The following is a 288,358-nucleotide window of genomic DNA, read 5'->3' as shown; positions in this document are numbered from 1 at the left end:
AGGAGAGCAGCTGTGGATTGTATCCTGCCGACTTGGTTCCAAACCCTTTCACCAAGCAGCTAGAACCAGTTCACCACCAGAACATGAACATTCCCCGTAGCAATTGCTGCATGAAGATAAACATTTCCTCTCGGGGTGCTCAGTGCTCTGAACCTACAGAAATGACCACTGATCTAGTTGGTTGTAAAAAAGCACCAGAACCCAGCACCAGCCTCTCAGTTGCTGTTCCGATGCCATCTAATCTCCTGCGATTCCATCTTCGGGCTGCCAGTTCCAGCTCATTGATGCCCTTGCCTTCTGCAGATGAGCCCAGCAGTGTGTCTCCAAGCTACAAGTCCCCACCTACAATCTTCCTGACATCTCAGCCATGGCCTCGCTAGAGTCCTGCGAGATCTGGCAGTGTCGAAGGGAGAAAAATATCCTCAGATAGCCTGTTATTAGGAGAGGACCATTACACTGCAGCAAGAAGCAGAAATGAATTTAATGAGATGGGGCTGTTGCTACAGCCTCAAAGACAGCTGTGCGGGATCCTACTTTTTAGGCTGCGTCTCCAGTCTATGGGCACCAGATGACAGCGCTCTGCCACAGCCTCAGCTCCTTGGCTGACACGGACTCTTCTCTCCTTGATGTGCTAAAATCTCAGAAGGGGCATTTGATTCAGGAGGTCTTCAGGTTTCACATTTCAGACTTGGGTGTGCCCCTTTAGATGCTTTGGTGGCAGCTGTATTTGGCCGGGTTTCTCCTTGACCGTTCTTGCTGATGTAAAAAGTCGAAGCATAAGAAGCTCCTGGGGCAACCGATGAAGAGGCAAAACCCAGTTTCCATGGTTGAACACAAGAGGGTGCTGCTGAGACACTCTGGGAAACAAGGAGACGGGTGGGAGGAAAACATCTCTCCATATCATTTATTTTATTTTATTTTTTAGTGAAAGCCTCCGCTTTGTGGTCTTCTTATTGAGATATTACCACGTTTCCTATGGGAAATTGGAAGATGGGCGAAGATTTTCTTTATTTCACACACCAGGGCTGTTTCCCAATAATAAACTTGCAGACTTGGAAGACAATCAACGCTCCCCCCCCCATTCCTTCCACTTTAATAATTCTTGCTATATTCCTTTAATTTTGATGTTTTAAATGTGTAACTGAATCCCTGCTGAGCGCTCTCTGCACAATATTTAAAATATATATCACTAAGCGCCAAGATGGAGGCTCACATTGCATAATGACGAACAGTCACCCATACTATCAGCACACACCATATACATACAGCAGGGCAGGCCCTTGCCAGGGGCACATCCAGCACATGGGAAAGCTCATGGCTTCCTCCAAAGAATACTGGGAAGTGTAGTTTGTTTAGGGTGCTAAAAATTGCACCTCAGTGGGGGCAAACTACAGTTCCCAATATTCTTTGTGGCAGGGGTGTGTGCTTTAAATCTATGGTGTGGATGTGGCCATATGGAACTGCTGCGTGTACGTGACCTATGGGTATGAGGTGCCTTCCCCACCATTGCCCCAGCTTCATTTTACGTCGATTGGTTCTCCTTCCTCTGTTCCTGCGCTCTTCTTTGTGCTGTCTGAAACAGGAATAGACAACAGACAAAAGGCATATATGGGGTGTTATCTCTGTGAGTAAATCTGCAGGAACTTCATGGGGTCCAGTCTTCTGTGTGCCTGTCTGTTTACTTATCCTCACAAGGAAATGCCTCAGCCTGCCCTTTGAAGGGGGCAAACCTGCAAGTACAATGGTTCTGGCTCCCGGTGGAGTACAGGATCAGGTTTAAGGTGCTGGTTTTAACCTTTAAAGCCCTATACGGCCTAGGACCCTCGTACCTACGGGACCGCCTCTCCTGGTATGCCCCACAGAGAAACTTACGGTCTTCAAATAAAAACATCTTGAAGGTCCCAGGCCACAGAGAAGTTAGGCTGGCCTCAACCAGAGCCAGGGCTTTTTCGGCTGTGGCTCCGATCTGGTGGAACGCTCTGTCACAAGAGACTAGGGCCCTGCGGGACTTGACATCTTTCCGCAGGGCCTGCAAGACAGAGCTGTTCCACCAGGCCTTTGGCCAGGGCACAGCCTGACTCCCTCCCTCGGCAATCTTCGCGGAGCTCTGGCCCAATGGTTGCCAGTGGCTTGATTTGAATTAATTTTATAATGAATGATTTTAGAGTGTTGTTTGTGCTGTACTTTTGTACTGTTTTATTGTTGTTAGCCGCCCTGAGCCCGGCTTCGGCTGGGGAGGGTGGGATATAAATAAAATTTATTATTATTATTATTATTCTCCTCATGTCACAGGAAACAGTCTTGTCATGGGGGACTGAGGGCCAAAGTATCCTGTGATACTTTCTCAACAAGGTTTTCAATCAGCCAGTCAAACAAAAACCAAATAACAGAGTCTGCATCCGCACCACACATTTAAAGCCCATTGCTTCACTCAAAGAATCCTGGGAACTGTATTTCGCTCCTCACAGAGCTGCAATTCCCGGCACCCTTCACAAGCTACAGTTGCCAGGATTCTTTGGGGGAAGCCGCATGCTTTAAATATGCTTCAAGTGTGCTTTAAATGTTGGGCGAGGTTGGTTACAGAGTCCCCAGTTCAAATCTGAATCTTATCACGAACTCAGCAGGTGGTCTTCTGCAAAATACTATCTGTCATCCTCATCACTTTCTATAATGCAGGGATAATAATCCCAGCTTACTTCTCAAGGTTGCCCTAAGCCTTACTGAGATAATATATGTGAAGCATTGTCAGCCTTCCAAAATGCTATATAAATGCTAGGTCTTATTGTTAGTAGTAGTCATATATCTTGGGAAGTACCAGATATAGGCAGTACCTTAGGCCTCCTGAAGCCTAGAATGACCCTCCAGACATTAAACAGTACGTGTGCTTGGCTCGTGGTCATTGCTCCATACTTTGTTGACAGAAGTAACAGGCTGGGTTTTTGAAAATGGGCCAAGCACCATATGGTGGTGCTGCTGCTTCAATCTGGGCCAGGACCAATATTTTTCTTCCAGATTGCTGGCTCAGTGGATTTTTTCTAAGCAGGGTGCACCAGCTATTCAGTATACCTTGCATGTCCCCGAATTTGTTGTCAGCTTTGGAGGGCAACCAGGCTGCGATCCTATACCTGCTTACCTGGGACTTACTTCTGAGAAGACACGCTTCGGATCGTGCTGTCATTGTGAAGTGCGGTGCACCTCATCTCCTCTCTCTTATATGCAGTTGTGAAGGCGATTTGGGGCAATGGTCTAGCATAAGGCAAATGAACATTAAAATGAAATTGCTATTTTATCGCTCACAGAGACATGAGACTGAGTTGCACGGAGCTTTGAAGCAATGCATCTGGTAGCTCTTAGATGCTCACCAAAAGGGTTCCATTAAGAAACGTAGCCCACTTTATGGGGTGCGGCACCTGTGCACATCACCCTACAAGAAGGCTGGGCTTGAGGGACATCTCCTTGGGGCAAAGAGAACCCGGAAAAGCAAGATGGTGCTCCTAAGGAGTCGGGTGGAGGGAGGGAGAACAAGGACTTGCAACGTCTGTCCCTTAATGCTGTGCTCTAGCCCCTAGGCCATCCCACCTTTTTCATCAGATAATAGCAGCAGTGACTTATTCCCCGTCTGACAGAAGATTGACCCTTTCAGCTCAGCCTCCCCGTGGGTTTAACTCCTTCCAAATAGCCCACGGCCAGGCTCGCTCCGTAGGCAGCGGGGGATGCCCCCCTCCCCTCTGCTTTGCAGACGGGTGTGCGGGAATTGGCTGCACAGCTGCCTGGCAGGGAAGGAGCCAGCTCGTCTGGCATCGATTAGGTTTCATGTGAAGCTTTCAGACCCTGGGTAACTTCCCGGGGAGCTGGGAGGAAAGATGGGGAGACCATGGTTCTTGGCGGGGGTTAGCTGGGGTTTAGGCTGGAGAGAATCCCAGAATTCGGGTGGGGGGGGAGGAATGGGGCAGGGTAGAGCAGGGTGGGAAATACCCCGTGGAAGTGCCAGCTGACAAAGGAGGGAATTAGACCAGTCAAAACAGTTCAGGGGCCAGATCACAGAAGACCAAGTCCAGGGTGGGGACTTACTAGGAACAGGGGCAACATACCACAATGATACCTGGCTCAGTTTTGGTTTATTCCGGCATCTTTTGTAAGGGGTCGGGGCTTAGGCCTGGGTGGAACACACACACACCCCACACACTCGGGCCCCCACACATTGGAAGCCCCTCTTACCACATGAAAACAGCCCTTCCTTTCAGAATTGAGAGGAAGGCAATCCATACATTCAGTGGCACTTCTTGCTATCTTTTAGGTCTAGCACTGAGAACAAATCCTGAGGCAGATTCCCAGCAAAAATGAAGTGCTCTTTAGTATCCTGGCCTGTCTTTGAGCCTGCTTAATTCATGATTTGGTGCCAGGCAGCTCTGTAGAACTCATGTATCTCCTAAAGCCTCCATTTCCAGCATCCGCCTGGTTTGTTACAACCTTTTTAATGAGACAATTTATACAGTCCCTGTACAGCTGAGGGAAACCTCTCCTAATTTTCAGACCACAGAGCACCTCTTTATGTCAAACCCAGACAAGATGGCTTTGCTGTAGCTCCCTTTTCTCATTTACCCTTTCTCTTTGTATCCTTTTGGGGGTTGGTTAAACTGTGGCAAGACGCTGCCACTTTTCACTGCATAAGGTTGGTTGAAATATTTAGAGTAGGGATTGGGAATTGCCCAGATTATTGATGACTTTGGTTTTCTCCTCTTCCTCTCTCATAGGAACTTTGCATGAGTCTTTTTTTATATATATAAAAAATACTATATCCATGCTACCTCTAGACCAGCTCTAGATCTTATCTTTATAAGCATCATTGTGATGGGGTTTCCATATTTCAAACAGTGAAAATCCAGACAGAAAAGTTTTTGAGGGGTTTTTTGGGCAAAGTTGTTGACATGGGGGGAGGGGCAAAGGTTTTTTGTTTTTTTTTTAGTTTTGCCCAAAGCTGTTGTCATGAGCTGCCATACATCCAGATTTTCCCGGACATTTTGCCTATTTCCACACAGACACTGCTAGAGACAGCAGTATTCCGGATATGTCTGGGAAATTCCGGACATATGGCAACCCTACATTGTGAGAGGGTGGCCATATTCCTCTTCTGTGTTTTACTTTGTTTTGAAAACATGAATGTGCCCCTCTGCTGGAAAGACACATTGCCTTCTAAGACCCCAAATAATTAATTAAATAATTTTTATTTATTTCCAATATTGAACGAATGAACAAGTTTACAACATGGTAGGGGCATCATGGAAAAGGCAAGAGGCACTAGAGATGACACAAACTAGATTCCATAGACGCCCACCATGACATTTGAATAACCACCTTCCATGCAGCAGTTACAATCGAGTGGATGTGTTGGTTGGAAGTGGGGGGGAAGCCATAGTTTCATACTAATCAGACATTGACATTTGCATGCTGTGAATATGCATTTTGTCTGCAACAGAAGCACTACTTTGAGGGAAGACATTTAGATCTCAGGCACCAAATGAGACTAACAACTGTCTATTTATTGAGCAAAATAAAGACTGGCTGGGATGACTCCCAGTGACTATCATTCAGTTTCGATTGTTGTCTCTGCTTTGTTAGGAGATTGCTTGACCTCGGCAACTCTTGGGTTCCAAAGGATGACAGGCCAATTTGCATTCCACCTCTCCTCTGTCTTTGGGTCACACAGGAGAGTTGACTGGCAATATCGGACCCTGTGCCCATGCCAGCTGCCAGCTGGCAGGGAATGGCCAGTGGAGACTGGGCAGATGCTTCAGCCACCCCCTTGTGGTCCCCATTCAATTTGTAGCTCCTTGGCAAGTGTGCAGATGTTTTTCTAAGCAATAATGTCACGGAAACCTTCAAACACCTGGATCCACAAGTGCACAAGGAGCTTCATGATCTGTTAGTCATTAGCAGTTCATCTCTTGGGCTGCCCTTCACATGGTTTAACATTGTGAAATTGTTGGCATTTTCTGAAGGCTCCAATTTCTCAACTTAGAGGTGCTGATATCTTAAAGAAGGCTGCATTACAACATTGAAAATCTATTGACAACTCAAGCAACAGTTCTTGATCATTGACACTATGTGGGTCCTTGTGATAGTTTTTTCTCATGCCAACTGTGCTGTAACAACATTTCTTTACTACCAATCGACACAAACTGCCTCTAGTAGTTCCCTTCAATGAATGGTCCACTCTGTGGAAATGCAATAGTCTCGCCTAGATTATTTGACCTGTGGGTCGTCGTCCCCCGACACCTGAACAGGGCAGCTCAAAACCAACTTTACAACTCAGTGGGGCTTACTTCTGATTAAACCTGTTAATTATTAAACCAGCTAGCAAAGCCCAGTCTGTGCACCCACATTTTATTTGTGTGTTGCCTTTCCATAGTTCAAACCATGCTCAAGAAAGCTTATAATATGAAAAAATACATAACCGCAACATAACAAAAATAGTCCTAAACAATAAACCAAATAGCAAAAAAATACACAACCGTATTAAACGATTTCCATGTAAGCCACAAGGTCTAAAATAACAATGCATAAAACCAACAGCAATAACAGCAACCCCACTACCACCGACCCCCCCAAACAACACCCCAGCCCATGTTGTTCCCTAGGATTCTCATACAAAGCATCTCTAATTTAGCAGTTCATCTGAACTCAGCACCTCCAGTGCAGCACGTAAACCAATCACAATGCAATTAAAAATGTACATTTATTTCTAAATGTCCTGGAGATTCTAAGTGGAAACAAAGGAGACAACAGGAAGCAAAGACGTCATAAAGAGTGTATCTTTTCCAAGTATAATTGTATCTAAGTTTACTCCCATATTGATTTCAGTGGTAACTATTTCACCTTTGATTCATTTACATTTCCAATCCAATGTAATTACGCCTGATTTGCATTGCTTTCATCTTCCCTGCATTTCATGCCGGTAAAAGATGTTGCAGTTTACTAACACTCCATTGACCCTCACTATCTATTTTTACTGCAGTTGTGCAAATCTGTGTGGCTTCTTGTGGCAAGAAGATATCTTCATTAGATGATATTCCCATGGAAAATGAAACCTCCTGGGGAATCACAAAATCTCCATAAGGCCCCAGAGCAGGTTACAGCAATTTAAGAATATTAAAAACAGTTTAGATGGCTCAGATGGCTTTAAAGGGAGGCTATTTTGACATATTCATGGAGGGCATGGCTGCCAATGGCTACTAGTCATCACGACTGCTCTATATTACCTCAAGTATTGGAGGCAGTAGTCCTCTGAGCATCAGTGCTGCAGATCATGTGTGAGAGAACAATATTGCCCTCTTGTCCTGTTTGTGAGCTTCCCATAGGGATCTCCACTTGGCCAGTGCTGGAAGCAGGACAATGGAATAGATGGTCATTTGGCTTGATCCAGCAGCTAGGCTCTTCTTAAATTCTTAAATTAAAAACTTATTGTTGGCAGCACACAGTTTATGACCAATAGAGCTGCTGGATTTCCTATGAACCCACCCAGTTCCTGAAATCTGGTAGAGAAACCCTCTGAATAGCCCCATATCCACCTAGTGTGTGATATGTGTTAACATGAGAGAAGGTATTATCAATCACAGCACCCCATAGATTGCCTGCTTGTCATCTTCAGAGATTTGGCTGGTGCCAACCCTGCTGGGCTTTTAGATGCCAGTTGAAGGCCTATTTATTTATCCAAGCCATTGGTTAAGATTGAACATTGAGAAGCACCCAGTATTCTGCAGTTTTCCTGTGGTTAGTTTTAGATTGTCTGGGATTTTTAATGAAGAGTAGGTTAAAAGTGCTTGAAATAACCACCATTTAGGCTGCAGCTGATAGAAGCGAACTACTTGATAAATGGTCACTCAGGAGTCATTTCCTATACTGTATCTAGGATTGCAGCCTTAGTCCCTACTTGTAGGGTTTGTCCCCTACTGTGTCTAGTCCTACTGTGCAGAGCAGAGTCAGGTGAACTGCCCTATCTATTGCTGCCAGCACAAGGATTAGCACGACAAGTTAAAACTTTAGTTTATGGGCGATACCGAACTCCCAAAGCTTTCGTTTTCTACAGACATCCTTATCAGTGTCTAAAGCAACCCAGCTTATTTCTTCTCGTGGTTACTTCAGCGTTCAGGTTCTCCTAGGCTTCTATCAGCTAAATTGCAGTTGAAAACCAGAATAATTGAAATGAAAGCCTAGAAGGAACTTGCATTTATCGGGACTTCTAGACTTGCTCCTTGGTATGCATCAATTAAACAGCGAGATTGCTGGGAGGAAAATCTAACAGAAGTAGGCCAAAGTAATGCCAGAAGGACATTTGCTGCCCTACGCTACTAAATGAGACCATCTATGCCTTTGGAGGGACAGTATTCAGAAAAGCCATACACCCAGAAACTCTTTGTATTTGTGGTGCTAATTGTACCGAAGATTTACCACTTAGCGCTGCAGCATCATTTCGATCAGAAAAGGCTTCCTTGAGCCAATTCTATGTTAAACCCTGTACTCGGAGAAAAATGAAGTTACAGTTGCATGGAACAGAGTGTACATTCTAATTGTTACAAAGCGGTACCGACTCAACGTTGGGATTTAACAAACATTTTCACACACACCTGAAAAACATCCCCTTCGCCCTTTCTGGCAATTTTTCACACTCCTTTGCAAACGAATGTAAAACCTCTCCCTCGGTCCACGCAGGATGTGCCCTTGGAGGAAATTCTAACATAAACCTCACAGAAGAGCAGTGTTGAATGGTTCAAGGAGGTGGTGTGGTATGCCGTATCACTAGGACAGATGAACACAAGCATATTCTTACCGCAGGTAGTGGGTGCCCCTTGGTGTGTTCAGGCACTGCAAGACTTACTCAAGGGCAAAGAGGGTCCACTGGCAGAGAGGTCAACTGTAGATGGAGCCAGAGCCAATGGCAGGCAGAGTCAACTATTTCTGGTTGGGCCCCCATCCCAGTGGCGAAGCGTGGGGGGTGTAGGGGGGGCCGGCCGCACCGGGCGCAACATCTGGGGGTTAGGGTTAGGGGGTGCAAATCCACGGGTTAGGGGGCGCAAATCCATGGGTTAGGGGGCGCAAATTACTTGCCTTGCCCCGGGTGCTGACAACCCACACTACGCCACTGCCCCATCCTCCCGCTTGCTGAATTCTATAATGGCAAGACTGAGGGTAAGGAGAAGCAAGGTGATAGCCAGTGCTACCTTTTGGGCAGGATCTAAGTAAGAAGGCAGGCAGGCAGGTGGGGATTGGCTAAGGGCAGAATGAGTTGAGTGGGGCAGTGCCCCGTTTGCCCCAACAGACCAACCTTCATTGGTTATGAGGAACTGCTCAATAAGGGAGCTCGAGTGAAGTTGCATGGGCTTTATGAACATAGTTACGTGCTTTGTTCATGGTAGATGTACTGAAGGAAGGGCAGAAATAAGTTGGTGTGGCTGGACTGATAAGGTATTTAGTGCTGGACCAGCTGCTGTGTGCTTTTGCTTCTGTGGCTTGTACCTGTACAACATTCCAGGAAAAGGTAAGAAGCAACATGGCAGGTTCAAGGGACATGGAGGCAAGGAAGAGGAAGTGCAGAATTCCAGGGCGATGTAGAAGGCAAATAAATGAATCCAACAGTTTCTCTAGTGGTGGGAGGTGGGCAAAGCCAAACCCAATTGATGACACTTTATAAACCAGCCCTAAGACGGGGGACTCGGCTATACAGCTGCAAATAAAATGTTTTAAGTGTGTTTTAAGTACAATATACAATGTGACACTAGATGGTGATGGCGAGCCTTATTGAAAATTCAATGTGTTCTTTAAAGCGCTTTTAAAAAAGCATTTTCAGAATGGTTTTTATATGTGTGTAGATTCCACCAGGGTGATATGACAGATAACTCCACACATCACAGAGAAAATGTTTCACTCTGCATCACAGAATTGTAGTCAGAAGAGACCCTAAGAGTGAGCTAGTCCAACCCCTGCAATGCAGGAATAAAAGAGGAGTGTTTTGTATAACATAATCGGATGTCCATCAACAATGTTGTAACTGATGTATTGCTTACGTATTGTATTATTTGTGTAATAAAATGCAAAATGTGTGATAAAGCTGTAGTGCAGATGCAGTTAAAATATAATTTAATTAGATTGCAGCTCTGATCCATTCAAATCAGTGGTGGTTTCATATTTCACTCCAGCAAGATGTGGGTTGCTTTTTTTGACAAACAGTGCCCCCAGTCTTTTCCCGCATTTCCCCCCAAGGATGGGCCAAGTTCTATGATCCAGCGATTAAGTGGTTGATGGGTCTGACTTCCCTCTCCTACTGTCATTCCATCTCATTTCTCTCCCCCCCCCATTTATATATTCCTTTCTTCAAGAAACCTTGACTCTCAGCAGGAAAAAAATAGCAAAGCAAAAGCAGCATCCCCTCAGCAGAAGCGTTTAATGACAGCCTGCATTGTGCGTAATGAACCACCCTGCCTGTCTTCCTACTTTGCCCATTTGTGCACACTCTTATTTGGGAGGGGGGAGCGGGGGAGGGGAGAGAACTATCAGGAATGGCAAGCCACAAATCATGTTTTTAAAAATCCTGAAATTCTGGGGGTAGGGGGAAGCAGAAATAGGTTTTTGGATGGCCCATAAACATATATTTTCTAGTTTTCTACTGCAACTTTACATAGAAAACATCAAAAACCAAGCAGGGGGAGAAAACCCTGAGAAAAAAACTCCTAAATTTTATCTATGTGATGTTGGTGATTTCAGGCATCATAAAATCTCAATAGTTCCATGCACACATTGTATACATTGTTTATTATTATTATTATAACTATTAATATATATACCACATTATTATTATTAGTTTAGATACCACTTCCAATCAGTTTGCAAGTTCATAAACCAGTTGCACAAATGTTAAAATAGAAACACCCATAATTTAAACAAACAATAGAACAATACCATTACAACCATTAAAACCATGTGTAATTTCATCAGCTCCATTCTGGGCAAGTTGATCAGAGGCTATAGGCGCAGCAACTACTTATGGCGCTTGTTAAGACACTGCTGTGCCCTGCTAAAAGCACAAGAAGTGCCCAGGCAACTTTCTCCCAAGGATACCCCTGTGCTAACTGCTTGGCTTAGTCCAGTCTCATGATTATCCCTGCTGCCAGAACAGTAATTAACCTTTACACCCTTGGCAACGGTGTATTACATTGACAAGTGCACGGAATGGACAGTATCCCATACAACCTAATTCCTTAATGCAGCAGTGTAAGGGGAAAATAATACAGGAATGTGCATCATGTAGTATTGAGCAGTTCGTATTAAAGGCCTATATACCTTCACTATTGGGAATGGTGTATGTACGTTCTCAATGCACAGACATACACTCTTGCAGTGGCACATGCAAATGTGCACCTTGTGTTATGCTTTGTGCAAATACTTCATTTGGTGCTTTGTAGTAGATTGTGTCAAGAGACAGCAAACAAAGAAACACTACATGGAAAATTACATATTCAAGAACATTTATTCCGTACATAAAACACTTTCTGACACATAATTACTCTTACTTTGTACACACAAAGTATAGCTCATCACATATGTGCGTGTGTGCACACACACACAACAAAATATGCCATTGCTGATCAATACAAGCACATATACATAAAGAATAACTAGGATACATGTAGTTACAGATAAAATATTCAACTGTACAGGCATGGTATGCCCAGAGTACACAGGAATAAATGCACATGGTAAAATATAAAACACAGCTCTGCCAACAGATGCATATACCCTGGCTGTGTACTACATAGCTACTTCATCTCCCCTTCATCTCTCTCCACTCCAACGCAGTTGTCCCAGAAATGGTGAGGTGTAGATAAATATTTTATCTTTCTTTTTGTTTGACAGCTGAGTAGGAATTTGTCAAAGTTTGAATTTTAATGTGAAAAGAATATTCTGAAATGCATCTAATTTAAAAAGGCAGCTTCAGGTGTAGGTGGCAACAGAACCCAGGAGCTTAGATTCACAGGGGCTAAGCTACAATGTGCGTGTGTGTGTATTACACACATACACACACGCAAACACACACAGGTCTGTAGAACGCTTATCATGGATGTAACAGAACAGCCTACCGTTTTCACTTTAAGAGAAACTGTCCCAAGCATTCAATCTAGGAATTTATCCATTTATGCCCCAGAATAACCACACAGCAACAGGTGAGTCACTAGGAAAAATTCACATCCACTCAGTCAAGGCATGCAGTAGTTGCTACTTCATTGCAATAACATGAGTAAAGAGCAAAGCAGCTTCTCATCAAATGTACATTCAGTGACCACGTGCACAAAGATGAAATTAAATAGAGCAGCCCAAACCTTTTGAAGGGAAGAACAGCTTTGAAGAACACACAATGAAGAAATAACAACAACAAGCAATTATAATTAATTGATTGATTAATAAAAACTGCAAGTGATCAACGAACAGTTGGCGGGAGTGGGTAAAGCCAAGAATTCGCTCTGTTCTCAGGGAGAAACAGGCGGCTGGAATGCCTGCCTTACAATCTGTGTGAATTGTGAGGGACTGGTTGGAGGAACAAGGGGTGCTGAGCCAGGATCCCCAACTCTAGTCATTAAAGGGACATCCTCACTTTTTGCTTTTTCTGGGGCTGCAAGTGACCCATAAAGGGAGTGGTGGCAGAATCTACCAGATAGGAAAACACTGCAGGGCTGTTGCAGAGTAGTGGGGCAACGAAGCGGGCGAGAGTCTCTTTCCTGAGCATTCCCACTTCTATACAATCCCTACCTGACTCTGCACAAAATAAAAAGGGCACTGCACTGCAACCTTCTGCCAAATAAGGAAGGAGGCAGCATGCTAAAACCCAGGGGACTGAACCTGAGATTCACAGCATGTGATTCCATTCCTTGCAACGTACACATGGTCATATTTTGCGGGAACACCTTTTATAATTTCCACTCTCGTGATGTTGGGATGGTGGCCTTGGTACAGAATTTTGCATTGCCTTGTTATGACCTTGTAAATCCACAGCTAAGCTTCTCAGGTCGGAATGATCATCTAGCTAAGAATCAGAGACCACAATTTAGTAGCAGTTTTTTTTTTTTTAAAAAAAGGTTGACATGTGGAAGATACTTGTCTAAGGAAAATATTTGTACTAAGCTAATAACAGTTCCTTTGTTCTTTGAGACAAGAAGTTTGCCAGCTACAGCAAAAGCTAGAAAGCATAAAAACCCAGACTCTTCGCTTGTGTACATGTTAAGTTCCCATAATGGGTCAAACAGGAGCTATAGGTGAAATTTTCACTGTGTGTGTGTGAGAGAGAGAGAGAGAGTGAGAGTGAGTGAGTGACGGGACAGTGTGGGGGTAAGGGGGTCACCTCCCTGCTTCCCCATGCTTCAGTCTCTTGAGTCTGAATTTAAGGGATGGTGAAGCAATTATATGCTAAATTCTTAATGCGGGTAGTCAGACCAGGGAGCTCCAGTGTCACACCTAATTGAGTACTCAGTGTGAAATACATTTCACAATTCTCATCTGAGTACTGTGGTTTACTATTGCATTTTTATTGGTATACAAAGTCTGTGGCTTTTGTGACTTCCATTCTTTAATTGCTGAAAACCAAATTTGCCACCTTAGTTATATCACTGTGTTGGCCTATTGTGACATGGGACCCAACATTGCCATGATATAGTTGCTGCATGATTCTCTGTCACAAATAGAATGAAGTAGCCATTATAAAGCAATGGAAGTTCTTTCCCTGTACCCGCTAATCTTTTACCTGAAATCTGGAGTGCTACAGAGAGCAGTCACTCTGCTTTTTATGCTGAGCAGCTACCAATATTTTAAAATGTCTCTACAACTGGGAACAATGCCACAATTCTCTTGTCATGTGGTCAAGGAACAGTCACTGAGAAGAATTTTAAAGGGCCCCACACAGACCCATTCTCTACACAGAAATAATTGCATTCCAGTAGAGACCCACTATGGTGGGGACATTACTCAGTAACGTAAGCAGCATGATGATTAATTCAGTTCTGGCTTAGTGTGCAACAAATTTCCTTGCCAATTCTCAAGAAATCAATTGATTTTGCTGTATGCTAAAATATATACAAATATAGTTCCCTAAAGAAGAATTGCACTATCTGAGAATAGCAGATTGCTTGTTGGCCAACATCAACTTATTAATAGAGTAGCAGCAACCATCAAAACTAACCACCTAACAACTAGGGATGGTGGTGATAGTCAATTCAGTTTGCATTAAAGGTAAACCTTCCTAATCTGCACTTGGGCCAGGTTTTAACTCAGTTGTTGCATGTATGGAATGAGGTCCATTCACACAACCATATTCCCCAAATCTGTTCTGGAGGGTTTGGGGAAACCCCTGAGCAGGTTTAGGGGGCAGGCATGGGACAGGTGAGCGGCAGGGGAAGGTCTTGCTGCATGAGCAGACCTCGTTCTGTGCATGTATACCCCACTTAGTTCTACACTGAATTCCACTCCAAACACAGCCATTCTTCAAAACTTGAAATGCTCCTTATTTTGCAATGCAGTTTTCCACCCAAGTAATGTGTACAGAAATGTATAGACTAAGTATGCATAAAAATGCACAGTGAAAATAACATATGTACAACAATTTAGGGGAACTGGTTTGCAATTTCCCCCAAAATTATATTAGACAAATTGTATTATATTAGACAAATTATATTATATTAGACAAAATTCCATTAAAAAATGTGTAGGTTAGGAGAAATTTTCAGTAAAACGCTGATGAATTCTCATGAGGACCTTTTTAGAAAAATGCAAACTGATATGGAAAAGTGGGGACCTGAACTTAAGAGTGAAAAAATGATAAACTGAAAGAAGCTGAAGTTGATAGGAGTTGGCTCCTATGGAGCAGGGAAATAGGGGTTCAGATGGTCCCTAAGATTTGCTGGACCTAAGTTGTTCAGGGCTTCGTAAATTAATTCAAGGACCTTGAACATGGCTCAGTAGTGTGCAGATATTCTACACTAGCTGAAGCTTCTGCACTGGACTCAAGGGCAGCCGTACATAGAGCACATTGCAGTAATCTAATCTCTCAGCCTGGTCTAAGGTAAAGTATAGGATAGTTCAGTTAAACTCTTGAAATGCATCAGATTTCTATACATATCTGAGTTTCACAAATTACCTTAACACTTTCCCCTCTGGCAATGAGATCTATTCTTCACTTAATCCAGGAATGACAAACTTGTGGCCCTATAAGGCTTTAAATGTACCAATTTTGAAAATGGTGTTATTAATTGAAAGATTCAGGTTGTCTGATTATTATAAGATTAATAGAATTAATAAAAGCTAATGCTGAAATAGGTAACAGGGCATAAGCTGACAATGGAAGATTCCTGGAATTATTAAGAGCTGATATCTATAGCATCACAGTTGTTCAGAAAGAAGTGAAAAATTGCCCAGTACAAAAATTGGAAAGAATTGCATGTCTGAGGGTTCTGATTTTTGGACAAGACATAGGACATTTTATTTTAAGTGACCCAGTTGAAAAGGGTGGTGGTTCTGAAAAGGCATGCTAAAACATAAAAATAGGTGATGTTAGCTAGTTTTGGACCATCAGTAGACTCCTGGTGGATCATGAAAGAAAGGTTTACACCAGGGGTTGTCAACCTGGTCCCTACCGTCCACTAGTGGGCGTTTCAGGATTCTAGGTGGGCAGTAGGGGGTTCTACGGCACAAGCTGAATCCTCCTTCCATTGAGCACTGGTGGGCGGTAAGGAAATTTTACCATCAAGAAAGATGCATTAGTGGGCAGTAGGCATAAAAATGTTGACTACCCCTGGTTTACACGGTATCATAGATATGAATTGTCCAAGCATGAAACCTAACATAAAAACTTGGCATCATTGAAACTGGACCTAAATTAGTTTTTTGAAACTACCTTTTTGAAACCTTTTTAAAACTACCGTATAAAGGCTATGTATTAAGCTCAAGAAGCACTATTCTCTTCTAATTGAGGAGCCCCACCTCCAGGGGTGTAAAATAGGGCTGCCATATGTCCAGATTTTCCCAGATATTGCTGGGATTTCAAAGGATTTCAACAACTTTTGGGGTGTCCTGGTTTTTACCTTTTGAAATATGGCAACCCTGGAAATATTCTTCTGACTGAGGGAAGTCCCACCTTCAGAGCTGTCTTCCTCAACTTTCAAGCTTTGAGACAGGTTTGGGGTGTTGCTTTCAGGGAGCACCAAGGGGGCACTAAGGGGGAAGAAGGGGGTAAGCCCTTTTGTGCAAGCGGAAGGTCTCACACAGGGCTTGTGCTGATGGGGTTCCTTAAATGAATCCCACCCAATAGCTTTAATCCCTGACAACCCTCCAGATGTTGTTTGGTTCTGGCTCCTATTGTCCCCAGCCAGCATGGCCAGTCCTCAGGGATGAATGGAGCTGTAGTCCAGGAACATCTGCAAGGCCACAGGTCTCTCAATCCCACTTTAATCCTTTCTGGTATATAAACATTTCTTACTCCATTAATAATTTGATTATTTCAAAGTGCTAGAAAGAGCAGTGCTAAGCTGTTCAGTGCCATTTTCAGGGCTCAAAGGTGCCATTTTTTTCACTTCTACTGTCAAGTAATTTACTACGTGGAGGGGAAACAACAACATAACATGAGTCAATGTGAAAACACAACATAAATGTCAAGCTATGCAGTAAGCTCTGGCATTACAGTTTGCAGTCATTAAGCTACAAATCACATATCAACACTGTGTTTTATGCATCTTTGTTTCACTACAATTATATGTCCTGGGAAGCAACTGACAAGATTGAGCATACTGCAAAATAACAGATGTGCAGTCCTCACACATGACAATTTACATACCAATAGCTTGTTTCCCTGTATGGAAGTGCCAGGGTCAGTATCACAATGCTGTTGGAATCAGGATTGGATTGGCAGGTGGTGACACAAGAGGTAAGAAGAAGAAATCGGGGTGGGGGCTAAATGGTGGGAACCCGAGTCAGAGGAATGGGGAATATTCCCTTTTCACCCTAACTCCAGCCACTTCAGAAGGGGGAGTGGGGGTGCTGGCTCTGCTCCCCTCCACACTTTCCTCCCCAGCAGAGAGCCTCAGAGGAAGCCAGGGAGGGCTTGGAACAGCCAAGGGAAGAGGAGGAACTGGAGGCAGCAGCAACTAAACAGGAGCCTGAAAAGGGAGGTTCAGTTTTGTCACCTTGGACCAGTGACTGCCTTCTCAGATGGGAGCAGCCTCCCCTCCCCTCAAAGGCGTGTGCATTTGCAATCCTGACATTTGCACAAAGTCAGCAAGTTTCACATGTAGGCACACCACATCTTTAAAAGCTGTTGGAACATCTTCATTGTTTCCATCCAGTTCTGAACCTCTGGCCCCTGTTCTTCACCTCCTAAACCATGACGCCTGAGCCTTGTGTCTGTTACTGAGCCTGTACCATGATTTGCCTGAATAAATATCTATTTCTTACTTACAAGTAGGAGTCTCTGCTTGTGTGTTTGGTTTGGGAAAGATACCTGTCTTTCGGTTTGCAGATTGTTTCAAGGAGTGTGAATTAGATAGTTTCTCATTAAAATGCAAACAAAATTGAATTTCTCTTCCATCGCTACATCTATGGGGGTGTATGGCAACTTCAGGTGGGTTCCTGGACCTATCCTTTGAACTACGGTATTTATTCTGAAGAGGGACATGATCAAGGGAGCTGACACAGCTTCTTACAATGGGAGAAGGTACCTGCCATGAATAAGCCCCCAGCTCCACTGTGCCAGAGGTCCACTGGGACTGCTTTGAATATTTTACAACTTCCTTGAATTATTAACTATACGTTACTGACTTAATTGAAGGGGGAGTGGCTGCAGTTCCCTCGGGACATGTTGGTGGGGGGTCTTGAAGACAGCTAATGTGTCTGAGGCCCATGAATAAAGGATGGCAGTGCTGTGTGATGAGGTGTTGGTGATGGCCCCACTTCCCCCATGCTAGGAGGGAATTGGGACAGGGAACCAAAAGGGCAAGGAGACACCAGCTGCTGTGACAGAGGAGAATGGAGCTATATCAAGCCATCTGCTTCCCCCCTCTTTCTGTGATGCAATTAGATATTTGGTCCAATGGTGGGGAAGGGAGAGAACTCCTGAATATGTTAGCTGATGGATTTGAAATGGTGGTGAGGTGCATATGTGTGTGTGTTTGTGAAGAGAGGAACCAAAGCGCACCACAGGAGGCCATTGTCCTTTGTTTCAACTTTGGTATCGTGCTTCACCTCTCAGATGTGAGTTCAATGCTCAGTTTGGGGAAATGAAGGAGGCACAGCTTGAGTCTTGGAGAGTTGTGGAGTTTGTCCCTCAGAGACACTTTCCCTTCATGGTTTCATCACAGAGAGGGAATATATGTCCATACCTATCCTCCCCAACGAATCACTTTTGAGGTTCTAAGTGCTGAAGGGGTGGGTCTTGAATGGCAGCCTCCTAAATCTCTTGCATCACAAGCATTCTGGGCCTTTATCCAGTCAGTCAGGCTAGGCTCCATGCCGCAAGGGTGACCTCTAAGTTGCAGCGCTATCTTGCGTGCTCTCTGCTTTCTCCACAGCCTGAAGATTGTCTGCTGACCTCCCAAAGCAATGGAGAGGCACCGTGCCCCATAAATCCCTTCCCTCTGGGCTAGTCCTGAGCAGCTTGTCGCACTGAGTAGCAACGCAGGCCCCCCTCAAAGACGCCTCATCGCACCTCTCCAGACTGGTATTTGACCTCCAGCCTGCCCGTAACTATGTCTTCTGCTCCCCCCAGCCCTTGGTTTCCTGATAACCTTGTCCGGTTTGTGACCTTCAGCCTATTCAGGATTAGGCCTTCCTCCTCTGGCTCACGTGGCCTCTGTCAGAACCTGACCCTGTGGCAGCCTGTCACAAGCTAGGCCTCAAGCCTGACATTTCCCAGTTCCTGGATGCGACAGCTGATGAAGAAGCTCACTTTAACCCAATAACATCTACTGACTTTTCTCCCGGAGAAGATTTAATAAGAGATTTGATCCGGTTTTACAAGGACCAAAGCGGGTGAGTACGAGAGGAGGCTTCTGCTGGAAGATGGCTCTGTGACACAGGTGGGGGAATCCATTGGCTGGGGAGAATTGGCTGTTCGACAGAGGGGAATTAACCAGACCAGCTCTGAAATGTCAGAACAAACTCTCTCTTCAACGTCTGGAAGATTAGTATTGTGCAAATGAATAGGTGGATTTTGCAAACTTTGCCATGAAAGGTGGAAGTTCCTCCATCTTTACCGAAAAGAGATGGGATTGAAATTTCTGCCTTGGATCTTTCTTTCTTTCTTTCTTTCTTTCTTTCTTTCTTTCTTTCTTTCTTTCTTTCTTTCTTTCTTTCTTTCTTATAGGAAGGCAGGATAGAATTGTCAAAAATAACTGCAATGTGTTATATATTGGTGGGTGGGGGTAAGGAAAACAAATGTATGAATACAAAATAAGGAGGGCTGTTTAAGCTGTAGTTCTGTTCTACTAAAAACAACAACACAAAAACCTCTAAGGGGTTACAGCGGATCATAAGAGCATCTCTCCACTACCCTGCAGCCACCCTGGAGCTCCTGAAACTTCACTGCCACCACGCTGCACCATCCCAGTCCCTGCGAGCCCAGCACCACTTCTGCTGGGAAGACATCAATGATTGCCCCCCTCCTAGCTACTGCTGTGTTTCAGACATAGGGAAATAAATTGCAATAGACTTGAAGAGTATGCAAAGGTAATACAGAAATGTTTCGGAATGCATGATATCCAAGGAAATGCTGAGGGAAGATGGCATTTTTGGCTTAGGAACAATACTTCAAATACTTCAGGGTGCTCAATGGATTCCATGTATATTATGCTAGCAATCATTCTCTGCATTCAAACAGAGTTCTCAATTGTCTCCAACAGGGATGCATGAGAACTTCAGTTTGGTCTACGTGCCATCCTTTGAAATTCATACTTCTCCAAATTTTGTGATGCAACTTTCCAACCAAAATATGCATGAATATGCATATATGAAAGTGTGTATGTTAGTGGAAGTAACATACAAAAATGCATTAAATTTGGGGAGAGAAATTGCTTGCAAAGATGTTTACATTAGGAAAAATGTATACAAAATGTATGTGTTGGGAGATATGCTCGATAAAATGCCGATGAACTTTTCTAAGAACTTTAAAAGAAATCATCAATTGATGTGGAAGTGTGGTGGACTGAAGATAGGAAAAATAAGAAATCAAATCTAATGCACCCACCCCTAGTAGTCTGCTTAAGAAAATAAAATTATTATATTTATTATTCAAGGTCAACAGCAGCCAGAGCATGTGTGCCGTGAAGTAATTACGGCACCGCGTGGTACTGACTTTGAGCACCCACAGCAGGGGGCCCAAGTTGGCACCCCTGCCTGGGACACAGTACCCTGTAAAGCTAGAGGCAAGACCAAGGCCACATCCACACCATACCTTTAAAGCACAATTATACCTCTTTAACAAGTGTGGCATCCCCAAAAGAATCCTAGGAACTAGTTAGTTAAGGGTGCTGAGAGATGTTAGGAGATCCCGTTCCCCTCACAAAGCTACAATTCCCAGAGTGGTTTAATGATCAGTCCTTTTCCCTAGGGAACTGGGAATTGTAGCTTTGTGAAAGGAATAGGGGTTTCCTAACACCTCTGATCATCCTTAACAAACTTCTGTTCCCAGGTTCCTTGGGGAAAACTATGACTGTGGTATAATAGTGTTTTAAATATATGGTGCAGATGTAGCCTGACTAATAGGTAGGGTTTAAGTCAAATATCAGTAGGGACGCGGGTGGCGCTGTGGGTTAAACCACAGAGCCTAGGACTTGCCTATCAGAAGGTCGGTGGTTTGAATCCCAGCAACGGGGCAAGCTCCTGTTGCTCGGTCCCTACTCCTGCCAACCTAGCAGTTCAAAAGCATGTCAAAGTGCAAGTAGATAAATAGGTACCGCTCCGGCGGGAAGGTAAACAGCGCTTCCGTGTGCTGCTCTGATTCGCCAGAAGCAGCTTAGTCATGCTGGCCACGTGACCCGGAAGCTGTACGCCGGCTCCCTTGGCCAATAAAGCGAGATGAGCACCACAACCCCACAGTTGGTCACAACTGGACCTAATGGTCAGGGGTCCCTTTACCATTACCTTTAAGTCAAATATCAGATGACTGGATGGCTCCAATATCAGCCTGAGGTCTACTGAGAGCTGAAATACTGCCATCAGGACGTATGTACTGTAGCCTCGACCTCCCTGGAATTGATCAGCCTCTGCTTCTGAGCAAGGCTGGCATCCCTGCTGCTGCCTCAGAATCTGGCATGGTGGTGAACACAGGATGCCCAGAACTAAAGGAATTTCCATAGGGGATTCATCTACATCTGTGGTTGTTGGCAATATAACATTCTCGGAACAGGAGGTAGAGAAGACATGGCTCCTTGGAATTTATCCTCTCCTCCTCTATGTCTGAGAAAGTTTTTGTTACAGGGGTTGCCTCTGTGGCTGCTTCCTGAGATGGCCCAGTGAGAGGATCCCCCTTATTATGATGGTCCCTGATGTCCTAGGATTCCTCTTCTGATGCAGATGCAACACGATGACAAGATCCTGGAAGACAAGATGAAAGCAAGTGCTCCCCAGTTGCATTTTGTGCACAGCCACCAGCCAGGAGAATGCATCATGACATTTGGCTGTTAATATGCAATAAAACAATCTTTGTAAATTTCATTAAAATTGGGTTAAGATAAAAATATGCCAGACAGAACACAGCCAATAGAACCTTAATTGGCTCCTTCCCAGAGGAGAGCTGTGCTCCGTTTTCAGTGTTTTTGCCACCAGGACCTACAGAAACAACCACAGTTCTTACGGCTCCAGAGAAGAACTGTGGCCATGGAGACCCTCCCAAAGGCCACACCCACAAACACCTCCTGTCCTGAAGCCAATGAAACTCATGAACTTGGCTGCTTATGTATCCATTTTGAAAGCCTGTCAATATCTTCCACTGGCCTAGAATGGTTGGTTGTTTATCAGGAAAACTGAAAAATCCATCCTGACAACTGTAATGTTTACACATCTACTCCAGGTCATCTGGTTGTGTGTTTTATTATATTTTTCATTAGAGGAGAATAAGAAGGGAGGGACTTTTCATGGAAACTTCAGACAGTAGAAAAACATTCCACTTTCATCAACTAAAGGGGGGTGTTTGCCCATTCAGAGTGAGGACAGGAAGCATTGTTGTTTGGCTTTCTGAGATCACCATTTAGCCAAATCTGATTGGCTGTAGAGCATTTTAATATCATGTTTGCTATGTGGTCCCTGATTGGTTGGGATTGCCCATATGACTATTCCTAGCAAGAAGGCCTCCCACAAAATGGTGCTGAAATAGCAATAGGCTGTGAAAGCAGCACAGTGCACAATATGCATATTTGCTTCATTTGGGTGTTTCCCCCTAAGAAAATGTTTTATGTCCCTGTAATCACCACTCTGCTCTGAATAATGAAACAGCTTAACATCTGGCAGAGCCCTGTTTTTAATACGCCATAATCTAGAGCCATTCTAGATCATATGCTAGTAATCGCTCAATCTCTCTCTAGCTATAGGCAGGGTCTTGCCATGAAACAATGAAAGATACTGGTTGGCCCCAGCCTACATTTATAATTAGTGCTGGGCCTTTTTTTCATTAAAACCTATGCATTTCCACTGACTACCTCTCTGAATCTTCCTGGGTCTGTGATGTTCACATAACCAACCCAAATCTCTTTTGCCCAGGGGGAAGAAAAATGTCGCTACCTATGCCCTTGTTTGCCAAGTCCCTCCACATGGCCAATTCATTTCTTAAACTGTGGTAAAGGAGGATGGGGAAAAACACAATTGAGGACAGTAGAGAAGAACTATATCCTATGTATTGGATATGATGTGATACCAGGTAAGCCAAAAGAGCCTTTTGTCTTTTTGAGCTTGCACATCACACTGTTATTTCATATTTAGTCTGTGATCCGCTGTCCTCAGTAGCACTGATATTCCCCAAATGAGGTCAACACACTGTTCTGGCAGGCGCTGCAGACAAAAGGTGAGAGACAATCTCTGCCTCAAAGAGCTTTCTGAGCCTGTGTAGAGACAGACGGGAAAAGAGCTAGGGATTGAGCCCAGGTGACCTGCCTGTCAGCTCAATAACTGGTGGGTGAGGAGGAGAGACTGAAGGAAAGCCAGGTGTAAGGGGGAAGGTCCCCTGCAAGGAGAGTCGATGGCCAAGAAGAAGAAGAAGAGAAAACACTCGGCAAACACATAACAGCATTTTAAGGCATGTTCCTGTTTTGGCTTCAGGTATAATATTGTCAGTCCAGAGTGTGGCTTCCTGCTGGCTAAAAAGAGATAAAGAGAGGCTCTCCAACTGCTTGATCCTGCCATGCTAGCCCTGAGAATTTTTATTTTTAAAAAATCACATCATAAGCCACTATTAAAATCATTCAAATGGAATAATACTAAAAATGGGCTACTTTCCTTGGCTTCAGAGAGCTGCATAAATACGGAGCAAAATCCAGACTAAGTTCAGCGTGTTTCAGTCCTGTTGATTTTAATGAGAGAAGAGTGTTTAAGCATATTCTTGACTTTGTCCTATTGAAATCAGTAGACTTTTAAGTGCCTAACTATTGTGTTATAGCTGTGTTCATTCTCATGCATTTGCTCAGACAACTGGACACTTTAAACTCACACCTAGGAAAGGGACTACAGATTGAAGCTATGCGGGTTGCACTGAGGAATTAAAACAGAGAGGTGGTGTGATTTACATTTGGAGCTTGGCAACTTCAGGGCTGCTTCCAGAGATAGAGGGTGTGTTGGCTAGGGTGGGAGGAAAAATTCAGCATGGTGCACATTTGAACGGGAATCTACCTAAGCCACATTTTCTGGAAACAACTCACAAACTAAAGTGCAATTGTTCTTTGAAATCTGCACTACTCTGAATTTTGCAATGCAGTTTTCTAACCGAAACATGTGTACAGAAATATATATATTAGAGAAAAGTGTGCATGGGGGTTGTTTTTAAACGGTGATGATGATGATGATGATGATGATGATAGATTTAATGCAGAAATGTTGTAAACTGAGCAAGACAGAGAAATCAGAAACTGAGAAAAACCAGAATTGATAGATTCATCTATCCTGAGTGTTGGTCATTATTGAAGGCACAGCCCCAAAGAGGGCCGTTTTTGCAACACCTTAAGTCACACTTGCTTCACATAGTTTAAGATTATTCACTTCTATAATCTCCGCATCTCCTGAATCATTCCCTGAATCATTCCCTGATATATGAATTCCAAGGTAGAGTGCCATATTGAAGCACAGTATGAATGGGGCAGAGCAGAGATGGGGAATGTGTGCCTTGTCTCCAGATGCCATTGGATTCCAAGTCCCAATAAGCCCCAAGCAACATGGTCCAGAGGTGGGAGTTGCATTCCAACAATTTATAGAAGGTTACAGTTTCCCCAACCCTTGATTATACATTGGGATTTATAATATTTTGCAAGGCCAAACAACACTATTTGCCACAGAGAAAGAAAGCAGGGAAGGCATGACCAGGAACATAAGAAGACCCTGCTGGATTAGGCCAGTGACCCACCTAGTCCAGCATCTTGTCTTCGCTGTGGCCACCCAGATGCCAATGGGAAATAGACAAGAGGGCTCTCCTCTCCTGTGGTTTCCAGCAACTGGTATTCAGAAGCATTACTGCCTCTGACTGTGGAGGCAGAGCATAGCCATTGTGTCTAGTAGCAGTGGAGGCATGGAAGGAGGGGATAGGAGGCATTGAGACATTTATTCATTTGCTCTGGCAACAATTATTTGCCAGCAGCCTTGTTTTCACCATTAGCCATTGAGATTCCTTCAGATGCCGATGATGAGAAGGCGGTCTTCGGTGACTTGTATGGTGCAACAAAAGTGGGACAAAAAATTAAACCGGAACATATGTCCACCCTGAAACTTTTGCAGCTGCAAACAGGGTTGAAAGGGGATTATGCATAACCACTCCAGTACAACCATGAATGCACGATAAACAGGATGTATCAAGGGACCATTAGTATTTATTATATGATTCTTGTTTTTTAGATGAGCTTCCCATGTGTTATTTAACCAGCTCTTTAAAGTAGGCAACTATTATTATCCCTTGGACTGCTAAGGCTGGGAGCAAGTGGTTCGCCTGAGGCCACCCTCTGAGCAAATGGCAGAGATGAAGCTCAGAGTAGAGACTGCCCAGCACACAGCTCGATTTTGTAACCACAACACCTTCCCACTGCTGTGGACAGTGCTAAATTAGAATAACAAAATGATTTTTGTATGTGTCCACCACAGGCAGGCCCCTTGCGCAGCAGTATGTGGTTGAGTCTCCGCCACTCGGAACAGATCGTGAGTGTGTGGAGGAAAGCTGTGACTCACTTCTTTAGTCTCAAGAAGGATCGGAATGGGTTGAAAGCTTTTAATTGAATTGGCTTTCTGACACAGGAGTGTTTGCATGATGGACATCATGAGTACCTAATGTCCAAGTGCTAAAAGTTCTGCTGTGGTTCTGAGGGTGGAACTGGGCATTACACACAGACACACACCCATGTAATGAAAGCCAAAACTTCTTAGGGAAAAGCAGGGGCAGGGGATCAGGGAGGAGGGGAGGAGGAAGAGGAGATGCTTAATCCATTCCTCACCTGTTACTTCTCACAGCTCTCGATCACTTGCCTCTTCCCTCACAGGGTTGCAAAAGTATGTTTGCGGAGGCAGTTTTGGAGTCCTGCATCTAGTGAAGAGCAACTAGGGGAGAAGGATATGGGCAAGGAAATGATTAAGCATGTACATATAGGCTGCTTCTTTACAATTTTTTGTTTTTTGTTCCATGCATTAGTGGCTGCATGCGCCCTAAGGCTGCAGTCTGAAGCACATTACCTAGGAGAAATAAACTCCAGTAAACATACCAGGACAAAGTATGGTGACTTTGCTGCCAAGTAAACATGCATTTGTTTGCATTGCAATGTTCACATTAAGTCCCAGTTGCTCAGCTTACATAGAAATCAGTGGGCCTGCTGGCTTCATTACCAAAAGGTGCAAACACTGATTTTCACAGCAGCAACAGAATGTACTCTAAGTGTGCCTCTGATGTAGGTGGGTTTCATCCCCGCCCTTTCAAAACTGCTCCTTTCTGGCTGATGTAAGCTGCTATGTAACATTCCCTAAAGTGGGAGTCACCAGCCTTCATTGGTGCCCCCATTCAGGTTCAGTCCCTGTCATTTCCATGTAGGGCTGGGGAATACCATTGTCTGGAAACCCTGAATAGCCACTGCCAGTCATTATAGAGAATAAGAACGTAAGAAGAGCCTGCTGGATCAGACCAGTGGCCCATCTAGACCAGCATCCTGTAGCCACCCAGATGCCTGTGGGAAACCCTCAAGCACAACCCAAGCTCAGGAGCACTGTCCCCTCCTGCAGTTTACAGCAACTGGTATACAGAAGGATACTACACTAGATGGACCAATAATCTGGCTTGGAATGAAGCAGCTTCCAATATTCCTATGAAGCAATTTCTGGCACATCAGAAGGCCAGGAGCAGGATTTCGGTGTCTCCGATCTTTGGTCATCTGAGAACTGCCAGCCCCTCCTTCTGCATTATTTCAGACTAGCAAAGCAGCTAGAATATTCCTTGCACTGACATTTGCCTATGTATTTTTTCATATCATTTTTGGATCTGTTTGTCCCACTCGTTTTCAGTAGCCGGTTGTGCTTTCGGGGAGAGTCTGGTAAAGTTTTGGCATCGCACTGCAGCGACACAATTGACGGCCTATTCTTTCTCATGGGCATTTACCCATTATATTGCATTGTTGACATAGTGTAAATCTGTTACCCGTGGGAGATTGTAGCATTGTGTGAAGGCGAGTGTGTGTGTAAAATACAAATCAGTGTATTCCGGGGGATGTGGAATATGAGAGAGAGAGAGAGAGAGAGAGAGAGAGAGAGAGAGACCAGTTTAATATAGACACTGCAGTTTCAGGGACAATTTTCACCTTCCTCTGCCCAATCTGTCTGAGCTGTGGTTGCTAAGCATCACAAAGTATGGAATCCCCAGGATCCGTTTTTGTCGAAATCTTCTCCCCAGGATGCTAAGACCTGCCTGACAGCTGAGAAGGCAGGCTGGATTTCTGCTCTCTGCTTGCAATGCCTTTTTTTTGGGGGGGGGGTCCTGGCAGGATGAAGCAGGTTGGTGGGAAGGCTAAAGAGAGCAGCAACGTCTTTCAGCAGAGCCACAGATGGCTGCTGTGCTTCCCTTTAGCTGCTCCAGGCCCTCCTAGGAAGCTGAGTCCAGGACATGATTATTTATCATTTATTGAATGCTGTCAGTGCTGCAGAGCCCTAGAGAGAGACAGTCTCTGCCCCAAGGAGGTTGCTGTCTGGATCAGACAGGCAGGGCAAGGAGGAAGGCGGCAAGGGAGGGTGTGGAGGCCAGGCTTGCTGACAGATGCTTGGCTGGACTTGAGGAATCACTTTGGCTGAGAGCATACAGGGCCAGCTGAAGACAGAGAGCACAAGGGAAAGGGATGGGAAGTATTTGGGCTACTGTATCTCTTACATGTGAGAGAAAATAAGGGGAAGGACCATAGCTCAGTGGTATAGCATTTGCCTTGCATGCAGAAGGTATCAGGTTCAATCCCCAACATCTCTAGGTATGACTAGCAAAGGCTGCTGCCTGAAATCCTGAAAGCCACTACCAGTCCACATAAGCAATGCTGAGCTAAATAGACCAATGGTCTTACTGGGTATAAGGAAGCTTCCTAATAAAGGTATGTAAGTAGGAGAGGCAAGGATTGTGTCTGCAAATGGATTGAAACCAGGGGGGCTATCTCACCCTCAGGATTGTGGGTGCCTGCCCCTGCAACGTGGGCATGTGATATCACATGCACATGCCTGCATGTGTGCATGTGATGTTGCATGTCCATGTTGCAATGGTGGCCACTGGTGACTCCTCTTCCTCCTCCTATCCCATGCTAGCAAGGCACCCTTTTCCATGGGGAGCGGCTCTGACTCAGAGGCAGAGAGACTTCTCTGCATCTGAGCTCCACCTCCTGGAAAAGGGTGCCTCGCTGGTTGGCTGTGGAGGGCAGAACTGAACTTCTTTTCTCTTGAAGGAAGCACTGCTGCTGCTTGCCAGCTTTTTTCATTGACTTTGTGGGTGCCCAGCCACACAATTATATTATTGTGGGTGCCCAACCTAGAGTTGGTTCCTATGATGGAAACCAAGAGTAGGGATGGAGAAGGAATTCAATTCAATTCACATTTAAAGGTGAACCTGTCTCATTCACACTTCCTGGAACAATATGCAAAACGAAGCCTTTTGTTGAAATTTGCAGTGTAGTTCACCGGCCAAGTGATGTGTAGAGAAATGCATATGCTAGGGTAAATTGTGCATACAAATGCTTATATTATCAAAAATAACATGCCAATATGTGCAATAGTAGAGGAAAATGCATGCATGTATGTATGGGAAATTTGCACCAAAATGCCGATGAATTTTCATGAACAAATCTGATACAGAAATGCAAAGGACTGAACACTGGAAAAATAAGAAACAAAGAAACCATCCATCTTTGTCCACGGGTGGGCAGAAGGTAGACAAGAGCCCTACAGCTGGGGGGGGGGGAGGCAGCGGGTAGACTGTGTGGGCAGGCCCCGCAGTGACTGCTGCCCAGCATTTTGTCACTCCCCTCAGTGGTGACACACGGGGCGGTCCGCACCCACTGCACCCCCCTTCCTTCACCCCTACCCCATAGTTCCCTGTGAAGGGGGGTTGATTGTTAAACCACTCTGGAAATTGTAGCTCTGGAAGGGGATCAGCACCCTTAACTACAGCTCCCATAATTCTTTGGGGGAAGCCATGACAATTTAAAGTGCTATGATACTGCTTTAAATCTGTGGTGTGAATGTGGCTTAAGGTCTACAGTAGATTGGCAAGGTCTCCCAATTGTTCAGCAACAACAAAATCATTCTCCTCCACCTTAAAAAAACAACCCACCATATTGCCCAAAATGAAGAAGACTTTCCTCAGAACGTATTTTCACACTGAAGGACCATGAGCTCAATTCAAAACAAATTCCTGTGCTCACTCAGCAGCTGCTCAGAGGCAGCATATTCTTCACATTCCTAAGTAATGTAGGCACTAGTCAGTGGGCCCTGGCTCCAGTCAGTGGGTCTGAGGGCTCTAATAAACACAAAGTGGATCCACAAGCCTGAAATCTGCTTTTTGTTACAATCAGCACAGCTGGGAACTGTGATGCCAGTGATGGGCTGGACTTACTAGGTCATCCCTACATTGTTGATGGGGGTGCTGTCATCTTCTCTGCTGCCTACGTAATGCCCCATGCACATATGATCACTTGGAACTAAATAAATGCCTTAATTAGAGGAGGGCATTTTATGATAGTCCCTTAGCTGCTGTTTTAGGCAGTTGGGCGGATACATGTGATTTATCTCTCCTGCCCCACATGTTTCCCAGTCTCTCTGCAGCTCTGTGCCTGGCTAAGGCGGGCAGTAAGAGCTGTGGGCACACACTAGGGTGTTAATGTGCTCATGAATCTGTTTCCATGTGATCTCCAGCTCTGCATTTTCTTACTCAGGCTATTTCATTTTTTATTTAAAATATTTATATACTGCCTTTCTCATTATATATTTCTACACTGCCTTTTTCAGGGTGGTTCACAGTGACATAAACATAACAATACCCAGATCCACTCATGCTATGTCCCATGGGAACCCTCTTTAGCTACCTGCTTGGCTCCTTCTCTCCCTGGTGCACTTGGTTTGGTTAGATACTCCCCGCTGTCAATCAGAGTGTTCTGCCACCTTCCAAGGGGCCCAGCAATCATGAATTCTATGTATTCTGGCTGACAGGACTTTCAAGCCAAGTGGAATAGCCTCACTAAGGGCCTCTCCAGACTGGTGGGTTTTGTGTGTGGATGTTTTCTGCAACGGATTATTGTCGCAATAATAGTGCATTAGTGCTGAATTTATGCTGGATTTTCCACACACCATTCTGCTTTACTAGTTGTTCTGTGATGCTTCCCCAGTATTACCACATTGTTGCTGCCTGGACACTCCTGCACTGTCCTGCCTCAAGAGCAGGGCAAAAAATAAACTACAGCATTTGTAGTATGAAAAGTGACAATATTTCAGGAGGGAGTTACGGAACATGCACTGATCAGAAACAAAGTAGTACGTCTGCCTTAAAACATTTACAGGGGAAAGCAGTATTGAAAGCAGGATCATGTACAACTGCTTGGATGCCGCCATGAGTGCAAATAATCTGAATGCACAATAAAAAGGATGTCTGGAGAGGCATCAACACTGGTTCTCAAACTTTTTTCTCTGGGCCGCAGTTTCCGAATAAAATTTTTGCTTGCGCCACACCAAATTTTTTATTGATTAAGAAATACATTGGAAAAGGAAAAGAAGCAATTAGCAGTGCTTGATTTATAACATAGTACAAAACTGTTTTATAATACGATCATGGGACATCTATAAAGTATAAAACAATGCAGCTAAAATTTCTGCAAAAAAAATAATATTTTGATACTATACTGTACTTCACTGAAATGTTTAGCTGTTTCTTTGATTGCCCTTGAATCTTTCCGCCACACTTGCCATCCTTTCCTGCCATACCAGTGTGGTACGCCACACCCTTTGAGAACCACTGTGTTTATACCTTTAAAACTCATTTGGTACCTGGGCCCTAGATGCAAGGTGAGTTTGAAAGCAATGTCAGGATCCGAAAGAACCCTCGTTCCAAGGTGAGCCCAAGGTGAACAGAGGAATGAACAAGAGAGGGCTGGGGAGAATCCAGCTTGCTCAGCCACCATGACCCACACAGAGGAAGGTTGGATTCTGCAGGCCTCCTCCTGCAGAACACACGTAGGCCTAGCTAGCCTCTTTGCTTTGGGATGATCAAGAACTGGAGCAAAGCAATGAACAAATCCGTGAAAATTTCCTTATGGAATTAAAAGGGATGGCAGAAGGATAGGTTCCTTCCCAAAGTAGGCCGAGGCTCCCATGACTGTTATGCCCCTGCCCACCTGTTCCTCTTCTAATGATCACCATATACCTTACCTCACTTGGAGGCTTCAGTAAGGAAGGACAGTGCAGAGCTCCAGCCTCAGGTTCCTTTTGCAGTGGCCATGCCATTCCTCACTCCCTGCTTGCTCTCAGCATCTCATGGCTCCTTCATTTATCACCCCAAGTCATTAGCAGCCGTCTGTCATGCCTGACATGCCTTTCTCCTGAGGCTGCTCCTGAGTTGGAACGGCTTCCATACCTTGGATCTGCCCCGTTCTTTCAAGAGCCTAGTGTTGTTCAGATTTCTCACAAAGCCTTCTCCTTGCTCCTCCACCATCCCATAACCATAGGTTCATGCTGCTTTCCAGAGCTCCAGCTTGCTCATGTGAGACCCATTGTTATGAGTAGCAGCAAGCCACCCAAGCCAAATGTTTTGCTCTAGACTGGGAGCAGCCAGGCTGGGGCACTCCAGATGTTCTTGGATTCCACCTCCCATCAGCACCAGCCAGCATGACCAGCGGGCAGGAATGATGGGAGTTGTAATCCAGCAACATCTGGAAGGTACTACATTGACTACCTCTGCTCTAGACACTAGGCCTCAGTTGCCCTGCCTACTGAAGAATTACCTGATATGGCTCATTCACTCCGCGTGCAGCTGCTAGAGAGGTAATATGTAGGATTGCCATTTTGGGGGAGGATGAATTTGCATGCAAATGCAGGTGAATGCTCACAGCATGAGAATGTACATGTAGATCTGACTGCTGCTGGCTGTGTCGGCTGTGGCATATCCAGCACTTCAGTCTCAGTACTTGAGCCACTGGGTAAGCCAGCTCATTCACATATTGCCTTTTTGCTAATTTGATGCTGAATAACACACAGGAAGTAGCCCAGGCAGTGAGCGAGAAGATAATGGGATCAACCTTGCATCCCAGTTGGCGATCAGAATCCCCAGCCAGTGTAAACCAGACCTAAAGCCAGTAGATAATTCTAAGCAAAGTTGGGGCTTAGCTCCAGCAGCCCCTCAAGGGCCAGAGAGTGGCAGGTGTCAAGTGAAGGCGGTAGGGGGACAGGGGCTGCCACGTGCTGAGATGGCGCATTGCATGGGGCCTGGAACTGATCCCAGCAGCCTGACTTCTTGTCTAGCAGGCGGCTGTTCCACCTGTTCCATTTGGAGTCTCCCCATACTGTGTGTGTGTCTGCACAGGAAGGAGGGTGGTTGGGGCCGAAGAAGCTGGTGAGGCCAGATTTTCCCAGCAAGAGCCATGTCCCTGTCCTGCTATTACCATATTTATGAGGCTCAGCAGAGCGTAAGCATCCTAACCTGCTGCCGACCTCCCCCTTCGCAGCGTCCTTCCCCTTCACCAGCAAGGGTGCCATGAGATATTCATGAGCAGCCTCGTTCCTGTCGAGCTGGGGCCTAAGGCTGGCTGGCAGCGAGTGCATTTTTTATTAATGGGCTTCTGGAGTAAGGGGTATGCAGATGTGTGTGCATGCGTGCGCGTGCATAGAGCCCAGAAGTGCCAGCACGCTAGAGCGAGTCACAGGGAGAGACAGATGCACGCTGCAATCGTGGATCGCCCTAATATCCATGCTGTACATGTGGGTGCACCCATTCTGTACATATACATGCATCTCTATGTACATGCCTTGTCCTGGTAGGCAGTTGCCACATATATACAAATACACATGCCGCAGAAACACAAAATACAGACGGGACATCCCAAGTGCCTGTCCATTCCTTGTAGCAATTCCCAACATTTACAGCACATTTGCATTATTCTCGCTCTGGATTTAATGTGAGAGGCTCCTGGTTTGGTGGTGTAGTAATCTGGCAGTAAGCAGAACTCAAACACACCACATAGCAATCACAGAAACATATGTGCCTATACCCTGAGTAGCATTGTGGGGTGGGGGTAACACATGCTTGATGCAACATTGTCTAACTTCACTGCAAACAAATCAGAATGAATGCTCAATAAATAGCTGGTGTTGTCTAACCTCCCTGCAAACTTTGTGCTCAATAAACATGTCATCAGGAAGATGAGAGAGAAGCTAGTTCCCCATCATCACTGTCAGCTGGGATTGTGAGAGCAGTGTTGTTTTTTGTTTGTTTGTTTGCTTGCTTTCCTTTTCTACCCTAAGAATAGCCATAGTGGCTGTCTGAGTACTGCTACCAACATTAGGCCCCATGGATACCAATAATTGCAGCATGTGCTTTGTAGAGCATAGGGTGGCTCTGCAGAAACATGTAGGTTGAGTCTCCAGTCCTGCCCCACTAATCTTGTACTGAAAGCTGGAAGCCGTGTGTCTTATTGTCCTACAGAAACAAATGAGTAGGTAACAAGAATAGTGCTTCGCTTATCTCCTTGCACAAAGACCGCTCAGGCCTTCATTGTGTGACATTTGGGGCTGTTTTCCCGCCACTTTTCTTTTGACACAAGTGTGTTACATACAATTCCCTGGAGCAGTGGGGACATTTAGGGCACTGATTGCTTTCAGACAGTGGGGAGGGCGGAAACATAGACTGGTATTCAACTAAGTTCCACTCAGAGTAGACCCACAGAAATTCATGAACTAAAGCTAGTCATGACCATTAATTTCAGTGGGTTTACTCTGAGTAGGACAAACACTGGATACAAGCCATTCATACCAAGGATGCAATCCTATGCACATTACTTGGGAAGAACTGCAACTTAACTCGGTGGAGCTTAAATCGAATGCGTAAGGCTGTAAGGTTATTGCAGAGGGATGCATTACCAATTTTAGTGATGCACATTTGTTACGTGTACATTTTATTGAATTCTTTTATTGCTGAACCTTTCCTGTGTCTATGCTTCTTCTCCAACAGTAGCAGCAACAAATATTTAAGGTTTTGATCTCTTAGCCTCATCCGGAGAAAAATGGCTTTTAAAATGCAGCTGTTTAGCACTACCCTCCTGCCCACCTCTAATGCACCTTAAATCACTCTCACCTTTCACTTTATAGCCATTTGGCAGCAGTCCTGACCCGGATGCTTGCTCTGCTGCCATGTGCTTTGGCCCTTGTTTTTGACCTATACTCCTCTGCATGGCTGCTCTGCTCTGCTTCTCCTGTTCTCCTTCTCCAGCCTAACTCGGTGTTCTTTTCTCCTATCCTGCTGCACCTGTATGCCCATTTTCCTCCTTCTTAGAAATCCCAAGGAGCCCAGCTGCTGCCTCCATGAGCTGATCTCCCTTGCTATGATGTGTGTTCTGCACTATATGACCTTGAGGGATGTTCAGTTCCCTCCTGGATCCCTGCTTGGATGCAGCACCCCTATAATGCAACGTTAACTTCATCTTGGATTCTGTCCAGCAAAGACCACGCATGACTGGTTTGCAGCATTTGATGCCTGGTCTTCTGTATATTTATTCTGAAAAAAGTCCTGATGCTTAGGACACTTCAACACAGCAGTTTATTGTGGACTTGATCCTGCTCATGTGAGCAAGTTTAGTGCAGCATCCTCATGAAAACACTGCCCTGTATTATTTCCCCATTTAATCTGGATTTAGCACTTTTGGTAGAACGGTTTGATGAGAATCAAGGTGGCTTTTTAATAATATTTTTCCTGTATATCGGTATACATAGTAATATTACACACTAATATTTCCATCTTTAGAGAGTTGTTGCCTAAATTTCACTAATGTTTCACTCTTTAAAAGTGATGTCTCCAAAAGTGCTTTTAGACAATCCCAAAGTGCAACTCTTCAAAGACTGAGGTGTGTACACAGACCATTGGCCCATCTATTTCTATATTCCCCACAGTGATTGGCACCAGGTCTGTGGGGTTTCATACTGGGGGCACTCCCGGCTCTACCTGGAGATGCTGAGGATTGACTAGGATTGACTTAGGGAGTTGGACTAGATAATTTCTGTGGTCCAAGGAAATTATGGCTAAACATATTGTTTGCATGTAGAGCAAGAGGGAGGAATGTCTAGAATTAATTCTTCTTTAATAAAGTGAACTTGTGTATAGTTTTAAACAAGCTCCTGTCTCTGGTGTTTCCTAGGGCTAGTCCTTGGGCAGTCCATCCCTCAGTCTGGATTTTCTCATACCGGAGATACTCCGGAAAAGAAAATGTATGAGAAAATCTAGACTGAGGGAGAGGAAAGAGTGGCTGTGATTTGGAAGGGAACATCATATGGACACCAGAGAATTAATGGAGGCACAGAAAGCTTACTGTCCACATTAAACAACAGCATAGATGAATCCAGAGTGAAACCACTGGTCCACCTAGTTCAGTACTGTCTATACTCACTGGCAGTAGCTTTCCAGGGCTTCAGGCACAAGGTTTCCCCAGCCCCACCTCCTGTGCTCTATTGCTGAGCTACAGTCCTTCATCAAAGGTATAGCTCCCCTTCACCTTTCAGCAAGGAAACCACCAGTGGTGAGACTCTTACAACCAGTAGCTAGCTACACAAGGGACAGGATGCTATTAGCCGGTTTCATCTAGGAAGACTGGCTCAGAGTTCTATAGACCTCTGATCATTACGGTATATCACCTTTGGTTGTTTGTCCACATGCAGAGGTGGACATACCCAGGGGAAGTCCCCAAACACAAGCAACTGCTCCCTACTTCTTATGCTGTTTGGGCTAATGGGCATTCTGAAAAGTGGGAGCATGGACCATCCTTTCCTTTTGAGTTGCATGCAGAGAATCCCATTAGTAGTAGCAACAGAACTAAAGATGGAACTGGAGAAACTCCCAGCTAATAAGAAAGAAATGCCAAGTTCCCTACTTGAGGGTTGCAAGGTCATAACCTGGAAACAGCAAGCTGGAATTTCTACTTTTATGCAAAAGTAGTAAGATTTGGATTATTCCAGTGGTGGCAGTAGGTTATGGATGGCGGTTATGGGAACTGGTTTGTATCATGCAGGGCAGGATTCAGAATTATGTTAAGTCAGCTTTAGTGCAAGATATGGTGTCATCTGGAGAATAGACCTTTGTCTGTAAATGTAGTGGGGGAAATTGCTGCAGAAGTACTTCCTGCTTCTTTCCTTTCCAGACACCATTGCTCATTTTCCTTACTCCTCTGTTGAAGCAGGTGGGGCTTCAGTTTTGCCCTGTAGCAGATGGGTGAGGAAGGTAAGCAGTAGGACCCAAGAAGCAATGAGATGAGAGATCAGCAGCAGCAACCTCTCCCAGTATAGGCGCTGCATTCAGTGTAAAGTTGGTCTCTCCAGGCTGAATCCTCGCAACGTTACCTGCTCTGCAGCATCTTTAGCACAACTGTAAATCCTGCCCTGCCTAATCCCAAACCACCTGACATCACACATGAGTAGAAACTTGTTTGCCCATTAACAATCATGCACCCTTAGCTAGAAGAAGGTCACAACAGCACCACCTGGTGATTCCTGTCACAACAACCTCAGTCACTACAGGTGTTAATAATGATTACCAACACATACAATTATGGATTATCATAATTAATTGGCATAGAAGAAAGTGGTAATTATTTTCATTGTGCATATAGTTATCGGCAATCTTACATATTTCCGTAATAGCCAATTACAATTATTAATCAATTCCTGGGGTTTAGTAAAAAATGATGAGTGTTAGCAGCCCTGCCATAAATGGTCACTGATGTTGAAAATATAGGCTATCTGCCATCATTGGTCTGCTCAGTAATTATTGCTATTTGTTATTAATTATTACGATTGTGTTTTAACAGTCTCATTCCCGTTGAAAGCACAATGGTGTGTGAATTTGTCCTTGAGGGACTTTGCCAAGAGTAAAAATCTCATTAAGGGGCTTGAGGTTCTTTTTATTTTATTTAAAAAAATAGATTAGGATTTCTGCGTTGTGTTTTTTCCCTGCCTATTTGATTTGAATTAGTGAGATAATGAGCTCCCAGAGGTGTGAGATGCCGACAATTCCCAATCAAAGCACAGGAGAGGAATTAAAGGGAGAGAGTGAGAGAGAAAAAGTAAAGGCCTTCCTATGCTCCAAAAGATCTAAAACATCATTTTCAGAAATGGAACCAATTGCTCCTTCTGTGCCTTGTGAGCCATATAGTTCACTATGAGAACCCAGGATGGGCTCATCAGTAGTTGCTAAATCGCGCCTTTGCAGCCCTTTGCTCAGGCCTGTTTATGGCAGCATCCAATAAAGACCTCCCTTTCTTCTGCTACTGGAAAGTGGCATATTTGAGTGTGGGAACTGATTGCATGCATAGGATATTTGACTTTTGTTTATTATTAATTTCACCTCATCACCAAGCGCTGCACCAGGAGGGCAACATCTGAGGTGGAGTGAGGTGGAGCTGCTCACACAATTGCTCGCGGGCATGACTTTACTTGGCAAGAATAATAAGGCTGGGTGGATAGTTTAGCAGGGACCGGCTGCCATCAGTGCATCAGAGACTGCCCAGCAGTAGCGTATCTGTTGTCTTTTTGGTGGCTACTGAAAACCTTCCTCTTGCAACAAGTCTTGTACGTAAAGATCTTTCCCTGTCTGGTATTGGAATTGTGTTAGGTTGTTGGTGAACATATCAGACAACACAGTGATTCTTCAAACAGCTCTTGTTTATTCACAGGCCAGGACAGAACTGAACTGAAGGGTTCAGTCAGCCTGCTTATATAGAGCTCCAGTACAATGTAACTGTAACAATTTTCTAAAACTATCCTATCACTGAACATCACTTTCAATCCCTTATTTGCATAACTATCTACAGTATCCCCCTGCTGGTCCAGGGTGAGAACTTCAGTACATAACAAATTGTTTTTCATATGCTTTTCTTTTTTTATTGCCTGTTGTTTGCTACTCCAAGCCCCTACTCCAGGCTTAGGAACAGAGGCGGGGGGAATATACATTTAAATAAAAGTAATCCTTATCCTCATCTCACACCCTGTTACCTTTGCTGTAAAACTGAAATTAACTGTCTGAGTGGGAGGCGGTACCCATAATTATAAACGTTTATGGAACCAACAGGGATACATGCACATCAAGCTAATTTCATAAGAGAATTGATTGAGCAATGCAATGAGACCCTAGTGTGTGGGAGCACTCTGACTCGTTCGAAAGAGAGGAAGAGGAAGAGAGTGGTTTTGTATATACTCTCACCATCTATTCTGATCTCTAGGAAAGCTGGTATTTATTGGTATTATTGTTCCAGATCACATGACCAAAGCAGCAAAGCTGTGCCTGGGATTTTAGCCACTGTCTGCCTAGGCTCTCCAGGGTCAAGGGTCAAGCTTTTCCCCAGTCTTGCTGCCTGGAGATGCTTGGACTGAACCTGGTCCATCTGTGTGCAAGAATATGCTGAGTTCTGACCCTGCCTTCTTTGAAGGGGCTTCAGGAGCCAAATGTGCCACCCTCTCAAAGCATGGATGCATGCACCCAGACTGTCGCTGTTTAGGTTTGCAAAATTAAAATGGATTATAGTACAACAAATGCACTTTTAAAAATACAACATACTTTTTGCAGTTAGAAAAGTGACAGGGAAATGCATTGAAACATCCTGCAAGTAGATCAAGATGAATGCTAATAAAGACCAGACATAAACTAACCTCTGTCTAAGTTTGTCCAAGCAAATCAGGATGAATGCTCAAGAAATAGGTTGTCTGGAAGTAGCCCCAAGACTGTAGGAGGGCAAAGGTGTCAGGAAATGTGCTTTTATGAAAGAGATATTCCAGGATAAGATGAGATCACATATCAGTATGGTTTTTAGAAGCAGCTTCCAGGTTTTTGTTTTGTTTTTAAGTCAGGGCATTTTCATCAAAGTTTAGCGTGAACCAGCAGAGAGGTCAAGGGATTAGCACTTATTAGGTCAGGTCTGGTGGTCATTTGCTACTTCCCGGCAAAGGGGGGGACATAATCTTTGCAAAATGTTATGAATTTGTGCCACCTGGAAAGCTTAACCTGAGCTAAGGATGTAGCAGGCAGGGCAGAAATGTTGCATTCACCTTGGTGCTCAGGCCAAATAAATCAAAGCATACTTCTACTCTGAATGCAGCTTATACCAGACTATGTCTTATATATTAACCAGACCTGTGAGCCCAGGGCTCTTAATCTTCCCACCCAAACCTTCCCTGCTCCTACACTTGTCTGGCACAGCTGGAGATACTGTTATCCACCCACTTGCAACCTTGGGGTCATCTTTGACTCTACTTTGTCATTTTCTCACATCCAAGTGGTCGCAAATCCTGCTACTTCTCCCTTTTCAGCCACTCCATGAGCAGCCTTTCTCTTTCTTTCTAGAGCTAGTGGTTAAACCTTGTCTATGCTCCAGTCACGTCTTATCTATATTACAGTAACCTCCTCCTTGCTGGTCTGGCTGCCAAGTCTCCCCACCTCTCCTGTTCCGCTAAATTCATTGTTCTCTCCTGCTCCTATGCTGTAGGTCTCTGCACTGTCTACATCAGTTCCAAGCATCTAGCCCTTACATTTATAGCTTTTATTCACCCTGATTATATGTTATGGCTTATCTTCCTTTACCATACCAGCTGCTCCCTGCTTCTTCAGACCTGAGCCCCACACTTTCTTTGCTGCTCTGATCACTCCTTCCTTTCTGCAAAGTTCATCTGCTCTCGCTGTCCCTCCTGCTAGAAAGCAGGTGCACACATAGCCCCATATGGAGTTTGCAGGCTTCCTTAAACTCTTTGGAGTGAACAACAGAACCACACAAACAGATACACTTGCTTGACAGATGCCGTAGAACTAACACTGACCTCATGCCTCCATATTGCCCTGTGGAGCTGACAACCCCACTTTAGCAAATTCCTATAGAACAGATCGTCATTGGCCCCACAGAGCTTGATTCAGTGTTCATGCATCATTCACACACACACACATGCAGTTGTCATTTGCTAAGGCTTAGCCTGGTTCCTTCCTCCCCGCCTTCGGCACCTGTGCACCGTGTGCTGGGGGATTAGGGGCTTTGCTGGCTCTGAGCTATGCTGGGCCCTCCCTGCTCTGGTTATTTCCCCAGGGATGGGGGATGTTTGCTCAAGGTAAACACTGTCTGGGGGATGAAGCTGGTACAGCATTCTGCTTTCTCTTCCACTCTTCCATGCTAGCCTTGTGCTACAATTTGTCCTTGTTTACTTCCAACCTCTGCCCCTCCCAAGCCCAAGCAGATCCAATGCTGCAAATGCTGCTCCCCACGATTCCAGACCTGAATCCCTCCCCCTTATTTTCCTTTATCCAGCTGTAGCCTCCCTGCCTCCCTGCCTCCCTGCCTTGCGATCTACGCCCTGGACTTCCTGTAGATCTGCTAATGCCTTTCAGTCTTGACACGCACACATGCTCTGCATTAGTTCAGCTCTGGACTGCCCTGGCTGATTCTACTCAGTGTTAGTCTTGATTTACAGCCTTCCACATTTTTTTGGTCCGAAATGTGACCAAGACACTTTTCAGCAAATCATGGGACCTTGTTGCCCTTGGTTCCAGGTACTGTTTTACTCACACCAGAGCGACTTTTTTCCAGAGGCACCATGAAAGGGTGGTGGCGAGGAGGGAATTACTGTAATGAAACCAAGAATCGGTGTCTGCATGGTGCAGTGAGACTTTTAAAAGCCATTCCCCTTAAATCCCACTCCCCATTCCTTGTAGGGGTGGGGAGTGGTATTTAAGAACTTCAGAAGAGCCCTGCTAGATTAGACCAAAGACCTATCCAGTCCAGTACTCTGTTCTCACAGTGGTCAATCAGATGCCTATGGGAAGCTCACACACAATTTGGGCTCCAACACTGGCCCACCCAGTCAGAGTACGAAGAATGGATAGTTTCTGCCCTTGCCAATCCATCTGAGACTGTAAGACCAAGGTCTGAGAAGCCTTGTGAGTTCCACAGAACAAAAACAACAGATGAAGGTTGCTTCCAAGCAATCTGTTTATTGAGCATTTGTTCTTACTTGTTTTCACATAGTGTGCAGGAAGGTCAGATGGCAATGTTATATATTGAACAGTCATTCTAATTTGTTTACAGCGTGGAGCTCAAGGTTGCTTACATGGGTTTTCATCCACCCCATTTTATCCTCACGACAACCCTGTGAGGTAGGTTAGACTAAGAGACAGTGGCTAGCCCATGGTCACCCAGTGAACGTCTTCATGACCGAGTGGGGATTTGAACCCTGACCTCCCAGGTCCTAGTCCAGTGCTGTAAACATCCTTCACCATACTGGCCGATGTTATATGATGCTGCGTCAAAGCAATTGTTATCCCACATGAGGGATATGGGAGAAAATTGAGTTCACACTTTAAGGTGATTGTATCAGATTTCCACTTTCTGAAACAGTATGAGAACCGAAACACAGCCCTCCTTTCAAATTTACGCAGATCTAAATGTTGCGATGCAGTTCCGCAACCAAATTTTTTACAAAAATGCATATATTAGGGGAAGTGGACATAAAAAATATATTTTTAGTGAAAATAACATGCAAAAATGCATTATATTGGGAAACTTGCTCAAATTAGTCAAATTAGGTAAATTAGTCAAAACCACATACAAAAATGTGTTATTAGGAGAAAGTCACACTCAAATGGTGATTAATTTTCATGAGGGTTTCTTTTTTTAATTACAAATTGCTGCAGAAATGTGGAGAACTGAATTCAATATTGGCAAAAAACCTTCCACCCCTATCCTACTCTCCTGTGTGTTTCCCTGTCAATTTTCTTATTGTAAAAAACATCTGATTTTGGGGAGAGGGGAAACAGATTTGTTGCACAAAAGTGCCAGATAAATTGTGCAACCCAAATTACCCAGTACATGACTGAATCCCACCTGAAAATAGTGACAGTCTGGAAATGCCCCATGTTAGATTGTGCCACTTGGTGGAATAACCTATGTTCCAGAGCAAAATTTCACACAGAACTATTCTACTAGGGTTGCCATATGTCCAAAATTTCCTGGACATAGCCGGAATACTGCATTTAGAAGCAGTCTGGGTGGAAATCGTTGAAATGTCTGGGAACATCAGGAAATATGGCAACTGATGTCGGAAGTCTACATTTTGGCAAATTTCCTTAAAAATAGCTCAAAAGGTCTCTTTTTTTGAAAGAGTTTCACCAAAACTAAAAAAGCTCAACAACTTTGCCCCCCCCCCAGCTTTTTGAAATATGGCAACCCTACTTCAAGGGGTTGGGGGTGAAACCAGCAACCCTAAAGTGACGTTGTTACATAACAAGCAGTGTTAACCTGGTGAGATTTGGTGCTGTATAAATAAATAGGTGGCCCAGAAGGTTTTGAGGAGTATCTATACATTGCATTCAATGTATTTCTTCACTTATGGATAGCCAAGGTGGTGGCCATCCAGATGTTTTTGATCTCCAGCTCTCTAGCCAGCATGGTCAATGATAGCACAAGGTTAGGAGTTGCATCTTTTTATTTATTTATTTATTTAAAATATTCATATGGCTCCGTATCATGAAAATGTATCACAGCAGTTTACAACATAAAACCAGACAATGGAATCATATTAAGTTAAGAACAATTTAAAAAGAAGAAGAAATAAAAAACAAACATCAGTAGACCATTGTAGGGGATGTCCTTTTAATTGCCTGCATAGGTCATGGTCTGGCAGAACAGAGAAGTTTTCAGAAGGCATTTAAAGGTTGGCACAGAAGGCACCCGCTGAATCTCTGTTGTTGTTGTTGTTGTTGTTGTTGTTGTTACGTTTACTCATTGCTTACTACAAAAATGTCTCAAAATGATTTACAATCATAAATGCATGCACATTAAAAAAATGCAAAAGACATCAACAAAATAAAAAGAACATTAATTGACTCATTGTGCTCATTCTGCAATAACATAAAAAGGACAAATCCTATGCTACCTTTGCAGATTATAAAACATCTGCACTGACTGCTCATCTATTACTGAGCAAAGGTGTATTAATTTACAAAGCCCCGAGGAACTTAGGTACAGGGTACTTTACGGACGGCTTACAGTCTCATATCCCAATTTGATAAGTGAGAACATCAGCAGGAGCACTGTTGGTCGCCCCCCGACTTGGCGAGGCTCATCTGACAGCAGCAAGAAACTGAGCCTTTAGTGTCATCACCCCAGTCCTGTGGAATGCTCTGCCAATTGAGATTCAGCAGGCGCCTTCTGTTTTAGTCTGTAAATGCCTGCTGATAAATTTTCTATGCCAGCAAGCTTATGCAGGCAATTAAGAAAATATCTATCTGTAATTGATAGTTGATCTCTGATTTTAAATTTGTACATGACTTTTTTATTGTATATAAGTAGGTTTGCTGCGGATTGCTTTGGTATTTCTTATGACTAGCAATATACAAGTATTTAAATAAAAAAAACATAATTAAAATATTGGTTCTAAGAACACATTTGCAACAGAGAGAATTAGCTGTAAGAGTATTATTTTCAAACTGTGCCTTAAGAAATATTTCACTCCTCATTCTGAAAGAGAAAATGTTTTATACAACAGTTTTCTCACCCCAAGTTTTGAGTTTTTCCATCTCACACCTTGGACAAATATTTTCATCCCATCCCCCCTCCATTTTGTCCTCAGGCCTTCATATCTCTCGCACCATATCACATGATGGGCCTCTCTGAATATCACTTCATAGAGAGGCCATTTTTGGCAACATCCGCAGAGCAAAACTAAAATAAAAGTTGGTCCTTGGTTAAATGGAACACACACAAAATAGCAGGAAATCACTATATTACATGAGAGTGCAACATGTCTCAGATCTCCATCCTCCAAGTATCTGTCCTCAAAGCTCAACTGATGGAGAGCCAGACCTCTACTTTGCGAAATGACCCCCTTAGTTATGGTTTTGAAGTCTGGTGGGGGTGAGGAGATTATTTGGCTAAATCGAGTGAAGTCATGGGCTTGGCTTGTGAATTTCATGAACAGCTCTTCTTTTTCCCTCTCCAGTCCTAGCACTTTCTGGCTTATTCAAAAAACATTGCGCAAATACTGCTTAAAATGCAGCTAGAGGGGAAGTGGGGAATGTCCTTGCTGTGTTTTAAGCTGCTAATGTGGACATACTCTTAGCTCAGCCATTCTCTCCATTTTGAAAAGAGTTTTCCCATTAGTGGTCAGTAAAATCAGTAACTTGGCAATGACTCTGAATGTATTTTCTGCACATGTTTCTAATTTTAAAGGGAGACTTTTCCTTTAAACATTTACCTGAGCAGAGCAGCACTAGGCAACCAATAACATGCTCCTGGCAGGCCAACTACTTCCTGCGTATTCACAGAACAGACATTTTCTCTCAAGCAAAGAGTTTGTTTACAATAGGCAGGAAAGCTTTGGGGGCAGGAAAACAAAGGACTCTTTAATTTAAAACACATCTCTAGCTAACTTAATCTTGCTTGCCCTTAATATTACTAGAACAGGCTACTTTCACACATGCTTCGTTGCGTTGTCATAGGAAAAGCTCTTTGTTCCCAGAACTGGCACAACTGCCTGTGGCCAGGGCAACCTCAGCTACAGTCCTCCCTTAGACGAAGGATGCATCCATCTGAGCCAGCAGGACAGGAAGGACCCAGAAGCAGATCATAGTTCAACCCCACATCTAAGGGACCTGAAAGTGTGTGTGTGTGTGTGTGTGTGTGTGTGTGTGTGTGTGTTTAGCAAGATTATTCCTCTACCCTCATTTCTCTAGAATTCCAACATGACATCCTTTCTAAGAACCAATAGTTCTTGGGCAATCTCTTATGCAAATGTGGTCTCAGTGTGGAACTGAAAATATGTGGGAAACCACAGTTTGCAAAGCTCCCAATGGGAGAGTAGCTGCTTGCACAAGCAATGCACATAACATAACTGTGAATGAGAACCACAAATTGCTCCCATGAAGGAAGTTAACCAGCTTAGCCAACCAACAAAATCTGTGTTTGCACTGGCCTTGCAAGATTGACTGTAGGAAGATAGGTGAAGGGAACAGAAGGGAAGATTTTCCCCCCTTATATAGTCAACATGGCTTTTTTGTATAGTTAACAGAAGCAAGTTATTAATAACATCGTGAACAGAAGTACATCATAATGAGCTACAAGCAAGTTTTGTGGATGGCCAATTTGCATGACATATTTTCACACATATGAAATCATGATTGCAGTCATGCCAGAAGTCAGTCAACCAGTAGCTGCTGGAACTGGTCTAAAAGCAACAGTAGGTGCTTTTGTGTATAATGGCAAGACTATTATGGTTTACTCCCCTGCTCCAGCCACTTCCTAGGATGGTGGTGGGGTGGAAAATGTGCTTTAAATGTATGGTGTGTTTGCAGCCAATGTACTGATAGAAGGGGTGTCTAAGTAAGTGTTTTGGTACTAGTAACTATCTCTGTGTGATTAGCGTACCAGAAGCAAGCAGAGATTGGTTGTCAGTTTCTTAGTGCCAACCCACTGCATCTTGCAGCGACAGCTTCTGTGAACAGGAGGAGCAGGGTGGAAATCGTTCTTGGATGTGGATGCAGACAATGATCCAAAGAACGATCCATTATAGGCCTAAATGATGAACAATCTAAATTAAAATCCAGAGTTGATTTTTTAATCCAAATTTCAAGGCAAATCTTTCATCTCTTTATAGCATCCTCTCTGCACAGCTACCAAACTAATTGCTTTTTAAAAAATAGTTGCGTGTCAAAATAGACACTCGCTATTCCCAGTTAGTGGACCCCCAGTAAGTATGATCTGGACACATAATGTTAATATAATGAAATGGGGGAAAATAATGATTTCAAATATGAAATGAATAGTAATATGTTTAAGCATACATTTTTTGTAACATTCTCACACACAAAAACACATTTAAAGTGAAGTGGACTGGCTTTATTTCAAACACTGTTAGTAGTTGTATACCAACTATTATTATTATTTATTAAAATTATATACTGCCCTTCATATCCAAAGATCACAGGGTGATTTACAGTATAAAAACATAACATAACAACAACTTACTAAGTATATCAGCAGTAACAACTAAACTATACAAAAATGTGTTCATTAATACAATGGGTGGGTAGTGGATTTGGATGAATCCCAAATCTTAAACCAAAGTGCATGGTTTGAAGAGATTGTGCATTTGTCAGAGACAAAGAGGGAATGGTCTGAGGCACCCCCAAACCGAAGCAGGAACTCATGAAGTGCTTTGTGGTTGCATTGTGGGTGGACAGTGGACTTCCTGTTTCAATTTTTTTTTAAAATGGCATGAGAGATACAGAAGTGCTATTATCATAGAATCCAGAACTACTAGGGGATCGTCCAGTGCTGCCCTCTCCAGAAGCCAAGCCCATCTCCACATTCACCAACTCCCCACCGACAAGCAGTGGCTGGATATAGATTGTGATCTAGAAACAGGGTTATATTTCCTTCCAGGTCCAGATTCAAATTTGCATGCAGATCTTTTCTCCTTCTGCTGCTTTTCCATCTTTAACACTGTAATTCACAAGCAGCCTTGAAAGAGGCAAAACCTGCCAAGGCTGCTAAGCAACAAAGCACAAAGGAAAATGGAAGCTGTTGCCACAAGCTTTTGGCGCGCACACCCTTGAGCCTTTGCCCTTCTTTGGCTTTGCAGAGCATGCACCTATCCCCAGCATCAGCAGAGAGAGGAGATGCTTGCATCATCTGCCCAGGTAGAGATCGAGTGGTGAATTTTAACATCTATTGATTGCCTGCAGTCTCTACCTGTGGTACATTTGCAGGGCAGTTTGGCTTTGCCAAAGAGCTTGGATTCCTAGAGGGGCCAACCAGGCCTGTCTCAGCAGTTCCTGACTGCAGCAAGAGGGTGTATGTGGCTAACCCAACCTCTTGGTGAGAGGTGGAACAGTGAGCTGGTGAGAGGATGGAATCCATTCATGAAGCTGGGTGGGTGGTAAATAATGCGAGGGTGGGTTGGACTTGTCACTGGAGTCTCAAGCAGCTCCTGTGGCTTGGAGTGCTTATGCCCAGGTCAGGCTGGTTCCCCATCTACAGCCATCCCTGGACAGGGATATCCTGACTTCAGTTGCCCATGCTCTAGTGACTTCCTGCCCAGTCTACTGTAATGTGCGCTATGTGGAACTGCCCTTGAAGGTGGCCTGCTAAGTGGGGCAGCCCGATGGGACCATGTGACACCAGTCCTGAAAGCACTGCAAAGCCTGCCAGTGAGCTACCAGACCCAATCAAGGTGTTAGTAAATGTAAAGGTACCCCTGACCATTAGGCCAGAGCAGTGCACAGAAACACCGTTTACCTTCCTGCCGGAGCAGTACCTATTGATCTACTTGCACTTTGACGTGCTTTCGAACTGCTAGGTTGGCAGGAGCAGGGACCGAGCAACGGGAGCTCACCCCGTTGCAGGGATTTGAACCACCGACCTTCTGATCGGCAAGTCCTAGGCCCTGTGGTTTAACCCACAGCGCCACCCGCGTCACTCAAGGTGTTAGTACTAGCATATATATTTTTTAATAGCTTGGGACCCAAGTACATAAAAGAGGACCTTTCCTAATATTGGCCATTTTGGTCTCTACGGTCAGCAGGTGAGCTGATGTTGGTGCTGCTGCTACCAGGGACTGTCCAGTTGGTGGCAGAGTCTTTTCAGTGGTGGTCCCCAGTTGTGGGATGCCCTCCTTAGCAAGGTGGATCCATCTCCATCATGATCAGCTTTCAGCAGGAATGTGAAAACTTTCCTGTGTACCATTTGGTGGCTGAAGAATACTGGCCCTGGCAAGCAGTGCTGGATTTATGTATATGCTAAGTAGGCTGAAGCCTGGGGCCTTGCCAGCCTGCCAGCCCGCTCCCCAGTGGGCAGTCTCCCCTCTCCCAAAATTACAAACCCAAGACTTCATGCGAGGGCAGGGCAACTCAGGCCCAGCAACTCTGAAACTCAGGGCTAGTCAGTGGGGCCCAATTTGAAGCAGTGGGACGCAACTTGAATTTTTTTTGTAGGGCCCCAGTTCACAGCCAAAGTCTGCAAAATCTTATAGGTATAAATAAAACCCATCTAGATTGCCCTGGTGCAGAGGCCCCCTTTGGGCGGTCCGCAGGGCCCAATTTGGCCAAATTGCTCCAATTGCCTTAAGGTCAGCCCTGATGAGACTGTGCAGGGGTTGGACTGACAAGCCCTGCACCTTCTAGGTCCCTTATGTCACTATTCAGAGTACAGACTCAAGGACTTGTTATGGAAATAAAGGGAGGGTACTTATTGAAAATCAGTTTTGTAACCTCTTCCCCCCCAAACCCCGAGACAATGAGCCCAGCCACCTTTTATTCATTGTCGCATAATAACTACACTACAGCATGGCCATAAACCTGTACGTTCAAATGCTGAAATATATGCCCAATATATAGCAATGGAGATATATGTTGCTGCTTTATGAATGAACGCTGTGTTTTATGAATGGACTCTGTATTTTGTGAATTACCTAAGAGCCACCAATAGGGAGCTCTAGAATCTGACAGCTAACCAATTGCGTACTACCAAATAGCGACCCCTATTGCTGAAAGCAGGTAACCAGCAGGGAATGCTTCAGCTCAGCCTTTGCACTATTGACCGAACACCCCCTGCTGTGCAGATAATGGAGAAAGCTCGTAAATTGTATCCCTTCTGGCATCCTGACCAGCTCTATTACACTGGTGTAAACCCTGGTGCACCAGAACCCCAGAATAACAGCAGATAAAATCCGCTCATACGTCAGCAACTGATAAGACTTGCCAACCAGTTTTTCCAAAGTATTCCTAAATTATAAAGCTCCAAAATACAGGCCAAAAGAAAACAGGTCTGGGAAGAGCAAGGCATACAATGGGCACCACCAGTGAAAAGGCCCTGCTCCATTTAGCTCCTGCCTTGTCATTTGATAGGGTGCCCACTTGTCCTCCTTCTTGACATGGAATGCTCTCTGTTGAAGTCTCCAGGTCCAATACAAAGACCATAAGAAGGGAGAGCAGGGTCCTTGAAGTCCCCAACAGCTGTTAAGCAAGCAAGCAAGCAAGCAAGCAAGCAAGCACACAGATCACCTTTGTCACAGTCAGGATGCCTATGTCCTGGCCAGGCCTGTGCCCAATCTTGCTTTTGTACAATCTTGTTTGTTCTCAGTAACCAAAATTATATTATCAACATATACAAGCAGAAAAGTTGTTTTCCTTCATTTGCAAGGAATCGTACAAAACAAAGTGGCACTAATAAAGAAAAGTTCCAGGGTGGCAACAGAAAGCAAACTAAAAATCCTTTTGCAGTTCATCAAAACTATCCAGCAATATCAAGTTACAGTGATACCTCGGGTTACAAACGCTTTGGGTTACAAATGCTTCAGGTTACACACTCAGAAGTCTGTACTTTGGGTTAAGAACTTCAAGATGAGAACAGAAATCATGCGCCAGCAGCGTGGCGGCAGTGGGAGGCCCCATTAGCTAAAGTGGTACCTCAGGCTAAGAACAGTTTCAGGTTAAGAAAGGACCTCCGGAACGAATTAAGTTCTTAATCAGAGGTACCACTGTATAGGAAAACTGGTGCTATTAACAGTAATCCTTCTAGTTGGTTAATTGGTTCAGTAACTTCCATGCACATGACGTGTGATGCTAATTATTTCCTCAAAGAGTTAAATGATAACTAATCAGAGGCAGCTACAGTTGCAAATGGCAACAAAATATCTGTGAAAGGAAGAGGAGCAGGTTTGCTCAAGTGTGTTGCAGGTAGAAATACTGTTTGTAATGAAGTGAGAGCAGTAGTTTACTTGCTCGAATTAACAAATAAGAAAGTTTTGAGAATTTAAATTCTAGATTAAAATTGATTACTTAATTGAGAAGGGGATTGTAACAAAAACACAGAGGCCTAATTTGAATAGCAGAGTGCCTGGTATCTGGTGGGCAATCTCATCCTTTATTTCCACACTGTGGCTGCAGATCAAATGATCTGTCAGGAGAGTTATGAGATTCAGGTGAGGGTCAGATCCCAGCAGGCCCTAGCCAGGCCTTCTTTTTTTTAAGAATAACATTACAATTTCATTTTCCTAAAAAATAATGCTTATTTCACAAAAGGTTTGCAAAGTTCAGTTATTGCAAAAGTTTTTCAGTGTTAATTTTATGCATTTTTAAAAATCACCATGGTATTTAACAATAATATCTTATGTCCTTTAGAGGAGAAATTGTGAATTCCAGAATTTTAAATACCTGTCATTACCCTTGGCTTCACTCAATTTTGTTTACAACACTAAGTTATAACACCAGCCCTGGTGGCAAGCCTGAGATCACTGGGTGAAATAATGTTTTTAACTATAAGTGAGAATGCCTTTAAACAAAAACCCATTGTGTATGTGTTTGGCCTCCTGAGCAACTTTGGAAGGAAAGGTGGGATATAAATTTAATAAATACATCACTGTCCACCCAGCCTTGTCCATCCCTACCTCCCTCACCTCTGCAAAGGGCAATATATCAGCAAATATGCTTCTACCTAAATACAAATCCAGGCACCCTGACTTTGGCACCATTTTAGCCTATACACTCCATCCTCACCTCCTCATCCTGACCCACTATTCTGTCTTGCATGTCATAATGGCACCTGGAGACAACAGATTGGCAGGGAATCTGCAAAAGTCACATTTGGAGCACAAATCCAAACTGCTGTCAGTCCCAGTGTTTGCGAAATGGTCGGCCCCAGGAACATTGAGGGTGGGTTGTCAGGCTGTTGGCAGTCAGCAATGAGGACAGTAAGCTACAAAGGACTGAGGCTGCGCGTAGCAGCTAGCTTTTCAAAGAGCTGGAGGCGGTGTTGCAGAGGTGTCATTGCCCACGGCACACATGCTCATTTTTTGTGTGTCCTCCCATGATCTTTGGTCAAATCAGTTTTGTAGGTTTTTTGCGCTGCTTCAAGCTGTCCTTTGGAAAAGCTGGCCTTCAGCTGATATTGTAGCAGGCCTGTATACATTCCACTGTGAGGGTCGTCCACTTGGATAGTGCCCATCACAAGTTCTAAAAATATATATGCCCTGTCCTGAGAGGGTTGGTTTTAACAGTTGCTGCTTTAAAAAAGAATGAGAAGCAAAAAGACAGGTGCTTATCTGCATGTCCTTCTATAAAGGGGTGGTGCACCTGGGTACTCCCAGGGGCATTTGGGCACATTTTAAATTCACAGTGTGGGATAACCACCCTTGTATAACCAGCATGCTTGTCAAATTAATGTATGAAGGGGTTAAGACCATAGAGTAAGCTGTCCTGCTGGACTTACCTCACCTTCCAAGGAACTAGGTAATCAGACCTATTGTTATTCCTCTTTGTTTTTTTAAATAGGTTTTTATTGTTAAAATAGTTCATCATTAATACACATATACAAGCATACAAACATACATTTCATACAATCCTTAAAAGTGTTCAAACATACTTACACTCAATCCCACAAATAATTCCTTTCCCCATCACCATCCACCACCCCTCACCCCACCTTTGTGTTTGACTTCCAATCTACTCAATTACAATTTCTTTCCACTTCTATTACTTTCTTTCACACACCTTTAGCCTAATTTCATACTTCTTTTTCTATTACACATTGTTATCCATCTTATTTGATATTTCAGTATTTGAAACGGAACTTGTTTATTCTAATAGGAGTTCTGATTTTTCGATATGATTTTGCAAGTATCTTTTAAACACCTTCCAGTCCCTATCTATCCTTTCTTTTGAAATCCTTCCAATTTCTTCCATTGTTTTGGATATATTGTAATACTCCAATAATTTGGCAAGCCACTCTGTTTTTGTCGGTATTATACCACTTTTCCAGTTTTTCGCAGTCAATAGCCTTGCTGCTACTGTTGCGTATAAATATAAGGTCTTATCTTCTTCCTTTAGGCTTCCTGGTACTATTCCCAATAGAAAACCTTCTGGTGTTTTCCTAAATGAGTATCTAAACATTTTTTCCATTTCATTATATATTATTTCCCAAAATTGTTTGATGTCTAAACAATTCCACCATATATGTATCATAGTACCTTTTCCCGTGCTGCCCATTATTTGCCCATTCAAAATTTTTATATTTCCAAAATTTGATTTGTTGTTCTACCTCCTGTTCTGTAATTTTATTGTATTCTACTCTCAGTAATTTAATTTCTTGATTTAATCTCTCTTTATTTTTGCTTGCATAGGCCAATTTTTCCTTCCTTTTAATTTCTTCTAAAAGCTCCCTTTTCTTTTTTTCTTTATTCTTATATGCTATTGAGTTTTGTTGTATGAAATATCCCCTAACAACCGCCTTCCCAGCATCCCACACTGTTTTAACATCTGTCCCTTTCCTCCAATTGTTTTCAAAATATTCCTTCATCAACTTTCTGGCTCCTTGTATTACTTTTTCGTTTTTTAATAAGAAAACATTCATTCTCCACCTTTTTTTCCCTTTCTCCTCTTAGTAATCCATATACTGTCTATTCGACTATACGAATTTTTTGTTCTGAGAAATATGTGAACTCCTTTTCGACAGGATGTTTATATCTCCATATATCCACTAAATCAAAAATCTTTAATAATAATAATAATATCTTTATTGTCATTGCCCCCTTCAGGGACAACGAAATTACTTTACCATTTCCATAAAGCTTTTTGGCAACTTCCCTTCATCCCCCCCCCCTCTTCTGCGATCTATCCAATTCTGGTTCCAATACTCCATTTAAATCCCCTAACACAATAATTCTCATATCTATATATTCCATATATTAATAATGATCTTACTTTAACATTATTCCTCTTTGGTCTACCTGAGAAGCTCAGCATGTAAAGAAGTCTGAGCTGGTTGCTCCAAGCTCAGACCGCATGGCTCTAACAAGGCTTTCTTGTGTTCCTATGCCAATAATTTAGGAACTTTTACCACTGTAACTAAGCCAGGTTTCACTGCCTATGTTACCTGGCTGGTGTGTGGAAAAGCACATGAACCTGCCCTTTGAAGCGTTTGTAAGTAAACCAATGTTGAACTTACCAAATGTGTGGCCTTTTCCTGTGCTAGGGGAAGAGCTTTGGAGGGAACTTAGAAGGACATATTTTAAATGCCTGACAGTCTATATTTCCATGCTTTACTTTGCTGCATATTTTGCGATTTTAAATCTCTGCTAGGGTTCTCTAACCAAACAGTGCTTGCCACAAACCTGGATCTTGGTATCCAGGGAATTCTCCTTTTATACGACCTATTTTTTCCTTGCCACCAACATGGCGGGCACCCCTCCCCCTCTGAAGACTTTGGGACACCTGGGTTACCCCCAGAGGCCTTTGGGCAACCTTTTACTTCACAACCCCCTTGCTCTGCACAGCTCCTTTGCTTAGGATTGCCAACATCCGATACCTTGTAACATCCTCAGACCAGGGGGACAGGGCAAGGAGGAGAGACTTGCAGCCCAAGGACCACATTTCCTTCTGGGCAACCTTCTGGGGTCCACATGCCAATGGCAGGTGGGGCCAGAGGCAAAAGTGGGCAGAGCCAGAAATGCAAATTTTACCACTGTGCAGTTGGCTAGACACCCCTCTCTCTCCTCCATCCAGACAAGCAAGAGGCATATTCCAGGACATATTCTAGCCAGGCAAAAACACTTAAGGTGCAAAGCAGAGTCAGTGAGGGGCGCAGCCTGGGGAGTCTTCCAAGGGCTAACAGAGGCCTGGAGAGTCATAATTGGTCCCCAGGCCTGCAGTTCCCCAGGCCTGCCCTAGCAGATACAGTGAGTTGAGCATGGTAGAGTTGTGTAGGGAAGTACGTGCATCAGCAATCCCTATAGCTGCCATTGCCAAGTTGTTGTTTGGTGTGCCACCATCCCCTGATCCTGCTTTGTTCCAGAGAGTCTGTGGGGTCAGTTATGGAGGAGGCACACTCATACGTTCTGCCGTCTGTCATGTGAAGTGGTGTGCTTGGGCTTGAGCTCAGCTGTCTAGCTCCTTAGTGCTCATACTCAGGTCACTCCGTTCAAGCATGCATGTTAAATGCAATCCTGCTGATTTTTATTCAAAATATTCTGGCAGTGAACCCAAACTTCTGGCTTTTGCACAAAAAATTCTGGCAGCTGGCCCAAAGGGGGGGGGGAGAGAAGCAGCTGATAGTTTGATATTCCTGGTTGGCAGCCCTACCTTCACTGGTGGGTGCTTCTGGTTTAAGCTTTGGATCAGAAATGGCTGTTGTTTCTGGTTGACCTCTCTTGGGAAACTGTACCCTTTAGGCAGAAATGGACGACACCAGTGATCCTATGGGTTAGTCAATTTCATCAGTCCATTGGCTTGCAGCCGTAGGAAATAATTAGAGCAAGGCAATCAGATTAGGAAAATGGACCTTACATGCTGCACTATCCTCTTATTATTTTCCAAAGACTAAAGTTAATTGATTGGTCAACTCAAGCACAAAAAAGTTTGACAAACAGGTATATCCCATATGTTTGTTCAGCTACACATACTTCCTCTCTCTTCTCAGCTATCACATCAGGCTCTCTGGAAACGCAAGTGTTTATTTTCTTCCCAAACCGCTGATTATGTTTATATTTATTAATTTGTTTGCTTGCTTGTTCAAAAGCATTTTTAAACTGCATAATATTTTTAAAAATCTCTAAGCAGTGTACAATATGTTGTTAAAATTTGTTAGTGACCTTAGAACCAGACAACCAACCAGACAATAAACCCCACATAGATACATTAAAACCAAGAGGAAATAAATACATTAAAACATCCCGCCCACTTCTAAAAGGCTGCAGATAGTTAAAGGACAAACAATATCATTCAAACAAAAAAGACAGCCTAAAGCAAATAAAGCAGCAGTATAAAAGGCATATAAAAACAAATAAAAGAGGAATTCAGGGCATTAAAATACATCAAACAGGGTCGGATCTTATGGGTCAGGAAAAGTCCAGGTAAAAATATATTTACAAGGCAGTTGAAGAAACTGATGGTTGCTGATTTATATATATGGCAGAGGGAAGAGTATTCCATAATACAGAGGCAATACCAGAAAATGCCCATATTCGGGTCACCACCCAATGATATTCTGTAGGTTATGGTATGTTCCCTAGACAATCTAAGTAATCTTACAGGTCTATACAGGGGCAGATGATCTTTCAGCTCTGAGTTATTCAGGGCTTTATATGTTAACAAGACCTTTAACATGGCCCAGTAACCATGCTATGCTATTTAGATTGCTATGCTGTGCTGGCTCTGTTATTTGGCTGGTGACTACAGACATTTTGAAAGAGAAAATGGAACAAAGTTCTGAGTGAGAAAAGAACTTGGTCTTTCATCACAGATACTTCTTGGAAATCTCAGAAACCTTAGTACTTTCCAAATAATCAGCCAAGTCCATCCAGCAAATTTGTGCCAGCAAATGTCAGATTGTGCAACAAAACGGGCAAAAGTGTTTCCCATTAGTAGTGTTTACATGGACAATAGTGAACTTCTGGTCTTGTTGACAACATTGTATCACCTCTGTAAGGATTATTTAGGAATGAGCACCTGCCTAATTTCTGTAGCTGTCATAGTCACTACGTACATTTCATGTCCTGCTTTCTCTCAAGAAAGGAACAAGTTCTCTATAGCCATGTGGGCCACCAATTGGCAACCACTGCTCTATTGCATTGTACTATAATTCCTTGTCAGCCCTCAGTGTGGAAGAGAGTTTCAACATAGGACTTACCGGCATTTTGGGTACTGAATTGAACTGGGAGTCACTCTCATTCCCAACGCCAGGTGTGTAGAACTTTAATACTGTTATTATTACTAATTCAATTTATACCCTACCCAAAGGAGCCCATGAGAGATGCTGGGGCAGAGTAATGACTGTGGCCATACAGTTTAATGGCCAGTGGCTGTTGCAGTCCTTTCCCCCACCAGTCTGTATTTCCCTTACCTAAAGAAACACCAACAATTATCTCTCCGCTTCATGTGTCCTTTGAGTTTTTGGGTTGTTAACTAGAGCTTTCAAAACTCACTCTCTCTCTCTTTCTCTCTCACTCTCATGCACACACCTGGCAACATTGTGCCTGTTTTAGATTCCCACCAAACATAAAAACTGCTCCTCACAAAACACACCTCAGGTTTTAGCAAATTGCCCCTTCAAAGGGCTTTTGAAGCTCCCCCACAGAATCCAAATCCAGCAGACACCGCACGCACCATTCGCTGGCAGGCAGGTGTCTTGCACTTTTGGCTTTTACAGAGTGTAAAATGAACATTCCAAATCAAGCCGGAAGCTGGGAACTGTGTGCAACTGTTGTCTTCCTAGTTCTGTGACCACACTAGAGTAAGAGGTCCCTCTCTGAGCCCAGTCTGGGTAAAAATATTGTTTGTGTGAAGCAAGTGCAAGAAGCCCACTTCCACAGCAGGCTCATAAATTTTGTATATCTGCAAACACCCTAGCACACATACAAACAAACAAACAAACACACACACACACACACACACACACACACACACACACACACCAGAAAAGGAAGGAAAGCAGACTCTAAGATTTCCTTAAAGTAAAGTGATTTATTTGTTCATGCGAAGCTGGCTGCAGATTCTTGCTGATTCCAGAATTAGTGGAATTCTGGAAGGTGGAGGGTCTTTGTCAGTTCAGAAAAGAGTTCTGATGAAGTAGGTGGAAGGGATACAGGGACAGATACTTTCCCTGCTCACTTGTGACTGAGACTTGCCTGGGACCCAAATAAAAAATATATTAAAGAGATGACCCCATTTAAGGGTGAGCTGTCAGGCAGTCCTGCCCTGTCTTGTCCTGGGACTCTTGGCAGAGACAACAGGATTTCAATCTCACCCTATATTAGTAATAACCACCTGCTTACCCTTTTATTGTATAAAAAACCTGTTTACATATTGTATCCGATCCCTTTGCTTTATACTTTTTGTTCATTTTTGTTACATACATAAATGCTTAGATGAAGAACAGTTTAAGATTAAAACAACAATCAATGATTTACATAATTTGATAGTATCTCGTCTATCTGACTTTTAAAAAGAACCTTTCTCAAACTCTAATTGCCTAACTGCCTATGTAACTTCATTACAGCATCCACAGCCTGTATTTTTACAAGCTGCAAATGTATAAGGGACAACTGAGTTTCTTTCCAGTATTTTGGTATCTCGTGTTTTTGCAGCTGCCAGTAAACAAAAGACAGTTTCTCTCGAGTTTGTCTCTCTTGAAGTAACAGACATAAAAGGGTTACTTGCAGATCCAAAACAGAAGCAAAATGTTTGACAGCTTATTAATATGAGTATTCTTTGCCAAACCCTTCTGAAACAGGTGAGGGTGAGCTCATCTCTACCTACCCCTGGCAGTGGGCTGGAGCAATGACAGGGCCGCATCACGGGTTAGGGATGAGCAGCCCTGGCTGAGTCAGCTCTGCCTCTCCTGCAGGCATGATGGAAGGAGGAAAGGTCTTTGGCAAGTCTCTCCCACAGCAACCATCTGTCCCCTTGAGGCATGACCCTCTCTCCCTCTGGGGATGGAAGAACTGCATTGCTCACAAGGCAAAGGAGGCAGGGTCTGTAAACTCCCTGTCTTCACACACACACACACACACACACACACACACACACACAAGCATACACCCTCTTGCGTGTCAAGCTGCTTGTGGCAGATGCCCCTCCTTCTCTGTTCTCGGCACACATTGCCCAGGAACAGAGTGAGATCATTGCATCACTGTCAGAGTCATTTGTTTGCAGTGTCGCCACGCGGCGTCTTCCGAGTGTTGTGCTTGCTCCCAGATGCAAGGAGCATGGCTCATGGCTGGCCTCTGTCTGACCTCACACACAGCTGACACTCTCAACAGCTGGCTAGTGGGCTACCCTGAGCATAGAAGAGAGGGAGTCGCAAAGGAGGCGTTGGGAGGAGACAGACTGCAGCATCAACTTTCTTAGCATCCCTGGCTTGCGGTGCATGCTCTCTCTCTCTCTCTCTCTCTCTCTCTCTCTCTCTCTTAATTATATTAGGTGGGAAGGGTGGGGGATATGAAGCCAAAGCCCCAAGCTCTGAGAGGGCTATCTCTCGATTAGGAGAGGGTCTAAGACCCAGGAGTCTGCACTTGGTGACAGCGGCTTCGGGTGCCTGGGGTGGTGTGCCCAGGGACTGGGCGAGCCACCCATAGGAGTGGGGCACACCACGGGGCCTCCAGAGTCTGCTTGCCTCCTCCCACCCAGCCGCCCTCAGCTTGGGGGAGAGGCAGCGGGCGGACCGTTTGGGCAGCGCAGAGCCTGTGCGTGCCTAAGCTACCATGTCTCTCCCAGGAGGGACGTGTGGCTCAGGTGTGCTGCAGACCCTGCAGTGAGTGCCACCTGGCATTTTGTCACCCCCCCCTCAGTGGGGCAGTCCCAGGGCAGTCCTCACTCACCACACACCCCTTCCTCCGTCCCTGCTTGGTGATGCTCCCAGCAGATATACATAACTCTTGGGTTTGGGGTGCTCTCCTTGGAACCATTTGACACCCCCAGCTCTCCACCCACCTCTTCCGTTTCTCCTTTTCACCTGTCCTGGAGCCCACTCATAGGTTGCTTCTAGATGACTTGTTTATTGAGCACCCAGCCTGGTTTGTTTGCAAGGAGGTTAGATGACACCAGTTATGTATTGAGCATTTGTTCTGATTTGATTGCAGAGGGGTTAGATGAAGTTCTGTCAAGCCACACTTCCCAGTGCATTTTCCTGTCACTGTTCATATTGCTAAAAGTCCAATCTTCTGGGAAGTAGCTTTCATTGTTTAAGCTGAATTTACTGGGATATGATTGAATACCACCCTGAAATAGCAACGGAGTCTGCACCAGAGTCACCAATTTTCTCCACTCTCTCCCCTTCCTCCGCTGCCTCCGACCCCACAGAATCTGCTGGCAGTTAGCTATTCACAGTCAAGGCTGGTTCCTAGGACAAACGTTTCATAAGAATCTGGGCAGCATTAGCTGGCAGGAGTCTCTCTCCAATCTCCCCATTCACCGCTTCTTTACAGAGCAGCACCCTACCAGCCACATGCCAAGTGCTGATTGTTACAGGTCTGAGGCCCTGGCTGATCTGGAACAGTCATGATTAGTGGGCTGGAAAATTGAGAGGGGTGACTTTCTGAGAAGAGGTCAATTGGCTGTGGCCTGCTATAGGATTGGCTAAGTCCTGTATATAGCGGGGTGGGGAAGGGAGTCAGTGAAGAGAGAAGGAGACAAACAGGAAAAGCAAAATTTATCCAGGATTGGTTTATTTTCCCTTAGAGGAATTTAGAGAGAACAGGACTCAGCTCCCCTCTTTCCCTTCAGAGCTCTCTCCCATAGCCCAGCAGATGTAAGTCTAAAATCCTCAAGACCATTTGGGACTCTCTGCTCTATGCACTGTAGCCCTTCGAAAGCAGAACTGACCCTTCTATTTCTCTAGAACTCCTGCACTATTCCCTGATGGTTTCCTACTTCTCTGTGTCCATGGATAAGATTCTATGCAAGATGCTAGATGATTTTCAGGCTCTCAGTTTATTGACAATGTGAGGTTTTCCCTTCGCTACTGGTCTCTGAGTAGAGATTCATGTGGGTCTCCTTTTTGTTACTAGTACAACACACATGTAGACTGTGGGCTATCAGGCTAACACAAATAAACCCACAATCCAAGAGCACTGACACATTGATTAACCTGCTGACCCATTGTTTTTCGGGGGGTGGATTCACACAACTACTTGTTTGCATCACAAGTGATTTCTTGTAATCGCCTTGTGGTTCTGGTTGAGATCTTTCCATTAGACTGCAAAAAGTCACACGTGGTACAAACAAATGGTTGTGTAAATCTACCCAGAAAAACCAAGCATGAAGTCATCTGTGAAATAGTTTTTGACCCTGCTGAGGGGCAGAAGGAGAGAAGGAGATGGGATTACCTTTCCCATTGCGTGTGCATGCGCAAACACACACAGAGAGTAAATGCAACCCTTGGCAGAAAAAAGGTTTCACCACTCCTAGAAATCTCTTACCTTGCCCATCTCCCAGATCTAAGATTACCTGGAAATAAACATTATGTAGAAGGGGAATCCTTCAAACTTTTTTTTTTTTTCAGAACAGAAGCAAGCTAAATGACATCTTGGAAACAAATTACCAATAGTCAAGTAGGGAGTGGAAGAGAGAGTGGGCTTCAAGTCATAACCCTTGGATTGGCGGTTTAGTGTACAGTGTGTGTGTGTGTGTGTGTGTGTGTGTGAGAGAGAGAGAGAGAGAGAGAGAGAGAGAGAGCATGCACCGCAAGCCAGGGATGGTAATTCCTGGCAGTCACCAGAGGGAGACAGGGCATGCCCTAACAGCAGGAGAGTCCCCTCTAGGCCAGTTCTCTAAGGGATTAATAACATGGCACAGCAGGAGGGCAGCGTTTTTTAGCCCCAGCCCCTGTGCTAATATGTCTAATTGATGCATTAATGAGGGTTCTAATTCCTTGCTAACAGAATGAGATCACCCCCAATGAAGGGTTACAACAGCCCAGTGTCCCACCCACTCCCACCTCCTCTCGCTCCACGGTTGCCTCTGTCTCCACTCTTTTCACCCCTTGCCCATCCATCTGCATTTGCCTCTCTCCACTCCGCCCTCCTGAACAGGCTGGCGCCTGGGGCTTCCTTGGCAGCCCATTAACTCAGCAGGCCCCTGCACACTGACAGCTTCCCTGTCTGTGATTCAATGGGATTAACACAGCCTTTATATCCTAATCATCCATGCTGGCATTGTGCAGCCTCACCACTCAGAGCCATGTGCCATAGGCTTGTTACTAACAGAATGGCTATGTGTTTGCCATATTGGCCCCCTCTTTCCCAGCCTTTGAGAGATGAGTGAACCCAGGAATCCTGGCTGGTATCCTCTTCCAGTTTAATCTATCCCTCCTAATTATCCTTTGTTGGTGACCTATCACCAACATGACACATGGAGGCACCAGTGTACCCACCCGTGCCTCCTAAGGTGTCCATGAAAAAGCTCAACAAATATCCCCTAAAATTCTAGACTGCATGAGTGACTGTTTGCTTTTCCTGCCCATTTCCTGGTTGCATTGGCTCAGCCTCTCCTACACTGAATTTACCCCCTTAAACTTGCCCAGATTTCATTGGATGACAGGACCGGATACCCTTCCTCCCTTCTGATAAGAAGTGAAAACACATTATCTTTGAGAGGGCACAGAGGTAGCTGATATAGGTGTATTGTTTATATTGATGGGAGGGCATGGCCACACCATTCTGTGGCCCTGTCTCTTTTTCTGCTATTTTAAATGTGGCAGCCATTTTATGTTATGTAGCACCCCCACAGCAGCCATTTTCTGATAGGTGCTACTGCACCTTATCAAAATCCCAAATGTATCCACTGATACAAAAATAGTTAGTGACTCCTGAACTTGGGGGAGGGAAGTGAATCCCTGGAATTCTTTCTTAGAATTTATAGATATTGACCTTCAGTTGTGGATTTGGATCCACAAGTGTGGCTTGTGTCAACATCTAAGGTGGGTTGGTGGTACACAGCATTGCTATCAACCCTACCACTAAGGCAACAATAAGTTAAATGGGGGTTTTCCAAATTGCAAAATTGGGTTGAAGGTGTGTTCCATGTCAGACGGACTGGACACCATTGCAATAGATTATGGGTGCAGGGAGCTGAACTTCAGTCAGAGAAGACTTTGCCCATTTTTGAATCTGTCTGTTTATACTTTGACACTGATGGCATAATATTATCTGACATGTTTATTTAAACTTGGCTTCCAGCATCTCCCACCCACCAAGCCTTTTATGACCCTCTCAGAATGACATGCCCTTTACAGCATTTCACCCATCTCATCTCTTGAAACAGTGACATCCAGAAAGCCCAATCTTGTATATTTGGATGCAGGCAAGAGACCTGTGTGATCTGCTCCCAGTTTATCGAGGAAACCCTGCTGTATTCCCTTCATTAGCTGGACAGTTGTACATTCTGATCGCAGCAACACAAGTAGACTTTCCTGCCTACCCCATTGAAAGGGCTGCTGGAGCCCACTCTAGCATCAGCCAGCATCCTGAGGGATGATCTGAACCCATAACCTCAGAACCCAGAGGCTCCTGGGCTGCCAGCTGAGCCACATCACCAGGGCATGAGGCATTCTCAAAAAATTGAGTTATTGGACAGTTAAAGCACATAAATCCCACCCTTGGGCATGATGCATTGTTCAGGCACAACCCCTCCGCCTTCTGCATTTCAGCCAACCTAACCTAAAGTCTCATTTGCTGCTACGAAAGGGCTATGTAAAAATGTCCTTCGTCCAGGGCATTAAAGGAAAATGCCATGCCCTTTCCCTTCCCAGGAGGCACTGTTGCCTTGAGCAGCTCTGGCTGGATGAACATTTGTCCCCTTTTCCTTTTCCTCCTCCTATAATATTTGGTTTCACGCTGATTTTGTTTCCCTAACTAGATATTACTGAGCAATGCTTTACCTAGCATGCAGCAAATTCAAGATGATGGAAGGGTGTGTGCACTGTTGGGGGTCAGAGGGACTGGGAATTAAAAGTTGTTGATGTGAGGTGGAGTCATGCAAATAACTCTGCAGTCAAAAACGTAGGAAGGGTGCAAGCAAGCAATACTAATTTACAAATAAGTGCACATAATTAGTGTTTGTCGCAGGACTGCAAGGATGGCCAATCTTTAAGTATTAGGGCAGTGCTTTTAATAGTTGTGCGGAAGAAGGAACGTAGGAGGAAGCTGCCTCAGTGTTTAGCTCAGTGTTGTCTACACTGACTGGCAGGGCTGCAGGCAGGGAGTCTCTCACAACCCAACTGGAGATGCCAGGGATTATTATGAAGGTTTATTAATTGCCTACCATCCGTGTCTCAAGGTGATGTACAAAATACAATAAGAACAGCTAAAAATAAAACAGGTAATAGCAGCTTCCCCCCTAAATCAAGTAAATAAATAAAAATACTTTACTAACTGACCAATCACAGAGAGCTCTGTTCTGCACCCCCCAACCCAAATCCAGGGAAAAAGCTCACACCTCTCATTAAGTTTGTATACATACTTAAGGTACATACGTAAGAGGTTCGTTTTTAATTATATTTTGGAAATGATTCATGTTCTTTTGTAGCTACATTGTTTTATACTTTGTGGATGTCCCATGATCATATTATAAAATAGTTGCATTCTGTGTTATAAATCAAGCACTGCTAGGAGTTGTTTATTTTTCTTTCCCAACATATTTTGTATCAATAAAAAATTCAGTGTGTTGCAAGTAAATTTTTATTCTGAAAGTGTGGCTCAGAGAAAAAAATTGAGAACCACTGGTTAGATGAACGTTTGCCCTGATCCAGCAGGACTTGTCATATATTCCTCTAGATCCAATCTGCACACTATCCAATTGGAAGAGTAAGACAAGTGGAGGCTGCTGCCCCTTCTCCTTGGTCCTGTCACTGCTCGCTCACTGAGATAGGGCAGGTGATCAGGCAGCAACAGTAAGGAGGAGCAGCAGCAAGGTTGGGAGATTCTGGGGGTGGATCCCCTCGTGGTGCGTGGGTCTCAGCAGGTGGCTGATGACGCTGACCTCTGAGAATCCCCTATATGTGCAAACCACAAAAAGAAAGCTGCATCAACCATTCAGTTTTGTTGTTGTTGGGGTGCAGACTGTATGCTAAAGCAGCCTGCCATGCTCAGTGGTTAAATTCCTGTATCAGTACGATTGCAGGCTATCCTACATGGAAGCTTTAACATGAGTGATATGGTGATAATGCTGTCCTGTGTACGGTGCACTTGTACAGAACGGGCTGGTCATAATCAGGTTGCCAGTGTTTGTGGCAATTTCAGGTAGGTTTCCATCTGCCCAGTGGGGATCTGAACTGGCCTTAAGATTTTGGTTGTGCAGCCAAATTCTAGTCATTTCTAATCTCCAAAAGGGCTGCTGAAAAGCATGGGTCAGAACTGTGGCATGGGGGGGGGGGGAGATGGGTTGCTAAATAAAGTACCACCAACGTGCTGCAGCTTCAGGGATGGGGCATAAGAGTCCCTTCAAAGCTCCATAATATTGCTGCCTGTGCATTTGGGAAGGGAATAAAGAAGGCCCCAGTGCTGCAAGTCAGCCTTCCAGTCCTCTTTACAAAGCCTCTAGCCTCAGGCTGCAAGGACCGCTTCTAACTGAAAGTAGAAAAATCTTTAGCACATCATTTCCCCTGCTAGAAGTCTGAAGAGGGAGGCACGATCAGACCTTGGCGTGCGCAAGCAGCACTGCCTAATGAGACCATATGCAATTACTGCAATATGCCGCCATCACTTTCTGTCACACACAGCCGGGTATCACAGCCTCCTGAAACCCAGTCCGGCAGACAGACCAAACAATAAACAAGTGGTGTAACCACAAACTGCACACCAATTGAGTGGGCAAGGGTGGGGATGGGAGTGCAGGAAGGGGGAGGGCAAGTGCATGCATGGGGAAAGCAGCTCTTTAGCAGGAATGAAAAACAATATGCACACAAATGCGTATTATCCATCGGCAAACACAAGGCCAATTTTAGTACAATGTTTTCAAATTGTAACAGCTCGCACAGAGGAAAAACATTACATCAGAGACACCTAGATTATAATAAAAAATCTATATTACGATGTAATCAAGATAAGACTATTGCCTGTTTGGATTTCTGCCCACTCCTGCTCACAGATTATTTTTTCCTGGGGGGAGCTAGGGAAATCCATGGTGGATTTTGTCTTCCAACACAATGTTGTTCGTACACATTTCTCCACAGATACATGTTCATCATCCTTAGCATCATTTATTGTTTCGAGAGCACTTAACATGTACTAAGCATTTTACAATAAATCAAAAATATTGGCCTGTAATGGATGGGGGAGGGAAGCTACACTTCTCTGGGTTATGGCATGATCAGAATTAAAACCATTAAGGCAAAACCTTTGCCTCCTGTGCCTCTGCATAACCCATATGAGTTTTTAGCATGTCGGTGTAAAGTTCTTCATGTGTATTTGTCAACTGGAAGAAAAGTGCTATGTCAGAATCGCCACACAGAGCATTCACAGCCTGCATGTTCACACTTGGTGAAAACACATTTTTGGTTGAATTGTGCTTGTTGTGACTGCTAATGAAGGAGCCCTATTTCTTGATTTTTAAATTATATTTAAGAGGTATTCATTTGTTAGTATAGCTCTCTCTCTCTCTCTCATCTCCTCGCCCACAAATACCTCTTCGCAAACGCCCAATTGTGAGACTGCTGCATGAGAGGATTAGACCACAAAAGGGGTCGAGAAGGCTCCTTCCCCTTTTTGCAGCGTCTGCCCGGATCCTGGTCGCGAGGTTTGGGGTGCAAACAGTTGCATCGATTTACGTTCCCTAATCCTAATCTATATATTCCGGGCAAGAAAGGTATATAATAATTCCACCCTTTGCATCCAGCCCTTTGCATCCGTTTCGGTGAAATGTTTGTCATCCTCCCCAGCCCCTCCCCGCGACAGAAATACAGCTGTGGGGAGCGCGCGGGGGGGGGGGGGACACACACGAGGCGGCAGCTCCAAAGCCCCTGGGCTTGGCGTGTGCCCACACACCACCCGCCAGCCGTCATGCTCCTGCTGATGATGGATGAGACACAGTGAACGACACCTCCTGGAGGGGGTGGGGGGAGGCGGGAAGAGGAGCTGAAATTCATTTCCAAAGAGAAATAAATAAACTTGCCCACCCTGGGGCTGCCGTCACCGCTGTATTAGCCAGGCTTTAATTTCGTTTTTGATTTGATATGATTTCATTGCAACTCAGGTTTTTTTGTGTGTGGAGGGGGGGGGTTGTGTGTGTGTTTTTGACGGGGGGGGAGGGGAGAGAAGGAAATATCATTGGGAGAAACGCAACTGAATCTGGTTGTGTTGAATGTGAGAAGAGCGGCAAGTCCCGGACACTCTCTCTCTCTCTCTCTCTCTCTCTCTCTCTCTCTCAGTCGGAGGAAAGAGGCTGGAGCGGGAGAGGCGAGGGAGGAGCCAGGAGGAGTCCGGCAGTTCTGGGAGGGAAGCTGAGAGGCAAGAAGCCCGGAAACCTAGAAGCTTCTTTTGGCTGCTGTGCAACGTTAGGCCTTCCTTCACTCTTGACCTCGTGCATCCATCCTCAGTGGGTTAGGAGAGCTGACCTACAAGTAGTGAATCCACTTATTTGCTTTCTCTGGTTAAAACAGAGCAAAGCGGCTTGGATGTCCTATATGTGAGTGATGAAGTGCCTCAGGCCATCATGGATGAATATTAGGGCCAGACTGCTTTCCTGGTGGAATTTTCCAGCTCTGCTTCCCGTCTGTTCCTCTAAGGGCCCTTGAGGTCCCAAGACTTACTCTATGTTTTACACAAAGAGCTTTTTAAAAATCTTCTCTCCTGGTTTTAATAAATCGAGGGATTTAATGTCGGAAGATTCGGGGCTGATAAAAGAAAGCACATCTTCACACAGCACATAGTTAAAAACTTTGGAACAATGGAGGAGGCAATGTTGGCTGCCAGCCTAGATGGCTTTAAAAGAGGATTAGACCAATTCATGGAGGAAAGGGCCTTTAAAGGTTACTGGCCGTGATGGCTATGCTCTCTCCCCACAGTTAGAGGCAGCCATGCTTCCGACTACCAGTGGCTGGAAATCACAGGAGTGCTGTCATGCTCAAATACTGCTTGTGGGTTTCCCACAGGCATCTGGTTGGCAGCTTGTGAGAATAAGATCGGAGGTTGTTTTAAGAGAGCACAACCCGTTTGCCCGCACTGGGCACTGAGCCAAGGGGGCGCCACTTGCAACCTGTGTTGGGGTGTCCCATCTTTTCCCCTGGCAAACATCCTGTGCCATCAACAGCTGGGCAGATGGGGAACAAGCACAGCTTTCCTGGCATGGAGATATAGCTGTTAAAAGCACTGATCCTTGGAAGTGTGTGTGTGTGTGTGTGTGTGTGTGTGTGTGTGGCCAGAGTGGCAACTGAAGCCCACAGAGAGTGGAAGGGTTTGGTGTGGTCCACAGTCATCCATGGAGCTCTCTTCGGTTAAGCAAAAAATAGAACTTGGTGAAAGTGTGCAAGGAAAGAAGGAACTCCGAGTTATGTCAATCCCATTGTTCTCCCAGGTGATAAGCTTTGGTTGCAGAAAGTCAAACCTGACTATGACTGCTTCAGTTCCAACTTCTGACCAGTAGTGGGCATAGTAGGAATCCAGTGGCAGCATATGATATGAGTTGATTTCAAACACTAATCTCTGGCTCATGTCCTTTCTATGGGAGGATTTTCTGAGTTAACACCCCAGAAAGTCCACTTCCCCCTGCTGTCATCAACAAGCCACTATATAAAGAGTTTTCAAAGAGAATAGAGGGCATCATATAATAATCTGTAGGGATGGAATTACCTGAGAACTACAGAATGTCCTTATTTGTGTGTAGCAGAGGGGGGTGGAGAGAGAGACATCAGAGTCCTTCACAGCAGTGATTGATTTCATTTATTTGTAAAAGTATTTGTATACTGCAGTTTCATAAAATATCAAAGTAATGTACAACAATGATAGTACAATAAAAACCACACAAAAATTAAAACAGATCACTAGCTGAATATTTCAGAAAATGTTTTTCTTAATTGTCTGCATAAGCTTGGTGGCAAGGGAAATTTTTCCGCAAATGTTCAAAGGCTCAAACAGAATGTGCCCGCTGAAGAGCATTCCATAGGAGTGGGCCAATTACAGGGGGCTCAGTTTTGTGTCAACATCAGATAAGCTTCACCAACTTGGGCGACAACCAGGGACATTCCCACAGATAATCTCAGTGATCAAGCTGGGATATGAGGGTTCAGGTGGTCCCTAAGGCACTCTGGATATAAGTTGTTAGGGCTTTGTAATTTCATACAAGGACCTTTATTTGCCAGAGGCTATGCTGTGGTCTCAGTGGTGCCATCAAGGCAGAACTTTGTGGCAGAAATCCAAGGTACCATTCAGCAAGTTCTTGTTATTAGAGAGGGCCTGGAGTATTTTGCAGCAGGTCCCAGATATGCCCCTTCCTCTCCTTTAAAAACTTTTTATTTTTACTTTGCTTAAAAGCAACTGGGTGCCGTTCTCATGAGACCCCAGCTTCCCACCTTTTTAATTTCCTAGAGGCATTCACAAAGATTAAAAAGCATATCCAAATTCATTCAAGTTTGTTTCATGGGCCTGTGCCTTGAGTCCCTTAAATACCTAGTAATGTTACTGAGCAAGGGGATCCCTCTAATGCAGCAGGGTTGGCTTTCCATATTTTAAGCACACATTAACATGTAAAGAGCACTCCCACGAGCACCCCCTGCCATACACAGTAAAAGCAGAGCCTAATTATCTAACAGTACTACTGTACTCTGCAGGGAGAAGATTCCCACTGTAAGCTCACCTCAGCATGGTTGTGCGAACATTTCCTAGCACTCTAAAGGCCTGTCTGCAAAGGACTTGCCACTCCTCAGTCCTTGGCTCATTTGTGCACAGAAATCTTTGCAGCCACCCAGAAACCGTGCATTGATTGCTCCAATCTCCTGCCCATCCACAAGACAGATGCAGAGAACTGTGATCTCTGCACAGGTGGCACAGCCCATGTGAGGGAATGAATGATATTGATGTGCCAAATCCTCAAAGACAACATGCCTTCTTTTCTGACACCCTGGGCGCTTCCAGACTGTTGCTATTTTCGGGTGGGATTTAATCACATCCCAGCAAATTCAGGTCGAGCAGTTACAGTTGTTTGGGATGTCTTGCACAGCGAACACACCACCCCACTTCCAAATTGGACTTTTTGCCTTAAGGAAAGTGATGGGGAAATGCACAGGAAAGTGTGAGATATCACTTGCTTTGATGCAACACATGTAACTTCTTCACAAATCAGAAAGAATGCTCATTAAATAGCTAACATCATCTAATCTTCCTGCAACCAAATCAGGATCAATGCTCAATAAGGAGGTCAACTGAAAGGGCCGAATTTCCTACACCTGGATATGCACTTAAGTGCCAAACTGCGAGCACAGGAAGATGTATGTGCAGGTGTACCTACAATTATTCTAGTACACACTGAGAGTGCCTCCAGACAGGCTGGATGAGGATGATGGGGCAGTGCCCCATTCACCCTAAAGGACCTATCTCTGCTGATTTACTCATTGAATGTGTTGAAGGGGGTCCTGAATGATTTTGGGGGAGGATACCAGCATACCAAGCCATAACTCAGTAAGGCCCTAATGTTTCACAGTATGATCCATTGAGAAAGGCAGCCATGCCCTTCACATCATTACACAGAGTGCTACACAGTATGCTGCTCTGCCAAGGAGTCTGGATCTCCCTGGTTCAGAGGGAAACAATGAGGAGCTAGTAAGGGACTAGACACAGGCGGCAGCAGCAACAACAACAGGATGCCTCATCCCGCCTTGCCCCGGTGTCTGTCTGTGTTTCCCTCTTGGTGATGTCTTCATGAAGCTGCCAGCTGCACAGCTGTCAGGGCCAAGGGGCTGCATTCAACTCCCACTATTCAGTGCTTTTAAAAAAAGAGGAGGCCTGCCAGGCTCAGTTGAAGCCCCTTGAGCCCCCGCCCTTGGCACCTGATCGATGGGTTGAGTGACGGGTTTGTGGGGCTGGTGTGAGAAAACCTCCCATAGCTGTTCAAGCATGCAGCTGCTGTACCTGGCCCTCACCCCATCTATCAGCAAGGGTGGCAGGCAGCCAATCCTTTCCCCTCTCACACACACACCCCACACCCGACACACACACATATATGCAGAATCATAAGACAAGACAGACTCGCTCAGTCACTCTGGGGCTCCCCATATAGTATGAAGATGCAGTATGTAGCAGGGGGAAAGAGTGACATAGTTAGATAATTTTAGACCCTGGATTTAATGGGCTTATTTCAAAATGTGGTCATCCAGCCTTGCTACATTTGGGTCACACACACACACACACACACACACACCATTCCCCCTCCTCATTCTGCTGAACTTGGCCCTAGACTCCTGCCCCAAAGTCCTTCCTGCCCTGATGGCACCATTGGGTAAAAAGGTGGGGATCTGGGTCATGCTCATCAATGCACAGCACTCTTCAGATTAATTAAACCAGAATAACTGGCACCTTCTTGCCCTGCTGTCACAGTCACTAATGTGGGTTACAATCACCATTGCACATGTTTGTTCAATGCAACAGCAGGCAGAGGGCACACCCTTTTGTGACTTTTCCTGTTTATGTTGACCAAAAAAGGGCTAACAACTCAACCCGAATGGTTCCTGACAATGTGCTCCAATGTGCTCTCAAGCATCAAGAAGATCCCATCAAACTGTCACAGGTCTCATCACAGCGCCAAAGAAAGCAGCTCTGGAAAATCCCCAGCAATGCAGATATATGTGGCATTATCATGTTACAGAGCCTTCTGCTTCTGGGTATGGAGGATGCTGGTAAGGAACAAGAATAGAAAGCAAGGGAACCCAAACTTACAGGGAGTGGTGATCTGTGAATTGTACCTACTCTCAGAGCAGGGATGAATCTGTCGTCCTCCAAGGATTGTTGCTTTACCACAATGCCTTAGTCTTTAATGTGAGCTACCATATTTGCCATATTTGGGGTGGGTGGGAAGACATATGTTACCACAGTGGCGTAGCGTGGGTTGTCAGCACCCGGGGCAAGGCAAGTAATTTGCGCCCCCTAACCCGTGGATTTTAGCACTCGAGTGCGAGCGCCCCCCCCCGATGTTGCGCCCGGTGCGGCCGGCCCCCCCTGCACCCCCCACACTACGCCACTGTGTTACCCCCCCCATATGCTCCATATATATGCAGTCAGGACAGTTAGATGCCATCATTATTTGTCCTAATCAGCATTTCTTGAAGTCCAAATGGATGCCAGTAAGGTTAAATAACAATGTCACTGAGGCTGTAAAAGGCAACCAGATATCCATTAAAGAAAAGTCTTGTCTGAAGAGGGGGGAAATGAAAGAGCCAAGCTTTGGCACATCATTTATGATAAGATAAGACAAGGCAAGCCAAGAATAAATCAGGGAAGAAAATCACTAAACAAATTAAACTAATAATAAACATGTATTTAAATGCACAATGATCAGGAAACCAGCTAGAGGCAATAGAATCCTTGGAAGATAAAGGTGTAAGAGGAATATGAAAGGAAGATGGGAAAATTGCAGGGAAGCCAACTGAATTATCTGCATCAGTCTTCACTGCAGAATGTGTTAAAGAGATCCCCACACCTAGAACTTTGTTTTGAAGTATTATGTCAAACAGGTGTGTGAGAAGAGGATGGTTTATGTAGGCGTGGGGAACCTGCCACATGCTATTGGACTCCAAATCCCACAGCCCTAGCCAGTGCTTCTCATTCCATCAGTCACTTTGTTGGAGAGCAGGAAGGATTTAAGTACAATACTTAAACGGAAGGAACAACCTACTCTGCCTGTATGTTCGTTTACTTATTTAATTCCTTCCTTTGCAAAATGATTTGTTAAGTTCTGCAGTGGGGGAATGCTGGCAATTTTTTCATTTTCTGGACTGAACCAAGTCACTGCTCTGCCTAAACATTTGCCTCACGACTAGGTGAAATGGCAAGACATGGTCCTGCACCACAAAGCTCACAGTATGAAATCAAGGGTGGCAGGAGGGAAATTGGAAGACTAGAGGGGACAAGATGATGCAGAAGTTGTCTGGCTCGAGACAAATGCCACTCCAGTGTGGTTTAGCTAGCAAGGCGTTAGCGAGCAGAGCAGTGTGTCTGCACAGAGGGAATTTGAGGACACATTGCCACTGCCTATAGAGGCAAGGATTGGATTGTTCAAGGACCGGGACAGATTCACAGGACACCAACAACGTTGTTGACAAATTATTTTCCTTTCTTCCCTGCTCCCCTCCTGGACTGAATGGTGATCAGGAGCCATTTTTGTTGTGAAGATATATTTTTATTTTTGCAATGCATATGTCACCCATCTGAAACCTGACCACTCATATAGAAACAATTCACAAATAATTCTATAGACAAGACCGCTAAGATCAAGGAGAGCCAAGGAATTTTACTTTGGAGATCTCTCCATCCAGCTCACAATGTCAGTTTCAAACCTTCCTATTTGCCCTCTCTTTACCCCACCCAGGTGAGTAAGCAGTAAAGATCTTTGCAGAAGGCTAAAAATTAAAGGGGGTTGTGCTTTGCAACTTCAGGTGTGATATTGTCAGCCCAGCATGTATCCATTAGTCTGGTGGCTTTAACTTTTCAAAATGTGTTTTGGGGACCTGTGAGTTTCTGGGCAGCTTATTGGGGGTTCCTCAATAAGAAAGTCCAGTAATGACAGACAAAATTCCTTGAAAGGCAGCATTTGGTTCACACGCAGACCAAGAAAGAAGCTCAGTAAGAATGGCCAGTGACAGGTATATTGGGGGAGTGTGTCTACAAATTCATGTATTAATGAAAATGACACATACAGATGCATTATATTAGGGGAAATTGCATGCTAAAAGGTGTACATTAGGAGCAATGCACTCTAAAAAATGCTGAGGAATTTAGGGATGACATTTTTAAAAAAGTTGTAGACATGTGGTGAACTATGACTGGAATAATTAGAAAAAGAGAGACCTAAATGGGTAGATTTGTTCACTCCCAACTGAGGGTACATCTTAGATTAGAACACACCCTAGAATCCTCTGTGATATCCAAAGATTCTGGGGTAGGCAGCAGAGTGGAAAGTTCCCCCAAAAGATAGAAGGCTTGAAATATTGAAAAGGCTGAAGACCAGAAAACAGAGGAAGCCTTCTGGGACAGATGGGTTGGGGAAGTCCACTATCTGCACACTCTGCCCCAGAGAGTAGTCAATTTCCCATTCAGAGTAGTGAGTTAGGAATAAGATACTGTAAATCTGGTTTTGATTCCAAACACTGCCTACTCTAACCCAGGGGGAATCTACCGGTAGATTTCAGGGTGGCTTGCAGTAGATCAGCAAGAGTTTCTGACTCTCACTTATTGAACAATAGTAACGCCACACTGAGAGTGCACCCCACCAACCAAAACAAACAAATCAAAAACAAAAGCAAGCTGCTGAAGCCAAAAGGCTTGCAGGGGTAAGGGAAGCACAAAGGCTTTCTGAGGGTGTGTTTATTGCTTTAGAGCACCATGAAGTTGTTTTCCCTCCCCCATGTGTTTCACGTCTCCCCCTCCCATAGCTGTTCACATCGCCATGGCTTCAATTCTTTTCTGTTTATGTACACACCAGGGGACATGAAGGGGTAGAGATGTCTTTACCCTATGCAAAGGTGTTCACACCTTGGCTAGGGATGAATTAGGAATGCCTTAAGGACTCCAATCAGTGTAAAGCTGGTTTGAGAAACAAGACACCAAACAGTAGTATCCTATAACAAAGTACAGGATATATGTGCATTTTGGAAAATGCATATGATTAACATTAAGAACTCAGCACTGGAAACACCATGAGTGCACAGGAAATGGGAATGCAAACACAAGCGTATGTGAAAGAATTGTGTGAGGCTCAGTTCCAGCACAGGAAACAAATTCCTGGACTTACGTGCTCAAACATACTCTGTTCCTTTGTTCGATCCCACCAGCTTGGATTGTGCACACCTTGTAGGTCACTTTTTGCATCCCTTCCAGCAAGAAAATAGATGGGAGAGATGGTTAGAGCAGTCCTTTCTCTTGGAACTAGGGAAACTTCTTTGACACAAAAAAGTAGCTATCACACTATCCAGGCAGATTTCAGTTCTGCTGCCACCTCTCATTTCATAGTTTGACAGGTTCTAAAGTGCCCACTTTTATATTCTGGTGCAAAACAGGAAGGAGCAGAAGAGCCAGTGTCTGAAAAAAAGAAGAAGATACCTTGTTATGCAGAGAGAGTGTGTCTCCTTTCCCCATTACAGGTCTGCATGATTCTGAAACTGTGCAATGCAGATGACTGGGAAATCAGGGTGTGTGTGTGTGTGTGTGTGCTGCCTATGCAAAGATTGGATGCTATGAATCAGTCACAGAAGCACACCCCCACCCTAACCCTGCACTCCTGACATCAAAGAAACGTGGGATATACACTTTCAGAAAAACCTGCTTGTTCTAGAACTGCCTAAGCAACATGAGCTTGTCAAGAATACATTCTTCCGATTTCCCTCCATGCGTCATTACCAGGAACTGCATTTGCTGCACCATGTGCCATAGATAGCTACATCATCCAAGTCCAATTAATTGTGTGCAGTTATAGCAAGTGGGCTTCTTGCTAGCTCAAGCATTTTCTCCACTTCAGTTTGCCAGTTATCCCTCTATCAGTGTGAATCCTTGGAAGCCTTTCTGTCATCAGGGATCTAATCTCTCATGCATAGCTGCCAATGGCCATTGGTCACTGTCATTCACCTCTACTCTCCTAGCCCAGGGCCGCTAATGTCCCTTGGTTGATTTTACCTCCAAATCCTAATCCCCAGTCCTCTGATGTTCCATCCTCAGATAGTCAATGATTTACCTACCGGTAGGTGCTTTCACACATTACATAACAAGCACCTTTGAGACTTTCTCACACTATTCTGCATGTGTGTATGTTGTTAATGGGAAGCAGAAAGCAGAGCAGAACCTCTCTTTCAAGCAAATGGACACCTACCCAAATGAGGTTTTACATTCTCATTACTGGAAATGCAAAGCTCCATTCAATCATAATATATGGTTGTGAACGTAGATCCCACCCCACCCCACCCCTTCTTTTTTTTTTGCTGAAGTCCTGGATGTTGCTGGGGGCTGGCAAGTCAGAACATGTGACACAGTTTTGCACCAGTGTGTTTCCAGACCCAATCCAATACTGACCCTGAATAATCCTACTTTAAGATCAGCTTCTGAGGTCCTGCTGGTATGCCTGTCTGTAAGATCAATTTGGCTGGCAGAGACGAGGGACAGGGCCATCTTGATGGGGGCCCAATGGCTTTTGAACTCCCTTATGAATTCTTGGCCTCTATGGTATAGTCTTACAAATGGGCCACTTCTTGTTTTCCATGCTCCCTTCCCCAGATAGTTTTCCTGTGCATCTGGCTCTATGATTCTGAGTTGTTTATATTTGTTTATTGGCATCCTTATGTTATTATCTAGATCTAAAATAAGGTATTCCACTCTGATGTCTAATGCATCTGTTATTCTGTGGCAGCTGCTTTGTGAGGCAACTTGCAAATACATTCAGAAAATAAAGAATAGCACCAAGACCTGTTTGACTCCTTGAACTTCCCTAAAAAGCTCACAGGGACACACGGACAGGATTACACTCTTTACTCCAGATTAATTAATCTGCCTAGAGACTTTCCCTGCTTGTTCTTGACACCCCACATACTACAGCAAGTGCCATAAGAAGTACTAGCTAAGGAACAAGTTGGCTTTAGGCAGAAACAGATCCCCACCCCCAGCCCCTTGATGGCAGGCACCAGATAGCAGGAGATTATTCGCTGTGAAATTAGTTGTAGGACAAAGAGGAAACAGATCCTCTTCAGTGCCCCTTAATTTCAACACTTTCCCCATCCTCCACACCTAGTTTTACCAGCACATCTTTGGTTCTGTACTGTTACAGTCCCGCACAGCTCTTGCAAATTCTCCTTCTTGCAATCATAGCCCTTGGACTGTATCCTTCACACACACACACACACACACACACACACACACACACACACACAGAGTTCATAGCTTTTATAAATGCCATCTGCTAGGGAAACTAATGCTGGGCTGCTGTAATCCCTCCCTATCCACTGAGCAAATGCCAGTGTCAGGCAGCTGCCATGTGTGGCATTCATTGAAGCAGGTTTTGTGCTGGCAGCCCAGTCTGGTCAGCTGTGCCTGCTACACCCACATTAGGGGCAAGAGGCGCTGAGGAGAGAAAGGAAGCAGGCACTGTCCCTTTACAGTAACTCACACCTCAGGAAGTGGTGGATGGGAACTGGAGAAATAATAAACAGGGAGCATGACTCCTTCCTATCCATGAAGCACCTTCCTTTGCTTCTTCCTTCCTGGAAGACCAGGTACTCCCTACTTGCCCATTCAGACTTTCCCTAGGCCACACCTCTTCTCTCCTAGCCACACCTCTCCCAGGCCCTACTGCAGGCCCTCAAGTGCTTTTGCCTGGCTGGAACGAATCTTTGAACTGTGAGAATGCCTCTTGCTTGGCTGGTGGAAAGGGTAGGCGCACATGCAGTTGCTGGGTTTTGTCTGACTGGAATATATAGCCTATAAGGTAAGAGTCACAGCCCATGTTCAGGCCATGTTTCCCTCCTCCCACTCCCATGTGCTAGCATGTGGCCATTGGAAGGTTTCTCACAAGGAAATGCAACCCTGAAGCTGACAAGGGTTCCTCAGTCCTGAGGAGGAGGAATCGAGGAACAGTTTGCCTGCCTTCTAGACAGGTGGATGGACCATGCTATTGGGGAGGCAGCAGGATTCAGGGAACACCAACGGGAGTAAGTGGCTTGAGGGTCTGATGACGATGTTGAGTAGGCATTAGAGTTGCCAAGTGATAAGAGGTTAACAAAAAGCATCCTGGACTGCTATGTGCATTAAGAGCAACTTGATGCAGATAAATAAGCAAGCAAAAGTTTGTTTCATGGCATGAGGGTAAACATTATCACTCGTTACTGTTTGTGAGTTACGCTGCTGTTAAAGTCATAGTTGCAGAAATCAGCTGAAAAGCTGGCAACCCTAGTAGCAATGGAATATTAGGTGTTGGCAAACAAGCTCTGTCATTCCTTGCCTCTCTTTTGTTCCAGCCTCAGACTTTTATTCTCTGATGCTCTTCTAGAGAGCAAAAGGTGGAAGTGTGTGTGTGTGTGTGTGTGTAGGTCGGTCCGAACCAGTCCAGAAGTAAGCCTCTTTAGCTTCACACTTGCACAATCTTGGTTACCACAGTAGCAAGGCCTTAGCTGCCTCTGGCCCTTTAAGTCTAGGCAGAGGGTTATATATATATTTCCCACCTTTTTGTCTTTTTTTCCTTTTTATAAAGGAATCAAGGTATCGAGCGGCGCCTTGGGGGGGCTCACAGCTGCTGTTGCTGTGGCAACCAGCCTTACTAACCTGTAATTGGTACAGAAAAGCAACCTGGTTTAAAGTTATTACAATGAAGGCAGACCAGATTTCTAGCCGATTAGAAACCTCCCCAGGTGCTGGTATAAATAGAAATGGAGAGAGGGGCATGGGGATGACTCCATGCAGGGCACAGAAGCTCAATAGGGGGCACTCTCCTCTTTCAGTCATTGTTGGTCTTGTCTGGCACAGGAGGAGAGCAGGGGAAGGCTTGGCTACCCCCTAGGAAACTGTTGTGCCACACCTCTAGGGCAGGGGGCACTGTATTGCAGAGAACGCCATAGGTGGCCTCTTAGTCAAATTAAGATGCGTCAGGATTCAAATCTAGATTTAGATTGAGGGAGGCTGCAGCAAAATGTTCTTGTTTATTATTGTTTTAGTGCCAGCTCCTGTCCTTGGGTAGTCTTAGGGTTTTATTCATATCATTAATTTTATAATTGATGCCCCACTTGGAGAATCTTTTTGATTGAAAACTGGGCTATAGTATAATAATAATAATAATAATAATAATAATAATAATAATAATAATAATAATAATGTTTCAGTGTGGAATGGTTTTGTTCAGGTTCTAGTCTTTTGGCTTCCCCTCCCCTTATTTCTCTCTCCCCACAACTCAGTACTCCATGCCCAGTGAACAAGCACATTGGGACGTTTGGGTCTTCTCTCTCCATTTGGCGCTTCTTATCCTTTTCGTTTCTTTTTTTCTTTGGAGGGGGAGAGATGGAGCAGAAGGTCTGGTCCCTGTTACATTAAATTATTTGATTTCTCCATTGATGCCTTTGGGTAGCTTTCTCTTCCATCCCAGGGGACACTGAAAAATAGCTTGTCAGTGTGAATCAGGAACTGACCTATCCAGACAACAATATAGTTCTTTCTGTCACACATCCACACACTCACACACACCTGTGTTTCTATTGCAGACATTCCCTTCTATTCCTCCTCTTACCCAGTTCTCAGGGCTTTTTCTCTCTCTTCCAGTCTCCTAAAATTGCATGTCAGCGAGTCATTATGAGGCTGTTTAGGGGTTCACCTTCCTAGGATTTTCCCTTCAGTTTTTTTTTTAACTTGTGCATACCTTGATGTTACCCCAAATCTGCTGTTCTCTCTTGGGCATCCTTATTATGTTTTGGCTACGTAAGCATAAAATACTTGAATTGGTATTATTAGTATATAGATATTTGGCACAGCAAGGTATACATGTGCCACTACAGTGTGTGCTAGGGAAAATCCTACATGTTTTTACCATGTGTTGTTGTTTAAAACAGAAGTAGCTGAGGGAGGCACCTCTGAAATGTCAGAAGGGCCTGTTAGAAGTGTGAAATCCATTTTGTAGGTCTCTCTGGAAACTTCTCTGGACTTCATGGTCTCTCATTCACTAGTCCCCTGAGTTATTTTCTAGCCACTTTCCTGTATACATATGAAAAATGCAAGGAGGGGCAGGCATCAGATACAAACCTCGTAGGCCACTGTCACAAGGATCAAATGCACATCTGGTTTGAATTTGAACACACACACCCAAATTATGCCGGTGTTCAGCTTGTGCTGGTCTCCTGGTTGGTCAGCATTACAGAGAAAGGGAAATTGTTGAAACCTGTAAGGGTGGAGGAAGAGAAAAACAAGAAGTTGGAGGAGGAGGAGGCAATACTGATACCGTCTGTTATGTGCTTCAAAATGTCAGCTTGCATTCTTGCATTTTCCTCAATTGCGCTTGGAGCACAATATATCTCTCACCCTCTTTCCTGCCATGCGGCCTCTACCCTCATTCCTTTTTGGTGCTTTCTTATTTCAAAGCCCAATTTGTGGCGTGCCTTTGATGATGTTGCAGAACAGAAGGGGGCACTAGGGGGCACTGTGCTGCAGGGAGTAAGATAGGTGTCTCCGTTTGAGTATTGTGCCAGGGATATAGGTGCTTCAGGTGGCAGGGAACCTGTATCTGTTAGTGGTTGGTGAGAAACTCCCACCTTCCAAAAGAAAAAAGCAGTAGGAAGCAAGCTCTGAGACTCTGGAGGACCACTGCCAGTCAGAGCAGACAATTCTGGGATAGTTGGATATACAGTCTCACTTGCTATAAGGCAGCTTCCTATGTTCCTAACCACATACATACATACCCAGCTGCTCTGTTTCTGAAGAAAAGCATATTCCATCTTTTTACAGAAAAAGCTCATTTGAATGAGTGAAACACTGGAGGTGGCTGGTATTTTGCATACAGTTTTTCTGGTTCCTGTTTTCATCCCATCATTTTCTTTTACGAAAGACAAGTCAGGTTCAGGTTTGACTTTTACATTTCAGGCTACATTTTAGTTGGACTTGCACCTCTGATCTACTAGCAGGTGTGATCGTGGTTCCTCTGAGTCTGTTTAGAGAGGTCATGCCCATCAGTCCTAGCTTGAATGAAGGTCTTGCTCTATCGGGGGGGGGGGTTATGGGCTGTTTCTTTCCTACTTTGCAGAAGGGAGATGTGGCAAAAAAAGCCAGAGCGCAGGAAAGAACCATGGCTTTCAGGGAAATGATTGAGCACGACCAGCTCATTGGATCAAGCAGTCTCGAATCCTGTCCCTAAGGTTCCCCAGCACTAAATGCATTGCTCCATGTGGGTAAAAGCCACCCCTGCCCTGGCTCTCACTAGTGGACACAGTACTTGGACTCTCAATGCAGTTTTTGCCAAAGGTTTTCATGCACAGAACACTGTGATACAGAGGTTACACAGCACATCGGTCAGGTTAAGAGACATGACAAACTACAAGCTAAGACATTGTCCCAACACTTGACATGCCCCAAGGCTCTCCTTTTGAAGAGCAGGGTGGGCACAGTCATTCGCCTGGTTGGCAAGCAAGTGGGCACTGCTTTGAATAGGCTGGGTTTGCTGAGTCTCTTTGCATCAGCACAATCATCTTCACATTATTGGCACTGGAGTTGGAGTTGATGAGGCTGGCTTACTGTCTGATCTATCTGCAGGCATTGAAATGTGGTGTTTTTTTAAAAAAATGTTACTATATTTTTGTTTAGCTATGTTATTATGAAATTGTTTTTGTAGTGTTTGCTTGAAATGCAGCCTTGTTTCTTTGTTCTAAGCTGCTTTGAACATGATTTTTTTGTGTGGAAAAGTGGCATACAAATAAAATGCATGAAGGAATGGCAGTCCATTTGGTCTCTCTCTGGGGTCTGAATCATCATCCCGCACCCCGCTGGGGTCCAATTCCTGCAGGTCCCCATTCCCCCCCTTCTCCTTCCTGTCAGACCACTCCCACCAATATATCTCCACAAGGCTTGTGACAATCCACTTAAGCCAGGCCAAAGAGATCCAAGTGTGGGCAAGTTCTTCCTTATGCTGCCTTATATAGCCAATGATGTGCAAGAAACAGTAAACCTGAGCCATGATGATGCATGCATGCCCCTTCTAGGGTGGTTGGCCAATCTGTATCTGGTTGAGATTCTACAGAGATGTCTTCCACTCTGCTCTTACAAGGTCCTGATGGGGGTGGAAGGGACACCACACCCAGGACTTCTAGGAAGTTATCTTCTCAGCCCTCATTCTATTCTAGTTACAAGGCTGATTGGAAAGCCAAAAGAATGTGAGGGCCATTGACTCTGCTGGGGATTGGGTATGTTCTTTTCTTGACAAAATGGAAGCCTAGCGGTGGCGAAACATCCCATCTGAATTGTTCATCTTGAGCATCTTAAAACCAGTGGCAGATAAATAAACTGGGAAAGACTGCAAATGTGTGGGTGGACTTGCGCAGATGATCTTGATGAAGCGGAGAACTGAGCTGAAAATGGCAAAATAAAAGCTGAACAAAGACTAATGTGCAGTGTGTTAACCAGATGCAAGGAAACACAAATGCACAAATATACAAGGGGGAGAACAGCTGCTAAGAACAGCGAAATAGGATAGGGGGCTGCAGTGGTTCTCAGACCATGTGGTCCATAGAATGTAAGAGTCTTGGGAGGTGAGGAATATCTAAGAGGGGCAAGGAAACCTTTTTTGAACCCAAGAGCTGCATTCCCTTCTGGGCAACCTTGCAGGGGCTACATCCAGTCGTGGGGGGAGGCAGAGGCAAAAGTGAGCAGAGCAATGAATGTGCTTTTCAGCTTCCTATGGTAGGCTACTTTTCAGCCATAGAAAGGTCATAGGTGTCTGCACACACCCACACTGTCCATTTAAAGCACATGGCTTCCCCCAAATAGGAGAATGGTAGTTTACTCCCTTACAGAGCTACAGAACTGTCAGCTCATTTGACAAACTTCTGTCCCCAGGATTTTTTTTATTTTTGGGTGGAGGAGTGTATGGGACAGGACACCATGTGCTTTACCTGGATGGTGGGCCTGTGATCACAGTCTCTCTATTTTCCATCCAGGCAATCAGCACACAGATCAAGGGCACATTTGAGCCAGGCAAAAGCAGTCCAGGTCTGGTGCAGGATGTAGTCTTTGCAGCATTTGCATTCAAAGAATGTATTCTATCTCTGTGCCCATCATGCTTGCTGAACTCAGTTCATTCTTGGCCTTGTATTTTATTTTATGTTGCCTTTCTCCTCTAGAAGGGACCTTATAAGTTCTGACCTCCAGCAGTCCAGTATCATACTGGTTCCTGGAACTTGGCCCTAACCCTAAAAGCATAAACCACCTGTAAGCAACAGTGGATGCTTTTATGAGTCTAGGTTTATATAACATGGTCTGTTTTCCTATATTATGCCTTGGCAGGGGTCCTCCCCCAAAGTGGCCTATAAATAAATTAATCGATAAAACTCAGTCCACAACAGGACCCTCTTTCTGTTTGCCAGCCCTTCGTACGGTAAGCACTCAGATACATGACATAATGTTTACACGTGCTATATGGGAGATCCCTACACTGCATCTAGGTGCAATGATCCTACAGGACTCTCTGCACACTTTATTTAGCTTTCTGTGGGGTTCATGATTACTGTTATGGCAGTGCTTAGCACACAGTCTGTCTTGACATATGCAACACTACAAAAACAAAGGGAAAAACCTCCGGCTTCACTCTAATAATGAATCAGCACCTGGAGCCCTACCACAACAGACTGGTCCTTTAAGTCCATGGAAACACAGTAGTGTGCCTTGTCTAATAAATTAATCTTTGCAACCCTCAAATCACAAGCAAGTGTTTGTACCTTAGCCATGGCTGAGCAGCATGCTCAGGTGTACAGGGATCCAAATACTCTGGCTGACACCTAAGGGTGCACCTGCCTTTGCTGGCTCCTGTTTGGTCGTGGAAATGCACATATTCTTCCTTTTCTGGGGCCAAGGTGGGGGCAGACCCTTGCCTTGGCTCAGACAAAGCAGGAAGGTCAGAGACAGGAAAGGAATGGGCAGGGAACAATGGCTCAGAATTGAGAAGCTGAGGCCGTCTCAGTGAATGGTCCATTGTGCCACTGACACCAGCTGTTTGCCTTTCACCAGCAGGCGGCAGGGGACAGAACTTCCTCTTTCTACCAGGGAAATTTTTTAAAATAGCTAAAGTGGAAGAATTGACTGTCTCCCTGGCTTCCTCCAGAGCTTTTCAGAGACAGGTGTGAATGAGTTTCAAAGCACCCACTGAAGTAGAAGCCAGACAAACAAGAGTACAGAAGGGAAGGGGCGCTCTTCTATGAGGAAATGGAGGCAAAGAGAAAAAAAGACCCCCAGGCAGGCAGCAACAGAGCACAGAGTGGAAATAAGGCATTCCCCTAAGCCTTCTAGGTACAACAAGGGTGACCTGAAATAAATTGTTGAAGTGTCTCCTCACCTCCCAGCAGGATGGCTCCTGCTCAAGTTTCCAGACAACCATACCTTCCTCCATAATACTATAAAATGTGAGGAGCTTCAGCAGGACATTTCTCTGCCTTCCCCCCGCCCACTATAAGCCCAAATTTTCTCTTTTTGTTTTCCAGCTGGTGCTGAATATCCCATGCTGTTTTTTGCCCCCTTGGTCATGTTTTCGAAGGCATGGGTTCCCCTTCCCAGGGTTTACTTGCTTTACTTGTATGGTGTGGATGTGACCCGGGGCAGCCAGCTGACTTTCCTGAGAAGGCTTTCAGCCTCTTGCTGGGCCTTCCTTAGAAGCAATACTGCCGCAGGCTTGGGTGCTTACTAATGTGTAAGCCTTTTGGTAGATGGGAGCTTTGTCACTTGTGCTGATTGGCACCTTCAGCATGTGGCTTATGGGTGGCTAGTGCTGTGATTCAGAGTGCCAGTCACTCACAAAATACATTACATCTGTAAGTGTCCTAAAGGGGCAGTTGAAGGAATTTAGGAGGACAGCAGGAAGCTGCCTTAGAGCAAATGACTGCATCAGGCCAACATGGCTACCTACCTGAATCTAGTGCCTTAGAGCAGGTTCCAGCTCAGCATTGTCTGCACTGACTGTCTGCTGTTTTCCAGGGTTTCAGGCAAGAATCTCTCCCAGCCCTACCTGAAGATGCCTGGGATGTTTTGCATATAAAGCAGCCCTTCCCCAAAGAATTGCCTGGGGTGGCTGAGCTTTAGAGTATACATGCTTGCAGGTGATGGAGGAGTGATGCATCCCCTTCCCCTTCTCAATGCAGATTCCATACCACAGTCTATGAGTCGGGTGCTCCATGTGGATGCCTCTGTCTTTTTGGAGGAGAGACAGCAAACTATGGAGCTATGAGTGTGTTTTCTTTACTGTGCATTTTGAATCCGAGTGGTGCCAAACCTGTCTGAAATGTGTGCAAACTTCCCCTCCCGTCTTCTTCTTGGAACCAAGTGCTGCTGCTGAAAAAATTAGCGTCTTGATCCAACGACAACTGTATGCTGGAAACCAAAGTTGTGTAAATCAAATGTTCATAAGCTGTTTAATTTGCATAAAGTATTTTGCTTATAGCAAGCCTGCAGACTTCAGCTTTCCTGAGTGCACAAATCTTTGATTTTGACCTGCAGTCAACACAGATCACACTGGGTATTTATGTAGTTATGAATCCTGTGCTCTTAAAAGCACTTGACTGGGAGATAGAAGGATTTAATGACTCATGTGGTTCGAATTAAACCCAGACCCTACAGGAGCTTTTCCTGGTTTGTGATGAATGCCCTTCAGACTGTGGCGGACCCAGTCTTGGAAAATAGGGAGCTGCCTTATTATACCAGGCAAGTTCAGTGGTCCAACTAGCTCAGTATTGCCTATGCAAATCAGCAGTGGCTCTAAATGGTTTCAGACAGGGGTTTTTCCTAGCTCTACCTGGAGATGCCAGGATTGAACCTAGAACATTCTGCATGCAAGGTCTGTGTTCTACCACTGAGCTATGACTAGTCTGTCTTTCAAAAGATGGTAAGAGAGCACCAGAGGAGTATGTCTGGGTCTACTATGGGTTATCCACACAAACCCGACTCTCCTTCCATGGTTAGATTCCAGGACCCTTGGCATTCAAATCCCCTAGTGTTAACCATTAGATATCTCTCTCTCTCTCTCTCTCTCTCTCTCTCTCTCTCCTTAGAGATGGGAAATCTAGACTTCCCAGCCGTCTCCTCTAAGTCTACAAAACCCAACACTTCTCCAGAAGAGTGAGCTGTTAATGTTTTGTTTTGAACCCAGGCAGTCTCAGAAGCCCCACATTTATAGCACTGGAAGGAATCACTGCAGACCCATGTCCTAGCTGTAACTATGACTGTCCCCCTTTGTCTTCTCTCCTTCCCGATCCAGAAGGAGGTTCTCTCAAGACGGCAGATTAATGTTGCAAAATTAAATTTTCTCTGCTTCCTAGCAACGGTCGTCACGGTGCCAGGGTGGGGGTGGGAGGGACACATCAGGGTATCACATCCCTTTTTTCCCCTGCCTCCCTGTGTCTCGTGTTATTCATACTGTGTTGACATCATTAGAATCCAATTCCTATTTCCTAGGGGAGCCTCTGCCATCGACAGCCATGCATTCTTGTGTGATGGTTGAGGGCGTGACACACATACCATTCCTGCACATGGAAACAAACTCTGCTCCCTTGTACATATATACACAGAGGAGGCTGCCGGGCAAAGAAGCTCGCCATGTGCACAAGGTTGCATATGCAAGCTTATGAATATGCAAATACAAACCCCATCACAAAGGCAGGCGTGCACACAGTCTTTGAAACAGGCAAATCCATAGATGCACATGCTTCTGCACACAGATGCTCAAGAGCAGCACACAGTTATACAAAAAATGAGGGCGCACACATGCATTGTCGCATCCACATGCACAAACAGTTGCACACCCATGCCTACTCACGCCCATCAGTTTACATGCCAGAGCAGGTGAACACACAGATGCTATCTTGCTAAGAACATCAGTGCAGCTCAAGAACAGCCAGAGCTTGAGAAGATTGGGCTTCTCTGTGCAAAAGGGAGTGACGTGTTTGAATGACATGTTAGATGCATGTGCAAGACTCCTTATTTCTCTTGATACCTGTATGGTATCGGGTGATTAAAATATATATACCTATATATATTCAAAGCTCGCCCATAAATGCTAAAGGCGGCTTACAAAAACATAAAATAGCTGATGATATAAATAGTACACAGCATAACAAAAGCAACAGCAACCATAAAACATTAGCAGCACAAATTCCTCTCCTTCTCACAGATAGCACTATTAGATCATTTTCACCTGTTCAATTCCCCCAAGCTTGCTTGAATAAATAAGATTTAGAGAGCTCTCTGTATAGCTTAACAGGGAGGCATACTGACTCACCTCCACTTGCAATTCTTCCCAGAGCCTTGGAGCTATTTGGAGAAAGGTCCAGAGTCTTCCTGCCACCATCAAAATCTCTGAGAGTAGAACCCTGAGAGGTGTGAGGATGCCAGGTCTTGAAGGGCCTTTAAAGGTCAAAAAGGACACCTTTGGTTTTGAAGCTCAGGATTCTTTGAAACCTATGGATTTCATGCCCTCCCGTTGTCATAGCAGGGAGTGGTGGGGATTTAGGGTTCCTGGACTTGTAAGGGGCCTGCTGGGCTCCTGCTGTCTTTGCAAAAGGATGACACTGAGCTATGGTCAGCTCATTCCCTCCGTTGCTTCTAGCAACGGGGCAGAAGACTGGAGTTAATGTGGATTCTAATTCAAGATGGTCTGATCCTGCAAAACAGATGGTTTGCATTTATTTCCAGTTGTGCATTATGCAAACATCACAGGTGCATGTTAAGTTCACCTCAACAGGAGAGCATTTCAAACAGCCAAAGAGCTTAGAGTTAGACTGAGGAATGAGTTGGTAGGCCAAGCAACCCATATGAATCCATTTTATTCTGAGGCAGACTCTTGGTCTATCTAGCAACTACTTGTTGGAACACCTTGCTCCTCAGGGTCTGCACAGCGCTGTTTTTGTTGGTCTTCACTGTTTTTTTCTGCCAAGGGCTACGTTCACTCAGGGGTAATTGCTTTGGGAGACAAATGCAGATGTAAAGTGGACCTTTCCGGCTGTATGAATTTGGGGTGCGCTATAGTCTGAAAGGGGACGCAGATGGCGCTGTGGGTTAAACCACAGAGCCTAGGACTTGCCGATCAGAAGGTTGGCGGTTCGAATCCCCACGACAGGGTGCGCTCCCGTTGATCGGTCCCAGCTCCTGCCAACCTAGCAGTTTGAAAGCACATCAAAGTGCAAGTAGATAAATAGGTACCACTCTGGCGGGAAGGTAAACGGTGTTTCTGTGTGCTGCTCTGGTTCACCATAAGCGGCTTAGTCACATGACCCGGAAGCTGTACGCTGGCTCCCTCGGCCGATAAAGCGAGATGAGCGCCGCAACCCCAGAGTCGGTCACGACTGGACCTAACGGTCAGGGGTCCCTTTACCTTTACCTATAGTCTGAAAGACATTTTGTTGCAGTGAGCCATTGGTCCCCCTTCAGTGAGGTGTTTTTTTTAGTTGCTTTCTTTGATGTACTACTTTATTGATTGCCACTGTTTTGTTGCTTTTGTGATTGCTTTATTGTTTATGTGTTGTTGTTGTCTTTAAAAAGATGTTTGCTGCCTTAAAAAAAATCCACAATAAAAACAACATCTGACTGGCTCTGGATTTCAGAGGTCTCAGGCAGAAAGGGGCCTCTTCCCCAGTCCTGGTCCCTGTGGTCCTCCTCCCCACCACAGCTGAAGGTGCTGAGGCTGAAACTGGGGCCTTGTGTGTGCAAAACGATTGCTCTGTCACAGAGCCATGGGTCCTTGTCCATCAACAGCAGCACATTAAGTTGAAGTACTCGCACGCAATTCTCTTTTTTTGTGTCAGAGAACGCAGAGTTTCTCTTTGAAATAAAAGCATCCTGTTTCCTGATCCCATTTTCTACATTTTTCACAACCCAATTAGATTTTGCTGGGGTGGTTGCATCCTGAAAATAGCTGGCAGTTTTAGAATCATTACAAAACCTCCACACTCCTTTATCCTGCCTTTCTAGCACAGCCAGATACCACTAGTAGCTACCATTTTTGCACTTTGCTTGTGTTTAAAATGTATCATTCCCTACATTCTTGTCTGTGCTAGAGATAGTTGCACCTCTGGAAACAATTATTCATTATCTTGTAAACCACATTGAGGTTTTTGTTTTAACAATCGGTGTAATAAATTTTATTAAATAAGTAAGTAAGTAAGTAAGTAAGTAAGTAAGTAAGTAAGTAAGAAACTGGACCTCTAAGCAACTTACCTTTCTCTCCCTGAGCAATCCTCCATTTCACCTGCAGTTCTATATTTTTAGGCCCTTGGGCACCTTGGGGTTTGTAAGCAAGTACTGTGGTCATCTTCTCCAGAACAGCCCCCACCCCAAAGACGCAGAAAGAAAGTGTGCACCCACTTTACTTTCCTAAGGAATCTGTATAAAACTAAGATCCAGCAGAATTTATCTCAGCCTTGAAAAGGCCTTGGAAGTGAAAAACGAAGTAGGAAAGAGCATCACTCTTCCCACTTCTTCCTTCAGCTCTTATGTACTTCTTGAAGAAAAAAGGTAATCACCCTCACGACGAAGATCACAATGAGTGAGGGGGCTCAAGAGGCTTTGTTGACATCAGGGGAAGAGCTCAAGGGTGCCACTGCTCCTGCAGGTGCCATATTGGCAACGGTTCCTTTATACAATAATATTATAGTTCCATATCTATATGTGATGATGTCATACTGTCGTAAGTTCTCTAACCTCTTCATGCTAAAACTCAATGCAAGTAGAGTTCTGTATGAGCAGTGGGCCTTCCGCATGGCTGCCTCTGTTCATCATATCAGCAAGTTGCAGCCATTGCAAACAATGTATTCCATGGCAGAGCTGCTTGTGTAAACTTGGCCTTTAAACTTGGTATTTCTGCCTCTTAATAGATGTTGTTGGAGGGCTCAGTTGCTTATTCTGCTGCCTTGAGTGGTGTCCGGTCTTCTTTTCATCAGCAGAGCCACCTGTTTGCGAAATTATCTCAAAATGAAATTGATGAGCTTGAGCTTCCCAAACTATTTTTGTCACCATGCATAATGGTGTGCCTCTAGATACAACAGCTGTGAGTTCCTGAGTTTTCTTTCAGCCTTTATGAAATGATTATTATTATTTTTAAGACTGAAAAAAACCCAAACCTCACCAGCTGTCATAGCCTCATCAGATCTCCATGAAAAGTGTTAGTTCACAAGAGGGATGGGGGGGGGAGAGAGAGACATGTGGCCCTCCAGATGTGGTTGAACTTCAGCTCCATCAGCCCCAGTCAACATGGCCAACTATTAGGGACGATGGAAGTTGTAGCCTAACAACATCTGGAGGGCCCCATCCCTGGATTATAATGGCTCATCATTTCCATTCATTCCCAGCCTTATTGTCAAAATTCATGTTACACATGAGCCTTCCAGGTGTCCTGTGTCCCTTCCTGAATTATATTCTCCAATGAGGTTAGTTATCTATCCAATTTTTGCATCCTTTCCCCCTAATCAAACTGGCTTCTTTGTAGCTGTGTCACTAGGAAGATGGCAGCTACAGTAGAACCTCGTGTTACGTACCGTCTCCCTTGTGAACGCTGCGGGTTACAAGCTCCGCTAACCCGGAAGTAGACGCTCCTGGTTGCAACCTTTGCCCCAGAATGCAAGTGGAATTCGCATGCCAGCAGCGCAGCAGCAGCGGGAGGCGCCATTAGCGAAAGCGCGCCTCATGTTACAAGCGGTTTCGGGTTGAGAACAGACCTCCAGAACGAATTAAGTTTGTAACCGGAGGTACCACTGTAGACCAGGAACTAAGAGCACCAGCTATGGGTATCCTGGGATACAGCAGCTTGGATGAGTCATGTTGAGGGGAAACAATGATGTACAGCAGGAGGTCAGAATGTCTCCAGGGAATCAGAATGCCTGAAACTGCCCTAGACGAAGACTCAGTTGAGTACAGTGGTACCTCGGGTTAAGAACTTAATTTGTTCTGGAGGTCCGTTCTTAACCTGAAGCACCACTTTAGCTAATGAGGCCTGCTGCTGCCACCACGCCGCCAGAGCATGATTTCTGTTCTCATCCAGAAGCAAAGTTCTTAACCCGAGGTAATATTTATGGGTTAGCAGAGTCTGTAACCTGAAGTGTCCGTAACCTGAAGCCTCTGTAACCCGAGGTACCGCTGTAGTCCACTTTGAGGAGAGGTGCCATTTAAGAATAAAGCAGCTCATGCTCTTCTCTTCTGTTCAGTAAGACATTCAGCCTGCCACTGGTTTCTTACAATGCCTTTGTGAACACAGCAGCACAGGGAATGCTGTTTGTGGAATCAAGGTGTCCAAAAGAGACCCTTAAGCTCAGAGAATTCTTAGCTGCTCCTGGCCAGCACTGCTTCTTGTTTCTTGTGCCACTCATTGTTTGTTATTAATTTTATTTCATCTCTTAAAATACCATTTAATCACCAAAGTTTCTAAGCATAAAAATTACAAAAAGCATATGGTGGATAAAATCAATTAAAATTAATCATAAAAGCAGAAAAACAGTCTGGAAAACAGAAAGACTGACTGCTCTAATAGTCATTCCATCTCCCCCAGGGAAGTCAGGCAACTGTATTCTGTGATGGGGCTAGAGATCTAAACAAACAATAATTAAAAAATAAAAATAAAAAGTGCTCCACTACACTCCCTTACCAGACTACCATTCCCAGGATTCTTTGGGGGGGGTAAGCCTTGATAATTCAACTGATACAAAGCCAATATATATTTGTAGTTTAGTAATGCTCATAGCCTGAAGACTCTTCTCTTAGATTAATTACAATATCTCCTTCTTCACATCTCTTCCAGAATACCCAGCAGCTTCTCCATAACTGACCAGCCGCACAGTTCTGGGGGAACTGGAATAGATTTTTATTTTTATTATTAAATTTAAATACCACCTTTAATCGAAAGATCACAGGGCAGTTTACAACATAAAAATACAAAATGAGAACACAAAATACATAATAAAACAGAAACCAATAGCCCCCTCCCACAAACACATTTAAAAGGACAGAAAATGTTAATCAGTCAAAGGCCTGGTTATAGAAAAACATTTTCACCTGGCACCTAAATATATGTAATGCAGTTGCGGGCAGGTGATCCTCAAGGGGGAGAGCATTCCACAAATGGGGAGCCACCACAGAAAAGGCCCATTCTTGTGTTGCCACCCTCCAGACCTCTCATGGAGGAGGCACATTAACAAGAGCCTCAGATGATGATCACTGGGTCCAGGTCGGTTTATCTGGGCAGAGGCAGTCCTTGAGGTATGGTGGTCCTGAGCCATTTAAGCAGGATCAGTGTAATGTGCTCAAACTGTCTTGTCCCAATCAGCAAGAGGGCCACTGAATTCTGCACCAGCTGAAGTTTCTGAACCATCTTCAGAGGGAGCCCTACATATAACGCATTGCAGTAATCTAATCTAGAGGTTACCAGATTAACTCTAGGGAATAAATAAATATGCAATTTGAATGGTATATTCCACTCATATGAAAATATCTGAATTCTAAACAACAAAAGAAACACAATTCCCAAAATTGTACTTTTAAAACATTTATGCTGGGTAGCAGTGCTCCAATTGATTTTCAGTTTATTCACATTTGAGTTATTTGCTTTCTATTCAAAATGTTTCCTTTCTTTCATTATTGTCATTTCCCCCCCTGTTGGGTTTCTTTTAGCTGTAACAATGGTCCGTTCATTTTCATAACTGGTGATGAAACCATTGTTGCTGATGATGGAGGACCATAATAGGCTTCTAGTTCTTTTCCTGCCTCCCTTTGGCTTTAGCTACTAGCCTGGTCTTTTGGGCTGCCAAGATCGAGTGGGGAAGACCTAGCTATGAAAGGCAATGTCCTAGAAACAGAAGAGTCCAGTTGTGTTGGGTTGACGGCCATTCCTTCCTTGGCTTGATCTTTCCCTGGTTACCACCACCCCTATCAGCATATGCCACTGGAAGCCTTAATCAAGCAGAGGCAGCTGCTGTGCAACGCAGGGAACCCAGGCGGCTTTGTTACAAGGGCATGGGGTACATAGCATTGGCAGGAATCTATTTAGCAATAACCCAGAGGCAATGACAGCTGCTTGGCTCCAATCCTGGCTTCACAGGTGGCTGCCACAGCTTCAGGATGAAGCTGGCAGCAGCATGGACCTCCTTGACTGTAGATCTGTGTGAATTGCTGCTTACCTGGAGACATATCCAAAGGAGATGTGTCCCATTCCTGCTTTCAGGACTTCAATAATGTTGAGTACCAAGCAATGTTTCACCAAGGAAGGATGGGAAGGTCATATCTGTAAATATCGTGGGGCCAATAACTGGCAACAAATGCCATTCAAATGTATTATATATTTATATATCAATGGAAGAGGTGCCTGAATATTTTCTCCCTCAAGAACTCAAATTTCCACAGTCCTTTAGCAATCTAGGTACAGGACTTATTAACAAACTGAGCTAATTTTAACCTGCTGAATCCAAATCTCAAAATTAAGTTTACTCTGAGAAAAAGTGCTTGTGTGTGTGTGTGTGCTGTTAAATTCAGTGGGGAGGAAGGTCAGACCTGATGGGGAATTCCTTCTTTCCCCTCCCCTTGAGGATGGGAGTTTTGTTTCAATACTTTGTAACCTTTCACCTTCACATTTGCCTTGAGAGAAATGGATTTCCATGAAAAATGATGGTATGAAGAGTAATTAAGAAGGGTGTTGGAGATATGAGGAAAGATGGCGCCTGGTGCTAAGTAATGTGAGATGTGAAAGCTAAGTGCCCTGGTGCCTTCCAAAGATGTCCTTGGAATGAAAGAATGTAGGTCAGAGTCTCAGAAGGGTTTGCGGTTCCCTCGAAATCAGGGAGGGTCTCCGTGCATTGCTGGAAGTGCCCTGCAGTGGGAAGAAGAGAGGGCTGTCTCTGGCCCATGGGAGTCTATGAAACTGGAGCTGAAGGAAAGACCTTCGAAGAAATGGATGGACTACATCTTATGAGTCTGTGGAGCTCAGGGTGCCTCTTCTAAGACTCTCCCTCCCCCTGCAATTGAACATTTATATGAGGCTAGATGGATTTGTGGCGCAAGTAATCTGAACCACTATGGAACTGGGGTTTGTCTGTACTGGGGAAGGAGACACATCCCATATTTCTCTGCCCGCTTTCCACCAGTAAGGCATCAGCCCAAAAATGCTGTTTTCTGAAGGGTTTGGTGCAGCCATGCAGTTGAAGCAGCTGTTTTCTCCATGCATTTCTTCCTTATGTCCTCTCCTTTCAGCTTCCTTCAAATCACTATTTAGCCAGCATAAATAGTTTGCCATTACTGTGGCCATTGAGTCCTGGCCTCAATAGGTTATTATGGGATTGTCTGATGAGTTTTGCACAAACACAGTGATTTCTCAGCTCAGTTACTTACCATAGAAGTTACGGTACTTAAAAGAGGAGACTGCTTCACTTATTTACAGTTGTTCTAGGGTTAGACTCTGGGGGCAGTGAGAATTATCTGCCAGCTAGCTGAGGTAACAATGACAACTGAATCACTGGGTTAATGATTGGGATCTACAGTTAAGTAGAGACTGCGGGAGGGGAGAGACTCTGCGGGAGGGGAGAGTCTCTTTTTATATCACAAGAATCTCTCACTCTCTTAATGCTGCAAGGGATCTTTTTGTGATGTGAAAAGAGAGAGTTACAACTAAATTCTCAGCATGTTAGAAGTAAGTCCCCCCCCCCACTCCTGCTCAGTTCAGTGGGATGTATCAGGGTGGAGGAAGTTGTTCAGCCCCCAGGCTGTTTCCTCATTGACAACCTTTCAGGAGCTGCGTATCAGTGGGGTGTGGGGGTGTGGCAGGAGCAAAAGTGGATGGAGCAGCAGGTGTGATTGGTCAGATCCACAGCATACATTTGAAGCACGTCCAACACACAATGAAAGCACAGTACTTCCCACAAAGCATCCTGGGAGCTGTAGTTCCCCCCCTCACAGAGACAGAACTCCCAGCATCCTTAACAAACTACAGTTTCCAGGATTCTTTGCGGAAAGTAACACGCTTTAAATATGCACTGGATTTGCTTTCAGTGCACAGTATGGATCTGCTCTTAGTTCAATTGCCTACATTCCAAGCATACAATCCTAGAAACTACTAATAAACAAACAGACCCCCGCTTCTCCAGGCAGGCAAGCAAGAGCTCAAGGAAACATTTCAGCCAGGCACAAGCACTCAAGGAGGGTGAGGAGCAGGACCTGGAGAAGGGTGTCCTTCCTTGCATTTCTTGCTTGCATCCTCTCCTTTCCACTTACTACAACCCCCGCCACCCCACAGCCCAGGCCAGTTCTTTCCCACCCTTGGGATATACAGCCAGGCAAACATGCTTACAGTTGTGGCAATGGCATTAGTTGGAGATGGTGAGGGAAGACATGGTGCAGGGAAATAGTGTTAGTTGGTTACAGGAGGAAATGGGTTTGGTAGCTTAGAACAGGGGTGGGCACAGTGAAGAGCACAAGAAGAACCTGCCAGATCAGACCAAGGGCCCATCTCGTTAAGCATCCTGTTCTCATGGGGGCCAACTAGATGCCTGTGGGAAACAGCAAGCAGAACCTGAGCTCAAGCAGACCCTCCCCTCCTGCAGTTTCCAGCAACTGGTGTCAGATCTCTGGGTAGTTTCCAGTAGACTGTTGTTGTTTAGTCATGTCCGACTCTTCGTGACCCCATGGACCAGAGCATGCCAGGCACTCCTGTCTTCCACTCCCTCCCGCAGTTTGGTCAAACTCATGTTTGTAGCTTTGAGAACACTGTCCAACCATCTCGTCCTCTGTTGTCCCCTTCTCCTTGTGTCCTCAACCTTTCCCAACATCAGAGTCTTTTCCAGGGAGTCTTCTCTTCTCATGAGGTGGCCAAAGTATTGGAGCCTCCAGTAGATTAGCAACAACATAAATACGTGTGTGTGTGTGTGTGTGTGTGTGTGTGTGTCCTAAATTAGGCTGCCGAAGCAAATAAAGCTTGGGGAGGGGAACCAGGAGTGGATATTTATGTGAAAAGACTGTGAGCTCAATTCTAGTACTAAAAACAGCTTCCTGGTCTAGGCTCAGAGGCACCCTATTATTTAATTCTACAGCTCAATTTGTTAGAGCATGGTGCTGATAACACCAAGGTCGCAGGTTTGAACACCATATGGGACAGCTGCATATTCCTGCACTGCAGGGGGTTGGACTAGATGAACCTCGGGGTCCCTTCCAACTTTACAATTCCATGATTCTATGATTCTATCTGCTCCTTGCCTGCTATACTACTGTAGCATTGTTTGGACATAGTACAAAATCAACGGCTGAAGTCTGCTCATCGCTGGCATAGGAGAAGGGAGCTTCTGGGGTGGGCAGGCGGCTGGTGCCTCCTTGTTTCTGCCCCCACCTCAGGAAAGAAAACTGAGCCGAGCTAGTCTAATCAAAGTGGGACCTGGGACTCCTATTCAGGGCTGGTGCCATTGTGTGTCAGCTGTGAGCCTCTTTGAGAACTGTGCAGAGAAATGGGGTCAGGAGCCAGGAAGACAGTTCAAACACAGAAACCAATGCAAGAGGGGGAGCCAAAGTCAGAGTCAAGCAGAGCCAAGGTCACAGCCAAGGAGTCTGTCAAGCGGAGCAGAAAGCAGGGAGTAGCAATGAAGCTAGAGACAGGCAGGTCAGAGGAACAGAGAGACCGGGAAGTGGAGATCAGGAATTCAAGCACACACTGACGGATAAAGCCAATGCAAAGCCACTCGGGACTTCAGGCGGCGTTTATGTTTACCAGGGAGTGCAGGCCTTGCCCTTTCAGAATGATTGTGGCCACCGCCTCTCCGAAACGAGTTTCCCCCGGTGGCAATGGCCCCCTAAGAAACAACTGCCTCCTCCTATGGTTCTTAAGGCGGTTGCTGCAAACAAAAGCTGCCCCTGTTCCAGTAGCCAATGCCACCTGCACCTGCCAGTGGGATTAATACACCAAAGGAGGTCTTTGGGAAAGGAGGCCACCATTTCTGTTTGTCTCCTCCTTCATGCTGCTTCTGGGAGCCAGTATGGTGTAGTGGTTAAGAGCGGCAGTCTCGTAATCTGGGGAACCGGGTTCGCGTCTCCACTCCTCCACATGCAGCTGCTGGGTGACCATGGGCTAGTCCAGGGGTCTGCAACCTGCGGCTCCGGAGCCGCATGTGGCTCTTTTACATCTTTGCTGCGGCTCCGGGGCGGATACTAGCGAGGGGAGGAGGCGCATTGTGCGCCCCGACACTCCTCACTGTGGCGGGCGCTGTACTGGCTGTGACGTCGCATGGAGGCGGTGTGTGCGTTAGTCACGCACCATCCCGATGTCACCTTCCCGCCCGCTGTCAGATCGTGGCTCCAGAGATATATTTGTTTTAAATGTTGCAATGGTTTTGCGGCTCCCAGTTGTTGTTTTTTCTTCGGAAACGGGTCCAAGTGGCTCTTTTTGTCTTAAAGGTTGCAGACCCCTGGGCTAGTCACACTCCTCTGAAGTCTCTCAGCCCCACTCACCTCACAGAGTGTTTGTTGTGGGGGAGGAAGGGAAAGGAGAAGGTTAGCCACTTTGAGACTCCGTAGGGTAGTGATAAAGCGGGATATCAAATCCAAACTCCTCTTCTTCTTCTCTTCTTCCTAACTGCTGGTCTGTGATGTGCATGGGGCATCCGCTACTAATGGATCACCGAGGATGAAAGCAGACTGTTCTTATACTGCACTTCTGGAGAACAGAGGGCGGTATCAAAACACTGATTGAGAAGTGATTGAGAAGGATGGGAGGCAGGTATGGGCAATGCATGCCACAACCTGGCCAGGGCAGCCAGGAGCTCTCGATGCTTCAGACCTGTAATCAGAGAAATATATTGCAGGGCATTTTCCTACAGCCAGAGGACTTGGAACACACACACAGGCTGAGGATGATGTGCTTGGAGGAGGGGTCTCTGGCACCTGCAAGCCCATTTGCCCCTCTCCTCTTGCCAGAGACAGGGGCAGCGAAATATTCCACAAGTGCAGAAGATCTAGGAAATGTATTTCTTCTCCTCCCACCTCCCCCCCCCCCCGCCACGCTCCCCAGGAAGATTAAAGCCCCATTGTTCTCTTGCCAATTTTAGCCCATTAAGTGAGCTAATCACAAGGAAAGGCCATTATTAGCTGAACAACACGGTGTAAATTATTAATGCAAAAAGCAGGATTGCATCCCTGGAGAGGCATCCTGGGCTTCAGCCATCAGGGATAGCCCTGGTTCAGGGAGCCCTTCGAAGAGAGAGAGAGAGAGAGAGAGAGAGAGAGAGAGAGAGAGAGAGAGAGAGAAGGCAGTTTTCTGCAGAAGGTAGCACTCATCACCTGCGCCAGAGGGAAAAGGGAAGGCGTGCAAGACGTCCATATCCAGGAGCAGCAGCGATGCAGCTGTAGCCCTGCATGTGAAGGAGACAGTAGTGGCTGTCTTAAAAGATGCAGGAGTCTCCAGAGGGAGTCTTGGATCCAGTCCAGACCTCTGTAATCCTGGGGATCAGGTGTGCTGGTTCATTGCTCCCAGTCAGGCTTTCCACTGGGCTGAGAGGGACCTAAGCGTGCTTGCGGTCTCCGCCATGCACCCAACAAACCCTATTCAGGATGGGTTTCGGCTTTCAAAGATGCCTGATCTCTAGTCGGCTTAGTATTCAAACACAGACAGGAAACAGGCTAAGGTGAGCCAGGCCATTGCTTCTCCCTGCCTGCTTACTGGCAGCTGCCTCAGGCAGGGCTTTTTTCCTGCTCTGCTCCCTTTAACTCAGGGGTGAGGGACCTTTCTCAGCCTGAGGGCAGCTGCATTCCCTTCTGAGCAGCCTTCCAGAGGCCACATGCCAGGGGTAGGCAGGGCCAGGGGCAAAAGTGTGTGGAGGAATGACCGTCATACAGCAAGCTAGTTTCTACACACCTCTATCCTTCATCTAGGCAAGCAAGAGACATGATCGGAATTCAAGGACACATTCCAGCCAGGCAAAAATACCCAAGGAGTGTGCGAAGCAGGGCGGTGAGGGGGTGCCGCCTGGGGAGAGGGGGAGTGTCCTGGGAAAGGGGGAGAGTCCTGGGTCAGTTAGAGAGGCCTGGGGAACCACATTCAGCCCCCCAAGTCTTAGATCTCCCCACCTTAACTGGAGATGTTGTGGATAAAACCTGGAACCCTCTATGTTTAAAGCCAGTTGTCTGCCACTGAGTTATGCCTCCCCACTCTCTGTGCTTTATAGAGCATTACATTTTTATTTCACTTTTCCTCCAAGGAGTCTAGGGTGGATGCACACGGTCCTCCCACTCTCCCACCCAATTCTGTATTCACAACAAACCTGTGAGGAAGGCTAATCGGAGAGGCTTGTGAGCTTCATGGCTGAGTGGGTGAGATTTGAACCTGTGTCTACTGGCTGTGCCCTACCTTTGTGCTTCCTCTGGTGGCAAACAATTGATGGATGCGTTGTGCGGCAGCGGGGCAGCTCCAGAGGCAGGCGAGAAACAAGAGAATATGAAGGGCTCTCAGCCGAGAAAGGCACACTAGCTCCTCCTCATGCCCACAGGTGGCAGAACCTTGTCTCAAGGATGGACAGTTTCCCGCCCTGCAGTGGGCTGTGTTTGTGCAGACGTGCAGCGCATTCCCAGGGGCCTCGGTTCTCTGAGCTGGAGGGAGCATCATCCTACATGAGAGCACCAGGGAGGGAGCCCTGCCGCGAATCTCAGCTCTGCAATGTCTCCTTTATGCTTGCCGAGAGAGGAGGAGTCTCTGTTTGTCACCCTCTGCATCTTTTGCCTCCACTGATGCTTTAAGATAAATGTGTCTCCATGGGAGTGAATGAGCAATTAAGAACGGAGCTGAAGAAATGGGGGCAGCTTGTGAAATCTGTGTCTCTGTCACGGCCTAGCAGCTCAACGGTGCAAGGCACCACCTATATGTTAAGAGTGCCTTTTAGGAGAGAAACAAGCACTCGGGGCAGAAGGGAGCTTGCCTGCCACCTTGTTGTCGTGTTTTTTGTTTGTTTGCTTGCTTGCTTGCATGCATGCAGGATTCCCCTTCTGCTTCTGTCTCAGACAGATGGGCGGGATGGAAGGAATGCTGGACCTGATGCCATTGCTCAGTTTTCTCTGCTCCTGCAGAGCTTGTGGCTGCTGCTGCTGCTGCTGTGTTTGGCCAAGCAGTCCCCCTCCCTCCACACTCGACCTTCTTTCTGGGAAGCTGCACCCTCTGGGCTCCCCCCTGGCCTGGCACCGGCGCCATTCTCTCAGCCAGTGTGGTACCCGACTCTCCTGCCAGACTGGAATTGGCGTTGCCTTCTCGTAAATCATGCTCTGAGCAGCGTGGGCTGGGAAATACAGTTGTAGGAGGGGAGAGTGGCAAAACCCAGAGGTGGGGCGGCAGGGAGAGTTATAACAGGGAAGGGCCTGCAAGGCCATTAGTAAGGCAGGGAGGGAAACACTAATGGAAGAGCCTTGGGAGTAGGGAAAAGGGAAAAGGGGGGGGTTGATTGAAGAGTTTAATTAAAAAGAAATAGAGGCTGCTTCTCGTGGATTTGCCTCCCCTCCCCGAATCTGCAGGGTCTGCAAGGCTGCATTTCTGGCTCTCTGCAAACAGTACATCTGTGTGCGATATTAATTCATTAAAGTCATAAGCAAAAGGCAATACCTGAACTATATACTCTTCTGCAAAGCCTTGCAATTTTTCCCATATCGTTTTATTCAAACATTTGTATCTCATCCTCCTGGTGTAAAACAAAAACCAAAAAACATAACTCAGGGCACTTTGCCGCATACATGACATTACAGTTGTGTTAAACAATATAAAACAATTACCAAAAAGGAGACAGATCAGCAGTTTTTAAACAAAATAAAAATAAAGAACACTGTCTGCCTCATGAAATAAAAGTCTGTTGGAAGGGGGAAATGTTCATAGATATACCTGGTGAAGAATAGCAAGGGATAGGGTCATTCTTCTGAAACTGGGTAATGTTATCTAACATACAATACATTGCACCTCCGTGGAATGTCACCTACCCACCACCCTGCATCTTTGAGCAATGCAACATTTACAGGTACTGTACTACATGCATCTGCACACCTGTGCACAAGGAAACATGTGCCTCCCAGTCATAGTGCAGGTTTCCTAGGGTGCTTCTGGGTAGGTGTTTATTGTGGGATCAGTACTCCTCATGCCTGATAGTTTTTGCAGTGTACACATGATGTCATTGACATCAAGACACCAGCCTGTATTCCACCCCCGCCACCCCCACTTTAATCTGGATTTACCCTCTCCAGAGGAAATTCAGTCAGTGAAAAAAGTCTGCTGCCAACAAAGCATTTGCAATATCTCAATGTCTCATTTGCAACTTAAGCCCTCCCCCCACCCCCACCCCCGTCCTGAAGCATCCCATGTCTTGCTGCATACCTCCACATCATCACCTTGTAGGTGCAACACAAACGCAAAGCCGTAAAGTGAGTTCTCATATCCTTATTGTGAGTTGCGATTTCAGTTAAGGAGGTGGAAGCAAATCTTTACTAATTAATCTTTACTGATCTGTTTCAATCTATGCAGGGGAGGTGGGCGTGAGGGAGAAACCAGTGAAACTTAACATTAAGCAACCATGACATATCACCCCCTCCTTTTCCTCCTGAGAGCGGAACTTTTACTCCACAAATATTCTAAACTGTATATTGCAGCGGGTGGGGTGGGGGTGGGGAAATAGACCAGGGATGTGATTGTATTATTACAATCTCCTCGCTTAGGAAAGGTCAAAGCTGTTATTTATTTATTTCATTTTTGAGTCACTTCCCATGACGCATTCTCAAGCGATTTACAATATAATCGGTGTATATATATAAAACAGTTACATATATAAAAACAGTTAAAACAACCTTTAAAATAAAAAAGCAAGTAGGCCTTTCCATATAAATAGCTGGAAAATAACAACAGCACACATATAAAATCAATTCAAATCCACTGCAGATACTAGCTGAATCATAAATGGTATGCTTTGAATGCTGAAGGTCTCAGGTTTGATCCTCGCCATCTCTAGGTAGGGCTAGGGAAGACTCCTGCTTGAAACCTTGGTCGGATTCAGCATAAGGCGGAAAGAGGGGCAGCACGACAGAATTCCATGAGAGAGTAAAGGCAATTTCTGCTGTCTTTGTAATATTTGTTTTATCTACAAATAATATTAGCAGCACCTACTGGAAGCAAGCAAATACCTAAAAATAGGCAGCAGGTCCAGAGAAACAGTGGGAAGCTGCACCACTGCCTGTGGAGAGGTGCAGAGAAAGCTCATCTCATACCCCACCTGTGAAATGGAATGGCTTATTCAGGAGACCATCCACAATCATTAAAGAACATTAACATTCCTTTATCAAGGACTTGACCACTCATTCACAGTGATCAAGCCAGCTGAGCACACAACAGTATATTTGAGAGTACTGGAGAGAAAAATACATGATAAGCTACTAAGGGCGAATGTGTTTCCCTAATATGTCTCTTAAAGTGAATCATAGTCCATTATTCGCCATGTGGTTTCTCACATTACGGATCTATAAAGGTGCACAACCACTCCCATCACGGCATGTGGGACAGATGAGAAGGGAAGTGTTCTCTTTCTCCCCTACCCTTTTTGCTTGGTCTCGAGCCTCGTGTAGCCATTGCAGAACTGGGGAGGTTCATTTTAAAAAGGAACTAGTTCTAGTTCAAGGTTGACATGTCCCAAAAGGAACTAATTCCAGTTCACTTTTGTTCCTTTATGAAATAAACTGGTTCAGTTCACATTCAGTTCGCAGTTCGATTCAAATTGTTTCAAATGATTTGTTGCATCCCTCCCTGCACCCAGACTTCAGAATGTTACAAGCTACTATGCTGAAGTATAAACTATATTTAAAGTCTATATTTAAGACTAAGGAAGCATCAAGGCACGCACACACACACACACACACACACACACACACAGAGCAGAACGTGAAGTGTTTGGTTTATTTCCCCTACCAATTCCTCTCTTTAAGCTTAAAGGCCCCCCAAAGTCAAAAACAGATGCAAGAGAATAAACTTTATGATGAACTAGAAATAATTCAATGAACTTAAGTCATGCTGTGTGCACTGGACAATTATGGGGACTATTTTCAGGTGTAGTTCAGAGATTTTGAGCTAATTCAGTGAATTTTGCTAAACCAAACCAGTTCATTCCAAGCACATCTTTTTCTTAAAAATTGATATATTATTGCTGGATCCATCCTGCCCTCAGAGGACTCGGTTTTAATTGTTTAATTCATGCTGTGGAAATGCTCACTTATAACAAAAACACTTTAGTGAGCACTTTAATGTTACGGCAGTGGGGAAAACCAGACGTGGAAGTCAGTTGTCATGAAACCACAAAGGAAGGAAATTAATCTCCGGGCGATGCCTTACAGCCACAAAACAAACGCTGTGTACCTTACACACAACACCCCACCCTGCCCAAAAAAGTCCTAAGAATCCAGCAGCTCAGAGCCTTATTTGTCTGCCTTGGTTATCTTTAGCTAAATACAAATGATAATTTGAAAGACTTGTGCTTGAGACTCTGGAGAACTGCTGCCAGTCGGAGGGAATACTGGACTAGATGGGCAAATAGTCTGAGGTGGTGTAAGGCAGCTTCCTATGTGGGTTCTGACAACATGGAGGGAGACAAGGCCCTTGGGGCAGGCAGGAGAGCTTGCTGAGGGGGGAGCCTGTTTGCCTCCATCCTAAAATAAAAGTAGGTCATAAAGTGCACATCCAAGAAAAAGAAAGAAAGAAAGAAAGAAAGAAAGAAAGAAAGAAAGAAAGAAAGAAAGAATAAGGGAAAAGGTTTCTTCAGAGTGGAGCACAGGGCCTGGGGTGGTTGATGTTTGCTACTTTTATACTTGCACAGTGGCGTAGCGTGGGTTGTCAGCACCCGGGGCAAGGCAAGTAATTTGCGCCCCCTAACCCGTGGATTTGCGCCCCCTAACCCTAACCCCCAGATGTTGCGCCCGGTGCGGCCAGCCCCCCCTACACCCCCCACGCTACGCCACTGTACTTGCATACAGGATATCACCCTTTCCAAAATTAAATAGGAGCCCTCCTTTCAAATCTTGAAAATAACATGATTATTGTAGAGTGGGGAGGGATTCTAAGTTGACATCCGCGATGCCTGTGTCAGCCATCCCTTTTCGAAAGGGGAGCTCTGCCATCAGTGGAAGCGAAGGCTGTCTTTCTCACAAGGTGGGGCTGCCACCTTTCTGAGGAGTTTCAAAGAAGCCTATAGAAAACCAATTATTTCCTTAAAACCAACAGAGACGTCAGTAGCCATGTGGCCAAGCTCAAATGCTGATGTGTAGGGCATGGCCGTGTATGCCATGCCAAAAAAGAGGGCAAAGGAGGACAAAGGTTTGCATCAAATTTACATTTGGTCATTTATAGGAATTGATTCAAATTTATAAATAATTCTTACAGTTTAAGTAGAAAAACAATAAATCTCACCATCGTGGGGGAAGGCCATGGCCTGTGTGTGGCTGTTCAGTCTGCTGTTCAGATGTTTGCTGTGGTTGGGCAGCATCAAGTCCCTCCCTGATACTCTCCCTCTAGCTCTAAACCAGATTTGGACAGGACCGCTCAGAGGGCCTTCGCCTGACAGCCCTTCAGAATTGAGGACCGTTCTCTGTAGAGTAGCTCTAGAAACTGGTAGGATGAGAAACAGTTTTAGTTACATGAGATGTGTTAGTTTTAGTTCAGAGGTTTTTGCCTAAACTGAACATCTTCTTTAAATAAGGAAACATCTTATGAAAAGGACAGATTTTATAGGTGAGTTTAAAACAGAGAATCAACCACAAACACCTTGATAACTCAATAACTGGTGCATTTTTCATAAGAATTAAGCATCTTAACTGTATGCAATGAACAAAAGGCAACAGAAGATTTAAAATAAGCACAAACTTACACTGTACCTAAGAAGTGAAAAAATAGCTGCAATATGTTCTTTAAAAAAACAAAAAACGGTTTCATCTTGCACTGCACACCGATACAAAAGAAGGGTCAAGAAACAGAGTGAGGATGCAATCCAACCAAAGTCAAGCACTTTCACATCTTCAAAGGGAGACTGATGCTGAGCACGTGCTTCATTTTCCTGTTGAAATCAATGAGCCTTCTTTTGCAATTTGCCAAGCAGATTTTTTTTATTTTTTGCTCTGGTAAAGCAAGGACAAGCTTCCTGCTGCTGTGAGCACATTCTGGAAGATCATGAGAGACAACGTTCGGGCAAGTAGATCACTCTGGGAGTACTCACAATCCCCCATGAAGCCAGGGGATGTGGGGCTCTACTTGCAGTGGGGTGCCTGCCAGTCAGCCTTCCCTCTCCCTCTTCTGGGCAGGACTCCTCCTTTCCTTCCCTTTATCAAGAGGGTGGCAAAGGAGCAGCACAAAGTTTCCAGCCCTGAAAAGGAGGGGGAGGAGCTGCTGACTCCTGCCTGCTGTATCTGCCTACAACAGGTGCATACAATCCAGATCACTCCGAGGGAGACATTGACATTTCCTGATTAACGCAAGGGGCCCACATCACCACAGTAATTGCCAGGAATTATTTTTGCTACATTTTTAATGTTTTCTTTTTAACCTATTCTCTGTCTCCCCACCACCACTGCCAAGCCCATTTCTTTCTGTACCTCATAGCATATTACAGTGGTACCTTGGGTTAAGTACTTAACCTGAAACTGTTCTTAACCTGAAGCACCACTTTAGCTAATGGGGCCTCCTGCTGCTGCCGCGCCGCCAGAGCAAAATTTCTGTTCTCATCCTGAAGCAAAGTTTTTAACCTGAAGCACTATTTCTGGGTTAACGGAGTCTGTAACCTGAAGCGTATGTAACCTGAAGCGTATGTAACCCGAGGTGCCACTGTATTTATTTTTGCCCTGTTCTTTTTGGCACCAGGTCTCTGTTGCCCTCTTTTTTCTCCTCTGCACACACCAAAGTATTATTTTCTCTCTTTGTGCTGTTAGAGGTCTCTCTATTCCTTCGGTTATCCCAGGCATAGGTTCTTCTGAACCCTTCTTTTCATCTGCACCCCATAGCACTCTCCTCTCCCTGCATCACCATCATAACGTTGCACCCCCATATCTCTTACCTTTCCCTTTTCTCTCTTTTGGTCTGTCCTCCCATTTTGCACTTTCTCTGTCACCTCCACTTCTCTGTTTCTCCACCCTACTGGTGTCTGTCTACCCCAAATTTCAAGTTATCACTATTTTTCTTCCCTTTGTTCCCTGTCTCTGTTTGTTCTTACTGAGCTCAGCAGCAGCAACAGCACACAAGGCTTTAACTCCCCCAGCAATTCACAGCAGTAAAGGAGAAACTGGTAGGCCATGCGGTGAGCCTGCTTGGATGTAACAGAGTGGAAAAATACAGAGTATTGTACTGTCCTTAAACATGGAAGTTGCATTTCTATGGTAGGCGTGTTTTCCGTGAACAATATGAACATAGGGCTAGCTTGTTTAGAAAATGGGGGGGGGGGAGAACATATCGAAGCACTTTAAACAAATCAGAACACACACCAAAAAAAAAAAGACGATTAAATTGAATATGTGATTCAAATTAAAGTAATGGGGGAAATAACAGATGCCACACTCTTCCGCAGAAAGAGAATGTGCTGACAGGTATGAGCTAACTGTCCATTCTCTGTCTGCACAACGTATGACCTGGATTATTCCACTGGCTCAGTTATCTTGCCAGGTGCCACTATCAATTTGTCCTTAGTAGCATTATGCAGGAGTTTATTGGAGACCAGACTCAATTTTCCTGGCCTTTTTATCATAGCCAGATTTATGTGCTTTATTCCCCCAACCTTCAGGTTACCCAGTTCTGTTCCACATTGTCATGAGCTACAGTGGTAGCTATTAGAAGATTCTAATACATGTATCGCATATATGAGCCTTGTGTTCACTAACAACTCTGCATCATTCTAGTAGTATAATAGTAGTAGTAGTGGTAGTAGTAGGAGTCGTCGTCTACACAGGGATGCTAGGGGCAGAGCTCCCAGGCTCAGGCACCTCCTATATGTGGTTTGTGTGCCCCCTCACATAGAATCATAGAATCTTAGAGATGGAAATGACCCCAAAGGTCATCTAGTTCAACCCCCTGCAATGCAGGAATCTCAGCTAAAGCATCCATGACAGATGGCCACCCGACCTCTGCTTAAAAACCTCCAAGGAAGGAGAGTCCACCACCTCTTACTGTCAGAAAGTTTTTCCAAATGTTTAGTCAGAATCTCATTTCTTGTAGCTTGAAGCCATAGGTTCAAGTCCTACCTTCCAGAGCAGGAGAAAACAAGCATGCTCCCTCATCCATCCTTAAGATATTTGGAGGTGGCTATCATATCTCCTCTCGGTCTCCTCTTTTCCAGGCTAAACATACCCAGCTCCTTCCAGCGCTCCTCATAAGACTTCATTTCCAGACCCTTGATAATCTTGGTTGCCCTCCTCTGCACATGTTCCAGCTTGTTAACATCCTTCTTAAATTGTGGTGCCCAGAATTAGACACAGTATTCCAAGTGTGGTCTGACTAAGGCAGACCCCTGACAGTTAAGTCCAGTCACGAATGACTCTGGGGATGCGGTGCTCATCTCACTTTACAGGTCGAGGGAGACGACGTTTGTCCGCAGACAGGTTTTCCAGGTCATGTGGCCAGCATGACTAAGCCGCTTCTGGCGAACCAGAGAAGCGCACAGAAACGCCATTTACCTTCCTGCTGGAGCGGTACCTATTTATCCACTTGCACTTTGATGTGCTTTCAAACTGATAGGTTGGCAGGAGCTGGGACCGAACAACGGGAGCTCACCCCATCGTGGGGATTTTAACCGCTGACCTCCTGATCGGCAAGCCGTAGGCTCAGTACTTCCCTTGATCTGGACGCTATAATTCTTTTGATGCAGTCTAGAATAGCATTAGTGTTTTTTTTGCTGCTGCATCACACTGTTGACTCACGCTAAGCTTGTGGTCCACTAAGAGATTCTTTAAACACCTGAACAGGCTCATTTCTGTCCAGCCCCCTGAATGGCATGAACTTCATGGAGCCTCACCAGCTAACCCTCAACTGCAGCACTTCAAATCACCTGGCTTGATTAGGCATTTGCAGATCTTTGCCTGTGAAATTAATACAGTAGCTAATTTGCTTCAGGATGGGGGGGGGGCTGAAACAAAGGTCAATCCTGATTGGCCACTCCGGAAGAAGACAGGAATGAGGACAAGGCAGGAAGGAATACTGAGGTTTGGGTGGAACAAAAGATCAAAACCAACCTCAGAACTCCCTAGAATTCCTAACTTTTAACCCCTGGCTTCTCAGCACTTAAGGGACAGGGGACATCTCTCCTTCCCGCACCCTGCCTAGCCAGCTTCAACTCAAGGGATCCTCAGACATTAACAGAGGTAAGGGGGAAAGGAGGCATGTCCTTCTGTTCCAAGTCACACACCCCACATTTCTCTGGAAACTACAAAGGGCCTTATTCAATCCATGCTTTGGACTTGAGCTTCCACTTTGGCCAGTTCTGTCCAATGTGTTGCTCTCACTTTGTCACTTCTCTGTTCCAAGGAAGGAGAGGGTGAGTGAGAGAGAGAGAGAGAGAGAGAATTTATACACGCAGAGTTGTAAACTATACATTCTGTGTTCTCATTCTAAAAATAACCCCTCTCCCAAAACACAGAAGGAAGCATGTGCACACACACATATAGTAAAGTGTGTCTGGTAACTCACAAACCTGTCAGCTGCTATGTGGCAAAATGGCAGCCTCCTTCTAGATACTGGGGACTGCTGATTGGTGTGCCATTTAGTGTGTTCCAGATAGGACTGCTCGTCTGCTCACGCACTTTTTCTTTTAGAGATGGTGAAGTGGGGCCAGGGACGAGGTCACTGCCAGGAGGAGCATCTGGCATAAAGCAGTGACTCGTGCACGTGCCCTGGCTGCAGCAGAGTAGCCCTGCTTATTGATGATCATCCCTGTGGAATCAAAAAGTGTGCTGTATCCTGAATTGGAGGGTGAAGAGGTATCTGGGTCACTCTGTCATTGTAAGCCTATTAATGGATTATTATTTTTTAAGAAATAAGCATTTTTATGCATGTGTTGGGGAGGGAGCGGGAACAAGCGAATTGCTCAGTTTGCATTCTAATAAGGAATGTTGCAAAGCCCACATTTTTGCTGAGGCAGGTGGAGGGTCAGTGTGCCCATTTTATCATCGATTTTTAGAGGGTTCGTTATCATTGATGAAGTGCTTGGGTGAGATTCAGGGAGAGGCTTGTGCATTCCAGTGCAGGTTTGCAACAGAAGATGACCACTGGAGGAGGAGGAGGAGGAGGAGGAGGAGGAGGAGGAAGCCTGGGTTAAGGTACCAGAGTCTGCTCTTTGTGCGTCACATGCAAACTGATAGGACTTCTCCATGGTGCCTTTTCACACTAGATAACCATTTTGTCCATTCTTAACCATTAAAAACCAGATGGAAAAGGCATCCTGGGGTTCCAACAACAGTCAAGAGTAAATGTGATGAAGAGTTATGCAGACTCTCATGTTCAGCTCTTGTGGAATCCCAACTATACTGTTAACCCCCCCACTGATGCTCAGAACCAACATAGTTCCCCGCAGCTTTTGTGGGTATCGATGTTTCTGTAGGATAGGAAAAACACCCTGTTGAACAAAATTAAGCTTTATTTAGAAAGAAGGGGGGAGGGAGGTAAAGTGGCTTATGTGCCATAAATTAATGGCGCACAGAGGGCTACCTAGTTCTTGACTAGCCATCTTGATCCTATCCATGCTTACTTTGAAGCAAACATTGTTAATTTCAGTGCAAATTACTTCAAAGTAAGTGCACATAGGATTACAGCATCTCGGTACAAGCTGTTAAATACCACATACTAAGACAAAACTGGAATTAGAGTTACAGTACCTGATTATTCTTCTAGAAAGAAATATCTGTTCCCTGGACCCATATGGACATAAAGGTCCTGATCAGTTGGTTATGCCAAACTTATTTCCTTGTTAAAGGACCTAGTTAATGTATAGTGGTGTGATAAGTCCATCAGTCACTGGCAATACGTAAATATGTGATCAGCCTGACTGAAATCCACTCTTGGAACAGTGCGTTAGAGAATGTAGTTTTGGGCTGAATGCTTTTACTTTAGCTTTTATGCACCTGACCTCTTTCAAGCAAATCTATCCTCTAAATAAGCTGCTGCAGACAGACTTATAAACTAGCAGAACAGCAGTACAAGTCAAACAGCAAGAGACAGAATGCAGGGCATTGGCATAATATTCTCATAAATGCAGTTCTGCAGCCATATTCATAGTGCCGATTCAAAATAGATACGACACCCTCAACGCTTAAGAGGGGTGTGTGCAAAGTCCCTCCATAGAGCTGAGTTACTGCTCCCATGACCACTGTCAATTGGTTCAAACTCAACAAAGAGTATTTTGTGGCACCTTCAGCATACCCTCCAACATTTTTTCTATGAAAATGGTGACGTCCCATTCCATAATGATAATTTTACTATTTATACCTCACACAACTTACTGAGTTGCCCCAGCCACTCTGGGCAGCTTCCAAAATATATCAAAACATAATAAAACATTAAACTTTTTTTAAAAAAAACCATTCTCTTTACAGGATTCCCATCAGATGGCTCGGGGTTCAGATAACTCCATACCCTCCAATATTTCTCCAATGAAAATAGGGGCGTCACAAGGAAAAGTGGGACATTCTGGGATCAAATCAGAAATTCTGATTGCTTCTCTAAATCAGGTAAGGTAAAGGTAAAGGGACCCCTGACTTTTAAGTCCAGTCGCAAATGACTCTGGGGTTGTGGCGCTCATCTCGCTTTACCGGCGTTTGTCTGCATACAGCTTCCGGGTCATGTGGGCAGCATGACTAAGCCGCTAATGGTGAACCAGAGCAGCACACGGAAATGCCATTTACCTTCCCACCGGAGCGGTACCTATTTATCTACATGCTTTCGAACTGCTAGGTTGGCAGGAGCTGGGACCGAGCAACGGGAGCTCACCCCATTGTGGGGATTCGAAGCGCTGACCTTCCAATCAGCAAGCCCTAGGCTCTGTGGTTTAGACCACAGCGCCACCCACATCCTTCTAAATCAGGTACCTCCTTGGAAAATAGGGACACTTGGAGGGTTTGCTTCAGGTGGGATTCTACTAACAATTCCCACTAGCACAAGCTTGCGCAAGGACTTCCACTCACACAACAAGGCTTGCTCTTCTCTGTCCCGCCCTGCCCGTGCCCCCCAAATTGGCTCTGGGGTGGGGTTGGGAGAACACCCAGAACCACACACAGTGGGGAGGAGGATTGAATCTTCTGGCAAGCTAAAATGTTTGCACTGACAGAACGATTGCCATAGCGCCATGCTGAAATCTGCCCTGAACAAATAAGAGTTTTATGATGACATGCAATTTAGTGGACTAGAGTCCACTACATCAGATACAGCTGATGAAGTGGACTCTCATCCATTAAAGCTTGTGCCATAATAAAATTGTTAGTCTTTTAGGTGTCACCAGAATGTTTTTTTATTTTATTTTTTTGCAACAGACCAATATGCCTGCCTCTCCAGAAATTGGTTCAAGTTGCTGTTGTTGCCACCACCACCGATTAACTGGTTAACTGAATACTCAATTAAAAACTCAATACTCCATCATGTCAGCACACCCCCTGGGACTCCATCCAAAGAGGAATTGCTTTTCCAGTCCTGGAGGGATTCTACGTGCTCATAGGGAGGCAGTCACCCACCCAACATAAACAGCTCCATCTATACCCGAGAGTTCCTGCTACGTAACTTATATCCTGTACAGCTTTCTGTACCACAATGCAGGAGAAACCCCAACTGGGAATACAATCACTTTTGCCTGTAGTTTTGGCCCTCTCCTCTGCCTCCATCAACTTCATGAGCACTCAAGACTGGTAAGAGTGTTTTCCCCAGTATGAATCATCTTGAACCCTGTGATCAGCGGGTGAGGCCTTGTTGGTGGCACTGCCATTGGAGGCTGCCCTGGTTGGCTATGACTCACTTTTCAGTGGCAGTTCCCCATTTGTAGAATGCTCTCCCTAGTGGGGTGTGTATGTATCCCTCATTATTAACTTTCAGGAGGAATTTAAAAACATTTCTGTTTATTCAGGCATTAGATGGCTGAAAGACACTGTTCCTGGCAACCTTGAGGTCACTGGTTGAGATCAAGTTTTTAGCTCTTCTTAGAATGTTTTAAAACTTTTTAGATTATTATTTGGGGCTCCCCCCCCACCCCCATTAATGGGCATGGCAATTCAAATAGTGCATGCATGCTATATCTTCTGATTGACTACGCGGGTGGGGCTTACCTGAGTCCCCCCAATATTTTATTCAAGTTGGCACCCCTGGTAGCCAACAAACAAGCTTTTCAAGTCACAATTATACTGGCCAGGTCTCAGCAACGGCAATGGCAAAGAGCAAGGCTGTGATACACTGTAATATATTTCTTCAGATGATTAATCTAAGTTAATTACAGTAGTAGATCTTTGCTTTCTGTCCTAGTTGATTCTGTTACTGAAGTCACACATGGCGGGTCCCCCCGGCCATATTTCAGGGGCCATGTGCTTTGCCCAACCCCTTTGGCCTCAGATGAGAAAGTAGAGAGCTCCAATTCACCATCTTCCTCCTCCTCCTGTCCACAAGTTCCCTTTTTTCAGGTGGGGATTATGTAATTATGACACTTTTCTATTTGGTTCAACAACTATGAAAATCTGATGTTGTAGCCAGCTAAATCATTGCATCATTGCAGGCCTGGAACAACTTCCATGAGTAAAACAGAAATTACCATTCCTCTTTCCTCTGCTTGGATTTCCACCCACCTTCCAGAGCAGATTGGTGGGGCGGGGGGCATGGGTGGGAGGAGGAGTTCCATTGCACTTGTGGAACTCATTCTGCTTGCACAGGGACTTAATTGAATCCAGCCCCTGGTGTTAACACCAAGGAAATAAAAATGGAGGCAATGTTCACACATAACGAACATTCAGATTAAGAATGTAAAAATAGTGCTCATCAGGTCTTCCATAGGTTCATAAGATAATCTTGGCTATTAGATTCACACCCTTTTTCTGAGACCCCCTTTCTGTTTGGCCCTTCACCCTTACGCAAGAATTGCTCTAGTCTCATAAGACCATATCTCACGTGGTGCATTTGCTCACTTCCTACCTGAATGTTCTCTCCCCAAATTTCCAGAATGTTGCTCTGTAGTAGCCACCTCTGGATCTCTTACCAGCACCCTTTCAGTCTCCACATTTCTAAGGCAGGCCACTGTGCCACATCAATACTTTCCAGTGTTTTAAGACTTATAATTAGGGCTGTCAGCCTGTTAGAGAACTGTTAGTTCATTACAATAATCAGTCCTTTAGCCCATCAGTTAATTAATTGATCGAATTTAAATAAATGTGCATATTACCAAAAAACCTCAATACAGATGTTTTTGAGATATTGACGGAAGCATGAGAGAGGTAACAATTGAATAAACAAAGATTGTGAGAAGGAAAGGTCATCGTTTATGTTCCCCACCCTTTACATTTCCAGAGGGGTAGCCATGTGAGTTCGCTGCAGCAAAAAACAACCAGGAGGCTAACATGCAGATCATGGAACAAGCTTACATTTATTTATGTATTTTTATTTGCAAAAAAATAAAATCATTCTATGCACCCTCAAGATTAAGAAAATAAATTGTCATGGCAGTGAACAGTATCAGATCAACAATAAAATTACAGTCATAGAACAAAGACAAAATAAATCACCAGTCAGTAGATCAGACTGATAGATTCACATAGCTGGATCACCTCCCTCCAGGGTAAACTGACCATACCCTGCTGGCTACATTCAATTAGTCAGGAGGGACAGTTATCAGGAGAGCAAATAATAGAGCACATTTACTGCAAGCATCTTCTGATGATATCAGGTCACATAAACCAATCCTACATAACAAGGAAAGATGTGATATTGCATGCCTTGCTAGGAGCTGCCAAAGCCATGGTGTCAAGCTTGCTCCAAAGGTGAGCCATTGTACCTTCAAATTCTTACACAAATATGTGTCATAGTGCGCCTTCAAGGGTCCAGTGGCGTGTCTTCCAGGGACAACCACCTCCAGAGCACCCTCAAGGATGCAACAAAGTATGTCTTCTTTGCTATCCTCACTGTCACATGATGGTGCAATTACGAGCTCTAACCAGTGTTCGGTCAGTCTCAGAACAAGATTTCCACCACCTATGCTCTGGTTGCAATCCAGGCTGTTTTATTACCATAATAAATCATACCTTAATAAATTTGTTAGCCAAGAGACTCTTATTTTTTCTTTATAAGTTGAGCTAAGACACCAGAATCAAAATAGCATAACGTCTGTGCTCCCCTTCCCAACCCCCCCGTGCTCTCAACTCACATTCTGCAAATTAAAACTTGCCCCACCAGTTAACCATTTTAAACTTTACTCTGATCCATGTTTGATAATTCAAATTGCACTGAGGAACCTGCACTAAGTGTTTGATACTTGATTGGAAAGGTTAAGGAAAGGCTAAGCAAAGGTGTGGCTTATGGAAAACTAGTATTGTATTCCAGGATTAATGAAAGGTATAAAGGTAAAGGGCCCCTGTATGGTTAAGTCCAGTCAAAGGGACTATGGGGTGTGGCGCTCATCTTGCTTCAGGCCGAGGGAGTCAGCATTTGTCCACAGACAGCTTTCTGGGTCGTGTGGCCAGCATGACTAAACCACTTCTGGCGCAATGGAACACCATGACAGAAGCCAGAGCGCAAGGAAACGTCATTTACCTTCCCTCCGAGGTGGGACCTATTTATCTGCTTGCACTGGTGTGCTTTTGAACGCTAGGTTGGCAGAAGCTGGAACAAAGCAATGGGATCTCACCCCGTCATGTGAAATTGAACTGCCAACCTTCCAATCAGCAGGTCCAAGAGGCTCAGTGGTTTAGACCCCAGTGCCACTTGCATCCCCTCAAGGATGAATAAAGTGTTAATGAACATGTATGAACCCCAAGAGCCCTCTTAAAAGTCCATGAGAAAACAGTGGGATAATGATCTGCAAAACCAACCCAGCTTAAGCAACACTTGAGCAACACTATGGAATGCTGTTCCTGGCATTGAAGGTATTTGGTGAAGGAAAAAATTAATGTGCATATTTGCTTGTTTTCAGCTTTTAGTTTGATTTTGTGATGAATTTCTGCTGCTTTATTCTCCACATGGTTTATGTACACTGCTTAGAAATGCTAATGATTAAGTGTTATATAAATGCCTTAAATAAATAATCAAAATGTTCATTTAATCCATCTGCTTTACATTGCTGGAAGACTTGTTTAGAGGGTTGTTCAACAACATGGACTTGGCAGAAGAGCAGCTTGGCCCTTTGGTAGAAGCTCAAGTTCAGCAGGCAAGGGCAGAAACCAATCAACAGAAGGATACTTAGTTTGAGAAATGAATGTAGAAGTGTTGAGAAATCCAAATATTTGTTTAAAAACCAAGGAGGACACAAACTCACCCAACCCTTTGGCATTATTCTTAAAAAAATTGGGCAAGATTCTCCTAATGAGCCCCATCAGCGGATGCCTTGCACAAGGACTTCCGCTTGGGAAACAGGGCTTTCCCTTCCCCCTCTTTTCTTTCCCAGGCATCCCCCACAACATTGGCTCTGGGGGAGAACACATGGGGAGAGCAGAGAGATAGGATCATTCTATCTGGCAAGCAGAGATGTTTGTGCAGATGGAAAGACTGGAAGAACACAACATTGAACTCCATCCAACATGTTCTTTTGTAACAACATTCTTTGAGTAACTTGAGTGGTAACAGCTGTGACAGAAAGGTGGAGGTCATGCACGATGCATCTGTAGAGGCAGCCCACCCCTAGGAAGGGTGGGGAACCTCAGACTTAGGGGCCAAATAGTCCTCCAGGCCTCTCTAGCTCGTCCTCCTCTAATTCCCCCTTGAGTGCTTTTGGTCTAACTGGGATGTGCTTTTGAACCATTTGCCTCTTGCTTGCCCAGCTGTAGAGACCTCTGACTCGCAGGCCCAGAATTTAGCCTACCCTACAAAGGCAAGAGCTCCATCTATTGTTCTGCCCACTTTTGCCTCTGGGAGGAATTCAACATAGTACTCAGGAGACTGTCTAGTCAGCACAAGCATTTCAGCTTGCCAGACAAAATGATCTCCCCTCTTCCCCCCCCCCACATGCTCTTCTGGGGTTTCCCCCCTGACACACACACACCAGCCAACTGGAGAAGGGCATGAGAGGAAGGGACAAAAATCCCCATTGCACCAGCAGAAGACCTTGAAGACCTCTGGTTCCACCTACCATAAACATGCAATAAGGGAATGTGACCTGTGGTCTCAGAATGTTTCTCCACTCCTGCCCTAGATTGAGGGATGTGTGTGAAGAGACTGTCCCAAAAGCCAAAGAGAATTCTAGAAGCTGGAGAGAGGCATGTAGGGGGGGGGTGGGAAAGAGACAGAGAGGAGGGAGGAATTATTCCGAGAATGGGTGTGTGACAAGGGTTAGAGAGGCCTCATGTTTTGCAATCCAGGGTTGACAAAACACTCCTGCTCCTCTCTGAGTGGACCACTGTCATCTCTAAGGAGTGATCTGCTTGGCTGAGCCACTGCAATAGCCTGCAAAGTGATACCACACAGCCAACATGTACTGCCAATAACTTATTCCCTTCAAAGGCTGTGGCATATTTACTCACATTGGCCTTAATCATCAATGCACTCTGCCTGTCGATCTGCAAAATAGGAAAGCCTTTGAGGATCAGGGTAGATTGTCAATAAAGCTCCTGTCCCTTCTTCCCACTACAGAAGACGCTGCAACAGTGTTCCCTCAGCAGAAACCTTACAAGGCTACAAAAGTAACATCTGGATTCCACTGCCACCAACTACATCTTGGAAAGGGGTAAGTTGAAACCGGTGGCACATGTTACAATAGCTCCCTCCTTGGCCAAAGCAGTAGCTGGATTTGCTGGGGCTTCCAGGTAATGGCACATACAGCTGTTGTGCATTCTCCTTTCCTTCTCCAGATTATACTACAGATGTGTTGCATCTTCTTTTAGCAAACCTGGTATTTATTCTGGGAAATACTAGCATAGAAGAATTGATTCCCAAGACTACATAACCATGACTTAGCCCAGATCTTTGGAGGACAAAGTGTATTATGTGAGCATCTCGGATTCATTTTTTAAACAAAATGAATTTCTAACCCTTGTGGCAGCAGAGAAAAGCTTGAAAAGGTGAATCCAAATGACACAAAAAGGGATTGGTTTAGTGGAAAACCTGGACCGGATTTGTAAGCACTGGACCATAGAGAGAAAAGGACTTTGCCTCCAGCAAGCAGGAGGGAAAAAATGGTCTGGTTTTCTCTTGGTGGGAATGAACAACGATGATAAAAAAACCTGGAATCATTTAGGTTGGCAAGGGAATTACAGGCAGCCCCAGTCCTGTGCATGTTTACTCAGAAGCAAATCATAGTGAGTTCAATTAGACATACTCCCAAGTAAATGTGCATGGGACTGTAGTCTTAAAGTGGAGATAATAAATGTTTTCAGACATTTTAGTTTTGGAAAGCATGTAAGAGAGATGGGCTGTCTGATCTTTCATTTATTCGTGCTATTGGATGGAACATTTAAAGAAGGATTTTGTGCCTCTGTGTGTGTGTGTGTGTGTGTGTGTGTGACAAGTGCATGTGGGCAGGGTTAAATGGGTTTTACAAACACAAAGAGCTGCCTCAGAAAACCAGATTCAGCTTCCATATGCCACTTCTTTGTAGAGGTTTGCTGAGACTTCTAAAGCAGATAAGCCCTGATTAGAAACACAAGTAAAATGCCTCAAAACAATATTGGTGGAGGGGGGAAAAGAGAGATAATGAGTCGCACTATCCAAGACAGGGAGATGGATAGTGGTGTTGATTTTAAAATTCTCCCTATTTTGTCATCTTCTAGTTACAAATAACAATATTTCTTACAACTCATTTATGTGAGATGGCGCTTAGCCCTTGGAAACTACCTTGCCCTTTTCACTTCCTTGCTTCTAATTCCGCAGCCCTGCGGAGATACACCTGGGAACATACACAGTGAGACTTCTTTCCACATATATAGGCATAGTGTGGTGGCTTTGTTTTCTAATACAGGGTTGGGGAGCCTGTGGCCCTCTAGATGGCGTTGGACTCTCAACTCCTATCAACCCCAGACAGCATGGGCAGTGGTCAGGGATGATGGGAGTTCTAGTCCAACAACATCTGGTGAGTCACACCTCTTCTGATGTTGCTGCTCCCACCACCATGGCATTTGCTCCAGCCAAAATGACTCGAGGCATTTTCCTGGAGTAAATGGCAAGTAAGACATGCCCAGTCTTACTGAGCATGTGCCTCAGATGCAGACTCACTCCTCAGCATTGCCAGTTTAAGTAGCCCTGGAAGCAGAACTGGGATAGCTATGCAATTGCTACTGGGGGTACCTTTACCTTTTTATGGCAGATACAATAGCTCCTGCCTATCAATTGGACTGCAGCATATTTCCCCACAAAAATTACTAGTTACGTGTTTCTCAAATCTGTGCTTTATCTTGAGAGAGGCAATTTATAAAAGGGCAGGTAAGACACTCACTTCACACTCAGAGGTTAATAACTTCACCTTTCTCAGAGAGCTCCTGGGAGCATCTTGTTTGTCACTTGGCATCAACAATGTATACAAAATGGCACTGAATATGCCAGGGATTGAACTCTGGGACTCTCTGCATGCTGTGAGATACATAGCACCTTCCCATTTCTGTCCAGAGGACTTAAGGTTTGAGGAGCCAGTGCCCCCACAAGCATTGTTTAATGCGAGTTTCAGTAAACCCCAGTAAGCATGGACAACAGTCCGGAATGACAGGAAATGAAATCCAACAAGATCTAGAGAGACTATCAGGGATGGACCTCCGAAACATGCAAGCAACCACCAAAACTATTATGTCTTAAAAAATGGTAAGCTAAGCCACAGGTTTCTGCAGTGGTGATACCTGTGTGCAGAAATTAAGAAGCTGTGAGTCTAGCTTTAGGCCAAACACCTTTCGGTTCATGGAGAGAAGTGTGGAACATGGAATTCTTCCTTTGGTCTGTCAGTGCTCCTGTTCTGCTGACAAGCAGGCACAATAATCACCAACCCTCCACTAGCTGCCATGCAATACTGCAGCACAAAGCAATTCGGAGAGGGTTTTCCTTTGTCCCTGCCTCTCACTCAGAGTCCCACAGCTTGTGAATCGGGAACAGGCCTTTCATTCTCTTGTTACCCACTTGGGTGTTTCAGCCAGGTAAAGGAACAAGCCCAGACCATATTTTGAACCTGCCACCTTCCCCTCCAAGCACATTTGCCTGAGTGTCCTCTAAGTCTAGCCAGGGTAAATCCAGTTCTTATGATTTGCTAGAAGTTAGCATTCACCTGGCTGGCTCCAGTCCTAAAGATAAAGTCCGTCTCTCTCTTTTCCCCGCCCCCCCTTTAAATCCTGAAAGTCCAGTGTCATGGTGCCAGCCCACTCTGGCTCTCCCGCTTCACACCTGACCTGAGCCACGGTCCCTTCGCCGGCGGCGCGAGGTGGAAGTCCACTTCCCTCTCCCCTCCTTCCCCCGTTCACTTCCCGCTTCCATACCTCTCTAGTGCCACGTTTTTGGCCTGGCTGGGCTTATCCCTCCTCATCCCTGCAGCGGACCTTCCCTCCGCTCCCCCATCTCTTTGCCCTGTTCTCCGGGCTTCCTCCCCTCCCCGCCGCGCCGCGCCATTCCCGGCCGGATCTCCTCAAGATCTCTCCTTCTCCTCTGAATCCCCCCTCCTCGGTTCCGCTCCAGATTTTCCTCCCTGTGCGGATGCGTGCGTGTGCACCTCCCCTCGGCCTCCCAGGTGTATCCGTCCCTTCTGGAACCCGCTCCGCTTTTCCGTTCCTGCCTTCCCCAGCTCGGAGTGAAACTGGCTGGCCCGCCGCCGCCGCCGCCGCCGCCGCGTGCGCAAAGTAGCAAGCTTCTCCCGCCACCCCCGGAGCATTCTCGCTGGAGGCTCCTGGCTCTGAGGCCCAGCATCTAGCCGAGGGCGCCGGACTAAGGAAGGGGGCTCGCCGCCGCCGCCGCGGAGCGCCTCTGCGCGCCTTCACCTTCCTTTGGCGAGCGAGTCTGCCGGGAGGGGGCGCCCCAGCCAGAGGAAAGCGAACGGTTCCTTTGGCGAAGGGGAATCCGGCGGCAGGCGAGGCAGCCGAAGCCCTCACGCCGCCGAGAGGCACCGGGGGCCGCTGGGACGCTCGAGGGCGCAAGGCGAGGCCCGGCGGCCCGACCTCCTGAGGAGCACCGAGTCCCCCCCCCCTCACCGCCCGGGGTTGGCGGGGAGCGCGCGTGTGCCTGTTTGTGTGCACCGAGGCGGGGGAAGCGCAGGAGAGGAGAGGAGCGACGAGCAGGCAGACGGAGCCCCCACCCCGCCGCCAGCGCGCGCGCGCGCCTGTGTGTGTGTGTGTGTGTGTGAGAGAGAGAGAGAGAGAGAGAGAGAGATCGGGGGTGGGGGTGGCTCTCGCTTCGCTTGCCTCCACCGTCTCCAAAATGCCCGGACTGCTTTCCACGGATGGATATATTTTAAGACTTCCTTTCGCATTGCTAGGCGAGGCGGTTCGCCGGCTGGAGGCGTCCGCCAGTGACATCTCATCGGGTGAAGGAGGGCTTTGATTTGGCCCCTTCTCTGCCTGCCTCCCTCCTCCTCCTCCTCCCCCCTCCCTTCTGCTATTTTGGGAGGGGGCGGCTGCAAACAAAAAAAAAATTAAACCCCACCAAAAAAAAAGCCAACAAAAAGGGACGGCGCTTGATTTATAACAGAACGCCCCATCTCTCTCCCTTGTCCCTGCTCTTTAACTCGCCGTCCCTCCAGGGGCAAAACAATCCGAGATCAGGACGCGTCGTGGTTTTTGTGTGTGTGTATGTGTGAGTGTGGGGTGTGTGTGCGCGCGCCCCCCTTTCCACGTTTCTCTGAAATCGACGCCCCAAGGGGGAGCAATCGGAAGAAGATCGAGATCGCGCATCACGCATCCGATCGCCTCGTGTTTCCGAATACCTGAGGGGGCTCAAGCCCTGCCGTCCTGGCGGCGGGATGGATTAGGGATCCCTGAATGGAGGAACCCGACGGGGCTGGATCGCAGAAGGTAAAGACGAGGCTTGTCTTCTCAGGGGATTGCGCGTGGGGTTGGCGTGCTGGTGGCTGGGGGGGGGGGGACTGGGCTGGCGAGCCTTGCCTATCTCCACCCCCACCCCCCGGTTTCTCATCGATGACCCTTGCTGGCTTCGGACACCTGGCTAAATCGGACTGATGGCGAGGCTTTATTTGAGAGGCGGGAGGTGCTGGTGGCTTTGGCACAGGTTTCATTTTAAATTGGGGTGGTGGTGGTGTGTGAGAGGAAGTAGGAGGTGCAATCTTTTTTTATTATTTGTTTGGAAACCTGAGCTGTCCTCGCCTTGAGATCTGCCCGCTCCCCGGTGGTTTGGGTCTATGTTGGTGGACCTGATGTTTGGTTAGCGTTTCTCACAGACAGGCTTTCTTTGCGCTACAGAGACTTGGACGGGGGAGGGGGGGTATGATGCTGACTGGACTACGAGGCTGGGAGGAAGGGACCATTTCCTCCTCTTCTCCTCTCTCTCTCTCCCCCTCCGCATTTTCTCCGGAGATTTTGTGATCGGACAGGCTCTGCAAATGCGGAGGTCCTTTTTCCGCCCACGGATGAGGCGGCCGCTTGTCCTCCGCTGGGTCTGCGTATTGCTCAAGACAAAGCCATCTGCAAAAATAAAATTTTAAAAAACAACAACATCCCTTCCCTTCCCCTCGTCGCGGTTACTGCGGTATTCCTCCCCCCGCCACACACACACAACAGCACGCCTTTTGTATATGTGTGGCGGGGGTGGAGTTGGGGGGGGGGTTGAGAAAAAGAGCCATTACCCTCCAAATACCGTAATGCACAAAGAGGAGGGAAGGGCTTTTTCTCCAGATCTTGTCTCTGTTCTTATCCTTGCCTCCCCACCCCTCCACTCCGGTCAATTTTGCTGCAGGAGGGGGGGGGGAGCCGGAACCAGGACAGGTTCGTGGTAGTAGCTGCCCCTTTGCCGTCCCCTGTAATGTTTTTCCCCTCCTCCAAATTTCCCTGATACGTGTCTTTATGTAACAGACACGCTTTATAGGAGGCGGAGGAGGAGGTGGCGGACACACATACACACACGTGCGCGCGCGCGCATATCCTTTTTCCCACGTACAGTTTCAAGATGGGAGGAGGATGCAGGCGGAATGGTTAATCAGGCAGGGGGGGGGCGCATTGGCTTGCTGCGATGGCTCTTGGGCTTTGCCATCCACCCCCCTCGATGCCCACCCCGCCCCCGCAGCCGACGAGCATCTCGCTCTGGGGGCGGGCTGATGTGCCCCTTACTTCACCTCAGGCCAGGCCCTTCTGGAAGCAGCCCACCTTCGGGGCGGCTGGTGGGTCCCCAGATGGGAATTTGTCTGGGTGTCCGATTCTGTGGCACCGGGGGCCCTGATCTCATTCTGCTCCCTCTAGTCAGGATGTTCTCTGAATCAATGGGCACCTTGTATAATGTCTCCCCGATTCCCACTGACCCATGTGAAGGAAAGAGCCAGCAAAGAATTCAGGGAGGGAGATAATCGAGAAGAAATGTACCTGATATTCTTAAATTACTGCATCCACAATCATATAACCATCCCACCCCCCACCCCCCACCCCTCAACCATTCTCCACGAGTGTTGGCTATTCACATCTTTCCCTGCCAATAGCTTTCTGGTCTAAGGCTGCCTCCTATTTCAGAAGGACAGGAGATTCTTTTAAACTAGCATTATTTCCCAAAACCAGTATGGTGGAAAAAGCAGAATGGTTAGATTGATGATTGCTGCAAACCCAGTTAGATTTCAAATTCTTCCGAAGGGGTGGAAGGTGGAGGGAGGTGAACAGGTCCAGCCTTATTATGATAGGATGCTGGGAGCTCTTCCCTCAGTTGGGAAATAAACAGGCTGGGGAAAGATTTATTTATTTATTTATTTATTTACCATTGGGAAATAAGATGGATCGAGAAGGGGCTCTGTGTGTGTGTGTGTGTAGACACAGAACGATTAGCAAAAGGCGAGTGAGAAGAGATTGACAGATACAGACGTGGAAAGGGGGGGATGGGGGGAAGAGATGAAGGATGAACAGATGGATGGATGAAGGGGGAATGGATGATCAGATAAAGAACCTGTTAGTAATCGCTCCATCCTCCTCTCTTTTCTGCCTCTCCCCAAATTTATTGTCCATAAGGCCCTCCCTCCCGGACCAATTTCCTGTGGTTGCTTTCTGCTTTCAGCAGTGATTGAATGGTATATTCCCCCCCCCCCCCCCCGTGAATGTCTCTTCACAGTGCTGTCTCTCTTGGCAAAGGTGAGTCAAACGAGGAGCTGTAAAACATCTTTGGGGATAGCAGAATATGAGGGAATTTCCAGCAGCAGACAGAAGTTGGCTTGGCTTGATGAAACCCTCTCATTTTGGCACTTGGAGAGGAAGAAAGGCAAGGCTGTTCAGCACACTGCTAAAGGTTTTAATTCTGCTCTGATTTTCCACCCCCCCTTTTTTTTTTTGCCTGGGGAAGAGCCATAGTTCAGTGGTAGAGCATCTGCCTTGCATCCAGAAGGCCTCTGGTTCAGTCTGTGGCATTTCCAGGTAGGAGAAACCCCAGAGAACTCCTGCCAGCCAGTGTAGACAGTACTGAGCAGGATGAACCCCCGCTACCCAATGGTCTGACTCGGTCCTCTGTTTCCAGTCTTGCTCCTCATCTTAAATCATCTCTTCACAAAACAAGGAAATCATTGCTTGGACCGATAGAGGCTACTTGCAAGTCTCCACCTGCAAGTCTCCCGTTTGAGAGTGTCTCACAACATATTGTATATCAAATATCCATGCAGTTGAACCCCTGAGAATATTGGTAAAGAGAGGCACCAGTTCACTGCTGTTTGAGCATTCCTAGGGTAGTTAGAGGCAATGCAGTTCAGGAGATGCTTTAGAAGCTTTCAGAACATTTGTGTAGCAAAACAACAAACAAACAAACAAACAAACAAAAAACCAGGGGAAAACTAAGAAAGACAAACACCCCTTCTAAAACCCTTCTGGAACAAGAATGATCGCGGGCTAGGCTTCACTGGTTGGATGACATCTGTCTGTCTCGAAAGACATATTGAGAAAAATTGTGGAATTTTTGTTTGGGTTTGGGAGATTTGGAATCCAGAACACCTGGGCTCCTTTTGAATTTCTTAACAGGCAGGCTGTTGCTATTGCCAATCTTTAATTGCAAACATCAGATGCGCTGGGGTTTAAGTGTACCTGGGAGTTGTGACTCCTAACCTGGAAGTTCCTGGAGTCCCTGTGGGGTGAGGGAAAGTTACTACATTTATCATAAGATCCAGAGGTTCACCCTGTATAATTGAAAACTGGTTAAACCCTTAGCTCTATGATAGTGGGGGGTGGGGCATGTTTTTGGAACAAAGGCTTGGGAAGTATTTTGCAAGTGTTGCTCAGAAAGTCCCAAACACTGAGTGAGCATCAAGAGGAAAACTATATTAATGGGTACCACTCATTGGAGGTTCAGAGGCAGCATGCTCTGAAAACTAGGAGCTGGAGTGTCCTCCTTGCGGTTATTATGGGACATAGGAAGCTGGAATAGATGGGCCTTTGGTCTGATGCAGCAGGGCTCTCTTCTTATGTTCTTGTGGGAATGAGACCTTCATTCTAGGTGCCCCCCAAATAGTAACAGGGTTTGCTTTTTTACCTCCCCCTTTGGATGTTAGGCTGCTGAGCTGCTTTTCTTTACCCATGTCTTGCTTGCATTGGCCTTATTTAAGAAAGTGATGGGACAGAGAGGTAGGATCATATTATTTTTGTTATTTATTTAATTTCTAACTGCGCTTCGCCACAGGGCAAATTACAATATGAAAACACAAAAATACGCACCATAGTAATACAAACATGCATACCATAATAACAAAGAAAACAACCCCCCCCAATTTAAAAGGGCATAATTGTTTAATTAGCCAAAGGCCTAGGAGAAGAGGAATATTTTTGCCTGACATCTCAATATTTGTAATGAAAGGGCCAGGCAAGCCTCCCTAGGAAGAACATTCCACACTGCAGAAAAAGCTCATTCTCATGTTACCACCTTCTGGGCCTCTCATGGAGGGGTACACAAAGAAGGGCCTCAGATGATGATCACAGGGTCCAGGTTGGCTCATATGGGGAGGGGTGGTCCTTGAGGTATTGCGGTCCTAAGCTGATGACTTGTCCTATATACCTGGAGACCTTCTGGGGCAGGAATGCCAATCTGAATTGGGATTGGTAGTTCCAGCCATGAATTCCATGCCATGGGCCTGTAAGGCTCTACAGTGCCGGCCGTTATTCATGTTCAGTGACTCCGATAAGCTAGAGGGGCAAATTTTTAGGTTGGGCCTCATTATGTCAGAAAATATCTGTAATTGATATAAAATTGGTCATATTTTCTTTCCTTCTTTCCCCCTCTACTCAGGATGTATATTCCTTGAGATCAAAGATGGTCTCTTGCTGTGATAATATGGCACCAATTGGAAAGATAATCTAGGTGCAACTGAAATTCAAGTAATAATCCTAGCCCTTTTCATATCTGCAAACTCATTGAAAGCAGCCGATAAACATCCTAGTATGATGAGAGGAAGGGAGATTGTTTATACCTTTACAGTGTTTTTGGGAGCACATCCCAGGGTTTTGGAAGCCCCATGTATTTATCAGATGCCTACAAAGCACATAGTACTTTTTACCCACCAGAAATCTAATGGAGGAAGATGAGTGAATCTCTTTTGTCCTGTAATATGCACAAGCATATGCCCACCCTCCTTACAAACCACATTTGCCGTGGCTTAATTGTACCCCAAGTACTGCAGCTACTTTTGAAGGTGCTTTGCTGGGCATAGGCCCCATTCTGTTAAATGAGTCCAGGGAGCTGTGTGTAAAGGGCCCTAAATGTTGTTTGCATGGAGGATGGGGATATATGGGCCCATATTATAAATTTTTAAATTCAGCTAGGATGTATCCTGCATCTAGTGTATAATATGTGCTATGTACTTTGGAGACAAACAATAAATACATGAAAAATGATATTTTTAGATAGACTCTTTCCGGTGATAAGCATCCAACTTAGCATCCAGAGGCCAGGAAGATTTCATTTCCCCCCTTGAATATTGTAACACTGGAGGGTGTTTCCATGGATGCTATTTATTTCCCTTGGAGGTGTACAGTTTCTTTTTGGAATTGAAAATAGTGTTTGGATTGTGGAAAACAAGTCCTTTCCAAAGCCCCTATTTTGCTAACTCCCATCTGGAAAGCAGCAGATTCTTTCACTTTTAGTAATATGGTCCAAAAATGGATTCCCCCAAGATTTCCTTTGTTCTAGTAGGGAGGAGTTCCATAACCCAAGTATATGAATGTATTGGGGTGGGGGTGAGAAAAATGCAGGCCTGAAGTAAGTGTCCCCTTCCATCTGATGCATGGATCCATTTTGCCCTCTGAAAACCATGCCTCCGTTTTTGTTGCAGCTGTGGAGCGTGCTGTATGTGGTAGGTACAAGCATAGTTCGTTTTTGTAGCTCGGTGCAAATGGACCCTGGCCCCAGTTTGGTGTGAGTTGGCTTCCCTTTTCAGGAGCCAATACAGCTGGGTCCCCCCAGCCGATATAAATCAGCATTGCCTCTCTTAAATGAAAAGAAACCGTGCTGATGAACGCCAGCTGGAGGTGTGTAGCCTTTTGCCAAGCACCTTTGTGCTGCAGCCCCTGTGACGGGGCCTTCGCTTACGTGAGCCTGTGGCATTTGCCTGGAGCCAGTATCCTGTTATTTTTAAAGAAGGCCATCTTCTGAAACTGACATCGCAGCACAAAAATGCCTCTGAGCAGGGAGCTCTTCAACCAAATCTAAATCAGCATCTCCCTGCATAGGCACAACCTTCCCTGAGAAACCTCACCAGCTCCTATAAGCCCAGGGGGTTGTGTGTGTGTGTGTGTGTGTGTGTGTCCCCGTCCAGAGCGACTGATGTGACAAGAAGAATTCCCTTCCATGCCTGATCATGTGGGATGCAGATTCCTACAGAGATGTCAGCCATTTGCAAGCCACCAAGTGTTTCCTTTGAGTTAAGGAGTTTGACTTTCCAAGAGAACAGAGACAGCAGTCTGGCATCTGATGGCTTGTTGTGCAGACAGACCATGGGTGCAGGCAGGGGAGGGGTAGGGAGCAATTATTTAAATAATAATAAAGTATTTTCTCTTCCTCCGTTCCTACAATGTGTGGGTGGCTTTTTCTTAGATTGTATATAGAAGAGGTTTTTATTTTAATGATTATTATTTAGCTGGGGAGCGTGTGGGCGTCTGCAGCCAATTTCTGAAGCTGCGCTACCTGTCTCGTGTTCAGCATGGGGGGGATATTTCCCCCGAGGGCCTTCTGCAGTGGCACTGAATATATTAGTGACTGCTCACACGCATGCCTACATGATTGTGTGTGAGAGCACGCACACACAAAAATGTGCAACTCCACCCATGTTCTCTTCAGCATACATGTGCTTGTGTACATGCCCTCCATCACTCACGTGTATACACTGTCTCTTTTGTCATGCATTTCCTGTGATCAGCACAGCAGAGGAGTCTTTCCTTTTCCCCCGTGTCAGCAAGTGCTTGGGGATTAGAAGAATATGCTGGGGATGATTAAGGGATGGCAATCTGCTTGGAGGTGATGCAGACAAATGGGAGGGAGGGGATAGCCTCATCCTCTTCTCCCCTGTCCTGTCTCTTATCACCAGACAGTATCTAAGACCAACCTATCCATAGCCAGATCATCTGTTCTCATTGTCTTCATTTTTAGTCTTCTCGTAGTTTTCAACCATTGTGGTAGTGGGCTCCAAACTCCCATTCCTTGGTTCCACACCCCAGATCTTTCAGCAGGGCTGGTGTTGTCTTCTGGCACCCTCGGGCAGCTGCTGGAGAAGTCCCATGCCCTGGCAGGGTCCACCATGGACCTTTGTACTCCACAAAAACAATAACAACTCCAAACCTTTTTATTTTTGTTTTTTGCAGGCTTGAGTCAACTATTTTAATTTCCTGCAATGTATCAGTATAACGCCATGTCAGGGGCATTGTGGGAAATTTAAATGGAAGCAGCTGCCGGCAATGCCTGGAGTGCTGTTCAGAGTATTGTGGGGGTAGCTCTTGACCACGGCTGCCTGCCCTGGTGGAGCAGAACTGCAGCAAAAGTCTTCTGGAAGGAGAAGTGGTGGGGAGGTAATGGTGCCACCCGTGAGCTGTTTCTCACCCATGGCCCCCTCAGACCAGGAGAGGGCCTTCTCAAAGACACTCATAAATGCCTACCTGAACCTTAAGATGCTCTTTCGATCTCTAGTCTGGGTGCCCCCACCAAGTTAAATGGAGGGGGGCTGTCAGGGAGCAATAGCCCTCTAGCTATGGAATATTCTCCTCAGAGAGGCTCACCTGGTACCTTCTTTATGGTGAAAAATACATTTTTATTCACCCAAGGATTTTCATTGCATTTTGAATCTGAACTGTTTCGTGCTGGCCCTATTGCAATGAAAGTTTTTTTAACCCGTCTTTTGTTTTGTAATGTTTATTTTAATTCTTATATATTGTATTTTTAACATTGATTTGTAAGTCACCCAGTGAATATTTATTGATGGGCTGCTATATAAATGCAACAAATAAATGAAAAGCAGAGAGAGGGGGATAGAGGGTCTATTACCTTCCTACAACGATGCATTTCACTGCGTCAGGTACCACTAAAGATATTTATGGCTGGCCATGGAAAGGATAGTGGTTAAGTTAGATCTTCCACTTCACTGCTTGACACATTAGTTAGGATCTACATTCAAATGAGTAAGGCTTCTGTAGTACTTTCTATCCCATATTTACACTTTTTATCATATCAGTGATATTCACACGTAAGTACAAGGAGCATGAGAGAGTTTCAATATGTGCTTTTGGTGTCAGTTTCCCTTTTGGCAAACGCGATCTGCCAATACCTATGTATCTTTGCATCTCTTCAGGCAAGCAAGAGGTTAACTTCCTGCAAAAGGGTGATTAGTTAAGGTTGTTATTGCTCTAAGAAGAAGAAGAAAAGAATTATACTATTGCTTATTTGCATGTGTTGATTATCATGCATGCAAATGTGAAATTGCTTCTCGCCTAGCAGTGATATTGAGTTTAAAAATGCACCTGGTTCAGCTGAGTCAAAACTGGCCTGGCGGAGGCCCCTAATGATGACTGAGCTGTAGGATACGGGTGAAACCTATTTAGTGTGGAATTCTAAATTCAGTCCTTCCTGCTTGCTTTGGGATCTCCATCAAAAAGAAGGGGAAGGAGAAGAAGAGGCAGAATAGAGGGATATGGTACCTATGGTCATTGCTGATCCAAGATGATCCTAGGGAGTGTTGTGCTACAAGTAGCCTTGGAGGATGCTTAGAGATGGTCTCAAAAGTTGCTATCTGTCACAAGCTGTTTCTAGTCTGTAGGGCAGTATGGTGAAGCTACCTTCCTTTTTGTAGGAAGTACTTCAGTTGGCCCACTGACATACCAAAGAAATGGAGCATAATAGAAGAGATACTTAAATATAAGGCCAATGAAAAATTACGGTAAGCCTACCAAACTTGTGACTTTCATGGTATGGTCTGAAGGCAGATGAGGCTCCCATCTTGCTGAAGCTAAGCAAGCCTGAGTCTAGCCTGTACTTAGGTCACCAAGGAGCTACATGTATACCACCTTGGAGGAAGAAACGAGGGATATAAAGTGTTAGGAAATCAATACAATGTGAATGTGATAATGTGATCAGACCAAAGGCCTCCTGGTCTAGCTTTCCCTCCTGTGGGAAATTAGGAATATCTTTTTGTCTCATCTATTTAGCAGATTTACGTACCACTTTGGGTGGAAATCTCTTGCCACAGTATTGACCCAACAACACATTTACACTAAGTCACATGGAACCACATTTGCCATGTTATTGCCCATTCACTCGTTTTGGAGAGAAACATTTGGAGCTAATCACATCCTAAATGATCTGGTTTCATCAGTAAACTTGGCCACCTCGCTGCTCACTCCTAACTTCAGAACGTTTAGGAACAAGATGAAATGCACCAGCTCCAATACAGATCCTTGGGGGGCTCTTATTTCTTACACTATTCCACAGTGGGAAATAACAATCTATTCCTACCTTCTGCTTCCTGTTCTTTACTCAGTTGCCAATTCCTAAGAGGACTTCTCTTATTCCACAACTACAGTGGTACCTCAGTTTACGAACTTAATCTATTCCGGAAGTCCGTTCTTAAACCAAAGCCGTTCTTAAACTGAGGCGCGCTTTCCCTAATGAGGAATCCCGGTGCCCTTCCACCATTCAGTTTCCATTCATAGACCAAGGTAAAGTTCGCCAACTGGAACACTATGTCCGGTTTTGCAGAGTTCGTATTTCGAATAGTTCGTAAACAGCACTGTTCTTAAACCAAGGTACCACTGTACTAAGTTTGGGCACTGGATCAGTCCTGTCCTATGAGCCTCCTACATCACCTCACCATGTGGCACAAAATTGCAATAAGTTGACGTGAAGGAGAATTAGTTGTCCATCAAATTTACTGGGTAACCCCAAGCATGAGACAGTCATGAGGAATAAATAAAAAAATTCCTTCCAGTAGCACCTTAAAGACCAACTAAGTTAGTTCTTGGTATGAGCTTTCGTGTGCACACGAAAGCACACGAAAGCTCATACCAAGAACTAACTTAGTTGGTCTTTAAGGTGCTACTGGAAGGAATTTTTTTATTTTGACTGGCAGACCAACACGGCTACCTATCTGTATGACGAATAAACATAGTGTATATAACACAAAGTTGACTTGGTAGGATTGCAGTGTTATATAAGTGAACAATATAAATAATTGTCTTAAAAGAGCTTTCCTTTAAGAACTGAATGTTTTAAATTTCAAATTGTCTGTCCTACCGGGCTTGCAGATTAATCCTGTGCATGTTTACTCTCTTAAATCACTGGGTAATGGTTGAGGGCAGGGAGGAAAAGAGAGTTAGGCCATGCTGCTTGCCTTTTCTAACAGACAGGAAAACAGAGTGAAGAGCTGGCATCAACTTAGGTTTTTTCTGAGTGATAGGAAGCCACTCCAGTTTGTTCACAGTTGCTCAGCCGCCAGTTTCTCCTTGCCACTCACTCCCTTGGCTTGAGTGAGACTTAAGACTTTTTGCCCTGGACCTGAAGGGAGGGGGGGCCAGGCCAGCTGAGCCTAGCTGAGTCCAGCTCTCTTGCAGCTTTTAGCCACACAATGAAAGGGGGACGTGACAGTCCAGCTCATGGGTAGGCAAACTAAGGCCCGGGGGCCAGATCCGGCCCAATTGCCTTCTAAATCTGGCCCACAGACAGTCCAGGAATCAGTGTGTTTTTACACACGTAGAATGTGTCCTTTTATTTAAAATGCATCTCTGGGTTATTTGTGAGGCATAGGAATTCATTCATTCCCCCCCCAAAAAAATATAGTCCAGCCCCCCACAAGGTCTGAGGGACAGTGGACCGGCCCCCTGCTGAAAAAGTTTGCTGACCCCTGGTCCAGCTCATTTACACCTGGAGCTGCATGCTCAGCAGCACTGAGACTGACAGCAGCTCAGTCACTCGTGGGTGGGTATGGGGGAGAGAGAGAATGCAAAAACTCTCTGTCTGAGACTGGTGGCTCACCTCGCCTAATGGTAGGGCTGGATCTGAACTCAAAGAGCCCAACAAAGATAGTGGCGAAAGGATTAGCTTTTTCAGAAGCCATGCTGATTTTTCTCCAGCATGACTATATGCTTAATAATTTTTCCTTTATTAATGATTTCCACCAGGAGAAGGCATTGAGCTAAGTGGCCTATAATTTCAGAGACTCACACTTTTTCTTTACTTCTCACTAGCCCCACCACCTACCCAAGTCCCCCTGTTACATTGATTTTTACAGGCATATTCAGAAAGTGCAAGGTCAGCCTTGTCATTAAGCAGAGTGAATGGCTGCCTCAGGTGATGGACACAGGTGGAGTTGGGGGGTGGCACAACAGATTTGTGAGTGTGGTGTGGCCTTCCCTGCACCTTATAAGTTGGTCTGCTGTCCTGAGGTACAGTGGAGGATGGTATCTCACTATCAGTAAGATTTCACTGCCAGTCGAGTTGACTTCTGTATGTAGAATAGGGGAGGCCATCTTGCCCTTTGCCTCAGGCAGCTAAGTGTCTTGGTATAGGCCTGAGACAGTGAGATCACATTCCCAACTCTTTGCCGTTGTTCCACAATCTGCCTTGGGATGACACAATCTTTGGAGCTCAAATGGGCTCATATCATGGTTAAGGGATTGTCTTTCAACTTATTGCTCTTTCCCCCCCAGTGTCTTATAGTGAGTAATGAAAAAGAAACTTACTATACCCTGAGATGTCCCTTAGCTGAGGAAAGAGGGCTCCCTGCAGAATGAGGGGTCCTGTTTCCCTGGTACCCTAGCAGCAGGCAGGAATATTTTTCGGTATTTTCATTTTTCTTTCAGCTCTCTTGCTTTCCCCAGGCTTCAGATAGCTCAGCTGAGCAGACATGCATGGCATTTTAGCAAAGGACCTGTTCTGCTGCCAAAGAAATGTTTGGGGACAGTAGCCACATACTTCTAGCCAGTGTACAGTGGCCGTGCTAGTACTGAGAGGTCACTGTGGCAGCTATGGACCTGACTCAGGCTGGCTTCAGCTGGACAAACTGCACAACATGGCCAGTAGTTCCACTCTTCAGGACAGAGGTGGGAACCCCATGGTCCACCAGACCTTGTTGAACTCCAGCTCCCATCAGCCCTAGCTGTTCAAGCATGGCCAGTAGTCTGGGATGTTGGTTGTTGAAGTACTGCTTTAGATGTGCCTTGCTTGAACATCTAAAGTGTGGGCATATGAAGGCAGCTTTCCATCTTTAAATGAAAATTCTTATAGCAATAAGATACTGTACATTCCAGAATTCTTCCTCTGTATCCCTGGCCCTTTCTTAGATGAAGGGAAGATATATTTCTGAATCTGTATTTTTAAAAATGAGTGAGCTTTTAAGAACTCTTCATGAATAGGGACTGGGGGAAAAAGGAATACATAAGGTGTTAGGAAAAAGGAACCAATATCTTGATCCTCCCACTGCGCCCCAAATTAGCATCTTATAAAAATGTTTAGTATCTTATTTGCAGGTAAAGTGGTAAGTAGATGTGTAACCTTCTACCTTGTGAAGGTTGTGTGCTGGTAATCTTATTAACCAACCATGTTTTTAAACAGTCGTTTGGTAGCCATAGGAATTGCAGGCAAGCAGAAGAGCAAGACTGGTTGGCGGAGGAGGAATGGAGCACTCTGTCCCTCCTCTGCATCCAGGATAGAAACCATGCAGGCAGTGAGAGGATGGAAGCCCCCTCCTGCATGCACAGCCCAGTCATACAGTGGGCCGTTGCAGGAGAGATGGAGCTCTATCCCTCCTTTGCCAGCCTACAGCAGGCTAAAAGCGGTTCTTTGCAGGCCAGTAACTTCTGGACTTATTCACAAGTTAACAGCCTCTATTTATGCCATGGAGGTAGTGGGAAGGCACATTCCTCCATAGCAGTGGGAAGGGAGATAAAAAGTGCGCAGAGCAATAAATGCATCTTTTGCTTTTGCACTGTAGGGTAAATTCCAGCCATGCAAAAGTTAGAGGTTTCCACACATACCCTCCATCTCACACAGTATTTTTATCCAGGCAAGCACCAGGCATTATCTCAGTTAAAGGAAACCTGCCAGCCAGGCTAAAGCAGTCAAGGAGGGCACAGAGCAAGACCAGTGAAGGATGTGGCCTGGGGATGGTGTGTGTGTCTGTATGTATGGAGAGGCTTTCAGGGCTGCAAATGTCCTCCAGACCTCAAGTTTCCCTCTCCTGAATTAGGCCAACCCATTCCTTTGTTTTAGGGAAGACTCTACTGCTTTTATTCCCTCCCCTTCTTTCAAGCAGCACATATGGTCATTGCCACACTGTGTTATCATTGTAACTCTGCGAGTTAAGTTAGGCTGAGGAGAGGGGGCAGGCCAGGTAAGTTTGACATCTGAGTGAGGATTTGAACCTGGGTCTTCTTGTTCCTAGTCCAGCACTCTAACCACTACACACCACACCACATCCCTAGTTCACTGCATCAACCTCAGCTCAGAGAAGTGACTTAATTCATTTTTATAAAAAAAATTGTTTTGAGTCAAAGCTCTGCCCCCAAAAGTGCTCTGCCTAGCTCAGAATCTTATATCTAGCACTCTGGTCATTAGTTAGCTCAAGAAACATGTTCTTCTGGTTTAGGCTATCTCTGTATTTTAATATACAAATTAGTCTGACTAGAGAACAAAAGTTGCCAGTATAAATTCCTCCAAGGCAGATAGACGCCCATCAGGGTTGTGTGGGTTCTTTTGTATAAATACCTGCCCCAATCACACAGCATGACAGTGGCATCTTAGCAGCGATGCTGACAACTGTAAAGCCAATCTGATAGCTAATTATTGAAAAACACAAACAATTGCTTCTCATTTACCTTTTGTTGTTGTTGTTCTCTTCACCCTCTCCACCTAACTTTTCCACCTTCCTTCCAATCCATCCCTTTCTCTTCCTCAGCAATCTTCCCGTCCATAGCTCCCACCCACTTCTCTGCAAAGGCTGCGGCTAATTGATAGGATAACTGGGCGCAGACGTGATTATGGTGATAATTGGTTGGAGCCAAGCTGGGGAGAAGAGCTCCAGTTTAATTTGGTCAGGGGCTCAGAGCGTTTGGTGGGGGGGGAGTGTCCTAATTGAGTTTCTGACAAAGCAGCACATTCCCTTCCTGCTGCTGGGGGCGGGAAGACAAGGATGAGCACACTTGTTGTGTGATGTACACTAACTTTCTTTTGTCCTAGAAGGGTGTAAGTTGGAGCAAGAACAACAGAGCTGGAAACTCAGCTCTTTACCACTTTGATACCTTGTGATGCAACTGTAGGTTTGTTTGTTTGTTTTTTTTTTGCAGGGTTTGCCAATATTTTGCTCCTCAGATTGTGCTGGACTCCGGCTCCCATCAGCGAATAGGAGGATGGGAGCCGTAGCACAAAACACGTCTGGAAGGCCTAACCTATGGCTCAACAGTTTACAGCTGGCAGCATTAGTTGCCAGTCTATAAACGAGAGCCGCTATTTTTCTGCAGGCCTGCTTTTGAGAAACAGGGGTGGGGGATCGCCCTGCCATCCTGAAAGTGGCCTGTCCATGAAGCCACTTGCTGTATGGGAGAGCTTGCCCCCCACAGTACCCTCATGCCGTATGGCATCATGGATCATAAGACCCAGGAGCTTTGGCTTCCTTGGCCATTGCCCCTCAGTGCTGGCCCGTCAGTGAACAGAGCCTTGCCTCCCGATCACCAGGACTGCAGGTGACACATACACATTTCACTCCACTCACACATGTGAGGCTGAGAGGGTCATTGACTGAAAACTGTAAAGCCAAGCTGTAAACATTGACTAAGTGCTCCCAGGACCGGTCCCTGCAGGAGCCATGTGGATTAATGAGCATTAATTAGCTCCTGCTTGCTTGTCACCAGGGGATCCCAACTCACCTTGCAGACAGGGCTGAATGTGCTCAGAGAGGCAGAGCGGAAAAGAGAACCTTTCAGCCGAGGCTCTGAGTTCTTTGCTTTCCTAGCCCCTCTCCACCCCCCACTGCTAACCTCCTGAAGAGTGGCCTTGGCTTTCAGGACTTCTTAACTCCCTTGCCCCAGCTGCTATCTGTGCTTAGGAATTTGCTCCAGAGCAATAGGATCTGTTTCAAGCATACTATTTGATCTACTCTTAATTACAGTAGCTACCCAGCTTCAACTTGGACTTTTCACTAATTTTGTTGTACAGCAAGCTTCTGATCATGGCAAGATTGCTGGGAACATACTAAGTGCTAAACGTATTTCTGCAGTTGGTTTCTCCTAACTCTACTATGTTGGGCTGTGACCGAAGAATAATCACTAATGCAAACTACCTCAAATGTGTGAGCACTGCAAGAAATCACAGGCTGCTTTGGCAAGTAATGCTCTCTTTTTTCATTAGTATGATATTTAGAAGAGGAGGAGAAGGAGATAGGACCTTAAGTCAGCATGTGCTCCTTTGCATGCAGGTCCCAGGTTCAATCATTGGCATCTCGTTAGAAGCATCAAGAAGCTCCTGATATGCAAGCCCTGGGGAGCTGCTGCTACTACTCAAGAGTGGAGAAGGTTGGTCTAGGGCAAGTGTTGGGAACCTTGGACCCTCCAAAGGCTGCTGAGCAACAACTCCCATCAGTCCCACCAGCAACCATAGCCCACGGCTGTGGATGATGGAAACTGTAGTTCAGCAACACATAGAGGGCCAAAGTTTCCCCACACCTGGGATGGTGAATAAAGCATCCATCTTGCTATGTCCAGCTCCCTGTTTTGAATGAGAGTTTTCAGTCTCTCATTCTGTCTTAAACTACAGAAGGATGCCATACCTTTTCTGATAGAGAAAGTTTTTTGTCTTTGTCATCCTTGCCTTTTGTCTTCAAACAAGACTTGCAAACGTACCTCTGGTTGCATATGTATGTTTGTGTGGGAGTGGCATCTTGTGACTAGCGTAAAGTCCTTACCAAAAAGACACAGTGAACTAAGGTCTTCCATATCTGAACTTTGCAAACATATAAATGGGGAGGTGAGGAAGCAATGGTGCTAGCAGTGTAAGAGTTTCAACCTTCCACATGTGTGCCTCTGACTCCTCCCAGCAACAAGGGAAAGGGATGGAAAGCCATGTACTTGCAGGACCGCATGCTCCCATAGAGTCAAGCCAGTCTAAGACATTGCTCTCACACCACTTCTTCCCATCTCAGTCCTGTGCCAAGATGTGCTACCTCTTTCCGTTTCTTCTCCTAAGTGGTTTGCCAGTTGAGCTGACCCTGAGAAAGGGTGCCTTTGGGCACACAACAGAAGCTGCCCCCCCATTGAGACTGGGGTTTGAGCAAGCCAATGTTGTCGTTTCCCTGGTGTAAGGTGCAGATCTTGCAGTGAATATCAGTTTTCTCATCCTTGGGTTAACCTTTCCAGAGATGGACACTTTCCAAGGCTTGGGTTTTGCAAACTGATTTAGCCTGTTGGGCCACAGTGCCAGACTCTTTGGCTGTATCTGTCACAAAAGGCTGGAACTCTGCAGATGTGCAGCTATTTTCCAGCTTGCTTGGACTTTGGCTGGATGTCAGAGAGGGCAATTCTGGGAAGAGTCTGTTGCAATGCGTTCCTGACTTTCAATGGGATCCTTTCACTCTTAATAAGTTCACCCCCTTATTGTCAATAATATCATTCACTGCCGAGGCACAAGCAGAAGCAGAGATGTCATCTCTTCCAGCCCACTCCCCAGGGAAGTAATATTTCAGGGAAGTGATATTCCACAGCGATAGGAAAGTCTGATGGCTAATTTGGACGAAGAACATGTTTAATTGGGGCATAGATGACAGTTACAGCTAAATTCTTCTTAATGAAAAGGCAAGGGGGGGGGAGTTTTCACTTTTCTCTTGCTTAGCAAAGAGTTGTGATCTGCTACCACACATCCCCATAATCTCTCAGAAAAGAAGCCTCCTCTTTAAGCTGGCTGTGTATAGATCAGAAACCCCTCGATTTGCTGGCTTAAAACCCCTTTGGTGCTTTGGAAAGCACCATAGCTCACAGGTGGAGTATCAGCTTTCCATGCAAAAGATCTCTGTTCAGTCCTCAGCACCTCCAGGTAGGGCTTGGGAGGAAAACCTTCCTGGAATGCCATTACCATACAACATTGGCAGTACAGAGCTAGATGCACCAATGGTATGACTCTGCATAAGGCAGTTTCCTATGTTCCTTTGTAAGTTGAGAGAAAAGAATGGGTATCGGCAGAGGCATAGCATGTGCGGGGGCATTGGCCTGGATGCAAAAAAAATTAGGGGCGCACCACTGCAACTGCCATCCCAGCTGGAGGTGCTCCCCTTCCCACATGCCTCACCTGAGCAGCATGCCAAGCAGCAGCTGGGAGAGGGCGAGCTCTTACATCCCTCAGCCGTGCAACATCCCCAACCAGTGGGAGACGCAGGTAGACAGCAAGCCTTGTGGTGGAGCCCCAGCCCAAGGAGGTGCACACGCAGGTCCTGCTGCTCTTCCGCAGCTCCGTCCGGCAGTATGGAGTTAGGGGCTGCAATACTTGCCTTAGGGGGCAGAATACTTTCCTTGCCCTGGGTGCTGGCATCCCATGCTACGCCACTGGGTCTCAGGAACAGGGGTGTACAGGGGAGAAACAGCTGTGGGTTGTAGCTTGGAGGCAGCCCCCAGGCTGCTCAGTGAAAGCAGCTGGGTTAGTTAAATCTTCCCAGTCTGATGATGGTTGGAGTGCGTTATGCTTTGCTGTGATTTACTTTCTCACATATACCAACAATCCACAAACAACTACTTTTAAAGTAAATTATACCCTGCTGTCGCCCCACCGCAAAGGAGTTGCTCAAAGCAGCTTACAAATGCAAACATAATATTTAGGCCAGACTCATGATACTTTAGCCATGCATTGTTTGGGCAGCTTGTGCAAGACGCTGGGTAGGTAATGGCAGAGCTTTCACATACACTTGTGATGCCCTGTGGATGATGTAAGGCTCATGGCTTCCTCCTTCCTAGCTGGACTGCCAACCCACCCTCCCCAAGTATGCAGGGCAGCTTTAAATGAAAGTGGTTCCTTCTGTCCACTGCAGAGCTTTCAAACAGTACTGACCTTCTGTTTCACTTTATTGACACTTCACTCCTGCTCTTTGGGGGCCAGGCGCTAGGCAGGTTAAAGAAGCAACTGCCTCTGGCCCCAAGTCAGCTGGATTATAAAAGAAGGAAGGGGAATGATTTTTGTGCATGGCTACGGCCAGAGCGTGGAACGGAATCACAGATCATTAAAGTATGCTCTATGAAGTTTACAAGCAATGCTCTACAACGTGTGCCAATGGGCTCTGGGGTCATTTATAGCTACCACTTGCCCGCCTCAATCCCCAACTGGTTTTCGATGAATCAGAGCACCCAACAACCATCGCCTTTTCATTCTGACACAAAGCAGTGAGCAGGAAGTGCATCTCTGGCAAAAGTCATGGTTGGAAAGCCAGTGGCAACAAAGGAAATTCTCATACGTTCTGTGTCATGAAATTCCTGATAAAAGGGCCTTCGTTAGATTGTGAGCTGCTTCAGCAGAGACCTGCTATTTTTATTTTTGTTTTATAAAGGGTTGGTAGAGTAGGAGGTTTGGTGCTACATAAATCATAAATGACCCTAACTCTCCCCCTAGTGAAAACGCTCCGATAGTTACAACAAGCCAGCGCTTGCAGCTTTCCACTACGGAGAGATGTAAACAAGGTTTGTAGTTAGGCTTGTCAATCAGTCTGTAGTTGTCTTTACTTGAGCATAAAAAAGGACATTTGTCACAAAGCTAGGAATGGTGTGTGTGTGTGTGTGTGTGTGTGTGTGTGTGAGAGAGAGAGAGAGAGAGAATGAGAGAATGAATAACACTCTCTCTGCCCCTTTTCATCATGTACCCCATAGGCCAGAGTTACAAATCATGTGACTGTGCATTAATGTAGAGCGACACAGAACTGGAAAACAACCTACTGCTGTTGGCAATTGGTACAGCAGCTCCTGAAGCTAGCTAGCGGGCAAAGAGTTTGAATCTTACCATTGACCTAAATATGCCAGGGCAGTTGTGGTTACAGTGCCTTCAGATATGATGGCACCATTCACTAATTAGAGTCTCCTCAACAAGCAACAAAGGAACACGAACCCAAAGCTCTGGATGTTTCCCCATTGCAACCCCCCACCCCCCCAATAATGAATTCGTTATTTAAAAGCAAGAAAGCAACCCTCATTATCATATCTAGAAAATTACCCCCGCTCCCCTGAACCGGCAATTTGCCTGCCATGCGGCTCCGCTCCGACTTGCCCATTAATTACAGGGATGAAAAATCATTTAGAAGCCAGGAAAGGAAACTAATTGGATCTTCCCCCCAGTAAGAATTAATGAGAGGCAGAGAAGATATAACAAGGTGGGATCCAGAATCCATAGTCATTGGAGAGGTTCAAGGTCTGGTTTACCCTGGATTCTTGCCTCCCTCCCATCCTTTTTCTGTGTGCTTCCTCTCTTACCAGACTTTGGGCTATAATTTCCCTGCCCTTACACTTCTAACAATGATTCCCCCTCCTTCTGTCCTGTGATCTTTACTAGCTGGCTCTCTCTCCCTCCCCCTGTGCATTCTCCATGTATCTACACCTGACACAAGTGTGGTTCTAGTTGTGTTCTCTCTGGAAAACAGTGGAGTGTTTAGGAACCTCAGAAACATCTCTGGAAGCCGTTTTATGTAGGAGTCTGGGCTCCTGGTTTGACCCCTCCCCATGCTAGGAGGAGGGAGTCTGCTCCAGTGGGGTGGAGTGCCACGCTGTCAAGAGTCTCGTGTCTTAATTGTATGCACGTGCGGCTAATCCTGCTCCTCACCCTGCTGAGATGACGCCTTGCATGTAAGGGGCTGCTTGCTCTGGGTATCTGGGTCTGTCATTTGTCTGCACTCTCACTACCAGAAGGAAATGGCTCCAGAGAGCCAGGTTATTCCCATTGTCTTCTCAGGGGCTTTGTTAGCCTCGTCCCCACACAAAAAGCCAGTGTAGCATGATGGGTAAAATGGCTGAATGGTGAACTGGCAGGCCCCCCAGTTCAAATCTCACCCCTGCTATTAACTCGGCAGGGTGCTCTTAGGCAAGCCATTCTCTCTCTCCTGCTCCTGTCAGCCCCGTCTGCAGTAAGTGGATAACTATACTGACCTGCCTTATAGGGCTGGTGCAAGATAATGCTCTCCAAAGTCCTTTGAACATTTGAAAGTGCTATATAAAGCATGTGAAGCACTGTTATTACTATAGGCTAGGCTGGAGATGCATCATCAGACCTCAGAGCAAAGCAAGCTTCATGGGAATGTGGCCGGGTGGCATCGGATAACTTTGGCTGCTTTGGAGCCCTGAGACCAAGGCATCACTATGAAAAGGCTGTGGTTCTGGGCCATGCTGCCCATGGATCTGTGAGAAGGCTTTTCTTTAGATCAGCCTTCCCCAACATGGCGCCCTCCACTTGTTTTCAAACTACTGCTTCAATCAGCCCCAGATGGCAGGACTGTGGGCCACGATGGCTAGGAGTTGTGGGAGTTCTCAAAATTTATACTGGAGAAAGTTGGGGAAGTGTGTTTTGGATCTAAGCAACTCCGAAGCAGCTCAGTTACAATTGGAGGTGCAGTGCCATGGCTCAGGGTATTGTTGTTAAGGCATGATACCTCTTCGTTTGTCTTAGAGGGAGCGATTTAAGTTGGCATTGCAGAAGGGTTGCCTCTTCCAGATCTGCAGCCCTGAGCCAAACTGGGGGCCCTCATAGCTGCTTCTAAGCTTCAAACCAAAGGCACAGTAGGTCTCCCTGCTCATGGATATCTCATGTGATGCCCAATTTGGCCCACCAAATTGGCATGGGAGATTTGGGCAGGGAACCATTACCTGCAAGGAGAGCTGCCACCTCTCCCTCTGTTCTGATTGCTCCCCTGTGCCCAGATCAGGTCAATGCATTAGAGGTGGCATAGCTCCCAGCTGTGTCCTGACCTTCATTGACAGGAAAGTGCTGATGAGTGGGAATCTGACACTGGGATCTCGGAGGGACAAGATTCATTTCACAGTCCATGCAGCCAGGCTATCTAATTTCCTTTGCCCTGTGCATCTCTTAAGTCGCTCCTTGGGGACCACTGGCTCCATGAGCCTGCAAGTCTGGGGCTTTCTGCTACCAGGCACTGTGGCTGGGCCTATGGACAGGTAAGCCATGGCAGAGAATAATCCAGCTCCTACGAAAAACAGCAGTGACTCAATCACGGAAGAGGCAGTGTGTGTGTGAGAGCACATGTAACGCTATGAATAGTGTTCTGATTCAGCTAGACGGACACAGGCCTCCCACATACAAAGGCAGGCAGGCAGGCAGGCAGGCAGGCAGGCATGTGACCATGCTCACAAATTAAAATACACACAGACTTTGTGAGCACTTCAGTTAATTTCAAAATGGATGCATTCGCCTGTATTGTTTGTGCCTGATCTGGAGATATTTCTGTGTGAGCATGCTTGCTATTTGGTTTTCTCTGCTTGGGTGCACGTGTGATGATATCGGTGATGTGGTAATTTGCGCACTTCCCAGCTTACGAGGTGTGTGCGTGTGTATGGGGCGGGGGCGGGGAATGCAAACTTCATTATATGTCTGTTGCAGATCAGAACATAGGCAGCAGCCTTGTACCAAGTCAGACTCTTGATCCACCTAGCTCACTATTGACTGACTGGCAGTGGCTCTGCAGGGTTTCAGATATGGAACATTCCCATCCCATCCCTACCTGGAGATGCCAGGGGTTGAACCTAGAACCTTCTGCACTCCAAGCAGATGCTCTACCACTGAACTGTGGCTCTTTCCCTAAAGGACGAATGTGAGAAGTAGAAACTGTCAGCCCAAAGGTGTATAAATGTGTGTCTGTGTAAGATTATGATAGGATCCTAAGTGTGACAAGCTGCATGAAGATGGATACAGGGAAAGAGGCACTTACCAGGTGTGTGGCTGAAGTATATTAGTATCATTGGGGGCTGTATGTATAAAAAACAAAGAAGGAGCGTAAGAGAAACTTACTTTGTGTGTCTAGTTGCATACCTGAAGGTGTGTGTGAGACACTGAAGGTGTGCCCAGTGGTCAGGGCATGCATTAATGGAGTCTGAGCAAGGCAAATTTATACTAAGCACACACATATGTGTGCTTTATGAAGCAGCTCATCGACCTGTGGGTTGCTCTTCCAGCGTGAAACCCTTCCATCATTACAACCTCTGTAAATCTCTTATGATGGCAGCTGACACCTACCCTGTCACATAAGGGTGATCAGAAGTGTACTACAAGGCCCAAACCAGAAGACCTGGGTGGGGAGAAAAAGATAATGTGGCAAAGGCCTTGCCTTGGTCTCTGAGGTTGTGTTCATAGCCCCTGCTTTAGCTCTAGCAGCTATATCTGCCCTGGTTTGGAGAACTAGGACCACCTCTATGGCACAAATTACCACATAGTGTCATTCCAGCAGATGACCACTAAACTAGGCAGATTTCTTTCCTTCTTTCTTTTTTAATATAATTTTTATTAAGTACAAATTAGAAAACATACATATTTACAACAAAAGAAAATACAAAAGAAAAAGGAAATACATATAACCAAGGAAAAATACTTTGTCTCTTTTCATATTTACAGTTACTTATACCTCTATAAAATGCTATTCACAATAAAGGAGGGAAATGAAAGATAAGATATCAGAAAAAAGAAAAAAAAGAACAAAGAAAAAATAAAGAAGTAAAAGAAAAAGATCATAGGTGAAATTTTTTTTAAAGTAGATAAGTATTCACTATACATAGGCAGATTTCTTTCTGCTTGGAATCCAGATCAATCCATTCCAGACCTTTGTAGAATTGGGAACATAGGAAGCTGCCTTGTACCAGACCAGGCCTCTGATCCATCTAGGTGAGTCCTGTCCGCATTGACCAGCAGCAACTCTGCAGGGGTTGAGGCACAGTATGTTCCCCATCCTACCTGGAACCTTCTGCATGCAGATACTCTACCACTGAGCTACAGTTCTTCCCCTTGCTCCTTGTCACAATAATGGTCTAAAGCTCAAAGCAAGGTAAATGTAAGTCCTAGCCAAAACCCTCTCCCCTTGGGGCTCTTGCCTGGGAGAGCTGCTGGCTGGATGCATCTGTTTTGCCCGCCTGTGGGGTTTGAGGTGGCAAGGAGTGAAGACAATAAACAAAATGCCTCTTCCCTTCTTCTCCAAATACTAGGACTGTTGCCCACTTCAGGAAACATTAGTTGATTAATCACTGATTGACCAGTTAAATTTGCATGTGAGTTAAGGAATTGCCCCAAAGCAAGCAAACAAACAAAATGCAAATCCTCGGTGCTTGTTAGACTTCATATCAGGTGTCATTTTTTAAAGAGAGGCATTCCTTCATGCACTCATGGCTGGTGGGGCAATGCAGGTGTGGGGCTGTGTTGTTCTCCTGGCTTCTCAACACTGTAAGTCACTGCTGCTTACCAGGAAGGAGAGGGGCAAGGCAGTGGGTAGCTTGGCCAACCCAATAGTCCTGCTGCTGCACTGTCACCATGCTGTGCTCCCCATTGCTTTGTCCCTCCCATTGTCTTGTCAGCTGCTGCTTCCTTCCTGTATGGGGAACGGGGATGGTATATATAAATATATAAATGTGTGTGTGTATGTAGTGTGTGTGATGCTACTCACCTGCATGTCTTATAATTACATTCAATTAAAAAGAAACGTGTTGGTTGCGTGTGTTTTTTAAATTTAACCCCCCCCCACTTGCCTGATTAATCAGGGCATCTTTTTAGTCAATCAAAATAGTTTTAAATCAATTAAACGCTGCAGCCCTACTGCTAGCATGTCATCACCAGCACCTGCCACAGGTAGAATCATGGAGAGAGAAAGAGGAAGGGCAACTCCCAGGAATGACTGGATAACACACAGGAAGGAAGGGCCTGTGCCCAACCAGTTTCCTTTGAGCAGGTGCCGATTCCCATTTCCTTTCCACAGAAAAACCAAAGAACAGCTTGACATGCCACACAGACAAAAGGAGATCAACATGCAACCTCCTGACTCACCACAAGTGTGTCACTCACATGAAGTTGCCTTATAGGGACTTTGGCCATCTGCCCATCTACTTAGTACTCCACAACAGCAATGGCCAGTGTGGAGCTGCCCTCCTGACACAGGTGTCTACAGCTTACCTGGCAGGGGATGGTGCACGATGGCGACCACACAATCCATTGCTCCCATAATGCATGCATGCTACCCCAGTCCCGCCCAAATGAGGTGCAGTGACACTGGTCTCGGGAGGGTAGTTCCGCTTCTCTGCTGCACCACACCAGCCCCTACTGCTCCAGGGACGATGTCCTCCAGATATTGTTGGACTGCATCTCCTGTGAGCCCCAGCCAACATGGCTAGTGGTCAGGGATGATGGGAGCTGTAGCCCAACCACCTTTGGAGGCCGCCTTGTTGGCATTCATCTGTCTCGGGAGACAATGGAGGAGTGTGCCTTTGATGGTTGAAGTCAAACGGAGAATTACACCTGCTGTGGCTGTAGAAACAGATACGGGAGAGACATGTTTTGTTGCAACTGGGGCAGGAGAAGATGTCAGGTTGTGCTGCTGCAGATGTAGCATGGTGTTTTTTCCGCTCTCTGCTCCTCCCAGGAGGATGGAGGCTGTTTCTGCTCTACTCAGACTGCCAGTAACTCCACAACGCCTTAGACAGAGATCTTCCCCAGCGCTGCTACTTGAGATCGTTCTGGGGGTGAACCAAGGACCTAAGGCACACGAAAAGCCTGTGCTGCGCCACTGAGCTATGGTCTCCAAGCAGTCACACTTAAAAAAATAATCATCATGCAACTGTTCAGATTATTTCTGTTCCCTTGTTTCTGAGCCTGCAGAATGACAGTATTCCAGCTTTTCTCCACAGCTAGTGGGGCTTGAACACTAAAGTACCAGATGACAAAATTATGAGAATTAACACCCCAGTGGGAGTAAGCTTAGTCCTGCTGATAAAATGCCTTTGAATTTGAGAGTGAAGCACTGAAATCTGTTGCCTTTATTGAGAAGTGAAATTTTATACAAGTGTTTTCAAAGAATGATAGGTTCTATGGGTAAGGTTATATTTGTGCCAGCTATTTTTCAATGCTTACTTGTTTTCGCCGACTCCCACGCATCCATGGCGAGAGCCTTAGAGGGTTTTGCACATACTGCGCCGGTGAGGTAGTCTGATTCTACAGTATTAAATGATGGCACTGATTTGTTTCTTCTTCTTCTTCCAGCACTTCATTGCTTTCATATGGAACAATTATCTATTGCTCTTTGCTTCCTCTTTCCTACTGTAGGTCTGCAAATCAGTGGTGTACTTCAAAAGCCTCACTGGGTCTGTGTAAAGGGCAGAATTGTGTGCGCAGCATAATCAGGCAGGTCATTAAAGCAGCTTGACCGGCACAGACAATAGCTATTTTTTTCTGTCTAGGAAATTGAGCCAACAACTGTTTTTCAGAAGTCTTCTTTCACCTTTTCCCCAAAACGAGGACATTCCTCTTCTAGTTTCAGTGGCAGCCCCCATGTATCCAGAGGCTAACTCGATAATACAACTCGGAAATAACAAAGCAGTTTATTGTGTGTGTGTGTGTGTGTTTTAAAAAGGTTCTTAAGTAGCAGCAAAGCTAAGAAAAGATGTAAATTCCTAATAACAGCTAAGGCAAAACAGCTATCAATCACTTTGCTGAAAGAAACCATTCATAGGGCATACTCCCACAGCTGGCAGAGCACTAAGATAGCTATCATCGGATGATACTTTCTGAAGCCTCATTTTGGTGATTCTTTGAAAAGCGAAGCAGGGGGAGGAATTTGCAAACACATCTAGCTAGATTTTATAACCAGAGTGGCAAAATGAATATGCAAATACGCAAGAGTAGTCAATAATTTGCTTCTGTAATACATTTGTAGGTCTTGTGGGCATATCCAAGCATTAACAGCATCCCCAGTGCTATGTTACCAGGTAAAAGTCAGCTTGGACCAATAAGTTATTGTGGGTTTCTAAGCCTTCGCACCAGCTGTCCTTATTCTGTATTCCAGCTCATCTCCCTGGTAAAACTCTGACCTTCTTAAAAAAAAAATCTTTATTTTCCCTTTCAAGAGCGATGTTGGTGATGTCTTTAAAAAAGCCAGTGTGTGCATGCAGGTACCATAATCCTGTTAGGTCTCTCAGCTCCCTTCTCTGTGTCTCTAGACATTAAATATCTGAGTGGGGATCAATGTATCTTGATTCTTCTCTTCACTGAAGTCAATGCACAAAATTCCTCTGCACTGCTTCCCTTCTGTTCTTCGGTGTAATCTCATACCAAGAGAGTAAATGCTGCTCAATGCGTTTGAGTTTTGGGTATTCCATGATAAACACAGGCAAAAGAACCATTGTGAGATTCTTCTTGTTGTTGTTTTAAAAAAAGAAGTACTTATTTCTGGTCACTTTACTAACACACCTGCTTCAGAAACCAGGGCAAGGCAGGTTACAGCAGAGTCCATGAACACACTATATAGGAAGCGGAAGCAAACCTTCAGCAATGTGTAATGAGAGGGAAGAGTAGGACTAAGGCAATTATTGGCCATTAGTGGGAGAACAGGGATGTTTCATGGACACAAAAATATACTCGTTTGCATTTGTGAAATACTACAGGGTATGTGTAGGTAAACTCTGAGGGAGCTGGGGAAGGTGGGTGGGAGTGGTGGCTGCAGATGGGGGAGTGGGATTGTGGATAGCAGGAGGCCTTTCCTCTAATCTCCAACTGAAGGTTGTGTATTGGACACAGAAGTAGAATCTTGGTGGGGACGGACTACCAGTAGCACATAACTCCAGTGCTTAAAAACTTGCACAGGTTGCCTATAAGATACTGGCCCAAGTTCAAGGTTCTTGTGTTAATTTACACGGCCCTTATATTATACAAGGGATTCATTGGGCTGGTTTGCTTCCCTTCCTTCCCTCTCACAGGCTACAGCCCCTGTTGTCGCAACCTGAAGTCCTGGTGAAGGGATGGGATACCTGTGGCCCCCCAGATATTGACAGCTGCCATCATCCCTGTTCATTGGCCTTGCTGATTGGGTTGGATCGGAGTTGGAGGCACATGTTACCATCCTCTGTTGTAATGGCCACCTGGGCCATGTCTTTGAGATAGTGGGAATAATATAGTTTAATGTGATGGGAATAGAAGGTACCAGGTCCAGTCTCTGACATACCTGGTTAAAAGTATCTCAGGTAGCAAAAGAGTCTAGAAAACTGCAGTCGGTCAGAGTAATAGTAAATGCTAAGTTAGGTGAGCTTGGCAGTACAGGGCATGAGTGTCATCTATCCACAGCCTCCTTGCCAATTAAAACTGAAAGGCAGGTTATGCATATTTTAAAGTAAATTAATAGAGCTCTGTTTGTTTATCTTCTTATTATTATTTTGAAATTTTAAAATTGTGGTGCAGGTAGACAGATGGATATAGAGTTAGACAGGTAGATATAGAGATATTTATTTTTGTGTTGCTTCAGTGTGCACCTTATGTGTTAAAGTCCCTTCATGACCAAAATCTCCTGGAAAGGAGAAGTCTGATGGATGTCTATTGAACAGAGACTAGGTTTGGACCTGGGGTTGTTTGGGACATTTTTAATGCTTTAAGCATGAACTCAGCTGGGAAACACCGGACAATCTACTCTTAGCCACATAGAATCATAGAACTATAGAGTTGGAAGGGACATAGAGAGTCTCCTAGTCCAACCCCCTGCAATGCAGTCAGCTCTGTTCCAGTAAACTGGGAATAAAAGCACATAGCCCTCATATGGTTGTATGCCACCTGTTGTATGCTACTCTGGAATCAATTTGGAAGAAGGGCAATTCAGAAATATTTTAAGTACGTAAATAAATGAAATGGTTTTTGTGAGAATGAGCTTTTTATAATAATAATAATAATAATAATAATAATAATAATAATAATAATAATAATAATAATAATAATGTGCTCTACATGCTTACAGTCAAATAGAAGTGATTACTAATAAATTGGTGGTTCTTCCTCCAGGGTTTTGGATTGAGTAATTTTGGCTCCTTCCCAGCCTGTTAGCAAAGGTGTTACAAATAGGAGATTTTCCTTAGCCTCAACTGGTTTCTCATTATGGCACTATTTTTAGCTCCATAATGAGGCATACATGGCATTAAAAATACAATTGCAAAGTTGCCAAGCCAGGATCCCCCACCAAAGACTGACAGTCCTATGATGGCTCCCTCATACTGGGGGAATAATCCACACAAATGTCTCCTTATGCTATCATACGTACTAACACATGATTTATTCTGACATAATTATGTTTCTACGTCTTCAAATATAGTTCTCAGGAGATGGGAGCGGATTTTTTGTTTGTTTGTTTGTTTGTTTGTTTGTTTGTTTGTTTAGTGAAAGAGCAGCTGGGAGAGGGTAGTGTTGACTCCACTCCTGTTTCCCCCTGCAACCCTCCCCTGTTGCTTTTCTCTAAGCAGAGCACATTTCCAGTCACAAGGGCTATATCCAGTGCTCCATGCATGTAGTTCTGCTGGCACAATGGGAGTTCCGTATGCTCTGTTCCAGAGGGCCCCCCAACCTCCCAGAGCCATTTTCCAGCTCAAAACAATCATCTCCTGCACCTCTTACTTTACATGTGTTTGGCAGCAATCTGTATTTTAAGAAATGGATCTACTGCCATTAGGTCAAGGGTGGTTTGTAGGGTGGAGTTGACCTCCCAACTGTGGCCACACTGCTGCTTACTGGGATGGTGTGGAGGTACATCAGGATGGCAGTGAGGTAGGAGCAGCATGGGCACACCATTAGGATTGCCATCTTGGGTGCACCTGTGTCACTCTGACCTCACCATCACCATGCTATCCCGGTAAGGAGCAGCGATCCCGCAGCACTGCTGTACCCCACCAACAGCTGCTGCATCAAGTGCCATCTTGCCCTAATTCCCAGCAGTAAGTGGTAATGGATTCTTTGGAAGGGTCAGCCAGAGACGGATGGGAGACATGTAGCTTGTTTTTCAAGGCTGGCAATCATGCATTCAGGAAGCCTGACTGGCTGCCCTTGTGTAGGCTTTCCTAAGAGGCAAGATGGACAGAACCACTTCAGACAGCAAATGGAGGGGTGGAATAGGGGTACTCAACAAAGCACCCATCAATGAGTAAAAAACAAGAACAAAGCAAAATGAAAAACCCATCCTTTCATCATGTTAGGCTCTAGCCTTCCTTTAGACACATTAATTTAGCATGTTCAGCAAGGTTTTATTTACATCAGGGAGGGGGATTCTCCTCAATCCCTCACTCGCCACCTGAAATGGTACAATCCAGAAACAGTGATGTGGCAGAGCTGCCAATGGTTTGTTTTGCCTCTCATGTCTGGTTCAACAAGAAGTTGGGAGCCAGTTTGCGCAAAAGCTTTGCTTGCAGGGAGTGGTCTGCTCATTGGAGCTGGTGTGCCATGCCAGTGAAGTATGCAAGATCTTGTGCCCCTCCTTCTGTTATCCAATAAATTTCAAGTTGCCATTCTCCATTTCACAGAAGGTGAATCAACGATCTCATCTCGGTTCATGCATGGCACTGCTCATGCAAACCGATCGCTCATGGGCAGAGCTTTTGTGCAAGTTGGCCTCCAGCACCTCACTGGAATTAACTTTAGAGCTGCTGTCCTAAACATGCTTGCCATGGGGAGTAAGCCCCATTAAACTCAGAGGGACTTAATGTTTCAATCAACATTCATAGGATTATGCTGTAAGTCTTTTCTGGACCCTGTTTTAAGAGCTGTTTAGCACATGAAGCACCAGCTTTGCCAGAATGTACACTCAGAAGTAAGGAGCTGCAGCCAGTCCTGGCTTGCTGGTGAGCTTGCCTGGGTGATATACGAGATCACTATCTTCATAAGTTTCTGTTTGAAATACTGTATAATCACATTTTTTAAAATAGTGCATAAGGTGGCTCTTTCCTCTTCAAAGGGGTTGTTGTGTTCACCTGCCACTCCATCAGCACATGCCCTCTTCCTGAGCTTGGAAGCCGTGCTCAGGTTCGTGTCTGATCGCCCCTCCATGATGCAGAGGCTGACTGGGTGTCCTGACACTGTCCGGTGGCAACTGGGCAGAGCAGAATTGAAGGTACCGTGGAGACTTCCGGGGTGGCGCCATCGGTAATGGCGGATTCCCTCTGATTCGGAGGGACTGGCTCTACGGAAAACGGGTCTGTTCCGCTACGGCGAAGCGGGGACCCTTTAAAAAATCACAGGCGGATGAAGCCTGTGACCATGGGACTTGGCGGGCACCTTTCGCGCCCCCTCAATTCGTAAAGGAACCCAATTACGGGCTCCGGAGCGAAGCGGGGCTAGTGGCGCGGTGCTGAGAGTCAACTGCTTCTTCCGTGGAGCGAAGCCGCACAGCCGTTGCCGGAGAGCGCTACCTTTTTCCTGGGACAATTTGGCTACAAAAACAACTACCAGTGAGCAGATCAAATTTGGACAATTGGACTTTAAACAACGATCTGTGAGTAGAATGGAAAATTGGATCAAGAAATTCTTCTTAATTTGGCACTGAAGCGGGAAGGTCTAAACAGGAAGTCAGCCTTCCGTTTCTTGTAGATAGATTAAAGCAAAGAAATGGCAAACTAGAGTTTAGAAAATCGTTTGTAAAGGATCAACTTTCATCATCTAAAATTACTGAACCCCCTTCGGAAGCAGGAGAAGAGGGGGGATTTTTTCCAGATTGTTTAAACCTGCAGAAGAGAGTGTAAAGAAAAGTAATTTTCCACCGTCTTGAACCTGGGAGCGGGGTGTCAGGACAGACGTTTTTGGGAAGTTCATTGACTATAGACAAATGTTTTTGACAGACAGTTAAAAGAAGAGAAACATAGTGATTCCATTGTTCTCTTTCGCATTTTAAAGGAACAAATATTGACAAAATATCTGAAAAAGGAAACTTTGTTGTAAGATCTGCTGTTTAAAAAAAAAGAAGAAGAAAAGAGATGGATACAAATAGAAGTTCTTCCCCTAGAGGGAGCTTGTGAAACTGTTATTAAATTTGAACTGGGGAGCTTCGAAGCTGCAATAGATTAAGATCGTGGGAACAGACTTCTGACCTTGCATAACAATGTACTCAGAGGCTCTGGTGTGTGCTTTCTGTAAGACAAGTGCTTTATTGGAACAGTTACATGAGAAGACGGATTTGATGACTATTGCGATTAGAAATTTTGGACAGGTAGTGGGTATCTATATAGAACCCACCCAGGAATCAACTCAGGAGTGTGCTCTGACAGATCAGATGAGGGAGGAGGTTGTTGCTGGACCTCGGGTGGCAGAGATGGAGGGAGCTGTGGCCCAGCAGGAACATGAGTTGTTGGATCTGACAAATGAACTTGGAAAAAGCCAGATTTGGAGAGAGAGAGTTTTGTTTGGCTTGGAGATGGGGGGCTGGATAGACCCCCCTATGCAGGGATGTCTTGACTTTTCAAGCCTGGCAATGGGCCGTGAGGAGTTTGGGGTTGTGGGGGTCCTCAACTCTGGAGGGACCTTGAAACATGCTTTTGAATACCACATGGAGTTCAGTGTGGACTATGGAAAAGGGGCTGATCTGTCGAGAAGGGACAAAAATACTGTCAAGTTGGAGTTTCCACGAGTGAAAGGACCAGGAGACAAAGTAAAGTATAGGTATAAATATGAAGAAGATCTGCGGAAGGGACATGGAAGAGACTTAAGGGCCTCGGACATAAGATTACCAGGTTAATGAACTAGATGGATGGGATAGAAAGGACTGACAAAACCCGGGACCAGGAGGAAAAGATGTTGGATGAAGATTGGAAGAAAGTTTTAAAATTTTTTATTTAGGATTGTTTTGTAAAGTTAATGAGTATTAGAAAAATGTTGGAATGAAATTATTTGGCTTTAGCAGAAATGTTAAAAAGAACTATGCAAGAATATGCTATGGTTATGAGAAATTGGTATAAATAAGATTTAAGTTTTAAGTTTTAGGGTTTTTTATAGTAAGATAAGGTTAAAATAGATTAAGGTAATTTAATGACAGAATATTATGAAAAATGGGAAGGATTTGCTGTGATAATTAATAACTAGAATACAAAAAAGGGAGGTGTGAGGAGGTCGATGAAATAAGGTAATGACAGTTAAGGATTTGGGAATATTGGATCTGTTTTTAAATTTTTGTGGTTTATTTTTGTTTTTTGATTTTGATGTGTTATGTGTTTTGTTTTTGTTGTTTGATTTTGATTTTTATCGATTTGTATTGTTTGATTGTTGTTTGTTTTTCTCTTGTTTTTTTTTTCTTTTTCTCTTTGTTTTTTCTGTAATTTTAAAATTCTTAATAAATATCATTTTTTTAAAAAATGAAGGTACCGTGGAAACTGCATGGTTAGGAATGACAGATATCTTGAGGAATGTTAGAGCAGGAAAGATACTGTTTGGTTACTGCCAAGGGAAAAGCAGGGGCTCTTCAGGGGTGGCAGCTGCATTGTAATGGATGCTAATTTTAAGGTTTGAGAGCAAGCCCTACAGTTTGAAATATTTGCATGCAGTGGCAGGGGACGTAAAAACAAAATGCATCTTGATTAATCTGCGTTGGAAAACCAAGCCACAAATGCGTTGCAGCTGCAAAGAGGGCGCTAGCATCAGTTGGCTATATTTGGGCATGGTCTGCCCAATAGGAATAGCTTAAGGGAGTCTTCTGGCCTTCGACAAGGCACTGGGTGAAGCCCGCATATTGTTTCTTGATCACCTGTGTACAAGAAGGGATGAATTCACAGTAGAAAAAGTGCAAAGGTAAGCAATTGCTGTGATTACAGGAATGGATCGTTTATCTTATGTGGGGAGATTAAAGAGCTTGCCCTGTTTGACTTAGAAAAAAGAAAGAACGGCTCAGTGAATATATAATAGTAACTTTTCTGTAATTATTTGCAAGGCTGCGCTGTGAAATTTTGTTGCCATCTAGTTGCTGCTTCAGGTGCGGCTCATGCCTTCTCCCAAGGCCTCCCTTCTTTCCCTGAACATTGCAATTGTAGAACTAGAGCCATGTTTTCAGGAAACTCCCCAAAGTTTCCAGGGAACTAACTGACCGTGTCAGATTTGTGGTTAGGAAGAAGCTTTCTCCTAGGCAAGACGGGCTTGTGGGTTGGCCCCAGAGAAGCTGCTTCTCCTTGCAGCACATGGCCTGGTTCAGTCACTTGGATCCCACAGACCTGTTTGCATTTTCACCATCCGCCCTGCACGGTTCTTGGTTTCTGCTAGTGGTGCACAACAATCCAGAGTGTGTAGGCTTATTTGTGAGGGTCTCGTGGTTGGGTGGCTATGGCGAGGGAACGTGATCTAGGCTTTTGTTTCTTTCAATCTAGGAACATAGGGAGCTACCTTATATCATGCCAGACTGTTTATTCATCTAGCACAGTATTGTTTTATTCTATTGGCAGCGGATCTCCAGGGGCTCAGGCATAGGTTTTGCTCCCTGCTCACATGGCAAGGATTGAACCTTCTGCATAGAAAGCCACTGAGTTTGTGGCCCCTCTCCTGTCATTCTGTGGTCTGCTGCAGGGATGGGGGTCAGGAATGATTGGAGGAGTTGTCCAACCACACCTGGAGGGCCCCAGGCTAGCCACCCCTGTTTCAGTCATTAATATTTGTACATTTTTGCTCTTTTTCTGTCTCGGAACATTTTGCCCTTGCCATCCATCACACCTTTCCTGCTGCAGGAGTCTCTCTCACACATGTACTCCGCGCTCCAGTAAACTGGGCATCAGAGGCGAGGACTCTGTGAGTTCTTTCTCATAGCAGCCAGACACAGGAAGTATTTTTCATTCTTTAGTTTCTCTCGAGAGCTGGTGGACTTGGCCTTCCCTATGTTCCCAGGCATGACAGGAATACAATGCACTGCTGAGAATCTAGAGCCCTTTGACTTCAGCCTCCTCTCAAAGAAATAATACAGTGTGCCGTCAACCCAGACTCAGACTCACACTCAAAGAACAGCAGACCTTGAAATAACCTAACAATGTAGAAAGGTCTGTGTTGAGGCTTAAGGAGGACTGTACACAAGGTTGGGAGAACATCAGTTGAGCTGAGGAAAACCTCCTCCTAGTTTTCGTCGTCATCGTCCTCCTCCTTCTTCCCTGCCCATCTGACTGAGTTGCTCCAGCAACAACATATCAGAACACTACACATTAAAAAGTGTACAGGGCTGCCTTCAGTTGTCTATGAAAGGTTGTATAATTATCTCTTTGACATCTGACTGGAGGATGTTCCATAAGGCAGGCATGACTACCAAGAAGGCCCTTTGCCTGGATCCCCGTAACTTCACTTCCCACAGTAAGGGAACTGCCAGAAGGCCTTCGGAGCTGCACCTCAGCGTCCAGGCTGAATGATGGGGGCAGAGACACTCCTTCAGGCATACTGAGCCAAAGCTGTTCAGGGCTTTAAAGGTCAGCACCAACACTTTGAATTGTGCTTGGAAACATACTGGGAGCCAATGTAGGTCTTTCAGGAACAAAAGAAGCTGCCTGGTCCACCTAGCTCGGCCTTTCTTAACCTTGGGTCCCCAGATGTTGTTGGACCACAATTCCCATCATCCCTGACGACTGGCCCTGCTAGCTAGCGATGAAGGGAGTTGTAGTCCAACGACATCTGGGGTTGAGAAAGGCTGATCTAGCTCAATATTGTCTCTACCGACTGACAGCAGCTCTCCAGGGTTTCAGACATTCTGCATGCATTGAGCTATGGCCCTTCCCCTTGGAGTGCTCTGTAACGAGGATATTATAGGAACTGGAAAAATGATGGTAAGCACGATTGTATCTGGAGTGACTCGAGCACTTTAAGAGATGCATTATGCTGCTGCTTCCTACCTGGCCCTCACTCTGTATGCAGAGTATGTTTCAAGCAAAGAGAATACCATCCCCCCACCCTGCCTTCCCCCAGCCACCCCTTTCCCAGACAGTGCCAGATCACTCAGTTCCAGCTTTCAGAGAGCTGTAGGTCTTCTGTGGATTTATGATTCTAGTGCCTCCATGCAAATGAGCTATGAGCAAATGCCTTTTCTTGGCACAAGAACTAATCTGCGGTAGCACCATATCACCCACAACAATGGTACCACCGAGCTGACAAGGAAATTTAGCATCTGTTGTGTCCCAGCTCCATTTCGGCCTGTTAGTGAGAAACACTCCTTCAGGCAGTGGTTCCAGCAAACATAAAATCAGCCTTCATGAGTGCCACAGAAAATGGAGAGGCTGCAGAACTGAAACGTGCACGGAAATAGACCTGGCCCTGCCTTATTTTAAGCCTGAGCCCCTAGCTTCTGGCGCCCTCCTGCTATTGCCAGTGAACAACATTTTTTTTTAAGTGTCTTCGGTGAGCTGAGGATGTAAGCAGACATAATCTTTGCGTTTATAACCTACGTGAGGCAGGATGGTGGGATGCGAGAGAAAAGTAAGGGATATGATAAATAAGCTTCTTTTAGGTGTTCCGTCCCCCCCCATGTGATTCACACTGTATGAGGGAGGGAGCATGGATGTGCTGGCTGCCCCCCCCCCATCATGTCCCTACGCCTGGCCAAGCTGCCCTCCACACATTGGAAGACAAATGCCTGCAGTGAAGAGCCTTGCTGCATTTGGGGACGCTCCCAGTGTAATTTAGGCTTCCAGTGCATGGAGGTCAGCAGGGCTAGGCAGCAGGATAACCATGGAAGGGAAGGGGCCACCCCTACTCTGTCCCTACTCTCCCTCATGCAATTCTAATTTTTGAGGGGACTAACTGCCCCAATAGGCCTGTTGTGGAAATGGGGTTAAGCAGAGGAGAGGCACTGGAGTGTGCAAGCGGGAGGAGTCTTAAGGCAGTTCAGCAAAAGGCATTGCTGGGTTTTGAGGAGCTACTTGATAGAGGATCAGGAAGTGGACTGATGAAGAGGAAAAGGGAAGGTGGAGGAGGCCTGTTTCTGGCAGAGGAAGCAATGTGGGCAGGAAGACGCCCAGCACCCCCACATAAAGTGTTGCCACAGTGTGTGCAGTTCTGGTCACTCCATCTTGAAAAGGATATCAGAGAGCTGGGAAAGTGGCAATTCAATAAATCAGTCAAGGCTTTGGAATACCCTTTCTCCGAGGAAAGGCTAAAGAGTCTGGGGCTTTTTAGTTTTTGCTTTAGTTAAAAAAGAAAAAGAAAAAGATGACTGAGCATGGACTTGACATTATATAATTATGAATGGTTTGGAGAGAGTAGCCCCCATCTTCCTCTCTCATAATATTAGGACAGACAAAATGAAGTACTTCACCCAGTGCATAATTAACTTATGAAATCCACTACACAAGATGTGATGGTGGTCATTATCTTAAATTGTTTTTTTTTTAAATATAGACAAATCCACCAGTGATGGTTCTTTTAACAGCTATTACCTATGTTATTTAAACCAAACCTCTTGTGCATTATTATTATTATTATTATTAATTATTATTAATTATTATTACTTTTTCTAGTGTTCTTTGGGAATATAGCTTTGGGCACTGGGTGCTGGGGACGAACAACATTACATTAAGTTAAGGGGCTATCCATCCCCTTCATGACTGATCCCACGGTCGTAGGCATGCATACTCAGAAGTAAGCCCTAAGTCATTCAGTTTGGTTTCCTCCCATGTAAAGGGTGCTTAGGATTGCACCCTTACAGAGCAATCCTAACTAGGGCCAGAGAAGATGGGAGTGCTGAAGTCGCTGCCACATCCCAAGACCTGCTAGCTCTTGCTAGTCAGGACAGAAGGAGATGGGGCAGGGTTGTTGTTTTAGTTTCCATTTTACACTCTGCCAGCTCCAGGGCTAGTGCAGCAGAAGGCCTCAGGAGATCTACAGGGCATTGGATCTACAGAGAGTGTAAATTGGGAGTGAGTAGGGACAGGAGTGGAGGATTGGACAGCTTTCAGCATAAGGACTAGAAATGTGGGGTTCATGCAGAGTTACAGAGACTCTAAAGAAGGCATATAGAAAGACGTGGTAGAGGCGAACAGCAATAAGCTTCACCCTCACTTTGAAACTTTGCAAGCATCCTGTCCTGTCCCCGCCCAGTCCCACCCAACCACCTACTGCCTCTGCCCCCCAATTTCTACCTGCAGCGCCACTGCCGCCTTAGCTCCCATACTGGCACTCCTAAATCCTGACCTGCTGGAGCCATTTTTAAGCCTGGGGTTAATTGATTTGAGACCATCCCTCTCTTTTGTCCTTTATTTACTACCTAAAATCTCATTAAAAATAAACACAATGGAAGCGGAAAGGAAAAGCTCAAGGGGCAAAGTAGCAACACCAGGCATTATGAAGCAGTGGATTAAAAAGAACACAGCAAAACAATTTCCTGATTCTTATGTAGCAGAGCAGAGCTGCAAAGCTTCCACCTAGGAGGGGAGCCATCCCAGTGTGAGACGCTGTTGCAATGACACCACAGCCTGCGCTTGCAAAGAGACCGAGACAATGGCGACTTCAAACCTTGCCCACAGACTGCAATTAAATCTCCAGATTCCCTTTCTGGATCTCAGTGTGTGTGAATTTCCCAACGCAAATGTCTGCCAGGAAGGGCCCTTCATGTATCTCAGAGGGACCGTGAGTCACTCAGCTCCCATGCATGTGGGCAAGATTACTTTTATCTCCTGGGCTGCCTTTAAACAAAATCCCATTCTGCTTGCTGCAGGGAGGCAGCCATTTGTTATATTTTATTTATTTTAAACCACTTCTGCACCGCCTTTCTCCTTTAACAAAAGCACTCACGGGAGCTAACAAAATTAAAAGTCAGATATAAACATAAAATCAACAATTGAACCACTAACATTAAAGCAACAACTACGATAGCAGCAAGAGCTTAAATACCGAAAATCAGCAAGGAGGCACGGGAGGAGGAGGAGGAGGAGGAAAAAAACTAACAGCATCAGAATCCGGCTAAGAGCCCCACCCCAAATGCAAGAAGAGGAGAGGAGAAGCAATGAGGTGACATTACCTTCCTGAGGAAGAACCTCCAGAGCAGGGATGGGGAATGTATATCCACACACCCTGATGTTGCTGGACAATAACTCCCACCGTACCTGACTGCTGGCCCTGCTGGCTGGGGACTCATGGGAGTTGGAGTCCCACAGCATCTGCAGGGCCACAAGTCACCCGTCTCTACTCCAGAGGCTGGGTACCATGATTGAAAAGTCTGTGGTTCACTTCACGTCAGATGGCGGGTGAATACCAAGCAGGGCCTCAACAGAAGGCCAGAGGGAACAGGTGGGTTTGTATGGGAGGAGATGGTCCTTAAGAAAACTTGAACTCAGGTCACTGAAGCAGGGGTGCCAACTTGAATAAAATATTGGGGGGCCCTTGCATAATCGATCACATGATGTGGTTGGTGTACATGCTCCATTTGAATGGCAATGACCATCAACTTTTGGGGGGGCTGGTCCCTTCAAATATTTTATTGGGAGGGGGTGAAGCCCCCTCAGCCCTAGGAGTTGGCTCCTATGAACTAAAGGTAAAAGCCAGCACCTTGAATTGGCTGTGGAAACAACTAGGAAGCTGAATTGAAATAATAATAATAATAATAATAATAATAATAATATGACAAACCTTGAGTGGAAGGGACACCTCTTACAGATCGAACTGCTATATATGGACTTGCATTAGCTCTGCTTGCTTGAGGAGCCTGCTTTTCTCACAGTTGTGCCTTTGCCTCTGGATAGGCTCTGGCTTAGAGAAAGGGCTGCTCTCTGTGTCTGCAAAGGTTCTGGTTGCTGTGGCCCAGGGGTGGAGAATCCTTTCTCTGCCCAAGGGTCACATTCCCTCCTGGGCAACCTTCAAGGGGCCAGTGCTGGGCAAGGCCAGAGGCAAAAGTGGGCAGAGCAATGGGCATAAATTTAACCTTTACACAAAGTTAAATTTATGCCCATTGCTCTGCCCACTTTCGCCTCTAGAATAGGCTAGTTTCTGCGTGCAGCACGCCATTCAGGACTGCAAAATGCATTATTGGGGTTTGGGGACACGTAGGCCAGTCAAAAACATGCAAGGAGGGTAGTCAGGGTCCTGAGAGCCAGGATTTCCATCCCTCTAACCCACCAAAGCACTAATCCAGAAAGGATCAAACATTGCCTGTGTATGATTCCTATGTCCCCTGCCCACGAACCACTTGGAAAATGGCATTACCAGAGTCAAGACAGATCCATGCCAGTGGTCTGATCTCCTTTGTGCAATGTTAAAAAGCACCCTTTGGGACACTCAAGCCCACCTTGTGGGTGAAAGAAGCACCTCTCATCATCAGGGAAATGCCCTGTTAGTTTCTTGGGGGTAGGATAAAAATCCACATTCTAAGAAGGGCAGGTGTAGCAGTTAGAGTTTTGACTAGGACCTGGGAAACCAGGGTTCAAATCCCCAGTTAGCTATGAAGCTCCCTGGGTGACCTTGAGCCAGTCACTGGCTCTCAGCCTACCTCACAGGTTTGTTGTGGGGACTAAATGAGGAAGTGGGGGCGACGCATCTTGAGCTCCTTGGAGAAAAAGGTGGGATATATAAAGAAATAAGTCACACACTCCATGCAAGGGCTAAGAATCCAGCCTCCCTTCTCCACTAGCCCTCAAATATTTTTCCCAACCCACCTGCCAACCTACAGAAAATTCAGGGGAAATCCTGACTCTCAGTCTCATCATGCTCAGCCAGATTGTGCCTCTCCCACTCTAATCTAGCCCTTGAGATGGTTTTTAACATGCCAATAGGCTAATCAGTATTTATGCTGTCATCACTGGAGTCGCAGCTACTGTTTATGCCACCAGCTCTGTCAGTGGACCTGCTACCCAATTGCCCCATGCTTAATTTTAATTTCAGGTAGGAATAGCTGGTTGATGCAAACGTGGCACCTGCGAGCGGGATGAAGGCTACATAGCTGACTTCTAATTTTACACGTTGTGGCTCTCCAATGTCCATCTTCCTAATGGCTTATTATTTAAGTAAAACAGAACCAAGTAGTTTGGGTTTTCTGAGTAACGAACGGCAAACATTTTTTATATTTAAAAATGGAAATTTTTTTAGAGAAAAGGGAACAGAACACTGAGTCAAGCATATATGAAGAATACAAAATAGCAAGATTGCTTAGCTGAAGCTCTGATTTAGCTGCAGATGGAAAGTGCTCTTGAATCAAAGCAAGGTACTTGCATGACGATGTTTTTATTTGTTTGCTTTTTGGGGCAATCCATTCTTATGGAGCAGTAGTTCTTCTCCAAGAACAAGTTACAGTTTCTTTGAGGGGGGATACTGCATCATCCTCCCAAGCTACTGCCATCAGCAAGAAAAACGACAACCCATAACCTGGATAGTGGAGTTTGTATATGTATATATAGCCTCTTTGTGCACTTGATTGTAGTTCCGTTGTTGATGTGGCTGTTCATACTTCGCATCTTGCACTTTCATTATTTTGCCATGAAATGAAATGAGTATCTCATTTACTGCTCTTCCTTTATCACACAATCAAAAGAAAACATGAAGAGTAACAATTGGAGCAGCCCATATTTTACGCTGTGTTTTCCTCTCCCCGTTCTTCTAGCCACTCGTGGCTTGCAAAAATTGCATATTGCTGCTCTGTGATTCTCACCCTGTCGGTTGTTCTCAATGGATGATACTACCAGCATTAAAATGCTGCACTTTACACTTATTTCTGACCAGATTAATACATCCACTTATGAGTTGGCAAACCTTCTCCGGAGCTTGGCTACACATCCTGCTTTCTGGGATTACATCTTTCCCACTCATCTATCTTTTTATTTTTGTGCTCCTCGTACACATAGACTGTTCCTGGGCTGTTGTAATGAAGATGTTATTTGTTCTAGAATTAGAATTAGCACATTTTGATAGCTGTATTTGCACAGCGCATGCCAAACCTGTGCTTAAGGTTTGGCATATATTGTGCCAGGGAGCCGTCAAAATGAGATGTGAACAACACCAAACAGCGCACTTGCGTTCCAATCCTTGGCCATTGCCAGTCAGGCGTGTTTCTCTTGATGCCTAGAGCTGTTTGTTCAAATGAACTGTCAGCACTGCTTCAACTACTTTTAAGTCCCTAGCAGGGGAGTAATACCCTCATTGCTGTCCTTTTTCCTCGTGTGAACATTCATATGGAAGGAGGGTCCATTCTCCCCGCTCACAGAAGTACCTCTGTTCTTTGTACAGAGGGTATGCCTACTTCCTCTGAGGGAATCTCTGGGATATTGCCATGCGACTTCACTGAAAGCTGTCCTACTTAGGAAAAATATACCATACTCCCTAATACTGTGTACGGCTATTCTTAAAACATGTATGAGCAGCACCATAGTAATATATTCATGTCTGTTTGATAGCCTCGAGGGCAGAGATGGCCAATGTGGTGCCCTCAGTCTCATCAGTCCCACCCAGCATGGTCAATGGTCAAGGATGATGGAAAATGCAGTCCAGCAAGATCTGAAGGGCACCATAAGGAGAATTACTTGAGACCATTTCAGCTATATTATTGTGACTGCATTCACAGGAGGCAATGGCTATTGTTTTCTCAGGTGTTTGGTTTAAGGTGCATTGGGCATGTTCGCACTCCTGTCTCAGTGACGCCTATGCTGACTTGGTCATGTCGGCAGGATGGAAGATTGCAGGATCCCCAAGGACATGCTCTGCGGGGAGCTGGTTTCTGGCACCAGGCCCATTGGAGGACCAACTCTGTGTTACAAAGATGTCTGAAAATGTCATGTGAAGGCTGGCAACATCAGCCATGCCTTGCAGACAATTGCAGTGCCTAGAGGCAGACAGTCAGGTCATGCATCCATAACAGTGACCAGAAGAGGAATGACCACTGGAAGGAGTGCAGAGATGTAGGAGTGCAGACACACCATGATACATCTGCAGCAGCAGAACCGGACACCTTCAGCTGCCCCAGCTGCAATGAAACATGTCTCTCCCATATTGGTCTGCAGCCACAACAGGCATTCCAACACTTTGACTTCACCCGCAAAGGCACATTCCTTCATTGTCCCCTGAGACAGACGGATGCCAACCTAGCTGTCCAACCCAGCTGTGCAACAAGAAGTTTCAGGAGTATATCATGGCTGCTCAAACCATGCCTGTATTCCCACAACAACCTCGTTTTGAAGGCTTGGCTTTGCTTGACCTTGTTCCAGCATGTCTTTCCTCAGCACCAAGAATCAAACAAGTGCCTCTCATGCTATGCTGAATGAAGACGTCTACATACGAACTACAAATGTAGTTTCCACATCAGTAAAAATAAAAACAATCCACAGATAGTTTTGGCAGGAAATAAATTTGGTGAGAAAATAGGAGGGAAAACTCCAGGTGTTTGGGAAAAAAGGGTTTATTACAGGCCCCAAGCATTTCAGAATGATCCTTCCTCGAGGGTAGGTTTTAAGTAGCAATTCTCACCAAGTTCATAAACCATTATAGCAACTAATTTACCAAATGAGTTACTGTAGTGGTTTATGTACTTGGTGAGAATTCCTACTTAAAACCTACCCCCGAGGAAGGATCATTATGAAAGACATAGAACCTGTAATATCCCCTTTTTTCAAGCACCTGGGGTTTTTGTTCTCTTTTCCTCCCTGTTAGTGGTGTCTTCCTGGTGTACAGGTGGTTTTTCTATAATTTTTTGGGACCTGGACACATTTCTGTATTAAAGTTGAGTATGCAACAAGCCATCGTTAAAGTTGATGTCAGAGCAGATAGCGTTTCTAGAGGATAAACGACGATCTCTCTCCCCAACATGCCAAGACAGGATCAGCTCGACTGCTGTCGTACAAATGCCTAAATCCTACACTCAGTTAGGCATGTTTAAGCCCACTGAATATAATGAGCTTAAGCGTGCCTAAGATGGTGTTGGATCAAGGCCAATGACTCCAGGACAATGTCCGTATCCAAACTTGCTGAGTTTGTTGCACTTCTGCCATCTCGTCTTGCAGTTCTTCTGTCATCACAAGCAAGACCCTGAAGGGCTGGCAGAAATCTTGAGTCAGAAACAAAAGCCAGGCATTTTCCACCTAGTACCTCTTAGAAATTCCTTCTGTGTTGCTGGCATAAGCCATAGCCTGTTGGCTCTCTTGCTGCAAAATCTGTGAGCTAATAAAACACCTCAACAAGATTTTTCCACCTGTTCTAAACAAAAGATGGAAGAGCAGCCGTGCTGAGCACAACAGGTATCCATCCTTGATGTGGCTGCCCTATCAGTTTGTGCTTGTATAAACACAAACACACGCGCTTCTTGGTGTCAGCATGTGTAAACATTGGAATTATGGCAGGACCTGCCTGCTTATCAAAAAAGCCCTTGAGGAGCTATATGGATAGATTGGATATGCCTCCTGCACTGCATGCAATAGCTAACTATCATGACATATAACGCTACTGGTGTAATTAAGTAAATCCTCGGATGGTAAAGGGGTTGTTGCAACTGCAAGGAACTGGAGGAGTGATTTGGTTCTACCTCCAGTGCAGTCCATAGGTGAAGAAGGAGGAGGTCTAGTAGCCCCAAGGAGGAGCACTCTGAGCCTGAGAGGAAACTGGTCACTCATCACAGCATCTCGCATTGGGTGGCCTACCTTACTGAGAACACTCCTCTATTTGAAGAACTGACAGTCCTCTCTTTGAATGCATCCTCTGTCTGGAGTGCAGTCCAGCCCCAGTCCATTTTAAAGAACTCTTAAGAAGAGAGAGCAACAGGACCCCAAAGAGTCATATCAGCAGTTAGGACACGATCAGCAGACTGAGGTCATCTGGTCACAAACGCCTGCACTATGGTGAGATGTGGGTTTCTGTTTAGATTATGGTAATTAGTTCTGCGTTTGCATCAATAGAAACCAGCCTGTGGACATTGGATGTAAGTCATGCTTTGGTGAAGCATTTTCTCTTTTCTGGCAATGCATAAATAAGTGGCCATCCTAAATCTCACAGTCAAGAGATCATCTGCTCTACAGCGACTGTGTGTGAATTCCTCCATGTTCATGGGAGTCACCAAAGACCATAAAAGAACCACACAGCACACACCTTGGCAAACGATCTGATCAAGTGACCATATAAAGCGACCTTCACTCCTTTTAATTTCCCTAAGGAGCCTGCTTTCACAGGGAATGTGTCTTGATTCCAAGAGGAATCAGCAGTGTGCATGTGAGCAAATGAATTATCCAGGGACAGAATAATTCATGCTGATGAACCCTGAGCACAGTGATAAATCATCATGCTTGAGGGCACAGATGGTAATTGACGGTCAAAGGCCCTCTATCCCATACAAAAACTCATGCTCAAACCAATTAGGGTCACTTCACAAATAACTTTAAAAAACACACACAGAGAGACCTCATTGTCTGGAAACAAGTTTATACCTGTGTAAACTACTATGTGAGTTGCACAACTGTATGTCTTCTCTGATTATATATTTTTGGAAGCCACATTGCTTTCCACATGTGCATAAATGTGCATAATTGTGCTTAGCATAATTGTATTTAGTTATTTAGACAATTGCTATAGTTCTCCAGGGCAGTGTATATGGAGGTTCTGGGCTGTCCAGATGACAGAATCACCCCTCTTGGCCACAGGAATTGCCGGAAGGAGGCATACAAAGCATCATTCTTCTCCCAGATGGGCTACCTTTCCAGGTTGATGAGCCCCATCGGCCCCTCATTTCCCTCTACAGCACATGCAGTGACCGCCTTATTGACTGTTGGTCCCACTATTGGTCTCATCTGTACCACCCTCCATTATACAAGTGATCACAAGGTGGTTTCCAACATGATATGAAAACCGTATAAACAACAATTAAAACACAATCAGCAATAGAACGAGTCATCATGAAACACAGCAGCATCAAATAATACAGGGTCTTTGACAATCTCAATTAGTTTCCTCCAAAAGCACAGGAGAATAGTGTTTTATTTGGCAATGGAATGCCAACAAAAATGTCATCTTCCACAGGTGGGGCACCACAACAGTAGGCCTTGCCCCAGAAAGCTATGCTTACAGGAGGGACAATGAGCAGGCCCCCAGGATCTGGGCAAACAGATGTGGGAGGAGGTGCTCTGACAAATAGCTGGGCCCCAGACCTTTTAAGTCTTTAAAAATTAACATTGACTTCTTAAATTGAGTCCACTGCAGGCAACAAGTGCAGGTCCCATAAAATGACTTCCTGCTGAAGCACTTGTCATTACTCAAGCAACAGCAATCTTCACTGGATGCAGTTTCTGAGCTGTCTTCAAGGGAAAGCCCATGCAGGGCACATTACAGTTATCTAGTCCCTAGGTGCAAAGACTGTCCTGTACCAGGAATAACCAAAGCTAGTTCACCAGCTAGAGATGGTCACAGAGACTCTTTGACAGCAAAACCACCTCTGCAGGAGTATTCTCAAACTATGAATTCACTCCTTCAAGCCATACACCCAGTTTCTAAATATGAGAGCCACTCATTAACATGCCTCTATTTTGTTAGCAGACCTTGTAGCCTGGGTGAATTAGATTGGAATAATGATTTACAGTTTCTGGAGTTCAAAGGCTTTATTCATGCAGAAACTACTTACAGGGTATTGAGAGTTTAGCCCAACAACATTTGGAGGGGGCCACACTAGTCTGAATTCAGGATTCGGAATGTAATGTAATCTAAGTGTTAAACTAGGAGTTATATTTTCCTTGTGTGTGTTTTGTAGACCTTTTGCTTTCCTTTTGCTCCAGCATATTCCACGTCTTCTTTTGTAAACAGCATCCTTATTTTGTAGTAAATTGGTTTCTTAAAATGCTTCATTTGAAGCGAGCAAGCTATTCCTAAGGGCCCTGCGTACTCAGAGTGAATGAATCCTAAATACTTTGGATGGTTCTCAAGGAGTTCAGTGTTTAAGGTTCATTCCTCATTTCATCTGTCAAGCAACTCTACTAGTGGCGAAAGAGAAGCCTGATGGGCAGATTGACTGGATTAGAGTTCTGGCAGCCAGGTTTAATTGCATGGGCTTCAGTGATCAAGGAAGCCACACTTTGAGTTCTGATTTCTCAAGAAAACATCGCGGCTAATAGTGTCATTTGTCTGTCAGAACAAGACCTGGGGCAGTTTATATATAAATTGCCACATAAGGGACCTTCAGTCTTGCCCCTAAAGATTTTGGGTCCAGTGTACATGTAGGTGCATGTGTGCGCCAGTCTGCCACCATTTCACATTATCTCTTCCAGGGTGGATTACAAAGTGAGAACAATTAAAAGAATGAAATCAATAATGCAACTAACCACAATAAAATTGCAGAGCTGTAAAAACATAAACCTGCAGCACGTAGCAGATAAAAGCCAAATGCAGCAGAGATGTTAAAAGGCATGGCTTATCTTTGACTTGTGCCAAAAATACATAAGAGTTGATGCCAGGGAAACAGTTGTGCCCACTGAGACTGGTAGGGCAGAAGGCAGGGCAGGCAACAGTAGGTGGAGCCAATGACAGGTGGAGCCAGCAAATTCTCATTTTGTCCCACTCCCTGCTAAGTTCTACAAGGGCAAACCTAAGACTGGAGGAAGAGGTTGGCAGTGCCCTGTTGGCTCTAATGAACCAGCCTCCACTACCAGGCAAGCACCACAACCGAGAAGGTCCGCTCCCTGCTAGTTCTCCAGCAGACCCCACCTAATAATCACTGAAGGTGAGTCAGCCAGAAAAGAGTCACCAAATGTGATCTTAGCATGTGGGCAGATTGATGTGGTCCCCATATCTTAAGCCATATAATAAATCTAGGTAAGAACCAGGATTTTGAATTTAGCTTGGAAATGCACCATCAGTCAGTGGAGTGGTTTTACAACTCCTGTTGGTAACCTGACTATTGCATTCTGCACTAAGTGCCATTTCTAAGCAATCTTCAAAGGCATCCCAACATACAACACATTGCAGAAATCTAATGTGGAGGTTACCAGAGCAAGAAGAAACCGACACCAGACTAGCTGCGTCCACCAAGTACGTTAGCATAGCCATCAATGTTCACAGTCCTTGCTCCACCACGTCTAAATTTCAACCAAGGGAGTGAGAACCGTGGGAGGAGATAGTGACAGAGCCAAGCGTAACTGGAGGAAATGTGCAAAGGCGGTTGCACTTGCTTAGGGTTAGTTTTATTGGGAGACGAAAGCTAAAGGGATGAACTAACACTGGCTTCCCCCATACTGATGCCCTCCAGCCCCAGCCACTGACAGGAAATCTGAGGTTTGGGAAAGGCTGAGCTAATGACTTCTATGGAAGAGGAATGTTTTAAAGAGGAATTTGAATCCATGGTGTGTGGAGGGAGAGAGGCATTAAATAATTGGGTGCTGGGATAGGTGAACCAAAGCACTCCCAGATGCTATAGAGTGTATGTAGGAAACCATGTGGGGCAGTTAGGGACTTTCTTGATGTCAGAGTCCCCCCCATAATGATAACCACAAACCTAGAAGTGAACCTGTGAAGACCTATTTTTTTAAAAAAAAATACCCCTGATCATGAGTTTTTGGGCTGCTGTAGGTTGTTATTCTTACATTTTATAATCCTCTGTGATGCCTAGAAAAGTTATTTTCTAGGGCGCCTCATAAATATATTGGACAAATGAATAAATTGCTCTTCCATTAGGCTTTGTTTTCTCCACAATTGATACGATAGAGCCTTATGGGAAAGGGTTAAGCAACTCTCTCTCTCTTTCTCTCTCCCCACTCCTTTGTCTCCTGATCACAGCCTCAGAGGCTCCTCTTCCTTTTTTTAAAAAAATAAATAAATCCAATCCATTAGGGGAAAGAGAAGTGCAACTTCATTTCATGTCTAGTTTGGTCCTTACAAGACTTGAGTCCCAGTGTGTAAAGTTAGGAACAACAAGAACAAATTATCTCCCACCCTATTGGGCTTCTTAATGAGCTATCGGTATTCAATGAATAGATCTTGGAATAATTTCCATAACGTGGTAGCATTGCACAATGTGTTTTTGTCACCAAAATGGGAAATAGAGTGTTAGGGCTTGTGTTAATAAAAAATGGGCTAGAAAACAATACAGAAAATATCCTTATTGCTCTGATCCAGCTCTGGCCATTAGCCTCACTCAAAACCTAGTGATCCTGGATATGGATGTCTATTCCTGTCCACATCCAGTGGGGCCCAACTGAGCACTGCAGTAGATTTTAAAATATGCATCCAAATGTGGATCTGTGCCTGCATCAGCTGTATAGATGTGTCCCTGCTGTGCTATGTGGTTATATCTTGCTGAATTGGAGTATTTTGAGATGGTGCACAACTCAGCCGCTCTGCTTTAAAAAATGAAAGAAAAAGGGTGTAACAGAATTGGGAAAAGGTCAGGCAAGAGCAATAAATATATATGCTCACACCAAGAAGTAAAAGCTAAAGGACACCCCTTTTGTTTAGAATAGAGACAACTAAGCTTGTAGGAGATTTTGGTGACATACATACAACATTATTCATGGAACTGAGTGGTTTCCTTTTTCATTTAATATCTATCCACCAGATATGGTGACAGGCAATTGTATAATTGGTTAAAAAGGGGCCAAGACAGAGTTGTGGAAGATGGTATCAGCAGCTGTTAACTACGATGGTTAGGCCACTCATTTTGTTGCAGATGCTGACCCTAAACATTAGGCTGTCAGAAGCTGCCATGATTGATAAGAACTAAACAATTCGGTTAGTATCCTTTGCTGTCAGGGGTGCCTGCTGGGTTCTCTGGAACCAGTACACTGAATGTGGATTGGGCCCTCTGACCCACTCACAAACGAGGACACAAAAGATTTGCATAACATTTGCATGTGCTGTGTCATATGCAAATTTGTATTCTGTTTTGCAGGTGAGTGGAGGGTCCAAAAATAAATCAGTGGCCATGCACATAATAAAATGTCTTGACAAGCAGAATGAGGATAGGGGAGCCTTTCCCCCATAATTATATTCCCATAGTAGAAAAGTCTTAAGCTGTTGAATTTCTGCCTGCCACACAGCTGTTAAGGTCACAAGAACCCTGCTTTCCCCCAATGCCAACCCAAAGCCTAGGCTGCAGTTCTGTAACCACTTACCTGGAAGCAAGCCCCACCTAACATACTTGAAGCTTCTGTGTAGACATGTATGTTTACTGCACAGTGAATTCTTAATGGATGTCTGTAAGTCCTGCACAGCAGGAAATATGCCTAAGCCTCTGTGCAGTTTTCACATTTTGCATTTGCTATTGGAAAGGGCTATTATTTTAACACCCACACCCACCTATTGTGCAGTAGTATTTGCAGATAGTAACTTACAGGGAGTGCTTGATCTCAGACGAACCCATCACAGGAAAGATGCATCCTGGTTGCTAGGGGGAGAAGAAGGGCAAACTATGGAGATATCGTGGACTACTTGAATATAAGAATGAAACAGGAAAAATGCACTAAATGGGAGGGGAAAACAGTAGCTTTTGAGCATCCCAAGAATTCCTATGGCCTGCTGTCCAAACAACTCACTTGTCAATCACAGTTCTGACTTCACTCATTGGCTAAAACCATTGACTGGCAGGAGCAGCCAAGCTGGCTTATATCACAAGAATTGTTTAGAAGGTTACCTGCACATTTTGCTTCATAACTTTCTTTCTAGGAGGGCTAGAGAATTGCCTTAAAAAAAAGAAAGCTCAGAATCTTATCTTTCTGTTGGCTGAGAGTCCAGTATATCAGTATCCCTTGTACCAGATTATTGGCAACCCTATTTTCTGCTATACACCTGTTTAAGTATGAGGCATGTTAGAGATAAAAATGAGGCTAGAGAGACCATTAGCCTGACACAATAAGTGTGTGTGTGTATTCCAGCAATAATTATTCATGAATGGTCCAAGAGACGACTCAGCCTGAACACTTCACTTTTGCCCAGGTATTTCAGTCTGTCAGTTGACTGGCAAAATGCAAGAATTTAGGGAATCTTGTTATTTACGTTCTGATTTCTAAGCTCCCTCCCTTCATATTGGCATCAAATCTTCTAGCTTTCATCTAGAACAATGATGATTTAAACCAAGCTGCATGTTGATTCTGCTCTCTGATCAAGGTTAGGCAGCAGAGCACACATTGTGTACATACTTGCGCATTCTGTGGAATCCTAGTAAAAATAAAAACATACAGCTCTCATTGACACACATTACAGTGGGTGGGTGGGGGAGACCTTTCTCCATATGACCCTGATGTCAGTGTCCCTATTCTGTTGACAGGTAACAACTAAGAGCTAAGCTCTGGCCTGCTTGTTTTCCTCTTGCTCCCTTGTATTGCCCAGTAAAATCCAGCAAGGATGGAAAGCACAGCTTGAGGAAACCCAGTACTCTGTGGGTGACAACTGTTGGTGGTTGATTCTGTGATCTGCCTTTACTTTGAAGCCTTATCTCCTTGCTAAAGGCTTGATGACCTGCATCCAATTTAAGACCTACATGCCAGGTAGATAAAGGGTTACACCTTAGCCGTGGCTCTAAGCTGTGTGAGGATAATTTATCAGCTGGCAAGTGCATTGGCTTATATTGATCCATGCACAGCCCCGTGCAAATAGAGTCAGAAGGAGCGAGAATTAGTCCCAGCATGATGGTGACATTACTGTTTCTATTACAGAGCAACCCTGTTTGTGCTCAGGGCCCTGCTGTGCTAGGCAGTGAGCAAATGCAGAACCAAAGGTAGTCTCTGCCCCAAAGTTCTCCCAATCCAGGTAGCCGAGGGCAAAAACACCTTCTTAGGGTCACCGTGTTTCCACTGTGGCAGAGAATGGAGAGAGGCTAGAGTTTTTCAGCAACATGGACATCTCTCTGAACTGGGTGTTTGTGTGGTTCTCTCTTGGAGAGACAGTCCAATTAATTCCTGGTGCAGACTATCCCAAATGCCATTCTGAATCTGTATTTTCCCCCTCAGCTAAGCTTCTGTGAATATTCCCCACAATAGATTTTATATAAAATTATATTCAAATATTTTCAAATGTGGATTTTAGGTTCCTCTCTGCCCCCCTCCTCGGTTGTCACATTTATTTCTATTCCCTTCTGTGCTTTGTGCTTCTCAATTACAATTTGTAAATACTGAATCTGGTAGGAGCTTGCCTTAATTGCTTATTTCAGGGATGAGGAACCTGACGCCCTCCAGATGTTAGAGGGCCTCCATTAGTTCGGTATGGCCAATGGTCAGGGATGGGGGGACTTGTGGTCCAGCAACTAGAGAACCACAAATTCCTTGCTCCTGTCTTACTGTTCTGAAGCCACAATACTCTTCAATATTCAGGAAGCACCCATATTGTTCCTAGATCTGTCCCCAAACACATTTTGTTAAAATTGGCTCTAGGGCACGACCTGCTTTCAGGGAATGAATGAAGGGCTGGGGGCGGGATGAGATACTTTTCTAGTAATCACTCTACTTTGAGATAAAAAGGTAGCTTTATATCACTCCGTCAGGTGAGAGGCACATGTCCCATCTGTGAGACTCTGGGGACAATCCAGGGTCCCAACGTGGGGGAGACAAAACTGTAATCAAGTGAGAGGAAATATAGAGAAGTTGCCAAAAATGATTAAAGGGTTTTAGAGGATTTAAATAAGTGTGATTAAAAGAGCTCAGTTTGTCTAGAGCAGGAAGACTGGATATGCAGAGAGGCAGCCTGGGATCGTTGTAGTATGCAAACTTAACAGGTGAGCAGATGAATGGGGTTTTTAAATTTCTTTTTTCTTTTGCATAGAAAGGGTGGAGAATGTATCATGTGATGTGGGGAAAACAACACTAAGAACCTTTCCTGCCCTGAAGGGACTCTATAGGAGTACAAAATGTCACTACTCTTGTGGGAGGGGAAGAAGGAGAGAGCATCTGCAGCCACTGCTCATTTGCATAGGCTCATCTATTTAAATATAGACAGCGGCTGTATTTTCTCCACAGCCATCCGCAAAAGCACTCACCAACAATGCCATGGTGACTTCCCCTCCTTGTTCTGCCAAGTGCCCCTTCCTAATGGATAACACAAGGCTGAGACAAGCTTTAGAGTTTGTTTGCCATTTTGTCCGAATCATCAAACTATCACTCATCCTTTCCTTGCTGCAAACCAGGATCAACCCCTGATTTCCAATCTTGGTTTGCAGGGCAAGTTCAATTTGCTGGCTTGGACAAAATGGCAGACTATAAGAACATAAAAAGTATGTGTGTGTACTTCAACCACAGAACCTTACATTTACAGAACCTTACATTTGTCCCTATTGAAATCCATTTTGTTAGTTTGGGCCCAGTTCTCCAATCTGTTTAGGTCATCTTGAATCCTGATTCTGTCTTCTGCTGCGGCATAAGCTGCTGCTCCCAGTTCGATGTCATTTGCAAATTTGATGTGCAAATCCTGCCCATCTAAGAAGTTGGGGCTGAGTACATGCCTGCCCCACTGTTTTATCCTCATAGCTAAGTGGAGATGCGAGCTTAGGCTTCCTTGGTCCTCATCCCAGCGTTCTACCCACTGCAGTCATTATGTGAGCTTAGTGCAGAATGAGGTTTCCTGAAAATCATGGACACCTGCTGGGTTCAGGTTGTGACATGTGTCCTGACTCTCTGCCTCACAGCTGAAATTATTTCATATATTCTTTAGGCTGAACATTCTCCAGCTACTCCCATGGCCTGGGAGCCTTTCTGTTACTCCTGAAAAGCAAAGAACAAATTTGTGCTGACCATCAATGTTATCCTTTATTGCAATGTTCTGCTATTTGGAAATACAGCTTTGTCTTAATCCTAATTTTGTTGTCAATCACCCTATTCTTGTGCTGAAGCGTGTATCTCCCTTCGCTGTGGGGGGGGGGGAGATTCTGCCTCCCGACCCCACAATTATCTTGCCACCTACACTATGGATAAAGCACTGCTGTTGCCGAAACAATAGCACTTGGGTTGGTGCTGGCCAACCCAGTGATGTGCTGGGCAGGAGGCAAGAGTCAGGTAGAGGCTTCCACTGGGAGAGGAGCCAGTGCTCTTTCTGGCAGGAGATGATGCAAGATGGCCGTGGAGTCAGGGCGAGGCCAAAGTCAAAGTGTGCAGGACTGCGGACTGGCTAAGAGCATCCAGGCTGGTCATGGGCACTGACAGCAGCTGGTGCAGAGCACTGCTACCCAGTCGGCAGCTATTTACATTTTTAAAATAGTTTTAAATAATGAATGAATGAATGAGTAAGTAAAGCATGTGGAGTGCTGCCCCACCCCTGCAGCCTTGCATCTCGCACGTGATGGTGGGTCCTTGCAAGTCGCAGTGGCCTCTTACCTCCCAGCACACCGCTGCACCAGCTGCTGTTGGCAGCAGTAAGTATAAAATGTGGGGGTTTCAATCATCTTGAAAGGCCCCTGGTGTCATTTCGGAAAGTGGCCTCAGATGCTGAACGGCGAGGTGAATTGAATGAGTTCCAAGCTGAGGAAATAGCCATGTATTGCAGCAAGAATACACCCTCCGTATTGTACCAGTTTCTCCTGTTTCTCTTCCGCAGCTGGAAAGGGAATGCAGAAACCCTGAGTTCTGTGCCAGCTGTCTGTCCGTGAGGGCTCTGTATTTCCTCCTAATAAAAACTGTGATTCTCCTTATGCAAAGCACAGGACACACCGAGGGGGAAGCAGCTTAATGCCAGGAGTTGCCAGGGCACCTTTGTATTTGGAAGAGGAATCCAGACTTCTGAATGCCAATAAATCCACTGGAGCTGGCCTCAGCGTTCCAGAGGACTGTCTTTCCCCCCTCTTTTTTTATTTTTGCAGCTCTTTGCTCGGGGCATTGTGAGTTGCTGCTGTTCTAAAGTAGACTATAAGGGGGAGGTGGGACTTGACAGAATGGGGAAAATATTGTCCCCCTGTCAAATGACTTTAAGGGTACTTAATAATTAGTTTGTTGTATCTTTCCCCATTTCCCCCAAATTAGAAACGTAATGCAGCCATTTGAAGAATCAAATATGACAGCTGAGTTAACTTGCTGCTTCTAAGCATAGTCCTAAAACAATGCTAGCCATAGAACCACAATGTATCAGTGCTTTTATGGTAGCAGGTTGATATTTAAAACATGAATATCCCCTACTGCCAGGTTTTGCTTTCAAAATGGAGCCATTCTGTGCACAAAATAGTTTCCAGCTTGAATAAATAGGTTGAAAGTAGGACTTTGATCAGTTTATTCCACAACCAATGTGCAGTGGTAGTTCATTTGATACACAGAACACAACTATCTTCCTACTGGGAAGCACCTTTCTTTCAAGGATAATACATTTTATTGGAGCTCCATTTGCAGGGAAACCAAAATGCTTGTTTACAAAACTATTGTACTACCAACCTTACTATGCGCTTGTGAAACATGGACCACTTATAAATGCCATCTCCAACTCCTCAAAAGATTCCATCAATGGTGTATCTGAATTTTTTTTATATATCGCTTGGGAAGACAGGCAGACAAATGTCAGTGTACTGGAAGAAGCAAAGATCACTAGTGTTGAAGCAATGATTCTTCAGCATCAACTTCGTTGGACTGGTCATGTTTTTCGGATGCCTGATTATCGTCTTCCAAAGCAACTACTCTATTCCAAACTTAATGCTGGTGGTCAACAAAAGAGGTTTAAAGACTCCCTCAAGGCAAATCTTTAAAATTGTAGTATAAACACCAACAATTGGGAAACTGACCTGTGAGCGCTCCAATTGGAGAACAGCCTTTACCAAAGCTGACATGGACTTTGAAGAAGCACAAACTCAGGATGAAATGGAGAAACAAGCTAAGAAGAAGGCAAACCCTTCCCATGATCAACTCCCGCTTGGAAACCTATGCCCCTACCATGGAAGGACGTATGGATCCATAATTGGCCCCCACAGTCACTTACGGACTCACAATTATGACCATGTTCATGGAAGACAATCTTATTAGTCTATGAGTGATCACCAAAAAAGAAAGAAGATTTTCTTGCAGCTCCAAAGTTGCAGGGGAAATGCAGTTCTTTACTTGGGTTGTGGGTCACTGCTGCAGTTTGGAGCAATGAAATGTGATTGTACCTATGGCTAGCGCATGTGATATTTATCTCCTGCTTTTCTTCCATGATGGAATACATCAAGGCAGTGTGCACAGGCACCAAAGTACTGAACAGTTTCAAGAGCTGCTTAGCTTCAGCAAGGTAACTGTATCATGAGCCTTGGGATCTACTCCCGATAAGCAGCACAACTCAGCTCCCCCACATTGACTGCACCACATTGTGACTCTAGCATGGCCTGCATAGGAGATTTTTCATTAAAATGGAAATTGATTGGCCTCAAGGCAAAGTGTGGAGAAGCCACCCAGCATTATCACCACCTTTTATTTAGACACGTGGGCAATTGACCTAACAGGTGATCAGCGGTAGGCTCATGACTAGATTGCAGAGGCACCAAGTCACATAGAATTATAGTGCTGGAAGAAGCTGGGGAGGACATCTACTCCAACCCATTGCTCAGCACAGGACCTGCAGTGCAGGGAGCTGTTACAGTATCCATGACAGGTGGCTGTCCAGCCTCTGCTTAAATACCCCCACTGAAGTTAGATTGGATAAGGGATGTAAAAAGAGAGGATGCTAATCCTGTGTGGAAATAGGTATTGGGCCAGACAGGTGCTCCAAACATGGTAGCTGAGGCTAAGCTGCCAACCAAGCTGGAGAGAGAGGCCAACTGAATTCCTGTTCTGGGGCCCTTTGCTGCCTACAGAGCTGCCTAAGAACTTGAGACTTGAAAGCAAAGAGGTCTCTTCACATGCTGCTGCCTTTTCAGTCATGCTTAGGAACATAAGCCCCTGCCTTTTAAAATATTTGCCCATCTAGGCCAGTGTTGTCTGCTTTGAATGGCAGCAGCTCTCCAGGGTCTCGATCAAAGGCCTTTTTGATCATCTGCTACCTAGTCCTCTTTACTTTGTTCTTTGCCTGGGATTGGGACCTTCTATGTGCAAAGCATGTGCTCTGTCACTGAGCTACGCTTTCCTCCTCTCCTCCCAGGGACTTCCTTGCAAGGGCTGTATCATGGAAAGCAAATGGCTTGAGTCTGCTGTCTGCAAGATGGGGAGAGAGGAGGCTTCCCTAATGGTCATGCAGCAATAAACAGGCATCGCATCCGTGGGTCCATCTTCCTACTGAGCCTTTTTCTGCTTTCGCCATCCAGACCCTACTCATCTTCCAAAGCTGAGAATTAAAGGCCCATTGTTTTTGTTCCAACTCCAGTGTTCAGTCACTGGATCACACTGCGCCAGCTACAGACACGCTACAAATGCCCTTTTGCTTCCCTTGTGTAATAATCTCTTCCAGGCCTACATCTGGCTGCTGTCTCACCCTGGTGTACATTACAGAGATATGTACATCGCCGCCCTCTTGGGGGTAATGCAATAATTTGGCAGTTTTAGATGTAATTAGGCAGTTTCTTAAGAAGCGGCGTCTTTTCCCAAGAGAGAAAGAGTGAGAGAGCAGCCTTGTGGAGAGATGATAAATCCATAATTAGGGAGGGTTTTTGAAGTGTCTTTAATGCACACAGCCCTGCCTGGGGAAGCGTACTCCTGGCCCTGCTTCACAAAGCCCAGAGCAAACAAGGTGAAGTGCTGCAGGACAAAGACATGGGACCCTGCTGAGGCTGGAGTTGGACAGCATTCTCTCAGTAGTGGGAAGGGGCAGCATGGGGGCAGCTTTCAGCCTGCTTGTTAAATCTCTAGCTTAAGCTGGGATTCTTTGGGTCAGTTTGCATGGTGAAGCGGGAAATTAACATGAAAGGCTCTGCAGGGGATAATCTCTCCCATCAGTTTGTGCTGACACAATTGCTGGGGAGTATTGTGTTGCAAGAAGCAAGGGAATGATGATGTGAGGTAGGGAAAAAGGGGACCAGGCCTGAGAGAGGCACGAACCAGATGCAGCTGCAGGTATTTTCCTTATTGATTGTATATTCAAATGGGAGCGAACAAAAAAGTTTATAAAGTGCTCTGCACTTTAATAAAAGTGCTGCACAAATTGTGGCCATCATGATGATCAATAATACTTCTTTCCAGAGTAGTAAATTGGGTAAGTGCTAACTCCACATGGTACATGGTCATAAGAATGCTAACAGTTATTGAATTCTGATGACAATCAGAGTCACTGGTTGGTTGTGGACACGCTCCCTTACAGGAATAAATACCAGTAAGCATGGTTACATGGTGCTCTTCTGTCAACGCTGATAGTATGTGAACCAATTTGGTCACAGAAACACTGTTGTACGCCATGCAGCCAACCTTTTTTTAGCCTGAGGGCCACATTCATCCTTGACCAAACCTCCTGGAGGCTGCGCACCAATGATTGGTGTGGCCCCCTCACACCTCATATGTAGTTCAGTTTGTATCTTCTCTGCCTACCAGAGTTCTGTGTCCGCTTTAATTATCTCCCCCTTTTTTTGCCACTGCCAAAATTTGTGCAGAAGTTAGCCAACTCTGCCATACATGTTGTAACTATTGTGCCCACAATCCTGATAAGAAGGTAGCCCCACCCATGGTGTATTATCAGTCTTACAGAGTAAAAATATATATGAGTATATGAGGCCTCAGGCAAGAGACTGCTATGCTTTGGGAAACAGGGAGGGTGGTGGGCACTCTCATCCATTGCAAAAATTTAAAAAGATGTAGTCTCCTGTGGGCAAGGTTTAGTAGAATACATTGTGCTGCAAAAGTTTAGCTTGAGCTTCTGAATGCTTGTTTTTGTATGGTCCTGCCTCCTTGGGCCTCAGTTGTGCCCCTTCATAGCAGGCTTTCTCAGGCTGGAGACCCATTTGCAGTTTTATTAGTCCAAGATGTTATTAGTCACTGCAATGGAGTATGGAAGGTGCCACTGAAGTGGGGATTATTTCTGCATCAGCCGTTGTTCTGCCTGCATCCCATATTAAATTTGGGCGGTGTAGGGAACGTGGAGAGAATGGCTCTTGTTCAGGACACAGTGTTCCCTGGCTGTGATATATATGGTCCTATTTCACCCCATCTCTTGTCCTGCTCTGAGCTAAGCCATACTCTTTTATTCTATGAGGAAATTTACAACTGCTTGCTCATGTTGTGCCCTCAGCTTCCATGGGGAATCACTGTCTCGTTGCCAGAGACCCAGGCAAGGAAGCCAAGAGTGGGACAGCTGTATCTCTCTTCCCTCTGTGCAGTAGCTGTCAGCATCCCCTTCCAAGTTGGGGAAACTTGCAGGAGTCAAAATGCTCAGGAGGAAACACTCCTCCTGCTGTGATTGCAAGCACCCATCTGCAGCACTAGGGAGAATTCAACAGCAGGGGGCATGGGAGTCAGGGACCACTGGAAACAGCACTTTTATTTTATGTTTTCTTGTTCCCTTGCAGTTCATTAAAAATACAGAGTCCTTCATTGTGGCTCCCTCTGGAAAAGTGACATGCTTTTTCGTATCACATGTGCAGAACTCAAAACACAGAGGGTGTGTGCAAACAACTTGGGATGGGATGGGTCTGGTGTATAGACCCCAGGAGTCCTGACAGCTCCTATCCCCACTTCTCTGAAATCTGGTTCCCAAGCCTTTTCCCTGACACTCCCACAAGATGTCATTCCTCTTTCAGGTCAAGCTGTTCAAACCAAAAATTCCTATACAAGGCAGTGGATATTTGTCTTAGCTTGGCAATACAGTGTACACATTCCCATTATGAGTGGACATTTCCTTGTCCTTAACCTACAAATGAAATTGGCATTGTGGGTCAAAGCACAGGGGGTGGGCCAGAAGATGGAGAAGCTATTGTGTTTAATTCAGCAAAGGCCCCATTGTAGCTCAGCTGGGGGGTGAGTAGCAGCTGTCAGAGCATCTGTCTGCCAGCAGGGGCCTGTTATCAGGCTTGGCTATGGGGATTATGGCTGGGGAGTGGGTTGTTGTTTCTTCTGTGTCAAAAATACTTAATCCCATGTTTACACCCTTCTTTTGGTGAATAGAGACTACAGGACAGCCCAATAATGGAGCAAAACATCTCTCTATATGCCATTCCCCCCAGAGCTGGACCACGCCTGGTTCCTGCCCTCTGTTATCACCACACATTAAATTTCAGATCCCAGGGGTATGGGGCAGGAGAAATATATGAGCCTTGGGTAGGGACTGATCAAGTGTCACTTTAATATTTCCCTTTGACTGAAACAGCACCAGAAAGGCCTTCTGGCTGTGGGCACACTGGATTTCAGGCCCGTTTCCATGGCAACGTAGGTAGCCTAGTGGCCAGAGCAATATCCACCTCACATGAGATTTAGACTCACAGCCTTTGATGAAAGAGGACCACTGTTCAGTATTCATGCAAGAAAGTGTGAGCTGGGACTTCTGATTTCTTTCCCCAATTTATTAGCGTGGAGGGTGATGAACATTTCTTCCTTTATTTCAGTATGACCTCAGTACTTCCAAGGATAATGCATGCTAGGCTCACTCTATACTCAGTGCTCTCCAGTGCTGACTTATCCCACTGGGTTATGTGCTAGTTATGAGGGGAAAGATAACGGTGCATAGTAAGTTTAAAGCCTTTGCTGCCATTGCCTGTTACTGAATTGTATATTGAGATTGGGCCTGCAGAACATAAGGCCGCAAGACCAGAATGTGGCCCTGAGGGAGATTCCAAAGGCCTGTTTGAGGCCTGTGGAAGCAACCATGGCCTATGTAGGCCCACCACTGGTGGTGATGGGAGAATGCACAGATCATATTTTGTGTTGCTGTTCTCCTTAAGAGCCACATGATGGAATTGGTACCACTTTTTCCATCATGTTGCAGTCATGCATGGCTCAGCCTGCCTGCGTCTGATGTTCCCTCAGTGTGTGAATTGCTAGCAGTATATAATGTTACAACAAAACTCAACAAGGAGTAGAAAAGTAGAGGTAGTTGTCAGAAACACAACAACAGATGCTCAATGAAAAAAGGAGTTACAGATAAGGTGCAGAATGTGTACTTTGGAGTGCAGGGAGAAAAAAGGGGGATTTCAACCTTCCAAAAATTATCTGGAGTCACAGGTGAGGTAGCAACCATGGAATATACCAAATTATTCAGGACAGTAGGATTCCAGACAGACTGAGGGGGTGGAGAATCTAAAAGGATGTCTTTAAATTGGGTGGATGGACATTGGCATGTAACATTGAATGTAAGTTAATGAAAAGTTATGCACAATGGGATTAAAAAAAATATCCTAGTCCTTTACAACACATGAACTAACCGTGACTTTGCAGGAAAGAGAAACATAAACTTAAGCTGCACCAATTGTGAAAAAGGCAAATTCCATATTGGAAATTACAAGGAAAAGAGATTGAAAATAAAAATAGCAAGTATCATAATATCTAAATCTGTGGTACTGCCAAACTTGAAATACTGTGCTTACTTCTGGTCATTTGTCTCAAACAAAGATAATGGAACTGAAAATGAAAAGCCAAATGACCAAGGGATCAGAACCTCTTTCCTATGATAGCTCAAGTGTCTGGGGTTGTTTGGTTTTTTCCGTTTAGAAAAAAGGGAAAAGATGATGAAGGGGGACCTTATAGAAGTTTAGAAAATTATGGTGTGGCGAAAGTAATAGGTTTCCACATCATAGTTGAATTTGGGAGTCACCCAATGAAATTGATTGGCTGTAGATTCAGAACAGATAAAAGGAAGTGTTTGTGCAATTAACCTGTGAGCTTCACGGCCACAAATTGTGATGGATGCCATTGTCTTAGATAGCTTTAAAAAGAATTTAGACAGTTCATGGAGGATGATAAAAGCCCTCCCCACCCCACCCCAAAAAGTGATTTAAAAATGGGTACTGTTATTTCTGAGTTTGGACCCATCACACCAAAAATCAGGTGAATTCATGCCCAAGTCACATTTTGGTCCACCATCTTGATTCAAAATGGCACCCTGCATCCAAACTATGATGAAGACAGCTGCTCTCATCTTGGGAACCCTCATGCCAAGTTTGGCGATTATATCTCAAGAGATGTCCAAACACATAAGATAACAAACAAACAGGTAGACAAACCATTTTCTAAAATCTAGAATAGATGAACAACAGTTATAATGTAAGTCTCTTTGGGTCACCTTTGTGAGGAAAGTGGCTAACAAATAGGAATAGAAGTAATAATAATAAATGAAGCTTCTGCACACAGAAGTGTATCTCCATATTCCATATATGTTGTGGATAAACAACAAGGCAGCGACCTGTTGCCTTTGTACCCTGGAGGGGGGTGGGGTGGGGACGCTTCCTGGAAGCACTGTTGTTTTGTCCAGGGAGGCAAATTTTCAGGAGTGCAGGGAGAGGGTTGAGGAACAAGAGGGCTGAGCATAGCTTTGAGAGGGAGTGGCAGAGAGACAGACAGGCAGACAGAGTCAAAGTCATGTTAGAGGAAAAAGAAAGCACTGTTGGGCACAAAAAGAAGGGCTGCAGTGTTCCAAGAGAAAACAAGTTGAGAGAGAATAGGCTTGGAAAACACTGTGTTAAAATAAGTAACAAAAATGCCTTTTTATGGTTAACGAGGCAGTGTTATTTTCCTGAACTAATAAGAATGTAAGTGTAGCTGTCAGGGTGATTTGAATTGTGCCCCCCGCTTTAAACACTGCCCTGATGGGCCTAGTGGCCATTAACCTCCTCCTGCCCTGGCTCCAATGATCACTCATTGGGTCCAGTGTTTTGGGCCCGGGTGGGGAACCTCAGGCCCCCTCTAGCCAGTCCTCTGAACTCTCCTGAAGCCATGCCTCCTTCCCAAGGCATACCCCCTCTAGATAGGCCACCCCTCTTGTGTTGCAATCATAAACTTCCATTGGTTCTTTACTGTTCCTGTGCAGCTCTTTGCATGTTCGCGCCAAGTATTTGTGCTTCCCCTTCTTGGACTGAAAGGGTTGTACTGTATGTAGGCTTGTGTAACTTTGCAGCAAGGCTGGCTTTAATACAAAGTTTTTGAAGCCACCACTTTGGAAAATTCCAGAAAGGGCATCATATTTCTGTCTCCATCTCTCTGTTGTCTTGGTTTAAATGAGCCCCAGTTCATAGTGGACGTCATTGTTGCTCGTGTGGGAAAGTGTGCATGGCTTTGCAGACATTGCAAGCATAGAGAGGCGGGCTGCAGCTGCAGGGTAAGTGGGGTTCTGAGAAAAGTAGGGTAGGATTAGAGTGGAGGATGCCTTCACATGTATATGGTTGGGAGCCATTTCAGCAAGGGCACTGAGAAAGATGCACCACCAAAGTGGGTGTACTTTTCATGCATGATGAAACAGCTGCTACTATGCTGCAGTCTGTGTGTGTGTGTTTACCAGCTCCTAAAATTAGTGGGGGTAAGGGGAGCTGTTCGACAGTGGAATTTGCTGCCAAGGAGTGTGGTGGAGTCTCCTTCTTTGGAGGTCTTTAAGCAGAGGCTTGACAACCATATGTCAGGAGTGCTCTGATGGTGTTTCCTGCTTGGCAGGGGGTTGGACTCGATGGCCCTTGTGGTCTCTTCCAACTCTATGATTCTATGATTCTACCTGAACGGAGCCTGGGTATGGAGGACTCTGGGTTTTAAGGTACAGCGCAGAACAGGAATAGGGACACAGCTTTGGGCAGGTCTGTTTTGCAGCTCCTGGTGCATGCTGAAAATGAACCTATTTACCCTGGCCTTTGACAGTTAAAAGTAATTTGTTTTGTGGGACCCACCTCTTTTGGTTTTGGCTGGAACAGTTTTACTTAGTTGCAATTCTTTTCATAGAAAAACTTTTGTTTTTTTGTTTTATATTCTGTTGTCTCCTGTTCTGGGGTCTGACAGTGAAGGGCAGGTAATAACTGATATATAAATAATTCCTTTCCTTTAAAATTTAAATGATGTATACTTTTTGAGGGAAGTGGCAACTTCATCACCTTATGCCCCTTTCTGTTAGAACCCCCTCTTCTAGAGAAAAGGCTTCCATGATTGTATGGGCATAGGTAGATGTGTTGAGCTGTAGGGGCTTCCTAGGAAATACACTGAGTGGTGGTGGGCTGATTGGGACAACAACGTATGGGTCCTAGAGCAGGGAAGACAATGCAGAAGAGTTGTGACTTTTACTTGGGGCAAAGTAAGGGCAGAGGGTAAACACTACTCCTGCTGCTAACCAGACTCAAGACTCTACTTCTTTCTTCCACCAGGCCTGCTGTTGTGTCCTCCACTCTGGGATGACCAGAGTGGCTCCAGGTTGCTGACAGCTCCAGCATCGAGTGCAGCATGGCCCGGCTCATCCATGCCCTCTGGAGTCTCTGCATCACCACTGTCCTTGTCACCTCAGCCACCCAAGGTAAGGGGAGTTCAAGAGAGGCAGCCCTTGGAAGGCAAGACTTCATCCTGAGTGAGTCCAGGCCTTGTGATTAATTGAGTCATAAGCTTTTGTCTTGCTGCCACAGCAAGGCCAGGAGAAAACAAAATGAAACTCTCATTTGATACAAAATAGAAGTGAGCAATCCTGCAGTTCCCAGAATAAAACTTTTATTTTATTTTTTTCCAGAATAAGCAGTAAGATAATTTTTAGAACAGTATTTAACTGCTTCTGTTGAGCATGTCAAAATATTTTCTAATTAAGTACTGGAAACAGAAGTACTTTATTTAGAAATGTACGGTGCTTTGCAATTACAATTCCTGGCCTTGTCATAGATATATATTGGTGCGTAACCAAAAAGTGCTTCATGTTAAACCTTCCCAATAAGTAGAGGGCAAAGCCCCTGAAAGGATCCCTGGGATTATCACTGGCTATATTTTGGTGTGCTTGTGAATCTTGATAGGATTCTTCCTGAACTTTTGGAGTAGGACATGATATGAACAAGTTAAAATTAAGAACCATGTAAAACGGGGTCAAATGTGGCCCTCCAGCAATCTCTATGCCCCTCAAGTATCTCCTCAAGCCTCAGCCCTTCCTCAAGCCACACCTGCACTACAAGCTCCTTGAGGGCCTTTTCCTGGCTGGAATGCATCCTTGAAAGGTGAAATTGCCTCTTCCTTGTCTGGATGGAGAGCAATGTGGGATGTATAGAAGTCTCAGACTTTTATGTGGCTGGAATATGGCCTCCTGTACGTAGGTAAAGAGACACGTCCTTTGCTCCGCCCACTTTTTGCCTCTGTCCCAGCCCACCATTGGCAGCCCTCAGGCTGAAAAAAGTTCACCACCTGACGCACATAATCTGAAGCTGCTACAGCTTTTGTCGGAGAGCTGTCACTGTAGTGTGGCTACTTACCCATTGCAAAAGGAAGTGGGGGAGAGAAATTTCATATGCATATTAAATGCAGATTTCAAAATATCTGTCATAATTTATGAAATACAATGCATCTCACTAAAGGTGACCCACCTGTCTGCTCTGTCTTACGTTCAGCTGCTAAATGTTGATAAGCAGCATCTCAGCAAATCGTGCCTCTCCCTTTTCCCTAGTCAAGGGTCAGAGTATCTTGGAACATCACCTGAATTGCCTTTTAGGGAACATTTTATTTCTGATCATCAGGTGGATCAAACATAATCCACACTACTAAGCCGCCTGCCTCCAGAGGGTCAAATATATGGGCCTCCAAAACACAAACTGAGGCAAGTCTAAAAATAAGTGGAAGTGGGGTTATTGATCAGTTTTGCTCTTGTTTTATTATGTATTTTGTGTTTACATTTTGTGTTTTTATCTTGTGAACCACCCTGTGATCTTCAGATGAAGGGCTGTATACAAATTTAATTTTTTAAAAAATTAAGTATTTGCCATAAGCTACTGTCTGTCCTGTGGGGAGGTTGCATGCTTTGCCCTCCCTGCACTTTTTTTTTTGTTTTTTGGGTTTTTTTGGTTGCATTTACCCATGAGCAATTGTGCATCCTGATCCTGAATGCATCTTACTGGTGCAGCCATCTTGACTTGTAAGTGGTACATAAAGTAATAAATAATAATACAATTCATCATTATCCTATACGTGCTGTTTGCTCAAAAGCAAGTACCACCAATTCCATTGTGACTTGCTGTCCAGCTGTGTCACAAGTACAAAGCAAGAACACTTGGGGTCTCAAAGCAAGTCATTTCCCCAGACCAAATAAATCCGTAGTTTCCACTCCCACCCCAATTTTCTTCATTTCCTTCAACAATATCCCACATAACTCCTACCTTCAAAAGCCTCCCCCAGTTACTTAGTAATATACTTACATTTTCAAGCAATCTTACCCCCAATCAGAAACATAGTGAGCCACTTCTTCCTTTCATTTCCTTTCCCTTGCCTTGTGCAGTGCATAGCTTGGCTTACTTGCTTGAATTGTCATGAGCTATTTGTTCTGCAAGCACATGGTTCGTGACAGGAGTGGGGAGCCTTTGCAGGGCAACTTTGACAGGGGCAACCCACCTGTCAATCACATTACATAATTATAACTTCATATAAAGGCCACCTGTCAAAACCCAAAGATTGAGAACCTTTGCGCAAGGGGTGTCGCCAGCCATATGCTTTGCAAGCCTCCTTGTGCTTCTCCTTTCTACCTCAGATGTTGGAGGTGGAAAGAAGCTGCTGCACAGAGCAGTGTTGGCAGGGATATGACCTCCAGCAAAGGAGCTATCAGGAAGCTTCTTTAAGCTCCCAGTTGTTCCTTTGCAGAATCATGTTTTGCCTGTGGGCTGGAGGTTCCCCATCCCTAGTCTGTTGGGTTCACTAGTTTTTGCTTTGTAAAACACCATTCAGAGCAGAATGATAGGAATGAGACTGGAGCACATAGATAGAAGTTCCTGCATTTGGGCAGAATGTTGGGACTAGATAGCTTTTTTTACCTTTCCAGCTTTCTGATTCCATATATCTTTCGGTCACGGACACTCAGCCACAGCATTCCATGCAGTGAAACCACTTGCCTCTTAACCCTTTGGGTATATGGTTGCATTCCTGGCATAAATTTGTCAGCCTCAGCTTGTCCTGTTTAGTTTTGCTGGACAGGAAATGTTGACTGTAGGTGCAGCCCAGGAGGAAGAAGAATTTGTTAAAAGGGACTGGTCACATGTGAATTAGCATTGAAGGTGGTCAGTTCATTTTTTTAAACAGAATGTTCATCATTTTCTTTGAGAATGGAATGCTCCAGAATCACAGATGTGCCTTTTAAAAAGGGACAAGTTGCAACCCTCTTTGGAGATTTTGCAGATGTAACATTAGTTCTAAGAAACCATTTCCAGCCAGTGTACGAGATGTTAGTACCAATTTTATACAATGCCAGGAACTTATGACTTATCCCCACCCCCTTGAGAGCAGATGTCTCCCAATACTCTGCCACCTCTAAGGGGGTTTTGGGGAGGGGGGTTGAGGGGATGGACTTTTTTTTTAATCGGATCCATACAGCGCCATCTGTCCCACATTCTAATTTTAGAATCTGACTTGGAGGAAAATGGTGTTGGTTGGAGGTCTTGAGTCTCTTGCATTAGAGGCAATTTTGATATGCAATGAAAGGGTGTGCTTAGCTTTGGCCTTTCAGTAGTCTTTCAGGTCCAAGTATCTCCTTCACCAAGGAAAAACACTGGGGTTTCATAGACTGTTAGCCTACCAGGCTGCATCCCAAGGGAAGACACAAAACTGCCAGCTTCCTTTTCGGTTTGTCCTGAGATTTTGGTTGACAGGCAGATGGGCAACTAAGTACTGCCTATTGTACCCACTAGAAGGCAGCTGTACTTAGGCACAGCTGCCTGCACTCATGTGAGAATTGCATGACCACACCCATAATCTCTCAACTAATCTATGTATCCTACCATAGGCCACCTTAAACTCAAATGTGCAAAGCCCCAGCACATATAAACAGTGGTTAAAAATGCAAAGAAATGTAAAGAAGTCTTTCTGAAGATGCTCAAACTAATGCTGTGACAAAGGTACAGGGAAGAGTTTAAAAATTTGTGAGGGGAAGCCCAAAATTTTGTATATTCTATGCTTTTTTAAAAAAGAAAAGCTTGCAAAAAATGCACAAATAAAATCTGAATCCTATGAGGATCTATATGGATTGTGCGAATTTGCACATATTTGCTTGCTCTGCATTCTTTTCTTCTGCTCCTCATGACTTACATAAATTGCCTTTGCCAACTAGCCTTGCACTACAGTGCATTTGGATGTAGTCAAGAAATGAAGAGGATTGTGGGAAGTGAAATGACCTTGTTTTCTGTAACTAAGGTGATTGCCTATAGTTCTGTGGCCTGGATCCTAGATCATACTAAGCTCTTGGGTCTCTGTTCAACCTGAATGTTATAAGTTTATCAGTGGTGGGAGCTCATACACATAAATCAACGATTTGATTTAGACTCAGCTTCCTTATTCATGCCTGGGTGCATTTATCTTACTACCCCTGGGTTTGGAGAGAGTAGACTCTGCTAAAATAGCTCTTGATCTCTGTAACTTGGAGATTGTGAACATGCTGGCATTTGAGTTCAGCAGCAATATCTGTGCCTGGACAGTGCAGTTGCAAAATGTGGAATACTCACAGGCTATGGGTCTGCTTTTCTACATGCCTTTGCTGTCTAGCCTCAGCTTTTTGATGGTGAACTCAAGGAAGCATTATTTTTTAATCTTAATGCCCAATGTAGAGACTGTGGCCTTTACATATGATAGGCACATTTTGTTAAGGCCCTTCCAAGATCTGTTGAAGTCTTTTAGATCACGTTGTTGTTGTTGTTAACCTATCCATCTTCCCAAAAGATGAAAGCACTTCAGTTTGAGGTCTCTGTATATTCATAATTTCTACCTACCTTGAGCCTTCTAGGCACAGGCAACTAAATAATGAAATCATAAACGTGTAGAAAAATCCTTCTGAAGCACTGTAAGAGTGCAGAGAACATAGGAACACTGGTACACTTAATATCCAACCAGGGTTCCTGTTCCTCACATTCATCCCCACATTTTCTACCCATGCCCACATCATACCTGGCCATACTATTGGAGATTGCTGTATGAGAGGAGTGTTTGATCTCCCTCCTTCTTTCAGCAGGAAGCTCTAGCAGTCAAAGTCACTGGTGTAGCTCCCATAATGCACCTGGCCTCTCTTTAATCAGTGCTTTTCTGTCCCATGCTTCCCACTTCAAGGCACTATTGTGGCTGCTGCTTCTGGCGTTTCATCTCTCAGGCCCCTTTGTGTTCCCTCACTAGGGCAACTGCATAGCACTTGGGTCCAGCTTCAAAGCATCAGCCACATGGGTTTCAATAGGCAGGGGGTGGCTTTAAACAAAGCCAGTTTTCTTCACTAACCCATGGTTCATTGTATGGCTGAGCTTGGCAGTTTGGGTAGGGAGGGCCTAATGCCCATCATGATGCCCGTCAGTAGACAGCCATATATTCATGTTCCTGCTTATCTGGTTAGAGCCAGGATGAAGAGGCCACTGGTACCCCAGGAGGAGCACTGGGCTGGTCATTCTGAAACATATTGAAAAGAAATATTTTCATTCCCATTATTTTCTTCTTTTATCCTGCTAAATTCCAAATTGCTTCTGCCATCCAGTGCTGCCTGCCTGGTATACCTGTTTGCAAGATTCCTGTAACCCACCATTGAGAATCAGTGGGCATAGTAGCTGATAACTGCCCATTATAAGAGCATCTCCTTCATCTGAGTAGGTTTATGCTTTAGGTGTTAAATATTTTACCCCTGATAATTGCAGCTTCTCCACCACCCCTTCTGCCCAGTTCCACTAGGGACACATGTCCCTTGGTCCCTACCTTCGGGTGTCCACATACAAGGAATCTGTCTTGGTACTTTCCAAAGTAAACTTACCTCCTCAGTCCCAAGAATAGCCAGGTTTGCCCAGCTGCTAAAGTGGAGTGGTGTGTGGAGGAGCAGACAGACCGACAACTGATAAAAGGGCATAGAGGGGATGTAATGTCATTGCCCTCTTCAGACCCTATTGAGAAGAAGCAAGAGGTTGGGAGCTGTGGCAGCTAATAAAGTAAGGAGCTGGAAGCAAAGTTTTCCCCGCAACACTGTGCCCCTGCGAATTACTCAATATGTTTAGGAAAGTCTCGGATCACACCTACAATTAGCTGCAACCAGCTGTCTGCCCTGAAACCAAATAGGTGCCATAGCCCCAGCTCATTGCAAACACGTCCAGATGCAGCTGGGAGACTCTTGGGGCTTTGTTCATGAGCCTATTCTGAGGCTGCCAGTGTGGGAAATCCATGGCTTTTGGCAGCCGTATTTTGGTTTCTACAATACTTACTGCCAAGGTCTGCTGTCCCTTCTTCATTTACTGTCCTCCATTCACGTATCCACTCTCGGCTGCCCTTTCTTGCTCTCTCAGCTCGTACCTTCTGTTGTCTGCTGGGCTCCCCCACCAACACCGCCTGAAACAACCACCAGCACTCGGGCTGTTACTAGTTAGTTACTCAGCTAATGGTTTAATTACAGACTCCCTCCACAGGGTCCTTCCATTAACCCAGCAAGGGGGAAGGAAAAATTACACAAAGAGCAGCTATGACATGCTTGCTTCCCAGTCCCCTCTCTAGCCTGCCTTTAAAGCCCTGAGTGCCACTAATGTATGTTCCCCACTAGGGGCTCTGACTCTTGCCCTTTGCAGCTGAAGGTACAGGTCTCTTGGCTGATTAGCTGCGACAAGCTAAGAGGCTATGTGAAGCCCGCAAGGAAGGCTTAGGTGTACCCACACACACAACCGAGCGACTCCCCTTGCAGTTTTCTTCTAGCTGTGTACATCCTTCCCACTGTCTCCATTTGGGAGAGGCAAAGCTGATGTGCTACCCAATGTCACACAGATTATAATGGCAGAAAGAACACGTCAAAGCAAATGGAGCACAGGCCAAATTGAACGTTTGTCTCAGGGCATTGTCCCTGAAAGGCATGCCAGACAGCCTGAACATAGTTGCCAGTTCACACCTATGCTGTCCAGGTATGTGGCTGCTGTTTCACTGCCATCTTGGTCCTTCTGCCAGGTTCCAGGACCTGCTACTTCAGCCCCTTGGTTAATAGTGAATGAGGGGTGTGGTGCTGCTTCTTCTATTGCAGGCATTGCTCCTAGAAAATGAGGGGGGCATTTCTTCCCAGTTTAGCATGAGGAGGGAGCCATGTGGATAGAGAAATGCAGTGGTTGGGAGTGGGGCGGGCAGAGACAGCAGTAGGCCATTAAGTATGCATTTTTCAGCCAGCTCGAATTGTAGCTGGGGAACATACTACTAGGGTTGTAGGAAACCATAATGCAGTCGTTGCAGGTAGCTGTCCTTCCCAAACTGATGTTTGTAGCATGCAGTGACCATAAACAGTCACATCACTATTCTTCAGTCTCAAAGACCCAGCTGTAGGGAAGCCTGGCCCTAAGACTTTTATTTGTCTCAGGTGGCGAATCATCAAAGGCAGCTGACTGGCACAGACGCCCCACCGCCTCCTTCTGCTCACTCCTGCCATCGGGTTTGCTGCCCTTGTTTTCTGTCTGCCTAGTTTTCTGTTTCCTACCATTCCCTCCAACTCACTTGCTGGTACTCCTGCTGTTCCCTCCACAGTAGAAAGCTTAGTCCAGGATGGGGCAGGATCCTTCATAGGAGGCGGAGCATGTGGAAGCCCCACTCCATGTAAGCGGGCAATGAGGAGAGGCCAGGATAGAGCACAGAACAGCTTCCTGATTCCCTCCAGCCTCCTTTACAGTCACTCCCCTCACAGCTGTACTCAGTTAACCACTCTGAGCTTTTGAGCATTTGCCAGGGAAACAAGCCCCCATCCATGCCTTGACTTCGCCAACATGGAACTGCCAACCCTGAGGTGGAAAAGCTGAGGGAGATGAAGCCCTGCCCCTTCTACAGCCAGTATGTTAAGAGGTTTGAGGGAACTTTCTTTTGGAATATCATCATTTTTAATTGAAGGAGTGGAAAGAGTGTGTTTTCTTTAGTGAGGTGTGAGATTTCTGAGGAGACACCATGCACACTGCAGCTCAGTCTTTATGCTAGTTTGAAAGGAGAAGGAGGATCCTCTTGGACTGTTAGAGCAACTATTTTTTAAAAAATGAGACAATTTAGGCTCAAATGAATTCAACAGGGTTTACATCTGAGTAGAGGATTGTGTTGGTAGGCCGCAATCTTAAATAAATGCACAGGCCAAGGTTGCAATCCAGCACCTCCTTATCTAGGCGTAAGCTGCATTGAGCTCTTGAGTGGGCATGTAAAGTATTGTGCTGTAACTTCCATTGAGTTCAGTGGGATTTGCATCTGGTTAAACATTCTTAGATTTGCGCTGCTAAAGACGGATAGGTTAATTTGTACCCACAGTACTGACTCTACCATTAGACAGAATGAGGGGGCTGTCTCAGGCTGCTGATTTAGGATGTCATGAAAAGGCAGCAAATTGTTAGTTATTTAATGCATTATTATTATTATTATTATTATTATTATTATTATTATTATTATATTATTTTTTACTGCTAGGGAGGGGGACGGGGAGATGTGCATGTGGGATTTTCTGCCTCAGATGCCAAAATGCCCTTGACTAGCGGGGGTGAGGCATTTGCTGCTTTGCCTCAGGCAGTAAAATGTTGGTGGCTGGCCCTGGCTGTGCGGATGGATCCCAGTTGTCCTTTTTCTCCTTCTCATCCTTGTTCAGAGGGATCCAGGAGCCTGAGCTCTCAGCCCGGCAATCGTGCAGTATCCTTCCCATAATAGAAATGAGCAGAAAGCTCAACCATGAATCTTTCTAGAAACCTCCCTAATATCCATGTTCAGATCTCAGTTGGTCCCCCCCCCCCCTTGTTTACTTCCCATCCCCACCTCTCCAGTCTCGCAAAACCTTGCAGGATTCAAAAGGATTGCAAAGAATTTTTCTCAGCACATTTCCCAGACCCTTTCCTCAGCTGCTGTCTCTAAAGTGGGTCACGGGTGGTGCAGGGAGCCAAGAGCTTTATGAAAAACATGTCTGGGTTTTTAAAGGCACATCTGCCTAAGTCTGTAGAGCTTACTCTGAATATGCAGCAAATGGGGGGGGGGCAGATCTCTCTCTCTCTCTCTCTCTCTCTCTCTCTCTCTCTCTCCTCTTCTTGGGTAGTGTCTGGACAAGCACCCTTCCACATACAAAACATACACCAGACATGCCACAGTGGAAGTAGAAGGGAACCCAGAACCCCTGCTGTTGTTCTCCAAAGATTGACATGGAAAACAGAGACTTGGAAGTAGATTAACATGTTATAGGTCTTGCAGCATGTGTTGAAAATGCAACAGAAAAATAAGAAATCCTGATTTACTAGGTTCTCTTTGTACAAGACTGCAGAGTTGGAAAAACAACCCTGGAGTCCTGCTTTCCATGCTTTAGTCTCATAGTGTGTGCTGTGCATACCTAAGGATTGGTAGGAAACTGCAGTAGTCCATCAGGAGATAAACTGGAATTGCTTGATCGAGTGGCATAATAAGCCTGTAGCCCTGACCCTCTCATCTCCTATCTCAGCAGGTCTAAGCCGTGCTGGCTTACCCTTTGGTCTGGTTCGGCGGGAACTGGCATGTGAGGGCTACCCCATTGAGCTGCGTTGCCCAGGCAGTGATGTTATCATGGTGGAAAATGCCAACTATGGGCGTACGGATGACAAGATCTGTGATGCTGATCCCTTCCAGATGGAGAATGTCCAGTGCTATCTTCCAGATGCCTTCAAAATCATGTCCCAAAGGTAAGAGACTCTGTATTTCAGTGGGGGGTTGAGGAGGCATTTCCCTTCCCTAACTTCCTTCACCTTCAAATTGCTCCCAGGCCTGTTGTGTTCCTCCAAAGTCACTCTTGGGTTTTTTAAAATATGGGGTTGTGGCCACTGAGCTCCAGTAAGTTTCTTAACCCATTATGTCGTCCTTTGAGCTGCTATTTCGGATTGAACAGAGGGAGGGCAGGCTATAAAGGCCTGTAACAATAAAACAATAATAGTAATAAGAACAACAACAATTAATTGCTAGCTGTCCCAGTCTGCATCTGGCCCAGATTACCATCCAGCAGTCTACTGTCTGGTTCGTTCGTTCCTCATCAGCAACTCCCTTGAGACTTCCAGAAGCAGCTTGCCTAGTGGGGCAGGGCCACAGCAGTGGCCTCCCCTTTACCGCAGGGGGGAGGGATAAGACAGCAGCCATATCAGGGCCATGTGGGTGCATTGGCGGCATTCACTCTGCTAGTATGCCCATGCAGCCCTGGCCTCACTGCTGCCTCATCCCTCCCAGCAAGCAGCATCCATGTTGCTGTCAGGCGGGTAATGCCAGCAGCTCTGCTCCATTGGATGAGCGTATTCTGAAGTTTTTCTTAGTGTGTGCAAACCACACTGATTTCCAGGGGAGTCTTTCCATCTAATGATTTGCACTGGAATGCATAGGGAATGTATTTCTCAATATAACAGTCATGTCACAGCCTGAGCTTAATGTTATGTCACACAGAACTGAGAAGCTTAGACTGAGTATTCTTCAAACCTTTTCACAGCGGTCATCCCTGAGTCTAGAAAATCTCTCTCTATCCCTTACCAAATACTACTAAAACAGAGGCACCATTTACCTAACTGAGTTGCCATATTTTGCTGGTCTCCAGGCCATCTACTGCTGTGGTACAGACAGGAATTCAAAAGGCGAAGTTTTTTCCAAACTTGAAAGAAATAGTGTTGAAACCCTTACCCCAGAATCTTTTGGTTAAGCAGTATAATACCTGAGATTTAACATGAATCATACTTTCACTTCAACCAACCCAGCAAAAATACATTTGCTGAATAAGCACCACCCAGGAAAGGTTGGGTTGTTGTTGTTACTTTGTGCTAAAGTCACCTTGAAAGAAGGCAGGCTTGGTTCCTTGGTAGTCCGTCCCACCCATAGGATTCATCCCTCACTTTTGCTTAGTGCGTCATGCGCTCCTGCGAATTTGACTTCCCTGCTGAGCAGGATTGGTTACCTGAATTATTTAAAGTTCTAATAGCAGTACTGTCACTAGCCATTTAAAAAATGATTTCATTTATTGTTAGTTAGTAGGATATAGTAAATAATGTTACTCAAGCACTTAGAATACAATTAAGTGCATCTACAGGCAGTTTTTCAGGCACTCTACCGCTGTGACACCCCAGTGAGGAGGTGCCACTGTTTGCAGTGCATTCCATGACTGTTTAATGCAGCTGAAATGCAAGGCTGGCAACTTGTCATGAGACAAGTGAGAAACGAATTGGGCTGCATTTGTCATTCATTTTGCCTCCACAGAAACAAAGGGTGGTTTGGAACTGGTTGCAAAGTATGTAAGTGTAGACTCATTTGCTGTGGAACACTGAGAATCTGCTCTTTTATTTTTCATTTCTTTTACAGTTTTACTGAAGTCCTCATGTTGTTGTTGTTGTTGTTTTTAAAAAACCTTGCATGTGGAGCATTTTTGCTAAATATGGATGCTGCGTCCGTTAGGGCAGCAACAGGTGCATCCTTCATTTGATACGATTCTTAGCTTCTCGTTTTGAGTAGGAAGCCATTTGTAGCTTATGTGTTGGTCCTGCTTAAGGGAAACTGTTACCAGTGCGCATGCAAAAGAAACATGCATGTCCCTTAAAACAGCTCCTTGCACCAGTCCACCAAAGTGCTTTCTATTTTTTTAAAAAATATATTTATTAAAGTTTCACAAATTATATAGACAAACACAATAATACAAACAAACACAAACAAAAAACAAGTATAATTTCAAACCCTTATTTTCTTATAACTTACTTCTCCGACCTCCTCATACCTCCCCTTTCTGTATTCCAATTTCAGATTTTAATTCAGCAAATCCTCACCCTTAATTTTATCTAATTTTTAACCTTTCTTTTCTTTTAACTTAATCCTTACAGCTGTAATCCACTTAATTTCTAAAACCACATCATTCTAACATTCATTAATTTTACAATGTTTCTTAAGATAGTTCTTAAATTTCTTCCAGTCTTTTTCCGCCGTCTCTTTTCCCTGGTCTCGGATTCTGCCAGTCATTTCTGCCAGTCCTATATAGTCTATCACCTTCATCTCACCAAAGTGCTTTCTAAGCCAAGAATTTAGGATGCAGTTTAGGAGTTCTGGTGGGCCACCCATAGAAACCCTCCAAAAATTGGGGAAGCAGTGTGGATGTTGTGCTCTTGTCGGACCCTCTGGGATTGCAGCCTAAGTGCAGGAGCAGATAAACTCCATGTGAAATGTGCATGTAGAGCCTTGGTAAGTACAGTGGTACCTCGGGTTACATATGCTTCAGGTTACATACGCTTCAGGTTACAGACCTGACCCAGAAATATTACCTCAGGTTAAGAACTTTGCTTCAGGATGAGAACAGAAATCATGCTCCGGCGGCGTGGTGGCAGCAGCAGGAGGCCCCATTAGCTAAAGTGGTGCTTCGGGTTAAGAACAGTTTCAGGTTAAGAACGGACCTCCGGAACGAATTAAGTACCTAACCCGAGGTACCACTGTATGTAAAACAGAAGAATAACAGAGAATAGGGTGTGATATAAACCAGATTGTTACCTTTGAAGGGGGTGGGGTTAGAAGTTGCAATAAACACACATAATTCTACAATGACATGATATGGAATCTATTCATTTTTCCCTCCCCTCTTGTAAAAGCTTGCTGGGGACATTTGCCAAAAACCAAAGACTAGAGCTAGTGAAAGCACACTACATTCCTCAGGTACTGATTCATACAATGTTTTTAGGGGGCTTGCTTCATAGTGGCATGTAATACACACACACACACACACACACACAAACACACACACACACACACACACACCCTGCCCATCTGGCTGGGTTTCCCCAGCCACTCTGGGCGGCTCCCAACAGAAAATTAAAAGCACAATAAAATGTTGAACATTAAAAACTTCCCTAAACAGGGCTGCCTTCAGATGTCTTCTAAAAGTCAGATAGTTGTTTATTTCCTTGACATCTGATGGGAGGGCGTTCCACAGGGTGGGCGCCACTACCGAGAAGGTTTTTATTTTGCTTAGCCTGCTTTGAATTAACAAGTTGTGACTGATCATGCGCACAGGTTTGCCACTCACTTAGTGTAACATTTTGCACAGAATTGTGTCTAGACAATCTGGGCATGTGGTAAATTGGTCTGCAAATCAGTCAATTAATACATAGGGTTTCCTCCAAAAAGGGTTTTTCATGGCTTAATCTAAGCCATATTTCATTAGGGTTCAGTTCCAGAAAACATGTTTTTGGAGCCAGGGCTCAGCCGTGGAGCAAATATAGTCATTATAACATGGGAAACAGTGACTCTGAGCATGTGCTCTCTACACATTTGGGAATATGGTCCCAGCTTTCAGGCAGCTTGATGCCTGGCACCTCTGTATTTAGAAAGTAAACACTGGGGTAGTCTTCATGGTTTTGGAATGAAGAAGAATGAAGAATAAAGAATACTTGATTCGTTATCCCCACATTAATCACCAGTTCTGGTGCAGTATCTTGATTGATTTTTACCTGCATGCCTTACACAGAAACATCTGCCTCTCTTTCACACACATACATTATTTGACTTAAGCAGCTGTGGCCTCTTGAACATCCCACTCCAAAAAATCCCATCTCACCTATTTTCACACAACTCTTCACCTTTCTAGATTGGCAGAGACCCTGTAGGCTGGTGAGTGGCTTCCTTTACTCCTACTCACTTTTGCTAGTGACTGGCTGCTCGCTAAGTTATTTCTCCTTTTTTGTGCTTCTATCAAAATCCATTGGTGAGTTTCTTCAACAGCAGCAGCAGTGGGCAATCAAGAATCCCCGAGAGCTTTGAGGATTGCTAGCAGATTTTTTAAATGCAAGCTAAATCTAATTGCCCTTAGCAGCAAAACTCACTAATGTTTTAAACAATATTCAATGTTTAATTTGTTACCAATACCATTAGCAAGGCATTTACATGCTGTTTGGATTTTCATTTCTGTTACCAAATATTATCTACTAATTATACAAGCAGAGTTTCTGCTGCTAAGCAGCTATATCTGCTGCCTAAACACCCATCTACAATCCATTTACACCACAGAGGAGACCAGTTGAAGTCAACAAATGAGTTGTAAACTGGGGTGGGGGGAGGCCTCATAGGTGGGGGGGGGGTACATAGGTGGTACAGACCTGAACCCAGGGCATTTTAACCCCTGACTGAAACAAGGCCCTCAAGCGATGCCTGATGGATCAGACAGCTGTTCCATCCAGACCAGCACTGTTCCCCGCTGTGGCCAACAAGATACCTCCGGGAAGCCCCAAAGCAACCTGTTGTCCTTGTGTTCTGCTTGTAAGCTACCCAGTGACATCTAGTTGGCCACTCTAGGAAACAAGATGTTGGATTAGATGGACTATTACTCTGATCCAGCAGGGCTCTTCTTAAGAATTTATATCAAGAGTTTGTGTCAAGATAAACCGCCCATTTGTTGTGGTCTACAAGGTGCTTGTATGTCAGTCCTATAGCTTTTGTTCCCAGGAAAGCAGCAAAAGCAGGATATTTAATGAGCCTCCCTGGTAGGTTGTCATGTATGACTGGGGAGTCATGTTTTCTTTGACAGGCTAATAGTTGTCCAGGCCTGGCTTAGTCCTATAAATTCCTTTCAGTGCCTTGGAACAAGTGGAGTAATAAGAAAAAATATTTGAATATGTCCCTTTTTGCTTTCCCTAATTATGGAGCAACCACAACCAGGGACCATGCAGCTAAGATTCAAAACCAAACTAATTGTTCAGAATTACCGTATGATATGTTTCTTCCTAGCCTGTACCACTTCAAATTGTGGGTTGGCAATTACATGCTTGAATGCTCCAGCATTATTATTTTTTAAAACCCTTTCACATAGAAAATAAATGCATAAGGCAAAAGCCTGGCCTGGAATTCTTTTCCTTGGTGTGCCATCCTTCTCCATGTGTGGAATTTTTGTTACGGGGAAACAGCCAAACTTGCTGTTCCTCATCCCCTTTCCTCTCTCTGCATTCTGAAATGGCACAGTCCAAGGGGTGCTGTCACAAGTAGTACAGTCCATACTAGATGAACTTTTGTAGGAAGGTCTTTCAGGTCAGAGGGTGTGACTTCTAAGCAGGTTTAAGCCTTTGCACACTTAAATGCACAATTATACAATAAAAGGTTAAAAAAAACCCATTATGTTTTAACACAATGAAGATTTGATCTGGTAGATGCCATGTTCCTAAATTACTAGCGTTTTGAGGTTTCTGTGTTGATATTGAACTACCATATTTTCTTGAATCTAATGCTCACCTTTCTTGGCCAAATTACGTTGCAAAAATTGAGGTGCACGTTAGATTTGATGGAACATTTACATTCACCAGCAAATACTTTTTTTGTTTGTTTCAAGGTTCTGAAAATTGAGGTGTGCATTAGATTCAATGGCACATTAGACTCGAGTAAATACGGTAATTGATATATGGATTAAACAGTTGAGAAAGTGGCAGAAAAGAGTGTGTCCAAAGAGTGTGCTAAAATCTTTTTAGCACAATTAGCCAAGTCTCTAGGTTTTTGGATGTGATATTTGCCATGAAGCCCGCTAAGAGTTTGAAGGAAGAGTTATAGAACAGGTAACAAGGACAGCTCAGGCAGGTTAGCATAAACTTTGATCCAGTGCAGGTTTGGCAAAATGACTTATTTTATAGTCATGATGCCTCCAAACATAATAAACATGTTCATCTTATGCTGCAATTATTTTTCTTTCTCTCTCTTCAGAAGCTGAGCCATACTAAGTTGATAGGCAATTTTTCTGCCATTTCCAGTGCTAAGGAGAATACACTCCTTGCAGTGCAGTAGAAGTGAAAATTCCCAGTTGGGATTGGTTTGATATGGTTAGCTTCATTCCTCTAATCTTACCTCAAATTCTATCACATTGGGTTAGTTGAGGAGTGATAATGGCCATTCATGCCGGACACTGTCCGTATGCACAACCCATGCTTACAATACATTTGTTTTTTGTTCACTGTTCCCCATGTAATACTGGTGTTTAGACAGCTGTTTTTGAGGACTCATAGTCTTCTGTTTCATGGGCGCAACATTCTGTGAGCCAAAAGATGAACCCAAAGTATTTATATTACTGCTTAAGATTTCAGAAACCTTTAAGTGGTGCCAAAGGTACTATATATTTTAATGAAGGTGCTGGATGCACAGTAGGTAAATGCCAAAAAAAGAAGGTTAGGTAGATGTCAAAGGTGCTGCTAGACAAACACTGAACAAATGTAGCTTGGATAAGACTTCAAGATAGGACCTGTTTTGTTCAGATCAATATATGAAACCTCCCACTCCTGAGCTTTTTAGCCTTTCCTGCCTGACAGTTTCCTAGTCTCCAGTGTTCCCTCCCTTTCATTTTTTAACCTGCCAACAGCATGATGTTTTGCCTGTCTCTAAATCCTGGGTGCAGCTTTCTCCTTTGTTCGTTTCCTTTCCCTTTGTATCTCCTCTGCCTCTTACCTGCATTAGTCTCTGTGTGTGCCTCCCCTGACCTGTTTCTCTCCCATTCTTGCTCGTCTGCCCACTGCCTGCTTTGTCTCCCTCATCCTTCAGCCACTGTACTTTAGGGCTCTCTTAACTCCCCAAACCTCAGTCTCCCTGCCTGCCCAACAAATAGCGCCTGCTTCTCCTTTCCTGTCAACAGCATGTGTTCATTTGTTTTTGTTTTTCTTACCAGATTGTACCCAAAGTTGCTTGCATTATAGCAAATGAATAATAATAAATATAAGGATCCAAAACATAATGGGTGGTGTCTGCGCATAATACTAAGCCAAACTATGGCTCCTCTCCCAGTCCTCTTGCTACTGTGAGCAAAGTTATGGTTTGGCTTAGTGTGCTGAATGGACACGAGCACCTGCCACAAATTCAAGAGCAAGCCTTGGTTGCAGCTCCTGGTTTGTCTGGAGTGAGACAAGCCCTGAGCCCGGGCTCAGATAACCATAGTTTAGTTCACAGCACAGCAGCAGGGGGACGCGGCAAGGAGCACAGCAGCCACAACTTTCTTTGAGCGCATAGCTCAAAGATAAGCCATGCAGTGGATGGGCATTCTGCACAGCACCATCTGAGAAAGTGACTAGCTATTGGGTGGGGCTCTACAGAGCTGGTAGCGCCAGCACCTCAACTCTCATCCATCCCACTTTGCTGACAAACTCCGCTTCAGTGAAGCAGGTGGTGGCTGTCCTGCCCCAGGGGCCTGAGTTGATACCGGCTCCAGTTGCTTTGGCAGCCGACAGCCCCTGGGAGTCCCCCTTCCAACCTCCCTTGCCTGTTGCATCAGCCTTTCAAGGGAGAGCAGGTGGCAGGAGCTAACGAAGTGGGAAATGGGGGGCAGTGCTTCTTAGCTCTACCTCTGGACCTAAGCAAGGGTGAGAGGCTAACAATTCTGCAACTGGCTGTTGAGAGGACTGTCTGATTAATCTGCCAGTTGTGATCTGGGTCAGTATTCTAAGAGAACATAAAAATAACCACCACATAGGGATTTCTGATTATGCAGGGGCCAGGTTATAATATTATCTGCCCCCCCTCCCCGCCACACACCCAAGGATTGACTCACAGTGGTGGGCAAGTGCAAGTTTTCTTCCAGGATGGGGTGTTACTGGGCACCATTACCTGGTGCCAGGGGAGGGAGTGGCAGAACCACATCTCACTGCTGCAAGACCGCATCCAGGTCTGAAGGTCTGTAAATCCTCAGTGATTATACGGGAGTTGTCACCTTGGGCGCTTGCACAAAAATGTATTTGATGTCGCCTTTGGACAAACAGAGGAATATGGTTCACACTCACATTGGCGTCTGCAGACACTCATAAGGTTATGGACATGCACGAAAACTGCAGGTTGTGAGTTTAGTTTGAATTTGAGGAGCCATGATTGCACATAAATAAGTCTGTCGGGTTAAAAGTCCCTAGGTTAAAAGAGTACTATAAAAAATAATACAATATACTGTAATAAAAAATATAAAGATACTGATATATACTGATACTGTAATATAATACAGTATCACAACAATCAAATGTTGGTGACAGTCTCTGGCCCCATAACCAGAGCTAACACAGGCACAGAGCTGTGTCTGACATCCAGCAAGTCTTCTGCGGACAAATCCTGGAATGGGGTTAGTAAAGGGCTTCCTGTCAGTGTATTTGGATTATCCGACTAGTAGTTGTGCCTGCTCACTGCTTGCATCAGCTTCATACCTGAGATTATAATCTGCACCCCAAACAAAATTGTGGTGCAGCAGTTTTTCAAAGCTTTTAGGAAGTATTTGCAATACAGTACTAAGTATCAATCAGTGCCACCTCGTGGTTTCCTTTAGAACTTCAGTTTGTGTCAGTAGCTTAACAACCTGCCCTTCTTTCTTCTCTTTCAGGTGCAATAATCGGACACAGTGTGTCGTAGTGGCTGGCTCAGATGCTTTTCCAGACCCTTGCCCTGGCACCTACAAGTACCTGGAGGTCCAGTATGACTGTGTCCCCTACAGTGAGTCCATTTCTCATTGAACTCTGATGCTTCATCTTATTTCAGTTATTGCTCCAAATAAGATTCCCACCTGACCCAGGAAGGAGAGAGACTCCACAGACTGGCCCCCTAATACACACCCAGACATGGGAATAGGATGCACTTAGCGGAGACACCAGCTAGACCGGGAACTAACAGAGAACCCTGACGTTTTTGTCTCTTGTGCTGGAGAGGGGTTTCCAATGGCTAGAGTAGAAGTGGACTAAAATGCCAGGGTTCTGAGAAAAGAATTAATTCAAGTGGTTTGGGCCTTGATAATTGGGCAGAATGATTCCTGGTTTGTAATTCTAACTCACCATGTTTGGCTGATCATTGCCTTAGTTTCTCTTTCTTTTCTTTCTGTACCTGAGCCCTAAGGAAAGAGGACCCCAAAAAGGCACAAGCTGGACCATCCATAAGCTTCCTCCATTTCAGCACCTGATGCTGATTTTAGCCAGGGTAGCTGCACCAGTAATAGGACTATTTCAGCATCTCTCCTCAACAACAACCAAAACCCTTGAAATTTTGAGCAATACAAATCCTCCACAGTAGCACAGACCCTCAGGAGAGATACGATCACTGTGTGTTTGAACCCCCAACATGATGGTGTATGCAAGGTGTCGGTGCTTGAAATACATGCTATTTGTGTGCACTGTGTGTTTGCTTGTTTGTGATTGATGAGGATATGTGTGATTCTATAGCCTTTGGCTCATCCTTAGTATATGTACCTACTCGGTGCATCAAATGTGGACAATAGACATGTATATTAGTATTTAACATGTCGTGGATATATATGCATTGCGTCTGTGCATATATGGTCTGTATACCCATATGAATGGCACAGTGTATTTGTATGCACACTCAGATGTATGACCATCTTCATGCTTGTGTGCAGTGCATATGCACAAACTCATGTGTGTGTGTGTGTACACATGCATGTTTCAGTGTCCTGAAATGTGCTTCGGGGTGGTTCTGTGAGCCTTTGCATCAGGCAGTTGGTAGCAGAGTTGATATCTCTTCCAAAAGCAAAAAGCACAGCATTCTAAAAGCTGTGGCTATTATTACGGGGCTAGGGCAACAATTCATGTTTTGAATGTTTGTGGGTAGGTCTTGTATGTAGACTGGTATGATTGTGTGTGTGTGTGTGTGTGTGTGTGTGTGTGTGTGTGTATACACCTCTGTTATAGAAGTATCTTTATGAATGCTCACATGGTATGGATGAATTCATGAGCACAGGGATATAGATGGCTCTGTCCTTCAGTGTGTGCATGTTTTTTTAGTGTGGGCATGTGTGTTCTGAATGTGCTTGTGCCACAATTCCCATGTTTTTAAGCACAAACCCATCTGCACCAAGGCACCTGAAATGGAGTTTAGCACCAGCATTATTCCTTGGAAAGAAGGAAAATGGCATGTGGTGGGGGACAATCCTAAGAAAACCTCTCCGAAGAAAGCAGTTGATATGCTATTATTTTTCTCAAAACAATATGTGAATTTTGTTTGTTCAAGTCTTCTGTTCATAAACTGAGTGCAGCACTGAATTTGATTTTTCTCGCTTCTGAGATGAAACTAGGGAGTTGGTCACTACAGAGTACAAGTAGCAGGAAAATTGTTAACGTGGTGAAGGGCCTTTATCTCCTGGAGCCAATCTGCTTCATTCCTGTTGATGGAACAAGCCTGGTGCTATGGCTGCCACTCCCTAATCTGGTTTCGTATGTTAGCAAATTGCCATGTTAGGGGGGTTGCAAAGGTGTCTGTTATTTACAATTACAGTCTTTATTCGAAAAGATTACTCCCCATTTCCAAACAGCCGCACAAATCATAACTGAAATCCATTTCTCCTTATTGATGGCACCCCTTAGCAATAGCATTTTGATCTGGCAAGCCTAAATGCAATCTACTGAAGGGCTAGGCTTGTGGTGTCTCTCCTCCCTGGGTCAGCAGCTCATATGCCCTCCTCCTTTCCTTCTCTTGTGTTGCTTGGAGTGTTTGGGAGGTTTGTTCCTTGCCTTTGGTGTCTTGCACACTCTCCGCTGGGTCTAGGGTCCATGTGGGTGGGTCAGCCTCACAGGGTGTGTCCCTTTCCCCTCTCCGCTAATGCCCCTTTGGTTTCTCCTCACAGACGAAGTGGAGCAGAGCAGGGCAGGCGTGGCCTCTTAACCTTTTAACCTTCATTCCTGCCCCTTTTCCTTCTAGCTACCAGGTGGCTTCGAAACAAATCAACACTCATCTCAGGGTGCAACCAGTCCTGACCCCTCACAGTTTAACAGCACTGGGGATACCCCAAACAAGCAAAGGGCACTAAAAGGCTGACCAGGATATCACCTGCATCGTGAAAGTGTCTGGGGGGAGGGGGGGGCAGGGATGGCATGGAGGATGTTGGGATCAGCTATTAGGGCAAATGGCCAGGAAGTGTAACTGACTATGGCAGAGCTGTTGACACTGAGGGTGCCTCTCTCAGTACAGGTTGCATATCAGCACATTGGCAAGCTCATTCTTACGTTCCCATAGACATCCACATGCACATGCTGATCCCCAGAACCATGTGAAAAGCTATGGACTTCCATGTCTGCATGTTTGACTAGTTTTGCAGGTGAGCATCCTCCTGCACCTGCGCATTGTCTCTCTTCCTCTCTCACACAGTTATATATACATGTGTGGATGTATGTGTGCATGTACATATATTACTCACATGCACATATATATGGTTGCAGTCAAACATAGGTGAACAAAACACTGCTCATGCAATGTGGCTTTCTTGGCACTCTCTCGCCCCCCCCCCTTCATCTCTTGGAAAGCTTCTCCTGAGGACTGAGGGACCTTCTGGAAGGGTACATGATGGAGTATTGTTGTAGATGGGGAAATTAGAAGAATTTAACAGGGCTGCCTTGCACAAGCAGAAATTCCTTTTCTGTTCTCAACAAGACGTCTCTGGATCCAAGCCGGGAGGACATTTGTATACATTGCCAGATATGTAAGCAGAGTTTGTGCTTGCTTGCATACTCTGTATTAACATAACCAGCTATATTTGTTCATATATATACAGTCATACATGTAAACCCTTTTTCCCAGACTCATAAGAACTTTCATTGGTCACATCCTGCCATTCACCCATGGTTTCATAAGCCATAGTTTGTGAATCTATGGATGGGTGCTATGGTCACTCACTCCTACCCTACCCTTGTCTCTTCAAGTAATGGCTTTGGTGTGGGAATCCTGGCTTCCATTAAGCCGTAATTCCTGGTTATGTCCAATACAGGGAACTCTGGTTTAATGTTCAGTAAACAGCTAGGCTAATAAGCCAGGATGGAGAAGTGCTTGTCCACAGTGAAGAAGGAGGACACATTCACAGTGCTTGTGTGCAGCTTTGTAAACCATGAAACTGTGGACAAATGTCTGAGCAAAGCCATTATGTCTTCACTTAAAATCCAGGATCATTTTCACTATTCATTATATGCATAGCTGAGATAAGAATGCTTTTCTGTCAGTGTGATAGGATAGTTAAGCCCACAGTGTGCTCCTATATCCTTTTGATTCAAATCTACTAAGGCTACATTCTCTTTCCAGCTTATTTGCATAGCTTCTTTCTTCTCCAGAAGAGACAGAAACCTTCTTTCTAGCTTTACCACACATTAAGAAATACATTATTTCCTCAACACTGGTAAATATTTGACATCAGTCTTAGTTACATCCAATGCTCTCCCTGCTCCTCGAGTCAGGACTCCTGGGTTTCAGTATGCAGGTGAAATGGAGCCAGAAGCAGGAAACAGTTAGCCCATTCTCAAATTGGCAATGGCTGAACTGAGGAGGAGTTTTCAGTAGTTCTCACCTTTAATTAGCACAGACATGTTCCCAACTCACATCAGATAGGAGAAAGCATCACCCATCCTGGATGTATCCTGCTTTAATGCTGAACCAGGGTGGCAGTCGTCATAACCATGGTTGGACCTCTTTCATTGAAAAGTATCATGGCTGGGCATTTCATCCACAATGGTTTGTGCTGGATATGTAGCAGAACCTGAACTCAGCTCTTGCTACAGTCATACCTCACTCTGCCTCTGTGTTTCTGCTGCTCCCTGTTGGCTGCCCTTCCATGCTTCTTTAAGCAGGAGAGTGGTTTGATCCAGTGCTGTTGTCCTTGGGGGTCAGGGCTGGAGCAGGTGATGGAAGGGGAAAGCACAGGAAGCTGGAGACCCATGGGGAGAGGGGTGGATCACAGAGGGATGACAGAGGTGGGAGGGGCCTCTGTTGCCAGACCCTTTTGCTTCCTTCCTTTGCAGCTGCCTCCACTCTAACCAGACACTGATCTTCCTTCTTCAGGGTCCAATCTGACATGTGGAAAAACAAAACAATTCATTTAATGTGTCTGATTTTTGGTTTTGGATTTTTTAAAGTGAATTGTTATTATTGTGTCACTATTTTTCAAAACGCAACCTCCCTCTCCCCTCTCTTCTGCCAGCTCCTTTCCCCAGCTTTCCCTTCTCTTCTTTCACTCTGTTTTCTGCTGCTTGCTCTCTTTGCTTTTTCTTAGGCCAGGGTTGTTCTGGTTACCAGGGGTATCACCACTCACACTGGGAAATGGTTGCTTTTAGTGCCTGGATTCTCTTCTAAGAGTGAGTGGAGTTTAATGGGCTTTGCCAGGCAAACACCTCTGGAAATCAGGCAAAGTAGTGGGGACATAGGCAGACCAGACACTTGATGAATCTGAGTGTAGGTGCTTGAATGGAAACTCCAAGATCCAAACAGATATTTGGGGGCCAAGTCTTAGCCAGTCCCCCAAGCCTGACTGCAGCCTAAATAGATCTTACTAACTGTATCCATGCTGTGCAGATTTAGATTGTACAGATTTAGAAAAGGCCCACACTGTCAGCACTTATACACTACGAGGTTGGAAACAAGACAGATCATTTTTAGGGTGAAGCTAATATATAATTTTTAAAGAGAAGTCATAGGAGGTTCTTTATCCTTGAGGCGAGCTTAGGTTCCTCCTCATTTTTCAGTTTGCATAAGAGACATATATTCTATCTATCAAGCCAAATAGTGTATCCTGACCCTCTTGTCATGCGTTAGTCAGATTGCCCACTTTTTAAAAAAGTACCATGAGCACATGTATGTGTTTGGTTTGCTTTGGTTTTTAATTGCAAAACATCCCTGAGGGGTAGGGGGAGAAGCCTTGGTGAAATTATGCCAATCAGTACTGTCCACCACTGACTTTGGCAGGGTGGTTTGAGACAGTTATTGCTTCCTCTGTTGTGCACTTATTTCTTGTGCCACCAGTCAGGCAGGTTTTGCAGGTCTTCAAAACAATACAAAAGTGCAAAACCTTTCATATAGCTGTCAGAGGGGGATACTGTTGGCTGCTGTCTAGCCCAGTGCAAACTAGTTTGAGATCAGATTCTTAAACAGTTTTAATCATCATGACTTCTCTCACAGCGACTTTGTGAAATGTCATCATTTTATAAGGTTGCAGAGAATGCCTTGTTAGAAGCGCCCCATCATTTTGGAGAGCTGCATTTCTGAAGATTTCTTGGTTGGAAGCCATGAAGTTTGAACAGGCTTGAAATTGATTTAAATACAGAGGTGTAGATAGAGATGCCCATAGACATCGCTGGGCACAGCCAGGGGGAAACAGCAAGTCATTAGTGCTGCAAAACCATACTGAGGCATAGTATAGTTTGGCACTGATTAGGCTACGGCAAGAAATCTGTGTTCCATTTTGGGTGCTACTTTGAAAGGAAGATGAGAAAAAAACGAGAAGCTGTTCAGCATCCAAGGAGAATAATAAAGAGTGGAGTTATAAGGAAGTGCGAAGGAGCTGCATATAGCAGCCGCAAGAAGAAAAGATTAAATGGAACATTCTTAACGGTCTTCAAATATTTAAATTCAATATGTCAAATAGCAGTTGCAACTGCCAGTGAGGGTAGGCCAGAAATGAATGGTTCTAAGGAGGGCAGTAGAGCAGCTAAGTGTTGGAATAAATTTCAAAAGGAAGATATAGAGTCTCTTTCCTTGGGAGTGTTACAAAGTGGCTACATAAACATATATGGGCAACAATTTGGCACTCAGTGAACACTAGACTCTATTTAAAGACTTTTTGTCTTTGTTTATATGATAAACATTTATTCAAACTTCAGTATTTTTTCCTCTGCCCACCTTCAGTGTTGGCATAATTGGAGGCCCTAGCTGTTCCTGCCCACGTTGCTGTGGCCCTGTTTCCTTGACTACATTCGTCATCTTTTGTGGATGTGGTCCCTCTTTTCCCTTTTCCTCCCCACTCTTTCTCCTCCATCTCCTCTGCTGACTACGCTTCCAACTAGGGAGCCAGGGTGGCGTATGGCCTGCTGAGAAGTGGCTCTCACAGAGCAGCCTCTGGGCCCAGCTAGCTTGAAAATTCTCTTGCTGACAGGGCCAGCAAACTAACTGGGGCATCGTCACTGATTTTGCAACTCACATAAGACAAGATGCATATGTGGACCTCAGTTTCCCCCCAATTCTAAATGAAGAGAGCCTCTCGTGCACACAGGAGACTGGTCTGTTTGTTCATTTGTATGAATTTGTGTGCTTCATATGTAGCTAATTCCAGAGTTGTTCATTCATTTGGGGGAAGAATACTTTAAAATGCAGTAGAATGGCCCCCCTTCCCCCCCTTTTTGCTTGGATTAAATTTGTACATAGTTTGTTTCATCCTTATCCTAGGTTTGCATGGTGGGTCAGGCCCCATTCTTTAACTGGGACATCCAGTTAAAGAAGGTTAGGATTCTGAAACCTATTTTCTCTTAGGTGATTTAAGAGACCGCAAACCTAGCCAAACATCAACTGAAGTGGAGTGGATTCCTTTCTTTTTAAACAGGCCTTTCTTTTATTTCCCACTCATTTCCTAGGCCCTTGTGTTATACAGGCCTGACATGGACAATCTGTTTTCAAATTAGTCCAGAAAAAAGCCTGTCTGGCATCCATGACCCTGCTTGCTTCAGTTTCTCAATAAATCATAGTCTTATAGAGATTCATTTTTATACATACCCCCTAAAGCAATCCAGAGCCATTATCTCCTTTACATACATGGAGAGCTCGAGTCCACATATGCTCATAAATGATGGTTATATGGTGACATTCTGGTAAATCATGAAATGAAGTTCTGGTCTTCTGAGACACAAAACGGCTTGCCTATTTAATTTTTCATTCCTTTACTCAGTCCAAATTATGTACAAGTCAGCACAAATCTGGTATCACTTGTATGTTTATTCTGACTCCTGGCATCAACTCCTTTTCTAACTTTCCAGGGCCTCACTGACCCGGACAAGAAAAATAATCTGTCTGGGTTCATTTTAATGTTAAGATGTCACCAAAGTCACAAAGTCCTTCAGAAACTGAATAAAATCCTCAAATCACAAATTTGTTTAAAACATTTTAAGGGTTTTAAAGAATACATTTTATTTCTTAGCTGCTGGGTATCATTTAATGGTAACCCTGAGTGTGAGAAATCCTCTGCTTCCCTGCAAATGGAGGATGAAGTTAACTCTTCATAATGAATACACACAACACCCTCAAAAGAGGATATGGGAGGCAGAGTTTGAGGATACCATGAGAGTCAAATAGTATATCCTCTTTATATCTCTTTTCCAGTCATCTGGGGCCATGCAGTGTTCCCTGAAGTTTCCAATATAAAACACCACATATAAAATCCTGAGTTTTCTTCAGTGTTCTAAGATGGACTCATCAATGAACCATAACAGGAAATTATCAATAGCAAAATAATAGTAAGGATGTTGATTACTTTGCTTACCTCTGGTGACTGGTTGGTGGACTGTATGCACACAGTAAAATTTGTGTTAATGTACAAGGAATTTATTGGAATGCTCTTTTGTGCACTGGACAATCATTCCATTTCCTTCCGGGGCTGTGCCAATTTTTCTGATCTTATCAAAGTTTGCTTTTTTCATGAATTCTGAGGAAAATTTCAACTAGGATTCTATGATTCTCTTCTAAATCAGCCTCCAGCAATCCTGCCCACTTGTACTACTATTGTTAACACCAAATCAGCAGGAGCTCCACTATAATCTTCTTACATAAGAGCATAAGCAGAGACCTGAAGGAATATAGGGAGGAATTCAACACTGTGCTTTTCTGACCATCCATCAGTGCAAGCGCTTATGCTTGCCAGATGAAATTATTCCCCCCTCTCCTCCCCCCATGTGGTGCTCTGAGGGTTCTCCTGACCCCCCAGATTGGGGGAAAGCGTGGAGGGATAATAATAATAATAATAATAATAATAATAATAATAATAATAATAATTCAAAAAATTATTTATACCCTGCCAATCTGGCTGGGCTTCCCCAGCCACTCTGGGCGGCTTCCAATCAAATATTAAAAATACAATAAAATATCAAACAGGAGAGGAGGGAAGCCTCAATGCACTAGCAGAATCTCTTCTGCTGCTTTCTGCTAGTATGCCAGGTTAGTTAAGTCCAGGCCAGACCAATGTTCCATTTAGTCTACCATCCTAAAGTGTTTTCTACTTAGGCCAGATGCTACCAGAATGCCCATAAGGGCTTGAAGGCAACAGCTCTTTGCCTGGCAATTTGTACTTGGTGGCTCACCACCACTGAACCTGAAGATTTATTTTAGTTATGATGGCCAATAGCCATTTATTTATCCTCCATGAATTTCTGTAATCTTCTAAAGCCATATTTACATCTGACATACTTTTATACCCCTTCTCAGGCTAGCTTACTGGAGCAAACCCATGTTACCCGTTCTACACAACAATGCACAGCTGTTCCATACAATCTGGATTGCAGTATGAGCCAGTTGTGTGTTGGCAACCGATAGATCACTGGTGGTTAGTGTGATTGTTGTGCCTGCAGCTGCACAGGTTTGGGAACAGTATGCTTTCACATCCTTCATTTTGCTTCTTATTTTGTGTTTGTGTTGTAACAATTGCTGCAGAGAGTGGAGGCATGTTGTTTCTAACATCTCCTTTTTTGTGCCTCTGCCAAATTTTGTTCATATAGTATTACCATGACACAATGTGGAGGACTCTGGAAGAACATTCAAAGTTACTGGGATCAGCAGAGCTTCTGTTTAAATTATCAATCAGTCGATCCCTCAGTCTCTACCACTTTTGGCCGGTTCTAGTAGCTCTGTCTAGTCCCACCAAAGCTTGATTTTTGCTCATAGAAAGCATCCTGATCCTTCCAGTCACATATATGACGTAAATCCTGATCATGTCTGATCCCTGGAAAGTTCCTAAGAGCTGCCTGGAATATTTTATTTTTGCTTCTCTAAATTCCACTAGAATTCCAATAATGTAGCCAGTGTGGTGCTCTTCAGATATTTGTTGGACTACAGCTCCCATCATCCCTGACCATTGGCCATGCTGACTGGGACTGAGGAGAGTTGTTCAACAGCATCTAGAAGACACAGTATTGGCTACCCCTGCAGCAAGATACAGGCTTAGAAGTGCAATTTGTTGAGGAAATTTGTGGAGGAAAAGTAGAGTCTGTGGAGGAAAGTAGAGTCTGCCTTCTATCTTGGGCTCCTTGAGACAACTGGTATCCTGGACTCTATAATGGATAATGAAGGAGAATGCCTGCTCCAATTTTATCAACAAAATTGTGCAGTACCAAGCTAGACTGGAGTGATGAGATGGGAGGGTTGCTGTGGTTCAGCAGTTTATTCTCCATTACCAAAACCCCCCTCTTCTTTGGAGCAGAACTGTGAGAGACCTGAATTTGGTGCTGGGCCAAAGAGACAGACCAGGGATGGTGTTATTTTGCGACTCCCCTGCTGCCCAGGAGCCTCCCTGACTGGGCTGGCCAATGTGGTCATTGGTGACTTCAACATTAGGATTGCCATATTTCAACAAGTGGAAATCTGGACTGGGTTTTCCCTGACATTTTAACAGGTTTCCGAAAATTCTGCCCAGATGCCATTTTTGAAGGGCAAATCCTGACTATGTCCAGGAAATTCCTATAACATCCATGCTGAGGATGCCTTGGGTCTAGCTCAGGATTTTGTGGTCTTCATGGCAACCATGGGACTGTCTCCAATAGTCATAAGTCTAACACACAGCAGGACATACCCTTTCCTCCAAATTGGGAGGGAGATTGTCTGGAAGTGGAGTGGATATTATCCCATTGCCATGATCCAGCCACTATCTAGTGAAGTTTCGTCTTGCAGCAAGTATTCCCGTCTGCAATAATGAGGGACCATATGTCCTCAGAGGTTGGTGGATCCTGATTGATTTTTTATAGCTCTGGGGGATTTGCCAATGGATAGAGCATTGCTTCACTGTGGAATGGTTGGAAGACTTGGGTCATCAACATGATCACTCCCAACACCTTCCCATTCCCTGGCGATGTACAGATTTTAACTGTTAAAAAACTTGTAGACAGTGTTGCAGAGCTGTATACGTCAGTTTTTGTGCTTCACCACGGTCCCTAGTCAAACCAGCTTTGCAGGTTTTGAAAGCACTTTAAAATGTATCCTAAAATAGTAAAGATAACCATAACAACACCCACAACAATAAGTAATAATAATAATAATAATGAAAAAAGATGACTAATGGTTAAAAAGATGACTATGGTTAAAAAGGAATAAAAGGGCAATATTCTTTAGGGGTAAAATTGACTAGACCAAAAACTTTGCAACATGGTCTAGTTCAGGCATAGGCAAGCTCGGCCCTACAGATGTTTTGGGACTACAACTCCCATCATCCCTAGCTAACAGGACCAGTGGTCAGGGATGATGGGAATTGTAGTTTCAAAACATCTGGAGGGCCAAGTTTGCCTATGCCTAGTCTAGTTGATTTCACTATTTGGGATTTGAATGGGATGTAGGGGAAATTGCTGTAAGAAACAGGAAAAATTGACTCCCACTCTGCTTCTCTTCATGGTATTTGTATAGTTGTAAAGATACTGGTTTTGGATCAGGACTAGTGGCATAGTAAAGGAAAAGACACTCATTTTGTTCAATATAAATAACTGGACACACCCAGAGAGAGCAATGCGAAGGACTACTTCCAGTGTCTTAAATAGTGGCATATTTTATTTTTGAAGAAGACGATGTGATTTGAAAAGCTATCTAATTGGGGATATAATCTGCATGTAATAGCAGTGGGGTCAGAGTTCATGATTTGTTCTGTATTCATAAAGTTCTAGGGGTCCAGTCCTTGAAGTCCCTAGTTTTTAGCACTCGAATTGACTTTTTTCCCTTAAGTGGCCCTGCAGAGCTGCTGCTAGTCAGTGTTGGACTGGCTCTGTTTAAGGCAGCACCTTATACATCAGCATTGACATCAACAGCTGCAAGTTACGTAACTGCTAGGGTAAAAGAAGGTAGTGAGATAAGGATATGTGTATTTATGAATATAGTACACAGTAATTATGAGTTGGAGCAAAGGAATAGAAACATGGGAGGATTTACAGATAGATAAATAGGCTGATTGATGTGGGAGTAAACGGGATAGGCAATGCATTTATGGTCATGATAGGTCAAGCCTTTCTTAGGGGAAAAAAAGGTATTCTGGGATATTTTTCTTTTCAAACTCTTGCTCTTTTCCTTTCTCCCTTTTCTGCTTGCTCTCCCTGATCCTACCTTTCCCCCAACCCCACCTTCCTCCCTGCCAAAATGCTTTGAGCCAGCAACCAACCCCCTTTTGTGTTTTGTTCCTTTGTCGTCCTTTCTGGTTGGTTTTGATTTCTGACTTTTCTTCTGAAGGGCAATGTCGCCAGCACAAAATTAAAAAAACAACAACAAAAAACCCTCCAAAAACTGTAAACCTCAAACCGATCAGACGCAAAAAGAAATGAAAAAGTACAACTACCACCACCAAACCCAACACGCTCTCTGCCTTGAAATGATTCCAAAGCGGGAGGGGCTGGTGTTTGTTGGGCTGGTGGGGGGAGGGGAGGGGAAATTTACAGTTTAAGAAAGAAAGAAAAAATGGTTTCTTTAGGGTGCGGGGAGAAACAAAAGCAATTTAATCTCTTTTCTCTTTTTTTTCCTTCTTGCACCTTTTTTTTCCAATATATTTTTCTTCTCTCCCTTCCGATGCATAAAGTAGAAGTGGAACAGAAAGGTAAACAACAACATTACCACTGACCCCACCCCTAACCCAGCACCTTGTTTTTTTCTCTGTGGCCATATTTAATGTGACCTTCCTTTACCTTTTCTCCTCAATCCTCCTCCTCCTAACCTCCCACCTCCCCTCCCCTTGGTTTCCCCACCTCTTCTCTCTCTGGTCTCACTAATTCCAATTGGCATCCCCCTCCCTGTCCAGAAACAAAGCTTCCAATAACTAAACAGCACTCAGCAAATAAAGGATATAAAGTAACCCATCTAACAACTGCCCTTCCAAACCTTTTCCATTTCTCCTCGCTCACATGTGGAGTGGAAGCACCATTAATGTCTGGGTCCTCTCTCTGGTTTTGCTTCCTTCAGGGGAAATACACTTTTTCCAACCCGTTCTCTGCGTCTTTTATCATTCAACTGATTCTCTCTGCTCCTTTCTTCGTGTTTCCATGGCAACCAACTGGGTACCTTGGCCTACCTCAACCACAACTTCTCTCTTTCTTTTTCTTTTTCTTTTTTTTCTAATCCCAATTCCTGATTTTTTAAAAATAAATGCTTGAAATTTTATGGGATTTACATATAAAAATGTGCCACAGTACAGAAGAACAACGGGGAGGGTGTGTTTTTATTTTAAATTTTTATTTTGGGCACTTTCAAATGATACTTCCAGGCCTTCCTCCACATTTTTCGAGATTGTTACATACTTAGAACTTTGTTTTAATTTTTATCAAGGCACCATTCTGGCTTTAAGCAGCCTGTAAGATTGCAGTGGAAATGTACATCTTAGATCCTATACACTGCAATCAGTGGGGCTCCCCTCCCCCGCCACTCCCAAAGCTATGTGTTCAGGATCAGGATGTAAGGCACAGAACAAAACACCTTTTTTCTCAGTTATTGAGTAGAGCAGGGGTCCTCTTTTGAGCCTCTCACCATATTTAATACATTATTGTTTGTGGACTCACTTTTATGTGAGGAACATTCAGTTGTACATGCTGAGTGGTGCCACTTTTAACCAGGGTAGCTTTGTTATCTACTACTGTCTGAAAATCAAAGTGAAACAAATGTGTGGATAAAACTGAGCATCAGTTATTCCACTTGTGATCCATCTTTTAGTGGGAATTTTACCCTAAACTTAGGCAGTTCTTTGGAGAGAATCCCCCAGCTATTTTTTCAATTGAGTCATTCCACACACACCCAACCTCCAAGTAATGTTCTGACATGTCTTGAAGGGCCTATTTCTCTTTTCTTAACTCTTTTTCTCTGCTCTACTATCATGATAATGTGAGAATCAGATAAACCCATAGAAAATAACATTTTCTAGAATACATATACATTAATTATACCAATATACTAACCACTTTGATGTGGGAATTTTTAATTTTCTTGCTTACTGTTTCTTTTTCTTTCTTTTCTTTTTAAATTCCTGATCAATCCTGGGTGATTTTATTTGTGGATCTTTTCCCCCTTTTCTGCCTGTTTTGGTTTTTTTTATAAAGAAAGCTGCAGTCATGATCATTGACTATCTGTCTGTTATTGGGGGAAGATGGGGGTGGTGCATGAAAGAAGTGGGGGTCAGTCAATGTATTTTTAATTTGAATGTCTTGGCTAGATCTGGAGGTTATATACCTAATGTAAGTACCAGGACTCACAACTGCAATGAGCCTGTCTTAACAAGGGACAAGCTGTCAGGTTAGCGCTAGGAATCGAGCAAATTAATTAATTTCAAAGTAGTAAAACTCAAAAGCCAGGCTTGATTCCACCCAACCCATGTCTCTCTCTTTTTCTTTCTTTCGCTCTCTCTCTCTTTCTCTCTGTTTAGTTTGTTCTAAAAGCGCTGTTGATTTTTTCCCCCCTGCATTGGTTTGGAATTTTTTCCCAAGATTGGGGATGGAGGCATATACTTATACTTTTCTTTTCCACAGGTTTCCATGGTTTTGGATGTGGATTTTTACTGATTGTTTCCTTCTCTGTTTCTGACATCTTCTCCCCCAACCCCAGAGCACAGTTGCCCCCATCCCGACTTAGAAGGCTGAGTCGACACTGCCCCATCCATGAGGGATCGGAACCAGTTAACGCTTTGTGCTGTCCCCCCCTCGCCAGCGCTTCATTCTTTAATGGTGTGTTTCTCCTCCCCGCTGCCAGGAGTCATCCATCCCACCCCACCAACCCAGATGGGAAGCTGGGCTGAGCCGAACCTGTGAGACTCCATGAAGCTGCTTTGTAGCGACATTGTCAGGCAAGGTGTTCAGAGCAGGCAGGCGTTAGGCAGAATTAGAAATCTGAAATCTCTTGGATTTTGCTCCCATCCAGCTGCCTATCTGTGTCCTCAGCTCATCATACGTAGGCAAGAGAGGGTGGCATGTACATAAAAATAGCACAGAGGTGTATTTGTGCAATGTAAACCATAGAGACACACTAATCACACAGCAGTAACAGTCACCCAAGGAACCGAAAGTAATGCATAGAAAAGTCCACATGAACACAGCCATATTGATAGCTCTACATTCAGAAAAAGATAGTGATATATGATTAAACACATGCACTTGATAGCACAAACACAGGTGCATTTAACACACATTCAGGAGCAAACAAATGTCATCTACACACATACAAATCCATAAGACAACACTAGCCACCTTGAGTGCTTCAGCAGTCTGGTAGATAGTACCATTTAAAGCAAAGTTCACATGCTCCTGAAAGCATCTACAGAAATAGAAATGTGGCTCCATCTCCACGAGCACATCCTGGGTGTCCACTGACTAGACCTTCACCCTTTGGCAACTCTACATGCAGCCTCTGGGCACATGCACTGAATTATGTCAAACATTGCTGTTTCCATTCTGGAGACTTCCTCTCTCTTGCCAAGCCACTGCTGTCCTTAACTGGTCCTAAGAGTACACTTTGAGGAAGCTAATCAGAGAGTGGCTCCAGACAGCCTATTCACTCTAATGCTGCTCCTTCCCAACCAAAGCAATAGACAGCTTGACCTTGAGAGAGAAATGAGAAAACTCTGCAGTTCATGGCACAGTATTTAGGTGAGCTACATCTAGGTTACTGGGATGGTGGTTGCATCCCCTGTATTTTCCACTCAGGTGGATATCTATAGATAGAGAAGCCTGTGAGACTAGATAGAAAGAACCATAGAGGGCTTTAGGAAATGAAAGAATAAGCTGACAAGCCATGATTCTAGATTCAGGTAGGTAGCCATGTTGGTCTGACGCAGTCGAAATAAATAAATAAAAATTAAAAAATTGTCCAGTGGCACCTTAGAGACCAACTAAGTTTGTTCTGGGTATAAGCTTTCGTGTGCATGCACAGTTCTTCAGATACCCAGCTTATACCCAGAACAAACTTAGTTGGTCTCTAAGGTGCTACTGGACAATTTTTTGTTATTTTTTTACTGACAAACCATGACTGCCGGAGCTCACAGGTTCAGGCTCCACACCCTGGCTTGATGATGATGATTTTTTCAGTTCCCAGCTGTTTCCCTGAAGCATGACCATCAATTTGCAGGGAGAATTGGATGGGTATGGGCATGATATAAGATGGGTCCCTGGCCATGTGGCAGCTTTGATCCCCCGGGAAATAGGGAGGGGAGCTCTACTGACCTGGGGATTCAAACACTTCCTCTTTCCAGTAAGGAAAAGAAATGACCTTCCTTTCTGAAGGAAAATAAATGAGGGGTCATGATAAGAGAGTGATAAAGTTAGCAGCCCAGCCACTTTGACCAACTTGGTCAAATCCTCTCTTTTCCCAGCATTGATCTGGAGGTTCCTTCGCACCCATGGGCAGTTTGTTTAACAGTACTGTATTTCACTCCAGCCGTAGACCATCTTCTGGCCTCAAGTCCCACAAAAGCCAACAATTTTGCCCTGTTATTGGCTTGTGGAATGTGGCCTTTGGAAAGGTGCAGAAACGGGGGGGGGGGGGTGTTGTGTGTGAGGGAGGATACAGGTGTCACAAACATGAAGGTGACATGTGCATCCAGCCACTGTGAAGTGACACTGGCACAGTCTTAAGAGCTACGGCTTGAGACCGGTGCCAATAAAAATAAAACCTTTGAGGCGGCCACTTAGTGAGTCTTGAACGCTTTTTATTTTGACTTGAAAGAGACTCACTATGACAAAGTTTGAGAACTACAGACTAGACAGAGATAAATAGCTAACACAAGGGACACCTTGCAGCACTACAAAATCCAACTGCTCCACATTAAGCTGTTCTTGTCTGATGAGTCACACCAGAAAACACTACAGGGATCTTTAACAGACCTTGTCATTAACATTTAGGCTAGGCAGCTCCCCTTCCCCCTGACTCGCTGTCATTCACTAGTGAACCCATCCATCACTTTACATCCCTCTGCACCACAGACCATATCAGATAGCCGTACTGTTTTATGCAAGGGGACTAAATAGATGATCTCTGCACACCTAGTATACTAGGATTGATAAGCTCTCTTTCTTCCTAATTAAGGGGGGAAAGACAGGTAATTTACAACCCGTCCTCCTTGGCCTATTTCATCCATGCATTCTTTAAAACAAGTTAAAGGAGGGAAGGCTAGGCAGCTCCTTGCATTACAGCCCCATAGTGGAACATATGAGGACAAAAAAACCAAAAAGACCTCCAAGCTTTTCAAAGGTTAGGGTTTGATCAGATACTCAGTTTGGATCTGTAAGCTGCACCACTAAAATTGCAATGTGTGATGCAAGCCTCAAAGGACTTCTGTCTCTCTGAGCCAGGATTCCTGCGTTCTGCCTCTAGCTCTCAAGAGGACAAATAATGTCCATTAGTTAGAAGGTGTTTGGAAGCAAAGAACTCCTGGCTTCCAGACCAACAATTGTCCATCTCTGTGAATCATCTCTTATCCCTTCCATGTGCCAGTACTCCCCCATCACCACGAAAGTTAGAATGTAGAATTTTCCAACAATGATAATAAATCAGTCGTTTATTATTGCTAAGAAGGATGCAACATGCCATCTCCATGGAGACCAAAACACTGTGAATAAGAGTGAACTCCTCAGGTTGCTGACTCAGCCCTGCTTTCTCCCTCTGAGGTTACCCAAGGACTGTGACCATTGGAAACAATGGGAGCAATCTAGCATACACTTAAGCCCACATAAATCCCACTGGTTTCTATGGGACTTAAGCTTGCTTAACTGTAGTGTAGATTGTGCCAGGGTCATGAGACCCAAGTTTGCCTTGTCCTCTCCCTTCACTTAAGCAAAAGTGGATGAGAAACACATCTCTGGCCACTTGTACTGGTATGGCAGCATAAAGGTTCTGTCTGGATCTGGGAGAGCAGGGGGGGTTATTAATAAATGCTCCGTGGGGGCTTGGCATTGCAAAAAGTGCTGTTCTCCTCCCCCATGGCTGGTGCCAAACAATTCCCGTTCTTCTGATTTGCCATTAATTTTGGAACCCTTGGCACACCTCATCCACTTCCAGGTGTGTTGTGACAGGGTTTGATGGTACTGATCCCAGCCCAAGGGAGCAGTCTCTAAATTATGCCCATCCCCAATAAGCTTCAGTGCAAGCTGTGTCCAGAGTCATGTGGCACATCATAGCAACTGTGCGTTATTTAGTAAAGCCAGAGCAGAGAATTCACTTCTGCATTCACAGAATATCCCAGACATTCTGGAGTTGATACAAGGCCCAAGTAAAACCCTGCTGACACTTTGGTGCGCAGTATATTTGATCCCACATGCAGTAGCAGTAAGCCAGCCCCCAGCAGAAACTGGGTTGCTTGGGATCAGGTTCCACCCCACCCCGCTGGCCCTTGTACTATGACAGCAAACCCAATTTACTGGCCTCTATATCATGAGGCGTGGTTAACAAGCACACTGTGCAGCCTTTTAAAGCCCACAGCCTGGATTTAGTGTGATGGCTCCTATGGCTCCTCTATGGCCGCTCAGTGACACTGTTCTGTAATAGACAAGGTGAATTCTCTGCTATGATGCTGCTCTCCTCACCCCACCCCACCTGCTCCTTCCACCACTAAATGCTTTTTTTCTCCCAGCCTTGCTCCAGCTAACCGGAGGCAGACACTTGCAGAATGCCTAGCCTGATTTGTCTTCCTTTCAAACTTTTTCCTCCCGGCTTTTCCCAAGATTCCAGGCTGCCAACTGGGTGGTTGTGGGTGGAAGGGAGGGCTTTCCTTTCCCATCTGCCCAGGTCTCCCTCCCACTGTCACATCACTCCTTCCACCCCCTGCCATGTGCACTAGTCTCATGTCCTTTGCTGATGTGAATCAAACCTGGCTGATAAGTTGCTCCAGTGGCACTCAGGATATGGGGGAAGCAGAAGCTGTTGGTTACTTCATCCTTCTGCTACAATACCTTTAGTTCTTCTTTTCAGAAGGGATCCAGTCCCTCAGCTAATCTACAGCTCTCTGTCCCCAGGGATTGAAAAATAGTCTCTTTCAGCAGGAAGAGGAAACACCCAATCTTTCATATTCAGGGGGATTTTAACTGGCCAAACATTGGATCTTTCTTATGCTTGTTTTTCATTCCCCAACGTCCCGCTGAACAGTGTTTTGATATCAGTAGAGGAAATTTAGGGCTGGAAGCCCCTCACCTTTTCCACCCCCTCCCCATGGGAAGGCACTCCCACAAAGCAGTTCTAAAGTTGCAAAAAAAAAATAATCTAATCCATTCCATGAAAGTTGGAAGGGTTGAAACAGCTATTTCAAGAACACTTTAAGTTTCTAAAATTGAATTAGAAATCCCTGAGAGAAATTAGAACTATAAGAGTCAGATGCAAAAATAGGGACCAATTTCCATCTGTCTCAGTGCTAACACAACTGGAATTTAAGTGTTGCATGGCGGCTGGCATAAATTAGCCTTGATCCATAGTGAAACAGTAATTCCCTTTGAACATGGAACAGGATAGCTTTTGGATCATCTTACCAGCCTTAAAGGAGCTCTAAAGGAGCTCTAAAGGAGCTCCATAGGACAAGCAACCCCAGCTGCTTCTAGATCAAGTGGAACAGAAACTCTGTAGGAGTCCAGTTGAGTAAACAACAAACATGTCCCTCCTCTAGAGAGACTCATAGAATACTCGGCTCCACCAGGCCCTCAGACCAGATAAGCATACACTACTCAATGGATCCCATAGGACAAACAGCCTCACAGCTCCATACTGAGCCCTTCATTTTTGAAAATTTGATTTCCATACCATTAGGTAGTAATACCCCATTTGCTCCAATGTAGAGCACCTGATTTAGATCATGCAGGGTTTAGCTGGTGCCATTTGCTTTCCCAAAGCTGTTAAACTGTTGCTGTGTTGACTTCTAGAAGGTGATGCAGAACATGCAACCAGAGAGTAGGGGCTAGAATTGTCAGTTCAGCAACACTCCTGCTCAGATTCATGGGTTTCCCAGATGCTGCCACTCAGATCTCTGCAGGGAAACAATCTGACATCCTCTGCTTAATGCCAGAGAATGTAGCAAAAGGAAGGGAGGGAAGGTTTGGAACCCCTAAATTCCCTTTTTAATTTGATCCGGAGAAATTGTTTCTTTCCTCTGATGCTCCCCTGCCCCCAGTATTTATTTAACTTGTCACTGAGCCGTCTCTGCTCAATAACAGATAAAAGTCTCATGATTGCAGCTGCTCTCAAAACTCAGCGCGGATTTCACTTCTCCTGCCAACAGCCTTTTACAAATTTATCCTTTCTTCTCTCTTTCTCTTTCTCTTTCTTTTTTTTCCTCTTGCTCTATCACATTCTTTCTGGATTTCCCCCCTTTTACCCAATCACCCTTTCCTCCCTTACATCCCCTCCCTAGTATTCGTTTGCCCGGGGACACTGCACAAGATCCTGGAACCTACCTCGGCCCATGAATCAGAGCACCAGTCTGGAGCCTGGTGCAAGGACCCTCTGCAAGCTGGAGACAGAATATACGTCATGCCATGGATCCCATACCGGACAGACACACTGACAGAGTATGCCTCGTGGGAGGATTATGTGGGTGCCCGGCACACCACCACTTACCGCCTGCCCAACAGGGTTGACGGCACAGGTTTTGTGGTATACGATGGAGCAGTCTTCTACAACAAGGAGCGGACACGCAACATTATCAAGTATGATCTGCGGACGCGCATTAAGAGTGGAGAGACAGTCATCAACACAGCCAACTACCATGACACCTCACCCTACCGTTGGGGTGGCAAGACTGACATTGACCTGGCAGTGGATGAAAATGGGCTTTGGGTCATCTATGCCACTGAAGGCAACAATGGCCGGTTAGTGGTGAGCCAGCTGAATCCTTACACGCTACGCTTTGAGGGCACGTGGGAGACCGGCTATGACAAACGCTCAGCATCCAATGCCTTCATGGTGTGCGGAGTCCTCTATGTGGTGCGGACAGTTTACGTGGACGATGACAGTGAAGCAGCTGGTAACCGTGTTGACTATGCGTTCAACACCAATATGAACCGGGAGGAACCCATCTCGTTGACCTTCCCAAACCCCTACCAGTTCATCTCCTCCATTGACTACAACCCCCGTGACAACCAACTTTATGTGTGGAACAACTACTTTGTCCTGCGCTACTCACTTGAGTTTGGCCCACCTGACCCAAGTACTGGTGAGACATCATCCTTGTACCTGAACATGGGGTGGGGTAGAGAAATCATCACTGACTTGAAATCATGGGCCCTTGGCTTCTCCCATTTTCCATTGGGTTGTCAAATACATTAGGGGACAAAAAAAGCCGTGTTCATTTGCTTAATGCCCATTTTTAATTGTACATTTCTGCAACTACAGCATTCATTTGAAATTACTTCTTAAATACATGTATATTTAAAATATATACATTATACTAAAGATTATGTATAGGCAATCCCAAATGTACTGCTTAAGAGTGATACATTTTCACTTGAGCTAACCACCAACACACACTCTGAAGGTACTCGGCGAGCAATCTCAAGTTATTGAGCCATTGTCTCTCCCAACTTCTACTGTTCAATATCTCTGCCATTCTCTGCCATCCATCACATTTCAGGAAACATCCAACTATATAATGGCAAGTTCATCTTACAAAGCAAGGCTTCAGTCCCAAAGCTGGCTTTTGAAAATATATTTCATTTTTGCCATTTTGCCACAAGCAGGTCTTTTAGTTCCAGTCGTACAGTAAGCATCAGAGAATCTGCTCAGTTCAATTCAAACTCTCTGTGACCCCAAAAGAATTAATGTGTGCCTGAAATTCTGACAGTTAGCATCACGTGGAGTTTAAATTGACAGAGATGGATTGTCTGATGTGCAATATTTGGCAGAAGCCTGGGGTCTACGAAAACTAATTCCTTGAAGCTGGACTGAAGGGGGGGGGGGAATCTGTGCTTATTTTGAATACAGGAAATTCAAGATCAGTCATGCCCAGGTGCAGTGGCAGATTCAGATTTGTTTAGTGCAATATGCAGCTAATTTGTTTCTCTGTTCGCCCCCATTCCACAGCTGCTGCCTGTGCAACACTAACGGTTAAACTTGAATAAGGTTACATTTGCATGTACAGGTTACTTGCAGGGTTGGGGTGGGGAAGAGCGAAATGTAGCCTTCTTTTACCTTGGTCACCAGAAGTTGCCTTTAAACTTGGGGTTGTAGCAAGAGAAAGGCAGTCACAGCTCCTGCCACCCACCCCCTCCTTAGACCTGCTGCCTGGCCCCTTCAAACGGGTCTCCAGGTGTGCCAGGAAGCACAACGGATGCTGGAGTGTGTATGCACAACAGGGCTCTAGAGTGGAATAGTTAGGAGAAGCTGCATCTGCCTTTTCTTCCACTTTCGCCAGAGATTTAAGAGTTTGGCCAAGGTACCAATCCTGGTCAGGTTAAAGAGAACAAAAGGTGATTACTTTCAGAGTAAACAGAATTTTGCTAAACTTCCCAGATAGAAACAATTCCATTGAAATTGAGCATTTGATTAATTAAAAATATTTGGTTCTGAGGAAACGTCATTCAGCATCATGCTCATGAATACTTCTTTTAACATTTAAAATGGCAAGTGAGGATTGTGTCCCATCCCTTCAGGAAGGACCTGGCAGATATATACTTTCAGAGATGTGAAGAATTTAGTAGGGACTCGTCAAGCTAACTGGTTAGAGACCTTTGCTTTGATGCAAATCAAAAACCAGTGCTACCTAAGAGCATAGGAACCTGCCTTATAGTGCATCCAACTCTTTGGTTTTTCTACCTCAGATAAGAAAAGGTAATTTTACTCGTGTGTGCAGCATGTGGTGGCTGAACCTGTGGGGATATTTTGTATGGGGGTGGAAATCTATTTGCCTTTCTACCCACAGGCCCTGTCACCTCGACACCCCTCAGCACTACAACCACCGTTCGTCCCACCACCATCACCAGCACAGTCTCACCTGCCGCTACAACAACAACACGGCAGGTGCCCCTCACCACCCACCCCATAGGAGCCATAAACCAGAAGGGTACAGAGCTTCACCCAGTCACCGCCATAATGCCCAGCACCCGGCGTCCACCAGCAAACAATCAGCACGTCTCTCCAGAGCTCTTCTGCGAGGCCAAGGAGGTGCGGCGTGTCCAGTGGCCAGCCACACAGCAAGGCATGCTGGTCGAAAGGCCTTGCCCTAAGGGCACACGAGGTAATGAGCTGGCTTCATTTGAGTCCTAGAGAAGATGGGACTCCGGCAGAGTGTATTCTCGCCAATGGTGCAAGGAGCAAATGGGGCTTACAGGATATTGCCTGTGACCCCACAGCACTCAGCTCAAGGAAAGTGTGACAGCTTGAACTGTTGCTATGACTTAATTCGTTCACACGACTTTCTGCAATGTGAACTCAGAGCTGGCAATTCTCAGTGGGATGAATTGGTCCTGCCATCCCCTGCTAACAGAACTCATCTTGTTATTGCCACAGTACTAAGCCATTTATCCCTGCTCTGTACTCCTTGCTATATTAGTTAGATGTGAGAACTGGACTGTCTAGGAAGAGAGCTCTTCATTCACTACTAAGGTTATGATTGCTCTCTGAGACCCTTAATCTCTGGTCTAGTGTTGGGATAGGGTGGGGGTGGAAGGGGGAAACCAAGCAGCTGGAAGCTGACTGAATTCTCCCCCTGCTTTCCTGTGCACAGGTATTGCTTCGTTCCAGTGTCTTGCTTCGGAGGGAAACTGGAACCCACGGGGGCCTGATCTCAGCAACTGCACAAGTCCTTGGGTCAACCAAGTGGCACAGAAGGTATTGCTTTCCCCTTCCCATTACAGTGGTCTTCACTCAGACAGTTCACATTTGGGCTTCATGCATGCACAGCTCCTTTTACCTGACTGAGGCCAGTCTGCATTCCTTTGGCAGATCAAGAGTGGAGAGAATGCAGCCAATATTGCCAGTGAGCTAGCCCGGCATACGCGTGGTGCCATCTACGCCGGAGATGTCAGCTCCTCTGTCAAACTAATGGAGCAGCTCCTGGACATTCTGGATGCACAACTTCAAGCGCTGCGCCCCATTGAGAGAGAGTCAGCTGGCAAGAACTACAACAAGGTGCATAGTAGTTTAATGGCTTAGATCAGAGGTTTTCAACCTTTTTGAGTCCCACTGGCCAGCCCCAGAGGAACCATTCGCCTGGGGAGCTTGTAGTCAGGGCTGCTGCAACAAACAACTGTGCAAGACTTTGAGAGATGCAAGAAGGCATCAGAGGAGGGAGGGAAGAAAAGAGGGGCAGAGGCCAGTGTTGCCTGTGACATCCCTGACCACCCCAGGGTGTCACGGCACACTGGTTGAAAGCCACTGGCTTAGACAGTGGTTTTAGGGCTGGCAGGCAGGGAGCCTGACCCCAGTTCATGCAAAAAAAATTGGTCTTGGGAGGGGGGATAGCAATTCATCAAGTAAAGCTTTTTGCATGGTGAAGGTGTCACTGGTTGGATTTCTGCTTGTTGCACAGCTTTTAAAAGTGCAAGAGTCCAATAGGAAAAAAGATGGCAACATGGTGTTGGGGGACAAGGAGTGGTAAAGGAAGATTGGTGCTTATAGGCCTTGGGAGCAATGCATGTTGAGGCAGAAGGATGCCACCGAGAGTGAAGGGTTGGAGCTAGAAACGATGAACCTGCATCCAGGTTTTACAATAACCATGGGAGCTAGAAATGAAAGCTGAGATCTTTGATCTTTAGTGAAAGATTCTAGTTCTGTAATGGATGCCCTATTTCAGGGGTCGCCAACTCCCAAGAGACTGCAATCTACTCACAGAGTTAAAAACTGGCAGTGATCTACCCCCTTTTGGGGGGTTCAGGTCAAAGTTGTTGAGCTTCTTTAGGGGGAGCCAGTTATCTGCCACAGACGTCCAATGATCTACCGGTAGATCACGATCTACCTGTTGCACATCCTTGCCCTATTTTATGCTGTGTGATGCAATCCTAATAACAAAGTTCCCTATACCCACTTCTTAATAAATAGTCTGATGTGAGACTATTCAGCTTACGCTGAAAATGGCTACTTTTGAGGTGCAGTCCACCAAATGCTGCTGCTGTACAGCCACTCAAACAGTCTTTCTAGCAAATGTAAATAAATCTTATCTAAATGTCCAATAAGGTGTTGCTTTGGATCTACACTTTCATTCAGGATATGCCTTCATTATCTCTGCCTGTTGATGAGTGACTTCATGGCCAGAGCAAATGTGCTTAAGATCCCCATTGAACCTATCCCTGTGGACCCTTCTTGCAGAAATTACGTTCTAATCATTTTCTCTCTCTTTGTCCACCTGAACCATTGCTCACTTTGGGCATGGATGTATCCCCCTGCAGATGCACAAGAGAGAAAGGACATGTAAGGACTATATTAAGGTGAGTGTGTCCTGTGGTTGAAACCCAGATAGGAGCTGCTACCCAAGAAACAAAGTTTTTCTCAGTTTTGAATATCACAGAGCAATCCAGGTCCCCAGTCAAACATGCTTGAGTGGAGCAGAGCTGTCCCCATGGGCAAGGCATGTCCCAGAGCCCCTGTCCAGATGATGGGTGGGCTGGTATTAACCAGTGGAAACTCCCCAAACACAAATGGGGCAGGACCTCAATGGAAATGGGCCCAATCTGGGCCTTTTTAATGCATCAGCATGGGAGCTGTCACAACATAGGGCCATTTTAGAGTATGGACTCATCCAGACTGCATTATTAGGCACAGGTCTGCACTTTAAAGTTCTGTGTCTGAGCATTTTTTTATTTTTTGGTCCTAACATTTTCTCTGGGAAAACCCACCTCCACCTTCCTATAAAAATCATGACAGATGCCCATTCCATAACTGGAGGCGGGGGAGGAAGAGAAAACACATAGATTCAAAGAATATAACAAAATAATATTTATTTTTTATTTTACTCTAAGAACACCACATAAAGACAACTCTGTTTTCCATAACTTCCCTAAATAGTCATCAAGTACATAATAAATTCAGCTACATTTTAAAAAGGAAAAGCACGAAATGACAGGGCATTTCTGTGGGCACATGGGCGATAAATACATGCTCTAGTGAAGAAATAATACAATGGAGAAGTGTTCAGACTCTAAAATGTGAAGGGAGAAAAGCAACCTAAAACAGTTACAAATGGCATAGACATTTAGATATGGGATTGTTCTGCTCATCATTGAGCTCAACAAAGGCAATTTCTAGTAGCTGCCTGTGCAATACACATAACTGCATTACCAAAGGCAGTTGGTTGCAATGCCTGTGCTGTTCAGGGGAAGAATTGCTTTTCCCCAGCTATGGAATATTTGGAAAATACCATACCCCCTTACAATGGAAGGGCTGCTTGGAGGGAGAATGTCTAATTCCTATACAACAAAGGAGTAACAAATACGTGGTTCATGCACAATTATTATTTTTTTAAAAAATCCCAATACTACTTGTAAAATTATACTCAAAGCAGCCTGGAAAGAATTGTCAGGTGGTGACAGCAATGCCACCACACAAAGACACATGAATGTTTTCTCTCCGTGAGAGGAGGCATCTGTAGCTGGTTTATTATACAATGGGAAGCTAGAGGAAGGGGGGGGTGCTTCCATCCTCTCTCAGAGCTCTATGTCATTCTAGGCTGTGGTGGAGACGGTGGACAACCTGCTGCGACCTGAAGCTCTAGAGTCATGGAAGGACATGAATGCCACAGAGCAAGTGCACACAGCCACAATGCTCCTTGACATCCTGGAGGAGGGAGCCTTCCTACTGGCTGACAATGTCAAAGAGCCAGCCCGTTTTGTCACTGCCAAGACTAATGTGGGTAAGTCTTTGATGCTGGGCTCATACAGAAGAACTAAAGGGGGAGGAAAGGAATAGAGGGGATGGGGGGCAAGGAGAGGCTGTTATCCCTACTCAGAGACCCCAACATTTTGCTTCAAAATTTTGCATTGAATGGGAGCAGACACAGTGCCTGAGCCTTCTAAATGTAGAGAGGAAGAAATATCAAATACTGGTAGTAAAGGGAAGAGCTGTCATTTAAGTATGGGAAAAGCCCTTATTTATAAGCACTGGGATTGTCCTTAAAGCACGTCTACTGCTACCATGCAAATGTACCATGGAAATCTGTTGTGTAGTGCATTGGACAAATTTCTTACCTAAACATTGCTGCCATTTAGAAAGTTGCACAGATTCTGATTCCTTATGAGTTCCTATATGTCCAGTAAGAGGTATGTGTGCATTAGTTACTCAGGACAATGTATATGCAGGGTGCACACACCATTTCCCTTGCGAAAGCAATGTCTTTAAGAGAAATTTATCTTGTGAAAAGTGGTTCTTTGGACATGAAGCTTACTCAAACAAGTCAACTTCAGCCAACCTACTTGACTAGATTGTTATGATGAGAAGCTGATGAGAATTGGAAAGTGGTATAGAAATAACAATCATAACATAATAGATCCAGTTCCCTGGGTTCCATCACTTTGTTGTGCTGTAGAGTGACCAAGATATATACTGCGTTTTGTAGACATTGCTTCTTAAAACGATGTGGAAGCCTGGCCACTTCCAGGGGAAGGAAGCCCCCTGCCACTTCTGGCCACAGGAGTAGAGCTGGCTAGAACTGGAGCTGGGTTCTTCCCCTCTTGCCTGTGAAGCAAGGTGGGGGGGCCTGGCTTAATAGACTACAGTATAGTGTAAACATAACTTTTATATACACTGGGAAATGAAACAAAAAAAATTGTGTGATTCACTTTATTTTGGTGGCGTGGAAACGAACCTGCAATATCTCCAAGATATGCCTATATTGCAAGCACGAGCTTTCAGGGGATGGAAAGAGGCATTGTATTGAAGATGCATTGTCTCTGCACCCCAACCCAGGAACTAGCTTCGAGTGGGAAAGCAGTTGAAAATGCATTGCCTTGAAACCTGTGTGAGTTTGGGGAGGCAGAGTGTCTAAACCAACAATAGGAAAGTCGTGGCTCTCCAAATATTGTTAGACTACAACTCCCATCATCCCTGGCTGCTGGCTGTGGTGGCCACAGATGATTGAAGCTGGAGTCCAATAACATCTGGAGAGCCATATATTCCCAATCCTTTCTCTTTGCCTGCTGTGACAACACCAAACCATACTGTTGTACCTGGAGAACCTTCAAGATGGCAGAGCCTCACTGAAGAAATCCAACCCTAGTGCTACACTGAAGACAGTTCTCCTGGGCAGCAGAGTGAAGAGGTGCAGTTTGAGGTGCTGAAGCAAGTAGAGAAAAAAAGGGCAGGAGGAGCACATGGAGGGAAGAGAAGGCTGGAATTAGGGGAGGCAAAAAGGGATAGAGCAGGTGGGCAAAAGGGCGAGTAATACGAGGAGGGAGAGATGGATGCCCTCTCCGCCCTCCACCCGCTAAATTCCTAGTGCATTTCCTTGCACACATTTATATAAGCACCGGTCTTGTGTGGATCTCTTGTTCCTGCTGGATTTCCAATGCAGCTCTCTTCTATGACTGTGCACACACTGAAAGTCCCACATACCGACAGGCACTGTACTGCTTAATAATACATGTCAGTATCTGTTGATGTTCACTCTAAATTGTTTGGCTCTTGCACAAGAAGAAGGAACTGCTTATGGCAGAAGGTAAGGCTGAGGCAAAAACTATAAAATTACATCAGGGAACCAATTAAGCATGTTAGCCTGCACTATTGAAGGAGGAAAAACCCACCCATGTTTTATGCCTTGGATAACCACTAATGAGATAGAATCCATTAGTACAACTATTGCCAAACCTTTCAACAGCATCATCCAAACCATTTTATTACAAGTGAGCATTCTACCAGGTGTTACTAGCTTGGTCAGAACTGTCAAAGAATCTGGACAATTATGGTTGTGCAAGCTAATTCTCTTTTGTGCAGACAATTCTAGTAGTCATGTTCTTCAGCACTATAAACTGACAGCTTTCTCAAGCATCTTCTGGGGGGGGGGGGACTTTCATTTCTGGTAGGAAACCTAACCCAAAGCTCTTAAAACAAAACATTAAAGCCTAGTCTTCTGAAAATCCTCTCTTGTATGTCACTGCTGCTTGGATTAAGTGACCCCAGAGCAGCAGTGCAAGCAATAAAATTCCAAAATAGCTCAGGCTATTTAGACAAAGAAAGAGAACAGCAATTCATAAGTGAGTGGAAATAACAAATCAAAGGAAGAAACAGGCAGGAGTGGTACAGATGCCTGCACAGAATTTTTGCATTTAGCACATTACTTCACCATAGAGATGTGGGCAAAACAAAACAAAAACTATCGCCAAATATAGTGTTAGCAGCCACAAAATAGGGATGGAAATTTGGTGTCCACAGAGCATTTCGAGGACAGATGTATAATTTGAAACAGGCTCGCTCCATGGCTGCTCAGGTAGTCCAGAGATGAGGTAACATGTGAAAAGTATACGCTCCACTTATGGGGCGGGGAATCAAATTAAAAAGAGGATAATTAAAAATTGTTCTGAATATTGTGCCTATGTTTCCTGCTTGTATTCATCTCGCTCTTTCTCCTCATTGCAGTGCTGGAGGTGTCAGTGTTGAATACAGAGGGGCAAGTGCCAGATATTGTTTTCCCACATGAATATACCACCAAGAATTCCATCCAACTGTCAGCCAACACTATCAAGCAAAACAGTCGTAATGGTGAGCGGGGAACGAAATTCGGGGAGGGAGAGGGACGCCAGGATCTCAAAGACCTTTTCTCTGATGTGATGAGAACTACATCTGCCTCTTTTTGTGCTGCAATATCATGGCCCTGATTCCCTTTCTTCTCTCTTCAGGGGTGGTCAAGGTTGTCTTCATTCTCTACAAAAATTTGGGGTTTTTCCTCTCTACTGAGAATGCCACCATCAAGCTGGGTAGTGAGGTTGGTTCAATTAGCCCCTCGCTTGTTGTCAACTCACAAGTTATTGCTGCCTCCATCAACAAGGAATCTAGCCGCGTCTTCCTGATGGACCCCGTCATCTTTACCCTCTCCCACCTGGAGGTGAGACTTGCGTGACATCTGGAACCAGTGTGCTCATTCCCCCATTTTTGGCACATCCTAGGGCATGCCCCACTATGGCACTTGGTGGTCTGTGTCCTATTTCTGCACACATATGCCCAACATTGGAAACACTATGCTTTGTACATGCATTGACGCTGATGTTTTGATTATGTGCCACTTCACTCCCATTCTCTCCAGAATGAACCATTTGCCTGTATCCCAACTTCTCAAAGCCTAGGGCCCCTCTACTGCTCTGGCTTCACCCCATGTAATTGACGATTCTTACAGGCATATTTTTTTCCATATAGGAAAAGAACCACTTCAATGCCAATTGCTCTTTCTGGAACTACTCAGAGCGCTCCATGATGGGTTACTGGTCCACGCAGGGCTGTCGGCTGGTGGAGACCAACACGACCCACACCACCTGTGCATGCAGCCATCTCACCAACTTTGCTGTGCTCATGGCACACCGTGAAATTGTAAGAATATCATTCCCACTGATGGGGGCTGAGGGAAGATGCTCCAGAATGGTTGGGGGGCAGAGAGAACTGGTTTTCTGCCACCATCCCCAGCCACTGTCAAGGTCCCCCTTCCAGTTCATTATGCACCCAGTATCTTCTTGTCCATATGGGTAACCCAGAAAATCAGGGTGGTCATTATTCTTACATGAAACACTGGGAGTTGGTTCTTTCCCTGTTCGTAATAAAGATGCACTGGATTAACAGTTACTTGGAGGGTGGCAGTTTATTAGATGGAGACAGTCCATTGGCAGAGGACGGTAAATTAAGTGCTACCAGTATACCAGCTAAAATTTCAACTCTACAACAGGGGAGCGTATATAACAGGAGAGGAAAGCTGTGCACATCCAGCCTCATTCCGCTTTTCCTTTCAGTACCAGGGCCGCATCAATGGGCTGCTGTTGTCTGTCATCACATGGGTGGGCATTGTGATTTCCCTGGTCTGCTTGGCCATTTGCATCTCCACTTTCTGCTTCCTGCGTGGGCTGCAGACTGACCGCAACACCATCCACAAGAACCTCTGCATAAACCTCTTCATCACTGAACTCCTCTTTCTCATCGGCATTGATAAGACACAGTATGAGGTGCGTGACAATCTCCCCTCAGAGCAACACCAAAATCACCACGGCATATTCCTCTGCATGGAGGGAGTTGAGAGTCACCAAGGGGCATGTGGTACAATAGGACAGGATGGAGATCCCACTGGGGAACATTTGACTTTGCCAAGTCAGTGCAGCCACAGAGGGGAGGGGGTAACAGGAATGGGATATCTGCAGGAAGTTTCAGCTCACTCTAGAACAGACTCAGTTTACCAGGCATGGGCATGTGCTTGTTCGTGACAGAAGCAGCACCTGGAAAGTGGACAGTTAACACAATTGTTCTCCTCTGCTTAAGTCACCACTGCTGCCGGGAACAGCCAGCTGTCACAGGCATGTCCAGTTGTCATGAGGAGGTACTGCAGACCCAGGGATGAAATTGTGTGTGTTTGCAGGGTACAAGGGTGGGCATTTTCCCCTTGTGGTTACTACACAATTTTTAAAAGTGCAGCACCTTTTCCAATCATCACTGCCTTAAAAAAAAATATTGTGTGCTGTTTAATTAATTCAATAATGCATTACAAAAAGAGGCATTGTGCTGATGGGATTTTTTCTGTCTCTCCCCTTCCATCCCAGATTGCCTGCCCCATCTTTGCAGGGCTGCTGCACTACTTCTTCCTGGCAGCATTCTCTTGGATGTGCCTGGAAGCCATCCACCTTTACCTCATGCTGGTTGAGGTTTTTGAAAGCGAATACTCCCGCAAGAAGTACTACTACTTGGGGGGCTATTGCTTCCCTGCCCTGGTAGTGGGTATTGCTGCCGCCATTGACTACCGCAGTTATGGCACCGAGAAAGCGTGAGTACATGGAAGGCCAAAGGGAGAGGCTAGTGGAGGGTGCATGGCAATGGTAAAAACAGGAGGTTGAGGCATAACTGGGGGATGGGGGGAGAGGCTAGTACACTGCACACATAACTCTACGCTTAACGGTGGGAGGAGGAGCGCCACAGTAGAGGTTGCCAATGTGACACTTAGGGACACCCTGGCAATCTTCCCCTGACACCCATGAAGGTTCTGAGCTGCCCTGCCCCTTGATACTATGTACTTTCTCTCTTGAAAAGTACATAGTAGGAAGTTGGAAGAGTGACAGTCTCCCCCCTTCCTCTTTTAGTTCTATGCTCTTTTTCAGGCTTATATTTTCTACTATAGCTGACTTCCCCAGACTTCCTCTCTCTCTCTTGGGGGAGGCAGGGCAGGCTGAACCAAGGGAGTGAGGAGAGATGTGGCCAGAGGGGATGGTGCCCCCAGCACTTGCTCAGAAACCCAAATTTGCCCATGAGCCTGAAAAGGTTGGCAACAGAACTGGCAAAACAAGATTAGAGGTGGGTTTGGGTGACTTGAAAGATACGGGATGAGAAGACCTTTAATGGATGTTATGACAGAGGGGCAGGACAGAAGAATGAGCAGAGAACAGGCAAGGTTTTGACAGCACATTTCTGGGTGAGTGTCACCTCGTGCCAATAAGCACTCAGGCAATCAAGCCTTGAGGTGTTTTTCCTGCTTCCATCTGACACTTCCCTGCTCTCTTTTGGCAGATGTTGGCTTCGAGTTGATAACTACTTCATCTGGACCTTCATTGGGCCTGTCTCTTCTGTCATTGTGGTGAGTCACTAGGGATTGTTTGGGAATAGACACTCAAAGATTTCCCTTATCAGTCAAAGAATCAGAGTCCCAAAGTTGAGGAATAACCGGAGCCCTTGCTCTCCTCCTCAACCCATCATTAGACCTCCCTTTTTCTTCCCAGAGTTAAGAAGAGTGCCTGGGTGTAGGGTGTGTTTTCAACTTTCAAATTCCAAATATGAGAGGTGCTTAAAAGTTGCAACATGACTTGGGAATTCAAAAGACATTTTGGTTACATAAATATAATTTAGGTTTTCTTGGTAAGCAGAATGTGTGTAAAATTGTGTAGAAATCACTGAAAGTGGTTGCCAAGTACTTGCAGTATTATTATTATTATTATTATTATTATTATTATTATTATTATTATTATTTACATTACCTGACATTTTCAGAAGGTAAAATTAAAATTATTTGGTTTTCCGAAAGCAGTTTATTTGCTTCTTCATCAAGTGTAGTCTTGCCAAGCTGAATGTTGTCCAATCACAAAAATAATAGCAGATTTGAATTCCTCACACCCCAAAACTTATTTCTAAGGCCCCTCATTGAAGAAATTTGCAAAAATTAAGTTTCATCTCCTAAAATGGCATGTCCTAGCCTGGGATCTCATGTTGCTCATTCCTTCCCATCACACACAGACACTGACACTGACAAACCCTTTCCCCTGCATCTGGGGAAAGCCACTAGCAGGGGAAAGTGGGAGGTGCTTTTTTGCAGAGGACTCCCTTTCCCCTGCTCACATCCATCTGTACACACCCCTCAGATCAACCTGGTGTTCCTCATGATCACTCTGCACAAGATGATCCGCAACACGTCGGTCCTCAAGCCTGACTCCAGCCGACTGGACAACATCAAGTGAGTTTATGTTTGGATTCCTTTTCATCCTCTGGCTTAGATCCAAACTTCTCCCTACCTTAATAGCACACCTCCAGTGCCTTCAGATTCCTGTGGTGCCTTGTATTTGGTTCCTCTAAAACAGCTTAGTGGGACAAAGCCAGAGCAGAGAAAACAGACAACTTGGGGTTTAAAGGGGCCGGACTCTTGTCCAGACCATGATATTGAGGACCCCATCTGTCTCAGGAGTGTCTCACTCAGCTGAGTGACCTACAGCTGGGAGTAAACAGGCTAGAGGCCAAAGCATAGTGCTTTATGGGCTCAGATGATCCTTTCAGAATGCTGGGATATGGGTTGACTCACTCAGCTTACACTGGGTAACATTATGAAGCTTTTGTTTGATCACTTCACCAAAGGCTTTGGACTGCTGGCCATCTTTATGTAGAGTAGATCTTTCTTTCTTTTCCTCACGACCCACCACGCTGCAAAGGCTCCTGTGAAACCAGCATTCTCTCGTTTTAAGAGAGTGTCCTTATATTCAGGAAAGGAATTGTCATCCTCTCAGATGAATAGAGTGAGGCTGCTTCATTCAGTCAGCACAGTGGAGCTGTCTGAGTCAAGCAGCAAATGAGGTTAGAGTTCTGACACTTTGAGGGAATTTGTCAAGCTCAGTGCTGCAAATAGCCTGCAAATGCCAGTCTGTCAAAAGCCATGCGTTACTCACAAGTTCACATCTTCTTACACTCATTCATACAAAATAATCTAGAGGTGGGGAGAACACCCTGGTTAATGCTGAGTTAAGGTTAAAAAAAAATAATACTCATAGCTTAAAGTCTACTAAGCAGAGAAATGCAGTTCAGCTAATCCTAACAGCTTTATAAACTACCTTTACCTTGCCCAAGTGACCCAGAACAATACTTAACCCAGGTAGCTGGACAAGTGCTGTGGACAGAGGAGGCTGCTGAACCTCTCAAGGATCCAGAGGAGCCCAGTAAAAAATAAAAAGAGAGAGCTGGGAAGCTCAAACATTAATGAAAACTGAACTAAGAAAGTATGAACCTCATGGAACCAAGGAAGGGGGGAAAGGGTAGACCACACTTTCTCTGTGCTATTGCCCTGATCCAAATCACACAGCCCTCTGTATGGACATGCACACAAACGGTTGCTCTTTGTTAAAAAGAAAAATTAAAGTAACAGAACTCCAAGTCACATGTATTTTGATCCTAATTTGCAGGTTACCTCTTACAAAATTTATTAGAGCCTAACTATGTAAACATGGAGTAAGCCTTACTGATTTAAGTTGGCTATATTTCAAAATAACCATATTTTTGATTGCAGCCTTAATTTTGCTAATTAACACTGTTACCGGCAATATAACCATTACTTCTATCTACCAGCCCAGTTTTTACATGCTTCCTTATCCTCCTCTTTTTAGTTAATTTACCAAAGAGTTCCGGTGCATTTGTTTACTGCTGGTGTGGTTTTGCAGCCTGCTTCCTGCCGTCTTTCTGTGTTTATTTTAGTTGCCAAATCTCAGTCAGAAATAAACACAGCAACACTTTGTGGTTTTAGTTTTGTCTTTTTCATCCGAAGTACAAATAGACAGTTGATCACTTCTTTCCACTCAAAGAGCAAAGATTGGGAGAACTGACAGTAAGAGGATACTCCTGAGCCAATCCTAACCATGTTTGCTTGGAAGCAAGTCTAGCGTCCGTCTCTTGGGCACCTACTAGAGAGTGCCTTTGATCTCACGGCTGACGAGTGACAAATATATGGCCATGCCATTTCACAGCCTTTCATTTTGAAAAGCCCCTTTAGAGTCTGAGCACACTCAAGTGTGGAAGTGCTTATGAAGCTTTAAGAGAGAGAAAACAAAAAACAAGCAAACGAATGGTCGAGCGACCACCAAACTAACATTTGGGACTATGGTGTGTTGTTAGGAAATGGCAGGTAGTACACAAGTCCCATGATTTGTGTTTGTATTCAGCAAATGGAAGCCCTTTGTAACAACAAAGGTTAGATGTAAAGGAGGCAGTTTAGTCAACATTTCTGGGCCAAGAATAACTGGAGGTCTGTAGTAACAATTTGGCTGGTAATTCTTAGACATACAACTCCCTCACTAGCAAACTATGGGAGAATCTCCCACATGCTGACTTCCTTGCCCATCTTTCTCTCTCCATCCCCCTAACATTGTCTCACTGTTTCTTTCATGCCAGAAGTTGTACAGAGGCATCTATAGCATAACAGCAGGGAGATGTGAGACTAGTTTTGCTCTGGTGAGGACTCCCAATTCCCTGAACTCACTAGTGTCTCCTTCTACAGGTCTTGGGCACTCGGGGCAATCACTCTCCTTTTTCTCCTGGGCCTCACCTGGGCATTTGGTCTCCTCTTCATCAACAAGGAGTCTGTTGTCATGGCCTATCTCTTCACCACCTTCAATGCTTTCCAAGGCATGTTCATCTTCGTGTTTCATTGTGCACTTCAGAAAAAGGTGAGTACAGTGGTACCTCGGGTTACATACGCTTCAGGTTACATACGCTTCAGGTTACAGACTCCGTTAACCCAGAAATATTACCTCGGGTTAAGAACTTTGCTTCAGGATGAGAACAGAAATCGGGCTCCAGCGGCCCAACGGCAGCAGGAGGCCCCATTAGCTAAAGTGGTGCTTCAGGTTAAGTACAGTTTCAGGTTAAGAACGGACCTCCGGAACGAATTAAGTACTTAACCCGAGGTACCACTGTATCTGTAGTCCAGAACTGAAGGACAACACTTTTTGCTTAAAGTTGTGGAGAACAATGGGAGCTGGTATTCTGAGGTGCTGGCTGAGGGACTTAGGAGACCCAGGGTCATTGGGCAGAGCTGTCAACCTTGCTTGCATGTTGGGGGTGCAGGGGCCTTAAAGAGAACCATTGACTCTGCAAAGGACTTTGGGTCCAAATTGAAAGGAGTTGCATAGGACAATTGCCTGATTAAAAAACAAGAAACACTGAGTCAGTTAAACAAGTTTTAGTCCATTAATTAGTTAATTAATCAATTAAGTTTGCATAAAAGTAAAGAAAATAGTTTCAGAAGGAAGATGGGTCTTTGTCTTTGTTTGTAAATAACATACCCATGTATCATAGCAGGCATCATCTTAGAAGAATCATTCCCTCCTGTGCGTGAGAGAAAAAGGGGGAGTGCCCCTTTAAGATGATGCTTGCCACCTGCAGTTTTTAATAAGTATTTGTATCTTTAGAAAATATCTGCCTGATTAATTGTGACCCTTTTTAAGTAAACGTTTTAAACTCATAAATTTAAGTAATTAATTGATGGAACATTGCTGCCCTAGTGAAGGTAAAGATTGTGACAAAAAGGCTTAGCTAAGAGGGCAGAACCAGCCTGAATGACCATGTTGTAGCCAAGACAATTCATGCCTTTCCCCCTTCCTTGACTCTCCTCCCTACAATGCGCCAGGTTCACCGGGAATTCAGCAAATGCCTGCGACACGCATCCTGTTGCCTACGGAGTCCGCCAGGGGCCACACTGGGCTCCCTCAAGACCTCAGCCATCCGCAGCAACAACCGTTACTACACTGGGACACAGGTACCATTGGGCAGACTGGGCTGGGGGGGGGTGTGTGCTGCTGTTTCTGGTCTGGAGAACAGGAGAGGCTGGGGCATATTCTTAGGCCACAATACCCCTGGGGGTCTAGTTGCCCTACTGAATCCAGAGTGGGGCTGTCTTTTCAGAGCCGAATCCGGAGAATGTGGAATGATACTGTAAGGAAGCAAACTGAGTCCAGCTTTATGGCAGGTGATCTCAACAGCACTCCCACCCTTAATCGAGGTGAGCAGTCACTCTGTATTTTCCATCACTTCCTGCAACTCCTTTGTGAGCCAGAGGGCAGGCCTGTACCCACACACCTGACTAAGAGGTTCCTGCCCCCCACCCACCCTTAAAGCTGCTCCCCGGCCCCTCTCTCTACAACCAAGCAGATGAAAGAGATCCCTACCAAACACCACTCCGTATCAGTTTCTCCCAGAGAGTCACCTTTTCTCCTCGGCTATCTCTGGTGGCCTCCAATGTAGTTCTGCTCACATGGCCATGACTCCCCCCCCCCCCCCGAGCCAAGCTACTCAGTCTCCTCTCCATCTCCAGCCTTTCCTCCAACCCCAGATGCGGAGGCTCAAGTCACTTTCTACCTCCATGGTGCTAACACCTTTGCCTATACTACTTTTTGCAGGCACAATGGGGAACCACCTGCTGACCAACCCCGTGCTGCAGACACGGGGCGGGACCAGTCCTTACAACACACTCATTGCTGAGTCCGTGGGCTTCAACCCTGCCTCACCACCTGTCTTCAACTCCCCAGGTAAGGGCATCGTCATCCAGGATAACATACTTTCCCCTCTAGATTGATGCCCCAGACTGAATTAGGGTTCCATTTGCACACACAAACACATTTTCCTTATTGAAAACGAGGGTAGGTAGAAAGCAAAATGAACACCTGAGATTTCTGCTTTTGAATCTGGTGAAAAAGTAATTCCTCGAGCCTCAGGTGCTGGGAGGAATGGGTCAGGAGAACTGGCAGCGGGAGGAGCTCCTCCTTTACTCTCCCGGTGAATAAGAGCCTGCCTTGTACTGCGACAGGCCATTGGTCCCTCTTGCTCAGTATTATCTACACTGATTGGCTGTGGCTCCCCAGGGTCCCAGCCCTACCTAAAGATGCCAGGGAGCAACCAACTGGTGCTGTGCCACTGAGCTATGGCCACAGGGAGGATTTGGGCCATGTCTTATTTTGCATTACTGGCCCCAGCCACCTGGATAACCCTCTTTCTCTCTTTTCTCTTCTTCTCCCAACTGTTGCTGCCTGCAGGGAGCTTCCGAGAGTCCAGTACGTCCCTCCTTTCCAGTTCCATTTCGCAGTAATGTTTCCTTCATTGCTAGTTTGACTGGCAGGCTGGGGTGGGTGCAGCACAGACGTGAGCCAAGTAGTGGGTGTGTAGGGAGAATAGGAAGGAGTGCTGGCTTTTTGGAGGGAACTCCTCCCTTACTCATGTTCCCATCTCTCAGAGGGTGGTGGTGCAGCATGGTTTGCACAATTCTGGCTGTGGGCACTAGATGGAGCTAAATGCATCCGCAGAGCTCAGCGATACCCAACCTTCCCATCCCTGCATGCTGGGTTGAAACCATGGGCCCATTAACCTAGTGTGCACCCCGTGCTCTAATGGGCTGACTGTACCGTCTCTGACAAATGGTCCCTCCAGCCCCAGAGGCCACCTTTGCTGGGGGGAGACCGCAGGCTTCTTCCATTGGCAGATCAGATAACGTGCGTGCTCCGTGTTATGCATGTGGCTGTGTGCGGCTCAGCAGCCATGCCAACATGGCTATTCCCTCTCACGTCACCTTAGAGGTTATGCCTTAGTTGCACTCTTGCTATCTTACTCAACAAACCACATTCCTCTTTCCCACACGAGAATCAGTACTTTCACACATGCATACCTAACTCACATGTAGTTGAATCCTGCGCTTATTTCCACACTAGACAATAAAAAAGAGAAGTGAACTGCAATCTGATGCTTGTTGAAAAAAAAAGATTAAATTTAACAGAAGAGTATCCCAAAGATCATCAACAAATACATCTTATTCAAGGACAATAGTTCTATATGTTCTTTTTAAAACAAACAAACCCCAAACCGAAGCCACATCTTACCATGTGCATCAGAGTCCTCCCATGCTTCCTATGTAGCAAGGAGCAGTGTCTGGTTAACCCTGTACTGACAAGAAGAGGAGAAGAAAGATAAGTGGCTGTTGCTGCTGCTGCTGCTGCACAAGCAGCCCTGTCCCATTCTGGCTGGCTGTGCTATCCTGCTGTCAAAGGCAAATGCTAGAATTCTGTATATAGCTGTGGCACCTTCATCTGCTCCCTGGAGAAGAGCTAAAGCTTGAAGAGCAGCTCGGTTAGTGGCCAATTGCTGGGAGCCTGCCTTCTTGATCTGAACTGGGCCCTGGTGGAAAAGGCTCTGCCTCCCTTCCCCGGGATTCCGAAATGAAGGAATGAAGGGGATTTCTGATGCACGTGGTCATTGCCTTGTTACTGTTATTATTTCATTTTTATTAGATTTCTATACCACCCTTCATCAGAGGATGAGGATGGGGTGGTTTACAATATAAAAACACAAAAATACATAACATAGTAGCAAACCGAAACAATAGCTCACCCCACAGTTATTATTTGTGTGAATCAAGTCTTGGAGAGTACCTTGTCAATATAGGAACTCTCAGAGAAGCCTTACTTGCTTGAAATGTGCACTGACCCTTTCAATTCAGTTAAATAAATTACCCACTCATGCAGCCTCAGCTTCAGGTTCATCTCTCTTAGCTTCTTACCTCCATTTTTGTTGCTGCCATCATTTCCCATACACACAAGCCAGTTCTCCCCGTGTAATAATCCTACATTTTTCTTACACACACTTCTTATCTGCTCTCTTCCTCGCCATACACACATACCACTTGAGCGGACCGTCTGCCCAAGTGGAACTTAGTTCCCAAGTGATGGCTTCTGCTCTGTGGCCTAAACATTAGTTGCTCATGACCTCCCTCCTGCCTCCTCCCGCTAATACCCATCTATGTGCCCACCTTTACAGAGCACCCCCTGAACAACAGCCGAGACGCCTGTGGCATGGACACCCTCCCGCTCAATGGCAACTTCAATAACAGCTACTCCCTCCGCAGTGGCGACTTCCCGACCGATGGCACCAAGATGGCCGACTGCCGACGCAACCTGAGTGACGCCGCCGCCTTTGAAAAAATGATCATCTCCGAGTTGGTGCATAACAACTTGAGAGGGGGAGGCAGTGGCGTGGTCAAGGGGGGCGGGGGTTCTGCCGAGACCTCCAACCCCCCTGGGCCCCCTCCCCCTCCCAACGTAGTTGCAGGGGGAGGGGGTACCAACAATGAGGATGACGCCATTGTGCCTGACGCCCCTTCCTTGACCCATGAGGAGAACATGGAAATTGAACTCATGTATAAGGCCTTAGAGGAGCCGCTCTTGCTTCAGAGGGCACAGTCCATCCTCTACCAGAGTGACCTGGAGGAGTCGGAGAGCTGCACAGCTGACCTGACAGAGGGGGGCGATGGCCAAGCCCCTTCCCCCAACAGGGACTCTTTATACACCAGTATGACCAACCTGAGGGACTCCCCATACCCGGACAGCAGCCCTGAGGCAGTTGGGGAAGTGCTTCCTCATGCCCAAGCCATCAATGAAATCTACTATACCAATCGGCCAGCCTTGGTGCCGCGCAACCAGCTCCAGGCCTACTACCAAGTCCGGAGACCCAGCAATGATGGCTACTTGGTCCCAGGAAGCTTAGAAAACCCAGCAGTGGAGGGAGATGGCCAAATGCAGCTGGTGACCAGTCTCTGAGGGGCTGAGAAGGGACTGAGGGACCATAACACCCCCCCAAAAAAACCCCCAATGCGGCACTGTTGCCGTGACCTGAACATTTTAATTTTTTCCTGGAAGGGTGGGGAAGAAGAGAATGGCACAGGGCTGGGGAATGAATGGAGGAGAGAAGGTGGAAGAAAGAGCTGAGTGAGGCAGAGGGCTTCTCCGACGAGAAGGGAGGGGCAGCCATTTTGTCCGTCTTTCCTTCCATCCAATTAGATTTCCAGACAGAAAGTGGCACGTGGCCTATCTGGTTATGTCCGTTTTCCTTCTCCAGGCAAATAAATGCAGTGGAGGAAAGAGAGCTGAATCTAGGCAAAAGGATCAGACTTATTTTGACAATACCTTCTAGACAATTGCGGGGGGGGGGGGATGAACCAAGAAATTAGGGGGGGAGTTAAAAAGTTGACATAATAATTTTTTTTTTAATGTTACGAAAATCAAAGCCATGAGGGTTCCACATGCAGAGACTGGGGCACCTGGGGAAATGCCCTGCCCTGCTCCCTGGCTCAGAGCCTGCTCCCCACCCCTTGCCTCCCATAGCTTAAGAGCACGAGGGACAAACAGGGCCATGTGGCACTCGGCCTAGTTGGGGTTGAGATTCAACCGTTGCCAAAAAAAAGAGACAAAAGATAGAGAAAGGTATGAGGGTGGGGGGAGAGGAAGGAGCTGTTCAGGTAACGCTATGCTGAGAACCTGCCTTCCAGTATTTGTTGACTGTCACAGTTTATCAACAGGGTTTGCATCAAGTTCTTCAGCTCTTTCAGATTGGCAGGAAAGGTTTGCTTTGATTCTTTCCTCTCTCTCTCTCTTTTTATTTTTTTAAATTAAAGCCCACATAGGAATGTTTGAAATGCACCATTGCTTCTGGGGAAGGAGGAAGTAGCACTGAGGTGTGGCTGTCCTTAGATTTTTTTTCATTTGTATGGCCACACATGGTGGCCTTTCCCCCTCCTAGTTGCTTTAGGGCCACCGAGCCTGACGTAAAATTGCACAATAAGTAAGAGATGATGAGGGGTGGGGTGGTGGTAGCGGAGGGGGCTTTTCTTCCTGTTTCACTCAGTTCCACCAGTCGCCCCCACGGCCTGCTAAGTTCCAGCTCTAGACATTTAGAAAGTGATGCAAGACTGCTCTCACCTTCCTTCTGTTTCATTCCTGCCCACGAAGACGCAAACGTCAGGAGTATCCTGCAATGCAAATATGGCTGCCGTCAGAACACATTTGGGACTACATGGGAGAAAGTAGGAGTGTTGAACTCTCCCCCGCCCCCCAGACTGGATGGATTGTCCTTCAGAAAAACAGACAAACAGAACAAAACAAAAAACAGCAACAAAAACACTAACCCAGACTGCACTTTTTTCCACCCAAAGGAAAAAGAAATAGCAAATCTCCCTCTTCAAGCACAACTCCGACTTTTCTCACCAACTCTCGGCCTGGGAGAGTTGGGGAAGCAACCAGTCTCACCTAGAGGCACCATATCTCCGGGGCGGGCGGCGGGCGGGGTCCAAATGGGTTGGGAAGCGGGGGATGTGATACCAATTGAAATGCTGTAAATATGAAAACCTAAAAACAAATCAGAGAATTGATTTACTCACTTGAAAAAAAGGAAAAACAAACCAAGGAACTTTTCTGTCTGGGTTTTAAATATATCTATATCTATATAATATATATAGATATATGGTACTCAGCTCTGCTCTGGCCCCATGTGTGGTATGGGAGCATGGAAGGGAAAATGGGGGAAAAAAATCCCTTCTTTGACAAAGACAACTGGGGGAAACCCGCCGAGAGCAGATTTTTACAATCAAAAAAGAGGAAAAAAAACATTTTGGCACAATTTTTATGTAATATATAACATATACTGCGTCATTTCTGTGACCTTGAAGCATTTCCCCTTTCCTGCCGGATGAGGTACCTTTTTCATACATCTCCACATGAAGTTGGTTATTTTCTCATTAACTGCCACTTTGGAATTGTGGGTGGGGGAAAAAACACTTTTACTGCAAGACCCAAAGATGCTGTAATGCTGTAGGTTACAGAAAAATCCTTCGCTTTTAAGAATTTTAAGAGGGGACAGAGTAGTTTCATTTCATCATCATCATCATCATTTTTAAGCAGCCACGTCTTACCTATTTAGAAATTTCCAGGCTAGATGTCACGTTATATCAAAAAGGGAAATGGTGTGTGGTTTTGCCACTTGGAGCCTTGAAATGTTTGTTCTCTTGCTTTTATTTTATTTTAATTATTATTTTTGCATCTTTTGTCCTCTCCCAGTTAATGGAATTGCTAAGAGACTTGGTCAAAAGCAGAAGGCGAGGGTTTGGCATTCTTAGAAGTGTACCTTCCTTGGAATAGGCAGGGGCTTCCTTTCTCTGTGCCATATTGTGGCACGAAAGAAGCGCCATCGTCACTCCTTGTTGCCTGCTTACATCTCTTACCCCAGTGCCACAAGCTAAGACCCAAGGAGCCAATATTAAATTGCCCTGTACAGTGGCAGCACAATCAATCAAGTCCTCCTTTTCCATCAGGAGACAGCACTAACCCTGATGACAGTGAGCTTTCTTCTTTCTTTCGGTTTCTTGCTCCGTGTTCACCTGTGTTATCATTGTGCTAGGCCTGTTCATATGGTCGCTTCCCCTAGCAACTGCATGTTTGCAGCATCCAAGAATGCCCCTTGATCATGTTTGGTAAAGAGAAGCTTGTCGTGTGCCCATATTGATATTTTCTGCAAAGAACCCAGTTAAAGGCTGGCCACAAAGAAAGAGAAGAACACGCGTTGTGTAACCCTAAAACCCAATACAGCTGTAGCTCACAAAGCTTGATCTGACATCCTTTAGATCTAGGGACATGGCATATAATAGGCACAGACTTTTTCACCTAGAGCCATCTCCCCCTCCACCCAACCTAATGTAATTATACTTGATTCAGAGATAGGGACTAATGGTTTTCAGAAGCATTTTGTTTTATATCCAAGTCATACTTTCAAAGGGCACAGGGAATTGGGTTGTGGGGCTTTTGACACCCTTGTTGCTGTTTCCACAGGTTTGGGTTGTATTCTTCATTAGGATCTCATTGCATGAAAGTTGGAAGGTTAGTGTGAGAATCCTGACAAATCCATGTTGGCTCAAACTCCTTCCTGCCGCTCTTTCGATCTTGGTCCAGAACCAACTTGTTCACTCTCTTAGATGGACACCTTACCCTTGTGAGGACAAGGCCCCACTCCCATTTACCTGATTCTATCTTACTTACTTATCAAACCTTTATTAGGCATTGTGCAAATAAAACCATAAAAGAGGAAATAACATATAAAAGCCTTGAAATATATATAAAAGGCAGCAGTTGGCTACATACATATATATATATATACATATAAAATCAGTGGTTTTCGTTGTTAACCTGCTCCTTGGAGGACTGCTACCAAAAACTCGGCTACCCCCGCCGTTACCCTTTGGTCGACGTCGGATAGGCAGAATCCCACACATTCACCTTGCTGGGGTTCCAGACCACCCAAAAGAGGGGACAGCACGCGTTGACGTGGGATACTGTACAATGGGCAATGAAAGAGAATATGCTCTACAGTGTCCGGGACATTCATAGAACATCTGCAGAATCTCTTGTTTCTAGGAATGTTTTGATATCTTCCCCTGACAAATGCTGAGGGAAAAACATTCAAACGGGCCAGCATAAAAGCCCTACGTTGGGCTGGGATTATTAATTTAGTGACGTAATTGGCTCTGCTATCTAAGATATTTAAATCATAGAATATGGGGGAGCAAATTTTGTTTAGAGCTGCCATAATATTTTGTCTCTCGGCATCCTTTAGTCTAGTTAGGATATTATGGAAAATGTATTGCTCATTAGAATTGTACAGGGGCTCCAGCTCGATGCCTAAAGATTCAATCTTTTTTTCGAGGTACTGATACCATCTTGATTTATAGGAGTCTTTGAGCAAATCAGCGAGCAGACTTGATGGAGGGCAGCGAAAATGGCAGCGTAACCAGTACTTTATTGAGGTGGACCATGCCCAATATTCCATTGTGTGTATGCCTATTTCTGCACACATTGTTTCATATTTGATCACAGCTGGGAGTCCAAGAATACGTCTCAGAAAGCTGGAGTGAATCTTTTTTAAATCACTGTTATATGCTTGGACCCATAGCGGGATTCCATAGAATATCTGGGATTGCACTTTTGTTTGAAATATCTGATTGGCCGCAGGAATAAATTGATTACCTTTCTGATAATAAAAACGGGCAACTGCTGATGAGGTACACTTTGCCTGTTTTATGGCATTTGTGCGATGATTTGCCCACCCTAAATTGCTCTGGAATAAGATTCCCAGATACCTATAGATTTTCACTTGTTGGATTTCTTGCCCTCTTATTTTCCATTTCTCTAATTTCCAACCATTCGAGAAGACCAAAATTTTTGTCTTCTCATAATTTATAGAGAGTTTGTTACATTCGCAGTAAAGGATCAGAGAAGATATAAGACGTTTCAGACCCAAGCTCGTTAATGATAGTAGGACAGCATCGTCTGCGTATAATAAGAGAGGAACTGGTTTCTGATTAAGTTTAGGGGCATGTGATTCTATTTTTTGGAGGTGATCTGGCAAGTCTGATAAAAATAAATTAAATAGAAAGGGAGCGAGAATACACCCTTGTTTTACCCCTTTCGAGTTTGGGATGTCTGATGAAAGGTGACCTTTGGTGTTAAGTTTGACTTGACAGGTATTGGAAGAGTATAGATTTTGTATTAGAATCAATAAGCGCTGATCAATTTTTAATTCTGCGAGTTTCCTCCACAGCTTTGGGCGGTCAATTGAGTCGAATGCACCACGGAAGTCTACAAAAGCAGCATATATCTTAGATTGCCTTTGGGATCTATATTTTTCAACCAAATGCATAAGTATAAGGCAGTGGTCTAATGTAGAGCAACCTTTGGAGAAACCTATTTGTTCTTTCCCTGGTAAATTTAGATTTTTCATCCAGGTAAGAAGTTTAGATAAAAGGTGCTTAGCGTAGATTTTCCCTATCACTGATAATAGGCTTATCGGTCTGTAATTCGTTGGTTCTTTTGGGTCGCCATTTTTAAAGATTGGGATAATTATTGATCTTAACCATATCTCAGGTATGATCCCATATTTATCTATGAGAGTAAACAATTGAGCTAAGGGTTCTGCCCACCAATCTATATAGGTCTTGAATAATTCTATTGGTAGACCGTCTGGCCCAGGAGATTTCCCCGATTTGAAATTTTTAACTATCTCTCTAATTTCCTCTTCTTCTACCCTTGGCCACTCCTGGAGTTTATTGATTTTATTTTTAGTGGTCTCATTTCCTTTGAGTTCACTGTGTAGATTGTTAAATACAGATGTGAAGTATTGGGACCATTTGGATTCTGCAATTGGTGGTAGAGTTAGTTGGTTTTCGGCTTTCAATCCTCCGTACACTAGGTTCCAGAACGCTTTGTTGTTTTTACTCTGAATTGAGTCGAGTAATTGTAGCCATTTTTGGGTTGCATATTTCTGTTTCTTTTCGGCCAGAATGTAATGGTATTGTCTTTTTTCATCAAGATAAGAGGGCTCTAGTTTAGCGCGATTATTTTTAAATGTTTGACGCAGCTTTCTTTTTAGCTGGAAACATTCATCATCAAACCAAGGGCTAGCGCTATGTTTAAGTACCCAAACTTTAGGTGGAGTACTAAGCTCTACGAACATTTGGAAGATTTCATTATAAATTTTCGGAATATCACTGTAGGGATTAGTGGTCTTTAAGTTGGATAATACTTGTTTTCTCAGGTTGGCTGTAAGTTTTTGCCCCACTGCTGCACTCGTTTCCTGGGACCATTTTAATTGGGTCATTTGTTTGTATTGAGAAGGTTCTATGATATTGTACTTGGTTATTTTGGTTTCGTCCTTTAAGTTAATAGACAACAATAATGGCTGATGGTCGCTTTCAGTACGCGTTCCAATTTTGAGGTCCATGATTGAATTTATAATATTATAAGGGACAAGAATATAGTCGATGACACTGCATCCTCGGGGGGAGAAGTATGTAAACTCCCCGCTTCTATCGCCTTTTGTTGAACCGTTCACAATCTGCAAATTAAAGTTGTTACATAATTCAAGTAGGCGTAAGCCTTCGTTGTTTACAACCCTATCTCTGGAGAATCGTCCTATTTTCAGGGCATGTGCGATATCATTATCAGTATTCCAATTTAGTTTGCTACATAGTTGTTCATTGTTGGTTCCCACTCTGGCATTAAAATCACCTGCTATTATCAGTGAGGCATTTGGGTATTTATCGGTCAAATTTTCTATATAAAAGGTTAGTTGTGACCAATTTTCACTGCTGCTGTTGTTTTTGGTTGGGGGGATATAGACATTTACAAGTAGCAAAGTATCGTCTTTTTGGGTTAAAAGTAGAGCTTGTGCAAGTGGTAAGCATTTTTCTAGCTGCTTGATTTCAAACCCTAAGTTGTCTTTGATCATGCAACAGAACCCTGCTTTCGGCCGGCCCTTCGTGTTTGTTTTCACTGCGGGTTTCGTATAGGAGGTGAATCCATTGATTTTAATATCTCTAGTTGACCATGTTTCTTGTAGAAGTATTAATTCAAAATCTTTAAGGAAGTTCATTAGGTCTGGGTCTCCGTCTTTGTTTCCCCACCCTGCAATATTCCAGGACAGCAAGCGTAGGATCCGTTTTTGAGTTGATGGCTGGTTGACAGCATTTAGTCATTCTAGTTCTGTTATTGAGTCCAGCGAGGGATTTTGTCTTGTGCAGATACAGCCATTTGTCGCTGCTTTCGGCGGGGAACATAATGGTGGGTCTTTTAGATTCTTTTTTAAAGTGCGGGAAATTAAAATTTCCTCCCTTTCTTGGTTTTCTTCCTTAACTATTCCTTGTTCCTGAGAAATTTCTGTGGTTGGTAGACTGTTGTGGACAGTAGGACTGTTTTCAGTCTCTACTTCCATTTCTTTGGCCTCATTTGATGTTGGGCTCAGTGAATCAGGTCTGTTGGAGGTCATCTTTTGTTCGGCAATGTTAGAGTCCTTTGTAGTACTTAAATAAGGGGTACCTATTTCGTTTAGAGCTAGTATTTGATATCTCAGCCAGGAATTTGTGGTCTCATTGCTGGAATTTTTCCTTGCCATTTCATATTCTAAAGGAGGCTGGATTTGAAGGTCTGCATCTATACATTTGAAAGTTCCATTGGTGGCTTTCTTTTTGACTATGCATTTAGGGGAGAGGGCTGGTAAGTGTAAAGTTTGATTGTGTATTGTTTCTACTGCATTTTGTTGCCCTTGTTGGTGAATTTCGGTCAATCTGGCCTGTAGTTTCGTCAATTTACTGAGTATGTTTATTTGTTCTTTGTCTGGTAGCTTGGTAAAGTTACTCAGCAGATCTACTTCTTCTGGGACTGTCCAGTCTATTGTATCAAGGGCGAGGCTGTTATTTGATGCTACAGTCGCTTGATTTGAGAGCTTGGATTTTTCTTGTGTGATTTCCCGGGTAGCTGGCTGCGGTTTCTCCCATCTACTGGGTTCTTCCACGGGAGTAGGGCAGATGTCGGCTTCTGGTAGAATGGCCTTATTCATCTTGTTCTGTCTTTTAGATGCAATCAATGGTCTGAGTGATATATCTTCAAAGTGTCGACGCGGAATAATTCCTTTCTGGGCTAAATAAGCCTTTACCCTTAGGATTTTGGTTGGAATTCTATGACTACCAAATTTTAGTAGTACTTTTTTGGAATGTCCATCGTTAGTGAGCCTCTTGACTGCTTTTAGGTCGATGCTTCCACCCTCAAGGCCTAGGAGCAGATTTAGATGGTGTCTGGCCCAGAAGGATGACTCCCAGTAAGGTAGGGGCCCTCTATATGGAAAAATGTGGAGAACAATCTCACATGGCCTCAGTATCAGGTTGACTGAGTGAGGGGGGCTTCCTCTGGTTTTTGGCTGGTTTAGAGGTATAAATTTGTATTTGTTCTGTTTGTCTCCAGGGCTTATTAAGGATGGCAAAAAGGGAGTGAGTTGCCTCCTTTCATCTGGGTTATCCAGCTTCTTGGAGATGTTTTGTAATTGTTCAAAGATTTTTTGAACTGTTTGAGCAGTCATTAGGCAGCATTCCTCCAGCAGCTCCACCTTTCTATCAATTAGCACTTGTGCCTCGATTATGGGAGTAGTAGCCTTGTCCTCATTTATTCCTAGGGATATCTCTTCAACTGTCTTTCCATGTAAAGAGTTGAGGAAGGTTTTGGGAGGAGATATGTGCTGTTTTTGAGGTAGCAGGTAATTATCTAGATTACTCTGTTTGAAACCGGAGGGCTCTGCGTCAGTTTCTGTATCAGGGCATCTGAGTCTTTTGGCTCTTCTCATTGCTAGATTCTTCTTAAATCAATGAGATCAGACTTCTAAACGGAGTGATAGAGTGTTAAAGTTCTCAGGTCGCAATCTCATTCAATTCTCATTCAGTCCTGGCTGGGCTGCTGCGAGGAGTTTAAAACTGGGTCCAATTAGAGCACTCCTTTGAAGTATCCCCCCCCCCTTCTTCTCAGTTTGTTAAAACAACTGAGATGTTTGGGGGTCCACGAAGTTAGAGGTGGTGGGAGAAATTTGTGGTTTTATAAATTTATAGTTTTTAGGGTTAAAAGCCCATTAGAGGTCCTTAAAGATCCTTGGGATAAGTTTGTCACGAGGAGTCAACGAGAAACTGGGAGGGAGTGCCTTAATGCCCGGGAGGGAATGTCTGAGAGCCTTCGTTAAAACTTCATTAACTTCACTAAGTCCCGGCACCGAGGAGGATAAGATAAGATGTTCAAAAGCCCAGCGAAGTAGCGAAAGGAAATAAAATCCAAAAGAAGGAGGAGAGCCGGCAACAAAGGCATTTAGTTAAAAAATTCTTTGAGCTCCGATAAGAGCGTCTTACCTCGGCGCCATCTTGGGGAAGTGACAAATCCATGTTGGCTCAAACTCCTTCCTGCCGCTCTTTCGATCTTGGTCCAGAACCAACTTGTTCACTCTCTTAGATGGACACCTTACCCTTGTGAGGACAAGGCCCCACTCCCATTTACCTGATTCTATCACCAAACCATGGTTCTGATCAATCCTCTCCCCAATACCAAATGGCCTTATTCACCCCACTTGCATTTGCTGCATTGGCCCAAGGAAGGCCCTGTGTTCAGGAACTGCCTTGGCATAATCACCAAGAGGTACCTCCATTTGGAAACCTCACGTGGAAAACAAAAACAAAAAAACCAAAGACATATCTGCCCTCATCCATCCTGTTGGAGCGAAGTGGTAGAGACTTGAGTCTCTAGCAACCCAACCTCAAGGCTTTGCGCTTTCCAGCTTCATGTTAGCTATGAGCAGTCCACACTGTACTTGAGATTTGGACTTTAATTGAAGTGAAAAGATTGACACGATTATGAAATAATATCAGTGTTATGGCATGTTCTGTCCTGGCACAAGAGGAAGGGGGCACTAACACTATTGAAGTAACCGCTGTAAGAATAGTCTTGGAAACCAGCCACTAGAATCAGCCCAGATGCTCCCAGGTGCTGGGTAGTGGCAGCCGGAATCCATATGCGTTGAAGGCGTGTTCATGCTAGTTGCACTTTGCCATTGCCCTGTTTCTTTTATTCCTGCTTATCTTGGTGCAAGGAAAAATCTTGGAGAGAGCTCTGTAGAGGCACACCCCTGTTTTAACTTGGACTACAGGTATAGGCCAAGAAGAGTCCTGCAGCCATTACTGCCACTGAGGAGAGAGGTATGCTCACTTGTGTGTTAGTATGCAATAAGGCCAGCCCTAGATATGAGGGGGCCCTTGGCAGACCACCTTCTGGTGAGCCCCCCCCCAAACTGGAGACCCCTTACAAGCTCACCCACTGGTAGTGGTGCCAGCAGAACTTCTGATCAGTGGTGTGTTGTCCCCAGCTGGAGAGCTCTGAGATCTGCCACAAGGGATCCCAGCAGCTATCCAAGGATGCTGTGTGTGGGTGCTGAGACTGTCCTCTTCTAAATGTGTGTTCCCTCACCTGTTGTCAATTATTGTTCACCGTTATCATACCCACCTCTGACAAGAGTGTGTGCATCCAGAGAAAGTATAGCTGGCCAGCCCATACTTGAGAAGTAAAGCTACCACTGGGATAGAAGGGGGCTGCCCCCTCCAGTTACAAAAATATATATTTTAAAAAATACCCTGACTGGGCTATAATTATTTTGAGATGTTATTTGTGCTCTTCACATACCTTCATGATTTCATAAATCTCTTTCTTCCCCTAACTCATCTTTTTGTTTCCTTTGTGGGGAAGATGCTCCAACCCTCTGTTTTTAGCTGCCCATTTTAACCTATTTTCAACAACTTCCCTTGTTAGATGAGAGCTGCATATTGTATGCTACGTATGGGTGTGCCATAGATATCAAGAATGCTGTAGCGCTAATTGCTGGTTTGTTTTTAATCCTTTTCCTAACATGGAATTTACCTTTCTTCTTTTTAACTCTCATGATATCCTTGCACTTTCCATTTTGACTCCGAAGATTACATTCTTGTGTCATTTGCTACCCCTTTAACCAGTTTTAGCATTTTGGTAGGGAACTGTAAGTTCCCCTCATATCCAACAGTGATAAAAACAGGCTTTTCTCAATTCACAACTTGAAGGAAATGCCCTATTAGCTTAGAGCAAGAATTCAGAAACTCTGACCCTCGTGATGTTATGGGACAGCCCACAGCCCATCCAAGACTTGGAGGGTAACAGTATGTTCTGTACATTTTTCTTTGGGTCTGCATGGTGCAGATGCCCCAAATGCCATCCAGCAGCACCTACTGCAGAGTCCAGATATTTTGAACGTAAGTGGCATTGTCATTCTAGGGTGGAATGGTGGGCAAGGCTGCATATGTCTGCTCTAGGCCTTGCACAGATTGACTTCTACTGAACTTTTGTACAGAATTCATCTTGTTTTATATCATTGAAGTCTCAATCTGTGGGTTACAGAAAGGAATGAAAGGTATCAAAAGTTTGAATGTGAAATCTGTAGGATAGTAAAAAAACCTAGGAGGCATCACATTTATCGTGAAGCTTCAGGAGCCAACAGGTGCCACTCATTTTGTATGGCCAGAGGGGGCTCAAGCTCAGAGGGGGGAACCATGGGAGACCCTCCTCAGCTTCCTAAACAACTCCTGCTGACACCTCCAGCCATCCTGGGCATAGCCAGAAGCCCTCTTTGCTTGCACCCCCATTAAGCCGAGGCACCTGGCCTGTCGTTCTTTTTCTCTACCCATCCATCTAAGACTTATGCAAACCCATGAGCTCAACTCACTTTAGCAAAGTACTCCGCTTGACTTCTCCAGAGTTACATCTCCTTGGCCCAATGAGAGCAGTTGGGCAAGCTAGCCCAAGCTTACTCCCTCTTCAGCCTTCAAACCAGAATAGCATGGAGAGCAGGATAAAATCTAGGACAAGAATATGGCCCATGATTCCTGTGCCATGAAGCTAGTTGGGCAAATTAGCCTCTATGCCTCACTTAAGTAAACTGCACTCTGTTCATCTAGGCCATCTTTGTCTTCTCTATAATTGGCTGTCTACAAGCCAAAATGAGGGGCATTTATGCATAAGCTAGTTCAGGACAGCACTACCTCTAGGGCAACATTTAATCTCCAAATCTGCTGCTCTAAATGCCACTCTGAGCTTAATCCTCTGAAGCAGCGGCAGACATGCCCTGCTCCCCCCCCTTGTTGGGGGAGTGTAAGACACTCCCTTCTTTGCCAGGAACTCTCTCAGGCTGCCTCCAAACTCCTGAAGCGTGGTTCTTTCGCAGAGTCCGTGAAAGGACAGATATATCGCCTGAACTAGCAACCAGCAGAGCTCAGAAGCAGAGAATCGTCCATCTTCCCCAAACTGCATGATCAAGGGGTGTGCTCCAATGCAATGGGGCCTCCCAGTTTGTGGGGAGTGAGTTTTTGCATTGGGCTCCCTGTCAGCTAAGGGACTCCTTATACCAGCAGCTCCTTGCTTGGCACAGGCCTTCGCAAGGCAGCCCTGTGCCCTAGATTGGGTCTCCCCACTTCCGTGGGCAGTGGTGGCCTTGAAGGGGCTGGAACAACATCTGTAGAGCCTCCTGGTACCAACTGGTGGGCCCAGACGCCAATTATTTTCACTCAGTCATTCCAGTGAAGGTTTGAGCACCAATATGCCACGCCCAGCAAAGGTAGAGAATGAGTGAGAAAGTCTTGTGCTGGAACAGGAAGTGGATGCAAAAAGGGAAAGGGATGCCTAGCTGTGTAACGGGAAATGCCACTCTGCTTTCCATAGCTGCTGGCTGGTTCCCTGGTCAAGCCACACTGCCTCCTTGAAGCTGACCCTCCCTGCTCTCCCATCCTCATTCCCAGCTCCCTCCAGGTTTAGCAGTGAAGCTGTGCCTTTCGAATGGCAGCATGAAGGCCTGAGCCCAGGAACCCAGGGCCTGCTGGGAAGGTTTGCGATTCATTCTCTCCCTTGGCCCCTCAATGTCCCCCTCCTACAGGTTGGTGCTGATCCATTTCAACCTCCACACCGTTGCTTTTTGCCTCCCCCCCCCCTCCTCTTTTCCATTTCTCTTGTCTTTCAGTCCCCTTCCCCTCCTTTCAACATGCCAAACCAATTTTGGGTCGAGTGCATTAAACAGAAAAAAATATAATAATGAAAATTTTAAAAATATTTAAAAAAAATGGAAACTTGTTGAGTTACAAAAAAAAATAAAACAATAAAGAAAATACAATTTCTTGGAACTGCTGGTAGTTGCGAATATTTCTTTGTGGCCAAGATGTACATAAAGCGAAAACACAGCCATGGAAAGGGCCTGATGTGAAAAATCATCCCAGGCACTTTGAAGACTGTCCATGGAGCTAGCTTCTCTGTAACCAGCCACTGCATTTTCCTTTACTTATTTACTTTCACAAAATTGATTAAAATTGTATAATAAGCATAAAATTCCTGATTCTCCTCATCCTAACTCCTACATGGGGAGGAGCAGAGCTGAACTGAGCAACGAGGGGAACCATCCCCACATCCAGCTTAGCTTGCATCAGCTAAGACAGAAGGTGTGGAGGTCCCATTTTTTTCCTCCCATTTTTTTTTTTTGCCATGTGAGCTCTAGGCCCAGATCAGACCCATTACTAGCAGTTGGATCCACTTAGGAACCAGCTAAGATTGGTCTCCTACCCTGTCTTAGACAGACCCATTTTAGATACCGCTGACAGCTTCCACCCACCTGTGTCTTCAGCAGGTGCAGTGGCAATGTCCACAGTGATGGAGCTCCACCTGCCCACCCCTCTCAGCAGACCTCTGACACTTCCCAATTCCACGCAGTCAAAACAGATTGGTTCTGTTTCATGGAGCAATTATAGCTCCTAAAGAAAATTCTGAATCTCTCAGAAAAGATAATACCACACTCCTTTTAAAAAAAAATTAAAAATTCCCATAGCATCAATGGCTACAGATAGAAAAGGTACATTCTTCACAGTTGTGTGTTTTATCTTGTGCACCAGCAGAGATTACCATCTCCTAGGTGGACTTTATTCATATGTCTCGTGAAGATATAACCCAAATAATATTCTCTCAGAACTTTACACAAAGAACAGCATGTAGTTATATGTGCAAGATAGTCTACTTAAGATGCTTTAAACCACTAGGACAGGCACACTCTGAATACGACCTGTCTTGTATCTTCTAAAAAAGCAGAATGCATCACACTTAACTGAGCTAGTAAAGGCCATCCTATCGCTGAATTTTAGCAAGTCCTTTAAACAACAAAAGGAATGTAAGGGAAATTCTTATATTATGGTGCTATTTTAGAAACAGATAAGAGTTGTTTTATCCATCTGGAGGGATAAGTCAAGCAGTCTTTGCCTCAAGCTTCACAGCAAACTCTCTATACAGGATTCAAAAAAGCCTAATTTCACTACCAGAGATAATACAAACACTTCCCTAGTGTGATTGTTCATTTCCTCAAAGGCTATCCTAAGAGGGCAGTAAGGCTCACTGAAGATAATTTTAGCCATTAGTTTCACACAATCTTCACACAAACTGTTTGTATTGCTGCTGTAGCCATTTCAGCTCTACATAAAGCAGTCAGTGTGGGCGGCGGGGTGGGCGTGCGGGCTAATAATAATCACAAAAGTCTGCTGTGAACTGTCTCCTGTGGACTTAAAATTCTCAGAGGCTCCACCTGGGCTCCATAAAGACATTGCAGGGCCACCTAACTTCCATAAATAAATAAAAAATAGCAGTACCAGCCCAGGACACATCCTTGGTGAAGAAGTAACAACCCTTTGTGATCCCGATAGAATCAGATAAATTTTCCATGAATGCCTACCTTGGCTGCTGCCAGTCAGTGTGCAGACAATTGGTCTCACTTGTCATAAAGCTGCTTTCTACAATACTAAGGTGTGTGGATAGGAAGGAAGTTGGACTAGTGGAATTAATCCAGCAGCAGAGGCGCCAAGTTGCATCCAACGTTGGGGGGCATCCTGCGCAATGTGCGTTGGGAGGAGGCCGATAGTAGGAGGCCACCGCCGTGAGGCCTGCCACCATCACTACAAGGCCTGGTGCCACAAGGCCCAGCACCTCAAGATTGGGGGGGGGGGCAGGGCTGAAAACACCTCAGCTCCTTTGTCCAGCAGGACTCTTTCTATGTTCTTAAACAGGCTCAAGCATGCTATGAAGGGAAGAAGAGCAGTATCTAATATCCAGAGAGGTACCAGAATAACTCAGGCCTGCGTGAGACGCTTGTCACCTGCCTTGCAATTCTCAGAAATAAGACTCCGTATATTATTTGGACCTTACGGCCCTGTAAGTATGCCTAGGACTGCAGCTGAATGTGTAGGCTGCAGTTTCCTCAGCAACTGTAAGTGACTAGGAGTGCTTTCCTTAAGCAGGAGAAACATGTCAGAGTGCTGCATTTGCATTAATTAGAGGCTGCTATTTGGGTGTATCTGGTATTGAAGCTGAAACATATAATTGTGCCCTAGACCTGTGTGCAAAATGTAAATAGCAGTCGTGGGTGGGAGCTGGGAAATATTGCAGGAAGGGAGAGTGTAAAAACATATATTTATTACATTTATATCCTGTCTTGGGTTTATTGGAAGAAAGGCTGGGATAGAAACATAATAAATCTTCCAGTGAACTCAAGATGGCATGCATAGCTCTCCCCAACCAGCACATTTTATCCTCACAACAATCCTGAGAATTAGATTAGACAGAGATGGCAATTGGCCCAAGGTCACCCATCAAGCATCATGTCAGAATGGGGATTTGAACCAAGATCTCTCTAGCCCAACACTCTGACCACCACACCACACTAGCTTCCCACTAACTTACTCTGTGGCACAGAGAGCATTCAGGCTGCCTAAGCTGCTGTTTAGTCTAAATATGCAGTTGGAGATCTGGTCATTATGCTGCTTCCCCCCACCCTGGCTTTTGATAAGGAAACCAACTACTCTTTCTCTATATTGAAGAATGTCAAGGAAGCTCAAATCAAGAGGGGAAATGAGCATCTTCATCACCTGGTAAAGTCCAAAGCAGTTGAATCAAATCCATATGCCCCCTTCTCCCAATTTGGTTGTAGGCAGTGGGGTGCGGTGGCAAGGCTCACATGACCTGCAGTCAGTCATGTAGAGGAGTGTGAACCCCCCAGTGGAGACAATCTGGTGCTCTTGCTGGCGTGTTTGCACCACGCCAACCACACCACCACCTTGCCCCTCCCCTTCTACCTGTGAGCAAGCAGCAGCAATCGATTGGTGGCCAGGTGAGTACTGCTGCTCCACCACAGCACCACGGCTACTGTTTGTAGACCTACTTTGGCCCATAATAATTTGGCGTCATCATAATTCAATGAGCTCTGACAGAATGAAAGTCTCAAAAACCAAGAGGGAGATTATATTTTGCTAGGAGGACAGATAGAAAACGACACACTTGCAGGGAGGTGGAGGAGAGATTTAGAGCAAAGGAGGATTAGAGATGGTTTTATCTTAAAGCTGGAGGGGGGAACTTGGAGAATTCTGGAATGAAACAAGAGAGCACGGGTCAAAGGATTCTTAGATCCTGAATCTCTGAGTTCTGCTTTCAGTTTTGGTAGCATATAGTTTTGGAGGCACATCTGATTGAACAGTGTGCCTTGTCATCTCATTCTCTGCCTTTCCACTCACAGTAGAGCAGTTTTAGGCATAGCGAATCAAAGCAACAGCATACAAAACTAAGGCTGCGCATGAGTGGCTTGAAAAACAGCCAGGTCATCCCCTCCCACTGCGTTTTACATTGCCGTAATACTGTATGCGGGGGCGCGGGGGGCGCTGTGGGTTAAACCACAGGGCCTAGGACTTGCCGATCAGAAGTTCGGTGGTTCGAATCCCCGCAATGAGGTGAGCTCCTGTTGCTCAGTCCCAGCTCCTGCCAACCTAGCAGTTCGAAAGCACGTCAAAGTGCAAGTAGATAAATAGGGGAAGGTAAACGGCATTTCCGTGCGCTGCTCTGGTTCACCAGAAGCGGCTTAGTCATGCTGGCCACATGACCCGGAAGCTCTACCCTCGGCCAATAAAGTGAGATGAGCGCCACAACCCCAGAGTCGGTCACGACTGGACCTAATGGTCAGGGGTCCATTTACCTTTACCTAATACTGTATGCACCAGAGAGGGGCAGGCATGTCTCTGCCCAGTGCACACTGCCTGAACTGGGAGCCTACAACCCCTCCCACTCCAAACTCCTCTTCCATTAAGCTGCACATGTGCAATGAGTGTCTGACATGTACACATCTCCATTTAATCACACTTTCAACTCAGATGAAAGCTCATTTGGGGGAAAGGGCATCAAACAGTGATTTCTTTTTTAAAAAACCACACACAACCTATTAGTTACTTATGAATTGTGGCTAATATATGTGTGCTTGGCTTCAATCACTAGTGGCGGGAGCACACTAGAGTCAGGGTAAATGGTGATGTGTAGTCATCCTAGGGAATCTGGTTACAAGGGCATCTCCAGAGGCTGGAGTTGTAGGGAAAGGAATAAGGTTGCATTCAGCTCAGTGGCTCTTGCCGCAGAGTCCCAGGTAACTGTGCATTGAACCAAGCCTTAGCGATGCTCCTGATCTCCACTTCCCCCTTTCGTGGCTCCTTGTGAGGAAAATACCAAGTTACGGAAGTGACCAGGATTGAACAGCTGAAATTGTTTCCCTCTAGAAAACCAAGAGAGTCTTTCTTGTTCGTTATTATTTAGAGAAGGCACACAAACATGCTGAATTCCTCTCGGCCTTTGGATTCTATGATAAACATCAGTTACCCTCCCCAGAATGCAAAAACAATGTGGAGCCATGGGGTGAAGCACACAGTCCACTGAGCACATTTTCTCTGTGACTTCTGCATTGGAACGCTGAACTCCTTTCTTAAATTAGCGCCGTCATTTTTCATGGGGTTTAAAAATAAGCAGGTGGCATGTGCTGCGTTGCTGGCCGCACGCATTCAAACATCATGACAGATGGTCTTTGGAAGCAGGAGATGGGCTTGAAGTTATTTTTAATTAGTGAAATTTGGCTCTTTGTTTGGCTGAGCATGTGGGATCTCAGTTCCGCAAAGAGGCTGAGCCATTGAACAACTGGGAAAACTTGTAAGGCTTTGGGGGAGTCTGGAGCCTTGAGAGTCAAGTGATGGCTTTAATTAAGCTTTCTTCCAGATACAAATTACCTACAGGTGCTACTTGGCTGTCTCTCAACAGATGCTTTTCTCGACCTTCATCAAGCCTTGGTTTTTCTTAGTCAATTTTCTTGTTTAAAAAAATAAAAATCAAGATGCTCCAATTTTGAGAGAAGCAGTGGTACTTCAGTTGTATTTCAATAGCAGCTGAAGCAGAGAAAGGGATGTTTAACTGGCCTGCATCTCCCATCACTGTATGTGCATTCTGCTTTCCAAATCTAGGATACACATGCAACTGAAACTCCCCCAAGCCCTGCAGTGGGGGGGGGGGGATGCAGGCATTCTACATGTACCAGTGTCTTTTCCACTGTGGGGCCAATTGAGCTGGGGGCGGGCGGAATTAGGTCTAGAAAATAGTGCACACTGGAGCACTCATGGATATTTTAAAGTTTTGTTTTTTAAAAAAGGTATCAGTATATCTGATTATGAGACTTGGGCATCACATATGGGTTATGCCTCAGATCCTTGCCAAATCTGTATCAAACAATTATTTCTGGGGCTAGAATTAACCTAAAGGTCATCCAGTCCAATTCTGCATTCAAGGTTGGAAGACTCAGATCATCCTTCCAATCTCCCCATCCTAAGCTGTCGGCTCAGCACCCTACAAATGTCACAAGAATTCAGAGATCTTAGGACTTGCTCTATGATGTTACATGAATCTGGTTTGTGCTGAGGATAAGGAAGAAAAATGGGGGGAAATGCCATCTCTAACCTTTGACTAGGCATGTTAGGATCTAGTTAAAGTGGGTTTCTAAAGAGAGGGGTGAGGTTCTAATATCTACTGACCAGCCCCCTGTGTCAAACTTCATTGCACCCCTACTCTACACTATCATGACACAGGTGGTCAAGAGTCTTTGTGGTTTTTATTTCTGCATTACATTTGCATTCAGTAAATCAGGATGAGATACTTGGGAGGTTTATCCCATTTTCATACAGCAAACTGTGAAATAGCTTAAGCAGACAGATAATTACTGGCTCAAGCTTCGTAAAGGAGCAGGGATCCGAAACAGATGCAGTGTTGCTCACCTACAGCTCCCATCATCCCTGACCATTGGCCATGTTGACTTAGAATCACAGAATTGGAGGGTTGGAAGGGACAAGGCTCATCTAGTCCAACATTCCTGTAGTGCAGGAATATTTTGTCCAACATGGGGCTCGAACCCACAACCCTGAGATTAAGAGCCTCGTGCTCTACCGACTGAGCTATCCACTAGGGCTGCTAGGGGTTGGGAGTCCAATCATATCATTGGCTTCAAAAGGAGTTTAGGCAACTTCACTCCCACTGTGACAGCTTTGTAGCCAAAAGCACAAGAGGCAGGAACCTGCAAGGTCAGTCTCAGGCACTGCACCATGCCATCGCTGCCATTTGAAAAATGTCTTACCAAAGAGCTGCCTCAACACCGCAGATTTTGAAACTGCACAGATCTGTACACAAACTGTTGTTCTTCTCAATGTGTTTTATCTTTTAGAACTGTCAGAAATTGCACTATAAATAGGTAGGTCACTTCGTGGCAAAGGCACTGTGAAGGTCCACGGTGTTAGGAAAGTTGGAAGTAAACAAGGCACACATCACAGCCCATCCTGGGAAATCGAAATGCCACCTAGTTAAATTCCCACTATATAATCAAGCCCTTCTATACTGGCAGGCAGAACACGACAACCACCAAGAGGCCCTGTGCCACAACTGGCATAACTGGATACAAGGACAATTTTTGGAAGCAAGCTGCCTAACCTGTCCGATCAACAGCTTGTACAGGGGCCATAGAATAATAGATTCCTAGAACTGTAGAGTTGGAAGGGACCATGGGGTCATCTTTTTCTTGCAAAGCATGTGAGTCACAGCCAAATATTCCCACCTCTTCAAAAACATTGTCTGGAAGTACATTGTGCACTCACTGGAGGTACAGGCAATGCTTAATTGGGGGTGTTGCATAGGAGGGCAACCATTTTCCCTGGTGGGGGCAGGAAAGGTACTTATCACCCAGATCTTTTTATATTTGTAAAAATGGAATTTACAGGTTAATTTATAGTGATAAATGGGCAGTGCTAAAGAAAGGAAAGCTAGCAATACAACAGAGACTGTGCCAGCAGCATTTCCCCCCTTCTGCTTACACTACTGCCTTATATAGATTATTAGAGACATTTCAGAGAGCTGCAGTTCCCTTGTAGGAATTCCACAGAAGCTCCTGCTCTTTTGGTATTTTGTTTGTTTGGGGGAATTTTGATCCAACAACCTGAGCCGCAATTGAAGCTCTGCAGAAAGGTAGTTCCTCCCAGGAGTGGGGCTGCGTTGCTGACTTTGCTGCAAGGCAGATTTTTATAGTGGGCGAGTACGGTAGCATCCCATATGAGGGCAGCAGAGGATAATGCAGCTCCAGGCCAGAGTGCTGTAGCTGTAGAAAGTATTTGTGGTTAAGAGTGGCATGTTCCCCTTCAGGCCCCAAGGAGGCCCTCTGCTCACTAAAATCAGTCTCACTCAGGCTCTGCTGGATTATTTGGTAGCAGTTCCTGCCCTTGGGTGGCTGTGCAATCGCTTCAAAATGGTCAAAGCCTATTGGTGCTGCGTGTGTGATTGATCAGTCCTCTTTATATGCCACTGGTGGGGATGTGAGAATAAGAATGGCCGCCTCAATGCTCTAAAAGCACAATGTGCATGATAGACAGATGGATAGACAGGCGCGTGCACGCACACACACACACACACACACACGGAGCTACCTTATACTGAATCAGACCATTGCTCCATCTGAGTAATGCCTGCACTGATTGTCAGCAGCTCTCCAGGGTTTCAAGCAGGGAACCTTTCCTAGCCCTACCTGGAGATACAGGGGATTGAACTAGGTGCCTTTAGCATGCAAGGCAGATTCTCTACCACTAAGCTATGGTTCAGTTACGTATTCTCTTCTCCATCCCTCTGGTGAAAGGTGAATTCGAGATCCCCTTAGACACCACAAATACAGGCTGAAGCTTTTCCAGCTGGCCCCCCACTTCACAGCCCCACTGCTGTGCACTATCATCATGTCTGAGGGAAAGTTGTCATTGGGATCACACTTTGTGAGGGAGAAGAGATGGTTCATGTTTAAAGGAGCAGTGTGATTCTTTCGTTGAATCCTGGATTCCAGTCAGGCGTCGCTTTAAGCAAAACTGTATTGACATGACCCATTTACCGTAACTTATTCGAAAGCAATAGTATTCCTTTCAGGTTTCAGGCCTGAGCACTAAGGGAGCCCTTCTAGGCGCTACCCAGAGTCTAAAGTAAGAGTGAGGGATAGGAAAGAATAGGAGGCCTGTTGCAAAATGGGCCTCATTGTTGCCTTTCCTGCCTTTCTTCTGTACTTCATGCCTTTGGGATGGAAATGAGCCTGGTGTTATTAAACAGGAAATAGTTTGGATTTAGTTCTGACTACTAACAGCTATTAATGGCATAGGGCTCTGCTTTTAATTATAGTGAGGCCCAGCTTAAACCACACGGACCCTGATGCCCTCCAGCTTCAACATATCCATTTATGTACATGTAAATCTGGGCCGTTAAGTAGACAACCAAAACTAATCTCCTCTTAAAACCTATATGTTACTTGGGCTGACACACAAAAGCTGTTTGCCCCACCCAAAAAATCATCATCATCATGTGTGCGTCATAACTATCAGAGCTGCTGCCACCTGATGCCTACATGTTTGTGGCACTGGCTGCAATTTGTGACTTTCTGCTTCTTCCTCTGGCTTTATAAACACTTCTATTTTCTACCTTCCTCCTTTCTAGCTGGGGGCCACCCCCAGCTGGGAGCAAGCTGGCGCCATGCAAAAGGAGAAGTACACAGTGTCCATGCTTGAGAAAGATATATGAACAATATCTGTGCACAAAATCCACATGGTGTGGAACACACACACATATATGTATGTTTTTCAGCTGTGGGAGGTGTAAGACCCATACAAATGCAGGCAAGGAGCAGCCAGAAAATGATCACATGCCTCAGTTGTGTTTGCATTAAAGAATACCCCCCCCCAAAAGAAATACATACATGGGCACATTGCATCTGATGCGGTGTGCATCTGTTTTGAATGTGGGTATTGTACCCAAATAGAAAAACTGGAGTAGTTCTAAGCATGTGGGAAAGAGGTTACCCGCTGGGAAGAGACACTCAGCACATGCTCAGAGGCACTCCTTCCTCATTAATATATTTCAGGACTCATTCCTGATATAAAAACCAGATTCCAGAGCTGGTTCCAAAGCATCAGTTATATCCCAACTGATTCCATCACAAATAGGCTATAAACAATGCAAGCAGAAGCTCTTGGGCTGGTACAGAAACTTGCAAGGGAAAACACCACTTGGAAAGACACACTGTACTGCAAGCAGCACATGGAAAACAGCCAGGAAAAATGTGTGAAAGCAGATCAGAAGTCCCTGGTCTAGGGAGCAATTTCACTGAACACCAAACATCATGAATGGACTAAAAAAAGGAGAGGTTCCCAGGAGATCAGGGTGCAGGCTTGAAAAGTGTCACTCACCCCTGCCCACCCTGTTCCTGGGTTGGTCAACAGATGCCCTGTCCCAGCAGAGTCCTAGGTAGCCTGACTTTCTTCAGTCTGTAGGGACTTCTGCCCAAAGGTCTTATTGACAATAAAAGCAGCATGCAACTGAGCTGGCTGATCTTTCCACCCCATGATTCTGTCACTCTTTCAGTGAGTTCCAGCCTCAGCCATTGCTTTGTTAAAAGCAAAGACACAGTTATGACATAACCCATCCTGTCAAAGCCCCCGTTGTACTTTCTCTGGAGCCTTCCAACGTGAGGCAAGAGGCCAGGGATCCTCTTCATAAGGGGAGTGAACTATAAATAGATTTGTTTGTTTTTTTAATATATATTTTAAGCCTTTCTGTCGTTAAAACCAGCTGAGATCACCCACAAATCCCCAACTGTCAAGGCCCATTTGTGTGTACTCTTGGCTCCCGTAAGTCTGATGAAAGAGGAAGCCAGAGGGGAAAGGTTGTGGCACAGATTGAGCTGCAGCAATCAAGTGTGGCATGAGAGGGACGGCCGGGTCGCAGCAGGGTTCCTGAGTCACTTATTGCAGCCACACCTGTCTATGGAGAACTGTGCGCCAGTGCGCATTCAGTGCGTTGCTGCTTCGGAGAGCTGAATTAGTTTTGATTCAGCCTTGGAAGGATACAGAGGTCATCTGCAGACCTATAACCAGTGCTTTTAGGGGGTACTCAATGGTACACAGTAGCAGCACATCTTCTTTGGTGTTAAAAAGTGTGACACTTACTGTAACAACTTCATGGTGAGCACCGGCACCTACTTTTCTAGAAAAAAAGCAGTGCCTATAGGTATTGTTGTGTCCACCCCAATCTCCGAGTAACAAGAGACTCCAGGGGTGTCCATGCTTACCCAGAGTTCAGTTCCTTGGAAAGAAGGCCAATGGAGACTGTGGTGTCCTTAGGTTATATGGTTTTATTTATACATACATAGCAGGCATGTCCAACCAGTAGATCAGTAGATACCAATAGACCAGTAGATACCAATCCTGGTAGATCGCTGGATCCTTATCTATCACGGGCTTAAATAAAGTGTACAAAAAGTTAACTAAATAAAAAGCTCAAAAATTCTTGGAATCCTCCCCCAAAAAAGCTCAACAATCTGGGCAATCCACCCATTGCATGCAGGCTCCTCCTCCCTCCAATGACAATGGGTAGATCACTGCCAGTTTTTTTTTATTTTGGGGGTAGATCACAGTCTCTTGGGAGTTGGACGTGCCTGATATATACCATAGAATGGAAGGGCTCACCACATTAACACCCCAACAGGTCTTGCTTCCCCATCAGGTTTCCAGTGAAGCCCCAGTCTCCGCTTTGGACCCAGCACAGAGCAAAACGTGCCTCTGCCTCCTCAGCTGCTAGAGCTTCAGCCAAACTCTCTCTCCATCACTCAGGCCACCACCCCCCTTGGCCTATTGTTCCTCCTCCTGGGATGACTTGGGATCCAGACAGGCGAGCTGGGAAACGGCTTGCCCGTTTTTTCTCCATGGCAGCATAGCTCACTCTTTGAGATGCTGACACTTTGAGATGTACTTAACTGGCCAGCTAGGGTCATTGCCTTAACCAAAGGAACCACACAAGTTCCCTCTTGCAGGTTATAACCTCAGAGTCACAGGATCACAGATTTGGAAGGGATCCACAGGCATCATCCAGGCCTTCTCCCTCCCCCCAGAAAACACCCCTATAACACCATATAAAATCCTTTCTCCCACCAACACTGTCAGAAACAGCCTGGCCATCCCGGACCCTGAAGGGATTGTAGAAAGGAGCAGGATACAGTGGTACCTCAGGTTAAGTACTTAATTCGTTCCGGAGGTCCGTTCTTAACCTGAAACTGTTCTTAACCTGAAACACCACTAGCTAAGGGGCCTCCTGATGCTGCCGCCGCGCCGCCAGAGCCCGATTTCTGTTCTCATCCTGAAGCAAAGTTCTTAACCTGAAGCACTATTTCTGGGTTAGCAGAGTCTGTAACCTGAAGTGTATGTAACCTGAAGCGTATGTAACCAGACGCACCACTGTATAACTGTATAAGTGTCAGAAAGGTTATTTGGGAAGAGAAGGTGGTAGCTGGAAAAATCACTTGCTGCTTAGCTTGGTATTAAGTATTCCAGATGTGAGACTTACAAATAGGGTCAGCATGTAGGAGGGCCATCCCACTCTTTTCTAACCCTGCTAGGCTCAAAACTGAAAACAGGAACATGGGAATACTGTTCCATCCCAGCAGAACTTGGTGTTTCCTTTCTCTCCCTTTTTCCCAAGCTTAAGTGATGGTTTCCTGTCACCAGAGTCAGATTTTTCAGCTTTCCCTATTTTTTCTGCTTGCTGAGTCTCAGGGGAGGGTTATGGCCAGATTGGAAACTCTGAGGAAGCAGCAATAAATGAAAGCAATTAGACAGGGATATGCTGTGTGTGCCTGTCAGCCAGCCAGTGAAGCATCTATGAAACAGAACATAAGAATTCTGGGCACTGTCGTTCCTTAAGTGGTCTTGGGAATTGTAACTCTGTGGGGGTAAACTACAGTGCCCAGAATTCTGTGAGGGAAATAATATTCTTCGGATGTGCTTTAAAGGTAAAGGTGTGTGTGGTGTACTGTACACAGCCTCGAGTCAGATCATTGGCTCCTCTAACTCAGTAATGTCGACACAGAGCATTTGTTTCAGTGTTTTGGGGTGGGTGGGTCATTCATCATGGACAGCTATGCCCCCTCCCATGCCCTACGCTTCCTCAGTGCTTTCATTTCTTTTCCAGCCATGCTCCTAACTGTTTCTGGTGTAAACAGAAAACTGCACAAGCAGAACACATAAAAATGTCTTCACCAGATAATGAGCAGCAACATCAATCTGAAAAGTTTCCTAAGAAAGAGAGAGAGAGAGAGAGAGAGAGAGAGAGAGAGAGAGAGAGAGAGAGAGTGTGTGTGTGTTTTCTTCTTCTTATGATCAGTCAGATTTGCATAATCCCAGATTTTTAATGTGTTTTCCCAGAAGCAAAACACATTACAATTGTGTGCTGAGAATCTACAATTGCCTGGCTGTTTGCTTTTGTGCACTTTGGGGTGGGTTGTTTTGTTTTTCTAAAATACAGCATATGGTTATGTAAGACAATTCCACTAGTACGATCTCCCTCTCCCACATAGGCCTAGATGGAACTGATGCCTCTCGCTTCTCAGTAGGAAGGGAACAACACTGAGCCTGTGAAATTTTTGAAAAATGTTCCTTCAGCATTTCCCCATAAGTTGACAGAGAACATAAGTGTCAGTCACAATGTCACCCACATCACATGGCAGGTGAACTTCTGTAAACTCCTGGCTGTAGTTGACAAAAGGACAAGAGGCCTATAAGCCACAAAGCATTGACTGGTGGGATAATTCATTGGTATCCTTCACTGGTTGCTGAGGTTTTTTTGGGGAGGGGTCCCCCTCTCCTATCTATAATACTTGTTTTGTATCTTTCCCTCAAGGTATTCAGAGCATAGTTTTAGCTTCACAACAATCCTGTGAGGTAAATTAGACCAAAAGTGCCTCCAAACTATCACTACTTTCAGGTGCAGGTAGGTAGCTGTGTTGGTCTGATGATGTCGAAATAAATAACTCTTTAAAAATAAAATAACAATAATAAAAATTGTCTAGTAGCACCTTAAGACCAACTAAGTTTGTTCTAGGTATGAGCTTTTGTAAGTGTGCATGCACACAAAATCTCATACCTAGAACAAGCTTAGTTGGTCTCTAAGGTGCTACTAGACTATTTTTTAATTTTTAATTTTTTTTTATTTTTTGCTTTCAGGTGGGATTTCATCACATACCAGCAAATTCAATTGGTCAATTGTAGTTGATTGGGAGGTCTTGCACAACCAACCTATTTCCTTAAAAGACTGGATTTCTTGTAATGAGGAAAGTGGTGAGAAATGCAGGGGAATAACCCTTGCTTTGAGGCAATGTCATCCAGCCTCCCAACAAACGAGCTGGAGTGAAAGATGCTCATTAAACAGCCACTGGCAAATCAGGATGGATGCTCTATAACCATGTTGTCTGGAAGCACTCTAAAAGACTTGCCCAAGGGCCATCCAGTATGCTTCATGGCTGAGCACGGATTTTAACCTGGTATTCACTCTGGAACCAGAACTCAATCTGTATAGTACTACTACATCACAATGTTTTGGGGAGTTTGAAATCCTCCCTTCAAAGAATCACAGAATTGTAGAGTTGGAAGGGACTCCGAGGGTCATCTAGTCCAACTCCCTGCAATGCAGGAATATGCAGCCATCCCAAATGGGGATTGAACCTGCAACCTTGGCATTATCGGCACCACACTCTCACTAACTGAGTCCATTAACTGATCCGGAGATTCATTCCGTCCTCCCCCAACTCTTCCTGGGAGCTCAACTCTTTCAATTCAGCAACACACAGACTGGGCAGGTCAGTGTCTGCTGTGTGGTTTTGTGTGGGTTTTTTTTTTTTTTTAAGTGTATACGCAGAATTTTGCATGATTTAGGATAGACCGATACAAACAAAGATAGCTAGATAGAGACAGATGATAGAGATAGGTAGATGATAGATCAGCAGGCAGGCAGGCAGGCAGATACACTAGATGGATACTGAGCTTGAGGTTAAACTCCAAAATCTTCAGCTCAAATGAGTCTAAGTCTTTCCCTGTTTTCTCTCTTGCCTCCTTTAGGAGGTGGTTCTTTAAGCATCCTAGTCCTATTTAGGACTTTAAAGGTAGTAACCAGCATTTTGAATCATACATGGAAATGAGCAAGTAGCCAGTAAAGTTAGTATAGCAATGGGGTAATAAAATGGCAGCACCATGGAGCCATCCTCACAACACTGGCATTGCTGCATCATACATAGACAGCAATGGGGCAGGAGGGTGGTGAGTGGGGCTCCATGGAGGCACCAGCAGAGCCAATCAGGTGCTCCTGTCAGTGTCTTCGCACAGCCCTGACCTGCCCCCATCACATCAGCCTCTGCTGCTCTTTCTAGGCTCAGTCTTTGATGGAGGCTAATGAGCACATATAGACAATTTGCCTTTTCTTTCTCTAAAGCCACACGGGACTGAGCCACAATCATTTGTAGAGTATCTCCCTCCACTGTTCCCACTAAAGTAACAAGAGGTTGAAGGAAATCACCATGAACACTGCAGAGCTGCTATATTCTTCACTGTGGTAATCTGATCAAGGCACGAGGCTGACGACAGCACAGCAGAAACCAGAACATAAGCCAAGGGAACTTTCGTCATTTTCAGGAAATATATGATATAGCCCAAGAACTTGTGGTGAGCTAGTTTGGTGTTGCCAAGAGACTGTTGTGTGCTTGTTATGTTTATGAAATTGTGTGAGGAAATTAACCTTATAGTATGCTTTGAGGACAAGGCTTGCTCTACTGATGTCCACTGAATCAGTCTGAAGCAGGTGCATGAAAAACCAAGTTCCTTTTGTTGGTCACAAGGGCACTTTTGGACCCCACAGCCAGTGAGCAAGGGAGTCATGACTGGGATCTAACACAGATAAACCAGTACGCAGACTGTTGTCAGATTTTCTAAAAGTGAAATTCACTTCAGACTGCAAACTTAAACTTTCTTGCTAAGAAGTAAGTCCCATAGTTCTAAGTTAATGTGTTTAGGATTGATCTATAAGAAAAAACCCTTTCAGAGAAGCCACTCACACATTCAACAAAGCTGTGAATTTCACTACAGTGCCGATTACCAAATAGGCAGAGTAGGCATCGGCCTATGGGCCCCACACCTTTTAGGGGCCCCACGACAACGGATTGCAACAATATTGAAAGAAAATTACAATAATGTAATAGGATATAATTGGCATGGTCCGCCCCCCACCCTGAGCTTTCTACTACTTAGGGGCTTCCACGGGGTTTAATCCAGCACTGCTTCACTACCCTGGCTAACCATGCCCCCAACATTCCCCTCTGGTCACACTCAGCGTCCACACATTCAGTTGAACACATGTAAGGGGGCCTCTATAATGTGAAGCTCTATGTGCACTGAAGGTTCTCATGAATGCAGTCTTTAAGGAGTGCACCACTTCGTGTATGGAGGATAACCTCATGTGCTAATTATAAAAAGGGAGAAGTCACAAAAGCTACAATGCCAGAGTAATAATGGATTGGTTAAAGTGACTCTTGAACTTAAGGGGAAAGTTAGACATCTCAGGCTGGTGCACAGGGCTACACTTTCTCAAAACCATAAATTATTGCTTCTTACTGCAGCGAGGTCTGGGAAGACTGGTCTTCAATTTATTCCTAAGTGGGACTCAGGAACAGATCCAAGATGTAAATATAGCTGCATTTCAAGGAAATAGATACCATAATGGTCAAAATCCAAAATGTGTAGACAAGAAGACTCGGGGGGGGGGGATGTGGGGGACATTCTACTTAACAGTTAACTTTCCACTCAAAGGGAACAATGCAAAAATGAGGACACTAATTAGAAGACAATGCGAAGGAATAGTTTATAAGGGAATAAATCCCTCAGGAATGCACGAGTAGTGTTTATAAAGATCAATATGACCATATATAAATTCCAGACAGCAGAAAAAGGATACTGGAGTTGTTAAATAGTGCAGTAAAAGAAGCTATTAAAAGCAGACTTTAAAAGAAAAAAAATCAAAGTCTATTCCAAATGAGGGCAGAAATCCTGGACATTTAGTGAAACAAGGCAAAGATGTGGAAACTCAAGTGATATTTTGAAAGTTTAGAAAAGATACCAAGAACAATGTGAAGAATGCATTTGAATGTAGAGACTTTAGTTTGATTTGTTTGTTCTATCCTCCCCATATATTTATGACTCAAGACGGATTATAATATTTTGAAGGGGAAAAAATTATACTCAGCTCCTTGCAAAATGTCATGAGCTACTTTTCACTTAAAAAAAAAAAAATGTTGGCGCTTTATTTTATTTATTTGCATTTCCTGTTAAGCTTGTCCGTGAGCAATTCTGAATTATTCAATGTTTGTTTCCATATGAAACTTCAAAAAGCACATGCCTTCTTTGGAACTCCAACCAGCTCCATCAGCAGAACCCCTATGCAAGAGCTTCCACTTGTGCAATGAGCCTTCCTTTCTCCCCTCCCCTCCTGCAATTGGCTCTTGGAGGGGTCAGGAGAACCCCCAGAACAGAACATGGTATGGTGGGAGGAGAGAGGAAATCATTCCATCTGGGAAGCAGGAATGCTTGTGGAGATGGAACAATCAGAACAGAGCAACACTGAATTCAATCCCTTGAGTCTTATACATGTGCAGAAATGCACACACAATCAGGCAATATGGCTCCACAGCACTGTATGCAAGGGAAGGGAGAAGAATCTTGAAGAGAGAGGTTCGCATAAGCGAAATCCCCTCCTACTGCACCAACCTCTCCTGTTTTGTGCAACGCTAAGTCCATACTCTCTTCTACAGCTCCAACCCACCTACTCAGTGTTGGTTCAAGAGGGTAAAACACATGGAAAGGAGAATTCCCTGGATGCAAAGATCAAGTTTGCGGCAAGTACTCTTTGGTGAGAGAACCCCAACAGAGATTTAAAATCACAAAATATGCAGCAAAGTGTTGCAATATAGGCTGTTAGACCTTTAAAATACAGTATGCTCTTGTGAGTTCCAAAACTTCTATCTTCTCCCAGCATAGGAAAAGAAGGCAGGTTTGGTAAGTTAAAAGTTGGTTTACTTACATGCTCTCCAAAGGTCCTGTTCAGGTGCTTTTCCATACACCAGTCAGAAAAGTTGCACCGGCAGTAAGATGTAGTTTGGTTCCAAAGTGGTAAATTATTGGTATAGGAACACAATAATGGCTTGTGAGCAAACCAGCTTAGCCTCTTCACGTGCTGAGTTTATCAGGTTGACTGAAGGAGAACCATAAGCTTGATTACCTAGTTCCTCCCAAGGTAAGGGGAAGTGGACATAGCTGAGCCTTGCTGGATAGATTACTCTATGGTATTAACCCCTTCATGCATTAATTAGGCTTAGCATGTTGGTTATATGAGGCTGGTTATGCCACACTCAGCATACTGGGAATATTAATATATCATTGAAGTGTTGCTTCCCTCCTAATTCACAGACGAGCTTCAGCTGACGAGTATTTCCTTTGATGCAACTCTCCATGCAGCAACACCTTCCAACTGGAGATGCACTGAGGGACAGCCCTGCCAGGTGCAGCTCATAGCATAAGCATTGTGAAGGAGAAGATGCAGCACCTGAGGAAAAATCTCTCTCTGATGTAAGTCTTTTGAAAAAGAGGTTGGAAGTGGCATTTGAGCTGTGAATGGAACTCAGAGGCAGAGCATCTGAATTGCATGCAAAATGTCCCAGGTTCAATCCCAAAATTTCTCCAGGTAGGCAAAGCTCTGGGGTGTCACTACTAATCAGTGTAGACTAGGGGTGACAGTGGAAGGTATCTGGATGGTTTGAAGTAAAGCAGGAAGGAGTTGGGGCTCTCAGTTGTTTAACAGTGACAACAGAATAAATCCCACCCAACACACGCTAACTCTGAAATGAATAGAGCCAAAGGTACAGGGAGAATCAGGAGTGGCTATTTGGTTTGGAAGGACTGAGCTCAAAAAACAACAACCCTGGATTGAGAATATGTTAATCCTAAATTAAAACCATTTGCACCTGACTCTGTAAAACACAAAATAGATCCCACAAGCCTAAAGTCCGCCCACCCCTACTGGAGAAAATACTGAGCTAGCTGAGCCAGTGTTCTAACATGGCATAAGACAGCTGCCTATATCCTGTGAAATGGTTTCTCCTTTTAAATATGATACTACGGCAACTACCGCATTTTTCGCCCTATAGGACGCACTTTTCCCCCTCCAAAAATGAAGGGGAAATGTGTGTGCATCCTATGGGGCGAATGCAGGCTTTCGCTGAAGCCTGGAGAGCGAGAGGGGTCGGTGATGGGCTCTCGCTGCTTGCGGAGAGTTGCCTGAATGCTGAAGCCTGCACGCGCTCAGCTCAGCGTGTCCAGGCTTTGCGGACCTCTCCGCAAGGAGCGGGAGCCCGGCGCTGGGCTCCCATGGCTTGCAGAGAGCTGCCTGTTTGGGGGCTGGGGTCGGGCCCCAGCCCCGCACCTGGGGAAAAATATTTTTCCCCCTTTATTTCCCCCCAAAAAAACTAGGTGCGCCTTATGGGACGGTGCGTCCTATAGGGCGAAAAACGGTATTCCTTTGGCCCATTTCTCCCCATGCCCAGCAAAATACACTCTTCACATGTTCAGAGTGACTGTTTCCTTAAGCCCTTTGTTTTTGTGAAGTGTGTATGGGGGGAATTCAATCCATAAAGCAAGACCAGTCTTCTATTGCCCCTAAGCTCCAACTGTGGAGGAGAACCTCTAAGTTTATCTGCCAGCATCCTTTATTCCACCATCTGCCCGCAGGGTTTTCTGGTTCTCTGGGCATGTTTTCCAGACTTAAAAAAATTAAAATAAATCCCTATTTGGCATTCTGTTCCTGCCTTCTGGTCCTTATGGAAGAACTCCAAAGGAGTTGAAATGCTGCAAGAAACAAAAACCAAAAACCAAACAAGCTTCTTAAAAAAATGTGCTCCAGTTTATTATGTAAAATTGTTGTGTCTGCCTGTGACACCAAGTTCCAAACCATCTGCAGCCGGGGCCTCACAGCCCCCACATACCACTGTCATTGCTGAGCCAATATCCTTCTCACAGGCGGACCCAGACCTGGGGTGACAGGACCATGGCGGAAATCAGTGAACTAGCATTCACACAAGCACCTCATTTACAGCAGATGCCACCACCGTATGCCTACTTATATTCTTCCTTTCTTTGTAAGAGGAATTTGGGTTCTTTGCATCTTCGCCATATTTAGTTTTTCTTTGCTCCTTATCCTTGAAGATATTATTTCTGCCTTTGTAAAACTTGTGCAATGCGGCTGAGAGAGGGAAGACTTCCATTTCTCATTTACGGATTGACAGATTTCCCCCCCACACCACTCCACCCGCTGAGACATAAGACAGTCCCATGCCTCTGGTGGTTGGCAGACAACCCTCCTCCTCCTTCTCAGACTTCCATAATGTGTTCCTCTCCCACCTCCGAGAATTCTGTAGACCATGTCAAAAGCCTGTAGTACATTTCCCAGCTCAGGGGAAGTAGAGAGATATTAATTAATCCCAGGCTGCAGAGGAGTAGTGGCACAGCAACTGCTGCCTCTTGTTCCATTAATTCTTTTCTGCTAATAAGTTAGAAGAAACGGAGCACGTATGGAATGAACACAAAGTTACCTCAGAGCCAATACACTTGTTATTTGTTGATTTATCACCCTTCGCCCAAAAGGCCACATAATAAGCAGACGTGCCCAATTATTCATAAATTATTTCAGTCACTGTTACCCTCTGGTTGCAATAGCTCTCGCCCCATCCAGAAAAACTAAAAACTGGTCATAGGCAGTTTTTGGGAGTTGTTTACAACTCCAAGATGACTTCCAATGTATCGTTATTTATTTAGGCATACATATCCTGCTCTCCAAGAAGGGTCCCAGGGCAGCAAACAGTATCAAATTATCTGAAGGCAGCCCTGTTCCAGGAAGCTTTTAATGTTTGGTGTTGTAGTTGTTGTTTCTGCTATGAAAAGTGACACCAGGGTCGATTTCACCCCACTCATGTAGAAGTTTAAGCTGCAGGGGACCATACTAGGAAAAGGCCACACAAAAATTCAAGTTGTGATTTGGGATACAGAGTGATACCTATAAAGATCTGTTACAGAAGTTCTGCTTAAGGTTCTCTCAGGCTGGGTGAGAGTGTGGCCCAGGGCCTTCTCAACTGTGGCCCCATTTGTGTAGAACTCCCTGCCTGGATAGACTTGCCTTAACTTCTAGCCTGTAGACGTTCATGGAGAAAGGTACAGCTTCCTGTTTAAGTGGGCTTTTCACTGTCTTTTGGATTGCATGGTTTTTTGTTTCTATTTTTTATATAGCATTTGTATATAAGGTTGGTGTCAGCTTGTCTCCTATTCTTAGTTGGTCACCAACACCACTAACAACTTTCATTATATGGTCACAGACCTGGTAAAACTCCGGTCAGTATATTATTCATGATTCTTGGAAGTGCTGTGTAAATGTTTTGAATACAGTTTAAGGTTTTGAGTATTGTTGTAATTGACTGTAAGTGACCTTGTTTTTATGGGAATGCAGGACCAAAACTAAACTGAACTAAAATGCTGTGCAATTATAAGGGTGTATCATGTTTTAAAGTACCAGAATACTATTGATGTGGGCTGCCAGGCAACCAGAATTTAACCAACCCACCCAGTTTTAAGGCATCTTCCCCACCCCTTGTATGGTGATTCCCCCCCCCACCTGGTTTCCCCCACATTTTTACATTGTCTAGAGATGTATGCCTGCATCGTGCATGTATGTGTAGTGGACAGGGGAAGGTGTAGAACTGGGTGTTTGAACATAGAGTAGCTTGTGTGTAAAATTCAAATGACTTCTGCACTGTATTGATCACTGTCTGCTTCCTATTGAAAAGAAAAGTGCCTGAAGGGTGTGACAGAGCTGAGGAAGGTATGGCGGGAAGCAGGTGAGGTTCAGCACCTCTGCCTCCCTTGTGATGAAGGACCAAGTATTTCCATCAACATGAAAGAACCCTAACCTTCGTACCTTATGAGGGTCAAGCACCTTGCCAGTTCTCCTCCTGACTTCTGATTCTGCATCTGTTTCTGCAAATACTTGCAACCAGAAAAACTCACCTTTTTCCTCTGTACAAAGCAGTCCTTGATCCTTCTAGGAACACAGGACGCTGCCTTATATTCAGATCATTCACCCATCTAGTGCAATACTGTTGACACTGACCAGCAGCGGCTCTTGGCTCTCCAGGATTTCAGACAAGGGACATTCCCATGTCCCAGTCTTACCTGGAGATGCCAGGGATTGAACCCATGGCATTTGGTTAGGGAACGCAGAGGCCTGTCTTTAACATGGTTTTTGTTTCTCCAAGAGAAAAGGGGAGAGAAACAAGCTGCTGTGTAAAGCAGGGCAGGATCTTTTTTTCAAGCCTCCCACACCCTAAAATGGAAATCCAGTTACGCACAGTATTATAAGGTCAAACCCCTTCTAGTTAGCACTCCTTTAAAACGAGGCCGTGGCCTCTCTTCTTTCAGGTACAAAACATTTCAGCCCCATAATCCCACTCAGGATACCTCAAGACGCAGCCACGCGCCATACTTCAGCATGGAAATGAGAGGCGCAGCCGAGGGCGCCTCACTTTCAACCTCCCTCCTTCCAGGGAAGCCCTGGAGGACCCTTGCGCGACGGCTAGTTTGCGGTGAGTCGAAAGCGTCGCCCAGGGCTGCTCTCTCCACCGTGTGCGAGGGCTGAGCCGTGTCCCGGACCGCAGAGACCACGTTATTCTAGCACTAAGGCCTGGCCCGGATCCAGACACGTTTCCCCCAATCATCCCCGCCCCGTCAGCTGCCATGCCTTGCGAGAGGAGGCGGCGGCGGCTTCGGCTGGATCCCAGCCTGGGCGATGCCTCTCGCCCCTCTCTCTGCCCAGCCCCTGCGTGTCTGGGCGGGTCCTGGCGGGAGTAGATGCCGCCCCCCGCCCTGCTCCGTCTCACTTCTCGCTTCCTTTCTGGCCGGCCCGGAGCCCTCGCTCGCAGCACCCGGCATTCCCCGCCCTACGCGCTCGTCGAGCAGGAGCATGGCGCTCTCCCCGCGGCTCCGGCCGCTGGCCTTAGGTGAGTCCCCCGGAGGCGGGGAGCCCTGCGTGACTTGGCCCCCACTCAGATCCGGCGAGGCTCGTGGCCGCCTCTCTGAACGCGTGCCCGGGGGTTTTGTGTAACTGCTAGGGCTCCACCTGCACCTCTCAGGGACTTGGGGAGGCGAGACTCGGTTCTCGCTGCCTTGGGGTCTCGCTTCCCTTCGCCTCCGCAGGGGCTGTGTTAAGGGAAACTCCCCGAAACTTCTCCTCTCTTCGGCTGCGCTAACTCTGCGTCGGTTTGCAAATGCCGTTGCCGCCTTTTTCTCTTTTACCCCCCAAGTGCATCGCCAAGGCACTTGGGAAATATAAATCCCGCGGTAGCAGCAGAAGCCAAAGGATTTCTTTCATTTCGCAAAGCAGGCTACCGTTGCTTTTTAAAAAACTGATATTTTCCAATAAGGAAAGTGACTTGGAGTCATCCTCCACCCCAGCACTTTACGCACATTGTCCCAGGAACAGTTGCAAAACCCCGGTGTTGTAAGCCTGCGCTACTATGACAGGGCACCATTAGACGTGTTTCTCGGGGGCCCGAGGGAGGCGTCGGGTTGAGCGGGACGCAGGCGAGATCCCCTGCTTTTGATCCCCTCCTCAGCCCTCGACCCCGCTCTCCCAGCTTCCAGTCAGGAAGGAGAGCGGCCGCAGGTGTGTGTGGAAGAGAGAAAGCAGCGCGGGATCGCTGATTTTGGAGGGGATTCAGTGGTTGGGAAGGGCCTCGGTTCCCTGCCTCGTAAGGAGTGATAGAATCAGGGCCGGCCCTACCATTAGGCAGACTGCGGTGGCAGCTTTAAGCAGTGAATGGTGCTGAGATATTGGAAGATGGAGATGTGGGTGCTACTCCCGCCTGCCTGCCCTGGGCTGCCCAAACCAGCCTGCAGACCTGAATGTTGGTGGATGATGTTGCCTAATTACCACCTGGAAGTAAGAATCAGCTGCCAGCCCAGGGTTGCTTCCAGCTGAGCTGTTTATTGAGCAGGCATCCTGATTTGTTTGCACAAAGTTTGTGTGAAGGTTCTGCGACCTTGGCTGTTTATTGAGCATTTGATTTGAACTGTTTGTTTCATCAAGTAATTGCTATCCTGGTGTGTTTTCCCATTGCTTTCCTTATCACAAAAAGTCTGGATTTTTTGTGGGAAGAGAAGTGGATTTGTTGTTTAAGAATTGAATCCCACCCAAAAACAGCAGTCTGGAAGTGCCATTATTAATTTTTGTGCATTGAACTTGTCCGCCTCAGGCAGCAAAATGTCTTGGGCCATCTTTTGCAAATGAGATCACTCCATGCATTGGGAATGGGGGAGCAGGGTTGGGCCTTTCACCACCCATGTGCCTAACATGTTCTGGGCAGCTGTGAGAGGGAAACCTCAGTATAGGCCAACATGTTACAGTGGTACCTCGGGTTAAGAACTTAATTTGTTCTGGAGGTCTGTTCTTAACCTGAAACTGTTCTTAACCTGAAGCACCACTTTAGCTTATGGGGTCTCCTGCTGCACCGCCGCTGCACGATTTCTGTTCTCATCCTGAAGCAAAGTTCTTAACCCAAGGTAATATTTCTGGGTTAACGGAGTTTGTAACCTGAAGTGTATGTAACCTGAGGTACCACTGTATTGTAAAGCTCTTCCATGCTACGAAGAATCTTGGGGCAATACTAATCCCCCCTTGTGTGGAGAAGTACAAGCCCTGAAATAAACACATTATTCTTGAGGTGACATTATGCATGAGGGGGTTTTCTGACTCCCCCAACCTGGGTGTCCTCCCCTCAACCTCAAGCCACCATCAGCTGCTTTAGCTGATATAAAGAAAGCTCTTGAAAAACATCTTAGGGGGCTGAGAGCTTAAGACAGAGTAGCTTGTGTATGCCTTGGCCAGGTGTGGGGAACCTTTTGTGCCCCCAGTTGTTGCTGAACTACCACTCCTGCCATCCCTAACCATTGGTCATTAGCTGGGTCTAGACTGTCCAGTGAGTTAATCACGTAGCTGAGATTTGAACCAAGCTACCTAGTTCATACTTCTAACCACTAATGTTTAATATTAATAAAGTGGTTGGGAACATATGAAGCACAATCAGTAGGGTAAGTTTATGCCAAGTGAGAAAATCTGTTGAAGCACAATGAAAGAATAATTTCTCTAAAACTTTATTGGGGCAACTGCGAAATCTTCCCATACAAATATAATGAAATAATTAGTAGTTCAATCATTCTTTTTTTAATGATTTAAATGAATAATACTTGGTCACAGGTAAAGTATTATACCAAATGAAATACTGTACGACGAATGCCTTGGAATGCGTAATACACAGTACTTAAATTAGCCGTACATAATTTCAAAAAAATGAGGGTAACCACTCAGAAATGCAAATTATAATGGTTCTGAAAACCATCAAACTTTAAACAGAAATATAGCACAACTTGTTATAACATTACAGGGCATTTTGATCTTGACCAAGCCTTTTTTTGCAGTTAACTGCCCTTTCTATATCTTTACTGAAAGGTAGTACTTTTAAATAAAAATGAAAGACTTATATGGAAACAAGACACTGTTGAGACATAAATTAAAACAAGGAACACAAAACACATTGCTACACAATAAGCATCAGACAGCTTAAGAATGAAAATATTAAGGAACAAACATGAAACACACACCCTTGGGCTCTCTCACTCTCTTTGTGGCTGCATACACATTACTGGCTTAAAACACAGCTTGGTCATTTTTTTTCTCAATTTGAACCAAAGTTGGTCTGGAGGGAAACCATAGCATAGATACAGAATATGGTTAACATTGTGTATAAGCCACTTCCCAAACCATCTGTGGGAGTACACAGAATGCAGAGTGAACAGGAGAGTGTACACAGCCAAAGGCTACAGCAACCCTATGCACACATCGGGGAGTCAGTCCCACTAGACTCAGTGTGGCTTACTTTTAAGTAGACACACATGCCTGCGCTGTAAAATGTGTTATTTGTTGCAGTCCAAGCAAATGCACACATACCTAGGAGTGAGTCTCACTCAACTCAGTGGGACTTTCTTCCAAGTAGACATCTATACGATTGCAATGTAAATCTCCTATTGTATGCCACTTTTGAGACTTGCTGCCTTCTTTGTGTTCTTCACCCTCTGCTGTTTCCACTTCCTTAAAAAGTAAAAGCAGAATCTCATTAGATCTGGGGCACTGCCCTGTCCTGTATACGTTATTTTTGGTCCCATAGGACGCTCCGTCCCATAGGACGCACCTAGTTTTTTGGGGGGGAAATAAAGGATTTTTTCCCCCTTTATTTCCCCCCCCCCAAAACCAGGTCAGGGAAACCGAACCAGGTCGAGGAACAGCGGTATGGCGGCGCTGCACCTCCCTGCTGTCCCCCGAGCTTGTGAGGCTGGCCGATGTCTGCCCGGTGCGCGGGGCTCTCTGTTTCAGCGCACCCTGCCCGCCGGGCGGCAGGCTGCTATCCGCAGCGTGGGGAGCCCTGCGGGGAACTCTTGCAGGGCTCCCCATGCTGCGGATGTCTGCCCGGCACGAGGGGCGCTCTGCTTCAGGGCGCGCCGGGCGGCAGGCTGCTATCCGCAGCGAGGGGAGCCCTGCGGGGAACTCCTGCAGGGCTCCCCACGCTGCGGATGTCTGCCCGGCGCGAGGGGTGCTCTGCTTCAGGGCATTCCTCGCGCCGGGCGGCAGGCTGCTATCCGCAGCCTAGACAGCCCTGCGGGAACTCCCGCAGGACTGCCTAGGCTGCGGGTGTCTTCCTGAAGCCTGGAGAGTGAGAGGGGTCGGTACGCACCGACCCCTCTCGCTCTCCAAGCTTCAACAAAAGCCTGCATTCGCCCCATAGGACGCACCCAGATTTCCCCTTCATTTTTGTTTTTTTTTTTTTTAATAAATTTTTATTCATTTTCCATAAATAAAGAATAAAACAAAACAAAAACATAAATAAACACAAAAATGACTTCCCCATACCACCCCTTTTCTGCATTCTTGTTTCAAGATTTTCCAGCAACCCTTTTGTATTACACTTATTTCTATTTCGTGAATTTAACCTCCAAAATATATTTAAAACAACTGTAGTTCTTTATCTCTTATAACCCTGATCCTCTAATTTTCCAAATTACAACAATTTTTAAGGTAAACTTTAAACTTGTTCCAGTCTTCATCCACCGCCTCTTTCCCTCGGTCTCGTATTCTGCCAGTCATCTCTGCCAGTCCCATATAGTCAATCACCTTCGTCTGCCATTCTTCCAACGTGGGTAGATCTTGTGTCTTCCAATACTTTGCTAGAAGAATTCTTGCTGCTGTTGTGGCATACATAAAGAATGTCCTATCCTTCTTTGGCACCATTTGGCCCACCATACCCAGGAGAAAGGCTTCTGGCTTTTTATTAAAGGTTCTCTTCAGAACTTTTTTAATTTCATTATAGATCATTTCCCAGAAAGCCTTAATCCTCGGGCAGGTCCACCAAAGGTGGTAGAAGGTTCCCTCCGTTTCATTACACTTCCAACATTTGTTATTGGGCAAATGATAAATCTTTGCTAACTTAGCCGGAGTCATGTACCACCTGTAGATCATTTTCATAATGTTTTCTCTTAAGGCATTACATGCCGTAAATTTAACACCAGTGGTCCATAACTGCTCCCAGTCAGCAAACTCAATGTCATGCCCTATATCCTGTGCCCATTTAATCATACTAGATTTCATCATTTCATCTTGGGTATTCCATTTCAACAGCAAATTGTACATTCTTGACAAATTTTTAGTATTGGGTTCTAACAGTTCTGTTTCTAGTTTCGACTTCTCCAATTGGAAGCCTTTCTTTCTGTCCTGTTTGAATAGCTCATTTATCTGACGATAATGTAACCAATCTCTCACCTTAAACTTCAATTTCTCGAAACTCTGCAATTTTACTTTTTCGCCATCTTGTTCTATCATTTCAAAATATTTAGGCCAATTAGAATCCATATTCAATTTTTTCACCTCTTTTGCCTCCATTGGTGACAGCCACCTGGGGGTTCTACTTTCAAGCAAGTCTTTATACCTTATCCAGACATTATACAAAGCTTTCCTTACCATATGGTTCTTAAAGCCTTTATGCGCTTTTACCTTGTCATACCATATATATGCATGCCAACCATGTCTATTATCAAACCCTTCAAGATCCAAAATGTCTGTATTCTCGAGGAGCAGCCAGTCTTTCAGCCAGCAAAATGCTGCTGATTCATAGTAAAGTCTTAAGTCCGGCAGGGCAAACCCTCCTCTATCTTTTGCATCTGTTAATGTCTTAAATTTTATTCTTGGCTTTTTGCCCTGCCAAACAAATTTCGATATATCTTTCTGCCACCTCTTGAAACAGTCCATCTTGTCTATTATTTGCAGTGTCTGGAACAGGAATAACATTCTAGGCAATACATTCATTTTGATAACAGCAATTCTGCCTAACAAGGAAAGTTTCAGCCTTGACCATATGTCTAGATCTTTCTTAACTTCTGTCCAACATTTATCGTAATTGTCTTTAAATAAGTTCATATTTTTAGCTGTCAAGTTCACCCCCAAGTACTTCACTTTTTTTACTATCTCCAAACCTGTTTCCTTCTGAAATGTCTCTTTTTCCTCATTTGTTAAGTTTTTCTCCAGCACTTTAGTTTTTTGTTTATTCAATTTAAATCCTGCAACTTGACCAAATATCTCAATCAGTTCTAAAACTCTTTTTGTACTGGTGCTTGGCTGCTGTAAGGTCAAAACTAGGTCATCTGCAAATGCCCTCAGTTTATACTCTTTCACTCCGAGCTGGATTCCTTTAACCAACTGGTCCTTTCTAATCATATTTAACAAGACCTCCAGGACCAGTATAAAAAGTAGAGGGGAGATAGGGCATCCCTGTCGTGTTCCTTTCTCTATAGCTATCTCTTCCGTTACCACATTGTTCACAATTAGCTTTGCCTTCTGCTCAGAGTATATTGCCCCTATACCATTTTCAAAACCTTGGCCTACCCCCATCCTATGGAGATTCTTTTTCATAAAACTCCAGCAAATATTGTCAAAGGCTTTCTCCGCGTCCACAAAAATTAAAACTGCCTTTCTGTTGATGTTTATTTCCAGCAATTCCACAATGTCTATTATGTTTCTCACATTGTCAGACATATGTCTTCCCGGGAGAAAGCCAGCTTGGTCCTTATGAATCTCACCTATCAGTACTTTCTTCAATCTTTTTGCTAAAATATCTGCAAATATTTTGTAATCCACATTTAGTAATGATATCGGGCGGTAGTTCTTAACCTGGTTCTTTTCAGTCTCAGTTTTTGGTATAAGCGAAATAAAAGCCTCTTTCCACGTTTCAGGTGCCTTTTTCCCCTCCAGTATTTCATTGCAAACTTCTTTCAATGGTTGCACTAAACATTCTTTCAAAGCTTTATAGTATCTGGCCGTCAGACCATCTGGTCCTGGAGACTTTCCCAATTGCGCTTTTTGAATGGCCTCCTCTATTTCTTGTTCTGTTATTTTCTCATTCAAAGTCAATTTGCTTTGTTCTGAAATTTTAGGTAGTCCATGATTTTTAAGAAATTCATCTATTTCTTGTTCATTCACTGGCCCTTGTGTATATAGCTTCCTAAAAAAGCTTTGGAAACAATTACTTATCTCATTTGGCTTATGGATATTCTTTCCCTCTACCTCCAAACAAGTAACTGTATTCAATTTTTGCCTCTTTTTCAATTGCCATGCAAGAAGCTTCCCACATTTGTCTGCTGACTCGAAAGTCCTTTGTCTCATTTGTTTAATTTTCCATTCTATCTCTTGGTTTGTCAATTCCATATATTGCGTCTGGTGGTACTTTATTTCTCTCAAAATTTCTTGAGACTTTGGATTAGATCTCAATTTCTTTTCTCCTTCCTTCATTTTCTCTAAAATTTTTTCTTTCCTTTCATTTTGCTTTTTCCTCTTAATTGAATTCTGTTGTATCAGGAAGCCTCGCATTACGGCTTTACTCGCGTCCCAAATTGTTCTTTTTTCCACTTCTGTTCTAAGGTTTATCTCAAAGTAGTCTTTCAATGTTTTTAGGGCCTTTTTGCAGAATTGTTCGTCTCTGAATAGGGAGTCATTCATTCTCCATCTAAAGGATCCAGTTGTTGTCATTTTCATTTCCATCTTTACTGCATTGTGGTCGGAGCAGGTTTTTGGGCAGATTTCTACTTTCTTTATCTTCGTAGCCATCACGCTAGATACCCAGATTTGGTCGATTCTTGTCCATGTCATTTTAGATTCTGAAAAAAAGGTTCCCTCTCTCTCCAGAGGGTTCTTTGTCCTCCAGATGTCAATCAAGTCCATGTTTTCCGGCATTTCAAAGAAAGTTTTTGGTAATCTTCCTTCTTTAGAAATTATCTGTCTTTGTGCCTTGTCCATGTTTGTGGAGACCACTCCGTTCATGTCCCCCATCAGTATTATTTTGCAGTCGAGGTAGTCCAGTAGAGTTTCATGCAACTTCTTAAAGAATTCGGCCTTCCCATCATTAGGTGCATATATTCCAATTATCAAATACTTTTCTCCCTGAATCTGTACTTCAATTGCCACATATCTTCCTTCTTCATCCTTAAATTTCATTTTTGGGTCCAATTTTTCTTTTGCATAAATCACTACTCCTCTCTTTTTTACTTTATCGGAAGATATAAATTCTTGTCCTAATCTTTTGTTCACCAACAGTTTCCTGTGTGCTCTGGTTATATGAGTTTCTTGTAGACATATCAGGTCCAATTGTTCCCTTTTCAAAATATGAAAAACTTGTCGTTTTTTCCTGGGATGGTTCAAACCATTGCAGTTCCAACTAAGAAGTTGCAGCGACATTTTGTTTATTAGATATTTGACCCTCCGACTGCTCCAAGCTTTTCTTCCTCTTCAGTTGGCGGTTGTGGTAATCCAAATGATAGATTTGCAATGTCTGTTAGCCCTCCTCCTTCTGGTGTTGATTCTTGTCCTCCTCTTACCAGGCCCACCGTACCTTTCTGTAGGTCCTCTAGATTCCTTTCCAAGAAGTTTTCTTTTTCCTGTACTGATCTTATTCTTCTTTTCTTCCCTTTGTAGTTGAAGGACAACCCCTGTGGAAATTCCCACCTGAAAGGAATAAAGTTCTTCCTCAACAAATTGGCTAAGTCTCTATAAAAAGTCCTCACTTCCAAGATATATTTGGGAATGTCCTTAAAGATTTGGACTTGAGTGTTTCCAATTACCAAAGCTTTTTGATAGTGAAGGTCCAATATCTTGTCTCTTTCCTCTTTGGTTCTAAAAGTAATCAGGCAATCCCTTGGCTTCACACTTTGCTTCCTACCAAGTCTGAAAGCAGTTGTTATCTCTAGTTCATCCTCCTCGAGATCTCCTTGCCAATTTTCTAAGATTGCCTCTGTGAGAAATTCCTTCAGGTTGTCCTTTTCATTCTCTGGAACCTGTCTTAATTTCAAATTCCGTTCTTTCCGTTGTAGCTCCAGTAAGGAGAGGGCCGCTTCATGCTCATTCACCTTTTTCTCTATCGGTGCAAATTTTCCCTGTGTCTCCTCGGCAATGGATCTTGCACTCTCTGCGATTTTCTTAGTTTCTGTAGATTCCTGAATCAACCTATTTATAGATTCTGTATTAGTTGCCACTGACGTGGTATTCAAGTCCAGTCTTGCTGTGAGTTCTGTCAATTTCTTTGAATTTTCTGTAGATTGCTTTGTTAAGGCCTCTAGGGATTGATTTATTTTAAGCAGTGCCTGTGTCATAGATTCCATTGATGCTGTTGTCACACTTTCCGGCGCAGGCACTGTACTGCCAGAGATTGAGCCTCTTTTCTTTTGTGTCACTTTAGCCTTAGATCTGGTTCTTATCTCCTCTGCCGTGCCACTCATATCCCAAGGCCGTTCTCACAGGAAAAGCTTCTAATGGAAAATTCCACTGTCAGCCAGTTACTTCACAGTTTTTCCCTCTTGGTCCTCCAGAGGGAGCAATTAATAGTGTCCAGATTAAAGGAGACAAAGAAACAGAAAGCCGGATGTAAAGAATCAAAAGTCCGCCATTAAAGTTCTTTAAAACTTTTTCTCCAGGTAGAATCAAAATATCAAGATATCTGTAACAAAGTCCCATTAAGTCTTAAAATTCGTTCACCATTTAAGGTATAATCTATTTCCACTTCATACCTATTTTAAAGGACAATTTTCCGGTGATAATTCCTGGCAGATCGTCACCAAGGGATCAGGGCAGTGGAAAGCTTTGTTTCCTTTAAGTTAAAAGTATCTTCACGAAATTGTCTTTTTCCCCCCCCTTCTCCTCCGATCAGGGGGAAAGAGATACTTTTGACAGCTCAGGGTTGACAGTTCGCAACTAAGTTTCTTGTAACTGCAGCGAGATCTTTCGTTGCTTTAAATTTCTGCAGTCCGGGGGGGGCAGACTTCCTTATTTTATTCCCTCCCGTTTTCAGCCAAATTTTCAAGTTTAAAGGGTCCCGATTCTTTTTCTGCTCTTACTCACGGGAATCCAGTCCAGATTTTCCTTTCAGGAAGAAATCGGCGCTCTCCGCTTATGGCGACGCGGCTTCACTCCGCAGGCTGGGTAACGACTCTCAGCACCGCGCTCACTCCCGATGCCGATCCGGAGCCTTTAAAAAGGCTCTTTCACAGTACCGGGGGGCGCAAAGGTGCCCACCGAATCTCCTTGCTCTCAGGCTTCCGCGCCTGAGATTTTAGGGGTCCCCCGCTCGCCGTAGCGGGTAAGACCCGAACTTGCGGAGCAGTCCTTCTCCGGAGCTCGGAGAGAGGACCGCCATTAAGCGCTGGCACCGACCGGAAGTCCAGATTTCCCCTTCATTTTTGGAGGGGGAAAAGTGCATCCTATAGGGCGAAAAATATGGTAAGTTATCAGAGTCGACAAAGGCACAGAATGGGCAACCAGATGAAGAGGAGAGAGAAGCCAAGAGTCCTGGTTTCTCATGCTAACCTCTAGTTTGACCCACTAGGCACCACTCTCTTCCCATGGCTAGGTCTATGTTCTTGGCATCAGTCAGGACACAGTTGAGTGGGCCCATGACACAAGCCAGGAAGAATTTATTTTCTACTTTAAGGAGTATTTTGATATTTCTCATGTTGAAGCTTTACTGGAATTTCACATTCTTTGACCCTAGTTGGTCCTGCCAGCTATGTGACATCTAGGGGGTGGGGTGGGTGACATCAGACTTGCTTTAGGAATGACTGGGCTTCCTCACTCCGTAGAAAACATGGCCCAAAAATTCCAAACCTGGGCACCTTTTGTTATAGTCTGAAGTCTAGTCCTGTTTTCAAACTGTGGCTTGGTTTATATAGGAGTGACCATCAATCAGGATGTCTCTCCTAGCCAGTGTATCAAGTAGATCTAGATGCTGTTTCTGGACCACACTGTTTGGTAACGAACTGGGACACATTTCCATCTATCTCAGATTCTGTTCTCAACAAATGTTGCTGTTGAGAATTAAGACTGTCCAACACAGGGTGTAGCTTAACTTGGCTACTACAACAAAATCCAGGCATGGAGCATGCGTGTGTGTGTGTAAAACTTGTAATGAATGCAATACTATCTGATGTCAACCTAAGATAAGATTATTTTTAAGATGCTTCATTTTGGAAAGTGTATATGTTTGTTCCCCCCGCCCCCCAAAGGAGAACTGTGTTAGGGTCTCAGCTTGGGATGTTGTGCATGAGCTTTGATGAGTTGGTTTTGCACATCTGATTCTGGGAAGCCACATGCCACTCTCTTGAATAGCCCAAAGTGGCAGACAGGTGAGTCATAGGGTTATGTGTATGACAGGCAATGTTCATAGTCAGGCAAGTAATGTATAGCATCCCCTTCACCACCACAACACTGCATTTTCTTTTGCTACTAGACATGAAAGCAAAAACTGGTTGATTTTCAACAGAGAGTGTGGCTGCTAATCAGGAGGGTGGCAATGTTTGCAGAGGTTGGAGGGGAGGCAGATTTCTTGCGCAGTAGTGGCAAATCCATTTTAATTACGCAACCTGAATTGTCTGCTATGCCATTGAATCCTACATCAAATTAGCAGCCGCCAGGAAGCGTCTCTTGCTCACATACACACCAGGCTGCTGTTAAGATACAGCTGTAGCAGAGTGTTGAAAAGCTGACAGCTCTAGATGTGAGATCTTGGAAGTAGGAATAGAAGGACCTGTCAATTTTGGTTCTCTCCGTTTCTCTCTTTTTATCTTAAATTCAGTTCTCCACATTTCTACAGCAATCAGTGACTTTTTTTAATGAAAAAATGTTCATGAAAATTATCCAGCATCTTAATGTGAATTTCTCCTAACGAACACATTTTTGTGTGTGGCTTTGATTAATTTACATATTTTTTGCAAGCTGTTTTCCATGATACAATGCATTGTTCCATGTTTTTTCACCAAGATATTCATTTTTATGCATATTTCCCCCTAATACATGTATTTTTATAAACATTGGTTGGCTGGGGAACTACATTACAACATTTTGAGAACTGCAAATTTTGGAGGATAGTTGTATTTTGGGTTCCCATATTGTTTTGGTGCAGATTAAGTAGGTCTGCCTTTAAATGCAAACTTGAGTTGATTTTCTCCTCTGTCCCTACCTGCGAGAACAGCCAGCCGCACGAGTTGGGAAGCAGTTTTATGTGAGGCCCTGCTTTCTGACCGCTGCTATACTTTGGACACAAATGTCGCAGGCTTGAAACGCAAAGAATTCAGAACGCCTCCCTGCCAGCTGCCAATTTATAACAGCAGGGAATACCCGCTAGAGGTCTGACGTCGGGACTCAGTGCTATTTCCAGAGCCTGGATTGATGTCTGCCACACCTGCTCACGTGGCATGTCCAGGCCCAGGGGGACAGCTGAGTCTAGTCAGCATCCACATGGCTGAGAATGTGCTGTGGGGGAGAAATATTGTGATCTTGAATAGGAAAATGAGCCCTGGCCTCCCACTCATTCAAAAAGGAAAGGGGGTGGCTGTTGGGTATTTCCATGGCATCAGCTGCAAAATACTTGTTTTGTTGTGACTCGATGTCTCACTTTCAGGATGGGATTTCCCTCTTGAACGGAGGCTTGAATGAAATCTCACGAGCCAGCTTCGCTTCAGTAGTTTCCAGATCACTACATTTGTAGTGCAGTGTCAGTCATGGAGAGTGCTGCTGCTCCTCTCTGGTCCATCTTTGTAGGCTTCCTACAGGCATCTTGCTGGCCACTGTGAAAACAGGATGCTGGGCTAGATAGGCCTGATCCTGCAGGGCTCTTCTTATGCTTGTAATGGGCAAGGAGGCTGGGGGGAAAGGGCGGAATGTGAATGCCTGCTTTCAGGATATTGGCTTTTTGTGTTAAGTAACTCAATGAATCAACTCAAGAGCTGATCTGACTACTTATATAAATGGTGCCAGCTCTGTATCTAGTGTAGATCTGCAGCAATTCTGTTAGGGAATGTTTTCCACTGGGAGGAAGTATGGGCTGGCCTGGGAAGAGGAAGAATGACAGATCTGTCACTAACACACAGCAGCACTCTTGGCCTGCCATTATAGCAGCCTAGCCGGATTTGGCCTTCCATAGTTTATTCATATATAACGCAATGCAGTGTGGGCCTTATAATGCAGGTGGCCTCACAATGTCTTCCAGGCTCTCTTGCAAAAGGAAGTATCTC

General features: G+C 44.9%; 2 protein-coding genes and 3 long non-coding RNA genes across 17 annotated transcripts in view; 3 read left to right on the top strand and 2 right to left on the bottom strand.

Moving 5' to 3' along the window:
• Nucleotides 1-107,320, top strand: part of LOC310700844 — a 116,666-nt gene extending 9,346 nt beyond the window's left edge. The window contains exons 3-5 of one of the 2 annotated variants that reach the window (XR_014522868.1): nucleotides 18,597-19,056; nucleotides 22,780-22,936; nucleotides 85,638-86,306. This is a non-coding gene — a long non-coding RNA (uncharacterized lncRNA). Of the gene's footprint in view, nucleotides 1-18,596; nucleotides 19,057-22,779; nucleotides 22,937-85,637; nucleotides 86,307-107,141 lie in introns of those variants that run through there. The other variant, XR_014522867.1, reaches the window with a different exon arrangement.
• On the bottom strand, nucleotides 95,834-103,361 carry LOC310700847. The gene is made up of 4 exons (XR_014522871.1): nucleotides 103,225-103,361; nucleotides 102,761-102,958; nucleotides 98,933-99,008; nucleotides 95,834-96,127 (listed from the first exon to the last, which is right to left on the bottom strand). It is a non-coding gene; the product is annotated as an uncharacterized lncRNA (long non-coding RNA).
• Nucleotides 107,321-114,695: 7,375 nt separating the features above from the next.
• Nucleotides 114,696-253,519, top strand: ADGRL1 (adhesion G protein-coupled receptor L1). 11 transcript variants are annotated; one of them, XM_083490769.1, is made up of 24 exons: nucleotides 114,698-115,220; nucleotides 182,085-182,230; nucleotides 191,324-191,540; nucleotides 200,186-200,295; nucleotides 212,372-212,386; nucleotides 220,157-220,957; nucleotides 222,662-222,976; nucleotides 223,466-223,569; nucleotides 223,684-223,869; nucleotides 225,126-225,164; nucleotides 226,402-226,585; nucleotides 229,303-229,425; nucleotides 229,563-229,768; nucleotides 230,077-230,247; nucleotides 230,661-230,870; nucleotides 231,459-231,679; nucleotides 232,417-232,483; nucleotides 233,262-233,353; nucleotides 235,655-235,823; nucleotides 236,786-236,914; nucleotides 237,061-237,157; nucleotides 237,555-237,683; nucleotides 238,188-238,205; nucleotides 239,959-242,374. In XM_083490769.1, the coding sequence occupies exons 2-24, from the start codon at nucleotides 182,161-182,163 to the stop codon at nucleotides 240,735-240,737; spliced, it is 4,452 nt and encodes a 1,483-aa protein (XP_083346895.1). In that variant the 5' UTR covers nucleotides 114,698-115,220; nucleotides 182,085-182,160; the 3' UTR covers nucleotides 240,738-242,374. The 11 variants fall into 11 exon arrangements, 10 of the variants coding, with proteins under 10 accessions (XP_083346894.1, XP_083346895.1, XP_083346893.1 ...); XM_083490767.1 differs by having other exon boundaries at nucleotides 212,369-212,386; nucleotides 238,188-238,236; XM_083490766.1 differs by lacking the exon at nucleotides 114,698-115,220 and adding an exon at nucleotides 117,909-119,469 and having other exon boundaries at nucleotides 212,369-212,386.
• LOC310700845 lies at nucleotides 241,558-255,344 on the bottom strand. Its single transcript, XR_014522869.1, has 2 exons — nucleotides 255,106-255,344; nucleotides 241,558-242,321 (listed from the first exon to the last, which is right to left on the bottom strand). It is a non-coding gene; the product is annotated as an uncharacterized lncRNA (long non-coding RNA).
• A 20,193-nt stretch (nucleotides 255,345-275,537) lies between these two features.
• ADGRE5 (adhesion G protein-coupled receptor E5) overlaps nucleotides 275,538-288,358 on the top strand; it is a 51,183-nt gene continuing 38,362 nt past the window's right edge. The window contains exon 1 of one of the 2 annotated variants that reach the window (XM_083490783.1): nucleotides 275,538-275,703. In XM_083490783.1, coding sequence (XP_083346909.1) covers nucleotides 275,667-275,703 — 37 coding nt within the window. In that variant the 5' untranslated portion in view covers nucleotides 275,538-275,666. The remainder of the gene's footprint in view (nucleotides 275,704-288,358) is intronic. The other variant, XM_083490784.1, reaches the window with a different exon arrangement.

The sequence above is a fragment of the Podarcis liolepis genome (assembly GCF_965112155.1).
Source record: "Podarcis liolepis genome assembly, chromosome: 2".
Classification (NCBI taxonomy): Eukaryota; Metazoa; Chordata; class Lepidosauria; order Squamata; family Lacertidae; genus Podarcis; species Podarcis liolepis.
Note: the sequence above shows the minus strand (reverse complement) of the source record. Positions and strands in the feature narration are given on the sequence as shown.

What these genes read in the sequence shown, in the direction of transcription:
- ADGRL1 (XM_083490766.1), top strand. Translation starts at nt 182,161, where the DNA reads ATGGCCCGGCTCATCCATGCCCTCTGGAGTCTCTGCATCACCACTGTC. An exon ending in TTCAAAATCATGTCCCAAAG is followed by an intron (nt 191,541 to 200,185) that starts GTAAGAGACTCT and finishes CTTCTCTTTCAG; the next exon opens with GTGCAATAATCGGACACAGT. An exon ending in TTACCCTCTCCCACCTGGAG is followed by an intron (nt 229,769 to 230,076) that starts GTGAGACTTGCG and finishes TTTTCCATATAG; the next exon opens with GAAAAGAACCACTTCAATGC.